Source organism: Vanessa atalanta, chromosome 7 (assembly GCF_905147765.1).
Source record: "Vanessa atalanta chromosome 7, ilVanAtal1.2, whole genome shotgun sequence".
NCBI classification, from domain to species: domain Eukaryota; kingdom Metazoa; phylum Arthropoda; class Insecta; order Lepidoptera; family Nymphalidae; genus Vanessa; species Vanessa atalanta.
In genome coordinates, this window is record NC_061877.1 from 559329 (window position 1) to 763720 (window position 204392).

At 32.6% G+C, this 204392-nt stretch overlaps 4 protein-coding genes, 1 long non-coding RNA gene and 3 other non-coding genes across 10 annotated transcripts; 4 read left to right on the forward strand and 4 right to left on the reverse strand.

Moving 5' to 3' along the window:
* Window positions 1-22399: 22399 nt before the first annotated feature.
* On the reverse strand, window positions 22400-23772 carry LOC125065278. Its single transcript, XR_007119609.1, has 2 exons — window positions 23383-23772; window positions 22400-22561 (listed from the first exon to the last, which is right to left on the reverse strand). It is a non-coding gene; the product is annotated as an uncharacterized LOC125065278 (long non-coding RNA).
* A 9426-nt stretch (window positions 23773-33198) lies between these two features.
* On the reverse strand, window positions 33199-33271 carry Trnar-ucu. The gene has a single exon. It is a non-coding gene; the product is annotated as a tRNA-Arg (tRNA).
* Window positions 33272-37477: 4206 nt separating this feature from the next.
* Trnar-ucu lies at window positions 37478-37550 on the forward strand. The gene has a single exon. It is a non-coding gene; the product is annotated as a tRNA-Arg (tRNA).
* Window positions 37551-59141: 21591 nt separating this feature from the next.
* LOC125065240 (peptidoglycan recognition protein-like) lies at window positions 59142-65794 on the forward strand. Its single transcript, XM_047672753.1, has 4 exons — window positions 59142-59266; window positions 61290-61494; window positions 64899-65014; window positions 65498-65794. Exons 1-4 carry the CDS (start codon window positions 59206-59208, stop codon window positions 65689-65691), a joined length of 576 nt encoding a protein of 191 aa, XP_047528709.1. The 5' UTR covers window positions 59142-59205; the 3' UTR covers window positions 65692-65794.
* A 9742-nt stretch (window positions 65795-75536) lies between these two features.
* LOC125065311 (peptidoglycan recognition protein-like) lies at window positions 75537-79757 on the forward strand. Its single transcript, XM_047672844.1, has 4 exons — window positions 75537-75656; window positions 76931-77132; window positions 77951-78069; window positions 79547-79757. Exons 1-4 carry the CDS (start codon window positions 75596-75598, stop codon window positions 79747-79749), a joined length of 585 nt encoding a protein of 194 aa, XP_047528800.1. The 5' UTR covers window positions 75537-75595; the 3' UTR covers window positions 79750-79757.
* A 3242-nt stretch (window positions 79758-82999) lies between these two features.
* LOC125065284 lies at window positions 83000-95839 on the reverse strand. The gene is made up of 4 exons (XM_047672814.1): window positions 95712-95839; window positions 94550-95351; window positions 89209-89361; window positions 83000-83260 (listed from the first exon to the last, which is right to left on the reverse strand). Exons 1-4 carry the CDS (start codon window positions 95798-95800, stop codon window positions 83147-83149), a joined length of 1158 nt encoding a protein of 385 aa, XP_047528770.1. The 5' UTR covers window positions 95801-95839; the 3' UTR covers window positions 83000-83146.
* A 5454-nt stretch (window positions 95840-101293) lies between these two features.
* Window positions 101294-186028, forward strand: LOC125065258 (tachykinin-like peptides receptor 86C). 3 transcript variants are annotated; one of them, XM_047672776.1, is made up of 12 exons: window positions 101294-101392; window positions 112001-112331; window positions 137358-137553; window positions 143390-143501; window positions 146077-146178; window positions 154442-154576; window positions 160599-160676; window positions 166369-166519; window positions 173901-174097; window positions 177571-177711; window positions 181679-181819; window positions 185140-186028. In XM_047672776.1, exons 2-11 carry the CDS (start codon window positions 112317-112319, stop codon window positions 181782-181784), a joined length of 1233 nt encoding a protein of 410 aa, XP_047528732.1. In that variant the 5' UTR covers window positions 101294-101392; window positions 112001-112316; the 3' UTR covers window positions 181785-181819; window positions 185140-186028. The 3 variants fall into 3 exon arrangements, with proteins under 3 accessions (XP_047528732.1, XP_047528730.1, XP_047528731.1); XM_047672774.1 differs by having other exon boundaries at window positions 177571-177695; XM_047672775.1 differs by lacking the exon at window positions 112001-112331 and having other exon boundaries at window positions 101349-101392; window positions 177571-177695.
* A 12181-nt stretch (window positions 186029-198209) lies between these two features.
* Trnar-ucu lies at window positions 198210-198282 on the reverse strand. The gene has a single exon. It is a non-coding gene; the product is annotated as a tRNA-Arg (tRNA).
* Between the last annotated feature and the right edge of the window lie 6110 nt (window positions 198283-204392).

The following is a 204392-nucleotide window of genomic DNA, read 5'->3' on the forward strand; positions in this document are numbered from 1 at the left end:
TACATCGCCAATGCACCACTAAACTTGGGAACTGATATTTTATATCCCTTGTGCCTGTAGTTTTAATGGCTTACTCACTTTTCATACTGGAATACAACAATACTAAGAATTACTGCTTACCGGTAGAATACCTATATGATAAGTTGGTACCTACAAAGCCGCGATTGCACGAAGCCCCTCCCCCAAAGATAACTGTAGATGACAAGAGGAAGATCTTTGGACAGTGTACCTTATTGATAATATCTTAATCGATAAAAAATAAGAGCGAATGGTAGTAACCATTTACCGTACTAATAATTAAATTATCTGATTAGAAGGCTGAGTGAACGAGACTTATTACACGACGCGTACGGGTTTTAAGGGTCGTAATAATCTGAGGTGCATTTTCAGTTTAACGTTTTGCTTCTTTTGTGGCCACTGTCTATGAACTAAAAGAACAACTTGGTAATCTCCTTTCGAAAAAATAATAATTAAAAATTACTACCTAGATACTTTTTTAAAATAATTTTATGTTCACATTCTTTTTCGATAGTTTTTGTGTTGTTACAATATTGCAATTAAACATAACATTTTAATTCGTTTAAGAACTTTGTATTATATTATTATAAACTCAATTCAAACTCAAACTCAAATTCCTTTATTCGATATGGAAGCATTACACTTACTTATGGATAGTCAAATTAAACACTACCCAACTAAAGAAAATACCCTGACCTGAGAACAACAAGAAGAAAGAAAGAATAGTAATACGGGTCTCAAACAATTATAAAAACAGTATTTTTTGACCAGTTAAAATGTTCTTCGTGTCCTCGCCGTGTGGGCGCGATTTTACCAGAAATTTCTCCACGATTTTAATTATTAATTTGAGCGAATGATTTATGCTGATGTAATGAGTTCTATATCTTATTATTGTTATATATTTTATACACAATCACAAGCAATTGTCACTTAAGCTGGAAAAATTGCGTGTAACCGTAATCACCATCGAAGTCATAACCAACATATGTAGAATTAATCTTCAGTTATGATTAAGCCGAGATAAATTATTTGTAAGTAATAGTCCGAATCGATAGGAATAAAATCGGCAACGTATCATTATCGTTATAAGCAGGGGTGTTACGGAGCTCCGTAATCGTAAGCGAAACAAAAATCGGATATTTGAAATCGAAATACATTTTAAGTTAGTAAAAGGGGAGAAAATTTAAAAAATCAGTAGTAAGATTTGATTCACATATATCAGAATTCAAATAAAACGAATGCTTGCATTTTTTTAGCATGCATTATTATTATGCATTACATTATTATTATGCATTGCATTTGCATATATGCATTAGCATTAGCAGCCTGTAAATTTTCTCACTGCTGGGCTAAAGGCCTCCTCTCCCTTTGAGGAGAAGGTTTGGAGCATATTCCACCACGCTGCTCCAATGCGGGTTGGCGGAATACACATGTGGCAGAATTTCGTTGAAATTAGACACATGCAGGTTTCCTCACGATGTTTTCCTTCACCGCCGAGCACGATATGAATTATAAACCCAAATTAAGCACATGAAAATTCAGTGGTGCCTGCCTGGGTTTGAACCCGAAATCATCGGTTAAGATGCACGCGTTCTAACCACTGGGCCATCTCGGCTCTTATAAAATATAAATATAATGCTTGTAATAACAATATTTTTGTACTTTATTATCTATTATGCTAACAAGTAAAATGCTATTTATGGATGCAACATTTTAATTAACAATACAAGGATAATAGTTAAACAATAATTAGTTTACATTACCTTATTATTATTAATGCTGTTATTGTATAATGGAAATATAATATGTTTATTATTATGTATTATACTCATGCAATTAATTCTCATAACAAATTATTATGTATTTTTTTTTTTGGATTTCTTTATGGAATCGCAAATGTCCTTACACTGGTGGCGGTGGTGAACATCATCATCAGCCAAAAAAAGTGTATTTGAAAAATATTCTAGTTATTCAACTAACTTAAAATATACAATCATTTTTTCCAACAAATAAAATTTTAATTAAAACGTGTGATTTTTTAATTGAAGCTCTATATCTGCCGCTGCACTAATTTGCATTAATTACAGAAAACATTCTAAAAACGCTGCGGTGGTGGGAACTCGTAGATATGAAGCAATTTTAGTACCTTTTTAAGTGCTTACATTAGTAAGTAAGTAATTCTCTTAATTTAACTAGTAGCTATTCTTTTCGAGAAAGTATTTATATTTCGATACTATTATAAATATCTTTGAGGTTTCTTGATTACAAATATAAATTATCCAAACTGATACTTAGTGTAAAAATGAAATTATTAATACTTTTTAATTAAAATGGTCTTATATTAACGAAAAATGAATGACGAAAAGCGAATCATACAGTGTTTCTTGGTCCGATTGAAATTTATTTATTTATTTATTTTATTATATATTATTTATTTAACCATTTGTTTAGATATAAAAAAGCATTATTAATAAAGAGCATGTATTTATTAACGCTTTTATTAATAACTTTAGGAGGACTTCGCAATTATTTCTGTTTTTATCGCAGTTATTTCTGTTTTTTTTGTTTCATGTCCAAAACATTAAATATATAACTGAAAAATAGTAGCAAGAATTTTCATGGTCTTAATATATGTTCCTAATTTCAAGAAGTGAAGAAAAACATGATGAAGATGAACATGCATGTGTCAAATTAATTAAATTCATAGAGCTGCGTGGTGGAATCAGCTCCAAACCTTCTCCGTAAAGGGAGAGGAGACTTAGCCCAGCAGTGGGATATTTACACGCTCTTATTTTTATATAAAGTAAAAATAAATTAGATAATGGCACTGTAAAAAATATTAAAATCCGAACAAATATCCCGCTGAGTTAAATATATATATCCCGCTGAGTTTCTTTCGCCGGTTCTTCTCAGGTCCGAGGTGCTAAATTCCGAGCCGGTGGTAGATTTTTGACAATCAATAAGCAAGTAAACACTTCTGTATTGAATAAAGATTTTTGACTTTGACTTTGAAATCAAAATATAGGTACTTTAATACAAATAGGCTTTTACAAGCACTAACGAATCGTCATTTAACAAACTATTTAAAGTAAAGCTACCACCGATTCGGAATGTAGATTCTACCGAGAAGAACCGGCAAGAAACTCAGTAGTTACACTTTTTAACATCTAAAAATACAATTATACAGAGTCATTGGCAACCCGACGTGATAGGGGCGACCACTCGCGACAATCTCAATTCTAAGGAATTGTTAATGAAAAATCACTGGCGTGCCATTAACCCTAGGAAAGAAGATGTTATGTATCTTGTGTTAGTGGTACTGGCTCATTTGTCTTTCATACTGGAACACAACGATACAGATTACTATGGTTTGTTCGGGGAATATGTGATTAGTTAGTGGTACCTACTCAGTCGGTCAAATAAATTCCTGCCGTCAAGTGAATTAAATCATAAATAGAAAGACAACTAAACTAACAAAGACATAAAAAATCGGTCTTGATTTAAGTAAAGTTTTCTATAGGTTATAAATAAATGATTTCCATTAATTGATGAAGTCAATACAAAAAAACAATAATTTAAATATGGAATGCCGCTTTGAAAACAAGAAAGCCGTATCCGGTTTTGGACGTCGTTCGGTAGTGACGTGATCGTGTTGTTTAGCCATTTTCAAGTTAATAATGACGTCAAAACACGCTCTGACATTGTGCGAATAAGCTGTTTAGTGATAATCAATGGAAATTTTATAGGACCTAGTTTGACCCCCGTCTATTCTGAACCGAGCTGTAATTGCAGGTTCTGTACAAATTTTAAATAAATATAAATAAATAAATATTGGACAACATAACATACATTACGCTAATCCTAATGTAAGTAGCTAAAGCACTTGTGTTATAGAAAATTAGAAGTAACGATGGTACCACAAACACCCAACCCCAGGACAACATAGAAAACTAATGAACTTTTTCTAGATCGACTCGGCAGGGAATCGAACCCGGGACCTCGGAGTGGCATACCCATGAAAACCGGTATATGCACTACTCGACCACGGAGGTCGTTAGAGAGATTTTAGTTCCTGTGATGAATGTTGAATAAAATATATCTTTGTGTATTTAAGCAAGTTTATTATTACTTAAATTTATTTTTTTTCCATAAGACATGGAGAGTCTAAATGAAGGTTTTATTGAACAGACTTGCACAAAAACACACACAAAGAGAGTAAAGCAATGAAATTTTGTACAGGAATTCTTTATGGAATTTATGGAATACAGTTGAGCACAAAAGATGTTTTTTCAAAATTAAGTTGGTTAAATGGGGGATGTTGATGATAGTTTTGTATGGAAGTTCGTTATTTCTGATGATAGAAATATGATAATATTTTTTTTTTAATTCATAAGAGGATTGAACTTAAAAAATTGTATGGAAGTCAACCTATAGAAATCAGTGTTAAGAATTCGTTAATGAGTAGAATACAGTCGTTTCAGCGCATTTGAATATTCATCTCATAAGGTGATGATAAATTACAAATAAGAAAGACGTAGGATGTTGAAAAACAGTAACTACTGAATTTCTTGCCGGTTCTTCTCGGTAGAATCTACATTCCGAATCGGTGGTAGCTTCACTTAATATAGTTGGTAAAATGACGATTTAAAAGTTGTCAAATCAAATTAAATCAATTTTATTCAAGTAAACTTCACAATGAAGCGTTTTTGAATCTTTGTAAAAGCCTACTTGAATAAAGTATATTTTGATTTTGACTAAATGAAATAAAAAATAAATTAATTTTAAACTACAATATAATTGCTATCTTACAACAAAAAGGTGTAACAATGTAATTATTTCTGAAATGGATAGTAGAAGGTTCACTTAATATGGACAAGACCTTTAAATCCTCTGACACTGATATAGAAATTAGTTTTAAAATATATGGGCAAGGAATGTATTGCAATTTATTTATAGTGATATATTTTAAATTACTTTTTAGGTATGTAAATGACGCACAACGACATAGGTACTTACGTACTTTTCTAACTTATAAGGTATGAGCATCCGCAAAATGGTTGAGCATTCTCGTCATTTCGATGACTAGAACCTTTCATATGTTGCTATTTTATTATCTACTTTAATTCTATAGCAGTAAGATTCTATTTCATTAGTGCGTTTAAGTCAGTTACGACATTTATTATGGAAAATTCTATGCAAATGACGACGTCATCAGGTTCTTCTTAAATGTGTATAATTACGGTGATTAACTTGCAATTATATGTAATGTTTACGTTAAGTATAACCAATTATCAGAATAAAACTATAAAATAATATTTATAGTGTAACATTATTATTGCAGATTCTTTTATAAAGAGAATAATGTTTATTCAAATATATTGATAGGCTATTTGACACATTATATATTAAATCTTACAAGTGTTATATTTTATAAATGCCCTAAAGGACCCTTGGTGGGACCGTCTGGGTATGACCTATCCATTATTTTTATGTTCTGTGTGGAAGGGTGAGTGAGCTAGATATAAAATGTTAATTCCCAAGGTAAGTGGCACATTGGTGGTGGTAAGGACTGGTCAATATATCTTACAGCGTCAATCTCTAAGTGGTGATCGTTTACCATCAAGTTGTAAACTTGACCGTTCGCCTTCCTATTTAAATAAGAACTCTCCTCTCAACAATCGATAAGACAGCAAAGAGATCGGTCAGAATGTAACATATTTACGTATATTGAGGCATCCGTGTTAAAAGAACTGTCAACATTCGACTACTACTTCTGAGAATTACAAAAAACTCAATTAAGATTTATTGCCCCGACTAGAGATTTGAACCAAGGACTGATAAATATAAACAATCCATACTATTAACATAATTGATGCCTGAGGCTCAAGCACTCTGAAGACAATCGCTCGTAAAAGCACTTATCGAACGATCTATGTCAATTTTAACAGCCAATGTATATATATATATTGTAATCTCCAAGCGAAATGTCGTATTCATGTTTTTACATGTATATGTCGCAGGCAACTACTTTAATTCGTCATCCTATGAAACGCCCAGCCACTTTACTAAACGGCGCTGTTTAACCAGCAGCCTATCACTCAGCCAATTCTTCTTCCGTTGGCAGGTAATTTAAACAGTTACCTGCGACATATATACGACGTGCTTAACCTTTGATTGTTTAAATATTTTATTTATTTGATGATAACTAAAGCCAGAAAAATTATTAGGACACACACGACCGATGTGTTGGTCTAATTTGGAGCCAAACTTTCACTTTCAGCGAAATTAATGGGCAGCAAGATGCTAACAGAGACGAAGCTCAGCAGTTATCACAAATGATAATAACATTTATTAATGTTGAATAACGAAATACAACACCCAAATACAATAAAAGGGTTCGATAATAAAATATTGGCGTAAGGTAACTGTGAATCTGCCGTACAAGGAATTTTTCGTACATTATATATTCACCAAAATACATACAAAATAAATTTATATATGTAATACAATTAAATAAAGTAATAAAATTATTCAAATTTTTTTGATATTTATTACGATAGTTTATTGAAAGTGTCATTCTTATTAATGAATCGATTAATTTGTTTACAGATAAACAAGTCTACAAGTCTTTAAAAATCGATTTCATAATCACTCGACACATTTTTATTTGCGTCAAATTAATTAAACAAATGTTGTATCATTAAAAAATATTTGTTTCGAGTTTTTCCCGAAGACGTAATTTATTTAATTAAACAACAAGACAATGTTTGTTTTCGGAGTATTCAGTTTATAAACTAATTCAATTTAAAAAGTTTCACGAAGTTATCAATTAATTCGTTATTTTATGTTTATTTTGTATTAAATTATTTATATGTATTTAATCTTTAAATATAACACTATCCTCAATAAACATTGTTTATTTATTACAATTTAAGATAAACGTTAATGTTTTGTTTAACTTTATCAATAGAACGAGGCGCCATTTAACAAACATAAAAGATAACTTTTTTATCTTAAAATCTTTTCTATAAAAATATCATTAGCAGAGTTTTTATTGTATACCAAAGTGTATAAAATGTAAAGCACTGTTATATTCAAAATTCGATTCGTTTCTGTTATATGTTGTTTTTTATAATTGACGTTTATTTTATAACACAACACAAGTATCTATAGAATACAGATGTATCCTATATTTTACTTTTGTAGTCTGATGTTTCCGATGATTCCAAATTACTCTTCGTATTTTAGTAGAACGCATTGTTCGTTTCTTGTATATAGTAACCAATAATTAATTTTGATAAAATAGTTGTACTGGCTTTATCAATCCCACCTTCGCCTGCGTATAATTTATAAAAAATATATTTCGTATAAAATTTTCATCGTGACACGGTTGTTCTTTTGTTATATTTTATATATTTTGGTGGCAAGATATTTTACTTTGCATAATAAAAAAATAATTAAATCTTATGTTAAAATGACATAACTAGTACTAGACAAATAGGCTTATAACACTCTTAATACGAAGATGATAAGAATGCGCGGAGTTTGTTTCGACATCAGAGCAGTGTGGTGGAATATATCATACCTTCTCTGAAGTATAAGTCTTCTCAAGTTGTGTGTCTTAGTGTGTTTGTTTACGCTATTTATTTGTCATCGGCTGTTGAGTTCTTTGAATGCTTGTGTATATTTTATTCTCAATTTATGTTAATCTAATCAAACTAATGCTCTTATTATCCCTTAAACTAAATCAACGTTGAGTTTTGAAGACGACATTGAAATTGGTTTTACATTTATTTCTCGTGCACGATCATCTCATCTCTCATCTCAACAGCGAGTGCATTCCAATCCAAAAAAAAACGCCTCATTTTAGCAACTATTTTTATTAGTACACTCTTGTTAGTTTACGTAATCAAGATAATTTAACGTTGTTAAGATTTTATCAAAAACTAGTTTAATTTGATAGAAACTTAAAAAAACATCAAAATAGTTGAGAGGTGTCAAGGGACACCCGGATGGAACGAAGTTCTAGAAAGATAAAAAAGAAATCATACTTACGCATCTGAATGATTGATTTAAAGTGTTTAAAGCCTGAAATTTCTTTTTCCTATCGTAACATTCTTTACTCCTTTGTTTATCAGTTTTAGGTGTTTTTTTACATTTTTGTTTCTTTAATTTCTGCGCTTCATAATGTTTTTTTCTTCTTTCTGCATTAGTTTTAGGTTTTTTGGCTGATGATTGATCAGTCTCACTACATTCCTCTGATCTCTCTGCAATAAGGTTTTGTACCAATGTATTTCGTAATTTCTTTCTCTCACGATATTCTCTACATCTTTGTGCATTTGTCTTTTTCCTTTTCCCTGGTGTTATAGTTTGTACCTCAGTAGTCGATGCTTTAGTTGATTCGCTATTGAAATAAAAAAGCAAAAAAATTGTACATATACATACACACACCGAAACATTTATATATATATTTACTCTCTCGACTTTGTTAACGCAACAGCGTACAGGTTTGAACACGCACGGCTTGCTAAATACATACGTTCTGTATTGTAATATTAAAATATGGTTTTCTTTTGAATTTATTAAAATTATTTATTATTATTGATGCATATGACTTGGTTAGCACAATAATAAAAAGAGGATATAATACGTACTTGCTAAAAATACAAAAGAATGTATGTCTGTATGAAATCTCTACTTACCTAACTCCATCAGCAATATCCGAAACTTCTGCAGAAACACTGTCAGGATTCATTATTATTATTATTTATTATGTACAAAAACCTTGTATACACTCAACAAAAATAATCGTCGCGACAACACACTGTTCAATGCGAAATATAAATGAAAATATCTGGCTTGCTTTCTATAAGAGAGAGAGAGAGAGACAAACAGAGAAACATGCGCACGCCGGGCCGCTTACAATAGCAAAAAGTGTCGTTACAATTTTTCGTGAGAATTTTTTCCGTCTAGCCCCCTTTCACAACGCGCGATAAGGAACTTCGTTCCAAAAACGTTTTTCATCAATCAAGTGCGAAATAAATTGAGTCAATTTTTTTTTAATAAATTAATTTCAACAATTTTGTGTCGCATATTGGTAATGTCTATCTCAGTCAGAATCATTTAGTTATAATTACTGAAAAACTAATACACTTGTGTATCCATGTACTTATTTTTTTTTATAATTATTTAGAAAAGCAATAATTGAAGCCAGTTACACTGAAAGGGTTGAGATTATACTAACGGAATACATATAATTGTGTTTATTAAAATAGTATGAAAGACATTACTCACCTTCATACCGTTACTTGACTACAAACATAGAATATTATTTTAGAATTAAGGGTCAACAATTCAGTTCAAGGGGTCAGGATTTAATCTGTGACTTTCGAATTTCTAGGCGAATTGTGTTTATCTATAATAACCAAAGGGTATACTCAGTTTCTTGCTGATTCTTCTCAAACCGGTGGTCGTTTTAAATATAACCCTGTATCACGGCGACTTAAATTGAATTGCTTACATGAATTAAAGAGATTTGAAAATTACGATATATATAAGAAATTTACGTGGCTTACGTAAATACCTAATAAAAAGGCGACCCTCCTCTTACATCTATTGGATTGTCTTATATCATACTAATTATTGGTCGTGACTTCGTTCGCATTTTAGTCGCCCGTCGTCAGATGTTAGGCAAAAAAGAAACCTTATATATAAGCCGATATCCTTCCTTGAAATTCAAGCATCCGTCATAACAAATTTCATCAAATTCGGTTCAGTGGTTTAGCTGGGAAAGAGCAACAGAAAGATTTACAATATTAGTACAGTTTATTTACACTTATTTTCAACCCAGTATAAGTTGTGTTTTTTAATTCTAGTACATATTTGCTGAAAAATATCAAATTAAAAATTCAATATTTAAATGGCGCGCGAAAACGCTACTTTCACAATATGGCGCTGCAATGGGTACTGTGACGTCACTTGCCTATATTGTTATCTGTGGCACATATAATCCACACACAGTATGCAAACGAGGTTAACAAGCAAGTGACGTCATCATAAGCACGACCAACTAGGACTGTTTTGTGTCACGTGACAAACGTCTAAATAAAATGAATTTTTATGTATGGATTTTTGAATTAATTAATTATTGTTTTCAACTTTCGTTAATAAATAACCATTTTTAACTCACTTTATTTTTCGCATTGTCATATAGCCTATTAATTCTTTTCGAAGCTTGTTAATTTATTGTATCGTTTCCGTTCATTAAAACATGTGATGTGTCCCACAACACCTCTCGTTATTGTTAACGAAGATACATCGACATTACACATAATAGATCTTTGCCCATGAAGTTCTCGTTTTGTAGTACTGGGCATTTCAAATCAAAATATATTTTGTTTAGCTAAGAATTCATTAGACCTGATGGTAAGAGGTTAACAACGATCATAGAAAGTGGCGCTGTAAGAAGTACAGTAACAGCCTGTTTATTTCTAACTGCTGGGTTAAGGCTTCCTCAAAGAGAGCTTTGAGGACAAGGGAAGAAAGAGGTTTGGAGCTTATTCCACCACGCTGCTTCAATAATACTTGGTAGGTAAACATTCAGCTTTCCTCACGATGTTTTCTGTCGAGTACGAGATGAATTATAAATACAAATTAAGCACATGAAAATTCACTGGTGCTTGCCTGGGTTTGAATCCACAATCATAGGTTAAGATGCAAGCGTTCTAACCACTGGGCCATCTCGGCTCACCTGTAAGAAATATTTAGAATTATTTATATAGCCAAAGTGTTATCAACTTCGGGCTAAAATATTATCACCCAGACTCACCCTTTCGACCGGAATACAACAATATTCATCGTCATCATCATGTCAGCCGAAGGACGTCCACTGCTGGACATAGGCCTCTCCCAAAGAGCGTCACAACCGCCGGTCCTGTGCAGCCCGCAACCAGCGGCTTCCCGCGACCTTCACCAGGTCGTCGGACCACCTTGTGGGGGACCTACCCACGCTGCCTCTTGCGGTCCATGGTCGCCATTCGAGAACTCGTCGGCCCAATATTAAGTACGGCTATTTGGCGGTAAATTATCTGATAAGTTGGTGGTATCTACCTAGACGTGATTCTACAAAGGCATACCTTCAAGGTACCTTGTTTTAAAAAATATAGAAACAATTGTTTTATATTAAATAATCTGCGCCGTATCTTAAAGAATATTGAGTTTCAGAATTAAAGATTTATATAAGCTGTACATTCCAAATTTAGCCCAGGTAAGATTAGATTTCAACCAAAGACTGCGGGTTAAACTCTTAACAAACATATTTAAATACTTAAATGTATAATTAACTATTGCTGTGGATGGTGACGTATAATATATAGAAATACTTAATTTACCTTACATTTGTATAATAGGCAGTCATGACCACTTACTATCAGGTGGTACACGCATTTCTTATTTTATTTTAAATATAATTTACACTTCGTTTATTTTAGTTCACATTTACAGAATTAGTTTGTTTCATATTGGTTTAATTTCTAAAGTTTTAAGTTAATACTCTAAACAGCTTAAGATTATAAAATAAAGATCTTCCCAGCTTATGAGTCTTCGAGCTAAAACTTTGAAAGCTTCACTTTATAGCTTTAAACTTAATATACCGCTTGAGATGAATCCGCATTTAATACTTCAGAGATATTTTGTTTATAATTCATCTCGTGCTCGGCGGTGAAGGAAAACATCGTGAGGAAACCTGCATGTGTCTAATTTCAACGAAATTCTGCCACATGTGTATTCCGCCAACCCGCATTGGAGCAGCGTGGTGGAATATGCTCTTCTCCTCAAAGGGAGAGGAGGCCTTTATCCCAGCAGTGGGACATTTACGGGCTGCTAATGCTAATATTCTTAATATTCGCGAATGTTTATAAGAGTTTCAATAATGCCACATGTATCCATCAACTCGCATTAGAGCGTGGTGGAATAAACTTTAAGCTTTTTCTTCAAAAATGTTCAATAATAATTTTGGTTTACTGTAAATTAGAAGTAGGTTTAGAGTATCTATGCAGTCAATTGTCAGTAGCGGAGAGTGTACCTGTGTTTACGCACACACATGCACTATATTGTCTTGAGATGAGATACCGTGGCCGAAATAGTTTAGGAGGGCATTAGCCTACTTTTTTGTTAGTTAAAACACGTGTTATTAAAAATAAACTTCTCTTTCTACGATTTTTTATATTTTCCGGGTAGCCATATGACTCCACTCCACCTGATGATAAGTGGCAGTGGAGTCCTTCGCCATGGCGGTCTGCCTCTGCACGCCTCGTTTGAAGGAAACCAGGTTATGAGAGAAGGAGAATACGTGTGCTGGTAAAGAAACCATGATAAGTCTTGCTAAATGTCTTCGTGCGCGATGGCATTGATGTCACTGTTATGTTCTTTCACTCTTGATGACGCATGAAAGTACCTACTTTACAAAGCAGTAGGTCATGAAACGGTTTTCTTATGCAATAAAGTGTAAGCAGCGCTTCTATTCGGTGTTTGCTATTGATTTCGAGGTAATATAACATATCTAACTAAGGTCATGCCTTTACTAGATAATTTATCAAAGTCGTCTCGGATAATTCATACCCGAATATGGTAATCATAAGGACTTCGTTTATATGTCAGCCTTAACCTATATCAAGAAATATAGTATTGTAGATAGATTGGATTGGATATCAGGCGATTTTGAACATTACGTTCATCTTAATTATTCAATATATACGTAAATAAATAAATATTGCCAACATCACATACATTACTCTGATCCCAATGTAAGTAGCTAAAGCACTTCTGTTATGGCAGATCAGAATTACGACGGTACCACAAACACGCAGACCCAAGAGAAGAACTATTTTTTTTTCCTTCTCATAAAAGGAGAGGAGATGTTAGCCCAGCACTGGGACATTTATTGGCGGTTGCTTTACTACTTTTACTGACACGTCTTGAAGAGCCCGTTGAAAGCCGTTAGTTCTGCTCTAGTATCATTTCAACTTCAAAATTTACAACTAATAAATCTCCTACGGGGATTTACCATGATTTGAGATATTGGCGCTAATCTGTTGTGCTAGTTTGGTTCAAATTTTTCCATTCTATGTGTAACGAAAAAAAAATGTAAATTCTGACCAACAAAACGAAAATTAATATCTTGTTGATCGGTCTTAAAAGATTATCAATTATAAATTTCTATTTTGAAAGTTATAAATTTTAAGATGTTTGTGTGCGTTTTGTTTACAATGATATTACAGACAAACACATCTATTTAATTGTATATATAGTTACTTAAATGGAACATTAAAGTGTGAAATGTTATATCGTACGAAATCAATCGTTGAAATTACACATACAAGTATATGATGATATAAATTGACTAACAGATTAATAATAAGGAAAAGATAAAATCGAACTAAACATCGCCGATTTGGTCGTTTTTATGAATGTATGGAATATATTTTAATAATTAAAATAATAACTATTTTATAAGCTCTATTATTAAACAATTGTTTCTCATCTTACTAATATTATAAATGCGAATATTTGCAAAGATGGACCGCGGAATGTATCTGAAATAAATTCAGCAGAGAGTAATTACCAAAATTAACTTACATTAACGACGGTAGTCCATGCGGACAATGCCGCGGTTGCAATTAATTGAATTCATTTTTTATTTGTTATGTTATCGGTAGGCGGACTAGCAAATGAGCCATCTGATGGTAAGTGGTCACCAACGCCCATAGACAATGACGTTGTAAGAAATATTAACCATTCCTTGCATCTTACATTGGGAACTAAGATGTTACGTCCCTTGTGCCTGTAGTTACACTGGCTCACTCACCCTTCAAACCGGAACACAATTATAGTGAGTAATGCTGTTTGGCGGTAGAATATCTGATGAGTGGGTGGTGCCTACCCAGACGGGCTTGCACAAAGCCCTACCACCAAGTATATATAATAATAGTTTCGTAAGGGTATGATTATTTTATCCTAACCTTCATTTACTTTCATTAGCGATTTGTATTCTTATCGAATTAGTTTCATCTTACTGAGAAATGTAATCAGAAACCGTTACGTTTTCCTTTTCCTGTAACTAAGATGCTGTGTATGGATTTTCTCAACTACAGCAATCTTTCATGGAGCAAAAGCCTGTAAAGGTTACACTGCAGGTTTTATCTCCTTACTCCTACCACAAAATGAATTGTATATACAAATGATTTTTTTTATAACATTTGTAAGGTGGTAAGTGGCCACTCTGATGGAAATTTACTATGAAATTTAAAATACTTCTTACATCGCCTATGTAACCTTGGTAACAAAGTTGTTATATCCTTGTAGTTACACTGGCTCACTTATCCTTCAAACCCGATAACAATAATACTAAATATTGCAGTTTGGCGGTAGAATATAATGTGTGGCTTTAAGTCCTACCACCAAGTACTATGCAAAGTCATTGCTTGCCGGGATTTGAACTTGCTATCTTAGGTTAGATTTAAAATACTAATCTCTGGGCTAACTTGGTTCAATCTAAATTATATTAAGCAAAGCTGACTTCTTAAAGTCGTTCCAATAAGAAGTCAAGGTTCTAAGGTCTTTTTCATTAACCAAATGATATAATATAACGTATGTTTAATCAAATTATCCAAAACCTACATGAAAATAAATTCACTCCACGCTTTTTTATCAACCTGTATATAAATAAGACTTGTGTCTGTTTTCGCATTTACTTCAATCAGGTTTTAACCGAATTAAAAAATTGAGGATGCTAAATGTTTAACCGGTATGTTTTTGTAATATTTATCTATACATATATATTATCTTGGATTTACATTTATTTTTCAATAATGTGATAACACATTTTGATGGTTTAAGATATTATGTTTATTGAGAATTAGATATAATGCGCGTTACTGGTGCATTGGTATGCACCAGTAACGCGCATTATATCTAATTATAACCAGTAGCCGATGTTAATTATTATGCATACCATTCTATACAGTTGCCTTGACTTGGACGAAAAACTAACACTAAGAAAGATCGGACAGCACTTGTGAATAGTGTAATGTTAGCATGGACCGCAACCCTCGCAGTAATCTCCATAAGGCCCACACATTTCCCTTAGGGTATTTTAATACTGGACTATCAAGAAAAATAAAGACAGTTATGATTTTGCTGGATAAGAGTATACTAAATTTTGCAAACAAAATTAACCTTTTTGTGTTTTTTTAGCAAAATATGTTAGTATGAATATTGTACTTGTTATCATGAAATGATAAGGCGGACATGCAAATAGGCCATCTGATGATTGGTGGTCATCTCAGTATTTGCGTCGTAAGAAATTTTAATCACTCCTTACATCTCTAATCCACTAACCACCCTTATGAACTAAGGGTGGTTAGTGGATTAGAGATGTAAGGATCCCTTTTGTCTATTACACTGATTAACTCATCCATCAAACCGTAACATAACAATACAAAGTATAGTAGTTTGTTTAAATATTTGCTGGTGGTCGATGGTACCTACCCAAACAGCTTGCACAAAGCATTACCACAGAGTAATACTGGAAGAGGGTAAAACAATCATAATTGTGGTCGCTAGTAGTTGTATTGATGTAAGAAGCTAGAAGGAAAGTCATTATGTAATTTTAAGATAGTGTTCGTTGATCTGTGCTACAGCAAACACTAGAAAAAGAGCAGTGTCTACTCTACTATTGTGTTTTATTTTGAGTGTATAATATGATCTAATCTTTCCATTTATGCAACGTCGATGTATGTGTGATGTATTTCAATTTCCACCGCAGCTCTTCAAATAAAACAGATGAAATGAAACCTTAAAAAAACGCTGGTTATGATTTTTCCAGCCACCAGAAGTCTAAATTAACGAACAGAAATATTGTTTTCACATAAAAACAGGGCTTCATACGAAAAATTAATAGCACATCTGTTTTCCTGTTATTTCTATTAGGTTATGTAAGACACTGGCCGTCTCGAAAATACTAAATAGTTTACTTGTAAACATCATTATAAGTGTAGGTAATTCTTTTCAGGCTAGAAGTGTTTCTTTCCGAACCGGTCGTAAATTTCTGACTGACTGATTAGTTAGATGACGATTGATACACGTACTTGTAGACGACAAGACAAACACGTTTAATGTAGATTTTGTAATAATTCAGGAGAACAGTTTTTGGGAATTAAATAATTAAATTTGGGAATGTGTATACGTTGTCTCTATTTAGTAAGGTCTATAAAAGTGATGACTATTTTTCAGAATTCTCAGAAAAAAATAACTGTTTAATAAAAAAAACGATATTTATTACTTTCCTGGAGGGTAAAGTTACACCATTACGACCAGTTAAGTTATTTGGATAGTCAGGATGGCAAAACATCCACTCCATCATACTTTGTTAGATTATCATCACTTATTAATAAAAATAATAATAATAATAATAATAAGGGGGGTAAGGGAGTGCGCTTCCACCTAAGCACTCCAAGTCAACCTCACCTGCTCGTGGTACCCCCTGCTAAATAACAAACGAGGAAATGGCAACCGTCTGTGGCGGTATATCCACTAACCTAAGCTGTCTCATGGCTCAAGAATATGGATATTCTAATGAGGCTGAGACAGAACAGTCAGCATCAGTGTAGGACGTTGACTTAGGGCGCCGGCGACTATGTATCAAGTATACCAACGGTGGCGCTCATAGAGCTTAACCTTCTAGTTAGGTTCACTACGCACTCACGTGATTTGGACAGGCACGATGAGTTTTAAGGTCCGATTTAAATTTAAATGAAGATGCAATCAAAAAAATATCCCCAAGTGCCCGGGGACCCTGAGAGGGACTCTGATGATGGTGAGGAAGTATCTCGAGGGGTCAGGGGAGAGAAGAATCTCCGGGTGGCGGTCTCAAACCATCAAACAACACGCGATTTGCTTTCGGACTACGGTGCTAATACGATAAGGAATAAGGAAACGGAGACGATGATTAACAACAATACAAGGTACTTTCTGAGGTCTACTAGACGAACACAAAATTCAACTGGAACATTAAAACAGCAACAAGAATCACCTCTTACCCCATCACCCACTAGTAGTTTATTCGAATCTATAGCTTCATCACCACATTCATTTGAATTGCTAGATAAATCTAGCTCCTCATCATCTAACTCATCTAACCCAGAGGATGTTGTGCAGTTGGCACTCGCTACAAATATTGCACCCACCGCTGGCCATAACAGTGTGCGAAAGAAGTGGACTACTGAAATGAATGAATTTATTTGGCGCACATATCTTATAACCAGTGAACTAGAATCTAAGCCTCATTACCTAGATTTATTACATGCAAGATTTATAGACAAATTTAAGAACTTTAATGTATCAAAACAAAGGATAGGTGACCAAAGACGAGCCATCATTAGAAATAATTATTTACCCCAACAGACTTTAGATAATATAAGAAAAGAAGTAGAAAAAGAATTACAAAGCAATACTCAATCTCTGCCTCTATCTAATTCTGGCACATGTTCCTCAAGACTACGATGGACCGATGATATTAATGAAGCTATTATGCGAGAATACTTTAAAATTACACAATGCGAATCAAATAGAACAGCTTACCGAGAACCATTGCATGCTGCCATTACATCACAATTCCCACAAATATCACACGTATCTGAACAAAGAATTGCAGATCAAAGAAGAGTTATTGTTAATAACAAACGCCTAACAGCAGAAAGAATACAAGAAATCCGTAAAGAAGTAGAACAAACACTGCTACCAATATTGGCAGAGAATGACACTAGCAATAATGAAGTTGGCAACAACAGTACTACACCCAACATATTACTGATAAATGATTCTGACTATAGCCCACATACAAACTTAACTGAAAACAATTGCAGCACAAACAACGTAACACGAGACTGTATACAATCTGCTACAGAATTGCAAAGAAAAATACAACTTACATTTGAAACGACATATGAGAAATACAAAAATAGCGACCCAACCCAAAGACCATTTATTCCAAAACAGAATACTTCAAAAAAGTTAGCCGTTATAGTAAGTTATTTAGATAAAAATATCTTGCCTCAATACATCTCCACTGATCATGATTTTACCACAATTCAAACATTAATATACTGTACTGCATACACTGCAGCTACCTGCAATGGCACTAAAATAAGAGAATCACAAAGTAATAAAGATTCGGAGTACCGAATTAAGCCAAATATACCACCATGGCAAAAACGACTCCACAAAAAGAAAGAATCGCTTAGAAAGGATATTGGTAGAATGACACAGTACATTAGAGGTAATAGAAATAATAAGCTTATGTCTTACATAGTAGCTATTAAAGAAAAATATAAAGTTCATTCTCAGTATGAGGAAAATAATATAAGTAACGAGCAATATCTAGACAGCATGAAACAGAGGCTTTCAGCCACAAGCAGTAGGCTTAGAAGGTATGAAAGCTGTACATTGAAGAAAAAACAAAATATACAATTCAAAAATAACGAAAGATTATTTTATAGGCAATTAAATCAAAGAACAAGCAATACTACACAAACATTAGACACTACACTTCGAAAACCACTACCATCCTTAAATGAACTAAAACTATATTGGTCAAGTATTTGGGCTAACCCTGTACAACACAATACGCAAGCAGAATGGCTTTTATTACAATCAGAAAATAAATGCAATATGCCACAAATGACATTTACAAATATTCCGGTAGACATATTTTTAAATGTGCTGAAAAATACACACAATTGGAAAACACCAGGCTCCGACCACATTCATAATTACTGGTATAAAAAACTGACTTCTATGCACCCTTTTTTACATCAGTATTTAAATATGTTTATTCAAAATCCAAGCTCAATGCCAAAATATATAACACAAGGAACTTTCATGATTCCAAAAGACAACATTGAAACACATAATCCAGCAAATTACCGACCGATAACTTGCTTACAAACTATATACAAAATACTCACCGGATGTATTACACGACTCATTGACACACATATAGCTAGCAATAATATACTTGCCCAGGAACAGAAAGGATGTAGAAAACGTAGTCAAGGGTGTAAGGAACAGCTTATAATAGATTCGGTAATAATGAAAAATGCATATGCAAAGAAACAAAATATTTGCACCATGTATGATGATTACCGTAAAGCTTTTGATTCTGTACCACATAGTTGGTTAATCCAAATTTTAAATCTCTACAATATTAACCCAACGGTGATAAATTTCCTCTCATATACAATGCAATCTTGGAGAACTAAACTTAAAGTAGGAATAGGTATTGACACAATAGAGACTGATGAAATACCAATAAGGCGAGGTATATTCCAAGGAGATGCGTTAAGTCCCCTTTGGTTTTGCCTTGCATTAAATCCTCTTTCTTGTCTCTTAAATAAATGTAATTCTGGGTTAAAAGTACCAAATAACAGTTTGTTATCTAATACTATAATATCACACCTTCTGTACATGGACGACATTAAGTTATACGGCAACAATGTAATATCCCTTCACCAACTCGCAGACATAACACAACAATTTTCAAAAGATATACATATGGAATTTGGCGTTGATAAATGTAAAACATTTTCATTTATAAAAGGTAAATTACAATTAAACGAATACACACTTAATTCAGGAAAAAAAATGGACGCTTTAAATCAAGGTGATTCCTACAAATATTTAGGTTTTCAGCAGAATCGGCAAATCTGTCAAAAAGAAACAAAAAAAGACCTTATACGTAATTTCACACACAGAATCAATTCAATACTTAAAACACAACTCAATTCTCGGAACACTATAAAAGCTATAAACTCTTACGCTATACCAATATTCACGTATTCTTTTGGTGTGATAAAATGGTCACAGACTGACTTAAAAAAGCTTCAACGCATTATCAATACTTCAATGACAAAGCATCGCAAACATCATCCACGCTCCTGCATTGAAAGATTAACACTTCCAAGGGAAGAAGGAGGTAGAGGACTTATCGATATAACCAACCTTCACAACAGACAAATAAATACATTAAGATCATTCTTTCATGAACGCGCAGATAGTTCGGAATTTCACAAATCAATATTAAACGCTGATAAGAACTTTTCACCCCATAATTTGTTAGACAGGTACACTCAACCAAATGAAAAATTAACCAATAATAAAGACAAAATAAAAGCATGGCTCCAAAAGACTCTACATGGAAGACATCGCACTGACCTTCAGCAACAACATGTCGACATAGAAGCGTCGAACGCTTGGCTGATGCGAGGCGATCTTTTTCCAGAATCTGAGGGTTTCATGATGGCTATCCAGGATCAAGTTATTGATACTAAAAACTACCAAAAACATATCATCCGTAGATCCAACATCAATGACAGCTGCAGACATTGCCATAGCAGCCCAGAAACCATACAGCATATAACCGGCGCGTGCAAGTCCATAGCACAAACGGACTACAAACATCGCCATGATCAAGTTGCAGCCATAATACACCAAAATCTAGCTTATCAATATAAATTAATTTCTGAAAAAGTACCATACTATAAATATAAGCCACAATCAGTTCTCGAGAACAACAGCTATAGGATATACTGGGATAGAACTATAGTTACCGATAAAACCATTTACAATAATAGACCAGACATTACGGTATTAGATAAACAAAACAGTTCAGTTCATTTAATAGATATAGCAATTTGCAACACCCATAACTTAACTAACACTTTTACCGAAAAAATATCTAAGTACACCGATTTATCCATAGAGATAAAAACACAATGGAAAGTTAAGAACACCAAAATGGTGCCTATAGTTCTATCTTCCACAGGAGTTATACCTCACACTCTCCATGGCAGTTTAAAATCGCTGAATATCCATAAATCCGTCTACATGCTTTTACAGAAAGCTGTAATTTTAAATACATGCCGTCTTGTTAGAAAATTCTTAAGCTAACACTCCTAACTATGCACTTGGCTCAGGCCCGTGCATAGTTGTATAATCCTTTTTCAAGAAAGAAGAGAATTAACTATACTAAAAATATCATAATAATAATAATAATAATCTTTATTGGCTGAATAAATTACACTACTACAGACACAAAATGTATAGTAATTAAAACAGAACAAAAAGACACTTATTCTATGTAATACAAAAATTATATTAAAGTGTTTCTTTCCGAACCGGTCGTAAATTTCTGACTGACTGATTAGTTAGATGACGATTGATACACGTACTTGTAGACGACAAGACAAACACGTTTAATGTAGATTTTGTAATAATTCAGGAGAACAGTTTTTGGGAATTAAATAAAAATACTACAATAAATAATTAAATAAATTAATTATATTACGTTTTAGAACCCAATTTTGTTGAATAATGAAAAATAAAAAAATATTAAGATCCGTTGTGAATGGCGAATACTACCGAAAAACATAAGTAAAAAAAACGGTATTTTTGCGATAGGTATTAACTACCATTAAACTATTTGAGCCCATCTTGATATCAGTTAAGACAAACGTTCTCTTAAGTAAGATAGAGGGAGAAAGAACATTTTGAAATACTGATAAGTGCAAATGAAATAGCACGATCATTTAAGAACCTTTGTGTACTAGACTATTGATATATTGTCATAGATATCATGCCAATAGAATAGGAGGAAAGAAATCTAAATGGACATTAGATTTCTTTTGGTATTCTTACATTTGGATTTTCAGTAAGCACGTTTGATAGAATTAATTTAAGTATAGCAAATTTATGTACATATATGTTTATAAGAGTACGGACTATTTATTATCAATCAAATCAACTCAAAGTATTTTTTTTTACTTTTTAAGAAGTGTTACACATGTAATTTTTTAAAATGGTCGGTTTTGTTAAAAAACCATTAATTATTAGGTAGTCTACATAATTTATAAATCCTTTATAATTGTTAATCGGAATGCCGTCGTGCAATTTGTATATTTTTTGTACTATACAATTTTAATAAATACTGCCGCAGTAAAATATTAACTTTTAAAACTTGATAATATACAAAGATTTATATTTAAAAGTCTAGTATGGTTAGCGTTGCTTATATCGCAATTGGATAAACGCCGTTATGGTAAACTTTGATTGTCTGTCTCGATAGACTGTCAAAGATAAGAACGCGTCGAAAAATATAGTGCCTAACAGATGTCCACTAAGTACCCGCACACTAGTAAATAATTATGACATTTGGCGACAAGCGTAGCTGTCACTCACACAAAGATAATAATTGGTTCGTTTCTTTTAGTACTTTTGACACTATCTAGGTGATATATAATCTACGATGCCAAATATGTAAACGAGAAAATAAATAATAAGAAGTTTATTACTTGGAATAAGAACACCATGTTATTATATATAAATCTTTATTTTATAGTACCATTATGTTGCATATATTTCCACCAACGAATGATAATGACCTGATGTTCTGACGTCAAGAAACCAGTTCCGAAGTATGACCCGACTCAACCTGAGAACAAAATAAGATAACTTTATTAAAACCTTAAATAATACAACCTCTTTGGAACAATTAAATATCTGTTTAAATTTAGATCCACCTATTATATTTATTTTATGTATCGTAAACATTTTATTACTATAAAGAATTTATTTTTATTAATTTTCTAATAATGTTATTCAAAAATTTATAATTAAAATATTTTTTTTTATAAAATTAATTTTTAATTTATCTTAATACATTCAAATGCAAAGGGAAAAAACGTAATTGGTTAAATAATCAATTGATTGAATTTAGGTAACAATTAAATAAGTATTTAATCACTAGTAGAAGTAAACAAAATAATAAAAGCGTGTTGCATAATTTAACCTAATTTACAAGGTTTAATCTAAAATATATTATCAATATAGACCAATATTTGACGCCGTCTATTGGGTGTGATTAAATTGACCTGCAGTTATGTTTTTATAAATTGGTTTCAAATTGGTTTTCTTTTGTAGTTTCAATTAACTAAGAATAGATAAAGACCTACTTCGAAGGATTGGAATAATTTATGTATTTATTAAATTGATCTGTGCTTATAAATGTGGATACGTTTTGTTTTGTAATTGAATTACTGAAAAATAATAATACATAGGTATTTACCTACAACGCATTTCAGAGAAGGTTCTATTGATTTATAGTATTATTGTAGCTCCATTTATCAGTTTCTAAAGTTTTTAAAATTATACTATTGAAGTGATAAGCGTGAATTTTAAGTTCTTGTACGTCTGATACAAATTAAGGACAATGAATGATTCGAAATATTTAAATAATTAAAAATAAATACCAACCTTTTTGCGAGTAGACCGTAGCAAAATTTTTATTCACAAAAACTTCACAATATACCCGTTCATCTCTTCAAGCTGAACTTCTGAGAACTATCCGTGGTACTATTTGACGACATAGAAGAATCACTGCTTATCCTCTTCGACAACGTCTTCTTCCTGAAGCTCAGTCTCGTTTCACCCTTGATGAACTTATCAAGGGCCTGCCTCAACACTGAGTGTTTCCTCTCGAATGGATTTGTATACATTTTCACTGATTGTAAGTTTTAACACGTCCGAACGCTTCGAGTGTTAGCTACAGTATGGTAAACGCCGGTACCTCTCGCTGTTAATATAAGTGACATGTGTCGCTGCGCAGGTCAATTATGTGGACTATCTGCGTCAGAGTTTTTTGCGGGTTTATTGTTTATACCTGTCGCAAATCGGTGTCAGTAAATATATGAGTTTAACGATGATAAACGAGAATTCAGAAATTGGTCAAATTAATGAAACAAATAACGTTATCGTGTGGGAAAATTTCAGAGTTGTTCTTTAATGGCCGACTAATTCACCGGTGAATTCCTCGTGTTGCGTTGTTATTGATTCAAATCGAAATTTCGACTCAAATATAATTAATGATATTATTAAAAACTTATTCGTCATTAACTGATTTAATAATACTATTGATATAAATGTTACGTTATTAAATTTCAACTTTTTGTGGTAAAGACGTTCTATAGTTTGTTCAATAAAGTATATAGTTTGCCCCTAGAAGAGCCTATCTTTTAAATGCGCTGCTTATTCGTGCGGGAGTTTTTCCCTTTAATTTACATGTTACTTACTACGTTCAATTTTAAATTTGAAAAAATTTAAATTCAATTACAACCAGCGAAAATATATTGTACACAACAACTTACAAATCCCCAAGTTTCATTTCAGGATATATTTTCGTCTCAATTTATATTTTTAAACCAGCCTTAAACTGTACTATTACTTTGGAGAAAGAGTTACTAAAATCGGTTCACAATTGGTCAAATTCCAGTGAATATTTACACATAAATACGTTTTGATAACTGGCTTCCTTTATGGAATCGAGTAAAGAGGGAAAGATAAATTCTTTATATCATTATCACCGGCCGAATACTGCCTGAAAGTGATGGCGTGATATGAGTCGTTTTGTAATATTTGTCTACCTCTCGTTGCCTAGAGCTTATTCCAATCGAAAAAGTATTAAAGATAAACAAACTTTATATTTACATATTCTGTACAATGCCAATAGCTCTGCTATGTGCACAATTGTTCTTCATGATTATAGTTCTTGATTAATATATGTATCTTTATTGCAACGAAGTTCTTTTACACGGATTATAGTAGAGTCAACTGACACTAAACGTCACGTAAGGAAAAACCGTTATGCCTCCAGGCGATCCTTCTCTTCCATTTCTTTTTGTCTCTTTCTCAGTGTTTTAATTCACACGGGATTTTTAATACCAATTTTATCACTGTCTTTTACTTATTGTCAAACGTTGTTTGTTTGCATCATTATCATTATACAGTATAAAACAAAGTCGCTTACCGCTGTCTATCCCTATGTATGGTTAGATCTTTAAAATTACACAATCGATTTTGATGTGGTTTATTTTTAATAGATAGATTGATTCAAGAGGAAGGTTTATATGTATAATACATGCACAATATAGTAGAGAAACACTGATAATTTTAGAGGTTTCTGAAGTTATGTCGTAAATAAACAATTTTTTTTGAGCTTACATTGCAAACGCTGGCTCAACCCTACGTAATAGATTAAAAAATGAACTACAGTATTGTACAGTTTAAAACTGTCTTCAAAAAAGTCCGCGATGGTATATGTCTATCTCTTAGGGATGGCCCACAACAACCATTTATATTACTTTTTTTACGAGTAATGGCTTAATTTAGCAATACAGCATTAATCCTTATCCTTATTTAAATGACTATTTTCGAAGATCTTACAGATTTAAAACTCAGGGACGTAGCTGTTTGTATAGTCTAACGACTGAAAAACTGTGAACGTTCTGAGACATTCTGTAGTATATTTAGTATCAGCATTGCACCCGTGCGTCCTTCGTTTCAATTCCTTAAACTTCGTTTCAACCGGGTATCCCCCTATATAATAGTTTTTTAATTTTACTTTATTTTTTATATACAGATAGATTATTCAACAAATTATTTAATTTATACAAGAAGTTATACAAATTATCGATCAACATATCGCGTCAAGTCGAATTCAAATGTTGTTTATCTGTTTTTACCCCTCTTGTGGTTGGAGCCCATACATATGTATAAATAAAACATCCTTACTAATATTATAAACGACAGAGTGAGCACGTTTGTTTTTCACGTCTGAACTACTCAACCGATCATCATGACATTTTGCTTATAATTTGTCAGAAATACATAAAATGATATAACTTCACACCTGCCCCCCCCCTCTCCCAAGACCAAAACCTCGTATTTAAACTAGTGTAATAATAATGCCGCAATCGTATTAATGTTAAGTCATGGTGTGTAATAAAGAATTACGATCGATATAATTTACATAGATGTATTATTATTTTAGTATATGAACTTACCTATATACAACCTCATAATAATAATACTATGCTGACAGTTAGTTTAATTCTTGTCCATTTATTTCAATAGTCATTATGTTATTTTTTTTTAAATTGGTATGCGGACTGGTGTTGGCTGCCTGATAATATTGTCACCATTCCTTATGTCGCCAATGCGTCGCCAACGTTGGAAACTAAGATGTAATATCCGCTATGGCTAAGGTGTGTAAGCCAAAAAGCTCATTGCTATCGGAAAACAGTCGAGGAAATACCGGTTACCTTGAGAAGTTGCATTGAGAAGAGAAAATGCGATAAGAATTTCACTTTATCCTTCTTCTACTTATGAAGAATAGTTTGTCCATACATATACACGTGAAATATTTACCGAGTGCTTCCCCACTTTTACTTCATAGCGTTATCACAATAAACAAATAATGATAACAAAACAACGGATACATACGTGTAGCGAACGAAATAATACGATGACATATGTATGTGCATATGTTAAGAGCATTTAACTTTATCAACATCCGATACCGGAATATATTTACTTCAATAAAGTAAAACCAAAGTCCTAACGGAACTGATAATCATTTAGAAAATGGTCACACAATTCATTGAAAACTAGCGATCAGCCTCTGCGTCCCGCGGGTGGAATCTATTAATAAAGAGAAGGATATTATATAAATATATAATTAATCAATGAAATATTTATTAAAATTGAATTGTTAGTAACAGAGATTACATACAAAAAACATAATATTTGTTACTTATTTATATTATTATATTGTTACCGTCATCGTAATTATTAGAAAACTTAGAAATAATAGGTCGAGATAAAACTAGCTTAAGTTGAATTGTTTATAATTCATCTCATGTTAAGCGGTCTAGAAAAATATTGCGAGGAAACCTGCATGTGTCTAATATTTAATTATAATTTGCAACATGTATCCACCTAGCCGCATAGAAGCACTGTGGTGGAGTTAACGCCAAGCATTCTCGAGAGGAGCGTGTCCTTAGCCCAGCTGTGGCTCATTAAGGCTGTTACTTTATTTTAAAATTGGCTCAGGTGTTACAAATTAATCCATTTGCCTTGAGATTCATCTTCCGCAGATTAAGACAAATAATGGACACCTTCAATTATATTACAGATGACAGAGTTGAGAGATTTTTTTATCCCATGAGAAATGTCCCATGTCATCTGTTGCTAGGAATGAAAATTAGAATTAAAGATAAGTTTTTAGAGAATTATTTAAATATATTGATATTAACTAATCAATACTATTGATAATTATATCATATTAATCTTCATAGTAGGTAGCCTACTTGTATTTCCACTACAAGAATTTTTTGAACTCGCTTAATTGGGTGTAACCAATAAGAATAGCTGCGCGAGAAAAAAAACATTAAAAATATATATTCTTCAAAAATAAGTCAAAGATTTTTTATAGAGTTACTTCATATTACATTTTAAATAAAAAAAAATTGTCAGATAGCTTAGGAAAAAAGCCAATAATAACAAATTCAGAGGGTACTTTGCAAATTTATTTCTGTTACTTCTAATTGATTTTATTTATTTTTTGAGTATTTCCGATAACGATTACCGAGAAAAAGATATTCAATGTGACTCAAATGAAGCCATTTCATTTATGTATTTACCTAAAATAATATATTTTTCATCTAAAAATCGAAGATAACACAAAACACACGATACAGACTAGCATACGTAGGATATATCATAATCAAATACTTTTTTTTTGCTGAAACGCAGGTCATATCATCCTCCTGCCCTTATCTCAATTTTTACTTGGGGTCGGCGCAGCATGTCTTCTTTTTCCATACTTCTCTGTCGGACGTCATATCACAAGTAACATTCTTTCTAACCATATCGTCTTTCACACCACCAAACAAACAAAACAAACAAAGGTACACGTAGGTATTAATGTGGCCTAACGTTTGACTGTTCTGTAAAATGACTTTTCAAAAGTGCTAGTAAATGTCTTGAATGAATATTTTGATTTTGATTACTATCCCTCTCTGTTATCACCCGATAGGATCTGACCTACCCGTAAAAGTTCAGGTATATTTAGATTATTCGTAAACGAATACGAAACGTCATATGGTAGGAAGGGGGGTATATAGTTTAAATGAATTCCCAATTACGATAGCACTTTACGCCGTTCCAGATACCTTTGGACCTCACGCCGTTTCTCTAAGCAGGTGAGTAAAGGCTATAGATATATAGACCATACAAATCACTGCCGATTAATCCCTCTTAAAACGGAAATTCCGTAGCTATTTAATGCAACCTGCTCGCATGAGATGCATCGAAATCTATTTAAGCGTTTGGTTCAACCGTATTGCGGTTTTACAGTTATTTCAGTTGACTGGTTAGCGTGTCAAGCGAACGGTCCATTAATATCTAACTACACTGAAAATCTCGTCTTCAATCTTCTAAAGTTAAATGTACTTAAAGTTCAACTTTGAATACAAATGTATTTAATATTTTCTCTAGATTCCATTAGTGCGTGTTTTAGTAACCGTGATTCGAAAAAGGCCAGATAGATATTTTCTGTACCTCAATATAATGTTTATTCATCCAATGTAATCTAGCTGTTTTCGACTAATCGTTTGAAAAATCTACTATAAAGCAAAAAATCTAGGGAAGCGTTATGTTTATTAAAATGTCATCTGTGTATTTTTTGCATTTACTTGTTGGTAGGGCTTTGTGCAAGCCCTCAATATTCTATCGCCAAACAGCAGTACTCAGTATTGTTGTGTTCCAGTTCAAGGGTGAGTGAGCTAAGGTAACTGCAGGGACATAACATCATAGTTTCCAAGATTGGTTGCGCATTGGCGATGTAAGGAATTGTTAGTATTTCTTACAGCGCCATTGCCTCTGGGCGATGGTGTCCACTACAATCAGGTGGTCCATTTGTCCGTCTGTCTACCTATATAATAAAAAAATCATACTCATAATATAATGGACTGACGGCTTAACGTGATTTCCGAACAGTGTAAACAATACTAATTTTAAAAGTCTGGTCTTCTACAGAAAATTTATATCAGAAAAACCTCAACATTTTTTTAGTGATTCGAGCTGGTAGCCTGATACCTTCTGGTACCTTTTCTGTTAACTCACAAGATAATCAATGTATACGGGACAATTATATAAATTTTACGTGTAATATAAAAATTGGACCACAAAATAAGTTTGATGTGTATTTGGTCACGTAGATGGATATATAAATTACAAGGACTGGATGTCATGGCAACGGAATCACAGTCCAAAGATAACGTTATTGTTTATCACTCAAATATTATATTGTAATTGTTACAAAATGAAACCTTGTTCTAATTTAAGTCAGATATTATCTAATGATTAACATGCATGTATAAAATAGGATCACGTTGATTTTAATCGAAGGTCACAAGGTCAAATGCAGGGAATCGTGTCGTGGTTAAAACATAAACAGGAAATCTACATGTGTCACTTGAAATTTTGCATACAAAAATTGTTATATATGTGGTTAAATATAATTTGATGACCTCCGTGGTCGAGAACACCGGTTTTCATGGGTACGCCACTCTGAGGTTCGATTCCCGGTGGAGTCCATGAAGAAAAAGTTCATTAGTTTTTTATGTTGTCTTGGGTCCCAGACCCAAGTGTTTGTGGTGCCGTCGTTACTTCTGATTTTCAATAACACAAGTGCTTTAGCTACTTACATTGGGATCTGAGTAATGTATGTGATGTTGTCCTATATATTTTTTATTATTATTTTATATTTATTAATATTAAGGAAGTAGCTATATAAATTAATTTTATAACGTTTATTTATGGATAACTTAAAATAAGTATGTCACAAATAAATACTATATAGGTTTAATATAAAAATTGGTTTGGTACGTAATTTTGTTGTAATAGTCAATAGATAAAGAAATTCAAATATGTAACAACTTCATTTGTATTGATAAGAAACGTAAGAGACTTATAAATTACTGGAGGATGAATTTCTCTCTCGATATTAATCCCATTTTAATATTATAAGTGCAAAAGTTGAACGGTAGCTGGAGGCTTTCAAACACATGTTTTCCCTCAAACGCCGACGGAAGCTAGTTGCGATATAACTAAGTTATAAAATAAACAATTCTATCATTTAATATCATGGTGTAAAGCGCTATTTTTTGCACAAAATCATTCATACAATCATAATTAATCATTTGGGTGTATTATTAATCACAAGGATTCGTTTCCTAAGAAAACGTATTTGTTGATTTTGACATATACGAAAATAGTGCAATGTTTTTATAATTAACCTTGTAAATTAATATATTAAATATTATATATTGGATAGTATTGAAAAACTAGTCATGGACAACGTTACCTCCAAATGTATAAATGCAATGTTAATTAAAAATTTACTTAATAAAATAATGTTTTTTTTCTAAGACGGTAAATCTCAAAGACTTGCCACATAGAAAATATTAAATAAAAGATTAAAACCTAAAGAATGGTTAATTTTTCTAACAACGCCTACGTCTATAGGCGGTGATAACTACTCACTATCCAGTGGTCCATTACATGTCTGCCTATACAATTAACAAAAGAAAACAAAAGGAAAGAATTCTGACTTCACACAATTTAATTATCTATGTTTTTTCTTAAAAAAAAACCAGTGCACACATCTTATATAGATATTATATGTTGTAAAAAAAAACAATAGACAATTATTTTTCCGTCAAACGTTTTTTTCTGAATACTAGAGACAATTGTACATTTTTTTTTTAATTATAACAGCGCAATGATGTTAAATTTCCATAATTATTAAGAAAAAAAAAGATATAGAAAATAGTAGCCTTATTAGAATAGAAAAACTAAGTTAGGTCAAACAGTTCTAGGAAATGTATGACTGTCGGTTTGATTTAAACATATTTCATTAAAAACGACGCATAGTTCGTTGTGTTCATGGCCATTATCGAGGTAATATATCTTTACTACACGTGTCACAAAATATATAATTGAATATACTGTAACTCCTGTACATAAAGACAAACGCGTGAGTCTTAACGGATGTCTTTACTCCTGTTACTCGACTGCATAGAGTCAGTAAATCTTTTGTGGGGCAATGTATACGCTTCTACAACAGGATCCCAGAAAGCGTTCAAAATGCTTCTGTTGCGAAATTTAAAAAAATTGTTAAGGAACGCTTGTGTGCGAAAGGTTACTATACAATTAGTGAGTTTATGTTTGATAGTACACCTTGGGAATGAAACGATCGCCTCCTGGCTGTTTCTACTCATATACAATTATGTATATAATTAATTTGACGTAAAAAAAAAAAGTCCCGCTGAGTTTCTTTCGCCGGTTCTTCTCAGGTCAGGGTGTTTTCTTTTTCCGAACCGGTGGTAGTGTTTAACTTGACAATCAATAAGAAAGTGTAATACTCGATATATCGAATAAAGGAATTTGAGTTTGAGTTTGAGTTTGATGTTTACTGGTTAAATTCCGATTAAGCGCTGGTTTAGATTCCGATTAAGTTTAATACGATACTACGAGTGATAAGTTCTCCTCGGTAGCATGATTGTGGTAGCTTAGGTTAGTGCCTACTGCTGTAGGTTTCAGATCAATAGGATTGACTATCGATTATGAGCAAAATATCTAGATCCTATGCATGGGCGCACCTATAAACGGCGTTTTATTATCTTAATGAAAATCATTATTTAATATAAAAGCAAATCTACTGACAGTTCGAAAAAAAAACCACCTCTGATTTGAGATATTAATTCAATTCAAATTTCCTTACAATTACACGTTTTGAAGTAAAGTCCCTCGAATAATCTGGCTATCTAAAGACGATAAACTCAAAAATTACCGAATGACAACATACCTCGCAAGATAACAATCACCAAACTATCAAATAATCCCAGTTTGATTGATGACTATTATATATAATGATTCCAAACGACACTAAACACATACAATACATCTATATATACAGCTTTAAACATCCAAAAACAACTATACGGATGATCCGAAATTAAAATAGGGAATCATTAACGGAAATCCAAAAATTAATAGCTTAACAAACAAAGGTCAAATTCATTTCATTATATATGTATGTAGATTTGAAAAGCATTAATATTTGTTGATTTATACACAGGACATACTAATTAATTTAATTTTAAACAAATAGCAGTAACCAGTGTTGTTGTGTATCGGTTTGAAGGGTGAGTGAGCCAGTGTAACTACTGGCAAAGGGATATAACATCTTAGTTACCAAGGTTAGTGGCGCTTTGGCGATGTAAGGAATGGTAATTATTTCGCTGGTGACCACTTACTAATAGATGATCCATTTGCCCGTTTGCCTATCTATATCATAAAAAAGTATCTGTCAGCTTAAGAACCAACATAAATGTACTATTTTTTTATCTATACTAATATTATCATTACATTTATCTGTTTGTATGTAATTCTATTTTTTTTTACGTTGGTAGTTACATTATTACTGAGTACTATGAATTATTACAGTCAGTAATAAGCAGAACTAGACAGAAACAGAAATAAACAGAACTAAATATATGACATAATATACATTAACTTAAAAGCATATGCCGTAAATATTATGTATGTAGTCTAAATTTCTTGGAAATACTTGAGATAATTAATGTTGTTGTGTATGTAATTAATGTGATCTTGAGGTGAGCACATTGTATTAGGTCACCGTCAGCACGCGCGTGCGCTGTTGATCCTCGGATCTGTAAACGAGTTATTTCTTTGTGATTATAAGTCATGATATTTTGATTCAACTGGCATTTCAAATTTGGAACGTAATGAGGATATATTTTTTTTAAATCTCAACTAGACAAGATTTTGAAGCACAGGTCACACACAAATAAACACTTCAATTATTTCTCTACTACAATTTTATTCATATTTACGATGTTTACATACTTGGCTTCAAAAATTTGATTAACAATGTTTTTTTCTAAACTCATATATGTATGTACATTAATAATTCTTCCGATCTCTTTTGTTATTCAACTTAAGCTGTAATTTTCTCGTTGCACACATATAAGACCGTTTTTTATTATTGATAATCGGTGTCCGGGTCCTTTAAACACTCGTTGGTAGTAAATAATAAATGCTTTTATAATTCATGTTTAAATATAATATTGTTTGAGTTTTACATAAATAATGATAAAAGTAGAAATGAATGTGACTACAAAACGTTAAATAAGTTTGTGATGTAGTCATCCCTGGTGGGGATCGAACCCACGACCTTTGGATTAGAAGTCCAACGCGCTATCCTCTGCGCCACAGGGACTATATGTTCATCACTTTTAATTTTGATTCCAACGTACACGTATTTACATCGAGGACCTAAATCAGTAATAAAACGAAGTTACTGTTGTAAAATAATTAGGAAATCCTAACCACGTGTAATGGTAACAGCATACCTCCTTTTTTGAATTCCGATTCTCCGAAAATTATTTAGCTCTCCTGTCACTAGTAGTGACAACAAAATATATCGAATCAAAAATTCAATTTATTTAAGTTACCTTTAAAAGCACCTTTGGATATCATTTCACAATGTTATATAATAATATTGTAAATGCGAAACTAACTCTATCTGTCGGTCTGTTTGTCTGTCTACAGCTCTTTCACGGCCAAGTCGCTGTACCAAATTTGACGACATTTTGAATGATACAAACCTCCAATGACGACCGACTCTTAAACCGTGAGCGAAGCTGCGAGCGACAACAAGTGTTAAATATAAAGGTACCACCGGTTGGGATAAAAAATCTAGTTATGTTAATTCAATTTTTATAGTAGATCCTGTCTAAGAATCAACAAATACTAACTGTAATCATTTTTTTATCGTCTATTTAATATTGTGTTGAATATTATTCTTTATTTATTAATATTTTTTTAATTGATAAAGTTCAAATATATTTAAAAAATATGTACGTAGTATAAATGACGAAAAAACATGGAGTTGATTATAATGATGAAATGTATACTACATTTAAATTAACATGATTAACATTGTGTGTTTTCATACAAAAATTCAAGTTGAAAATGAATCTTGATTAAACTCAAACTGCCGTTCAATTAATAAATACTACAATTGGCGGTAGGACGTTGGTGTCATAGGCATCGCATTTACTACCGCCACGCAGCAATACTTTGTGTCATGGTGTTCCCGCTTGTAGTGTGAGTGAGCCAAAGCACAAAATATATAACATCTTGGTTCCTAAGGTTGACGGCGCATTGGCGATGTAAAGGATTAATATTTCTCAGGGCGGCAATGTCTACGGGGGATGGTGTGACCATTTACCATATAGACAGCCATTCTCCCGTATGTCCAATTAAACAATTACCTTGGATAGGGACTGTAACACAGCCTACCTCCTAACTCCGACCTGTTTCAGATGTATTTTACGCCTTAGAATTTGAACATAAATCTGCAACAACAAAACAACAACGCATTTACAATGTTTTTTATTTGATTAGTACTGCCATTAAATTAATATATAATAATATAAGAGGTTTGTAAAAAATGTACAAAAAAATGCCTGCATCGTACACACAGAAACGATATTCTAAATTCCTTCTATAACGAGTTTTATTGACGTCAGATTACTTGTTAGTTTGTGTATTTTTTACTTCAAATCTTAATACGTATTATAATGTTATACGCTTAATTTCATTTTAAGATACTTCAAACTAATTGCTTATAAAAAAAAATACGTGTGCGTCTCGGGTCGCCAGATAGAAGTGATAACTTAAGCTAATCTAATACTTGAGAAAGAGCTTAGGTTATTAATTAAATTTTATGTATATTATATGATATTATAAGGAAAAGTTATTTATTAATAATATATTGTATTGATTATAAAATATATTAAAGTGAAGTCAGACAGACTGGCGCCGTAACGCGTTACGTAGCGAAGCGGTTACCCTCCCATAAAATGTTATCATTTCAAAACTTTATTAATTTATAGTGAATGTATTATTTGTAACAGTATATTTATGTATGATTTAGTTCCGATAGAGTTGAATAGAGCGACCCGATCTCAACAAGACCATCAACCATAGTATGTCATATAATCGCGTATTAGATCCAATTTAAAAGCGTATAATTTATCCAAAAGTGTTGCTAAAATTGTGTTAGGGTAACAGAGATCTTGTGTTAATATTAGTCAACTTCCAACCCCAAACAGAAAGACCTACTAAGTTATTGATCCTAAGATTTAAGCCTCTCCGGATCGACATTTGTTCTTGTTACACTCATACAGTCAGTCAGTAACTCTTTTGTAGGGTCATGTATACGGCTTTACAACAGGATCACAGGAAGCGTTCAATAGTGCCTCTGTTCCAAATCTAAAGGGTGCTAAGTGTAAAATGTTATTTTACGATTAATGAGTTTATGGTTGATAGCATACATTGGAAATAAAACGATAGTCACCTGGCTATTTCTTTGCGATTTATACTAATATTAATAATGAGAAAGTAACTCTATCTGACTATCTGTTGCTCTTTAACGACCAAACTACTGAACCGAATTTAATGAAATTTGGTATTAAAGCAAACTCTACTCAAACACGCTAAATTTTTTTGGCCGCTTTTTCTCAGTTCAGGGTATTTTCTTTTCTGAAACTAGTAGTGTTTAAATTACCAATCAAAAAGTAAGTTTAATGTTTTTATATTGAATAAATGAATTTCATTAGATTTGACAGTTGAATAAGATAATAGGTATAAAAAACAAATCAGTTATACTGTTATCATATAACGAATACTTTATAATTATAGATATATATCTATTCAAGTATAAAAATAAATATTATATTATATTCTCTGTAAAATTGTAAATATTGTTTGATTATAATTTATTTCGCGATTGTAAGCTCGGTGTGTGTGCACAGGTGTGACATGATTTAATACCGCCTTCATTCTTTCTCACATCGCACTGCCAGGCGACATTAGAGCTTACACCTCTACGTCATCGACATTCCAGCCATTGGCACGAAGCGTTTTATTTATTCCTTCCTCCTTTCTAACTTCCTATGCACACATCAAAATTTGGAATGTCTTCTGACTTATATATTTCTTGATCTTATTACCACCGAGTAGGTTAGTAGTAGCTTTGATTGTATGTTTACAAATGTATCTTGTACTCATAACTTGTGTGGCTTGTGAGTGCAGGACATGTATATCTGTAATGTCATCGTCAGCATCGGTTCTTCAAGTGATTCCCGCTTTATTTTGTATTGAGTACCTACTCATATTTCTTTAAAATAACAGTAGTAATGCCCCAAATTAATTAAGGAATTACTAATATTCCTAGTTACCCCTCCTTTTAACGTTATCACTTGTGTTAGGAGTGGGGAAGACAATAGTCCAAGGGTTACATACTAATTACATATTAAGAATTGGAATTTCAATTTAAAATTAAATTAATATATAGGAATCATAATACATGTGTAATCGTGTAAAAAATAACCTCACATTAAATATTGTTAGTTAATAATTAATAACGTTTGAAATAATAATATAATATGTATTGGTTGGACGTGTGCAAGCAAAAAATCTCGTGCGCAATCAATATTGTAAATGATTTATAAAAAATATCTAAAAGCTGGCGTTAACCTCTTGTTTCGCTATTATTTAAAAAAAAAATAGGCGATTAACTACAGTCTAAAAAGTTTAAATTTAGCACATAGGCTATGTATAGACATAACAATTTTTGGAAATATAGACTTCGAAGGAGGGGGGCGGGGTGTAGATAACTTTGTATTAATTTCATTCGTACGAAGTCGGGACGGCTAACTATACAACTTTTGAATACTTTTTTCAAATATGCTCTGAGAAACAGATTAAAATTCTCATTTAATATAAAAAAAATAATGATAAGTGATACCGATAAATGATACCGATATGAACCGGCAAGTAGCTCAATAGTTACTGGTCTTAATTAATAAGATGTAATTTATTAATCACGTGCAATTTAATTTTTGTATCCTTAACGATCATTAAACTTTATTGTAAATACATAATACTCTTAAGTTTTATTGAAAATCAATGCATACAACGAAACAAATTCCACCTACGTCGTCTGTCTGTCTAACCGCGTTTATGTCAAAAATTACCAAACAGATTTTCATACGCTGTAGTCGTCGTGTATTTAAGGAGATAGTCGCCAGGTGCTAGGCATAAAATTAGCTCCTGTTCTTCCTTGGGGTTCAAACTTGGGTCATACCAAATGTCATAATATTCGGTTCAGGGGTTAGGCCTTGAAAGAGCAACAAATGAACAGACGGACAGGCTGAGTTACTTTCGTTTCTATAATATTAATGTAGATGGGCTGTTTAACTTTTTGCCCAGATTCGAAAATTACGATTAAATGGGAAAATGTCAGCATTTCACGGGTCATGATTTGTACAGTAGCCATATTCAATTTTATAATTATCGAAGTTCTTAATTTTAATTATTCTACATTTTGATCTAAATTAAAAGTAACTTATACACAGTCCCTGTGGCGCAGAGGATAGCGCGTTGGACTTCTAATCCAAAGGTCGTGGGTTCGATCCCCACCAGGGATGCTAATAGAATAGCTATTAATTAAACGATTCAAAATTAATACGTTTTATATATTATTTTTTACATTTTTGTATTAATAAAAAAATGATATATCATAATTTTACTGACTATATATAATAAATAAAATATATAATTCACCTCGTTCGTGTTCGGCGATGAAGGAAAATATAATGAGGAAACCTGCGTGTATTTAATTACAATGAATTTCTGCCACATGTGTGAATGGAGCGTTTTGGAATAAGCTCCAAGCCTTCTCCTCAAAGGGGAGAGAAGGCCCAGAAGTGGAACGTTTACAGATGTCTTGTATAAATATAAACATATTCTACAATGCCTCTTTAATTAAGTTGTTTGGTTTCACGTTGTAAACAAAATACCGAGACTGTCATAAATCTAATAAGTCATAAAAATAGTTAAGAAATATTTAAATCAATAACGAGTTTTTGGTTGAAATCGTAATTCAAAAGCTGTACATAACAGAATGACAAATAACATCATTTATGTTATATATAGGAATTTATATGATTTTGAATTCTCTATAACCACCGATTAGCTTGAGCCTTTATTCAATTATTGTTGCACTGTTAGATGGATCATCTTCACTGGCTGAGCTGCTTCGAAGAGGTTTCACTACACACTGGTTCCATTACCAAATGATTATTTATTCCGAAGTGACTTTCTCTAAGATAGTACTATAAAGTTTAAGTTCTTATTTTAATGAAAATAATTTATTATGTTTCTTGGTACGTAAAATTAATCTTCGGTAAAATTCATAAAGCGTCCACATTGTTGAAGAAATTCTTTGGTTGCGGATTTATGAAATAAAATACTTCTACTAATCAAACAGACACATATATCTCACAAAGATTGTCTACTAATTAGAAAGTTACTAATTCGTAATTGGATACATGTTTCCATTTGTAAATCTGAGTATATTTTTAATTTGCCCGGGTTGTACCAGTAATCATATAGTTTAATAGATTTGTTTCATTCACACAAATTGTTATAAATAGTTGTACTACGCATTTAGTCGATTAATAGTGTTTGACTACCGTATTATATTTACAAAGAGATTTGAAGTTATCAACGTGCCTGACGTAGACGCGCCTTTGTTTACCGATATAAAGATAACATTTTATACTGTACTAAAATTAGAACAATTTAATTTGTTTTATATAAAAATAGACCAATGGAAGTGGGACTGAGTTTCTAACTGGTCATGTTAATCTTTTTTCCGATGGTAACTTGAAATTGAAATTGTCTTGTAAAATAACAATTCAAAAGAGATTGATTTCGACAAGAGTGCAAAACGATTCAATATAAATATAACTAAGAGTACAAACTAAAGTTATCTTTAAGTGCATTTTATTATTTTGGCTACAATATTGGTGTAGTTGCATAAATGGATGTAAGTCACGTTCTTATATTCGAAATCTGGGTAGACTTAGTAACAGCCAGAGTTAAGAAAATAGAGTTTCATGTCCAAGCTTCCTTCCCACAATAGTTGCGTAAATAATGTCTCTATTATGTAGGTACTTAAGTAAATATATTGTAATATATTTTGAGTAAAAATTATATTTAACTATAATAATATTCGCAATCATAACATAAAACTATTTAAGATATTCAACAAGGCAGGTCTTCTATAAAACAGGCAGCTCTTATTTTTAAGTTCAATTATAAAATTCAAAAGAATCGTTAAAGAGCGTTTGTGTGCTAAAGGATATTACAACTTTAATGACTTTTTAGTTGACTGCACACCTTGGGAATGAAATGATCGCCTCCAGGCTGTTTCAAATAACTAAAATATAATTATCATTGTACATGGAAAATGGTTAAAATATATATATATATATATATATATCCCGCTGAGTTTCTTTCGCCGGTTCTTCTCAGGTCCGAGGTGCAAAATTCCGAATCGGTGGTAGATCTTTGACAATCAATAAGCAAGCAAGCAGGTGTAAACACTTCTATATTGAATAAAGATTTTTGACTTGACTTTGACTAAGTAGTGATTTTTTCCTGGGCTTGAAACAATATATAATATATGATGTTCTCAACGATCCGATTTGGCAAAGATAAATGTACCAAAATATGATGCTGATGGTGGTGCCTGGCTGTTTACGCCTGCGGCGGATATTCTCAAGGAGGACGAGATGACTGCGCAGGAGATCAGTACACAAGTATGTGCGCAAACTCGAGTGCATTCTCTACGTGATCATATGATTTATGATAAATTTAAAAGTTTTTAATATTAGTAAAAACAAAAAGTTCATTTTTAAATTCACATATATTTCATTTTAAATAAAAATCTTAAATATTTATTATGAATTTGGTTGATAAAATTGGAGAACAATGTCGCCTTAATCACAGGATTAAGGCGACATTGACATTGACAAGGACGAGATGTTCCACAACCACCTGATCCTAAGTGGTCACCACCACCCATATACAATGGCGCTTTAAGAAATATAAACCATTCCATACATCGTTAATGCACCACCAACCTTGGAACTATGATATTATGTATCTTGTGCATGTAGTTGCTCTAGCTCAGACACCCTTCAAACCGGAACACAACAATACTGAGTGTTGGGTGGCACCTATCCAGACGGGCTTGCACAAAGCCCTATCACCGAGTACGTTAGTAGTAGTTTTGATTGTATCTTGTGATGTATCTTGTACTCCTAACTTAATTTATATATATATATATATATATATATATATATAATATATATATATATATATATATATATATATATTTATACATTAAGATTATTATTATTTCTTCACCTTTATGCAATGGAACGGCAGTCGGTTATGACCGGAATGAGATCAGGTGCAGGAGCAACGGCTCTTCGTTTGAATCCAGGACCTCAGGATCTGCGGCTATATTTAGAAAACTAAATAAAATTGCAAGTACAAAGGCTAGTTACGAAAATTAGTTCGTAAATAATAATTAATTACAATTTAATCAAAATAATGTTAATAACATAAATTTTAATGGATACTCCATTGTAGTCCATAAAATAGATTAATTCAGCGACATGTTCTCATAAACGAATATTTCGTTTTATGACGTACGAAGGACTATTCATTTAATATCTTTGATTGGAACGACGCACGCACTTTTATAATTAAAATAGTTTATGATTGTTGAAATTGATAAATAGCCAGCCTCTAATAAACTAGTTTTTAGCAAATCTAAAGTCGGCACATTGTGTGAAATGCTCAAGTGAAGAGATGGTTCCGTATTTCGTTTTCTGTGGCATTTTACTTACTTTAGACTCTTTTAAGGAACGAGTACTATCACATTTTACTACTTAGGTTCCGTTTTTTAAATTGTTTAATTTAAAAAATTAAATTTTTAATTTTAATTTAATTCTCAGTTGTTTGTAAAGATACTACTGGGATGGGATGTGTCTAGTTTTTGTATATGTTTTCGTTATGCATTTTAAAATGAACAAAGAGTGATAAATTTAAGTGAAAACTTACTACAAAAATATGCAAAGCAAGACATAAATCAGAATTACTTATAGAAGGCAATTTTTTCTCTTTTTTTTTCTTATTTTTTGTACTAGTTTCCGCTCCCAACATCGCTCGCGTGTGGGTAGCAGCGTGTACCCTATGTGCTATTCTAGGCCGAATTTGTCTGTGTCGAATTTCATTTATCCTTTCAGCCGTTTTGACGTGATTGAATAACAAATATCCATATTAAATTTCACATTTATAATATTAATATCAAACGATTTTTTTTTGTTTTTTTTTGCTGGTTTTCTAGTAAAAATACCGTAGATTATAATTCGCATATTTAAATCATCTATCTAACTATGATTTCTATATCTTTTTCCAATTGTTGCAAAGAAATTTCAAGATAAGACCGACAGATAAGAGTTAAAGTTAAATATTTTTTATTTGATTTACAGAATCCTAAAAACTATAGTAACGGCATTTATTATGTACAGTTGAATACTGGCAATACTTATTATTAAAGGAATTTAAACATTGACGAGATTAAATGCAACAAAAAATTTATGCCGTAGGTGTTTGTCTATTAATTCGCCCCTCCACGCATTATTGGCGTTAGTGAATTATTTTTATTTGTACTTGACCGAACAAAAATATAACGCGAACAAACATAGCAAGAGGAATTCCGCATTCAAAAATACTTAACACCGTAACTTGTCTGTTTAGAAACCCACCGCCATAGATATATGAATACTGATAATTTTGATTGTATTTATTTTTATAAAAAAAGATGGTGGTTATAAAAAAACGGGAGGTGGACTGGCAAATGGGACGCGTAAATTTTCGACAGATGTACGAAAATTTAACCAAACTATCGAATATCGGTAAACATGTACCATCAGGTGACCAATTTTACACATAAAACATATGACGTCATAACGCCAACCGACAGTTGTTCCATTCGACGGCGATAAAGTGACAAATTATGAGTAGAATTGGTTTCCGGGCTTTAGCGAGTCTGTTCGGGCACGCGCGTCTAAATTGGAGAAAGCGCGCCCATGCGCGAAATCTTTTGCGAATTTCTTCGCTTTGATTCTCTCGAGGACCAGTCGGTTAATGAATGATAACATATCAAATTTTTAATTAACTAGAAGTAAGAATTTCTCTGTGTTTTGCTTCGCTGGAAATGGCTTAGGTAAAAAATACAAAATAACATCAATTTACCATTTAACAAATTTTAGAATGACAAAATTAATCACTGAATCTTAGCATTAGCAGCCCGTAAATGTCCCACTGCTGGGATAAAGGCCTCCTCTCCCTTTGAGGAGAAGGTTTGGAGCATATTCCACCACGCTGCTCCAATGCGGGCTGGCGGAATACACATGTGGCAGAATTTCGTTGAAATTAGACACATGCAGGTTTCCTCACGATGTTTTCCTTCACCGCCGAGCACGAGATGAATTATAAACACAAATTAAGCACATGAAATTTCAGTGGTGCCTGCCTGGGTTTGAACGCGAAATCATCGGTTAAGATGCACGCGTTCTAACCACTGGGCCATCTCGGCCACTGAATCTTATTATTATTTATTTTTTATTAATTAAAACGTTTCAATACATTATTGATTGAGAACAATAATCGTGAATAATAACATAATTGTAAATCTGGTTATTTGGAAGCAAATGTGTGAGTTTCTTGCCGTTTCTTCTCGCTGGAGGCTGCTTTTCAGAAGATGACTCAAAAATGCTTTTTTGTAAAGTTTATTAGAATATAATACATTTGATTGATTAATAGATACCTGCCCCAGGAAATTGCGGTCACTTATGTCAATTTTTGGTAATATGTCAAAAGTTCAATAGCATATAACATACACACACACAAACACACACACACAACACACAAACAGACACACACACACGCGCGCGCGCGTGCGCCTTTCTACTATTAGAAATTTTCACTAGTTTTTTTATTCTAAGCTTTTTTTATCTTTGAATTAAAGTATGAGTGTGTTAAGGAAGAGCGACTTCTTCTGGCACGGGAGCTCATGGCACTCAAAAGAAAAGCCAACCTTTGTGATGTTATTGTACTCTGTTGGTTATTGATGAAATAAACATTATTATTATTATTACCCAGTGATGTGAAAGTCGCAAGTGCCAATATAAATAGTCCTTCTTTCAATTATTGTAGAAGTATTAACAGCAACAAACAATGTTTTTATTTAGATATTTGTGATACCTACATTTTTTAGTTTGTTTCAGTCAAAGTAAGGTCAACGAAACAATATAATAATGTCAGTTTATAAATAAATAAGCTATGGCTATGGTTTTGAATGACATCGACTCTAAAAATTAGGTACTTATAGTATTATGTACATAAAGGATTTATTAATCTATTAAAAAAAATCAACTGTACAAATCATTACCAAGTGGAATAACGGCATGAATGCTATCAGCATTTCTCCGCAATTCTGATCCTTTGGGCGAAAAATGTACCAGCCCTGTTGTTACGTCTGGAGGCAATAATGATGGAATAAGAGACAAATATTAGTATGGTTTATTCGCTTCAGCGTTTTGCGCGGTATTTCAACTATAATATTTTTGTAAATTTTGCTGTTCAAGTTATCATCTATATTTATATCTTTATAGAAAATTTGATATCATGATATTTAATTTTTTAATTATTTACTAACTACCCGACCGATTCTGCTTGTTTTTGGGACTAGAACACAAACTAATTCATTACAATTTCATCACAATAAGATGAATAGCTTAGCAACGTATAGAGAATAAACATACAGACACTCATTTTTATGTATTAAGACAGAAGGAGAAAATACAAGACACAGAATTTGATTTACTGAGCGATTCGTCCAGTAGCACATAGTTGGGATATTCATTTATAGCTGTATCGTTCGATAAAATATTGACGGTCGGAACGGTTTCGCTGTGGCCAAAGTTCGCTAGCGAAATTTTATCAGCAACTACACGATAACTTTTATATTAAATTTTAAAATGTCAAGAGTAAAGTTTATGGCAATCTAAATGTACTTTCTTATATATAAGTCAGTGATAAGAAAAATTGCGATGAGATACGACACGTTGGTGATGAACTACAGTTCAACAATGGCCAAACTCGTTAGGATAGGTACCCTATTATACTGCTAAAATGTTATCATAATTGCACAAGGGAAATCTGGCAATTAAAGACGACCGGAGAGAAATCATTATAAGCAGCCCGTAAATGTCCCACTGCTGGGATAAAGGCCTCCTCTCCCTTTGAGGAGAAGGTTTGGAGCATATTCCAGAGAGAAATCAGGCAGAGAACCAACGGCATGTCTGTCTCAAGACACGGGTCAATATTCTAAATCTGTACTGCAAAACCAATAAAATTTAATGGCATTAAATTCGAATACGGAATCTGCTCGGGCATCAAACTCGGTACTGGATCAAGAAGTCAGGACCCAAGTACAGAACTATTAATTTTGTCACAAAACAATCAGTTCCTGACATAAATAATATTCAAGCTTTCGATATTTATTTATGGTCATCAATAACTACCGCTGCTATGACGTCTTTATGTTAAATTTAAATCCGAAGCGTTATAGAATAAGTTAAACTTTCGTTTATCGCACGTCATTTCTTTGTTCAAATTCAACGGGTTTTTTCCTAATGTTGTGTGTTGTTGGGTACAATTTTTCAATGGAATAAAGAAATATACAAGAGCGATTTCACTCACATTGTGTGCTATGAAATATTTTTATATGTTCGCTGGATGGTACCGATGGATAATGATGGTAAGTGGTCACCACTGCCCATAGATATTAAATCAAACAAATTCCATTGCTCAGGTACGAAATCAAATGATTAAGTGCGTCATCTCTAATGCTAACTGTCATTTTTTATGTTGAACACAAGCGAAGGCCATTAATAAGTCACTAAGTATCACCAAAGTAATTTGTGACTTTTTCCAGACTTCAAAAATATTTTTGATGAATTCGTCACCAGCGTTGGTATTTGCGAGTCGAGAGATTTATGTGAAATAATAGAAACATTTGATTTATAATTAAACATTTTCAAATCTTACTAAGAGTAGGTAGTAATGAGATGAGTCTACAATTATTAGGATTTGAAGTAAGGTCTTATTAGATATTAGCGAGGTAAGGTGCAATTTCATCAATTATTTAAGAAACATGTAAATTGACTAACATACGTCCGCGATGTAGAAGTCCTTTGTGTTATTTTAAACCAGTATGAAGATCGAATTAGGACGCTCGACTATGCATTAGCACTAAACAATAATGAGGTTATTGTATCGCAAAGAGCCAATTTATGTGGGCAGCAGTACTTACCATTAGAGGTCGATCAACATGCTGATAGTAGAATAGTAGTATATTGATTTATACAATATATCTGTGATTAAAGACTAATTATTCATTAGGCAGAGTAGGTAACTTTTGCTATGCTTCAGAGCCCCGCTTCAGTTGGGGACAGTTGGTTTTAAAAGTCAGTTTAAACGAACTTTTGAGGCGAAATAAGTCTTACACTTAAATAGGATGTGTATAGTGTTGCAATACATCGTAATTAAATAAAATTGCTTTATGATACAAAAAATAACCCTCGGAGTCCTTGAGATATTGATGCCTAGAGGTATATATGTATGTATGTGATATAATTTTATCTGACTTGTGCAGTCTTTGTCACTGGCTGATCGGTTCAGTCGTAGAAAACGACTTGTCCAATAGAAAAATAAAAAAAGAAATTAAAGAAAAATTATGTTATTTTATTTTTTTAAGTTTATTTATATTTTAAAGATAGGTGAGCAACTGGAAAACCAGATAGTACAAACTATTTACATACCTTTACATAACTTATTACGTATTCTAGAGGAGTATATAATTTTAGTATGTCGAAAGTAATCGAATAAGTATGAATCAATTAAAGCCACTCTTATCTGAATGAAAATGCTGGTAATGATATTTGCTTTGATTATAATGATTTTACACACCTGTTTGTTTGCTGAAAACACACCGTCTAAGATCAGCAAGGTCACGACTTGACGTCGCACGTCTCTTTGTCTTGTACAAATATGTTGTTTTTTACGTCCTAGCTTCTTATTTTAAATGTACGCTAAAAGAAAAGTGTGCAAAAAGACAAAAAAAAACACTTACATGAGAAATAATTACAATTTTGAGAGAAAATTATATGCAGATATTCGGATTATCTTGGGTTTGGATTGGTATAATATTAATCTAACTATAAAAAAGAAATATCGTTATAAGTATGAATAAACATTGATGAAGTCTGGTGCTAATCAGTAAGCCTGAACCCTACGGAAGGACATAGGCTACATTTTGGTACCTAACACCTAACGACGAACTCTTAAAACGCGAGCGAAACCAGAGGAGAAAACTAGTATGTTTATAAAATAAAATTAGATTTATACAACACATTCTGCTAATTTGGATTTAGGTATTTGAATTGAGTTACAATTCTTAATGATTGGGGTAAATTGTTATAATATTTCGTATTTTCGAAGATCAGTTTTTTGCCGTAGTTCGTCGTCTTTGGCAGTACGAACCGACTAGCTAGCCGACTACATCGTTTTGACACTTCACGTTTAAATTTAAGTAAGATAAAATGTGAATTTATGAATAAATTAAAATTTGTTTTTTCTCATGAGAAGAATCACATTAAATTATTAACATTAATAACTAACCTAACCTACTTGTGAGTGGACCCCACCCTCTATTGATATTGGCGCGGCAAGGGAAATTTACCATTTCTTACATCCCAGTAAGTCTGGATATGTAACATCCACTCATCAGATATTCTGCCGCCATTCAGTACTCATTCAGTATTTTTGTGTTCCGGTTTGAAGGGTAAGAGCCAGTGTAGCTACAGGTATAAAGAACATTACATATTGGCTACCAAGGTGTACCTATGGAGTATAAACTCCATAGGTACACTTTTTTGATAATTTTGATAACATATTTTTTTGAGGGATAACCCTCTGGAGGTACATTTCTCAACAGCCTGTTAATTTCCCACTGCTGGGCAAAGGCCTCCTACCCTTTTGAGGAGAAAGTTTGGAGCATATTCCACCACGCTGCTCCAATGCGGGTTGGTGGAATACACATGTGGCATAATTTTGTTGAAATTAGACATATGCAAATTTACTCACGATGTTTTCCTTCACCGTCGAACACGAGATGAATTATAAACAGAAATTAAGCACATGAAAATTCAGTGGTGCTTGCCTGGGTTTAAACTCGATATCATCGATTAAGATGCACGTGTTCTAACCACTGGGCCATCTCGGCTCCACCACTGTACCATCGCTCTGGTGGTAACTTTAATTTAAACTTGTTAAACGATCCAGTCTTGTTTTGATTTTAATGAAGTGCATTCAGGCTTCCGTCATGAGAACTGTACAGTTTTTATTCCGTATATTTCAATTCCATGAAATGATTTATTTTATTACATTCAAATTTAAATTAACTTAATTATATACTTTTAATATTGTCTAATAATTTTTCTCTTACTGTGTTAAAATATTTGAGTGCATTTTATGTTTTATCAATCGGTGGAAACTTCGCTGGATAATGTGATATTTAAATAGTATTATGTAATTAGATTATATTTTATATCTGTTTGTTTCCCAAATATTAAATAAATAAATAAATATTACTCTATTAAATTAAATATAAAATATATTTTTTATATACCAAATATCAAACTATACGTAGATGATTGTATTTTATACTACGCTCCGTTTGCGTGACGTTAAGCTTTAAAAGGACTGACTGTAATACTCCTAGTATTATATGGTTGACATGAATGGGTGGTACCTTCTCAGACGGGCTTGCACAAAGACCTACCAACTAATATTATTTTTTTTAATTATATTGTCCAATGATATTTTACTTTGATACAATATAGTCGATCTTAATACTTCGGGAGAGGTAAATTCACACAAGAAATAAACAAAATAATATCGGCTGTCACTTCCAACTTACTTCATAATATATGTTCGTAAGAGCACAAAAGCTTTTCCTAGAAACTGTTACGCTCCACAATATTAATAAAGGGAACAAATAGCGTGCTCTGTCTGTTATTTGTTAGAAATTCTTTTGTTGAGAAAATGCATACTTATTATCGCAAAAGGATCGGATGAGATTATATTTTAATATTGAAAAATAGCAAAAGTTGAAAAAATCGGCTATTATATCGCAATATAACTCAAAGACAACGCTATTATACACTAAAACGAGTACTAGTTATCGTTGAAGCGCTGAATGCGCTTTTTAACGGCGGAAAAGCAGCCTGTAAATGTCCAACCCAAATATCCCGCAGGTGGGCTTAAGTCGCTTCTACATTAACGAGGAAATCTTGAACTTTATCACACCATTGTAATTCAATGACACGGGGTGGAATGTGCCTGAATTTTGCTACACCGAGGACGATATGAATTATAAACTCAAATTAAGAATATGAAAATTCCGTAATACTTGCCCGGGTAGGCATTACAGACTATTTACTAAAAACATAGTTAATTTCAATTTAACAAGATTGAAATGAAGCTTTCTCATTGAAATATGTATCTCATAGGAATGTTAGAGTCGTTTAAAAGTCGTAAACTTTAAAATTTCAACTTCAAATACTATTAGATTGGAAATCAATCCATGAAACTGATATGTACCGAAAGAGTAGAAAGAAAATTAAATTTTTTTTCTTTAAGTAAAAAAGTATTAAGTAATAAGTATAATAATAATAAAATTAATTAATAAATAAAATGAACTAATACAAATTAATTACAATAACGTCTTAAATGTATTTTGCTATCATGTGTGATTTAGGCGTAAAAAAAGGTCTGTTTTTATAAGATAAATATATTGTATGATGCTCAATGTGTTTAAGTATTGTATATTAATTTAGGACACTTGAGTGGTTAATGAGTGATAATTGTTGATTATTTAGGTTTTCACACTTATCATACTATGATACAGAATAAGGCGGAAAAATGTAATGAAATATACATATCATTACATAGCATAAAACAAAGTCGCTTACCGTTGTCTGTCTATGTGTGTGGTTAGATCTTTAAAATTACACAACGGATTTTGATGTCTTTTTTTTAATAGCAGATTGATCCAAGAGAAAGGTTTAAATGTATAATAAATGCACAATGTAGTAGAGAAACACTGATAATTTAGGCTGAGGCTTAAATAAATGAACACATTTTTTTGCCCTTACATTGCAAACGCTGGCTGAACCCTACGAGATAGATCAAATTAATGTACTACAATATTGTACAACTAAAACGGTCTTCAAAAAAATCCGGGATGCCATATGTCTATCTCTTAGCTATAGCCCATAATAAACATTTTTTATCCTTTACTTTTTACGAGATTTATTTTCAGATTTCAAGCAATACAGCATTAATCCTTATCCAATTAAGTACCTTAAATACATTGTTTATTTAAAATAGCGGCTTGTATTATCTAATAACAAAAAAGCAATACAACCGCTCTTGGTGCTGTAAGAAATATTAACAATTACATACATCGCCAATTCGCAACCAACCTTGGGAACTAATATTTTATGTTCCTTGTGCCTGTAGTTACACTGACTTATTTAGCCTTGAAGCCGGAACACAACAATGTTGAGAATTGATTTCATGCGTTTGAATATCCGATGAGAGGGTACCCAGACGGCATCGCACAAAACCCTACCATCAAGTAAATTAATTTAATTAAATTAATTTAACTCACAACGAATAATGAGCACACGCAAACTCTGCTTGGCTGGCATGACCTTTATTAAAATCCAATGCATATCCGTACACATTCGATGGGAAACGAAAACTTGATAAACAATTTAATCCAAATAAATCAATTTGTATCAACCAAATTAAATCATATATTAGTCAAATATAACTGTACGACTAGTTTTAAATGCGAAGAAAAGACGCATGAAGAAACTCAGAAAATACTCTTGTTCGTATTAAATACTCAGTAGTTTAATTCTGTATAATTCTCAGCATTCAGTAATTCCATGAACTTTGCCAGATAAAGTTAAGTTACTGTTTAGAATGTTAGAAAATTCGTCGGAATACGTACCGTTTAACTTCAAAACAAAACAGGGCAAAGGGTAATTCTGTACCACGTCGGTCACGTGTATCCTGTTGTTTATCTGTTGTTACGTAAAGGAAAATATATTCAATGCAAAGGGGAATCACTATGAAGGAGTACCATTACGTAAATAAAAATGAAATAAAAGAATTGTTTTATGTGGGAGATTATTTAGCTGATAAAGAATTTATCGACGACGATAGTCTAAGAAAGATAAGTAATATATGTCAAGATTTAGACGATTCTTAGTGAGCTAATTGAGAGTTTTTGTCTGTGCAAACCGCACAAATGTGATATCTTCAGCTACGTATTAAACTAGTTTAATGATAACTTCTAGAGAATTATCTATTATTATTATTGTTGGTTTAAGTAATAAGAGATACTGTGCATGTATAATACTACTTTTAATTAAATCCGTACTGCAAGTGTTATAAAGAAACACGTCAGATCCTTTAGTAGCAATTGTAGGTAACCAGGGCGCTAAACTTCAAAATTGTCACTATATCGCAATCGAATTGAAAAGTTATCATTACCGTTCGGTTATTGGTCGTTTTCCAATTCTAACACAAATATTGGACCATCCCTCCAATTAATTTATAAAGCTTGTGCTAGGAGTGGGGACGACAATAGCCCAAAGGGTCAGAATTAATCCGATATAGTATGCGCTATTGAGGCTTCATTGGTGCGCTAGTCTTTGTCTCATATATCTGTATACACAATAAAACAGCTGGTTAGAACGCATGCATCTTAACCAATGATTGCGGTTTCAATCCCAGGGAATGTACTTACACTTAATTTTAAAGTGGAAAATTAGTTTTTATAAATCATCTCGTGCTCAGCGTTGAAGGAAACGGAAACCTTCATGTATCTAATTTCAATGAAAATCTCCGTAATCACCATCCCGCATTTAAGCAGCGTTATAGAGTAGGCTCCAAAAATTTCCCTCGATAGGAAGCGGCGCCCTTAGCCCAGCATTGGGACATTTATAGGCTGTTACTTTACTTTACTTAACAAAAAAGCATGGAGTGTTTGCTCTGTTGCTGCAGTTATTATGGACAAACACACTCTCAAACAAACAACAAGATAACAAATACACTCTCGCATTTATAATAAGTGAGAATTTACTGATTGTATAAATCGATGTCATATTTTTTATCTCGAAATATTATCAATATGCTTTAGCCTTTATGTAGGCTAGATTAAATATGAATCGATTTCCACTTAATTTGTTTATTATTCATATAATTGATTTATGACGATATTTGTGGAAAATTGTATGTACCTATAATAACGTTACTCAATTATAAATGTTCTTCTTGAATTTCGATTTGTTAAGTAATTTGATATTAAAAATGATGTAATTTCAATATAACAATGAATATTAATCTTTGAATTCCTTGATTTAACAATTCGTTGTGTTTGTGGTCAATTGTTATTGAATATGATTTATATAAAAATAAACAGAACATAAATATAAATAAATTAAACAAAATACTCATAAAGAATTTCTAGAAATAATAATTATCTATTTATATCTATCTATTAGTACAAGAGCCGAGATGGCCTAGTGGTTAGAACGCGTGCATCTTAACCGATGATTTCGGGTTCAAGCCCAGGCAGGCACCACTGAATTTTCATGTGCTTAATTTATGTTTATAATTCATCTCGTGCTCGGCGGTGAATGAAAACATCGCGAGGAAACCTGCATGTGTCTAATTTCAACGAAATTCTGCCACATTGGTATTCCGCCAACCCGCATTGGAGCAGCGTGGTGGAATATGCTCCAAACCTTCTCCTCAAAGGGAGAGGAGGCCTTTAGCCCAGCAGTGGGTAAATTTACAGGCTGCTAATGCTAAATTATCTACAACCGTAATGTATTTGATTCGTGAAAAACGAACACTTCATAAATTACATATTAAAATAAGAACGAATTACAGCGTAACTTGTGTCTAAATTAGAAGAGGGTGAACTATAACAACTACTTATGAAATAATTTATTCAGAGGTATGGAGTATTGCAAAACCGTCTTGGTGAGTAATATCTGATGAGTGGGACCATTTATTGTACCGCCAAACTTGAAATCTTGGTATTGTTGTGGGCCGTTTTAAAGGGTGATCGAGACAGTGTAGTTACAGGCACGAGAGACATAACATCGTTCCAAAGGTTTTCATGGGTACGAGGACTCGGGTTCGATTCCCGGTCGATTCGATGTAGAAAAAAATTCATCAGTTGTCATGTTGTCTTGGGTCTGGGTGTTTGGGGTACTTACTTCTAATTTTCTATAACACAAGCGCTTTAGATACTTACATTGGGATCAGAATAATGTATGTGTTGTCCAATATTTATTTATTTACTTACGGCCCCAATGTATATGGGCGATAGTGTGACCGCTTACCATCAGGTGGCCCCTTAATTATAAAAATATATAGTTAATAATAAATGGTATAGTTTTAAGAATGATAGTATTGCATATCTTATTTGTTTTTAACTTAAGAAAAAACGCTAATTAAACAAAATACAAAGTGAATTATCACAATTACGTAAAATTATACAATTAAAAAAAACCTATACGTTCTAGTCATATAACCGTAGGGTAGCCTACGGAAAATGGTAATACAAAGTATTTATATTAATATTTGTAACAAAATTGTTAAGTACAGCTTATAGCAGTTGTGGAGAAAGTGTTCACGCTACGCGGTGTTGTGTAAACTCTCAAGTAAAAAATTGACAACTCTTCGTAACACCCCGGAACTCGAATGAAACGACGAGGAATGTTTAACTAATGCTTCAAATCGGTTTTCTACCCTGAAGACGATTCTGATACTGAAGAGGAAGTCAGCTAAACCCGGTGGGTGACATAATGTCTGAAATGAAAAAAAGATGATAGGAATTTCGTGAGTTCGTGTCGTAGATTACACGGAACAAAAGCGATTCGTCGTATTTGTGGTGCATTTACGATGGCGGTTTCTCTTCCCAGTTGAATGCCGCCATTATGTGTGCGCTAACCATCCACACGACGCTTCGCTAGATTTTGACAGTGACGAGTAGTTGTCAAATCTAGCTCCGACGTAATTCAACATGTGGCGCTACGCATGCGCCGTCAAATAAATAAACAGTAATTTGTGTGGTATGAAAATGGAAAAATATATGTACGAAAAACAAAGGTCAATATCCTTTAGTACTAATAGTAATGACTATGTATTATGCCATTATTGGGTATTATATAACACTTACGTTAAATTTGAAATGTCTCATGTTACGTATAATAATAGTAATTACCTCAGTACTAGCGAATATATTGATTGTTATAATTTAAATTCGACAAAGTTCTTATAGCATTATAATTGTTATTCGTTGTAGAACTAAAGTTATCGCCATAGTTCAAAGAATTAGCAAGCTGAAGTTGTCTTGGTTAGGTCACATGTGCTGAAGGATGTTTACTGTTGGTGCAGACTAGTGCTTTTAAGTGGAGATCGCGTATCGGAAAATGTAGTGTAGGGTGCCATGTAGCTAGATTATACGAATATGTTCGTAAGACAGCTGGAAGGGATTTTGAGGAGGAGAGCTGAAGATTGAGCTCAGTGGTGTTCCATGGAAGAGGCTATTACGGGCTGATGAACGAATGAATAATAATCTAAGCAGTGTTATTAAGCAACTATCTAAATTGTAGATTGATCTATCGTATATTTATATAAAATTCGTTTAATTATATAAAAAAAAAAAACATTCTAAAATACTGCAATTATAAGATACTTGTTTATGTCCTATTGATGTTGCTATATTGACAGATTTTGAATATCCAGAAATAGCTGTGTACTTATCGAAATTATAGGCTATAAAAATTTTAACTTCTTAAAAATAAAAATGATGGAGGTATAATTATATTCGTACAAGACTATCAAACGCATTCATCTGACTCAATAATAGGTAAAATAAAAACACCATGTAATCAAGTCATTGTTATCTGCGACTTATAGACCTCCTTCCTATAATAAGCAACAGTTCATCGAAGAAAAGTTAGTTGTATTCAAATATATTTATAAGTATTGACCTGAAATGATCATTCAATATTCGTGACAAGTATTTTAAAACTGATCGCGGGCCATGTTCTGTACTGTGACATCACTGATTATTTTCGTACTGAGAAAGAGATTAAATACAAGCACACGTAATAGATCAAATTTTCGTAGGGGTGCACCCAATAATCCCTTACACGGTATAGATCGACATTGTACTGGCAGACCACCGCATCATAGTACCAATTGTACACCGCAGTAATCATACGTCGCAAGTTTCTAAGTATCGCACAATAAATCGGTTCTTATTTATTTTCCAACAACATAGTTTAATAATTTAATTAATATGAAACATTTATTAATGCTTTTATGAAAGCTATAGATTCATGAACATATACTAAATTTCGGTATAAACCGAGATAAATGATTTTTTAAATAGAAGCGGGATCGAAATAATATGTTATTTAGATTAGAATATAATAAATAATCTGATTAAACATTATAGAAACATAATAAAAATTACTTAAGAAATTAAAGAAAACTTTGTTAAATTTTAAATAAAGAAATTTTGATTGCATATCTAAATCAATACTTGACATTCACACGATATTTGACATCGTTGTAAAAAAATCAGGAACTGAATTAAAAAAAAAAAAACATGGTAATTGTTAAGATTGAAATTAAAGCAAAATAAGACGATGAGCGTACAACGTAGGCAATGTCAAAAAATACCTATCCAGGACAAAACTAAGAATAATCCTTCAATTCAGAAGTTCACTATAATCTGCATACTATAAACAATTTTTTAACTGAATATATGTATGCCCTTAAAGCTATCATATATATATATATATTTATTAGCTCTTCTGTTACAAGCGAATCATCAGAACTCGGTTTGGAACAGCGTTACTAGTTTCACCAAATTATGCCCTTAAATGAAACGTAACTAAAAGTAAAGATATATTTTGCACTGTGTCATGACTTGAACTCTCGGCCTTCACTGCAGAACCACGTGTCATCACACTCGATGTAATAAACATTTTACACAGTTTAGATAATTGTAGTAGATAAGAAATATAATCTTACATAATAATACATGCATTATAATCACCACAGGAACATTAGGTAAATGTACTTGCGACAAAAATATTTACGAATATAAGAAAAATTGTGAGTCACATAATATCATCACAAGGATAAAATATTTAGCTTACTACACCTGTTGACTGTAAAGAGTCTGGAACTCTATTACCAAAAGTATTATAATAGAATCACATGTTCTAAATATTTATTATACGATTTATGGGTTTATAGGTAATAGCACACTATTGCAGTGAAATCTCTCTAGTGAAAGCTATTTTTATTCATAAATGACTTTCGTCCGCTTTTTCCTTTTAGGTCCAGAAGATACTTTTCAGAATCTATACAGTTATTAGCAAGTCAAAAATGTTGATAATTTCCTTCCAGGTAAATCTGATCACGGTGACTAATCTCTGCGAAGTAAATTGATACTGTACATATATGTTCGCAGACACAGATACTTCGTTCAGTCTTACAGTCAGACAGGACATTAATCTGACTCTAACAGGCACACGACAACTTGCATTTCGAGTCATGTTGTATTACTACTTGATTCCACGTATCTTCTACGACGCCAGAATTATTTAAATCCTTCAGACCAAATGTTTCTTTTCAACCTAAAGTTATAAATGCTAAAGTAACTCTATCTGCTTGTTACCGCATTAGGACTAAGCCACTCTACTGATCGTATTGAATAGAGATCGCTTGAGGCATAAGAGATAAGAAAAAATATATAGAAGCGAATTTAATCACGAAGAAAAGATAGTTTAATAATATTATATGATCTAGAAGCAAAAAGAAAAAGTTTGATGTAAAAAAACAAAGCTTGGTTGTCGCTCGTGGAACTCCGTAATGAAAAGAAAATAATAAGACCGTAATATTTAAGACGTTATCACGTTTGGATTTTTAGTTAAAACGTTCCAAGTTCCAAGGTCCTATGGTCGCTATTATGTGTTGACGTATACACATATACGTGTAGTAGTGTTTCATAAAAAGCCACATATTCGTTTTCCTGAACAAATTTTCCTTTACTTGGAGTGTTTTAAACGGTAGCGTATGCTCTGGGCGAGGACATTATAAGAAAGTCGCGAGTTCAAATTCTAACAAGTATCTACCACTAACTTGATATAGTTTTTGTGTGTTATAATTTATTGATTATTGGCGTTCATTTTTTTATATGTCATATAGTTCGGTGGATCGGCAGACGGATGACTTCATGGTAAGTGGTTACTGCAGCGACAGATATCGGTACTGTTGGAGATATTAATCATTCCTCATATTATTAATTTGTCGTATTTGGAACTAATATATTATGTCCCTTGTGTCTATAGTTACACTGGCTCACTTATGCTTAAAACCAGAACACAATATATATAATGAGTAGGCGGTATCTTCTTGAACGGGCTAACACAAAGCCTTACTTCCACGTAAACTTTGATTTTGTCGTTGATTTGAAAAAGTCCAGAGGAAATTCGTAGAGGATAAACTTCTGCCTAATATGTATTCATCAATTGGTATTAGTTCTCCGTTAGTGGTGGATTCATTGACCAGTATTACGGGCTGATAATTTTGACGGAATGACATTCTGATGTGTTGGATGATCCAAAGCAACTCCCAAAGAAACAACTAACACACAAAAATACACATACATATTGTAAATAACAAATTTACTCTACATTATTATTATCTAGAAGTATCACTACTGCACAAATAACAGGAGAAAACTTTTTCGCACCAAAATCGTTCAAGGTTCGGTTTAACCCTATTCTCCTTGATGTTGAGCATCTTTATCGTCTTATTATGCGGAGTGTTATTTTATACTCCGGCTTCATATATCAAATTTATTATTTTGAGATAGGTTTAAAGTTCCCGAGAGAGGTTTGAAAAGCTCTGTTGCATTATTAATGACTGTCTGATATTTTTAAAGTATCACCCTGGTAATAGAACTATTCAACAGTAAAAAATATCTCATAATTGGAGCCCTTGACGCTGAGGCTATTATCATTGACAATGTACGTTAACAATGAAACTGCTAGTGCAAATAGGTTAAATAATACAATTGAAAATGTTTACGCAAACCACAGATAATAATTATTTATTTGTTTTTTTTTTTTTATATTAATATATATTAAAATTATTTTTATAACATTTTTATCTGTTTTTCAATTGCTTTCCCCATAACTGCTGAGATGTTAAGTGCAGATCTATTAAGGTAAGCTATACAGATTTAAGATGGACTGAAACTATGTTTATTCAATGTAAATTTTACGAGAAATGTCCGTAGCTAGCTTATGTCGGTCAGGGTACTTTTTATGAGAAAACTGCAAAAGATTCTCGGGAACCTTGTATGAAAAATCTCTAAAATATCCACTGAAAATTCTACATCAATATAAATCTATCTTTAATAGATAAATCATTAACGATAACTTTTGATTCTATTTGTAACAAAATATTTATCATTATCAAAGTAAATATCATGCTACATTTAATTTAAGAGTTATAGATAGACGTATTCTCTTAAGGCGCGCCCCTCCACGATAAACTATCGGCGCGCATTTGTATGAGTGAGGCTCGTGATAACAGTTTGTTTTAGTGTGCGTGAGATGACTAATGTAAGAATAAGGACAGCAAAAAAAATCAAACTAGATTTGATACTAAAAGCCGATAGTTTAACATGGATGGGTGCGCCTGCATGAGTGAACAGATCTATAATTAAAATGAACTACACTTTAGTTCGTTTGTTTAGTTGTAATCACTGTAGTTTTATTTTCAAAGACAAGGGAAGGAAGATACAAAACGGGCAATATGGAATTGTATTATAAAATTTATATTATTACTTAAATCTCTAACTTTCGGCTATTAAAGTAATACTTTATTATTGAATATGTATCTATTAAAATAATATTTAATTTACTAAAGACAGCAAAACTACGTACAAAATATGTTTTAAATAAATACGCTAATCGACATCAGCCATATTGTTTTAATTTGTCCAACGCAAAGTTTATCTGGAAGAAATCGCTAGCAATCTATAAGCCTTTTGCCCTGCACATATTTTTCTCCCCTTTTTGCGTCGTTATTTGTAATATATTGTACAATTTAGTTAAATAAATAAATTAAATTGTTTGTGACAGCCCTGTATATTTACAATCCTTAATCGACTGTCGGTATTTCGCGCCGCGACATACGTGTTCGTACCATTGTTTTATAACACTTATGAAACGTTATATGTATGTAGGTATGTTGTTATACCATTTTAATTATAACTTCAGATTTTATCTTACAATTGGTGCTGGTTTGAGTCAAACTCGAATTCCAGCAACCTAACAATACTGCGTTTGTTTTATACGTATACTAGCTGAATCTGCGGCTTTACATGTGCGAAATTAACAAAACACAAACACCCAATTCCCGTTATAGCCCCTTAGGGGTGGAGTTTCGTAAAATCCTTCATAGCAGATGTCTACATCCTATAGGGAACATATCAGCCAAATTTCAAGTTTGTAGGTGTTATAGTTTCTGAGATTACGTAATAAATCCGTGAGAGGTATTTCGCTTTTATATATTTATAAAAGATTTCATGCGAATTATGATAAAAATATATATTCAAAAAAAAAAATTAGTGCAATATGAATTGTGACGTGTCGCGAGGCGGTGAGTTTGGGTTCTGATTACGTGGTCGACTTTGCTGATATGACGTCTCAAATAAACGCATTAATTACATTGGAACAGGTTTCGACTGGTCACTGAGAGGTTTTTATACCGTCACAATCGTTTCGTTTGGCGATCTTCGTCATTGGAAATACGAAACTCTTGTAACTGAGCTAGAAGTTATAGGGGGCGCACCGAATCCCATTTTCCTGTACAAATACGAGTGTTATCATATTATGTTTATCATTTTCATTACAACCGCCCGAGTAAGCGCGTGTTTTTGTGTTAGAGAACAATAGTGCTTAGAATTCCGAAATGGAAGGACTTAAGTTGATATTTTTATTCTTTGTGATTTCTCCGTTAAAAGCCGCTACGGGTAAGTTTATTTTGAAATATTACTAGGTCGGGTAAATGGACCTCGTGATGGTCAGTGGTCAACACGGCCTAAGGAATTTTAATAGACGTTTGCGCCCTAAAAATTAGTAACCATTTCTTACATAGCCTATGCACTACCAACCTTGGGAACTAAAATGTTATGGTCCTTTGTGCCTGTATTTACACTCGCTCACTCACCTTTGAGAACACAGCAACACTAGTTATTGCTGCTTGGCGGTGGAAAATATGATGAGTGGTACCCAGATAGGCTTCTACAAAGCCCTACTATCAAGTTGATAGTCTCATTTTTTAAATTAATATAATTGCGTGTCTAGTTTGTTTGTTATGTTTTATTGTTTTATCGTATCTGTTTATACGATAAAAATATATAATTTATCACACACCTTACAATATTATATTTACATACACGTAGGTATGTTACATACATGTACAAGATACATTTTAAATCCTATCTCTAAACTGAATTGGCCATTTATAACAATGTTTTTTTTTTCTTCTAAGAAACAAAATCAATATTAAAAAGGTGCGTGTATTTACTTACGCGCGTGAAATGTTTTACTTCTTCGGTGTAATTAAAAATATGTTTTAATTGCATGCTTGTATGCGTGTTCTTTTATCACCACTATTATAACCTTCACACAACAATTTAAACACTCACAATTTGTAATAATTGTAAGGTGTGAAGTTGTCAATTTTGAGCGACATGACATTTAATTAACCGTTTAAAGAGCAACTGTGTGAGCGTATTACTCTCATATAACTTGGTATTGTCTGGGTCAGCCAGCAACGGTACTCATTATTGTTGAGTTCCGGTTTGAAGGGTAAGTTAGACATAACATCTTGGTTTCCAAGTTTGGTGGCGCATAGGCGATGTAAGTAATGGTTAATATTTGGCAGTGGTGACCATTTACCATCAGGTGGCCATTTGCTCGTCCGCCAATCTACGCCATAAAAAAAATACATAACGAGCGAAAAGAAGAATAACTTTAAAAATTCGATAATAGTAGAACAGCAGAGTGTTTTATCACAAGTATTTACACCAATACTATAAAGATATATTTAAGGTAGTACGTTTGAAAGAGTTATTCCTAATAGAAGCAAGCTTTTCATTATGTAACTAATCTTTTAATCCTCGATTAGGGTTGTTGTAACGTTTTGACAAATACCCTTCCAGAACGCTTAACCAATCCAGTGTGATCCATTTTTAACGGTATTTAATCGGTCTTATGAGAACAAAGTTAACAAAGATACTTATTTAAGAATTAAGAACGAATAGAATTTTCATTTTTTATCTTCTTTCAGCACTCGAAACATAGTCGATCGAATATCTAGTCTATGGCTTTATATTGTACAAAATCCACTCATCTTATTTATCTATGTCTACCTCTTTAGTATAGTTCAATCTCTGATTTGGACTAATAAAATTAATGAAGTTTATCTGGCAAAACATTCTCAGTAACAGTTCGAATGTTTCCAGAGGTACAACTTTGTAGTCATTTGTCTAGAGTTATAATAAGTAAGTCATGTTTATAACGGAAGTATTATACTCGATTGTTTCAAGTTTTTTTTTATTTAATATTTATTATAATACCGATTGCCGTGGCACGTGTAAATGTAGTTATCGCTTACAATTAAGGTTGCATTAAACCTTAACCTAACGCTAAAAAACATAAATAATTGAAATTTAAACTTATCACAGATTGAAAAATAATCTTTATGTTATAACTGTTTTTTTAATCTGGACATAGTAAAAAAAATATTGGTATTCTATTCATATATAAATGAATTTATTCTATAGTAGAGCCTGGGTAGGGTAAAATAATTATCACGATGTGATGAAGCTTCGAGTAACAAAATGGCTAAGTGTCTAGAATCAATGATTCCGATCATTAGATTGCGGGTTCTAACCCACATATGACCACGATTTTACAATTAACAAGAATTTTAACGAGAAAACTGTGCATTGATATATAAATAAGTTAAATTAAATTCTTTGTTTTCAGTTCCTGATTGCGATGTTGTGCCCATAGCACAATGGAGCGGTTCCGAATCAAATCGAAAAACAGAACTGTCGAAACCTGTAAATCTAGTCATAATACAACACACGGTCAGCCAAGAATGCTACACTGACGATGATTGTGAAAGGATAGCCAATGGAATCAGAAATTACCAGAAGGAAATATTGAATTACGACGACATTGGTCAATCGTGAGTATGATTTGAATTTCGAATTATTATCAGCCAATTGGGAAGCTGAATAAAAAAACGTGACTTTTTCCTTTTAATACAATTGGTTAAGAACTAAAATTTACAAAATATCACATAAAACAAAATTCATGAATATTTGTCGTCATAGTGTTCCCGTTATGATACTGAGAATATAAGGTATTATAAAAGGTTTATCTGGTGAACGAACATTGTGACGTCACAAGCGCTCCGGACCAACTAAACAATTATTTTAAACTTGTTTTCGTCTCGGTTTTGAGGGTCGAGGAGGTTTTGTTGTTAACCTTAAAAATCAAATTAAGTATTATATATATATACAAGAGCCGAGATGGCCCAGTGGTTAGAACGCGTGCATCTTAACTGATGATTTCAGGTTCAAACCCAGGCAGGCACCACTGAATTTTGATGTGCTTAATTTGTGTTTATAATTCTTCTCGTGCTCGGCGGTAAGGGAAAACATCGTGAGGAAACCTGCATGTGTCTAATTTCAACGAAATTCTGCCACATGTGTATTCCGCCAACCCGCTTTGGAGCAGCGTGGTGGAATATGCTCCAAACCTTCTCCTCAAAGGGAGAGGAGGTCTTTAGCCCAGCAGTGGGATAATTTATAGGCTGCTAATGGTAATGCTAAATATATATACACAACTAGTTGTAATCAGCGGCTTCACTCGCGTTTTAGAGTTATTCGTCAGGTGTTAGTTATAAAAAAGTTACATATCTCTTGAGGTCCCAAGTTTTATTTCGTACCAAACTTCATCAAATTCGTTTCAGTGATTTGACTGCGAAAGAGTAACAAACGGACAGACACTTTACTTTCGCATTTATAGAAGTAAAGATTGATGTCTTGTTATTTAATACTGAAAGCAATATAGGGTTCGTTAAAAAGATTTCCGACGATCGATTGATTAGTTAATATGTTAAAGTGTAACAAACAAACTCACTTTCCCATTTATAATATTAGTTACGATAGTGTATGATAATCCATTTTGTAATTACGGAAAGCAAATAATTACGTCGATGATCATGACAGTGATTGATCACCTTTAAACGTAATTGTATTAAGACGTTGTTGTGGATGTCGAAATATTGTAAACTAGAAAGCCGATATGCGACAGGTGTTAGAACACCGCGGACGCGTTATATCGACGCGACCCCTCAGCCCCTCTAATCCGCGCCGGAGAAGATTATCGCTGTAGTTTTCGTAGATACTTATCCCACATAACCCGGCTCCTCACCAAATAGATAGGCACCTTTCTGTACCCATGTTAGCAAGCTCAAATTACAGAATTTCCGTGTGCTTGTATTTATCGCTGGTTGGTGTTATTGAAAGTTGTAAAGCCAGTCCCCATATTTGTCCTAGGCCAAAAATGAAAATGTAAATATACTTTAATCAAGTAGGCTTTTACAAGCACTTTTGAGTTTCATTTTAACAGAACTGTATCTAACGTAAAGCTACCGCGGCAGGTTGACATGCAATTTGGACTAAATGCACTAAAATTGTTATAATTACATATTCAAGCAAAGTAAAATAAATATTCCGTATAATCATTTTAGATAGATACAAATTAAATAGTACTCGTATTACTGCACTATTTGATCTTTGATGTTAAATTATTTTGTACGATATATATCCGAATATTATCTGTGAAAACTTCAAGAATATTTTTAATAATTGTGTATTTTATTTCATCGTAAGACTTGTTTTTTATTTAACATTTTAATTGGCAATTGAATATTACGACAGCTTGCAAAATGTATTTAACATATATTTTTAAATATCATTTATTCGTGTTTGTGATGTTATTTATTTTTAAACATTAATTGCCATATTTTGGCAATAGCACTAATTGCGGAATATTTTGGACGTTATAAGCATAATAACAAATTATTACAAGCGATAGGTTTACAGTATTATACATAGAAAATATCATGACTATTTCTATTTTAAGGAAGGAAAACGAAGAGATCGTTTCTCCTTTCATCTAGTCCACCATTTATAGTATGATCATAGCACATCAAGACAAATAAGTATGTTTTTGGGATTGGACAAAAGCGCGATCGCGCTGATAATGCACATTTTTTTTTTGTGTTTGACTCAGTAGTGTAGCTCAATTCATTTTTTTTTGTTTTGATAAAGTACATTTGTTCTATTTATTAGTAAGTTTTTATATGACGAAAATTACGAGTATACTCTATTTTATGTATAATGAGAAATACTTTAAAAACTTAGACCAAAAATTAACGATAATATTATTGTTGCCCGTAATGTTACACCTTTAATCCAAACAAGTGTCATGTAGTGGGTTTTTATCAGTAATGGGTTTCATTTGGGTTTTACCGAAAACAAATCGTTTCAATTGTTGGTATAAAAATTACCTAAATAATTGGTATATATATACATATATATGATTCGTTGTCTTTGTCGTATATGTAGTTGAAAATTTCTTGACGTTACATGACATTCGAGTATTAAGGAATGTAGTTAGATAATTAAAGTTCAATGCATTTGGAGCCGAGATGGCCCAGTGGTTAGAACACGTGCATCTTAACCGATGATTTCGGGTTCAAACCCAGGCAGGCACCACTGAATTTTCATGTGCTTAATTTGTGTTTATAATTCATCTCGTGCTCGGCGGTGAAGGAAAACATCGTGAGGAAACCTGCATGTGTCTAATTTCAACGAAATTCTGCCACATGTGTATTCCGCCAACCCGCATTGGAGCAGCGTGGTGGAATATGCTCCAAACCTTCTCCTCAAAGGGAGAGGAGGCCTTTATCCCAGCAGTGGGACATTTACGGGCTGCTAATGCTAAAAAAAAAAATGCATTTGGAATGTAGAATCTTAAACAGATAAGACACCACTAATATGCCAAAATATCTTTAGTTTACACACAAAACAAGATATCGTAGACTTGTTTGTCTTACTGGTGAAATTGTTTTACACCACCTTACGTATAGTTGAAAAGCTTATTTGCTCGACTAATGAATGCTTAAAAAACTTATATGTGTTTATGAGCGATTATGAGGCTTTTCGTCTCTAGTTCAAAACTGGGAGCCAATCCAGCTAACGTATAACGGATGTTCGTTCCAGATTCTTTGCCGACATAATTTCGACTTCAACTTGGTCCTCACTGAGGAAAAAATTTATTTATATCGAACTGTTTGTAAAATAGGAAAACGGCTGAACGATAACAATTATGTTTTGATTCAATTGCGATAAACTGTTAATTTCTTAGTTGAATTGGAGCCCGAGCTACCCTATTCTATCACCGACCGCAACAAAACAAACGGCTTAAGTCGAATATCGAGTGAAAACATTTTGACAGTTTCAATTAAAGGATAAACTTTGTTTAAAGATTCTCATACAAATGGTATTTTATTTTCAGGTTTCTGATTGGAGGTAACGGTAAAGTTTACGAAGGTGCGGGCTGGCGAGTCGGTGCACACACAAGAGGATACAATGACCGATCTATTGGCTTGTCTTTCATGGGCGATTTTAGAGGTATGAATCTACTCTAATACATGAATTATATATATTTGTAAAATAACTTTTTTCGCTGGAAAATCCCTTTAAAGGGTTTCCTCCATATGATGCGAATTGACTCCCACTCATCGTATTCGACTTCACTGGAATACCTACTAAAACTAGCAACCCTTTCTCAATACTTTTAATTTGTGGTAGCGCTTTGTGCATGATGTCTAGGTGGGTACCATCCACTCATAAGATATTCTACCGCCAAACAGCAATATTATTGTGTTCCGGTTTGAAGGGTAATTGAGTCAGTGTAAGTAACATAACATCTTAGCTATCAAGTTTGGTGGCACATTAACGATGTAAGGATTGGTTGATATCTCTTATTGGCTTTAGTGACCATTTACCATTTATGGGCGATGGCCTATTTTCCCGTCCACCTACCTATTATCGCCTAGCAATAAGAATAATCCTAAAAAGAGTGTATTTTGATTTCGATGTTTCTTATTACAGATAAATTACCGACACCTCAAGCCTTACAAGTAGCTGAAGATTTTCTGAACTGTGCGGCTTATAAGAATCATTTAGCTATGAACTACTATCTCGTTGGTCACCAGCAGCTAGCATTCACTCTAAGCCCTGGCGCCGCGTTACAGAACCTCATTCAAAACTGGCCTCATTGGGTAAAGGATGTTAGCCAAGTTTAAAATGGAGAGGGAACATTCCAAATTATTTTATTCCTTCGATATTTGTCATGAAAATAAATATTTTTCTAATAAACAATCGTAAGATTTTTTGAAGGCATTCTTATATTTTGTTTTACTATTGCTGAATTGTAAATAGAAATGATTAAGAAAATAAGTATTATTGTCTTAAATTTGGTGACTACCAGTTCTGTTGATCATGTTATGCTTAATCTGTTTGAAATATTTCATAGTTGTACCTTTACTTCATCAATGGCTGTACCAAATATATTTTTAAGAACTAACTTATTGAAAATTAATGAATAATAATTAGCTTTAGTTAGTTTATTATTTATTGTTGGTTTTAAATAAATCTAATTTTAATATACGTGCTAATTTGTTTTTTTTTTTATGATATATAGAGCAATAAATATTCATTCGAGTAGATATGTATTTGGGAATCCCTCAAAGCGGTTCTTTGAATAAATGATTATCACCATCATACAAATATATGTTATCTCATATGATAATCTAGAGATATGATTTCTAATGTTGGCGTTTCAAATGACAATAAGCGTCGTCTTATCCTACGAAAGAAAATCTCTGTAAGGTTGTCCAGGCGTAATCATTGTAATATATAAAGTAACAATTAGGATTTCTGATAACATGGAAAAATCTAAAGTGAAATGAAAAATATTCATACATTTAAAGTCTTGTAAATATTTATAACATCAATATTACCCAAATATATCAGAGCACGGATGTCGTCAAGTAAATGAGTTCATTCAAATCGTCATTAAAATGGTAACAAGCAAAGCACCAGTTGGTTCTAAGCATCCGAAGTAATCTAAAATATGGATCGCTTTAAGAAAACAAACCTTATGGTAATACATTTTAAGTACATTTCACAAATCAAATAATTACCTATTGTAATATTTCTGGCGGTAGCAAATTTGCGTGATTTAAAAATAATCTTTAAGGCGTACTGAAGAGTCATCGAGGGGGGGGGGGTATCTCCCACTTTTCAATTGTAACTTCTGGTAAGTATTGTCATATTTAAAACGAAATAGAACTTAATCTCGGCGAATTGAATAAGGAGTCGTATAATTTTATTATATTATAAGAATAATGGTTACGTACTTTTTTAGTTTATTTAAAACAGGTAGGCTGACTGGCCAATGGGCCTGGTAAATGGTAAGTGGTTACCACCGTGAATAGAATTGGTACTGTATGAAATATTAACCATATTTTACGTCGCCAGTGGAACAATGTCTTTAGGAACTACGAGAAAGACGTTATGTGCTTTAGTACTGTTATACTGGTTCATTCACCCTTCAAAACCGACAACAAAAATATTAAGTATATCTGTCTGGAATATGTGGTGAGTGGGTGTTACCTACCCAGATGGGCTTGCATTTTATAATATACGATTACTTGTTACCTTGTTAACTTGTTACCTTGATAAAACTGTAACGTGATATACGTTTATGATACGTTAATGAAAAATAACCTTGTCTCTTTCAGACAAAATTCATCTCAGTTCCGTCGAAGCAAAAGTATAATTAAAATAAATTCGTATGTAAAATTCAAGCTCTTTATACACGACACTCTGCGTTAAATAATATTGCACATTATATTCCACTAGCGACACAGGTGCAATTTATTAATAAACTAGCGACCTGCCCGGCTTCGCACGGGTGCAATGCTGATACTAAATTTACTACAGAATGTCTTTATATACAACATTCACAGATTTTTCAGTCAGTTCAAGGTCAGATTGATTTATATTTAATGCACAATGTATTTAAGGTACTTAATTGGATATGGATTAATGCTTTACTGCTTGAAATCGCTTCGTAAGTAACCCATTACTGCTCGTCCAAAGTAAAGGATAAAAAATGGTTATTGTGGGTTAACCCTAGGAGATACATATAACATCGCGGAGTTTTTGTCGACCTTTTTTAAAGTGTACAATACATTAGCACATAATTTTGATCTATCTCGTAAAGTCCAGCCAGCGTTAGCAATGTAAGCGCAAAAAATGTGTTTATTTACGTCATCACATTAGAAACCTCTAAAATTATCAGTGTTGCTTTACTATGTTTTGCATGTATTATACATATAAGCCTTCCTCTTGAATCACACTAGTTTTAAAGATCTAAGCATATATAATAATAGACAGACAATGAGATGCGATTTTGTATATATAGTGGTATATATACTATGTAGTGATTTATTTACGGCTTATCGATTCAAATGTGGGTAATATCAACTGCTAAAGTCAACATTTTATGTACTTAAGCCATCCATGCTACAGTTATCCGACCTCCCATATCCCGATTAGTAATTGATTGGGATATATAAATTGTTATTGTGAGGGCATTTTTGAAGAGCGACATATACTATTGCAGACTTGTCTACGGGTCTTGTTAAGACTTTGCTAAGAATTTTCTAGAACATTGTTTTGATCTCTCTTAATGATTACGCAGCGTACAAAAATAGTTTTATTCACAAAATATCGCAATAGTTTAGAATTTTTGTACAAAATATTTACTCTCGCTCTTCCTAGAGTTCCTAGTCATTGTGAAAACCGTATAAGTATCTGTTAACTAGTTAAAAAGACGTAACAGACATACAGACGGAGAACAAACGAAACAAGGGAACAGCAACTGTGTGTTTATACTATTAACAGATATAGATCTCTGACATGCAATATGTAGTTACTGCATTTCGTAACTTACCGTGCTAAATGTCACTAGAGAAAGAATATAAAATTAATTATTTCAAAACATTCAAGGGGGTACTTGAGAGATTAAATTGCATGTATGTTACCAAATAATGATGTCCTACATATGTTTCCTCACGATATTTCCCCCTAGTACCAATGAACACTAGTTAAACATATCATGTGAATTCGGCGATGTTGGAGTGTTACTGCAATCTTCAGCTACGATCCACATTTACCTTCCACTAATGCACGTTCTTCTACCATGGCCTCCGGCGTGAATTTCTGTACGTATCAGCGTTACATAAAATCTTCTCTTCAAGAAAGTTGTGTACGAAATTATATTTAAATAATATTATAATTTATTAAGATAACGTCAGTTTTGTGTTTCTAAGATCAAAGGTGAATATTTAAAACGGTTGTATAATCACCTATTGTATGTTAATAATATAATTAGTATGTTAAGGTTTAAATAACCGATTTAAAACTTATTTGGTTATTAATAATGAATTTTTAAGTAATGGCCTAAAATATTTTACCAATTATATTTGTCACCTGTTATATATATTATGTGATGACCTCTGATGGTCATTGTCACTAAAAAAAAATGTTAACTCAATTCATTATTAATACTTATATGGATAGTATATTATATCATGGAAACTAAAATGTTATGTCCCTTGTTTCTGTAATTACTGGTTAGACTAATAAAGTACCCGACAGTCTAATTTAAATTTAAATAATTTCGTAACGTCTAGTTAATTGGACTGTCATACTTTTAGATTACTTTATATAGTAAATGCTGCCTAATTCAGACACAATAATTTCTTAGTATTAATTTATATTACATAACCTGATATACATATGATATTTATATTGTATATGCTCTGTCTGCGCATCTGTCTGTATTATTGTTACTCTTTCACGGTTAACATAGGAGTTAGACTACATAAAATTTGTTTTTATTGAATGAATCAAGGTAATAGGCTACGTTCTTTATAACTGAAACTTGACGACAAATGCAAGCAAAGCCGCGCAAAAGAGCGGCGACTAGTTAATATTAAATTGTAAATTAAGCTTAGGTTAATTTATAATTGTATACGGAAAATAAAAAGTGTAGTTTATAAATGTTAAGAATGTTTTTTTTCGAGCAAGCGCCTTTTCTTATTTTATCTCTTATTATATTTGATGCAGTTTTGCTATTATAATTTAACAGACGCATACATTTAGACTTAATATGTACTGCGTTTATCGTTAAGTCTGGATGCATATGGAGCAGAACAGCGTTGCAGAACTATCGATAGTTAACCTCAAAAACTATTCAGGATATCGATAGTACTATCGATAGTAGCGTTTTGATCAATATTATCTTTACTATCGATAGTATCGCTATCTCTCAGTAAGCAATACTATTGGTAGCAGCGATACTATTGGTATTATCGATAGTTTTGTACTATCGATAGATTAAAAGTAATGGTATTTGTAATACTATCGATAATATTGCTCATGGGGAGTTATCGATACTATCGATAGTATTGACACGTGACAATACTATCGATAGATTATCGATACTATCGCTAACACCTTAACTTTCGATAGTCTATCGATAGTATATCGATAGAGGACTATCGATATGCAACACTAGAGCAGAATCAAAAATGGGATAAATGTTACCATGGAAATTGTTATTTTTTTAGCTACAAATATGGAAATTGGTTTAGTTTCGTTGCATAAAATAGTCTGTTATGTCAGCATTTTTGAAAATTTATCCCCCAAGGAGTTGATGAACAATTGACATGAAAATGTGGGATCCTTATAGTGTATTTCCTAATGCGAAAGTAACTTTGCACCAATACAAATGGTTAATAGGGAAAAATCGAAGCAGGTGTCTTAAAACTCAGATTCTTCAGATATTTCCTATGGAAAATCCTAACCCGTGTGTTTGAAATATATCGCTGTCTGTCGTATTATAAGGAAAGGAATTATATTTAAAGCCAGTTTTTTTATGATTTAAGAAAAAAAGGAATTCTATGGTATCGTTATAATAATAATTTAATTATTAAGATTTAATTTCGTTGAAATAACACATGTCCGCGTTTCCCTCACATGTAGTGGTATGTGGGGGCTCAACTGCGCCAACTGCACGGGTTTATTCTCTAAAAAACCAACAGTACCCCCTCCGTCTTTACGGGTACATTACGCTTCTTACGCATCGTCTTCGGTTCTATCGTTTTAACATATAACCGTGACGTATTAAAGTTACCTTAGACAAATATGCAGTCAAACAAAAATAAAACAACGATAATTTTTAGTTTGGTAATTTTAAAAAGGCTTATATTTATTTATATAGATTTCTATTAGTACTTTTAGATACTAAATAATTATTAATATCAATTCAATTAATAATCTCGCTTAAATTAATCTTAAAGAGTACCTACTCTAGATAATTATTACAAGAAAAACGAACCCAAGTCTAAAGATAAATTCAAAGTTAAACTTTAAGTATTTATCGTATATACAGAATATTAAATTTGACTTTTAAGTGAGTTTTAAGTATTTTTGTTACTATCCTAATATTTACGTATTTAAAGAATTATTGATAATATAAGAGAAGTATTAACAACACTACAATCAAAAACACCCATAAATGTATATATTATATTTTTCTTTTTTATTGTCTAGGTGGCAAACGAACAGGAGAATTCATTGATGGATGACACCGCTCATGGATATCTGCAACACCGATGTGCTAGCAGGATATGTACGCTCTCTTCTTGAAGGCGTATCGGTTCGGAGAAACCGCTGGCGAAAGTTAGTACCCCAGTGGTGTGAGGCAGTTGCATTATTGTGGATTTTCGGATATCTAGGTGTAGCTGGTGAAACTTGAAATTCTGACGCTATGTCCCATGGTGAAATTCAGCAACTGAGATTAATGCAAACAATTCCTCGGAACATTGCAAGTGAAAAATATAATACAGCTAGTTTAAATACATAAAGTTCGTACAAATAATTGAAATAGATCAATTTAATTTCTCATTATAATATAGCGCTATTCGTTTGCGATACAAACAGTTCAAACTTATCTATTAAGAAATATATAATATACCGACGATACGGTTATAATTATATGGAGAGTGTTATCTAAGTGTTAGTGAAATAAATACTAATACAATCTTAATACAAGAATTAATTAAGATTTATTGGGTAATTGCATAGAATGACGAAGTTATAAATTTTATTTTTATAACTGTTTATTTAGTTTTTAATAATAGTATGTTGAACTAAACAATAAGTCTACTTAATTTAAGTTAAATATACTTAATAAATATTAGAATATAGCTTTTTTACTAAAACAGTAGTAATTAATTAAACTTATTTCACTATAAGTACAAGTTAATTCTATAAAGGAGAGAAGATCTTACTTCACCTTTTTCAAGTTAATCTATAATCCCATCAAAAACATAAATGTAAAATTGAGAGCCAAGTTAAATATTATGATATATACCTTGGTTGTTGACTTCAACGACAAAAGAAGTGAGATCTAAATTTTTGCCAAGTTAAATAGCCCTTCTGAAATTTATTTATAACTACATAAAATAGCATTTCTTCTTATAACTTGGGATAATATATTGTTGCCGAAGGTCTGACTTGGCTAGTTCTCATATAAGAATTATATTATAGCCTTCGTAAGTTCTAAGCCTTTACAAATGAATTATAAACACAAATTAAGCACGCAAATATTCAATGGTACTTGTCTAGATATGAACTCGCAATATCTGGTTAAGATTAATGTTTTCTAGTGACTGGACCATCGCAGCTCTTAATGTACGTATGTACTAACTAAGCAATACTGAGCTGTCCTCCATTCTTCTTAGATGTTCTGAGTTATAATTTGTTATTCTAAACACAAACTACAAGTTGTGTTTATAAACATATAAGAACTAGCCAAGTCAGACCTTAGGCAACAATATATTATCCCAAGTTATAAGAAGAAATGCTATTTTATGTAGTTATAAATAAATTTCAGAAGGGCTATTTAACTTGGCAAAAATTTAGATCTCACTTCTTTTGTCGTTGAAGTCAACAACCAAGGTATATATCATAATATTTAACTTGGCTCTCAATTTTACATTTATGTTTTTGATGGGATATCACTACTTTTTGTATATAAATTATTAATAGGTACTTATTAATAACAAAATTAATACCAAATGGTTTTTGTTAAGCTATTCTATTTTTCTACGTTTACGGGGTATAATTGTCTTTTTTTTTATACGTTCTTATTTTTCTTGTATGTACCTCTGAAATGTTCGAGTGAATTGCCCATTCAGTGTCCGGATTTTTTTTTACGCGTTTTCTGTTTATACTTAATTTGGCCAAGTAGGGGTGGTATAACGTGCGCAGACGGTTGTACTCTACAATAGAGCTCTCTTGTGTCTTGATTTGAATTGGACCTAAATTGATAAGATGTACTCCATCTGAGGTTTTAACTCTAGAGAGGCCAACGTAAGCCTGCTCTTTACTTAATATAGAGGAGCCTATGTCGAAAAGAGCACCGTCAAGGCGAAGGCCTTGTAATTTGTGTATAATAGTAGAATATGCTAAGCAAATAGAGAATTATTTCCTTTGAACATATATGTACATTACTTAATATCTGTAACTTGGTTTTGACTTCTAGTTCGCAAATTAAATTATGTTTAAATTGAATTGTTATTTTACGTGCGCTATTGCTGTTATCGACGTCCCCAATGTACCTTCTCTATTTTTCCATTGGACCCATTCATCAGTCCTTTGCTGACATCAGCATGCTTGCTCGATACTGTTCTTCCAAGCAATAAGGATCCCCGTTTGTAGCACTAGAGTACAAACTTAAATCATTCCAGTTACGATATACATACTCTACTACAATCTCACGAAACCTTTTTTATTGTTGTATACTAGTATACTCAAACAAAAAATATGCAGTCGAATAGACTAGGCAGTTTCCATCGGAAGATATTGAAATAATTCTTATGAGCGCGGTTGCCACTCGCTCAGACAAATCCGCGTTAAGGTTTAATCGCAACGCTCCTAACCCGCTGCTCCGGCGTCGCGTCGCGCGCCGTGTACCGAAATGCCTATTATTATTATTTTTTTAAGTATAATTATTTGGCACCATTGATGTGCGCTAAATGCTAGTTAATAACGTAATAAATACGAAAGTCGGCTATACTCATAAGTACTAAAACGGAAATATTTGGATTTAAAAAACTTAAGGGTGGTATTCAACTTGTTATATATTCACGTGAAGACCTTAAAATCCACTTGAAGACCGGCTGTCATAAGTTTTGATTGCTGGTTCTTACATCATTTTTTTATTATTACAGTTATTACAGGAACTAAGTATATAAGTGTTCCTATAGACCCAATAAAATGAAAAATTATAATAAAATGATAAAAAATTACCAGTTTCAGATTTTTTCCTTTATATTGGCCTAATTATCTACCTGCATGCCAAATTTGAACTTTCTAGGTCACCTGGAAGTAGGATATAGTTTTGATCTATAGGTCAGTCAGTGATAAAAATGACGATTTTTAGACGTTAATATCTAAATAACCATTTGAGATGCGTTTATGAAATTTGGAACACATATGTATCTCGCGAGTCTTAATATATGAGCCAAATTTGACACATCTATGTCAAATAGTTTTTGAGTTATGAGGAGGTCAAAAGTGGCTCCAAATGGTTCGTGTAATATTACACACGGTGCTACTAGCCAGTTCTGTTACTAGAACTTGGCTGACACGCTACCGCGTGTCTAGAAATCATATAGTTACGACAGATTATAGATCAAAATCAAAATAAGCTTTATTCAAGTAGGCTTTTACGAGCACTTTTGAATCATCATTTAACAAACTATAAGTTAAGTCAAGCTACCACCGGTTCGGAATGTAGGTTCTACCGAGAAGAACCGGCAATAAGCTCAGTAGTTACTCTTTTTCAACATCTAAAAATACAGTCATGTTAGTTAAATACTGATAAATAAATGTAATAAATCCTGGAAGTCAACAAGTTTTAACTCCACGCTTTTTTATCATCTGTATAATCTTGTATCGAAGAATATGCCTTCTTTACCAATGTATTTTTTACAAGTGATTTGAATTTATGAAACGGTAAAGAAAAAAATGTCTGCGGAATTTTATTATAGATACCTTGCCAAGAATGATTTTTTGACTTTGTGGAGTCGGCGTTATAAGCTTATCCCTGATTATCACTGATTTTATTTAAGTAATCAATGTTACTATGAATATACATAATATTGTTGTAGTACTCAAGAAGTACGATTCCTCTTAATTTTTTTTTTATGTTCGATCGCCTGATAGGCAGTTAGAGTATAACGTTACGAACGCGAATGATCTTAGGCATACAACTTAATTAAATAAATATTTCAACTTATAATTTAGTAACTAGTATTTATTATCTGTGGTCTCAAGGTGAACGTTTATCAATGTTATTACGATGATTTACTTTACACACATGTATGTTAAGAAAAAGGGGGTTCCCTAGTTAATCATTCCGAGAACACGTAAAAAATGTATGAATATTAAAAAGTCGAATTTATGAAGTCGATGTGACTTAAATTAATATGTTAATGAGATAAAGTACTTACTTGTAATTTTCTGAATCTAAGGAAACTTTTTTAATTGTAAAAATTATACGAGCGGTCTGTGTGTTTAATTAAATTATAAGCGACTCAAGAGATACAGCTGCGTTACAGCAATCTCAACGGTGCATTCGTATAGTTTGAAGTATCTAAGGATCATTATTGGATGCATTTTCATAGAATTTTAATTTAAGTTCGTAGCAGTAAAATTGAAACAATTAACAGTAGCGAGATCACTAATTACATAAATAATTAAATATATTTTAACAAACAATCGTTATCAATACAAATTATATCTTTTATACCAAATTAACAGGGAATAATAAAAAAATGTCAATCAAATGCAGTACACGCAGAATTAGTTCGTAAAGTAAGGTTTCTATGAATCAGTGTGATCGTCACTAACTTATCTTCCCATCTCTATTTCTTCTATACCATCAGAAAGGGACGTAATGAGGATTTATAAATGTTTCACGCAACCGATAATATTATAAAGGTCAATAACATAGTGCAAAACACTGATCAGTCTTGTATCTGAGTTTGGACAAGTCGGTGCAAAATGATTTTTATATGCAGTGTTTTTGTTAGTATTCTGATACAATTAAATTCGGTGGATGCTGGTATGTATTTTAAATCAAAACATACACTATTTAAGAAAACTCCAAGACACACTAAATCGATATTATCAAAAATGATTATCAAATTTAATTTGCAAAACATTGTAAACGAATAATTTTAGTCACTACTTATTATAATGTTATTTAAAAGATATAATATCCCCTCTTAATGGCTCCACTGACGTAATGGTCCATGTCCTCCCAGGGAATCAGACTTGCAATTCAACGGGATAATGTTGCTAGAATATTTACCATTAATCGTGGAATATTCATGAGACCATCTAAGTTTTTAATTTTAATATCCAATCAGAATTTAATCAACTTCATTTATTTTAATTTAATTTATCTTCTAATAATTTATGTATGGTTTCGTAGATTGTAATTTTGTTTTTTATTAATATGTTTGCACAAGATATGAAATAGATTTTTGAAAGTTATTTTGAACAATTTCAATAAGATATATGTAGTAGAAATCGCGGTTGTTTTGATGGTAATTATTGAAGAGTTCCGTTATCTTTCTCCGAAACTCATCGTTACATCTTTACGAAATTTAAATGGGACCATTTTCGAATACAAATCATTTACATAAAAAAATGGTATATGTATATGTGAAGACGGTATACTCGAACGTACATATTTGATATATGTAAACATTCAAATCGAGAACCTCCTTCTTTTATAAAGTCGGTTTATAATGATAATAATATTTGGTGGGCTTGATGTCTAATTCAATCATATTATTCTGTAAAGTTTACTTGAATAAAAACATTTCATTTGATTAATGTTTGTGAGATGACGTTAGACGGAGAAGTATTGAAGAAGACATGCTGCGCCGACTACAAATAAAATAGGCATAAGGGCAGGAAGAAATAAAAATTAAAAGGATATTTTCCGTAAGGAACATTGAATTCACAATGAACACATTTTTACTCAACTTCAAAAAACGAAGGAGGTTATCAATTCTTTTGTATTTTTACTTCAAAGCGCCGTCTTTTATGAACCAATTTGGAAAATTCGTTTTTGTTTGGGATACTTTCCGTTTGGTCCATTTAAATATGGAGTAATAGATGTTGGTCATTTTTTTGTTAAAAATTTATCGTAACTAATTTAATGGGACAAAAGATATAGCCGTCTTTAACATGTGTTAGATTATTGTACAGTAAGACTTTTTGTATGTATGTAGTGTACATCAGAATCTTTAAAAGCTATCTTTACCAAAGACAGGTTTTTGCAGATTTGCATGCAGACTGACTGTTGTTTATTTTTCTCCTTTCCAGCCTGTCCTCGCGTTGTCACTAAGAAAGAGTGGGATGGACTGAATCCTTTACACGTGCAATACTTACCCCGACCAGTCAGCTTGGTAATAATTCAGCACACCGTCACTCCAACATGCAACACTGATGCGGCATGTGAGGATATTGTGCGAAATATTCAAAGCCAGCTCATGGATCAAAATAACTTTTGGGATATAGGAATGTCGTACGTATATTTTATTTTGTGGTTTTGCTTGTCGTATAGGGTGTATGTTTACGTGTCACCGATGAAACGTGACGTGAAGGCAAATATACATTGACGATGTACGAAATATCAACCAATCTTTACATATTAAATGTGCTACCAAAGCTGGTAGCCAAGATGTTATGTCTCTAATGTCTGTAGTTACACTGGCTCACTAACTTTCAAACCGGAACACAACAATACTACGTATTGCAGTTTGGCGGAGGAATATATGATGTATGGGAACCACCTACCCAGATTTCAAAAACTCTACCACCTAGTAAACTGATTCATATTCTTTTTATAGACTATCCATCGTAATTTTTTTCTCAAATAGCACTGATGGATCCCAAGATTAGCGCGTTCAAACAAACTCTTCAGCTTCATTATATTAGTATCAATGTTTTTTAATGGCTTTAAGCCATGGGTCACTTGATAGTAAGTAGTCACCACTGCCTATAGACAATGGCACCGTAAGAAATATAAACCATTCCTTTTATCGCCAATGCGCCACCAACCTTGAGAACTAAGATGTTATGTCCCTTGTGCCTGTAGTTCCACTGGCTCACTTACACTTCCAATCGGAACACAACAATACTGAGTACTGCTGTTTGGCGGTAGAATATCTGATTAGTGGGTGGTACCTACCCAGGTGGGGTTGCATAAAGCTTTACCACCAAGTAAGTTATTAATGTAGTTTAGATACGTGAATAATAATTATAATATTCGTATCAACAGCTACTTGGTGTGATTATGAGTACATTTTTGATAATTTTGATTAATATATTCTGTTTATTTAGTTTCCTGATTGGTGGTAACGGAAAAATCTACGAGGGTACCGGCTGGTTACACGTCGGGGCTCATACTTATGGATATAATAGTAAATCTATCGGAATATCGTTCATTGGAAATTATAATAGTAAGTATAATTTATTTTATCAGTATATCCGTGGTTTCGCCACCTTCACACAATTAACGATCAAAAGATCCAACGACTTGGAGATATTTTTTGGATGGTCGTCCACATTTTCATCAGTACTTAGTAAGTTAATCATGAGGTAATAGTTTAAGTAATGACGAGGAAGGGGGTGGGAAATAAACCCAGCAAACGTATTACCAAGGATAATTGATATCAAGAAGACGACACCGTGGCGCTGATGCAGGGAGGAGGTCTTGCGGGTCGCGAGATTACTTTTGCACCTCCTGAGGAGCGAGCTTCCCATAGTCTCTCTCCACGCGATTCCGAAACAAATACCATAAATGTGATCAATAATATTTTTAAAAAGTATTATTATATAGTTCTGTCTCGTTTCAGTAACGTTTTTTTATAAAAAGTGCTCTTAAATAATACGATTTCTCGTCTCCGTTGTATATTGAAATTTAGTCTTTTCTCGTTACAAAACTCGAGTGAAACCAGAATATACAATAATAACAATATTATGACGGCGTACAGATCATTTAGTTGTAAAATATTAATGAGGGTTAGGAGGAAAAGAGCAAAACAGAATTTCAATCTGGAATATTTTTTGGGCACGATGATTTCGGGCGTCGAATACAAATCGAGAACATTCTGTCAATTTTATTCACATCGATGTCAGAATATTAAAATCTGAGACATGCGTTGTAAGATAAATTATAAACAACCTTACGTTCATAAATATAACGTATGTATATTTAAGAGAAAATTCGTTTTCAAGCATTTTACGCGTCCAGAGGAATACTTAAAGTTTACAAGAGAAAGAGTGCAGAAATCTAACAGTTATATTTTATTTGTTTACACATTATATCAAATAAAATAAACCATTTATATTTTACGTTCATTTTAGACTTCATACATGTGACTGAACATAAAATACCTCGAAAAAAAATCCTCACCAAACCATAAAATATAAACTTGGAATTAAAAAAAATATTTTAAATTACGTGAGGTGAAGTCTAATTTTTTTGCAAAAAATTACGGTTAAATATCTACCAACGGACGGACACTCGGAAACGTAAACATATATAAAATATTTTCTTGCTCACATCGAAGTTTTTATGAAAGTTTGGGACGAAATGATCGAAAAAATTGGGAAAATATGAATATTGCAAAGAAGGTTCTGGACTCCAGAGAAATACATTTTAGAACAAGTATATCAAGTATACTATATATTACAAGTATATCTACGCAGCCTTTTAGAAACATAGCTAGCAACCCTACTAAAAATATTATCGTATATTATAGTTGATCTAGATAAAGCTTATATGGCGGATACCGATGAACAAGTTTTAAATGTAGACACCGGTCATACGTACACAATTATTATTTGGTTGTGATATTCTTTAACATTATAACTTAACGTTTATCGAAATTAGCTTCGACTTTTTGTGAGGGTACCTTTGTTTTATTGTTTCAGGTGACGAGCTGAAACCTGAAGCTCTGGAGGCAGCGAAGGCATTAATCAAATGTGGGGTGGAAAAAGGACACTTGGCACCAGATTATCATCTCGTGGGTCACAAGCAACTGATTGCGACGGAGAGTCCAGGCAGAAAACTTTACAGAGAAATAAGGACTTGGCCACATTTCTTAGACGATGTTTCATCCATAAAGAAAGCTTAAACACATAATAATTACTTTTTTTTCAATTCAACCAGAAAACAGTCAGATTCATATCATTGAATTGAATTTGAATCATTAATTGAACAATTACGAAGAGTCAAGCCTTTACAAACTTTTATTAGAATTAATTTGTCTCGGTATGTGTAATCACATCTTTGATGTTAAATTTGATTTCCTTTCTCTTATCCTAAACGGATCTGAAATTTTTAAATGTTGGTTCCGTGTCTTTTATAAAAATGCCTTGTTTTGATGACCATGATCTGTTACTGTACATAAGATTATCTCCTTATTAAGGAACACCTTATCATTTTACTTTGTACAAAAGAAAAAAAAATGTATAAATATTTAATTGTTATAGCCTGTACTAAATTTCAGTATAAGTTCACGTTGGGAATCAAGTTGATACCCGACTAGTGAACTCCAACACAGACACGAAATTTCACGCATTCAATTGTGGAATGCCGTTATAAGCTTCCGTGATAGAGCTAATGTACTCAGGGTTGGCTCAACTCTCAATTTCTCAGCTCAGACATTAAATACGTCAAAATATAAATTAAATAATGATTTCCTTTCTAAAGTCTGTCGTAAATAAGTTTTTGTATCATACAAAACTGTATACTTAAACAAATCGATGGCTTTTAATTTTAATAGGGTCACTTTTTGCATATAAGTGTATACAATTAAAACTTGTTAACGAAAGTACACTTGTAACAAAAGAACGGTAGCTTAATTGTACACCAGACGATTTAGTAGAATATTTGAAAAACGGGAACGTCTTGCGTTTAAACATAACCACATTTGTAAGTTTAATCTATTTTTCATTTAAGATGATATATATAATGATACTAATTTAGCATTGTTACAATATAAGTAAAGTACTTTGTTTTAACAATTTAAAATAAAATGACGAAGTCAAGAAATATGTCTTTTCAATCTGCTTTAACTTTAGCGAGAATACGTTAAGTGATAACGTGATAACGGAACTTAAATGGAATTTTATGTTCTATTTGCGGTGAAGTGACGTGGGTTTTATTTCAAGCGCCATCTGTTGAACTTTTTGTTTGCGCTTGACTTTTAATGGAATGAAACTTCTTTAGATGCGTTGGAAGTAATGCTTCGAAGATCGATTTTGAGTGCAACGGTTTTCTAAGTCATTTTGCATTTTTACGTAAAAAGTTTAAGAGTCAATTTTTACTTTTGCCACGTGCACACGTTTTTTAACCTTAAGAGTGGTTGGTTGTGTTGACATGCATTTATAAATTTTAATTGACTGTAAAGAATTGTACCTGTAAAAATACTTTAATTATAAAATACGTCGGTATAAAATATTGTATACGATAGCATGTTGATAGGAACGTCTTAATTAAAAAAGTATCACAAACTATAATTAAGTAAAGTTATATGAAAATTAATTGTGTTACATCAACGTAACATAATTAGAGCTAGACCAACTTTTATTGCTAAGCTGACGTCACGGAAAAGATTAAATGAGATTTAAGTTTGAATTATAAATAAAATTAGCATTTATACTAGTTTTCTTTGAAGACGTGATTTGTAACGTTAGTTTTATATGTATTAGAAAATCTTATAAAATATATTTAACCTAGGACCACAATTAAAACATTAACAATAAAGTAATACTTCAAAGTAATACCATGAAATGTGTACAACATTTTATAAACAAAGTGATAAGCGCCCTAATCAAATTAACAAACAAACTATAGTCATAGTATAATAAAAAAACTTTTATTAACAGAAGACAAAACAGGTGATAGTGCAACAAGCGTCTTGTTTCGATTTGGATAACATGCTTCTTTAAATTCTTGTACACTATTTGAAATCGGACTCAGTGGTAAAATATATCCTGAGAAAATCTGCAGGTCCCTGGATGAAGCCCTGTCACATATGGATTCAACGATGAATTTCAAAGCAGCGTTGTGGAACCAGCTTCTCAAGGGTAGAAACATTTAGAGACACATCCATGGATTCCTTTTTTAAAATTATGAAATGAAAAAAAAATTTATTAGTTATGAATCAATTGTGATTCAGTGACTTTCGTTATAATCCCTCCACATTAAAAAGCAAAGCAATATCAGTAACCAGTAGTATATCACAGATATCTTTCATACTAGGTTCAAAAAGTTGCGTTCATAGGTTCAAAATGTCATACTCAAAAGCCTCGTTAAATTGTAAAAACTTATTCCGTTCAAAAGATCCAGCAGCGTGTTTCAAAGCTGACTTTTTGAATGAAAAATCCAGTTAAAATAGGATTTTGTGGCTTTTGTTTCGGCGATTTGGCGAAATAGCCGGAGAATTGTTGTGACGTTGCCCTGCGGCATAGTGTGACGAAATTTCTGCTAGGCTAAACGTATTTCGTTTTTAAGAGTGTGTAATTTCAGTAGTTTAAGATGACAAAAAAAATCACGTTTTATAATAATTCTCCAACAAATCTATTTTCAATCACTTGCAATCATTTCATCATTTCTCGTGACAGATCAATCTTTTAAAAAAAATAAGTATGTATGTATATGTATTTGTGCCAGTCTTAAACATTGTGCCAAATAAAATAGTATTCAAGAAAGTTTAACAAACAATTAAACAACTAATTATAAAAATATTTTTTTAAATTCATAATAATGTGAAATAGGTTAAAATAAGTTTCGATTATAAACATTTTATATATTAATGAGATATAATTAATTATGACATTCTATGACGTAGCACCGTATTGGAGGCTAGGGCTAGTCACTAACAGTAATTACGGTACGTTAGGGTTCAGATATATCTAAAAATATTATCTTATAGGCAAGGGTTGCAGCTAATATGTTATGAGGATCGCTTGCATTAATTTGATGTTACATTACATTACATACCGTTTTCTTTAGTTTAAAAAAAAAGGGGATAATTTCAACAGTGGCAGGTTATAGGACATTTCTTACAATTCGTCTAGGAACTATTACTGGGTCTTTCTCTGGTAGAAAGGATATGTAAGCATTTTTAAGGCGAACAAATTGGTTACTATGGCAAGCCTCAACCATCGACAATAAACCTTATTATTTAAAAATATTGCTTATAAAAATATTAATAATTCCATAGAGTTTGACAGAATACTAACTTACTTAAATTTCATAACTTAGAGTATCCAACTAGGTTGAAGAAGGGCTTATTAGTAAAAACCTTTATTTTTTACTTAACAGTACACCCAAACAATCTTGGAACTTAAACACTAAAACAAAAAAAAAAGTACCAATTATTCCTGAAGGGATTTAATTTTAACGTTGAAATTGTTACATTCGTTATCTTCCTGTTGCTATGAGCTACGCCTCAACTTTTAATTAGAAAATCATAACAATTCATAAAATACTTGAAATTGCAAAAGGTATTAATTTTCCTTTAATTATTCTTCACTTTGTTGCAACTGCAGCCTTACTTCGTAGTGGGATCTGTACCAAATCCACCATCCGAGTGCATGACGAGTCAGAGCTGATACCACCCAACAATAGTAGCACACCTGAAATACCAATAAAAGCTTATAATCACAGTAAAGCAGAATCTTTGTAGCCAATAAGTATTTCTAAATTAAGTGTACACGCATACAATCTATTAATATTTAATATATATGTAAGCTTTGTGATTACATTTGAGTGTTGGCAGTTGAGTCGAAGGAGGCCGTCTCAGTAAAAAACCATATAATATTTTTTTAATGACATAAGAAGTGTCAATTAATTTAAAAATTTATTTAAAACGTAGTGATAAACGTTTTTTTTTATTAATTAGTATTTTAGTTCAGTTAAGAGTGGAAAGGACAATTCCAGTTCTCTTTAAGGAAATAAATAAAGCATGAACATTGCAATTATCGATTCTCTATTTTTTAGATGAATCAAATTGTTTAATGCTTGAAAAACCCACGACCTTATATATATTTCAAATTTAATACTATACAAGACAAATAAGTGGATATTTCTTTAAAAAACTTGTAACATTTGTGGTAAACTGAAAAATGTGCGTAAAATGCTTGTCACAATAAGGACGCTCAGCAGTGCTCCAATTTTATTTTATAGTCTAGCAATCTAACTAGTATAGTAATAATTTACTACGGTACGTAAGAACAGAAGTGCATACAAGCGACTGCAGAAATTCAAAGCAAAACCTGTCTGACGTGAAATGGACAACTCAAAGAGATTCGTCATTCGAAAACCGACAGGCCTTTACGAGGCTAGGAGCTTGCGACGGGAAAATATTGAATGTTACTTCTCAATAGACATTCTCTAATATAATTTATTCTCTTAAAAATATTAACAATATTGTAAGAAAATTTGACATTAACAAAACATAACTTTTTATTATTATTACTAAATTGACGGGCAGTACACCTCGAAAGAAAAGAAGAATCGCCTATCGATTTTTTTTATCATATTAAGATTTCTAAGTAATTACCAAAATAGTAATCGTAGCTTCTAAGTTTGTTTACGAGCTCGTCTTATTATTTCCAGGTACAGAAACTAAGTTTTATCATTACCGACAGATCATTATTGACAGAAAAACTTAACTTTCGGCCTGACCTTGGGGATTTACTTACTATTACTTACATTGGGATCAGAGTAATGTATGTGATGTTGTCCAATATTATATTTGCATCCTTATAATCTAGTCACTAGACCAAAGAGGTTAGACAGTGGTGTAAAGTAGTATAATTAAAAATAGTTGGTACTTATGTATTACTTGCGACAATATAGGTTAGGTTTGGTTTTATTTATTTGTCTTCGATTATGAATAATTATTAGTGTGAACGCCGTGACATAATGAATCACGTGATCTGAATAGTTTGAAGGGAAAACTGTCACATTTTGAATTATTTGGAGAGCGATGAGTCGGAAGCTAAATATTATTATAGAGAGCGATACAGTTCGTTCCTTCCAAACGGGACCGTTGGTTCACGCAACTCGGATAGTTATAATATACCTACTTTATAATTTGTGATTGATTACCTACATAAAGTACAAGCATTGTCATATTGTATCGCCGTGGTTAATTGCCTGAGACCATGAACCCTGTACCAGAAGCTCATACCGATGACGGGCGTGCCGCTGATCTATCGCAGTCGTCGTCATATTTATTATATAAAATAAATCGATAAAATTGTAAAACAGTGGGAAAGGACTGGACAAATAAAGCGAAAGACAAGACTACATGGAGACCGAAAATCGGAGAAGGCCTTTACTCTATAGAGAAGTCCTTAATAATAATAGTATTGTATAACAATTGTTTTGTTCTATTACACTAATGGATGAATTACGTACTATTCAATCATAGTAGAATTGTAAATTTTTGTTATTTTTAATCGATATACTACTTTATAACTTTTTTTAAAATAATATACTATATCATATGCTATTCAATCATTGGTTATTAATACCATTGATTATAAATAAAATAAATAAATATAATATGACACCTAAATCAACCTAACCTATATTGACTTTTTTTTTGCTGTGGGGGCGACAATACATAAGTACCAAATAATTTTATTGTGATAAAATATCAAGTGCTACGGTTATATCTCTAATTATATTTACACAAACAATTCCACAAATAGCCGACAAGTCGGTACTTAATCATTTTTTTAATGCTGTGTTATACCAGACTAACAAAACCTGGCAGACGTCAGAATTATTTATATGAATCACAAAGCATGGGAGACGTGACGTAGCCACTCGCTATTAAATACAGATCTAAGAAGTGTTAGAGATAACAAAAAACCTTTCCTTCCATATGAAATATAGAAATATGTTGCTGTTAATAATGTTTGTAATATAATAGTTCTGCGATTTTATTTTAAAGGTTAGCCGATATTCCAAAAAACAAAAAAATATATTGAAGTGGATTGTCCTAAAATAGTAAAAATCTATAATCAGCATATGGGAGGATTGGATTTATTGGACTCCTATCTTGGGAATTACAAAATAAAAATGCACACTAAAGAATGGTATCTGCGTTTGTTTTACCATTTTCTAGACATTGCCACCATAAATAGCTGGCTACTGCACAAGAGGGTGGAAGAACAAAAGAATGAACCAACTGTGATTAAATTGAAAGATTTTAAACTGGAAATCGCTAAAAGTCTTTGTATGTGTGGTCCATCATTACAAAGAAAAAGAGGAAGACCGTCTTCTGCCATAGAAAATATGGTTGAGAAGAAGAATAAAAGAAATGCAGCAATCCTTCCCCCTCGAGATGTCAGATTGGACAAATTTGATCATCTTCCGAGAGAGATATGGAGCGAGAAGAGACAACGCTGTAAATATCCACAATGCAAGGGAAAAACTTACATATTATGCGAAAAGTGTCGTGTTGAGTTGTGTTTGAACAAAGACAACAATTGTTTTTATAAATTTCATCAATAAGTAGAGATATTGTTATCATGAAACTAAATATAAGATTATTTTCATTGTTCCTGATTAAGAGCCAAATATTAATGTTGATGCATACTGTACCACATAAGGAATAGAATTTAAAAAATAAATATCTTCAAAATTAATAAAGTTTAATTGTTATTGTTACCATTTATTATCTCTAGACACTATACAAAACCAAATATATTTTATTGACAACATTTAAAAAATCATGCATTTTAGGGTTAATAATAATCATTAATGAGTGTCTAATTCAAAAGGTATTAATTAAATAGGATCTGGCAGTTATTAAGATTAGCGTGACCACTACAAATTATTTCTAGCTCTAAGAATAATTTAGCTCTGAGATGGCCTGTTTAAAGGGACAGGAAGGATCTGTAAATTGCATGTGCTTAATAAATGTTTCCACATGTGGGACTAGCTATTCAAAACAAAACATATTTTTATATAAATTTTCCCTTGTCACAGAATAAAACTGCTGTTTATTGTAATTTAAAATCAATATGAGAGAAAACTGATAATAAACAATAGACTAAAGGCTAAATATCAAACATTAAGAGCGAGAATGCCGTGGATAGACTAAACAAGTTTTATAGAGTTCAATTAAATATATATACGGTCTATGCCAGTCTATGAATTGCTTCACAAACTACTCACTAACAAGACAAAACATTTAAGAAAAGTGTAAATGAAATAAAAAAAAAAAAAAATACAAACGGACAACAAATCTACCTGGGACATCTCTAATGTTCGAGTTAAGTTTGTTGTCTATTTGAAAAATTTATAGACAATAGGTCTTAACGAACGACGTTGTACAAACGAATATATTCTTCGTATCACTGTGTTTTGTCACGCGAAGTCGGCGACTATAATCAAACCCTACAAAGAGACGACTCTTTCGTTTTTAAATGAATTTTATCTTCATAAAAGATCGGAACATTTTCGATTATTGATTGGTGATTCGTGATTAGTGAACATTTATTTTCCGATATTTTAATTAATTAAAAAACGTCAGTAACTAAAAGAACCAACACCATAAAGAGACTCGCACTAAGCCCTATCACTAGACACAAAACCTTATTATCATAAGAGCCAATATCATAAGTTTAAACTTTGTTATTTATTGGTAACAACACGTCTACATGTATTGCAGGTGAATAGCCAGACATCATATTTTATCTGAAAATGAAACTAAAAAACTAATGTATAGTATATAGTACTGATATTTATTTATAAAACTTTTCTGTGAAGTTGCGAATATAAACTCTAAATCTCTATACCCTTTGACGGGAAAATAAAATTTACCTTCTAATTCAATTTTTTGAAAATATTTTTATTAATATTATTGTATTTTAATAAATACATAGTTAAATGTAGTGTTACTATACAACTGAATTTTCCAAATCAATTTGGATTTTTTTTTTTTCTAATAAGTAACGAATTATTATTAGAAAAAATAAAAATAAGAATATAATACAGCTTTCGATCCATTCATTAATCGATAGAAATCTGTATTATACCATAAGATCTTATACATTTCAGTACATTTTACGCAACGAAAATGTCATTTTCTTGTTTTTGATTACGTATGTATGATATGGTACATGTGAACTACTGCGGTAACCGAGTTTTTGGTGCATGTTTGTCATTTATGTCGGCGAGGATGAATTCGTAGCGGCGTTATAAAACAAGAGAATAATGGTATCTGGAAACATCAACAACATCCTGTGCAGACTACGAACACTTTACCTATATTTTGCCTTTATATAGACAGTCATATGCAAGCGATTTTTTTTCATGAATTAGTTATGTTGTCCGGCAAATGGAAATCAATACTACTGTCGTTAAGTGATCACCTAAACAAGTAGATATTAACGCTGTCAGAAATATTAATCATTCCTTACATCGCTAATGCACCACAAACCTCGGGAACGAAGATGTTAAGTCCCTTGTGCCCCTAGTTACACTGGACCGGAACATAACCATACCAATTTGGCGAAATACCTGCACTAAATTATCTCTAGTTATTACATACTTTCATGTTTTTCGTTGAGGAACTCTCGGTTCTGCATACTACACAATTTGAAAGTTAGACAACTCAGTTAGTTGTCTAACTTTTATAATATTACTGCTCGATTAATATGTTTTGATTATTTTCGGTATAAATGTATATTAATATAGTGGTATTGTACGCGCGAGAGAAAAGTGGACTGTATTTTTGGTAAAAAAGGGGTTGTTACCTCAAAACTCTGGGCTCGGTGAAGACACGTTCTTCTTGGGAGCGCTCCTTTGGTCTTCATACATTCACAAGAACAACACAGAAGAACACAGCCAAAGGGATAGGTGATATTATAGGAGAAGGATAAGTCCGTTACACAAGCTAATTTTTAAAAGCGCGGCGCACTCACATAACACATGTTACCGCGGCTCACACCAGAAGGGAAGAGAGAAGGAAGTACGTCATACGTCAAATCATTCCATAGACAAAACATAGACTTTTCAACGTAAGCATACACCTAAATACGCTACAGGTATTTATAATAATGAAACAGCTTGCATTCTACGAAAACGAGTTAACAGCCGTTTATCTTGGATGTACATCCCTTTACTTAACACTTTTGCAATGGTGATTTACTTACAAAATTTTTCTATGAATATTTTGGAACAAATTTCAGATTAGTAAATGTATCAAATTATTATTTAGAATTTTAGGTAACTAAGTTTATCACGCTACCAACCAGTAACTAAGTTTTCAAATGTTGGGATCAAAGCGCTAACCAGGTTAGAGTCAAAACACCCTTCCTTGAGCAAATATATTCGTTGCCATAAACTCGGGAAATGTTTAAAATTTGATGATATAAAAGTTCTTGTGAAGACTTACTCGAATGAGGTATATTTTGATTTCATTTGAGGTAGACAAGAGTCTTCTTAACTAATGAATATTATGATTTATTATTTTTTATTTAAAAAGTAGTATAATTTTTGTCGATCAATTCAATAATTACAAAATAAATTAGAGAAAGAAAATTCATAGAGTGAAACTTACAAGAGTCATACACGCAAGGACAAAGGTAGATGCGAGGGGCCATTGTGTTAGATGATCTTGCGCCATCAGACCGGCAAACGTCCTCCCCGTCAGGCCAGCTGCCACTAATGCGATCGGTGTCATAATCATTATGCCCAGGAAATCCACTATCATCTAAAAGATAAAACAAGTCATTCGTCGCGATAGTGATATTCATGTTGCTGATTTTGGCAAATATATTAAAGTGCACAAGTGTGAGCTTAATCACGTGCCATTTTCGTGCAATATGAGGCAGAAAAATCAGAGTACCAGGTGCGATATGGAATATATAATGTTTATGTTTTTTAATTTTTATAAAAATCACGCATTCATAATTTTAGGTAAATTGAAATCGGGAAAAATACATTACATAAAACCGTAACAGGGTCTATAATAATAATGACTTTATTTTATGTTTGTATATTCGATGTTGAGACACATATAAGTAACAATAATATTCAACAATATTAATATTACATAGAATGTAAATAAATATATATAAATTTTAATAATTCCGGTTAAAAAATCAATATTTATCTTAATTAACTTAAGCTTTCTCAAGGACAATTCGAAAGAGAAATAAATTTACTAAAAAAAAAAAACAATTATCTCCTGGCCCATTTTATCCAGGGTGGTTTACTCGATGGAAGCTAAACCATTTGCTCTGGACGTATAGTGTACTATTGCGTGTGCAAACAATACTATATATTTCTTCATAATGATGGGACGAAAAATTCAACACGATTGGAACGTTCAGGCGAACGAGAATATAAACTCTATCGAGCTTAGTTTTGAACAAGTTGACAAGCATGCACGAGTGTTGTTAATTAGAATCGAGTTTAAATATAGAATATTGCTTATAAGGAACAGGAATTCTCAGACGACATAAAATAATGACCTATATAAATTTTCCACTCGAACGAACGCACGTTTATCAAAGGTGAACGACCGAATTGTAATTTTATACCATCAACAATTTCATACCTAACAGAAACAGATTCTAGTAAATAAGTGTTACCATACATAAAAATAAACGAAAACACAATCCATGCAATAAAATTTGATTCACGAGCGAGCATTACAGCGACGGCTCTGAAAAACAACCTAGTATTAGATTCAAATCGATAGGATTATTGCAATAATTTTATATCAAAATACCAGATGGTACCAGAAATTAATATATACGCCCGATAAAGCTTTTTTAAGCAAATAATTTATTTGCACGTTAAACGTAATCCTTTGTAAAACTTAGTTCTTCATGACTGTAAGCAATTTCGCACGTATTGGTAACGGAAATACTCGTGACCTTTTGTACAGCTCATTCACATACAAATTGTCAAGTTAGATTACTTCTCGTAATCACTCGAACGCTTTTGTAGGATCTGTTGGAATTCGATTGGCTATTTACCTGTTAAATACGCAGGTACTAGTACACCGTGCAACATTAGTGCTTTTTTATATGTAGGTAATAGGTAGGTAGACGGGCAGATGGGCCATCTAACGGTCACCACCGCATAAGAAAATTAGTCTCGGTAAGAAAGATTGCCACCAACCTTGGAAATTAAGATATCCGTCGTGCCTGTTTGCTGGCACACTAATCCTTAGAACAAGCACACAACAATACTAAGTAGTGTTGTTTTGCTGTCAAATATATTTTGAGTGGCATGCACTAACCAACCCGTGTGATCTAACTAGGGCTAAGATCGTACCGACCAAAATTCCCGGTCTTGGCACAAATCTCTTTATTGCATTCGTAACGTAGCGTAGTGGATTAAGCCGAGCACCGTCAACAATGTCAGGTAATATTTCCAAATGTTTCATTTGAATCTCGTCAAGTTACAGTTTACTTGTATAATTACAGCACTTAAATAAGCTGCGTCTGTTTCGTTCCAAATTAAAATACCTTTTAACTAAAAAATAAAATTAAACGCAACATTTAAAGAAAAAGTCAATAAAATTATTTTATATACATTTATCTTTTGTTATGTTATTTTTTTTTCAAATTAGTCTCTAATCCTAAGCTTAGTGAATGAAAAAAACAACAATATCGTTTTGCTTAAGAAACGAACATGTCTATTAAATAAAGTTACACTACTATTGATATATCTGCGTGTTTTAGTTCGGCGAGATCGGAGAAAAATAGGAGCCATGTTTTTCATTAATAACAATGACTCTAAAATCAACGAAATGTTCAATTTTAATGTTTCGTTGATATGAAAATAAAAGCCTCGAGAAATATTTTCAATTTATTTGCATTAAACAAAAGAAAAGAACGTTTGTGGACGGAAAACCATCGAATGGATTTTATTATATTGGAAAATCGATACCAATATAACAAGTGCGAAAGTAACTGTCTGTCTGTCTGTCTCGCTTTCACGCCAAAACTATTGGACCGATTTGAATGAAATTTGGTCACAAATACAAAAACAGTCTAGAGCCTGAGAAAGGACATATGATACTTTTTAGTTGGAAAAAAGTGTAAAGGGTTAAAAAGGGGGATGAAAGGTAATATATAGGTATATATAATAATATAAAGGTAGTATTGACATTTTTAGAATTAGAAACGTAAAACTTATATTTTAAGTTGTTGATATATACTTATAAAATAACAAGGAGGGAATTTAGAAAATTCTATCCATAAAGGTGTGAAATAATGGTAGAACGTTTGTTTGGAAGTCCGTCATTTTTTAAGTTAGAAACATAAAACTATATTTTTTGGCTACTTAGTAAAAATGAGTAGATACGTATTTTAGCGTTGTAAATATATTCATATTCTACGCGAGCAAAGCCGCGTAAAATAGCTAGTTAAACATGTATATATGTGTATGTCGTGTAAAGTAAATATTATTATTATAAAGTAAAAGTAATTTAACGGACAGACAATCTAGCATATTCAAACTTTGATAGGAGAAAGTTTTAAACCTTGTATAAGGTTGGATTAAAAAACTTCTTGGATGTAGAATAATTCGAGTATGTTGATGTTCTTTGTGTAAATATTTGTTAAAAGTGTAAAATGTCTCAGTAACAATATTTTGGTTATTTGATATTTATAAAAAAATATATTAGACTTAAATTTTATATTTAAATAGCTCTCAATTTCGACTTTTCACAGGTAAAATAGTTCCCGTGAATTCTTTTAAAAAATCTTGGAACCTGATCGCAGTGCGTACCGGGTCTTATTTATACTTAGAATTATAAGTAAAGTGGAGAGAGGCTTTTTTATGTGAGTCACGATGTTGTGATAAAATTTTCTCATTTACATACGAGTACACCAGAAACATTCAAGCAGAAACAATATGTATATTATTTGTTGGAACATTTTTATTTTCATATCATTTCATTGATATACAATGTGAAAGTGAAGACAACCTATCTAATATTACCTACTTGGTGGTAGGACTTTGTGCAAGCCTGTCTGGGAAGGTACTACCCACTTATCAGATATTCTGTAGCCAAACAGCGGTACTCAGTATTGTTGTGTTTCGTTTTGTGTGAGCGTGAGTGAGCTCGTGTAACTATGAGCACAAGGTACTGGCGACGTAAGGAATGGTTAATATTTCTAACAGCGCCATTGTCCATGGTGGCGATCACTTATTATCAAATGGCTCATGGCTCGACTGTCTACCTATTTCATAAAAAACAAAAAACGGAGGCATATAAAAAATAAACTCAATCAAACTAATAGAAAGATACACCAGAGGCATTAACAATCATTAACAACGCGTCTGTGGAGACTTGTTTGTTTAGATACAACAAATATGTCAGTACAGTCCGTACTATTTCAAAATTTAAACTATCTCTTGCTATACACGTGCCGTAGCGAGCGCAGATGATCCAGTAGTTAGGGTACGTGAATCTGAATTGGTTTGGTGAAATTCGGAAACGCAAAAATGAAATTTCGAGGTCATTCACTAAAATTCATTTCATCTTGAAAAACCTACTTGGACGTCTTGTCGATTAATATCTCCAACATACTATCTATCAACACGCATAGGACGAGTGTGCTGAAATAATCTCTAATGCTTCTTTATTTATGTAGGGTAACGAGTCATTGAGGCATAAATTTAAAAGTATTAAAACGAAAAAATATTAATGATTTTGTGAGAAAATGAAAATTAGTACAAGGAACAAATTCAAACTTTTAGCTGCCGTTACTCGACTGTATGGAGTCAGTACCTCTTTTTAGGGCAATGTATACTGTTTTATAACAGCAAATAAAGCGTTTAAAGCGACCGCCAAAATTAAAAAAAATGTAAATCAACACTTGAATGCAAAAGGTTAAAATACAATTAGTGAGTTTATGGTTGACAGCACACATCGGGAAGGGAATGATCGCCTCTTGTATATTTCGTTGTGATATTGAATATACGGAAACAATTGCTCATTAACAAAAAAATCCCGCTGAATTTATTTTGCCTTTTCTTCTCAGGTCAGGGAATTTTCTGTTCCGAACCAGTGGTAGTTTTAATTTGACAATCAATAAGTAAGTGTAAGGATATTGTATGGAAATAAGGAATCTGATTTGTTTTCATGACTTTATGCAAAAAAAGATATTTTTTAAATGTGAAGAAGAATATGGCAATCAGTGATTGGTTCTTTTCTTTTTGTATTAATTCCCAAATATTTTTCGTGATGAAATGGAACGAAGTGTAAATTTTTTTTCTAATTTTTGTTGTAACTAAAACAAAAATAATCACATGATACTAATAACTGAAGTTTCTATGTAAAGCCGAGATGACCCAGTGGCTAGAACGCGTGCATCTTAACCGATGATTTCGGGTTCAAACCCAGGCAAGCACCACTGAAATTTCATGTGCTTAATTTGTGTTTATAATTCATCTCGTGCTCGGCGGTGAAGGAAAACATCGTGAGGAAACCTGCATGTGTCTAATTTCAACTAAATTCTGCCACATGTGTATTCCGCCAACCCGCATTGGAGCAGCGTGGTGGAATATGCTCCAAACCTTCTCCTCAAAGGGAGAGGAGGCCTTTATCCCAGCAGTGGGACATTTACGGGCTGCTAATGCTAATGTCTATGTAAAGAAGATTTGGGCTCAAACCTGGTATAGGGCGTTAAACAATTATTATGTTTTTCGGTTGAGAAATTTCCAGTAATTGCTAAGGTTATGAAATGTGTAGTATTAATACTTTTGGGTCTCTGAAAGCTTAAAGTCGCTGGTACTGCGCCTGAACCTTTGCCGTACCATTGGATCGTAGGTTCGCACAGACACTTGTGCACAATAATATTATAGACTAGTCTCCTTTTAGTTTGGCCACCGCGACTATGGCTTAATCGATATTAATAAAATTATTTTTTACATACATGCTTTGAGTTTTGACTAAGAATCCAAATGATGAGAGCCTTGAGAAGTCCGAATCGGTGAACACGTCGCGTTACATATTTAGTACCACATAGTTCACATCTCGATTTCCCAGATTCTGTTAGCCAATGTTCCAAACACTTAACATGAACGCGTCCGATAGTTCCTCTACAAGAACATGCCGATAGCAGGTTACCCAGATCCGGGGAAACCGCTTCACCGCTGTGGCATATACGGCACATGTCTACAAGAGAATTACTGCTTGTTTTTTCTTCTTCCTCTGTATTTTCACCAACATCAACAACTTCTTGCGACATTTGTATTTCTATTTCACTTTTGTTGCATGCTTCCTGCCAATCAGTTTCCTTCGTACTAATACCTATTGATCTTCTTTTGTTTTCTTTCTCCATAGGTGGTACCTTTCGCTTTGGACTTCTAACTTTTATACGGTGAAGATACTTATCACGCCGCGGTGTACGGTCTCGACGCATATTTCCGTTATACTGATTTTTGCCTTCATTGTTATTATTGTGTTTTATGTTTTCTTTTGATTCTTTAGCGGGCAGTGGATTTGTGTTATTTAGAATTGTGAAAAGATTAATGTTACTCGAACTAGCAGTTACTTCTTTATTGACAGTTAAGTTTTTATTATCTTGCACATTTGGTATGGAATGATTGCTTTCATATTCAGTCACAATTTCTAATGCTGATGATTTTTTTGATGTATTTGGATTCGTTCTATTTCTATGTCGTAAATTATTACCAATATTATTTTGCGTTGGTTTGATACCTAAATCGTGTTGACTGCAAGCAAAATAGAAGTTATTGAAACAAGTAAGGCTTTATTTTTGGTTGCTTATAATAAGATGGCTGGCGGACAAATGAACTGTCTGACGCTTAGTGGTCATCTCTACTTAGATTCAGAAATATTAAGTATTTCATGTTAGAATATTGACTATATAATAGCCAATTTGCCAACAACCTAGGAAACTAAGAAGTTATGTCCCTAGCGCTGGTAATAACAGTACTCATCCTTCAAAATGGAACACAGCAATGTTACGTAGATTGGTTTAACGGTAGAATAATTCGTGGTGGTGCCTACATACCTAAAAATGCCTAAAAAGTATTTCTGATTGACTGTTTTCATGTAAGTGTATTCTTTACCTGATTTGTGTTTCATTTTGAGATTTTGTGATTTCTTGATTTACTATTTCATTCTGTACGGAAAAACGGCGTCGTCGCGCACTCGGCATGTTTAAATTAAAATTTTATATTTTTATTTGAGTACTTTGAAATTTTAAAATGCATGTGTCAGTTTGACATTTTATTTTTTTTCATAGTTATTATTAAAATTGATGTAATGGAAAAATTAACAAAACTTTTTGCTACATCAACTTAGTGTTTATACCTTTGTTGAGTAGTTTATATTTATCTTAAATATTTTTTTGAATTAACTTTAACAAATTTAATGAATGAATTACACCTGAAACAGCATGTATAAATGATCATTATACATTAAAATTTATTTAGTTATTTTAAGAAAAAATATTAATTTTGGAAACAATGAATTTAAGCATGTGTGAACCCAAATGTCAGACCATCTGCGCGATTACATCTTGAGTACAATAATATCTTAGCGTACTCAAGGCCTTACCCTTCAAATTTCTCGACAAAAAAATATTGAGCTGTGAAGCTGAGAACTCGGGATCTATATCGTTAAAGCCAATATATCAACAAAGCAGTCAACATACTGATACTATATGCGATTTGATTTATTATCTGATTGTCATGTTTTAGAAAACTAGTTAAAATAGTTTTTTTATTAAGTTTAGTTTTACGTTGTGAGTAATTAGGCAATTATTACTTAGACTCTGAGAAAAGTGTTTTTAAAGGGATCATGCTCCGTGCATAGCAACTGCTGGCTGTCTGTGTCTATAATCAATTATACGTTTTTCTTACGAAAATTGGAAAAAGTAGCTTGTTTGGAGATTCGTAGTAAAAAAAAATTAAACTAATGTAACTGTTTAAGGTTTGAGAAATTTCATTTGAAAATAAACAAAAAAATGTATCGAAGGCAATAATTTTAAGCATAAATATTCTCGATGAAAAATATTTAAAAAATTATATTCATTATGAATTGAATAATCAAAGTGAAAAAAAACTTTTACGTGAAAACAGTTCGATGCTCAATATCTATTATCATACAATGGCGGATTGTTTATTTAACAAAATGTATAATTTAATGATAATATCAGTAAATAATACAAGAGAGAATATAAATTTGAAGCCATTGTAAAGTTTTGCCCTAAAAGTTTGGTATTATTTGGGAAAAGGTACAATAAAAAGTTTGTAGACCTTTTAATGTTACTAGAATTTTAGTCTTATCATTGATTCCAAAACTTATTTTAAGTACGACAGATACTAATATAATCTGAATTTGTAAACCTCTCACGTTTGAGAAATCTCGCTTTACGTGAGAATAAATACAGAGCTACTGACTCTGCGACAGATGAGCATTTAAGTCTCTAACATAACAATAATTTGACGCGAAGTCTCTCTTTGATCAAAGGGTTCAGACCATTATCGACAAACCTTGCTAAGTGATAACATACCTACATATAATACATTAAAATTTTTGTACAGAATGTTTATTGCTCGCATAACTGTCTACAGAAAAGTCGGATTAACGTACTATTTAAAAACAAAAAGTAAAATAACAGTTACGTATCTCGAATTTTTCTATAATAAATATCTAGGGATTTATTGAAATTACAGTGATACTGATTATTTTCGCAACATTATTATAAAATTCACAATTTTTTGAGAGACATTTGATAGCGTGTTTATGAAAATAGTGCCTTGTTATAAGCACTTTAGGAGACAATCGCGTCTAAGGTAGCGAGGGGGGCATTTTGATAGAAACAAAGGTCATCAGCGCGACATGTCGCTGAAAATTCACTATCTAGTATTACATAAAAGATTTAATATGTTTGTTATACCTGACTGCCTCCTTGGTCTAGTAGCTTGACATAAGGTCGTAGATCCTGAGGTCCTGGGTTCGAACCACGAAAAAAACTTAGTATCCGCCCGGAGTCTGGAAGTTGGAAGTGTGTACACTCCCTTGTCTCGGAAAGCTCGTAAAATTGGTCGCCTTAATTCGTCGTCGAATTTGCCCTTCCACCAGATTATGAGATTGCACCTGTGCACACAATACTCTGCATTATAATATGTCCTCCGTAGTTGGCTGGTCCTCCATGAGATGACATCTCATTTGACATCCTGTGATATTTCATTTAATTATAATTGTTATCGAATAATCAATAATTTTACTCAATCAATAAAACACAATTTACGGACTCAGGGTCATTTTGGTAAAATGACACTGAATGGCAGTAATAAATAATCAAATAATTAATCGATCGCTCTTTGTTTACGTAATTACATAGTTTGTAATTGCTCTCAACGTGTCACTTGATACGGATTCTGATAATTGTATGTGATTTGGTTAATGATGTTGAGATGCGTATCTCGTTATGAGTATTTTTTTATAAATTTGTACATATTATATGTATTTTATTTGTATAATATCTTCGGACCAATATTAACTTTGAAAATATCAACTATGATTGCGCGCTTCGGATATTGAGGGTTCTAGTTAACCTTGTTCCAAATATTTACCTATAAACAATATTAGCTAGATGATATCTTTAATCCTGGTATAGTTTGATATTCGGGATTGTAATCGATTTGTGTTATTTATTGCACAAGCTATTTAATTTTGTTTCTCCCAATTAGGTATTTATGATAATTTGGGGCACTAATAGTATCTTTAAAAAAAAATACATGTAGCCAAAATAGAATGAGTACTGCGTTTCAGTCATTACCTGAGAATGGCAAAGTCAGGGACTCTTCTGTCTAGGTGGTTTTCAAATTTATGTCTTATTTGAAAATAATTTAAAAACAAATAAATATTGCTGGTAAAGAAGGCTGTGTAAGACAAAGTACTACCATAGTTTTTGTTGGGTTATGATTTATTGTCACTCTTAAGTAAAACTGGAAAATCTGCCCATGTGATTGTTATAGCCATGTAAATTGCCATTGGAAAATAAATTAATTTCTGGGATTCTGAAATGTATAATATTTAAAAAAAAACTTCTTGCAGTAAATGTTCTTTTGATACTTCTTTATTCTACATCATGCCGGCGGTTTTTCCGAATCGATACGCCTTGGGAACCTTCAAGAAAAAAGCGTACTCCTTCCTGAAAGGCCGGAAACGCACCTGCAAGCCCCCCGGTGTTGCAGATGTCCATGGGCGGTGGTAGTCACTTTCCATCTCGTCCAGTCTCCAGCTCGTTTGCCACCTATAACATAAAAAAAACATCAGTTACGTTACTCACTGTTGTTTATATTAACAACTGCGGTGGTGGTGCTGTGATAGGGCTTCTTCAGGAATTCTTACGTGGGCAATGTAGCTTTTGCGACACGCTCTCGTGATGCAAACCCGCTACAAATTTTTCATGTATAAAAATAAATGTCTTCACTTTAATAGGACATTACGTAACTAGGCACATTATGCAACTTTCATTATCGTCTATGAAAAATATATATAAAAAGGTTGTCGTTTCGTATTTGACGAGTTATTTTATTAAAATATTCAAGTGACCATTGAGGTCAACGTATTACTAACCTACTGGTTATGTTTGGGGTTAAACTATTGTTTTACCCTAAACATTAGAGGCGCGAGAGACCAACGCCTTATACTGCCTCTGGGGTCGTGAAATCCAATCAAGGAAACCGTTATTAGGCACATCTACAACACATCACAATAGACCACGTTTTCGTCAATATCAGTCTATATTATATAGAAATTCTCGTCATCAAATAATTTCCATTTAGTGTACATACTGCTGAGCTCAAAGTAAATACGATAATTTCCGTTACATATTAAATAGCACTCTGCTTTAATATAGTGTTGTCTGCGTGAAAAGACGAACTCCAGTTTCTCGTCCCTCATTTAGTTACCAAACAAAATTACGAGATGATCTCGCTTAGCGGAAGTTTTAAACTATTGTGATTTCTTTGGGAAATTTATGAATACTTTGTGGTAGGGCATTTAGAAGCCCAGCTGAGTAGGTAGTTGGTGGCGCATTGGCGACGTAAAGAATGTTTAATATTTCTTACAGGCCCAATGTATATGGGTGGCCTTACTTACCATTATGTGGCCTATATTTGGTAAGGTTTTAGGTAGCCTACGTGCGAAATTTATTCAATTAATATTTAAAACACACACGAACACACACACACTACATTTATAATATATGTTTGACATTGTTCGAAACAAAATGAAAATTCAAGTAGTTTTTTTCTAACACTAATAGTTATTTCACCAAACCGGAATGGAATGTAATCATTATGATTAACCGTTTAGCGCAGTGAGCTGTGAACTGTATTTCGTCACGGTAGTACGAGAAAGCGACCCGTGACGCCCATAGAAGTGGCGGAGAGGAAACCGGGTACCTAGTTGTTTTTAGTAGATATTCCCGTGTACTAGGTCTGTACGCCATGTGGGAGAATGTGGATAACTGGAAAATCGCATTTTTCCAGTGATAATACAGAATTAAAATATATTTTTTTCATACAAATAAGACTAATCCGCAACAAAAAAGCGAGGGAATAATGCAATATTCTTTCATGATTCTGTGAGAGAATGCCAGTTACTTTACTAATCAATAACTCTTAATGATATTCTAATGAATTAAGACCGTGCATAAAGTCAACAACATTTCACATATCTCCCGCGTGCTCTTTTGTAGTTTGCAAATTCGCTATCTTATTTGTATCCCGATTTTATCTACAACGACCGGCGCTATTGTATTTCATTGATTCTTGCCAATATTTGACAAATTATTCTGAGGAATGTGATTGATAAATTATTACAGAGCGCTGTCAGATTGATTCTCCGTATTTCACTCGTCTCAACGGAGCGAAAATGAATTATTTGAGGAACAAATATGTTTAAAGTAGGCAGTAAGCGACATGCGACAGAAGATTAAGGCCTTTCGCGGATAGAAAACGTCGTTGAAAAGACGCTTACGGCAGTCTGCGATTATATCAATCATAAATTATACTTGTATTATAAATAAAATTCATTATAATTTTTTTGACTAAATAATCTTATAGCATTAATATAAAATAAAAATATAATAAATATTTTACTACATCACATACATTACTCGGATCCCAATGTAAGTAGCTAAAGCATTTGTGTTACGGAAAATCAGAAGTAACGACGGTACCACAAACACCCAGACCCAAGACAACATAGAAAACTAATGAACTTTTTCTACATCGACTCGGCTGGAAATCGAATCCGGGACCTCGGAATGGCGTACCCATGAAAACCGGAATATATTATTTGAGATTTTTTAATTTTTGGAATAGCTTAGAACTGGACCGAGCCGCGCAAAATAAAGTTTCAAAGTAATTATGTTACATATCCTAATTTAATTTTTTAAGTCTGTTTTATATTTACATGAACAAATATATGAGGAAAGGCTTATTTTTATAACTATGGGAATTTTATCCTACACCCTACGCCTCGTTTTCCCGCTATAATACAAGAACAGTTCCTTGTGTTACTTCCGTATAAAATTCCACGGGCAACGCACCCCTAGTTCTGTCAGTAGGTACGATAAGCTCGATGGAGACGGTCCTGCGATCGTTGACTAAAGTCACTCGTAAAATGTTTGTGAAATTAATGTGCTTAAATTAAAAAAAGTTATTTTGGTTTTAAAAAATAGTGATACTAGTTATTGTTATTTAAAAGTTGTTAATAGATTTAAACGGTAAGTAATAGTTTTTGTTTTATTCTAATTATTTAGTTTTATTTAATTTCTGAGCGGGAATTATAAACCGATCTGAATACATTTATAAATTTTAAAGAGTATTCATATTAAATTGAAATACGTACTTTACAAATAATTCTATGTTTGAAAAGTTTAATTACAAAAAAAAGTTTTAAGTAATATATGTATTTATACTAATTAACCAGTTTCATAATAATTTGGATAATTATTTCGAATCGCGTCTACCCGCAATAAAAAAAAAAGCAGTTTTTTAACTTAATTATGATTTGGAATAGTAACGAAACAAAATTGTCGTATGATTATTTGAGTGTAAACAAATTAAACTTTAATTGTGCGTCTCTGTTAATTCTGACTCTATGTGGTCATGTCGATCTTACCTCTGAAGTGATTTTAAGCCACCGTGTTTCGAGAACCTTGTTAAACAATCTAATTTTAAGGTAATTATTTGTTTTTATTTTGTATTCTTTTGTTTCTTTTTTTTTTATGCGTTACCTTTATCTGTAGTTATTATATTTATAAATAATAACCACCTATAAAAGAATAGTTTTCAAATAGGAATGTACTTAGTACTAAAGTTAAAATTTGATATTAAAAATTAACGAACTATTTGCGTTACTATAAATACATCTTTGGAAATATTTTACTTAAGCATAAATACCACAAAGTTAATATTTAGATCATTTTATTAATTTTGAAAATAAAATAAATGAAAAATAAATCGTTAACAATGTCAGTTTGGAACACAAACTATAAAAGCAGGCTTTTACGTTCGAATCGATATTTTTATTTTCGATTTCAAGTACCACAAAGATTGTATCAATCATGTTATTACTGAATAACTATACGTATATTAAATTAAATCAATTTCAACAAATCCACTTGTTGTGGGCTTACTCACAAACTAGTAGGAATAAATGAGCCAATAAAACTAGAGGAACAAGGGACATAATATGTCAGTTCTCAGGGTTGGTAGCAGCCGATGTAAGAAATGGTTAATATTTCTTATGGTAACAATGGTCTATAGGCTTTGGTGATCACCTAACACCAGGTGGCCTATAATTCAGTCAACTGAAAAAAAAAAACAATAATATTAAACAATATAACTTTATGCTTCCAATTTAGTTGGGTAGGTTCTGCAAACCCAAATGTACGTACTATTATTAAAATTCAAGTTACGTGATTCAACTCACATAAAAAATATCCTTTATTTAAGTAGGCTAATAGAGGCACTTTTGAATCGTCATGTAACAGAATTAAATTATATGTAAAGCTTTACAGTTTTGCTAGTGGCTCAGAAATAAGATTCTACCAAGAATAACCGATAAGAAATTCAGTAGTTACTTACTCTTTTCCACCATTTCAATTACATAGTTTATGTCAATCAAATACAATTAGAAGAGAAAATATTTTATCCTGCCTGGAATACTTGAAATACTAAGTCTACGGTTCCCTCTATAGAATTTAACATATTACATTAATCTATTGAGTAATTTTCCATAATTATCATTTTTTTTTTGACACGTGATTTAAAAATTACTGTGATCTTATCATAGAAACGAATACCATGAAATACCTAAAAACATTGACTTTGTGAAGTCAAATACTTTTAATCTTCTTGTATATGTATTACAAAGGGAACAAGACGGCTTCTAAGTGTTTAAAGATTATCTTGCTATTGGAAATATATATGTAGACCAAACTAATTTCAAACTTATATACATTCATATACCTACTGGTTTGGTTTGCGGTATAAAACGTGTTAAAATTTTGGGTTCGTAGCTTGTACACTATCATGCCTAGTCTCGATTAAATAAGTTAGAAGTCTAACATAGTTATATAAATATAGTCACGGTAGCATGCGAAAGCGATCCCGTGGCGCCCACCGATGAGACGGAGAGGGTACCGCTGGTTTATTAGTGGGTATTCCGGTGTACCGCTAACATCTTGGACACCAGCGAGTCCCACATACCCCTCACTTCCACGGGGGAAACGCGTAACGCGTTTTTCCAGCGAAAAAAAAAAAGTTATATAAATATAAGCACATATATATAAATATAATTAGAAACAGTTTCTACTATTAGAATATACTTTGTTGTTACGTCATATAGCCACAAAAAACTAACTAGTGTACAAAGAATTTTCAATAAAGAATCGTCGTACATTGGATTAGCGCGCTCAATTTCATCAGCTTTGCAATTTATCAGTATTTAGCCGTTTCAGTCGCTCGAAATTTGGATCAAACAGTTCGTATAGGTATACACATGACCAGTGCCAATACTTTGCCAGCTCAGATATACATATATAGTTAATGATTCGCTGTTAAGCTTGTCACTTGAAGTTATTATTTTTTTTTTTTAAGTTTATAATGAACCATTTTTTTACAAATATAATCTTGACAGCTCCTGCCAAAGTGAGTTTGTCGGTACACAGTGAACTTTAAATTATAATTATTCTAAACAGTTTTATGATATGCAATGTTGTAAAGGTTTACTCATTACAAGATTATATTAACGGATAAAAAGGCGTGGACTTAGTATTTATTTATTTCTAGGCAGGATATATAAAAATGTATTTGATGACCTCCGTGATCGAGTAGCGTGTACACCGGTTTTCATGGGTACGCTACTTCGAGAAAAGTTCATTAGTTTTCTATATTGTCTGGGGTCTGGGTGTTTGTGTTACCGTTACATCTGGTTTTCCATAACACAAGTGCTTTAGCTACTTACATTGGGATCAGAGTAATGTATGTGATGTTGTCCAATATTTATTTATTTATTTAAATGTAATTGTACTCTAAGGTTATACTCTGTAATTAAAATGGTGGAAAAGAGTATCTACTTATCGAGTTTTACATTTAATTTTACACTGCAACACGACCATTCAAAAGTGCTTTTATACTTGTGATTACTTGAATAGGAAACGTTTTGATATTGATTTTATGATTGAAAACTTAGAATTGATTGTACATATAGTAATTTACTTATGTTTTGGTTTCCAACCTGTTAAATTTTGTTACGCATTAACAGCCTGTAAATTTCCCACTGCTGGGCTAAAGCTTCCTCTCCCTTTGAGGAGAAGGTTTGGAGCATATTCCACCACGCTGCTCCAATGCGGGTTGATGGAATGAACATGAGAATTTCGTTGAAATTAGACACATGCAGGTTTCGTCACGATGTTTGATGAATTATAAACACAAATTAAGCACATGAAAATTCAGTGGTGCTTGCCTGGGTTTGAACCCGAAATCATCTGCACGCGTTCTAACCACTGCGCCATCTCGGCTTCTTGCCTGTTATATATATTATTACTTTATTAAGTTCCTTGCATAACTATAAAGGTATAATATAAATTACGAAACGTTAATATCAGATTATTTGTATTGAATAGCGAAAGTAGAAAGAGCTGAATACACGTTTAAACTACAAAGTCAAACGTAGTTCTGAAACGGTAGTGTATGTTTCGACCATTTGCAATTTTCTCAGTAGTGTGTAAACAAACGGAGTCAGATGAGACAGGATGAATGGGGACGAGCTCTTTGAGACACGGGAGTGTCTCATTGTGAGCTTCGCTCCGAACTTCTACTGAGATGGCCAATACACTAATGAAGCAGTTTGCATTATTAATAATATATAATAAATAAAGTTAATTATTAATCTCACGTTTATGATTTCGTATTGTCGTATAATTATCATTAATTTATTATACGTCCTTTATTTAACAACCAGACATATCAATATCAAAGATGAAATCGTTGTGTATATTTTTTCGTATATAATTATTTTTTTTTGTATTTCGACAAAGGCCTCCTCGTTGTGGTCCTCGCTATTTGGAATAAAACATGTTCCATTGGAAGCCATGATGTTTTTTGTCTTCATTTTTCGTCATTTCTAAATGTGTGGCCAGCCCTTTGTCACGAATAAGTATAGTTAAATTATATGTGATAAAGCTTTATGTTGGTTCGTAAAATAATTATAAAACGTCAGTCTCGTGAACAAGACATTTGTAGATAATGTCGAAATATCGAGCTCCACCAAATAAAAATAAAAAACACGGTAAATATCTCGTTTTAAATACTGATAATTATAGAAGCCGTTGTTAGTTTTCACCGATAACGCTTCAAATCATACACCATTGAGTATTGATTCCTTGTGTATTTTTGCCATTTGATTACGCAAAGCGATGTTGTCCCTCTGAATGAAATGTATTAAATAAAATGTATTCCCTCTTAGTTTAAATTACCGTTAAAATAAAAAGTCACTCTCCTTAAAAAAATGCATGGATGATAAAGGTCATTTGTCGGACGAACTAATTTGTGTAGGTTTTGTTGAGACTGAGCTGTCCGAGCAGCGTCATCCAATATTTCAAATACGTTTTCTTTATTTTTTTCGATACCTACATTTACATTTGATGAATATTTATTAACGTTTTGTAATTAATCGTTTTCTATATTGATTTTTTTATTCATATGAGAAGTTATATATACTTTTATATACTATAAGGTTGAACTCACTTGACTGCCTCGTTGCTTTAGTGGCTTAAGTTAAAGACATTGCGTTTTTGCGGAGTCTTGAAGTTAGATGCTTGTGCTCTGCTGTGATTCGAAACCCCTGTAATGAAATCAAATTAAATCAATATATACTATATTGAAGTAGGCTTTTATGAGCACTTTTGAATCGTCATTTAACAAACTATTTAAAGTAAAGCTACCACCGGTTTGGAATGTAGATTCTACCGAGAAGAATCGGCAAGAAACAGTCATGTTAGTTAATTAAATTTTATATGTATGTTATGTCTCCTGCCTGGAAGTCAACAAGCTTTAACTTTACGCTTTTTTATCATCAATATCTTGTATCGAATAATATGCCTTCTTTACCAATGTATTTTTTACAAATGACTTGAATCAATGAAAGTTAAAAATATCTGCGGAATTTTATTATAGAAACGGATACCTTGCCTTAAGAATGATTTATTGACTTTGCGGAGTCGGAAACTTGGCGTTCTAAGCTTATCCTTACTTCTTGTGCACATACAATGATTATCACTGATTTTATCAAAGTGATCAAAGCTACTGTGAATATACATTATATTGTTGTATAACATTGGTAGTGAGCGATAACTCTTTGGTCATGTCGGATATGCTGTCCCTACGGATTACATGAGGTTGAAAGAATCAAGAGTGCACTTATTATTATATACTTTAATACGTCTAGCGTGGTTGGCTAGTCTTCTTAGAGATTAGCCATGGCCGAAATCGATTTTATTAAAACGTTTATTACGAATAATTGTCACAAATTGACTGAATAATATTAAAATATCAAATATATCATTTCCAAATCAAATATTTACAATATATATATATATATATATATATATATAATATAATATAATATATTGTATATTATAAAATATATTGAAAGAAAGCAAATGGAAATTCATAGCAACGAAAACGACAAACTATAATCTAACGCGCGCGAAGGTAATACTCGTCCTTGAGATAAAATAACTTTTTTCTTTCTTTTTATTTAAGACTTTATGAACTGATTTGTTCTTGTTTTGCTTATTTTTTACAAGTTTACTTGTTTACCGCAAAGCGGCAGTACTTGGTATTGTTAGGTTAGAAGGGTTAGTGATAAAGGGTAGCTGTAGGCTCAAAGGACGTTACAGCTTAGTTCCCTAAGTTGGTGGTGCATTGATGATGATTATTAATTCTTGCAGTATCAATGTGTATGGGCAGTGGTGACCACTTAACATCAGGTGCCCGATTTGCTGGACTGCCTATGTACGCGCGAGAGATAAGTGGACTGTAGTTGAGTAAAAAGGGGAGTTGTTACCTCAAAATCTGGGCTCTTACTTTTGACGACACGTTTTTCTTGGGAGCGCTCCTTTGGTCTTCACACAATCGAAGAACACAGCCAAGGGATGGGTGATGCTATAGGAGAGGTATAATAGTCCGTTACACTAGCTAATTTTAAAGCGCGGCGCACTCACAATGCACACGTTACCGTGGCCCACACGAGATGGGAAGTACGTCATACGTCAAAATCATACCACGGACAAAATTATTAACGTTTCCATGTATGCATAAACCTAAATACGCTACGGCCTACCTTTGATTAAGTACATAACTTCACCAGTTCATGCACGGCAGAAAAAAATGAGCTGAAATTTTGCACGCACTTCGTTCTGCGCTGGCAACGATACAATCAATTATATAAAATTAAATTTGTTACTTGACATTTTTTTGTACCGACCGTTAGTTTCGGGATCTGTGCTTTGCGCCAAAAAAAATCGCCTGTTGCTTCAACGCGTGTGAGGTAATAACGTAACAATAAACAAATTAACTTTATCATTTCTAGTGTTAGTTAGAAGGGCAGAGTACGTACGTTACGTAACGTCAAAGTGAAGTATTAAAAGCGAATGCAAATTCTTAGTAGTGGGCGTAGTAATTAATAGACTAACAGACAATCGTAAATAAAATCACATCAACGAATAGAAAGCAGATTAAATTAAAATACAATAACAATCTATACTCGTTCGCCGACATATAATTAAAACAACATAATAATTAATTTTTCAAGGAATAAAGAATAGGCCTTATTAAATTAAACCAACATTTATATTTTATACATATTTAACTATACTTCTCGGCTCTGCGCGGGTAGAATAAGGATTAATTTTTATTTCATTGGTAGGCGGACTGGCTGATGGTAAATCATCACAGCCCATACACATAGGTACTGTAAGAAATAGTAATTCATACATCAATGCCAACCTTAGAAGGTGGATGGGAAGGGCCGAAGATTGGACTCAGTGGCGCGCCTTGGGGAAGGCCAGGGAAGGCCAAAGTCCAACAGTGGACTAAACAGGCTGACCTTGATGCCACCAACCTTGGCCACAATTGTTTTGCCTTTGCCATATAAATCACTATTTCGGAAATCTGAATACGTTTAGACTGTAACAGTGCCAATGTAATTGTTGTTTCGAATTTCCTCCCATTGTTCCGACGAAACCCAAGAAGTAGTCATTATGCAAATATTCAATTTCGTCGGGCGAATGTTCCTAATCGGAACAAGCCATTGTAATTACACGCTCTCACTAGACTTAGATAGAGCAAAACAAGCGACCCTCGCGTGGAAACTTGGTTGATTAACTTCCTTAATGACAATAATAAGTCGAACTATTATTTGTATGTACTGTAACAATACAAAGCAGATTCTGTTCTATTCAATATTATAAATGCGAAAGTATCTCTGTCTGTCTGTCTGATTTCACGATTCACCCTTCCTCCATCTGTGAGTGAAGCTACGGGTAAAATATAAAATCACAATTTTTTTAAAAATAACAGTGTCTATGAGCATTTGTTACCATAAGATGGTCCACTACGCCTACCTAAATAAATTACAAAAGCCTGGACATGCTGGTCCAAAGCCTCCTCTTATCAGGAGAAGGTTTGTAACTTATTCTGCAATGCTGCTCCAATGTGATTTATTATTTTTTCTCACGCATTTAAACTACTGGACCATCTTGTTGTTCAAAAACCGTAGGTGTGTTCAAATTTTACAAGCGGAAGAAGTGAAAATCTTTGTCGAGACGCATTTTATTATTTATTTCAGAGAATTTCAACCGAGAGGATTCTAAAGAAGTTTCACTTCAAATAGAATTTTCAATTTTCTGTTATTTTTACCCCGTAGCATAATATATTCAAGTTCAACGGTACACGGGCTCTGCTCAGTGACGTGAGAGGTCCAAGTATAACTGTATGAAAACTGACCCCTTGGGTTATTATGTTCCGTAATCTTAAGAAAAAAAGTAACGGAGGCATTCATAAAATTGTTTTTTTTTTTTATACTATATTTCTAAAGAACTTGGCAGCTATTTCTTGCATTTTATAAATTTTCTTAGTAAAGTTTAGTAAGAGCCGGTAAATGAAGAATGGGTTGAAACCTTATTCGACTACGCTGCTCTAATACGAACCAGTTATAGATTTACCTGATTTTAAAAAGACATATGTACGTTTCCTTATGATATTTGCCTTCTCCATTGAGTACAAGATACAAAGATAATACAAATAAATTAAGCACATGATTCAAAACTTTATGCCCGGGTTTGAACCACCATCTTTGTTTCCTATATTGTCTTGGGTCTGCTGTGTTTGTGGTACCGTCGCCACTTCTGATTTTCCATAACACAAGTGCTTTAGCTACATTGGGATCAGACTAATGCCTGTGATGTTGTCCAATATTTTATTTATTTATTTATCTTCAATTCAACAAGCAACTGGGTCATAAATTTAAATGATGATTGTAAACGATACATGTAATGTAATGTTACATTTGGGAATTGAGATTTAAAGTAAAAACATTAAACCTCATTTCCGAAAATATCAATTTGGTGCTTAAGCTTTTCTTTCTTTCCACTGACGATACGATTAAGATTAGTTTATCTCATTCTAGTGTACATTATACAATAAAAAAGCGTGGAGAGTGCAGAGAGGAAACCAACGAATACGAAATTCGTTTTGCGGTAAACGATTTTCGTTGTCGGATTTGTCCTTCATCGGGTTAAAATATGAGAAAAGAGTGTCCTTGTTGGTGCATGTACTTGAGCACTATTATATGCTATATAGTTGACTCTGTCTCAAGATTGACAATCGTAGATCAAATCAATCAGAAGAACAACATTATCTTTCTATTTATAAAGCGTGGACTTGGTATTTATTGACTTATAGATATATATTATAACATAAAAATAATATTGTTGTTTACTTACATACTCTGTAATTAAAACTCTGTAGTGAAAAATAACTACTGAGTTTCTTGTTGGTTCTTCTCGGTATACTGTACTTTCCGAATCGGTAGTATTCAACACTGTGAGATGACAATTCAAAAGTGCCTTTTTGAGCCTTTTTGATTGTGAAGACATTCATGTTCGTTGTGCGAATAATTAATACTCCATAACGCTAAAGCATTGAACTGTTATGCAAAGGTATCGATCGTATTATAAACGTTTTGTCGCATTGGTTATTTATGTAAATAACTAGTTGGTTTACTAGACTGCGTATTACTATCGACCAATATTGCCAATGATATTTCGTTTGACATTGTTATCGACCAATCATAATCAAACAGTCAAATATTATCCTTCAAATGAATTGTAATTATCATTAAGCAATCATTTTTTCTTTCATCTTCAGGATTAATATCTGGTAATAAGTTTATCATTACATATAATATGTGAGTGTCTGTTTCGTATAATATCAGTTTATTCAGTCAAGAATTATTATGTTATGTTGCTTAGTTTGTGGAAGGAATTTATCCAAGCCCGTCTGGGTAGGTATCAATCACCATTCATTATATTACATGTATTGCATTATAGTATTTTGGACAGACTTTTTTTAAGTTATCACTTCCGTCGGGCGTTCCGAGACGCGCACGTATTTTTATTTTCGTTATATTTGTCCGTTATCAATTCAAAACAATGTTGATAATCATAGAATGTGATCCAGGTTTTTTGTTAACCCTTCGTATTTCATAATTTCCGTCACGGAAGGTACTCTCAGTCTTCCTCTCAAATCCATATATCACTCTGAGCACTTACTCCTATGTTGAATACATTCAGCATTCAAATGTCAACGTATTAAAAGCCCAGCACTCCGAACTAGACACGATAACAGGTCGGGTCTGTTCCTTCGGGTTCTTTTCGGTAAAATCTACATTTCGAACCATTAGTAGCTTTACATTTAATTCTATACTATGTCACATGGCGATTCAATGGTTCTTTTATGGGCGTACTTAAATAGAAATTTGTTTTTGATTTATTCAAGATTTTTAATAAACTGTTATACGTTTCTGGTGACCCCGGAGTTGGCACTTACTAAGTTTGAAGGCAGCCTAGTGGTTCAGAGAGGTAATAGTGCCAGAGTCCTCGGCAAAATATCACATAACATAATTTTGGACTACGTGTTATTCTACAATTTGTCTATCATGTCCATATCATTGTATTGTATCATTTATTTTGTTAATTGTAATAATTTAAATCAGTTCATTAAAATTTAGATACACTTTCATATTTAGTAATAATTAATCGTAATATAATTAAAAATATATATATATAAATGTACTTTGAATTAAAAATATAATATAATAAAATATTCTGTAATATTAATACTGCCTTAATATATACAATTCTTATGTTAATAAATAAAATATTCCTGGAATGGTTTTAAACGTGGAGCAGCAAATAAAAAAACACGTTTTGAAATTCGAACACCGACCGAAACCTTCTACGTAATTGGTTTCCGGCTACAAGTATCTCTTAGCCTTTTGTATTACAAAAATAATGTTACGGAAGAAGGCATTTTATCTTTTCCACGTTAAAGTTAATATTACGAAAATAGTATATATTAATAAAAAGTCCATCCTTAAAAGAACAGAATGTCAAGTTTATCGCAGGTGAAAGAAAATGAGGTGTTACATTATTATGTTAATGTTGGTAGAAGTTAATCAACAATATACGCCAACTATTAAATAACACTCGATTTTAATAATTGGCAATTTATTAATAATTTTTGTTTTTTTTTTTTTTCAGGTACTTGGAACCCAATGCGAAATATCTTTACGTCAATATCGCGAAGAGCGAAGAATATAAATACTTTATAAAACTTCAGTTAAAATGTATATATATTAGTATAAAGAAAGAAAGAAAAAATACTTTACAAGATATTTAAGTAAATTCGCTGAAAGCGTTTTTTGATGAGAAAAAAAGTGAGACGGAACATAATTATGTGAAATACTGTGTATGTGCGTTAAAAGTTTTTACATAAAACGATAATAATGGTTATAAGGACATATGTGTGCGTGTTAATGTAACCTGATAAAAAAACAGAAAACAGTGAATTATTAATATGGAGGGCGTTGAGGTAATTTAACCATTCATAATAAACTTATTACTTACGACTTTTTTACAACAACTCGGTGTTTACATGTTTCGTATTAACTATCTATAATATATTGATACAGAAAAGCTTATGTACTGGATCGATTTCAACGGATTTTATTTAATGATAATAAAGAGGGCTATTCGCGCAATCTATAACCTGGGAGCCAAGGAATCTTTGAGGTATAAATTTAAAGAAATTAAGATATTGACTGTTGCTTCTCAATATATATTCTGTAATGTTTTGTATGTACGGAAAAATATTAATGTTTTTATGAGAAAATGTGATTCTCATAACGTTGGTACAAGGAACAAACACAATCTTGTTACTCCTGTTACTCGACTGCATAGAGTCAGTAACTCTTTTGTGGGGCAATGTATACGCTTCTACAACAGGATCCCAGAAAGCGTTCAAAATGCTTCTGTTGCGAAATTTAAAAAAAATTGTTAAGGAACGCTTGTGTGCGAAAGGTTACTATACAATTAGTGAGTTTATGTTTGATAGCACACCTTGGGAATGAAACGATCGCCTCCTGGCTGTTTCTACTCATATACAATTATGTATATAATTAATTTGACGTAAAAAAAAAAAAGTTCTTCTCAGGTCAGGGTGTTTTCTTTTTCCGAACCGGTGGTAGTGTTTAACTTGACACTCAATAAGAAAGTGTAATACTTCTATATTGAATAAAGGAATTTGAGTTTGAGTTTGATAAAGATACTAATCGACCACCTGATGGTAAGTGGTCACCGCCGCCCATAGACAATGGCGTTGGTTAATAAACCATTCCTTACATCACCAATGCGCCACCAACCTTGAGAACTAAGAAGTTAGGTCCTTTGTGCCTGTAGTTACACTGGCTCACTCATCCTTCGAACCGGAACGTAACAGTACTGAGTGCTGATGCTTGGCGGTAGAGTATCAGACGAGCTTGCATTAAGTCCTTCCAAGAAATTTGTTTTATTCACTGTATTTATAGGACCTGTAAATACAGTGTATATTTTGTATAACGTGTATCTCCATATTTTGTGAGATCGGTATTTGTTATTGGATCTAGAATACTATCGTATGAGTGAACTCATTCAACAACTACATATGTATTTGTAAACAAAACAACACAGATACGATAAAATGAACTGCACGCGCTGTGTAGTGTAGTGTGTCTGTAGCTTTAGGTTATTGCTGGAAGGGTCGTTTGGGTAAAGGGTTTGTATAAAGTTAAATAGCTTTTAAAGTTCCGCAATAGTGAACTTATGTCACTAAAATATAGGAAGCAATGTATGCTTGTAAAATGATCCAAGAAAACTTTCAAAATTTTCATATCAAAATTAATAATTATATAGTGACTTATAAAAAGTAAATGGTAGATGAAAGAATTAGTCATCAAATTGCTGTCAGCGTTATGCTTCACTGGTATTGCATATATAGTTCAGTGGCCAGTGGAGTTATTCTGTAAGAAAAAACTCGAATGTCACCATAAAAAACGAGCGGGTAATATCAAAATGTAACATTTGCAATACAATAGTTAAATCATTTCTAAGATACGCGTGTTAAAATTCCGTATTACCGCAAGTCGGTTGTCAAAATTCCACGAGTGAGATACGAAGTGAATTCTTACAGAATCGCATTACAGGACGCCAATTTTACACTATAAATAAGTAGAAATGGCCCTCAGTTCCGATAAAGCTGAGTTTTATTTTTGTGAGAAATAGTCTAGGTTGGATCGAATAAGAACCGGGAACATGTCATAGCCGATAGGTATATATTAGTACAATTGGCCCCTGGTGTTACAATGGTTTACGGGTCGCCAATGTAAAAAGTCATAGGATTGAATCTGACCAATTGGGTCAGTGTTGCCCCCACTCCTGGGGCAAGCTTTAAGCTTAACTGGAGGGATAAATAGAAATATAAGATATTCCATAAAATCCTAGTATTTTTTTTTAGCATTAGCAGCCCGTAAATGTCCCACTGCTGGGATAAAGGCCTCCTCTCCTTTGAGGAGAAGGTTTGGAGCATATTCCACCACGCTGCTCCAATGCGGGTTGGCGGAATACACATGTGGCAGAATTTCGTTGAAATTAGACACATGCAGGTTTCCTCACGATGTTTTCCTTCACCGCCGAGCACGAGATGAATTATAAACACAAATTAAGCACATGAAATTTCAGTGGTGCCTGCCTGGGTTTGAACCCGATATCATCGGTTAAGATGCACGCGTTCTAACCAATGGGCCATCTCGACTCATATTATTTTTATTATCCTAGTACTATTTTTCGAAAAAAGGCTAAAGTATATTTTTAAGTAAATTGTAAAAGTCATTGTCAGTGTCGTCGGACTCGCGCTCGAAGGGTTCGGTACCATTGACTAGGTAAACAACAGTATGTACACACATTGATTGATATCGAGCAAAAATAGGCAAAAAATGATGTTTTTTATGTGAGAGCCAGTCCCTCTTAAATATTTATTTTATTTTGGCTACAGAAATACATAATTCGTGAAAATTTCAACTGTCTAGCTATCATGGTTCTTGAGATACAGCCTGGTGACAGACCGGTGGACGGACAGACAACGAAGTCTTATTTTTATTTATTTATTGAAAAATGTACACCGTCAACTTATCACTAAGCACCTAAAATTAATATCTGATGTGGGTAATATTCAAAGCGATGCGTTTACCATTTGAATACAGAAAACAAAATATAAAAAAAATTGTTCTTTTAAAACTGCATAAGTTTGAGTTAATTTTCTTGCCTTATTGCCTCCACTGGTGCTAGGCGGGCTTTTTCTAATATCTTGCCACCATTCCAAGCGGTCATGATTTATACAGTAACGATTTTTAATTCTTATTGTTATATAGTTAAGGCCTTAATGTTAATAATTCTTATTTAAAGAATGCTTAATCACCAATACCAATAATATTACGTAAAAATAACATATAGAATTTATATAACACCTATCTACCGAGCATTGTTTCGATTCTGATTCATAAAGTAAAGGTTACTGATATTGGTCCTTTTAGCACCAAGCCACATAATTATCGCAATTGTTAACAGTGAACGCAATTGGTAACAATAAATTGTTGCTGAATTAATTAACAAAGGCAAAATAATACATGCATCGGTAAAACAAATATTCGCTACGTGTTCTGGTCTATCTGAATTACGTAATGTTCGATATCTATTTTAACGATGACTTTCGCGACGAATTGGAAAAGTTTCTAGGACGTGAATCATAATCGGAGATGGAAGATTCTTATCTGAAAAATAATATAAATTCAAAAATATTTCGGATGAAATTGTATCAAATGTAAATGAGCTCCAAAAACCATCTCATCCATACTTATTTTGGTCAAACTTTGCCACAAGTCGATTATCATTAAAAAAAAAAAATTGACATTTGTTATTTATAATAGGGACTCAGCAACTAAAAATATTAAAAAGCATCCATGATTATTTTTTAATACGAATAATGTAAAATATGTTACCAAAATATAATAACTTCATCTTCGTAATATTCAATAAAAATCATTTAGAAGTTATTACGTATCGTATTTATTAGTGCAGACATAATAGTTTATACGAGGGCTGACATATTTGAAAACAGCTCTTTAATTTATAATAAAACACATTTACATATTCATAGATGAATAACTTTTGTTTCTGTGTGGTAAAATTTGTCACGGAGCCCTCATTTCCAAATGATAAAACTTCATCGTCTAAATATTATTTAAATCGAAACATAATATACTTTTTTCTTGAATAATGAATAAAGTATATTAGTTTTAGTAATTTATTCTTGATTGATGATAGAACAAGTCTACTTTTGAATTAAACATTAAATTAAAATTCTAAGAAGGGCCAGCAAGAATCTTAGGAGCAGTAGTCGTAGTTACTTGTTTAGCCAGTGTAACTACAGGCACTAGGGATATAATAACTTAGTTCCGAAGGTTGGTGGCACATTGGAATTACAATTTCTTACAAGGAATGATCAAAATTTCTTATGCTGCCATCGTCTACTGGCAGTGATGAACACTTATCAGTGATGAACACTTATCTTTCGACCGTTCGCCTACAAAAATATATAAAAAAAAAAAAAAAAATTCTATGTTTTTTGTTTGCCTTCTGTTACCATTTCACGCGGTCATGATTTGTACAATTACTTTGTTTTATTACTCATTTAGGTCCACGATGTGAATAAGTATACGCTGGAATCAAAATTAAAAGTAACTTAAATATAGTTCCTATGGCGCAGAGGATAGCGCGTTGGACGTTTTGGACGATGAAAACAATGTTCTTTAGACCCTGTCCCATTTTCGTACTTAATGTTTGTAGGAACATCTTATCTAGACAAATATTATAAATAAGAAAGTAACTCATTTTGTTACCACTTCTCGCGTAAACCGTAGAACCGATTCAAGTGAAAATTTGTATGGAGATAGTTTGAGTCCGGAAAATTACAAAGGGTACCTTTCTAAATTCACCCCTCGAGAGAGTAAAATGTTTGCTTTATAATAGTTAAGTGAATTGTAAAAAAATAACTTCATTTATTTGAATTTGAAAAATAAGACATAAAATATCGGTAATCAAAACACACCGTCAAGTCTTAAATAGTTCCGCTTGTCTCTGTCTGTCTGTTGCTCTTTTACGGCAAAACCACTGAATCAAACTTGATGAAACACGATGTTGCGGGCCGGTATTGCAGTTCATGATTGTACATGCCGTCTTCGCCTTTGGACTCCACTAGCACGGAGCCCGCACGGAGCGGAAACGCGAAAAAAAACGCGGGCGACTACTACTTCTTAAATTTCATGTACGTGTTCTTGTTTCGAGTCTGTTCTTACATAATAGCTTCACGGATAATGTCTGTAAATAAAATATCATTGCAACAATTAATTAATTGTTTCTTTCATCTCATACCGTTAAAACTTTTATTATCTCTCGTATACGGCTTAACCATAAATGCTTACTTTTATTTGCTCTTCCAAGGATAGTAAAGGATGTTTAAGTAAATAAATGTTAATTTGAGCACAAGTGTAAATTGAACTAGCGTACAATGGTTCCCTAGACTTGTTACTGACGTATAATTATAAAACTGTTCTTCTGACTGTGAACGCACAGCCAAAACTTAGTCTAGAGAGTTCAAATTTGTAGCATAGGTATATTTTGTAACGTAAGCATTCACTATGAAAGAATATTTGGATATTCCAATTGGAAACGAATTAAACTTAGAATGAATGGAAGTTAGACACATGCCGGTTATGCTCACGATGTTTTCCTTCACCGCGTGCACGAGGTGAATTATAAATACAAATGAGGCACATGAAAATCCAGTGGCGCTTGTCTGTGTGTAATTTCAACGAAATTCTGCCACATGCAGCTGCGTGGTAGAATAAGCTCCAAAACTTTTCTTCAAAGAAAGAGGAGGCCCAGCAGTGGGAAATTTACGAGCTGTAACTTTATGAATTGAAAATGTGCATGTGTCTATCTAATACAGCGTAGGGTTACGTCGCCATGCATAAGTGTCAGCGCGACTTTGCGATTTAACTAATTTTATTTAAGATTACCATCCTCAGGTCATTTTTTTGTTGAAATTTAGATAAGTTTTTCAGAATGAAAGGTTATCAAATTAGATCTTCCTTAAGACTTAATTTAAGATAAAATTAAATGCTTTGTTGTACAGCAAATACTATAAAACTAAATAACGTACATGTGCTTTATTTATATTACAAGTTAATAGTAAAAATAAAATTATGTGATAATTATTATTAAAATGTATCTAGTGCACATATTAATTGATAGCATTAGTTTGCACCACCTAAGAGTGGTTTTTTGTATGGTATAATTTTTTTTAACCCTTCCTTAAATCGCTTGTTATGTGCCACCCACCTTGTGAACTAGGTAAATTATTATGTCCCTTGTATCCTGTGTAGTTATACTGGCTCACCCCTCAAACCAGAACAGAACAATGATAAGCTACTTGACGGTAGTATATATTATGAGTGTTGGTGTAACCAAAGATAAAAGCTTGGATAAAGTCCTACCAGTCCTACCACCCAAATAAATATTTATCTAACGGCAAATATGTAATTTAATGCACTAAGTTAAACTGTTTATTTTACCATTGGGTTTATGTTACATAGTAAAATATTGTAGGAAAATTATTACAATACAAAATTAGAAAATTAGATATATCCAAAATTAATATAAAGGTGAAATCAAACACTACTAAATTTAGACCAAAATAACTCAGATATCGGAACTGTGCTGTTAATTAATTAAAAGGCTGTTTGAAATTAAAATATTCACGAATAACTTCTTAAGCTTAAGCTTATATGAGTCATTGACCTTTTGGATGGTTTTGATATTTCTCTATGACAAAACTTAACCTCTTTAGTTGACAATCTTATATATATTATGTAACTTTAAATTCAGTTAATATAAGCTTGACTTCTGAATTTATCAAAATTATACTCCCGATCCGCAGTTTTTATCAAATTAGGTTAGCCTAGCCTAGATAGGGTGCCTATATTGTAGGAAAAAAACTGTGTTGTATCTATTTATACGACTATGTTGTTCATTATATAAATACGTGTCGCAGTAATATCAACTGTCACTCATTTATTCAAATTCAAATATTAATTTATTTAATAAACATAGACACATAGCTTACATACATATATAATTGTATTTAACTAACATTACTGTATTTTTAAATGTTGAAAAAGAGTAACTACTGAGTTTCTTGCCGGTTCTTCTCGGTAGAATCTACATTCCGAAACGGTGGTAGCTTTACTTAAAATAATTTGTGAAATGACGATTCAAAAGTGCTTGTAAAAGTCTACTTGAATAACGTAGGTATATTTTGATTTGATTTGAGATGTATTTACACTTTCTTATTGTCAAAATTCTCCCACCGTTTCGGAAATAAACACCTCAGATCTGAGTTCTTTTTTGTCAGATATTTTGGTTTAAAAAAATAAATTATATATTTTTAAAATGGTCTGAAAGCGACCGTTTCATTCCCAAGGTGTGCTATCTGCAATTAAATCATTAAAAGAATAAGGACACAAATGTTAATCATCGGTGTTTCAGAACTTTGCAATTGAAATTCTTTCTACCGTGTTTCTTCGGGTGTACTTTCATTGAGTGAAATAAATTGCCTGTCTCGTTACGTTACGTTTTACGTATTACGTTTGAACGATAACGCGCAAACAAATCGAATTTGTCTTATGTTTTTTATACAGTGAGTAACTACTCTACAGTCTTAAGTCAGTTCTTCTCGGTAGAATCTACTTTCTGAAACGGTGGTAGCTTTACTTTTAATTTAATCCAATAACGTTTCCATAGCGCTTGTATGAGCCTTGAATAAAGCATATTTTGCTTTGATTTGATAAATACACCCATGACATGTGGCAAACGGAAAAAACACATAGCGATAGTCGTGTCGTGACTACAATGCTTTGTGACAATGAAGAAAACCGGTGACGTGTTCTTGAGGCTTGATATCCTGTAAACATGGACGAACTCTGATTCTGTTAAATCCTGACGCATTGTACTGTTGTCCGACTTACACCTTGTATTTTTAAGACAGGATCATATACACGAAGGAAGTGCGGGATCCGTCTGCTTTAATAAACTCAACATCCTCAACCAAAAAGCTATATTTATGGAAAAACAAACTCCATGCTCCGTCGCTGCGCGAAAACACATCACATTAGTGATTAATTGCTATAATAAAATCCATCATTGGTATATTTTGTTCTCTGACATCCGGTCTATCTATGAATATTTATATAATTTATGAAGATAATAATTCACTTGCTAGCTTAAGGAAAATGTAAAAGCAAGCGCGGCGAAAATATTCGTTCCGTGTTCCAAAATTATATCTTTGTGTCGTTTGCAGTTAAATCAACTTATTTTGTTATGATGTTGGTAGTCGGACGGTCAAAACCTTGTGGTAAATGGATAACACCGATATAGATTATCACTGTAAGAAGTTTGAACCATGATCCTTCTTCACTTACCTATTACACTGGCTCACTCACCCTTTAAAACGGAACACAACGATATCGAGGACTGCTGTTGAGGAATAACTATATAAAATAAAAATTGTAAAATAACAGCCCGTCAAAGTACAACTGTCGGGCTAAGGGGAATTTTGGAGCTAATTCCACCAGAATTAGCAGCATTTAAACATATGCAGGTTTCCTCACGATGTTTTCCCTCACAGCCGAGTACGAGATAAATTATAATCACAATTTATTTATTATAATCACAGATTAAGCATATGAAAATTTAGTGGTGCTTGCCTGGAGTCGAATCCGCAATCATCGGTTAAGATGCACGCGTTCTGTTTCTAACCACTGGGCTATCTCAGCTCTCGAAAGTATATATAAGTAGGCAAAGACTGAACAGTTCAGTTACATTTTCTAATATGTTTGTCAAGCTTTTTTTTGTCAACTTTAAAAAAATTCTTATAAAAAAATTAGACAAGAAAAATATGAAAAAATGCGTATACATATATCCAATTATGACTATAGTATTACTCATTGATAAATTTAATTTATTATACTTGAAAAAAAAAATATCTACAATAGCAAAATACTTTGCAACAGAAAGGCTTCAGTTGAAATTCGCCCGTCTCGATATTTGTTTACAATGGCCTTTGAAAACGTCACGCAAAATTAGTGAAAGCGGTCGGTTCATGTTGTTTATCAGAATTAATAATAATAACTAAGAAAATGTTTTTTATTATTAACATCTTAATATGGTGGTGAGTGGTCACGACCGCCCATAAACATTGAACCTAAGAAATATTAATCATCCCTTAGTTTTTCTGTAGCATTCGTTAAGATAATTAAGTTGTTGACTTATGTTTATATGACTCGCCTTGTTTGTTTTAGTTACTTCCAGAGCATAATCATTACACAGTATAAAACAAAGTCGCTTACCGCTGTCTGTCGCTATGTATGCTTAGATCTTTAAAATTACACAACGGATTATGATGTGGTTTTTTTAATAGATAGATTGATTAAAGAGGAATGTTTATATCTATAATACATGCACAATATAGTAGAGAAAGTGATATCGTAAATAAACACATTTTGTACGCTTACGTTGCAAACGCTGGCTAAACCCTACGAGATAAATCAAACTAATAATACACTGTAGTAGTGAAGACCTTTTTAAGGTGTACAATACTGTAGTAACTACAATATTGTACACCTTAAAAAGGTCTTCAAAAAAGTCCACAGGTAACCCACAATAACAATTTTTTATCTTTTATTTTTTTTCGAGCAATAATGGCTTATTTTCGGAACGATTTTAAGCAATACAGCATTAATCCTTAGTAATTAACGTAAAAGCTGTGAACGTTACAAAAAAATCTGTAGTATATTTAGTATCAGCATTTCTCCCGTGCGAAGCCGGGGCAGGACGCTAGTGTCTTATAATGCTGTGTGTATATATGTATAGTTTCACATTCGGCTCTTGGGTCAGCCGATATCAATACGATATTTGTGATCTACATAGAGCTATTCACGCAATGTAACGCCCTGGGCCCCAAAGTTTCTTTAAAAAACAAATTAAACGTGATTATATTATTGAATTTCGCTTCTCAATATGTCAATATAATGTGTGTTTGTTCGTAAAAATTTTAAAATATTTTTTTGTGAATTTGTGTCTTATATACTAAAAAAATAATATATTAACTAGTTACAAATATTACTCGACTATATAAAGCTAATAATTATTTTGTTGGTAAATCAATACGCTTGTACAACGGGATACTAGAAAACATTCAAAATTATTCAATTGCAAAATTAAAAACAATCGGTTAAGAAACGTTTGCTTGTTAAAATATATTGTGAAACTAATGACTTCTTTGTTTGCAATAAACCTTGGGAACGAAACGATTGCCTCAGGGCCGTTTTAAATAGAACTATAAAGAACGAAAAATAATTTAATCCCCTCTAATATTATAAATGCGAAAGTGACTCAGCAGAGTCACAAGCAAACATGTTACCTTTTCACGCTTAAACTGTTGAACCGATTAAGATGAAATTTAGCATGGAGATTTTTTGAGTCCTGGAAAAGGACATAGGTAAGTTTTTATCAAAGAAATCATTTCTAAAAGGTTTAAAAAGTGGGGTGGAAATTTGTAAATTTCGCCCAAGTAAAGCCGCTGGTTCAGCTAGTATACTTATATACGTAAAACTTACTAAAATATACTCTGCATCTCAAGGGAGAAATATCAGATCAGAAACGGCATTGTACATGTAAATAGGCTTTAAGAATTCCATTTCACCGTTTCCGACTTATTCAAGGTATTTGCTAAATGGCAATTTTGCGACTCGAATGTTATTATTTGGCTAATATTATTAATGACGTAGACGTAGAGCCGAGAAGGCCCAGTGGTTAGAACGCGTGCATCTTAATCGATAGTTGAGGGTTCAAAGCTATGCAAGCACGAACAAATTTTGATGAGCTTAATTCATCTCGTGCTCGTGGAAAACATTGTGAAACCTGTATGTGGCTAATTTCAAGGAAATTTGCAACGTCTACCAACGAATAAGCTCCAAATCTCTAAAGAAGATGAGGCCATAGACTTTAAATATACAGGCTGTTATTTACTGTTACTTTTTGTATTTTATAATATATATATATCGGAGCGTGGTTACTTTAGTTGCTGATTTGGATAATTAATGAATCGAGTAGTTGGCAATAATGTTTGATGACTGATTTATAAGAGCGGGTCACCCCGAATGGAGTTGTAAGTGTCATGGCAACGCGAGTCGTTATGTTTTGACAGGCGATTCGAATGCGATGGTTGCTTGCAAACCCATTTGCTCTTAATCGAGAAGAATTATTGTAATCCTTTTATATTATTGTGGTGTACGATTATTGAATCAATTAATACAGTGATTAGACGATATTAAATACGTTTTATTTTGTGAATATCTCCATTGCACGCTCACATAGTCTTACAAATTTCGGATCAATCCCCGAACCCAACTGTTCGGCATCCTGCTCCTCCGACATATATATATATATATATATATATATATATATATATATATATATACCAGCATTATATTTATTTGATAACCAAAGTAAAAATACCACCAGTTTGGAAATCCTGGATTTAAGAAGGATCGCCGAAAGAAACTTAACGGGTTCTCTATGTATGAATATGAGTATGAATCAGTTTGTATCTTATTCCCTTCAGTTTTTCATTCAATTTTGTATTTTGTTTTGGTGGGCTGCATATATATATATATGTATGAAACATGCATATTGGAGGCAACCATTTTATTCCTAATGTTACCCTTTACAGGGTCTGTTGTAAAACCATATACTCAGTTCCACAAAATACTTACTAAATACTTACTAAGAGGAGATTATGCGTATTGTTACCGTGCCAAAATTTATCGTGACAGCGTAGACGAAGAGATAATTGTCGGCCCGGGCGTATTCCTTGTGAACGCTGCCAAGCCACTTCACTATGGTACGGTAAAAGATAAATCGTAATTGTGAACAAAAGCAATATCGCGTATCGGGTCCCTCACTAGATATTAATGTTTATAAAATCAATCAGTAAATATTTTACTTAATTATAAAATGATTTACCATTTTGCCTTGTCGTCTGCCACCTATAACGTAAAAAAAAAAACTAAATTATGGATAGTCGTGTTAAAATTAACATAATTAATAAGTTATTACTCTAATTTACGATACAAAGAGTCCAACAAAATTCGCGGCTCAAAATGGAATCCCAGATTTCGTAGAAACGGGAGCAGCGGTTTTCAACAATAATCATAATAATTAAAGGAAAATACGTGCACAGATGCTTAATATTTTCTTCGAAGCTTCTAAAGGGAAAGCTTTCACACTACGGACCGTTAAATGCCGTAGATTTAATTTTTTGACCGATATATATCTAAATTTTCTCAGTAAGAATAATTCTACGTTTTATAATATTCTATTCGGCTTGTAAGCAAAAGTAGGTTAATTAAGCCAAGCACCTAAGCACGTATTCTACGTAAATCAAGAACTTTAATTGAAAATTGCAGGTTTAAATCTAAGAAATAGCTACAAATAATGACGTTCTTTTTTGTCTTTGTTGGCGTTTTCGCGTGTTATAAATGAGCTTGTAACACTGGTTCACTCACATGGAAATTCACCAACCGCAAATGATATTTATTTTTTTGATTAAGTGCTTTTGAATTTTTTAATTTTGAATTTATCTTTCCAATTCCCTAAAGTGAGTACAGTAAGTATCTCACTGCTGCACATAGTCGTCCTTGCCTCTGGCAGATACACATGTAGGCACATCATCTGATACTTTTTGGTTTTCTGATTTCATCATGACATGAATATTAAACACAACTTTTGGTTGGTTCGGCTTGTGGAAATTCGGCAAGGCAATATATTTTCTAAAAAACTTATTAATGAAGATAATTTAATACATTTATTTAATGATAAATGAACGAAATTATTTTAATTAATACACTTTGACATAAGTCAAACGATTTTACGCATCAAGAAACATTTAATACTAATTTTAATAAAGTTTCGCAAACGTTTTTCTGATTAGAAGTTTGTTAGCGATAATTACGACCAACTGGATTATAGTTTAGATGAACAAAAAACCTACATTATTGACGTAAGCCTACGTTACAAGCACTTTGATTCGTTAATTTGAAAATGTTAGTGGAATCATGAAATATTTATTTATATTTTATATATTATTTTATTTTCCGTTGAGTTGTTAAACGATGTATAGATGTAGTGAATAATCCTTTCCTTTCGTATTTTCTCGGAAATGTTCGTTTTTGTCTTACTACTTCACTCGCACTCAGTACCCATCGAGACATCGTAGGGAACGGTCGCATTGCAAGAGGAAGTATCTATATAGAGTAGTTAATACCACAGAAATATTTTGTTGATATTTATGTTAGATTTTGTGATAAACTTCATGGACTCGTGTACTAATGCAGGCCACCTATATTTTGATATACTTTTTACATTTTACTCTTGTCTGTCATTTTTGTAAATAATAAACATTGATTTTATTCGATCCACATTAACAAATCATATTTATTTATATTAATTTCTCTGCTGGTATTTTTTGTTTTATGTTGAGGTGTCTTTTTTGTTATGTCATAGTATTTTTAATTAATTACAAAAATTTATTGTTATAAAAAGATCTGCAAAATCCTACTGTAGTTTTGACTCATAGTTAGACTTTTGGGGTTCCAATCTTTATATAATCATTAGATCATCTCAACCGGAATTTGGTTTTTATCAGTGCGTTTTATTGAAATAAAACGTCCTCGGTAACTAGTTATATTTTTGTTTACCTAACGAATTCTTTATATTATAGAATCGTGGTGGTTTTAACATCTCATTGTAATATACGTCAAACGGGCAGTTTGACATTTGACATTGATAAATAAAGTATGCGATTTATTTGATACCTACACGTAATTTAATAATACAGTAATTCATAGACACATCGGCACCATTCGGGTGTTATCGTTGTTCCGAGTTTTGCCGATAGGAAAGGATTATTCACTACATCTGTACAAACGTGGAAATTACAAACAAAACCGCGGTAATTTTTACAAACGTACACGTAAACGTACGCAAAATAATATATTACTCCTGAGTGATATAGTGTATGAATTGTAGTTATATAATGTAATCGTTTTCTTTATTAATAAAAAGCACACGTGCGAAGACAGGGCGGATCACTAGTATTTTAAATAAAACTGAATGTTTGCATACCGTATGAGATTATCAGACTTCGACACCGTATGACCGATCACCATGAAAGTTAATATTACTTCATGGAGACCATTTTTATATTATTACATAAACTTCAGTCGATCGCCATCGCAATAGACACGACGTATCCGACGTTAATTTCAAAAAAATATTCAAAAGACAGCAAACCAAGCAGGTTACTATAGTCCGTTCCATGAGTCAAGCTCCCAGGGAATATAATATTTGAGAAAACTCCTTATACTTATAGTTATACTGATAGTTTATCTGATCCTACCATTAGGTTAGGTTAGCTTTGTGTGCGATGCGATGTCCGAGTTAGGTAATGACCGGTCACGGTTGTTTTGGAGAATAACCACTGTGGCGCGGACTGGGACACGACCCAGCATACGCTGGAGACGTGCCCCGCGTGGAAAGCGGAGATGCAGATCCTGGTCCGTGAGGTTGGACGAGACCTCTCCTTGCGATCAATCGTGTCGCGCGGCTTGTAGTGCCCTGGTCGCCTTCTATGAGACCGTCATGGTCTAAACGGAACAGGAAAGGGCCAATTCTGCTCGGCGGAGACTACGAAGGCGTTAGCTTTGTGTGCCATTCAGTTAAGACAGCCGTGACCTGAGCTAATGGTGTTCGAATAAATAATGCTAAAAATCAATAAAAAGAAAGTTCATTTAAATATCATGTTGCATGAAATAGCTTATTCTGACTTACTATCTAGCACAGCTCAAACTATAGAGTCCAGCAAGCTGAAATTTGGAACATAAGTTTATAAGAACATTAGTTTTCAAGCATCCGTTAAGAAAAATTTTAAATTTAAGCAATGCGAATTTTATATGAATTTTACCCATACAAAGTCGAAGGAGGCTGCTAGGGCTGTATAAAAGCCATAAAACTATATTGATGGTTTATAATAACAGGCCTTGTTTAATTTGTAACTGTGGCCGTACTATTAAAATCTAAAACACGTAATTTCCAAGGACACGGCTCAATGACGTCGCTACTCCATCGTTTCTAAACATTACTGTAGTAATTAAATCTTAATAGTCCATAAATTTTCTTAAGTATTTAACAGGATTATAGAATAAGTTTTAAGTGAACTTCCTTTATTTTAAAACCATTTAATTTGGGTGTGCTATATCAAGAGTTGATGTTTTTGTAGATGAACGGCGAATTGCGAAATGATTGGTTTTTATTCACCGGGGAGTAAATAAATTTGTTGTCTGATATTCGATATTTATAGTTTTCGGGGTATAGAAATGTCAATAGTGAATGTGACCTGTACCCACCCTTCTCGTCATTGACTTTTTCTTTATCCAAGATAAAGACAATGAAAATGTATGTATGTAGGTACATATATATATATATATATATATATATTTCAAGTTTCTAAAAAAAGAAGAAAAGTAAATCATATACCCAATTTTTCTCTTTAATTGCTAACATTCTCAAGAGCTATTAAAGAAAAACCTTTCGTACATTGTAATGAGTGGGAACGCTTAATCAGAGAAGCAATTAAGACTGCTGATAGGAAGGAAATCCCTTTAATTAACTGGCCAAGTGAAATCCGATATCCAATTTTATAAATCTAAATTCTGTGAAAGTTTGTCCAAAAGCGTAATTTTTTATCACGCCGCCAATTTCGAATATTTATTGACTCGAAGAATTGACGGTATCGCTCAGCCGATTTAAAATGGGACATTGTCTATCGCAGTTACAAATCTGGGCAAGCACTATGGAGTTTTAATTTGTTTACTTTGTATATATCGTCTATAAGTTAGTAGCTTGAAACCTCAATTTCCACAAGAACAATTTAGGTGCTTGACTGTTTATTCTTTCCACTGACGATTTAATTTATCTCATGGTCCACGGAAGAACACCATCGATTTGATTGATGGCAGGGCTTTTTGCATAAGTTTGGGTAGGTAACCTATACTATTTGTGTATTGTACCGCCAATACATAGTTCCGGTTTGAACGGTGAGTGAACCAGTATACATGGACAAGATACGTCACATTCTAGTTCTCATAATTGGTGTCGCATGGTCTTTGTAAAATTTCATACGGCGTTAATGTCTTTGAGTAGTAACGAATACTTACCATCAGGTGGCATATTGAAAAGTCAACCTACCGATGCAATAAAAAAATAATCTGGAAGGAAAGTCGGAGGGCATCACGTTTTTTATCTCCACACGGGTTAGTAAGTACAAGTGTCAGAATTTTATTCGAAATCTATGACGTTCTCCTTTATAGAAAAAACATAAGATTTAAAGTCACTAATTACGCACATGACTATTCGTGGGGTTCAGGAACCTGCACTCTTCTGTTTGTTCTACCACTGCGCCATATTAGCGCAATAATATCAGTGAAATAACAAACTATTTAGAACATATTATTTGCGAGCAAAATTAGTTTACAAATATGAATATAATCCTCTTTAAGATAGTTTATGCTGCAACGGAGAGTTCTCAATTTAATTCGTAAACACAAGTTGTATGTTAATAAGACTTGAATTTGTTAACTTTACATAATATAATTTGTACGTTAATTTAGAGCTACTATAGGAGTTTCAATAAGGATCATATTGTTCCCCCGGTTTTGTCCCCGTAAATATTTATTTCAGTTGAAATTGTGTTCGTAACAAGTAAGCTACAAATGATACAAATATATAGCATTTATACGTATGGCTGTCGTATAAATAATCCTCTTTGAGAAAGTTCAAAATAAAATCCTGAAAAAAAAAATATCTTTTCTATCCTGGTCCTGGGTTCAAACCCGACTCGTTTGACAGCCCATAATATGGCGTATGCCTGATGGTAGCAGTGTCTACACAGGGGCATAAAACCTCAGAAAGCGCGATAAACCGTTGACCCGGCGCCTGAGTTCACTTTATAGATAACAGTGCCGTGACCGAATCAGGTCAGGAGGTTATCATCATCACTTATAAGAATGTACTTTAATAAAGGATATGGATGATATAACATATCATATTTAGTAGACCATCGCATTGATACCGATCTTTATATCACTATTCTAAAAGCTTCAACAACTATCACAGTTTCAGTAAAACAGAAAAGTCACTTAGGTATCTTAACGCTGTTTGATTCTATTTGGCAACCTTCCAACGACAGATTATTATTTATCGGCTCCTTCGGTTGGATCCATTAAGTAAACCTTTATTAATCCTCTACTTTTGTTTCTATGACAGCTTTTAATTCAGTTTGTGTGACAGAGTTGTGTTTCGTGATCGTAAGCACCCAACGAAGAGATTTGGTTGATCATTAATTACTAACATTTCAAAACATCTTAATATTTTATCAAATTTATAGAGATACAAGATGGTTTTAAACAATTAAGGGTCGTTCTTCTTTTAAATTAAAAATAGGCGTATTTTTTTCACGCTGAGGGGATTCCAACACGTTTATATGCGAATCCCCGGCATGGATTGAAGAGGCTTCTTTATAGTAACGATATCATCCACGCGGTCCCCCGACGTGACGACGAAGCTTGAAAAATAAAAATATTTGAATTGACATAATATATGTGACGATAATCATTATAATAGGTTTAAAATATTATTATTGGTTAGTTTTTAAAGTTTACTTTTTGTGTCGGGGTTTTTAATTTTTTTATTTTTTTTTTATTTTGTCCTTTTTAAAGCAGGTAAAAATATTAGAAAGGTATTTATAGTGATTAGTTAGTTGATCCCATTTAATTACCAACCTTCGAAATCTAAACCTTAACTTAAGAAGTCATATTTCAAGTCATGGTTACCTTACCACGTCCTTTCAATATCCTTGAAGTAATATGGTACTAAATTTCATCAGATCAGAAACACTTATCAACTATTAAAGAACTGATGATCTTAAAACGGCTGACCAGATTTTCATGAAACATGGCTAAGAACACTCGGGATAAAATTATCTATGACAAAAAACAATTAAACGAATTTCGGTTCATCCGTTTGGGCGCTGCGATACCACAGACAGATACACAGATACACATTAAACTTAAAACCACTCGCTGTTTGCGTCGGTGTTTTAAAATAGACAAACAGAAAAATATTTTACTTGTGATTTTCTGCTTGCTTTAACACAATGTATTTCGAGTTAACAATGAAAACTCACTTAAGTGTTTCGATAAGAGCTCTCATCCATTCCAAGAATTCGTTTTATTGGGAAAAGATTATGGCTTCACGATCAAGAAACGATCGAAAGATTGAACATTTTATGTATATATATTTAAAGCTACCAGTCTTAATTTTTCTGCCATCTTTAACAACCATCGTCATACTTCAGTAGTACCCAACTACTTAATGAATCACACATCGAAAGCTTTCCCGTTATTACCGCGTCCGTAGTTTCTGAGTGATTTGTGTTCACAGGCAGACGCGAGGTATTTTTGAAATTACTCAACCACGCTGCTTCTATGCGCCTTGATATACATTTCTGATTAACATCTGGCACACGCAGCAAAACATCGGGACAAAACCTGTTGTTCTTCACCAAGTATTAGAATGACGTCACACAGTTAACCATGGATTGTCACCCTAACTGAACGTGTATACAAAATTGCAGCTAAATCGGTTAAAGATATTTGCTTCTATATTGACTTGCATGATTTCACCCGTACATACTTACATTGCAATTTAGATAAAAGCCTGTAAAATACTCATATAATTTGATCCACATAATGAAACGAGCGTAGCGTTTTAAATGAGTTCAAATTTTGATTCCAAGACATCTCATTTTACAGAAAATATTAAATCCAAATTTAGTTCGTTGGTTTATTTGAACTTACCAGTAAAATAAAACAAGGATTTTTAATTGCTATACATACAGAGTAAGTCTCAAAACTTTCGCTCAATTCTGGCCACTAGGTGTAAATCGTAAAATACAACAACCAGATTAATTAGCAGAGCACCTGCGGCATGACGCAATCTTTGATGTGCCATTGAAATTCAAAATATAAACTGTTATTGGTTCGACAATTAATTTTAATGACAAATTACTTAATAAGGACTGTCTCGTTGGTATACTAACCAGTATAAAAGGTCTCAGATCCCGAAGACTTGGTTTCAAACCTTGTAACTAGTAAAAAGTTTTTCTGATTCGTCCTCAGTTTTCGAACCCAGGCTGGTTCTGGAAATTGGTAATATTTATTTAGAGCCAAGATGACCCAGTGGTTAGAACGCGTGCATCTTAACCGATGATTTCGGATTCAAACCCAGACAGGCACCACTGAATATTCATGTGCTTTGTGTTTATAATTCATCTCGTGCTCAGCGGTGAAGGAAAACATTGCCAGGAAACTATTTTAATCACTGGACCATCTCGGCTCAGAGTGAGTGAGCCGAGATGGATTAGAAGAGATTAGAGATGTAAGGAATGGTTAATAATTATAATTACTACAGCGCCATTGTCAATGGACGGTAGTGATCACTTACCATCAGGTGGCCCATTTGCACTTCCCCTACCTATACAATAAAAAAAGGCTAAAGCTCCCCGTTAAGGTATTGGAGTTTATTCCATAACTTTCCAGTTTAGATTGGTGGATACACATAGGTATTACAGTGTTTTTCATCAGCAAGTTCTTCTCCTAATAAGGGCCTTCACCATTGAGCACGCACATGAAAATTCAGAGGCTTTGAAACCGTAATTATCAGCGTATTTTAATCTGGAATCAAATTTACAGTAAGACTACGTCTATGTACTCGTATAACATAAATTTATCTTTTTGTCATAACAGATTTAAAAAAACTAGCGCTATATTTTTCACTTCGAACTCACGCTGTATTTGAGTTGTGTGATATCAAAATGAAATATGCGTCGTTTTTCAGCACACGTGACGGGTAGTTTGAAAATTACACGTACATTTTGTTAACAACTGAACCAAGATGGAGTCGAGTTAATACATGGAACTTAACCTGAGATTGCGGATTTAAGCCCGGACAAGTTTTTATGAGTATTCATGAACTTGTGTTTATAAATCTCCGGCTAGGAAAAGACATAGGGAGAAAATTGTATGTTATATCAAATGACATCCTGCTTTCCCCAGTAGTTATGGGACGATAGCTGCACATAAAATATCGGTTACGGTCTCGTTTTGAAGAGCTCCAGACGTATATGTGCGGAAAATGAAAGAAGAATCTTAACTTTTGAGTCGGGTCGCTTGTTTCAACGACAGTCCCTAGCGGGGCCGCGATGGTGAGTCACGAGCATTCCCGTAGCCCTGCCGCCTGAGTGGCGAGGTGGAAATCCGAGGAGGACGTAAATAGGACGGGGCCTTCTGCCCCGGGCGTTCCACATATCCGTCTCGGTCCCGCGACCGGGCGGGATGCGTAAATGCATTTCCTCATCGTAAAACAAAAAAAAAAGTTAATAGCGGTACTATGACTGTATAAGAAAAAACATAAAAATGTAAACAAAATTAAAGTAAATGCTATAGACACACTCCAATTCTAACTGAAGAAATGTATACTATTTAACATTAAAAATTTCATTCAAAAAAGGTTTCATAATTTTGGCGCCAAATGTACATGAGCGACTTCCAGTTTAGAATGAAATGAAAACAAAACAAAACCTGTCATAGGTTTCGAAATTCCTAAAAGATCTTTTGAGTAAACGCGAACTTTCGCGAGAGACCTACTAGTATTACTTTAATTTTTATTAACACATCTATTATGGCTTTTTAGAACAAAGTTCTTTTACGTGGCACACGGATATAATATGTATGAAACAGACAAATCTAGGTGCAAACACATGTATACAATTTATCCCCTCACTCTTATAATTGATTATTATTTATTTATATACTTATATATAGACTTTATTTTTATTGAGAAATTCTTGAAATCCTTAGTAGTAGATAAATATCACACGTTACCGCACGGTACGTTAGATTAACATAAATTTCAACGTTATCTCGAAACCAATAGACAATAATGTCCGATAAGATTATCGAAGAGCCTTATTTTCTGATCCAAGAAAATACTTTAATCGTGGATTTTGTTGTTTCATTGAATGTAAGTCCATTTGTAGAGGTAAAGATAAAAATACGTATGTATAATATAACTTTACTTGGTGGTAGGGCTTTGTGCAAGCCTGTCTGGGTAAGTACCACCCACTAACACAGTACAAACAGCAGTACTCACTATTGTTGTGTTCCGGTTTGAAGGGTGAGTGAGCCAGTGTAACTACAGGCACAAGTGCCGTAACATCTTTGTTCCCAAGGTCGGTGGCGCATTGGTGATGTAAGGATCGGTTAATATTTCTTACAACGCCATTGTCTATGGATGGTGGTGACCACTTACCATTAGGTGGCCCATTTGCTCGTCCACCTACCGATATCATAACGAAAAACTAAATAAAAAAATAATCACATTCGGATGGTAGACGATGATAAGTGATCGGTATTCAGACGAGCATGAACAAAGCCCTAAAAATAATAAATATATCTCAATATGTAATTGATAATGTTCGTTAAACAAGAAGGATTTTTCAAGAAATTGTAACGTACATAATATTTTGAATACCAGCAACGAGCCTAAGCCACTTACGTTTGTTACAAAGACTTAGTAATCCTTTTGTGAGATAATGAATACAACAGGATCCCAGAAAACGTTGAAAAATCTTCAAATGCAAAATTAAAAACAAAATTAAATAACTTTGTGTGGAATTTCAAAAGGTAAAAGTAATCGATTATTAGATTGGGAATGAAACGATGGTCCTGACGCTATTTGAAGTAATAATACACATGCAAAAACTGTTAGAATAAACAATTTAGCGTGTTAGTTAGGTTCGGACAGTCATAAAAAATATTTTTTTAAATATATTTATATAATTAATAATTATTTATTAACACGCTTCACTTGTAACTACGAAAATCTTGGAATCTTAATTTGACCCACTTTTTTGACACACGCTCAGAGTTCTGATGACAATACATGACTAGCTAAGAAACGTCATTACAAATCCAATATGGCAGCCTCGCCAAGATGGCGGATTGGCTATTTGAAATGCATCCCCATGATATGGATATTTATTTATATACAACATTTATTTTTCGTTTTTTTACTTTTTTTATTTTACTAATTTTGTTTTACTTTTTTTTCAGTGTGTATCGTGTTGTTTGTGGTGTAGAATAAAGTATATTTCATTCATTCGTTCATATAAAATGAAAGGGTTTGCTTTTGTACTTCTTAGTGCGTGCTAAACGCGTGTTTTTTAGTTTTTTAAACTATTTATAAATATATTAAAACATGCGTTAATAAAAAAGAACTGGTACATATTGATTTATTAGAATATAAAATAATACAGAATGAACATCCTGCGTTAGCATTTCTATTGTGTGTGGAATCCACAACTTAGATATTTCACGGCGATGGGGCCCTGGTAACGTGTATCACTGAATTATTTTGTGTCTAATTTGTATCTAATATTTCATGTGTTACGGAAACATGTGTTTGACGATGTCTATTCGCACGATTTACATTTGTTTTTTTTATACAGCTATAGCGCCGCTCTCTAAGTGGCTAGTAACTTTTTTCCGCTCTCTTAAATTAATTCTTTGTTAAATAATAACAATTTTATAAACTGCACTCAAGAACTCTATTTATTTTTCTGCACATCTCTTCAAAATTAGACTATAACTGATTTATTATCTGCAGCTATCGTCCGTCGACAAAAATCAGTTTACGCTATTAATCTATAAGATGTTCAATCAGTTGGAAAGATATGTATGATTGTCTTCGATGTAATTTATAACTTCTATGTAATACAAAAATAATGCCGATTAATATTTTGCCTTAAAATTCTGTGAGAAGAAACTCACCGCAGAACACGATTTGAAATTTCAGGATGTGATATGCGAGATTGTCTATAATTTATGAGATACACGTATATATATGGCGTATCACAGTAAAGCGGTTGTCAACATTACACGAGTGAGACACAAAATGAATTCGCATTAAAGAAACGCACTGCTATGGCTCTAAGAAATAAACTTAACAGATACATTTATTTTAAATTCAAAAATTTAAGCGTGTCTTTTAGTTATTTATTCATTGGTAATGCTTTGTATAAATAAAGGAAAAACCATTAAGCATATAAATAATATATATAAGGAGATTAATTGTTTCCAAAGAAGCGCATTTTTTTTATAACATCAGTAGATGGATGAGCAAATGGGATATTGCTGGTAAGTGGTCACCACAGCCCATAGATATTGGTGCCGTAAGAAATTTTAACTAATCCATACATAGTCAATGCACACTTCAAAACCTTCAAACCGATTTTTTATGGCATTGTTTGGCGGACGAGCATATGGGCCACCTGATGGTAAGTGGTCACCACCGCCCATAGACAAAGGCGCTGTAAGAAATATTAACCATTCCTTACATCACCTTTGCGCCACCAACCTCGGGAACTAAGATGTTAAGTCCCTTGTGCCTGTGATTACACTGGCTCACTCACCCTTCTAACCGGAACACGACAATACAGTGTACTGTTATTTGGCGGTAGAATATCTGATGAGTGGGTGGTACCTACCCAGACGGGCTTGCACAAAACCCTACCACCAAGAAATTTATATAACTTGAAAAAAAAGATCTAAAAACGTCTCTATATGCCTAACAATTTAAAAATAATGTCTATATATTAAGAACACCTAATAAGTAACCTAAAGAGATTGCTTTTGCCTTGCTTTGAGAAATAAATTAATCTGAATTTGTTTCAAAATTAACAATCAAAAGAATGGTAAAACAAATTCTTAAAAATGTTTATTTCTTAGGATTCATATCGTTGAACGGCGACATATTTAATGAAAAGTTCTTTCAGTCAACCAATAACAATAAGAGTTTAATCTAAATTTCTCAGCGATTCGTTTGTTGTATGAAAGTATAAACATTTTATTCGATTTTAGCACAACGTTAAAGAAAAATCAACGATAAATAAAAGATTCTAATTACATATTCATCTTACCTTCCATTTATCTATCTATATTTATTTATCTATCATTTGTGATTTTGAAGGATTTTCATTTAAAAATTTGTGAACAAAGACCTGAAATGCTAACTCTAGAAGATAGACAAGCTGGAACACTCGAAATTTTCCTCACAACGATAGCTTGAGTCCAAGACACTCATCAAGAGATAAATTTAGTTTTTTTTCTGAAGTTTTTTTAAGGATAGCATTATATCGGATAGAATTTTTTAAACATGTTGAAGTGGTACTGTGCATCTTGGATACTAGCTAGTTTAAAAAAATATATATCCAGTTATCTTTTTTTATGTTATAGGGGGCAAACGAGCAGGAGGCTCATCTGATGGAAATTGATTACCACCGCCCATGGACATCTGCAACACCAGGGGGGTTGCAGGTGCGTTGCCGGCCTTTTAGAAAGGAGTACGTTCTTTTTTTGAAGGTTCCCAAGTCGTATCGATTCGGAAAACCGCTGGCTAAAGATGGTTCCAAAGAGTGGTTGTGCGAGGCAGAAAATGTCTTAAAAATCGCGCTGTTGTGGATTTTCGGAGATGTAGGTGGTGCGGGTGAAATTTCGAATTTTGACGAGATGTCCGAAGGTGAAATTCAGCTGCCGGGATTAATCCAAACAATTCCTCGGAACATGCCCCGTGGAAGATTCGGTAGATTCGGTATATCGACCAACTAGTCTACTATTTAAGAGAAAGGATATGTCTCAATTAACTTTGCTACTCCATTTTTGGTTGGTTGGTTTGTTTGGTTACCATGTTGCAAAATAACATTAAATCCGTGTAGGTTTTCTTACATCGTTTACCTTCAATTATAAACACAAATTAAACTAATAAAACTACTTTTAATTACCAGGTGTTCTAACTGAGCTTAGCTATGTAATATGATATAACATATATTTTCAATTAATACATATGAAGAATTCCTTCACTTATTATGTAAAAGTTAGCAGTCAGTTTGTTTTTATGGTATGGGTACGAGTAAATGGGTCACTTGGTAAATGGTCAATTTCGTGTACAGACCTTGGCGCTATAAGAAATATTAATCTTGTCTGACGTCACGAATGCACTGACTTACATAGTCCTAAAACGGAAACATAACTGGCGGTAGTATCTGATGTTCCATTGTTTTCGTTTATAGTGGAACATCAAATTAAACATACCAGGAAAGAGCTTACTTCCTTATAAATACCATTCAATTAATTAACGTCAAAATTAAAGTATAACATAATATATGATTCTGCAGGTTATCTACACATGGGAAATGGACTTCAATCGAAGCCTCCTCGGCGCAGCTACTCTCCTAGTACCTAAGAAACCGACGCCGTCCCCCACGTCGTCTACTATGCCAGTATGGGCTCACAACTCATGGGTCTGTTTGTTTACCGCCATGCTGACTGTTGCCATTGGTGGCAATGCGATCGTCATTTGGATTGTAACAGGTATGTCAAATTTCCTTTTCTTAAAAATCTTATAACATATAAAATGATTTTATTTTGATCTTAACTCTATCTATTTTTTTATATTTATTTAAGAAAAATTCATATTAAATATACCTGGAAAAAATAATAAAATCGTAATAACTTTCATTTATCGTTACAATAGTGTAATTTTTTCACTCGTCAAAATCTTTTTGATTAGAAATATATGATTATATCTGTTTTTTATGAAACCACAATGGTTATTACAATGATTGTGGAAAGGTCTTTTACCACCGAACAGTTATTTTACCGCTAAATATCATAAGCATACATTTTATAACCGTTTTCGTTCTTCCATATTAGATAGAAGATACATTTATATTACTTACAGTAATAATATGTATAGTTGGTTTGATCATTGGATTATTCTTTATACATTAATATGAGATGTTTCTATGTATTTAAGTCAGAATGATATAAGAAACAGAGAGTGTGATTTGTTAATATTTTTGGTAAAAATAAAGTAGATTGAGGAAGATGAGTTCAAAATTATAATTAAAGATTTAAGTGATTTTGACAAGAGAATTGAGAGCTCAGAAAAGTAGTTCTAATAAAGACCACCAAGATCGAAATCTGTTTGGACGTCCTCACAATAATACATATTAGTTGATGCGTTTTGATTCCGATTCCGTTCCTTAGATCTATACCACAAGGTATTATTAAACATAGAATGTCCATAGCCTGTTCAATTTGAAATTCCCCAGTTTTATTTCATATAATCTATATATAAAAACATAAATTAAATACTGTTCGTTGGTAACATTGATTGAAACAGCTAAGCCAATCTGTAATTGGATATTTCTGGAAAAAGTTATAGTACCTTTTTGGTTAGGATTAAGTAAAAATGTGACTGAGTCACATCGACAGTCGATCGGTCCGCTTGCATATAAATACATAGATATAAAATTATATATGATTTTATAAAACAAAAATACACATATATATATATATATAAGTATATATATATACATATATATATATATATAAAACTTTTCCAATAAAAACTTGTTAGTTGACAGAACGCGGGCAATTTCTCGAGACCCAAATCTTTTTGTAACAAATTCTCTGTGGGACCGTTAAGCTGGCTTAACAGAATTTATTTTTCTAATTTTCTTCTAGATTGTCCTAGCAAAAACACTTATCTAAAATTACATTTATTCGTTTAAATGAATCATAAATTGAATTAAATAAAGTCATAACCATTAAGCTATTGTGTAAAAAAAAAGATAGTATAATAATAAATCATTTTATCACAGCCTATATTTTTGCCAAAATGAAGAATAAAAGCCGACCTATCTGTTCTGCTGGTATTTGGGACAGACATCATACAACACTATCCGCTATTCTTTTCACATTTAAATATCTCCTAACATTTCTAACAGTACCGGTCCGAATTTAAATGGGTTTCTTATGATCAATATTCAATTAAGTTGATCGATATCATCTCATTGGGGTTTATAGATAGGATATAATATATATCGAAGGGTGAGTTAGGCGAGGGTAATTACATTCGCAAGGTACATATTATCTTAGTTCCCAAGTTTGGTGGCGCATTGGCGATGTAAGAAATGGTTGATATTTCTCACAGCGCCATTGTCTGTGAGCGATGGAAACCACTTACTAGGTGGCTCATTTGCTCGTCCGAGTAACTATATCATAAAAGAAGCTCAGGGGAGTGTATACTCAATAGTTACTTCTAAATATTTCATTGAGTCAACTGGTTCCATATGATAATGTTTGATATAATGACAGCTAAAATAATTCTGCGCGTATTGTGTTTTTTTCATCAATCTTCCGCCGCATTATGGTCTTATATCGCACGTCACAGTTCATCCATGTTTTTTGCTCTTCTTTATCCTACGTTACAGCTTACAACTTTTTATCTCTTCCGTGCATTTAGCGAGGGTATAAAAATTGTATCTAAATTCCAAACCGGTGTTAGCTTTTAAAATTCCATGTAATTCCAAAGCGCTTTTAATAGTTTATAGATATAAAGAATGTTCGGATTTTATGTCAACATTTGTCCATTTTTTTAAATATAAAAACATAAATCAGTGTTACGATATAGAATATAAACTTCATTTTTTCAAAATAAACGTTGAACTTATAAAATATAAACTCGAATTATAGTCTGTGTAAACTTAATGTTTATTATATACTTGGTGGTAGGCTTCGTGCAAGTCCTTCTGAGTTGGTCACACACTCATCAGACATTAAATATTTAGGATTGATGTGTCTCAGTTTAAAGAGTGTGTTATTCAGTGTATTTGCAAACACAAGGGGCATAATATCTTAGTTCCCAAGTTTGGTGTCACATTGGTGACTACTCACTGTGAGTTTGCCCATTTTCCAGTACTTACATGACAAAAAAGTTATTATATATATATATATATATAATGCCCTCGCTGCATCTATATGTCGTTCTGACTCAAGTGATAAATTCAATAACGACCGGACAAATTTTCATACGGTTTTCAACAATGGACGGAGTAATTCGTGATAAATTAATAAAGGTTCTATATGAATGGAGTGTAGTTGTCGGAAATAATCATGTCGACAGGGAGCTTTACTGGCATGTGCCGCGTAAACCAATAGTCTTGTATTGTATTATGAAATAAATATTTTTTGCAAATTGATTTGCTTTGACTAGCTCTGGAGTTAAAACATAATCAATTTTTACTTTACGTAAAATAAATTAATTTTTATCGTTTTTTGATTAATCCGTGTCTGAGCAAAATTACAGTCAGAGTTAATAAAATGAAACCATTAGCTCGATATTCTATTTCCAATGCTCCTCGAGAGCAAGGGTAGATTTTAAGTATTTTCTCAAAATTATTTTAAGTCTTTGACGTTTATCTACGAGTGGCAAATTTGATCAAATTATTACTGTCGTTAACTTTATGGGTAAAGTGAACGAAAATTAAAGAATTTTGACTTTATCGAGATGATAAATAACATTAAATGAAGTCTATTTCTTGTTTATACATAATATATATATCTGGTTCGTTCTAGAAGTTCTAGAATGTTCGGAATGTGACTATTTAATGCAATTAGATATGTTTTATGATAAGACGTCGAATTTCACGATTAAAGATAAATGAAAATGTCACAACTTCGGTTTATTGGCCGTTTTTATTTTAATACTTTCAATTTTCTCGATACTTACTTTTGGGGTATATTAAATGCGGACTATTTAATCTTGGAGCTCAAGTGTTCCATCGGTTAAAAGGTTCGGTAGACGTTTCATGATATCTACACAACGATATCTGCGTATGCGCAATACAAAATACGCCCTTTTTGTAGTACAATTAAATATTCGATAATAATTACATTATTATTATCGAATAAAATAACTTGTTTAATAATGATATACTAAACTAAGCTTTATAAATGATAAATGTAAACTGCCTACGATATAACTTTAACACCAACCTTTTATGTCGCTCAATCATCGTTGGACTTTTTACTTTAATACTTTAATTTAAGATTCATTTTAGTTCAGCAATTTACATATTAAACGAATAGTCTATATTAAAACAATAGGCCCGTATGACAAGTTATCATGGATAACAAATGACGTATGCACCTTTTAAAAGCTATTCGATTTTACTTATCTATGACATTTTTATTTTGTTGCTAAAAATCAAACTGTTTCAATAGGAAACATATTTGTTATTTTATTGTCGTTACTGTTACTTTTATGTTTTGTATGACATTCAAATATAACAAAATCCTTTGCAAAGAGGCAGACGTTAAAGTAGTTTAGATAAATATGAAATAGTTTTACAGTCCGTTGTTTATTTCCACATAAAAAGTTAATCCTATAGAAATCATGACCGCCTGATGGAATGTTGGCAATAACGCTAGCCGCTTTTTAAGAATTGTATTTCCGCTCGTCTGGCCAGAAAATTGACCAGCTCTCCTGACACCAGTGATGGCAATAGAAGACGTGTTTTACTATTATTAAAGATTTTTGCACTATCACTCCAAGGTCCAAGTATTTAAATGGCAAATATATAATTTAGAACTATAAAATAATTTTTACCGTTTGTTTACTTTCAGGATTACTAGAGAAAATAGCAATCTTGTTATTAAATTATAAATTTTATAATATTATCGATATTATATGTGAATTTTAGGATGGAAAAATTAATTAAAGCTTATTATAAGAAACTAAGTAATTAAAAATAATTGAAACAAAAAATATATAGTCAACTCATAATATGGTAGTACTGTATCATCATGTATTAATTATAATTATTAATTAAAAAAGGAAAAACACTATCAATCAAAATAACATAATCAGTTTCAATACATAAATGGTACATTTGCATGATTAATATCGGTCATTACGATATACTTGTATTCGTATTTGGAATATTCATTAATTTTAGTATTCGACCTTCTTACCCTCCTTGAAAAAAGTTCCGTAAAGAGATCAGTGGTCAGTGGCATTCTTAAGTTGGCAAGTTTATCCGAGTGATTCTTAAATTGGCAAGTAAAAGTGGTTTCCACGTTTTTTATTTGAATTTATTTTTCATCTCTCTAGCGGTGAAAGAAATCTTCTTATTGTTATCTGTAATGGAAAAAAAGTAAGTACTCTATGATATCATTGAGCAACAAATATAAAATCGTGTCGAATGTTGCATTTACTGTAAAACACAAGGTTTTACTTGGTGGTAGGGCTTTGTGCAAGTCCGTCTGGATAGGTACCACCCACGCAGCAGTACTCGGTATTGTTGTGTTCCGGTTTGAAGGTTGCGTGAGCCAGTGTAACTACAGGCATAGGGGACATAACATCTTAGTTCCCAAGGTTGGTGGTGGTGATGTAAAGAATTGTACGATACCATAAAAAAGAACACAAGCACAGAAATAGGAGGGTTCATGATTCAGGGTTGATATTGGGTGAGAAAAAGCTACTTGTGACTGTATGATGGACTTTTACTGCCGTTGTTCATTACAAATACTACATAAAACTTCTATGAATATATGCCACTGTCTTAATATACAAGATCGCTATTAAACAACCGAGGCTTGTCATTGGTCTATTTCGCATCTAATTCATGACAAGAATTGTCGACACGTTGCACAATGGGCAGTCTGAACTTTCTACTCGACTGGAAGCTCTCCGTCAATTAGACATCGCTCCAACTGCTTTTTTGTTAGTTTTTACGTAATTTTTAATATCAGCTGAGTGATAAACTATAAAAGAGTTCATCAATTCCGGTTCCTAGTATTTCTTTAGCAGAGCTATCAATTAGGTTTTATTGAAATGGCAAAGGGCATCGCCCATAATAGCCAGTACTTCGATTTTTTATTACATAAATTTCTATATCAAACGGCAAATTCATTGGTAAGAGGTTCATAGATTGAACAAGTAGCTCAATCGTAAGGACGCTAAGACGCTAATGTTTACTAATAAAACTATTAGGTGCCACTGATAACCATGTTTATTTGAATCTTTTCATAGTGCTATTACTATACAAACAATTAGCGAATCTTGCCATCGCGATTAAGAATTATCTACAATTTGACATAGCGCCATCTAGTATTCATAAGTTGAAATATATACATTCATTACGTGTGTTTTTTTTTTTGTAATTTATTTTATGATGCTAATTGTAAAAGGTCGCCTTAATTTCGCTGCCAGTCTAATACTATATGTCATTTTGTCAAACTCAGCCTTTTTTGTCAAACCTGAACACAACAATACAAATAAATGATATATGGTGATTAAATAACTGATAAGGATTAATACTCCACCGTGTCACGTGTTAATATTAAATATTTTTTTCAGCTCACAGAAGAATGCGGACTGTGACCAACTACTTCCTCGTGAACCTCTCATTCGCTGACTTAATGATGGCATCTCTAAACTGCCTCTTTAATTTCATCTATATGCTTCACAGGTTTGTCATTTATAATTATTTTAATATTGAAATTAAAAATATTATACCACATGGTTTCGTAAATTAAACCGATGGGCGGATGTCTATTTCCCTGATTGAGTTTTCATTGGTTATCCGTATCGATCAGCTTAGTACGTAAGTAGTTTTTTTATTCATATGGTACCGCGGAACTTTCCCAAATAGAGATAGCATCGGTCGCTGGCTTTAAAATTGTGCCAATTCCAATTAAATTAGATAAAAACAAACGAATGTTTATGACTTATTTTTAATTTAATGTGCGAATTTTTTCGTTTGGATCATTGGGAATGATAGAGTACGATATGCATATTTCCTCAATTTTGACTTTTTAGTAAACCATCATCACAATCATCGACTTTAATAAATTAATAACGCTTTAAGAAAATAGTATTATGTTTCTCAGAAGTTTTAACATTAGACAAATTATATACGAGTATATCTAAAATGTATAAACATACCTATTAAATACACATATTCTATATCTAGACTCAATATTAATATAAATTATTCAATTTAACACTAATATTGCGTATAAATTAAACATGGTTCGTTCCATAATTAGAAGATTATTCAATATCTCAAGAGCTAAAATTTGTAATTAAATCATGACGCTAAGGCCATGTGTTCTTTGAGAAACATTGTTTCCTTAGAAATGATCTTTCGGATATTTTAGCGTCTATGTAATAAAATTCCCGAGTATGCCTTAAGGTCATGTTTATAAACAGGTGAAAATAGTGCACACCGTTGAACATCTGATGCCAAACTAAGATATTGTGGTTGCTCCTAATAGTGTTTCATGATAGAATAAAGACCAATTAATTTTGTATTTCAGTACCGAAGAATATATATACCCATTATAATTTATATTGCCATAAGTATCATTGCGGTCTTGAATTCAAAGGAATATATTAAAAAAATTGTTAAGAATATAATTATAAGATTGCTTCTTATGTTTTCTTATATTCTGGGAATATTGAGCGGAAAAATTCATATAAATGTGGTATACCTCTGTACCCTCAAAGTTGAAATTAATAAAAATCCTTTCTTAGTGGAACTTTAGAAAATAAATATTACAAATATCAGCTTTATAAACTTAGTAGTTTTGACTGAGCGTTTATACTCAGTCACGAAGATTGATTTCATGAGTATACATTTAAAGAAGTGTTTTCGTTCACTTTTTTATTATGAATGAGGACAGATTAAATAAAGTTATTGAAAATTATTTCGTATTCAATCCACCTTGTCACCAACGATATCAATAGTTGGATTAAAAGTGATAGTCTGTGGCAATTCGATACGAGTAAATTATATGAATTATGATGTTATTTTCACTGATTTCGACTACAGCGACCGATATCAAGGGAAACTGGTGCTCTCCCACAGTCCGATGGGACGGAAATCCGATACTCCCGGATAGAGTTCAGACTTGGAGCTACGACCCGGGAACTGGGGATCCAAGCCACTAGACCACCCACTTCTTTTACATTAAGGATACAAATAATAAAGAATAACTCAACTGGTACAAGAAGCCTATTAATGGTGTGACAATGTAGTTATTGCACGCAGATTGTAGATCGTTCTATCTTACTTCTGATATTAATCCACTCATTACATATTCTACTGACAACCAGCAATATTTAGTATGTCTGTGTTCCGGTTTGAAGGGTGATTAAGTCAGAGTAACTACAGGCACAAGGACTTAACATCTTAAATCCCAACGTTGACGGCGCATTGGCTTAATATTTCTTACAGTCTTATAATCGGTGACCATTTACCATCAGTGGCAGCGTATGACCTACCAGCTACCTTTTTTAAAAAAACAACGTATTTATTTAAATTTTTCGTTTTATTATAAAACATTTTAAATTTTCATCAATAATTAAATCATTTCATCGGAGCGGCAAAATGTTCATGCTTAAAGTTCATCCTGATACATATACAACATTTCGTATATATAATGTTTTATGGTAATCACCCGAACGTGGTCGTAATTAAATGGCACGTGGTGACATTTTACCGTATTACGTAAAGATATTTTATTTTTAAAAACGCTTAATGATTGGTTTTGGAACTTCGCAGTACTTAATTGCATGTTGCGCTCCAGACACTTTTCGAATACGACGGCGACATTTTTGCTATATAAATTAATAAATTTGTCTCCCTTACCTTTTTTAGCCTTCGATAAGACCTTTACCATTCAAGCTGGCAGATTGCAAAAACTTGGAGAGACATTAGGTTACCTAAATTATCAATATCAGGCACGCAGTAATTTTTATTTACACTTAGGAAATCAATTCACATGTTTTCCTCACCACTGAAAGAAGAAACATCGTATCATTTTTTTTTTATCGTCATATGTTCAAAATCCAAACCACAGCGTCATGAAATTTTATTTCCATTTAATTCCTCTAAATAGTTGTCAATTTCATTTATTGTTCCTTATTTAACATAAATCTTATTTGTATGTTTTTCTTTGCACTAAAATCTTAATATGGTTAACAAGATAATCTAGATATAAATACTTAAGTCAATACCTCACACCCGTGCCTATTTTCAGTGACTGGGTCTTCGGAGTGCGCTACTGTCAGCTTAGCAATTTCATAGCGAACGTGACGGTCGCGGCAAGCGTGTTCACTCTCACGGGAATATCGTTTGACAGGTGAGTCTCCGTTAGTTATTTTTCATTTTGTAACGAAGGCAGACAGTTATATGAATCGCAGTAAGGTATAGTACGACGAAGCTTGCAGATGTAGCATGGGTAAAGATTGTAAGATCAAGTGCGCCTTCAAAATCATTAATCTTTATTTATTTCTTATGCGAAAATGATCTTTACGCAAACGTAATAATTTGTAATGTCCTATAATCAACATTGACCAAATTGAGGATTGATTGTTTTTTTTTAATTTATCGATGCTGTATTTAAATTGTGTCGTACTACAAGAACCCTCTGAAATTCAATATAAAAAGTGTACTCTTAAAAATCTAAACCGCTCCTTATACGAGCTAAGATGACGCGGCGAGAGCTTGTGTAGCTTGACCGAAGACCAGAAGTTCAAGCCCGGTTACGAATCACTCTTTTTTCCAGTAAGTGTGTAACCATTAGTTCAGCAGTGGGAAATTTACATTCTGTTAGATTACTTTTACTCCCCATACGGTCAGTATGCAGTAGACATATATCATAAACCCTCTATGAATTTCTTCATAAGTATATTGCCGGTTTCATTTCACATTGTGGAAGTTTGGATAATAATAAATTGAATATTTTGATTCGCTTTATTTTTAGTATTTTTTTTTAAAGAAAAACACAGATTATTCTTGAAATATTCTAAGAGAAACAGACAACGCAGAGTTTTTCTACATTAAATTATCTTAGTAATGACCAGTTAGCTTCCCACTAATGGACACCTTTGGAGATGACATTTTTGAGAATACTCCACCACGCTGCTCTTATGCGGATTGGTGGTTACACGTGATGCTTGCCGGGTTTGAACCGCTGGGCTTCGTATATCCTTTACGATATACTTATCTAAGAGCTACAATTGGTTAGTACATTAAATAGATGCTACCCTTATTGTTAAGTCAATGTAAACCGTGTAAGCGCCCTTAAGGCGTATCGTTACAAATTTAATTACAAAATATCTCATACTTATTGTATTTACGCGGTGGTAGGGTTTTGTGGATGCGTATTCCGCTTTGAATTGAGTGTTCTTGTATAATTACAGACTATAGCCATGATAATCGATCTTCGATAATCGACATCTAAGTTCCCAATGTTTGTGGCGCATGGAAGATGTAAGGGTAGTTAATTATTTCTCATAGAGCAATGTCTTTGGACTGGAATTAGTAACAGATTCCCATTTGCAAGACTTTATACCCATAAAAGTATAACACCTTGCCTTATTGCCTCAACTGGTGAGAGGAGTGCTGGTTCGTTTTTTGGCCAGAGGATCGGAATTGCGATTCAACGGGGAAACGCTGCTAGCATTCTGGCCACCATTCCACGTGGCCAATATTTATACAGTAACTATTTTTAATTCATATTTCTATATATTTAAGGAGTTAATGTTAATAATTCTTATGTAAATAATTAGGTACTTTAGTTCAAAAGAGTGTAGGAAAGTACAAGCCAACCTTGTATTTCTCTCACTTCAATAATCCTAAGATGAAGCGAACGAACACGACCGGAGACAGATCAGGCACCACGGCTCTACGAGCTTATTGAGGCACGGGATTGTAAATACTTACAACTTTATGTCTCCCGCTACTGAATACTTCTCAATGGAAAATTCCAATCACTTTTATTGATACAGCTCGACTTTAAAGCCCTCGGGATCTGCAACTTTATGACCTAGACAATGTGTCTACAGTCTTGAGTAGGTATAATTGTACGTAATAAATCTAATATAAAAAGTGTAAATAAAATATAAATCTTTTGGAAAGGATTCGAAAGAAGATGATATTATTTTGATATTCACTTCAGACACAGGTTTTAGTGAATCTCGACTTTTATGTGTTGTACACTATCACGTTTAATGTATTATGTTCTGTAATTAGCAGTCTCATATTATAGCAATCGGAGCCAAATTAGTTTATATTGCGTAATATATGAAATGAAGCAATCTTATAACATTATACAAAAAAGCAAAATCCTGTTCCTCTAAAGTGTTCCTCTGACCTCAAAACTCGCCGACGGTGTGTGTGGTTTTCACCACATAGAAAAATCCAAGCGTCGACTAGGACTGTGAATAATACTCTGCACCATTTTTAAGTTTTATGTCTATAACAATACTGAGTAAATTTTCAAAGGCACCGTGGTACTTATGCCATAATTTGTGGTTCCAGGATATTCCCTTGTCCAAAGGTTATCTCCAGATAGTCGAATTTGACCATATTTTTTTACATAACGGAACATTGTTGTAATTTAAGTAAGTTGTAAGTAGTATTCTTTGTCAGTACAATAACTGCTATATTTGTGATACCGGACAAAGTTCTACCTATACAAGTATTTATTTGTTTTCACAAACCTAAAAAAGATATGAACTTCTAGTCAAACCCTCAGTTGTTGTTGGAGGGAATATAATTTGGTGCCAATTTTTATTAATGATTACCTGAAAAAAATTCAAAATTTATTTATATAAATAATAATTAAATGATACGATATAGCGCCTTTCAGCGAAGGTTTTAGTATATAATATTCTATATATGTATATGTATAAAAGCCAGATACCATTCACTGATTTATCACGAAATCTCAGAAACTATAACACCTAGAAACTTGAATTTTGGGAGGTAGGTTAGTTATAAGGTATTATGGATATTACGCAAATCCACCCCTAAAGGGGTAAAACGGAGGTTGAAAGTTTGTGTTTTTTTTTTAAATTCGCGCGGGTAAAGCCGCAGTTTCAGCTAGTATTATTATATAAGTACATGCGCTTCGCCGCTTCACTCGATTTGTTATAATTGAAAGCGACTATTGACGTGGCGTGGTTATTTTATGTTCTTGTTAACTTCTATTTAAATTTTAACAGATAAGTTCATCGACGTCTGTTTATGACATCGCACATTTCCCTCACGTCAATTTTATGCTAAACTTTGTAAAAGATAGGCGTACGTCAAAACTCAATTTAAGTTGTTATTTTCATATGAGTGCCTTTTTGTAATTAGTTGTGAACTTTGTCGATTTTCGCTGATACATGTATTGTTAAGTTGTATTGTTGAAATTCCACTGTTATGTAAGGGCTACTTCTTATGAGAAGGTTCTAAACCGGGTTGATGGATACGTTATATGTGATATAATTTCAATTATAACAAAAAGGCAAACGAGGCACTTTTGCTTGTGACATTTTTGACTACTGAGCATTATTTTGTATAAGTTTGGTAACTGGACTGATAAACGTCTCTTGTGCATACAAGAGTTACACAAGCTCTCTCATCCTCTAAACTGGAATACAACAACACTACTGGTATCAGAACTATTTATGGGCTTGCGTAAAGTGGTGATAGGGCTATTGATTAGTTGAATAATAAACAAAAATAAAATACATGTTTATTACTAATAAAGATTAAATAACAATTATATTCCTCCTCGTTGGTTTATTTATGAGTATGACTTGGACATCTTATTTATATTTCTACTCGTGTAAGCCCTTAAATAGGAGAAACAAAATAAATAATCCCGCAGAATTACCGCTTGTAAATTTATTACCACGCGTACATCAGCCTTTGCGGAAACTAGAGCAAAAATGCAGGCAAGTTAGACTAATATTGGGGGTAAAGTTATAGTAAAGTGGCAAGTAAGTGGCACTGCCAAGGCTTCTTTTGCTTGTAAGGAGAAGGTTTCTAGCTCATCAACAGCTTGGATTGAATTATAAACATAAATTACTTTATTCAAGTAGGCTTTTGCAAGTACTTTTGAATTGTTATTTGACAAACTGTATTAAGTGAAACTACCACCGAATCAGAATGCAGATTCTACCGAGAAGAACCGGCAAGAAACTTAGTAGTTAATTTTTTTCAATATTTAAAAATACAAAGGCATGTTAGTTAAATACAATTACATAATGTATATGTAATACAGGATATACAGTTGCCTGTATGGTTAAAGACAAAATATTGACCTCGAATCGACATGATGTCATTGGGCGGGATCTATAAGAATCTATTTTTATGATTCATCACGAATTCGTGCAAAAAACATTTTAAGCTTCGACCGTGTTTTTATCGGAATTATCGTAGTAATATTTTAGTAAAGTGTATATTGATACCAATACTGTTTTACTAAGTTTGTTTTTTATTCGGATTTTACAAATTATTTTTGGGCATCTGTATGTTTTTTTGCTATCAAACCCTTTGTTAAAATATTAATTAATAAAACTAAACAGACACATACAGATTATAAAAAAATATACGGCGTCCAATAGTTGGTCCCGTGCCATTATACCCATAATTCTGGCACTCTGCTTGACCTGCTAGACTGTATTTGAGTTAGATACGGATCAATTTTTGGGTCCACAGAAGTATGGCTCCATTAAATTAAACAAACGAAACGCAACCAACAATTATACACACATTAAGCTCGGCAACGCACTTCCAAGCCCCCCGGTGTTGCAGATGTCCATGGGCGGTGGTAGTCACTTTCCATCAGATGAGCCTTCTTCTCGTTTGCCACCTATAACATAAAACAATTACACAAGACTCACTGACCTCCAAGAGACCGACTCATAAGTCACAGATTATCCGTGTTTCGTCAGCTATGTTATAATTAATTAAAAAATCTATTGTTTCCCTTTTCAAGCAAAACTTTATTTGATTGTTTTAATTATTTTGTTAAATGTATCTGCTGTTGAAATCACAATGTTAATTACAATTAAAATTAAATTTTTCACAAAGGACAGATAAATATCTGTAATTAACATTTTCACAAAGGTCATTGACCGATTGTCAAAAATTTGGTCCAGAGACAAACACTTCACTAATTTTATAATAGGTAGAGCTTTATTTTAAGATTAGGGAGAGTCATTTCATTTTATCTATCTTATCGCCTTAATTATCTTCATAAATTGAAATGTCAAGTGTTCATTTTGTTTTCTTTTTAGAATTATACTTTATCTGCTAATCTGAGATGGTCTACTGATTAAAACTTGAATTTTCAGCAATGATTTGTTGAAACCGGACAGGCTCAATTTGTGTTAGTAATTCATCTTATTTTTATTCAAGTAGAATATTACGAGTACTTTTGAATTTCATAGCAACAGCACGCAGAGTCCCTTTGCTGGACTGAGGCCTCAATTTTGTGGAGTAGGTACACTACTTTCAAGATTTTTTTTTTTAAGCACTGTCACCAATAATTTGACATTCGAAAGAAGAGGACGTAGCATCTTGTCGTCTATACCACTGACATAGATATTCTATCGTTTATTAATAAGTAGCTACATATACATAACATAATAAAATCAGATTCTAGTATTCAAGTATTTTCTACATCCGAAACAAGCAGGTTTTCTTACGATTTTTTCCTGTATCGTCCGTGTTAAATCTTGTAGTCCTTGCCCTAGTGTAAGCCCGCATCGATCTGTTAAGATTATCGAGTTTTAAAAACTGAATCATCTGGCTTATCATTATTGACATTTTACTAATTAAAATAATTTACTTGCTTCCACTGGTTCTCCGGATAAAGACAACCGTGTTATGTTATATTAGTATAACCTATACAATTATATTATATGTATATAAGGCTATATGTTTGGGACCTTAGAACAGTCCTTCTGGACAGTACCACCTATCCAACCTAGTCGATTAATACTCATAATATTTTCCGGTAGGAACGACATATAAAATAAAAAATAAGTAAAAATAAAAGCATTGTTACAAGATTGAGTTATATGTAGAGCTACCGGTTCTTTATATTTTATTTTAGGCGTTTAATTCCAGAGTTTTATATCAATCAAGTATGAATAATTATGTCGATAATATAAGAGCTAGCATCGTCGCAAGATAAGCCGCTTAGGGTCAGCTGCTAGTTCGATTGGGATGCGTCCAATCTGGCTTCTGAAATCAGTTGCTTTTTCCAATGCATATCCCATTTGTACGGATGCATAGAATGAAATTTTAATTATATTAAATTTTTATCTCTTTTTAGCAATGTAATGTTAAGTTAACCAGACAGGTTTGCGGTTGCTCGCTCTGTGCCAGACTCTGTTGTTGTCACTAAAAATTACATATTTTCCAACCTTTTTTTTTAGTGTGTAGCTGAAATTTTAATATAATAAATAAATGCTATCAAAGAATCTAAAATTAATTTATCAGACAAATAAATTGAAAGTAAAAAAACCTTTTATTTAATGCGCTTAAAAGAAAAAAAAATACTTTTATACTAAAGCATCATTTCACATTTGACACAATTTAATATGATATAGAAGTTTTTCGCGAGAACTAATAATTAATTATATTAAGTACTTGTATTCGCTTAGTTTGAAAATTTTATTTGATTTATATTTTATTATTTTTTTATGGAATTTGTTGGCGGACGTGCATATAGGCCACCTGATGGAAAGTGGTCACCACCGCCCATTGACAAAGGCGCTGTAAGAAATATTAACCATTCCTTACATCACCTATGCGCCACCAACCTTAGGAACTAAGATATTATGTCCCTTGTGCCTGTGATTACACTGGCTCACTCACCTTTCTAACCGGAACACAACAATACAGAGTACTGTTATTTGGCGGAAGACTATCTGATGAGTGGTTGGTACCTACCCAGACGGGCTTGCACAAAGCTCTACCACCAAGTATTATTCATATTTAATTATTTAATTTACTTGTTTATCTACACAAGTAAATTAAACGTAAACTAAGTAATTACAATTAACTAAGCATTGTTATCGAAACTAAACGTGTATACAGAATTTCAGCTCAATCTGTTAATTGTCATTGCAAGTTAAAAGCTTGTAAAATACCATTGTTTAGAGCCGGACCGATTTAAGGCTCGAGTTCATAGTCCGGCCAAACATTTCGTGCTGATAATTGGTATAGGTTTTAGGTATACTATAGCGAGTGACATTAAAACTGATCTCAAAGTTCAAAAGCACTTTAGTTGCTTTGGAAGCGGGGAGTGTTTTTTGAGGATACATAATACATTACATTAACAGCCTGTAAATTTTCCACTGCTGGGCTAAGACCTCCTCTCCCCTTGAGGAGAAGGTTTGGAGCAAATTCCACCACACTTCTCCAATTCGGGTTGGTAGAATACGCATGTGGCAGAATTTCGTTGAAATTAGAAAGTTGAAACATGCAGGTTTCCTCGCGATTAAGCACAAATTAAGCACATGAAAATTAAGTGGTGCTTGCCTGGGCTTGAACCCGAATTCATCGGTTAAGATGCACGCGTTCTTACCAGTGGGCTATCTCGGATACATAATAGGTGAATAAAAGTTGTATATCTTGTTATTATTACCATTTGAACGATCGAAAACAATAATAGGTCCGGTCCGGTAATATATTATTACTTTATCAATAAATGCATATTAAGTTATTTTGCTATAATTATGTTCTGCAATAAATATATCTAACTTTTCTTCGCAATTATCTTTACTGTACAATACACTGATATTAATATTATACAGCAAGTCATTATTCCACGATTTTTAATATAATCTTACATATACCTTATTTATAGATTACAATTTATTAATTAAAAAAAAATACTGAGGATCAGTGTAACTATAGACACCAGGGTTCTTTGACGAATAAATACTTTGATTTTAATAAAAATATAATTTACATGCTAATATTAATACAATATATACGTAATCAAATACCTATTAAAGCTGATGAAGTAAGGAAAAATACTGGCAAATATTCATTAAATGCCTCTTACCATTAAAGTGGCATTCTCATGTTAAGAGAGATAATTTGAATGTTGAGTGAGCCAGCGTAAAAGGCACTAAGATCAAAAATATTTCCTAAAGCCCTTAAGCACAACAATCTCCAGGGTGCAAGCATTCTACAGGTGATATCAAATTACCACACAAAAAGGCTTATTTTCAATAAGACCGTCAGCGCCCTATTCTTACTGAGGCTGTCTAAGACTTGATGATCGGCGAGGCCCCCAAAGTGTGGCAACCGTCTATGTGCGATGGTGATCGTATAACATCATACCTGATGCACAATTTGCCACTTTTTAATACAAATATAAAAAAAAAAAAAAATTAAATAACGATTTGTACACATACATATTTGTTCAAACAAGAAAAGAAGAAAGAAACAAAATGTTAATTCGTATAAATTTTAAATAAATAAAAAAAAATTGGCAAAATTTATTTTACAATAATTTATTATTTATTTAAATAGGTAGAAATAATTGTAACGAATAATTTCAAATATTTTCTTACTCGACGTCTTAATATTTTATATGTAACCAGGTACCAGGCGATAGTGAGGCCGATGCGGCCTCGGATGTCGAAGACGTGTTCACTCATAATGATAGCTGGAATATGGGTGAGCGGGATGCTGCTCGCCATACCGTGTCTGCTTTACTCGACTACTAAAGAATATCGGTAAGTGTTTTAAGTTACTTACAAGTTTATAAATATATTTGTAACGTAGAAGGTGAGGTACCTTCATTATTATTTTGGAGTTCCAATCCTAGCAATGGCATTAATAATAAAATAGAATTTAGAGATAAATGCTACAACAGTCGGTTGGTCTTATCGCATTATGAACTATGAACTATAAAGGCCAGCAACGCACCTGCAAGCCCCCCGGTGTTGCAAATGTCCATGGGCGGTGGTAATCGCTTCCCATCAGGTGAGCCTCTTGCTCACCTTTAATATATTACAAGTCTTGTAGGTACCAACCACACATCAGATATTGTACCGTAAAAAAATAGTAATGTTTTATAATAAGAACCAGGTCTTAATATTAGATGCAGATTGTACAGTACGACTAACTTTTTAAATCTAGTAGGTAATAGCGCAACCCACTTTTAGATCAAATCAAATCTAATTAATTCAAGTAAACTTCACAATGAAGCGTTTTTGAATTGTCAACATTTAAACACCGTTTCTAAAAGCATCCTCCAGCAAGAAGACACGCCAGAAATTCGCATATTTGTTGTTTTCAAATAAACATATTTACAATGCTGTTTTCACAATTAGTGTCCTGTGATGGAACCCAAGCCTTAATCAAGGCGTTTTTTTCTAAAGAGTATTCTTTTAATGAATAATAAGATGTATATATTAATAAACTTTTTAAATTGTAAATTGATTATATAATATTTTCCGGTATCTTATTATACTATTGCCCAAAAACGTTCTCTGTACCGTATGCAAACGGAAACTAGGAGTAGTTAGATGCTTATGTTCATACAGTCACATCAAAAACCTCTTACGTTTCCTCCATACTGTATATTTGTCTGTATTTCATGATTGTCGTGATGCTGACGTAATTGTTTTGTGATAGAATTCTCGCAACCAACGCGATCGAGTTATATTAAGAGCCGTGCCTACATAATTTGTCAAACCCCATCGGTGTTTTGCCTAGTAGTCGTTCGAGGTTTTCGCTGTTTGCGTTCCTATATTGATATCCTTTCAATGATAACTTTGCTGGTAAATAAATTTAAATCGTTTACCGTTAAACTGATTTTCTTTTAATTCTCCTTAGATATTAAGAATCAGTGATAACTTCTTATTTAAAAATAACAAGTCGAAACTGCTTATAAAATCCTACATGAATAAAGTATATTTTGCTTTTATATAAAAAAAAAGTATTACAACACACGTTGCGAGGAAATCTATGAAAATAATAGAAGTAAACACGTGTAGCCTCAACTGTTAACCGTTATTGAGGTCAAGAATATCTTATCCTCTGGGATGTGAATCCAATAACAAAACTGTGCAACGTTCTTATTGGTTCACTATTACAGTCAATTTATTTATCAAGAAAATCATCCTAACATATCGAGCATGACCAACGTACGTTTAATTACAAAAATCAATAATATTTATTGACGCTTCCCTTAAGCGTCAGCGTCAATTGAAGCGTCAATAGCGCAATGGTTTACGGGCTGCCTAGCGATGTAAAACGTCGCAGGATCGATCCTGAACCCTTGGACTATTGTCGTCACTCCTAACACAAGTGATAACCTTACAAGATTGGGGTATATAGGAATATTAGTAATTCCTTAATTTCGATCATTGCTACTATTCTTTATAAAAAAATTAATACAAAATATTGCAAAGTAGTTTTTCATATATTACTGTTCAGTATTTTGAGTTAATGCGAAAAATCGCGTATGAAAAAACACTGACACGTTTTTTTTTTTCATTTTTGTATAATATATTTTTTTAAGTATTTCCCTACTACCTGATTAGTGCATATCTTACTCAACAACAACAACGTGTACAGCCTGTAAATTTCCCACTGCTGGGCCTCGTCTCCCTTTGATGAGAAGGTTAGGAGCATATTCAACCACGCTTCTCCAAAGTTGGTTGGTGGATTCACATGTGGCAGAATTTCGTTGAAATTAGACCTGCATGACCGAGCGCGAGATGAATAATAAGTGAAAAATCAGTGGCGCTTGCCTGGGTTGAACTCGTAATCATCGGTTAAGATCTACGCGTTCCAACCACTGGATCATCTCGGCTCTTACTCTACTCCTTTACCAGAAATACTTACCATTCCTTAGCTCGTGTTCCTTACGTGAATATGAAGGGAGCGCTTCGATTAAGAATATTATCAGTAGTCACGAATCTCCTTTTTAACCGCTTAAATACGTTCCACTGCGCTGTCGCGGGTACCGCTGCTACTTTCTGTAATTCTCATTAATGTTCTTTCAAGTCTAGTGTTTTGTTTTATTTTTCCACACTTCAAAAGTATTTCAGCATCAGTTGTTTTCCTTTGATTAATACCGTAACAAAGGTTATGGTGGATTGAATTTTATTTTGGTTTGATCTTTTACTACAATTATTCATTTGCTAAATAAAATCGTCGTTTTTGATGTTTAATGTCACGGAAACAAAATTATGTTTACAATTAATAATAATAAGACGAGACCAAGGTTCAGGGTTTAAACCCCATTGAACTAATGAAATATTATTGGCACTCTTGATAATTTCCGCCAATATCGAAATCAGTCAGGACATATATATTTGTTATACAGCTGATGTAGTTTGGCGTAAAATCAAAAACAAACAAAATCAAAATATACTTTATTCAAGTAGGCTTTTACAAGCACTTTTGAATCGTCATTTAACAAACTATATTAAGAGAAGCTACCACCGGTTTGGGATGTAGATTCTACCGCGAAGAACCGGCAAGAAACTCAGTAGTGACTCTTTTTCATTAGCATTATTATTAGCATCCCGTAAATGTCCCATTGCTGGGATAAAGGCCTCCTCTCCCTTTGAGGAGAAGGTTTGGAGCATATTCCACCACGCTGCTCCAATGCGGGTTGTCGGAATACACATGTGGCAGAATTTCGTTGAAATTAGACACATGCAGGTTTCCTCACGATGTTTTGCTTCAGCAATGAGCAAGAGATGAATTATAAACACAAATTAAGCACATGAAATTTCAGTGGTGCCTGCCTGGGATTGAACCCGAAATCATCGGTTAAGATGCACGCGTTCTAGCCACTGGGCCATCTCGGCTCGACTCTTTTTCAACATCTAAAAATACAGTCACGGTAGTTAAATACAATTATATATGTATGTAATATATCCTTCCCGGAAGTCAACAAGCATTAACTTCACGCTTTTTTATCTTCTATATAATCTTGTATCGAATAATATGCCTTCTGTACCAATGTATTTTTTACAAGTTATTTGAATTTATGAAACGGCAAAGTTAAAAATGTCTGCGGAATTTTATTATAACATAGTAAATTCTCGGTTTTGAGTGATCTACGATGGAGTTACTGACTAAACTGCCAATTAGTGTCAAATCGCTCGAAATCTTCGACAACTTTACAGCTTTTGTTATTTACTAATATTACATATTTACTTTATTCTACTAATACACAACGGGTTGAAACTGAATTTTGTACAACCTTCTTTTTCTTTAGTGCGATAAAGAACTAATTAAATACAATTAACACTCTTTCATCATAATATATATAAACATATTTCTTATCGAACATTCTTATAATAATTATACTTTTGCTAAAGTCTTAACAATCACTAATGTTTATCTAACGTTAGCTTCTAGAGTCAAATTATAAGAAGTTTTAATAGTATTGAACGGCAAGAGTCGATTTAATATATTTTTTTATTTTATCTATATACATTAGCATGTTTTTTTATGCTCTTACTTATTTTATACGACTACTGTTAAAATCATGACTGCGTGGAATAGCCGGAAGAATGCTTAACCATTTTCCCATTGGGTTCGTTTCTCTCAGCAAAAAATAAACCATTCCTCCTGTCAATTTTATTTCACACGAGTAGTTATACTTTTAATAAAAGTAACTGCACTATCAGTCCTACAACTGTAAATGGAAAAAGTCATAATTTAAAGAGAAGTATATTTGGATCGTTGGTTCACTTCAGCCTTTTCCGCTAAAATAAATATGTATGTAAACATTTGTATTCCAATTTATGACAGCACAAGCCATCCCGATTGTATATATTTTTATTTATCTCTCTCAGATTGGGTTGTCTGGAAAATATGACTAGTAATAATAACGGGTCAAACGTCCGTTCCTTGTACAACATAGCTATTTTTTATTAAAGAACTGCTCATGGAAGCAATTTTTCTCCATTACCTTGTGTACAATAAAATATAATATTAATATTAATAGTCTTCCTTTTCTACTATTATTAATTCATATTTGTTTATATATTTAAGCACTTAATGTTAGCAATTCTTATGTTAATAGTCTTCTAATTTCATATTTTTGTAAATTATTATTATAACTTGTATAATTAAAATTGTATAGAAAAATAATGATTCTAAAGACCTATTTATATTGGGATTATGTACGTACGATTCTGTACAAAAGGTTGCTTTTTATTTTATGGCAATCCTCAAGGAGATTGAGCAACGTGAGTTTTGCTTTCCGATCAGGAAAATTTTACTAATGAACGTAGTTCATTAGACCACGATGGCAGACTTTTCGGTGCAGAGTATTCCAAAAATAGTTATTACAGATCCTATACCTACTTTCTACTATACTTTTCTATGATTATGGAATATGTGTCAAGGAAGAGTCACGTATCATAGTTGTGTGTCGTCTTTTTAAATTATAACCCTCCGATGAACAGATTCGAGCGGTGAAATTACTCTCCTCATTAAAGTTAAATCAGAATCCCCTCATCGCGGTTTCAGTAAAATGAAAGTAGTAAATAAGGTTGGATTACTTTAAATTGACACTGTCGAATTTCGATAATACCTATAATTCCCTGTTGGTTTAGTGGCTAGATATATACTCCACAGATATTGCCCTGGGTTCAACCCCGAGGTTGGGCGTATTAAATATTTATTGAGTTTTTCAGTGGAAACGAAAATGTTTAATAGTAAGGCTGGAAGTAAAGTCGTTCTGTCTGCGATCAACCTCTTTCCGATCGTACCAGGTTTACCGTCCCATCGAATAATAAGAGTGAGTGCGCTTGTGGTTGGCACACACACATGTACACTATAATATATCCTACGTAGTTCACTTGTTTCTTTTAAGACTGGCCTGGAATGGTTTTGCCTTAAATTTTCACGGTCATGATAAACTTGTCTTTCCATGGGATTATTAGATTGAGGCAGGATAATGTATAACAGAGAACATCGTAGACCTCTACATTATATAAAATTTAAGGAAATTGGAAATGTTATAACAGTAAATTTTTAAATAACGATTCGGTTAGAATATTAAAATAAGCAGATGAAAAATTCAATTATAGAAGATAAAATGAGATTGAGTCAAATGGAGCAGCGTCCAAGACCGAATAATGCAGAGCAATACGTTTTATACCCGAGCATACATTAGTGAGTCTGGTCACATTTGTGACGTAAATTTCAATTACTACAGACTATAAATTAAATGGGTGACATTTTCGTCTCTGTCAGATTATCCAATTTAGGCCAAACTAGTTAATTTTCACATTTTGTTTTTATAAAATTAGGTTGTCCACAGATTTGGGGACTCTTTCACTGAATTATCATTTTAAAAAAGTATTTAAATATATAAAATAATTTATCTTGAAAAGCCATTTTATCTGGTGACAAGAATCTATGTGATGTAACTTTTTCGTAGGACTTCGTGCAAGTCTGTCTGGGCTTCCCCAAAAGTCTTAGTACTTTTGTGTTACGTTTCATGATTATTTTTATACAAATTCGCTTTCTAGTTGATAGCTCATGTTTGCCTTTTGGCTCAGATCTGAGTGAAGTATCTGTTGAGCTTAACATCGGAAAGTTTCCGCAATGCGGTATAAAAATATTCTCATTCATGACATTTCTTGTAACGATTGTCGTACCATCCTTAGTTGTATATTTATGTTCCGGCCTAAACGCATAATCTTAGAATCGACCACTTTGAAAACCAAATATAATGTATTTATGAGTGATTAATGAAATATATTTTCTTTAAAACAGGTCTAAGGGGATATTAAAGACCGCGTGCCTGCTTTCGTGGCCTGATGGTCTGCCTGATGTCTCCTACATGGATTTCGTGTAAGTATTCATTAATTAACTGTAAATAATTCCACGATTCTGCTCCACTACAGGTTACATGAGACAGAGTTTTATGTGAAATATTCAGGTTTTCTCACAACTGTTTCCTTATCATCGAACATAAGCTGAATTCTAAACTAAAATAGATATATTATAATTCAGTGGTCCTTGACTGTATTTGAAAAATTGAATATTGGTCAAGATCCACGTGTTCTGTCCAATGGAACAGTTCTCAAATAAAATGAATATGACTAAATCTCCAAAGCGAAATGTTTTGTCACTTATTCGAAATTTTGCGCCGTTAAGCGTTATTGTTTGAAAGATATGAGCATACAAAACTTCAGTCTCATAAGTTTGCACCGCCTGAGATGGCATTATTTCCCCACAGCGTCATATTTTATCAATATTAATAAATCATGGATTTTTTTTAAATTCTACTATAAACCACTTGGTGGTAGGGCTTTGTGCAAGCCCGTCTGGGTGGGAACCACCAGAGCCAGCCAGTGTAACTACAGTCACAAGGGACGTAGCATCTTACTTCCTAATTTTAGTGGCGCATTGGTGCTGTAAGGAATGGTTAATATTCCTTCAACGCCATTGTCTATAGACGGTGGTGACCACTTACCATCAGGTGGCCCATTCGCTCGTCCGCCTACCGATATCATAAAAAAATCACCCTTGAATTGAACTTGATAAAAATTTAATCGAGTGAATCGTAAAGTAGGCACAAATTGTTATTTAATAATTCTATATTGTCAATCAATAATAAAATAAATTTGAAGAACTACTGATTCTTAATAGTATGAAAGTAGATAAACTTCTAGGAACGTAAGAAATGCCGCAAATAATTTCCGTAATTGACTTCAATGATGTAACTACAATACTACCAATTGGACAGAAATTAGTTTTTCTATTGGCGCTATTCGTTCAAAAACCCAATAAAATAGATCGTCTAAACGAATTTAATTAAATAAATTCACTAAATAAATTATTTTCAATTGAATTTGTTTAACAATTGCTATTCTTGACGGTTTATATTAACAAAATTGATCGATCGACTACGAGTAAAATTAACGCATAATTTTATTTTATAGCATTAGACCTACTAAGAAGTTTTTTAAATAAAAGAATTTTTAGATATAACTTCACTCGTTTATGGGTTGAGTTTTTATGATCTAAAGTTATATTATCTACGAGTACCTCGGTCGGAAAGTCGAATGGCGCATTGTCGGTTTCAAGCGTCACGGAGCGGAGGCGTCAAAGATATAACATAAAGATATTAAATGAGGATTATGAAAAAAATATATATTTACTTGGATACCGTTCACTTAGAAGTAATATAGAATGATTTTTATGTTATCCTAAAATGTATTAATATATAATTGTCAGTGTGTTTGAATGAACAACCTATTTAAAACTGTTCCACTTATATTGCTGGGTGGTAAGGCTCCAACCAACCACTCATAACATATTTTACGCGTAGACATCACTTGATATTATTGTGTTTGGTTTAGAGGGTTAGTGAGCCCGAGTAACAATAGGCACAAGGGACATAACTCTTTAGTTCCGAAGGTCGGTAGCTCATTGGAGATGTAAGGTGTACTTAATATTTCTTTCAACGCAAATTACTTTAGGCTTTGGTAGCCAAATGCCTTCCATTGGCCCATCGGCTTAAATATTTTATGTAAAAAATATCTTCATGTTTTAGTTGAACTAACGACTGAGGCTTTTCTACTAACCATTGTGACTAATTTTGCTTATCTAGTTCTTCTATTTTCATCATATATTTATAATGCTGATTACTCATATTTTTAGATCATATTAAAATATCAAACTAAATTTGCACAGCCCAGACAATATTAAGGCTCAAAATAGAATAAAATTTATATTGTTTAGACGTAATTTATGTTTCAGAAACGAGGATAAATCATTGCTAAAGGCGGCTATATTAAAATGATCGTTTACATACATGCCAAGTAGTAATATGTATGTACTCTTGCTTTGGTTAATATATAAAACGTTGCGCTAAAGTATTTCAACCTTTGATAGAATCAAACTCACTTTTTATTGCCAGCCTTGTAACTGAGCTAAAAATATTTGAGATGAAAATTTCTGTGGCCATTAAAGTTGCTCGAAAGTCCGTTATTTTCGCATATTTCGGCAGAATTTAAAAATTGTGCATTACCTAAAAATGTGCTACTTTTATACAAAATATATTTTTCGCAATTTCGTTTTTTTTTTACGAAAAGTTTGGATGGTAATTTTTACTTTATATTAAAGTTACGAAATTTTCGGTGATGACATACAAGATGTTAGTTATTGCTGTGATACACTAAGCCTCTACAAGAGGTCAAGGGCCTATGACCCTATAGAGGCAGCTACCTTGGAAGAATCGCTTCATAGATATATATTATCAATCGTTTCCAATAGTAAACTGATTAAACCGTCGGATGTTCCGCGACGGCCTAATCAGTTTATCAGTCTTAAAATATGAAGAAATAAATCCATTGGATTACTTACCGTGATTTCTAAAATACTTTTAACTGTAGTAAAGAAACTTTGTAGAGAAAAACAAATGAACATATGAACCTTTTATCTTTTTTTTTTAAAGTCAATTTGTCCAGTCTTTATATAAATAATTAAATATTTGTATAAAGACTGGACACATTGACTTTTATATATGATAAGGTAGGTGAAACTCTGTCGTAGTTCTAGCCGACGACCGCTGGCTACAGTATTTATTAATTTTAGTATAGCCTAAGTACTCGTAAATAGTTCGAGCGGTATCAACTCCACATGATTATTATCAGTGTCACGTTCAAAATAATGTTAGGACTTTATGGAATTGAGCAACGTATAAAGTCAGACAAAAGCAATGAGCATATTTATTTCTATATTAAGGTACCAAAAGTTTTGATATATCAATGCAGATAATAACATAATCTTGAAATTGTTTCTTGAGTAGTCTGTGATATGAATATTTGATAATGTTTTCTTAGATTTTATCTAAAATACGCTTATTATCAAGAGCCTTTTGAATAATCGGGATGGCTTTCTAATCATATCTTCCAATGTTCGTTATCATCTAAATAATCATTCTATACCCTTAATAATACTCTTCATATAAAATGTTTTATATAGATAATTGAATATTTCTGAATGTTTTCTGGGTTACTATTGTAAAAGCGTATTGTTCAACAAAATAATGATTAATCCTGTGTACATATATAGTCCAAACTTTCCGGTATAAATAATTTCTGGTATTAATATACAAAGTTCTATTATCTGTTGGGTTCATAATTAGTTTCAAGACTACTAGAGCTGAATTTTGAGAATATATCACACATCGTGTTGTTTCCGAAAGTTTTATGCGCAATTATAGAAGATTTAATATTATCTAACTAAGATAGTTAGTTATTATCTAACTAAGATAGTTAGATAATATTACATCTTCTAATTGCTGAAGCAGACGCTGTAGTTATAGTTTTCTTTGAAAGCAGACGACTTAAAATGTCGCTCAGATTGCATCGTTTGTTAATATAACGCGCCATTAGTTTCATCTATTACGTAAGTATCTCTATAAGAGGTTCTAACAGACAAACTTTTGAACGTAATGAAATGAAGTTTCACTACGCTCAAAGTCATTATTGTTAAGCGCGTTAATGGTGGATTAGCCGTTTTCATGAGTCTTTTTAAAGGATTGTGAGCCAAATATTTTCAGTTACTTAAACAATAAAATACTGTATAAAATTTTATAACATTTTTTTATTAATAGAATTTGTCGAAAATACTTAAAAAAAACATTACTGATATTCGATAATATATTTGTTAAAAATGCATGTTCTCAAAAGGGTAACAATTCAGTGTCATTAAAAAGCCATGTCATTTTCACCCATAAAAATGAGTTGTAAGTTATTTCTGTAAAAACTACATAAACAAGCACATTGTTTTCTTTAGAATGTATTGTTTAAAGAAAATATATTCCAAAGAATATTAATAATAATGAAAGAAAAATAATTCTTGTGAATAAAAGAAATAAAAAAGAACCAAGCGATATAAATGCACAATATTAAATTTCAAACTTAGTTCTTTATTATTTTTATTTCAAAACTACATCGTTAACTTATATATACAAATATGAAGCTAAGTCATTGTACTCGGAAAAAAAATTACAAGTTTTTAGGACCAAATGTAAAAAAGAAAAACTCAAAATCATAAGCACCGAAAAATTTACGGTTACTATGAGTGAGTTTTTAATGTATTAATTCGTTCAATAGATGGTAATTATTTCTGTAATTTATTAAAATTAGATATTTTTATTTTCTATATATTTAAAATAAAACCCATTAAAATATATACAGAGTAAATAGTAGATGTGTTTATACAACATACGGAGTTATACGCACACAAGCATAAAATGTCAGTAATTGACAAGCGATAAAAGCGCTCTTTATAACATACAGAAACAAAATATACTTTATTAAATGTTCTTAAATATCTCCTGTTAAAATAAGATCTAGATAGATAAGATCATCGATGTTAAAGATCAATTCTATTATACGTCAAGAATCAAAAAATAAAAGTTAAATTATTAAACAGAAAAAAAAAAACAAACGAAAATATTGTACGATAGAACAATACAAATACTTCATTGAACTTCAAAGGACAAAATATTGCACGACATTATGTGAAGCATCATCCGATGCTTTACGATCGAAAAAAATATTTCGCCTTATTTTTGCAATTTTGTTTTATTATTATACGATTGTCAGTTCACAGAATCAATGTAGTTTGTATACTATTTAGGACAATTTAATGGAGATCGTGGACTTATGAGAAATACATTTAATTTCATTGAAACATAATATAATAATCGCAGTTTTACTCGTTCGTTTAAAGATAATGTAATTGTTAAAAAACGACACAATAAACAAGTGATCGTAAGCACTTTTAAAGTTAACAATAAACTCTCTAATGGTTTAAGTCAACATTAGGTACATTAATTATTCAGAACGAGTTAAAAGCCACTGCAAGCCACGAGTGAGATACTAAGTTCTTATAGAATAGCACTCTATTCTCTAAGAAGCCTGTATTCACTCGCGTAATGTTAAAAACCCACTCGCGGTATATCTTTTAAATTCATCCTTCTCACGATCCTGTTTTGTGAGTTTCATTACGCTAATTAGTATTGATATTGAAAAATATATTGAAACAATATGCTTTATATCGAAGCCAAGTCTGAAGTTCACTCTAAAAATATATAATTATATTATGTTATGTATATATTTATATAGCCGTCATAAAATTGCGGTGTATAAACTATTCCTTATATGTAAATGAAAAAGATGGGCATATAGTTTAAGTCTTTAATTTTTTTAAGTCGCTCTTTGTCTCTCTTTCTCCCCGGTCAAAATCTTTTGGTCCTTGCCCGGGATATCATCTTAAGATACTACTAGCATTAAAATATATGATGTTTTGCAAAACGTTATTTTTTAATTTTTAAATAAATATTTATTGTGTGTTCAAATTGGTATCAAATTATATGGTTATACGGTAAAGACAAATTAAGTATCAAGACTATTTAAAATTTCAAATCCGGTATACTAAATCTAGATTTGACGGTTAAATAAGGATATATGTTAAAAAATATTTCGTTGTATAACATCATCAACATGATCAATACTTGTTACAGATATCAAGTGCTATTCTTCGTGGTCACATACGCAGTGCCCATGCTCGGGATGACCTTCTTCTATTCAGCAATGGGAAGAGTTCTTTGGGGTTCAAGATCTATCGGCGAACTTACACAACGGCAAGCGGACTCAATACGATCGAAACGGAAGGTATTGTATAAAAAACATTTTATCTTCTTTATTAGGTATTGGCTTACATATATACAAGTATTAATTGAAAATAGTAACTGTATAAATCATGACCTGTTTGGAATGGGAGCAAGAATGCTAGCAATAACGTTTTCCGGGAAAGGAAGGGCCTATCGATATAACAATAATTACTAATTACCTTTTGTTCTAATGTATAGTCCTTCCAAAGTATTGATATATTACTTACAAGTTTTCTCCCGTGGCTCCGCTCGCGGTTTGGAAGTTTTTTGTCAGTTATTATTCAAGCAATACCCTTATAAATTATTTATTATCTGTTGACCGCGGCTTTGCTCACGAGGAAGTTGAATATGTTTACAGATTAATTGAAAATATAACATTGATTTAAGACCTTTTTGTATACCACATTGGTGTGTATTTCACCCCTTATAAGTAGACTATTCAGAAATGCTTAAATACGTATCTACTCATTTTTAATCAGTAGCCCAAAAATAAAGTTGCATGATTCTAACTTTAAAACTGACGGACTTCCAGACTAACCTATATACGAAATGTCAACCCCTATTTACCCCCTTAGGGATAGAATATCCAGAAATGCTTATATACCTATCTACTCATTTTTATCAGTAGACCAAAAATAAAGTTAATAAATGACGGACTTCCATCACACATCACAAATTCTACCGCCAAACAACAGTCCTTAGTATTGTTGTGTTCCGATTTTAAGGGTGAGTGAGCCAGTGCAACTACAGGCACAAGCGACATAACGTATTAGTTCCCCAGGTTGGTTGATGGTTCCCATTGGTGATGTCGACCACTTACCATCAGGTGGCCCATATGCTCGTCCTCCAACCTATACCATAAAAACAAATATTGGTTTAAAAGAAATGATTTAAATTTAAGCCTTAATTTACTTCTTTGAAGCAATCTTTTCACTTACGGGACATCTATAACTATTCCTAGGTATCCCTAGTACGCATATTAAAATTTACGTTCGGTAAATAATTTTATGACTATTTAACTAAGACACAATTTCAAAAGTTTTTCTTTCATACATCCGGGGTGTACATTACTGAAAGGTCTTGTGCTTAGTTCGTATTTTTAATTAATCCTGTGTTTGGTGATAAAGGAAACAGTTGTGATAATACCTTATGTTGGTCAGATGGAAATCTGACAAAATCTCAAAAGCTCAAAACCTTCTCCTAAAGGATAGTCTTAGCCCATTCGTGGGACATTAACGTGATCTATATTAGTCGTAATTAGTTCTGTAGTTTTCAAGCATTCGACGAACACACATAAACCAAACATACATGATATTAAAACCGTTGCCTTTTGAAGTTAATTAAACAAGTGGTGTAGGTAGCCACTAATTCCAGCTTTTTCATCGTAAAATTCGTACACTTTGTTTGAATAATTCATTCGTAGGTACTCGCCGCTTGCTAAATTAAATTCTTTGTAAGTAGACTCAATTTGTAATTCATTTTTTTTTAATACTTGGATTTACTCGCTGCCCAGATCTCGCGGACCAGTTTCGGTATTAGAACAACGTATAAACCTTCGCAGCTGGTAAAAATTTATACCTTTTATGTGCTTGTATTGTAAAACAGAATTGTGTTTTAAATTAAAGTGTCACTGATTAACAATTTATATTATGCACAAATAAAATTAGGGTTTTAATAATAATATAATGTGTTAGGATTAGGTAGATATCTAGGTAGGTTTTATTTGTACTTCAAACTTTTATGTTAACTAAAGATCGAATATTTTCGTCGTTCGATCGTCATTGCGTTCCGACTGCAGCGGTGACTCATAACTTTGCAAGCGTAAATAACATTCCACAAAATTATTTTGTTGCATATTATAGAATTTTATAAGCTTTTTAAACCCTACATACTATATATATTATAATAAGTTTTTATCATGTAGTTAAGTGGACTAGAAAATGGGTCACCTGATGATGTGTACCATCCATAGAGGTCGGAATCTTAAGAAACGGTAATCGTTGCTTTTTGACAGCAACCTTGGACAAAAAGATGCTGTGTCTCTTAAAACCGGAATACAACAACTGCTTGGTGGTAGAATAGCTAGTAGATGGATTTACGCAGTGTCCTACCACCAAGTAAACGTTTTTTTTTTATATAGCGAATATGAACTTATTTTCAAAGTAAAATCTATAACTATTCCAATATAAGAAGAAATAATAAACATACAGATTTTATTATTCCTTTGCTAGTGCTATATTTTGCATTATAAATAGTTCTTGATGAATGTATCTTTATTTATAATACAACGCTCCTACACAGCTACTTATGTCCAATTTAATTTTATTAAAAAGTTCCGATACACCTTCACAGAAATTTTTTCGCGTACCATAATAGATTATTCAAGATCTTGAGTGCGTCAATTCAATGTCAAATTTGTTTGTTAGTTTTGACCTTTCTTGTGCTTGGAATAGTCTATACGTCGCTGTGTATGTGATAGAAATGCATACTCAAGTTCGATTAACTCCAGTTCTATTGGGACCGGTCAATTTTATCAAGCCCATGACGATGCTACACATTATTTAACTTTTTATGATCTAGAAATTAAGTAATATTACATGGCATATTAAACCTAATTAACGCAAATATTAGGAATCATAATTTGAATTCTAAATAAAATCAAGCTGGTATCATGGTTAAGAACTGTCGTGGATGTATTAGACATTACCATTCGATGACGAGATAATCGTGTGAGCTGAGACGTAAACAGAACTAACGTATCTCGATATGTTTCATGAGGTTTTTGCCATCTGGGATTGTCAACATGCGATTGGAGTAATGTTCAAGTCCCTAAAGGGATAATAATTCCCCAAGGGGAAGGGAAATACATCATTTCTTTCTTATTGAGAGATGATATAAAAACTCAAACCTTCTTTCATACGTCAAGCTGCGTACGAATGTGTTATGTTCAAATTAATATCAGGAAACTTGTATAAATGAATACATCAAAAATACACTAATTAATTCGATATGTTTGTACAACTATGTATGAAATGTATGTCACTTGATGCTTGCTTTGGAGGCTTCGGGCACGTGTATGTAAAATACATATGTGGCACGTGAATTAAATATAGCGAATAATTTTATACCACCAAATATAAATAGACATTCTAAAACATGCCTGGAAATATCAGGTTGAAAACACAAACAGAAGGTCCGTTGTTGAAACAATGAAGGATTAATAATGTTTTTTTTAAATTATTCTATTCGCTTATCCATATAAAAGTGAAAGTGTCTCCTCCCCCTTATGGGGAGAATGGTTGGTAATGGCTCGCTGATGGATACATATTGCACATTCTCATACGCCACGTGCAGATTTCCTTACGATGTTTGATGGTGGCCTGAGTTTGAACCCGTCCTACCAATCATCAATTATAATACGTTCTAATCACTCGACCATCTCAGCTCTACATGCTCAGCCGCATATATGAATATCACGTTTATTCTATACTAAAAATTTATTAAATAAATATTTTAAATAAAATAATTTTATTTAAAATTATTATTTAAAATAGAATAGGATTTAAAGGATGCGATTCATTTATATAAAAAATGTAGTCATTTATTTATCATTTCGCTATTCCTCAGTGCTAAATTTGCACTGGTAAAAAAAAACGCTGTGTCAGTTATTCTAAGAGACAAATAACTATTATCATTCCTTTATTATCACGGGTGAAACTATAAAAATAGCCATATAAAATGCCATGCCATCTAAAGAAATCAACTTTCAAACCAAAATACAGCGTCGGCCTCTCATATATCCGTACGAGATATAAACTCGAATGATGTCCTTTTTTGTACCAGTCGGTCGTAAAATGAATGTATAATCAATACCCGCATAAATTCTTTAGAAAAAATGTTGAGGATTAAATGTATTCAATCCTGATTGCTTAATCCAAGTACAGGATAGTTTTAGTTTACTATTTAGTTTTAAAAATCAGAACATTTAATAAGCATACAATACATTGTAGTGATGATGACGTCATGACTGTCAATCTCAAGGGGCCAGCAAACTACACAGACCATATATATACAAGTGTGTGCGCAAACAAAGATGCACTCTATTCCCCCCTCTCATAATCCGATCAGACGACAAATCTGTCCAAAATTAATATCAACAATTACAAGCATTTATTTGATATATTTTTGTTAATTTGTAGTATTTTTTACGCTAAGATATTTACTCGTCTCGAGCCCTCAAATTCAAATACTTGGTTTTATGGGGTGGGGGTGATATGGGAAACCTTCTTATTTGGCTATGAGCAGTTCTGCCTACGAGCTGAACACTGCACAGAAGGAGAAGTAAATGTCACAATAATTTAGTAATATTATCAATCAAATCATGTCAATAGTTAACTCTTACGTTACTTTTTAATATATTTTGAATATTTAATTTAATGTAATGTGTCTTACATGGCGGTAGGGCTTGTGCAAGTCCGACTGGGCCAACCTTTCGTCGGATATCGTCAAACAACAATACTTAGTGCCGTTGTGTTCCAGCTTGAAGGACGAGTTATCATGTTGGTTCCCAAGATTGGTGGTGCATTTATTTCTTACATCACCTAGATCTATGTTTTCATGCCACTTTTATGTTTGTCATGAGATTTTTTTATAATACATTTTTTGTACAATGTATTTTTTATATATTATTGTTATGTTTTTTTTTATGTAATAATTTTTACTTTATAGTTTGAAAGTTGAATATATTTATTTTTATTGATTTTTTAGTACATGATGTGTTAATTTGTTAGAGTGATGTACATTGTAATATTTCTAAGATTTTGATATATATATATATGTAGAATTAGGCACATTTTACATCACGTTGGCTTCCCAGATATATAAAAACAATAATAAACTGATAAGAATTCAGTAGTTACCCTTTTCCAACCAATAATAATATACTATTAGTATTAACCAAGTAAGTAATGAATAAAGTAAATAATTCTTCGTTACATTCATAGGCTGAAATATATTATTCATTTTATACTGCCTACACATGAATAGCAAAGCCTTCTTTGAGGGAGATGTTTATTGTGACGTTTTTTGTAAGATGAAATGTAACAGTGCGATGTTCAAACAAATTCTGTTAACATATTTAGTTCAGTAACGTCCGAAGTGACATCATTTGTTTTATAATCATGTAAATAAGCATGTATGACGAGCACAAACTAAGGAGGTACGTCATTTTGCTACTTATAATTGTATTTATTGTTATGAAATATTAATTCAGGTGCGGTATATTATGTTTTTTTATATTGTATATTTAATATTGACAGCTGTTTGATCTTATTCGTCATGGCTGTCGATCTGATCGTCCGTATGTCACAGCAACTTTTTTTCCGAAACTATAAGAACTTGTTGAAACTTGGTAAGTGGATGTATTCGGTAAACAGCATTAAGATTTTCACATAAAAATAGGTTAAAAAAAAACAAATAAATTTTGGGGGTTACCCATACTTAGAACTGAAACTCATTGAAAATAATTTTTTTCTAAACTGAATAGTTTGCGCGAGATACACTTCCAAAGTGGTATAATGTGTGCAACAAATTGTAACTTCTAAAATAAGAGAATGAGATGATAAAACTAAAAAAAATATGTGATGTACATTATACCGAAAATTGTTTTGAACCAGATCTAGAAAGTAGTATTTTTTAATACGTCATAAATCGTAAACCAATTTACCTTTCATTGAATCAACTCAAATATAAAAATAAAAAATTTAATTACATAAACATAAACCTTATTAACTTGCTGCTACGGAACCTTTCATGCACCTTCTCCCACCAAGCAGCTATACTTAGTACTGTTGTGTACCGGTTTGATTACAGCCAGTGTAATTGCAGTCATAAGGAACATAGAGTATTCCCTAATTTAGGAACCTAAAATAGTTAATAACATAGTTTCCAAGGTTGCTGGCGCATTGATGATATCAGCCATGGTTAATATTTTTTACAGCACCAAAGTTTAATGCCTACACATTTCTCAAATGGGTAAAAAACCCTTACTTTTATTGCATATTTCGTCATTTTGAAAGTCTGAATATTCAAACAAAAAAGTCATATGAACCCAGAGAGAGTCGTAGAAGTGAAGGCCGACCTCTAAATAAATTGAATAGAACCACGCGAATATTGCCGAAACTGTCACAGAAGTTGTCCCTAGCCTCATAATTAGAAAAATAAACACAATTCTTGTTAAATGAAATTTTTGCTTAATTGTATTTTGTTTTCCAGTATTATAATAATTGGATTATTTTTAGTAACATCTTTTCAAATTTCATATTTAATATTGATATTATAATACGGTTCGATTTTATCAAATACACGCGAACCATATCATTTCTTAAGCATTTTTTTCTATGAAATTATACTTCCATTTTGAAATTATGAAAAATTTGAACGACGACTGTTTTTACCTTCAAAGTCGGAAAAGTTCATTATCGTTCTAGTTAAGCGAATGCTAGATCGGTAAATAATTTTTTTCATTTTGTAGTTAAAGATTTTGAAGATCCAGTCTCATCCGAACCAAACAACTTAGTAACTTATGGTTTACTTACTGGTTTAGTTTATAAGTACACATAATAGTACATGTATCAATATTTTGCATAAAATGGCCGATCAAGACGGTGTTATTTCAAAAAAACTGTATTCGTATGCATTCATGGTTAACGTTGGCTAAACCTGAGGAAATTTGTTGAAAAAATGTCCTAGAAAATTGTAGATCATTAAAAAGGCCTCCCAAAGCGCGTATTTATCTTCTAGTTAACACGTATAGATTTTATTACGTATTACAAATTAGTAAAAATAGGTATTTGATAAGCCATCTTATTCACCTCAATTAATTAATTGTCATTCAGGTGATCAAGAGAAAGAATATGTTAATTACCTTGGACATTTAATATAGATCAAAATTGTCTTTTACATTAATAAATTCGAATGGATATTTCAGAAGATATCAACGTTTCCATATTACGAAACAATAATTCGCTGCGAAACGAGATGTCGACTCGGCCGTATCGTATAAGCTCTGGGCAGATTTTAATCAAGTTATATAATATAATTACGACTAGAAATAATTTTTAATATAATATTTATTTCTCTAAATTAATAAATAAGTACATTTTCTTGCTAAAAACACTTTTCATTTTCATAAAATATATATAATATATATATATTCTGTCAGTGTCATTGCCATGTTATTTAATGAAGAGATTAATATACAAAAGGTGTAAGTTTTGTCTGTTTGTTTTTAAATTATTAACACTATTAATCAGAGTAGGTTTTAATCCGATTTCTTTACCGGGATATTATTTTATTTATATAACACATGTATTTATTTACAGGTTGTGAAGATGTTTATTCTAGTCATCGTCATATTTGGGATCTGCTGGTTGCCCTACCATTCCTACTTCATCTACACGCACTTCAATCCCTCCATACTATATATGAAGTATATTCAGCACGTCTACCTCGGGTTCTACTGGCTGGCGATGGCCAACGCCATGGTCAACCCGATCATCTACTATTGGATGAATGCGAAGTAAGTTTTATTCATATTTTGCTATAATGATGTTCGTCTCACTGATTTCAATGGCGGACTATCTCGTAGGAGAATATTCAATTGCGCAGAGTATATTATTGAGCCGTTTCTAAGGTACATTCAGCCCTACCCGGGTCAAGTCATACAATATCTTCGAGAGATTTATTTCGACGTTTATCGGTCCGGTACGACATTTCTGTTAAACATGACCTTGGTCTTGTCCAGTTACATGCTGAGACCGAATCGAAGGCTCGACTAGCTTAACATACGCAGCATTTCAAAAATTGCAGCGAGTCTGCAATATAATGCGTTAGATGTTCTCACAGATAACATAGAATCCAATAAATCTTCAATAAACATGAAAAACCAACATAATTCTTAATCTAGCTATTTTACTCAAATTGAAATAAGCGTATTCAAGGTTAAGTCGCTGCGTGTAGACGGGCCATAAAAGATAAAAAAATGTTTATATTTGAACGAGGAAATCTGAATTTCCATCGTCTATTTCTACAGCTTTTGTATAATTATATATTGATAAAAGAATATTATATTAAATTATTTTTAGAAATCAAGTTCTTGGTGCTTGGTAAACATCTCATATTATATTGAATAATTATTATAATTATGATACGCAATAACGTATAAAAAAATCGAATAATAATTTATAAAATATTACCTTTATCAGTCTTTGTAAATATTCTGCAATTAAAAAAACTTATATGAAATCAAAAATTATATATATAATGCGATTGGTCCAGTCGTTGGAACATGTTAATCTCAACAGAAGATTTTGGGAGTTGATCAGTAACCATCAAACTTAATTACGAGTCATTTTAAAAATACTGTACAAAAGTTTAGTCTCTTTTTAATATCATTCTAATAATTCAGTGTGATTTAAACGCTGTTTCACCCATAAAAACGATTTTTTTTTATTTAAATTACGATTAATTATAATTTATTTCTTTTTTCCAAAATTACCTATCAACATTGAAACGCAACGCCCAGATATAGATAGGCACTCCGCGCCGAGCGCTTACAAAAGGAGGACGTGTCGCTCGTCGTCGCATGCGACACATAACTATTTTATACGTAAACTGGCTCGCGGACGTTTTGATCAGTAATATTTACGCATTTGTTTAAACATATATAAACTGTATTTTTTTTAGTATTGTTAGTTCAAAACACACGTCACATTTTACCAAATACTTTCCAAAAATTCAAATGCAATAATGGTAGAAATCGTTTGGCGAAAAAAAAAATACTCCTTTGCAGTGGTATGGCGGCAATTGGGAACTATGACAAGGTGATTGTCGTGAATGATCGTGAGTGATCGTCGTGAATGGCAACACGACGATGATTAGCTACGCAAAAATTAGCCTGGTACAAATGGTTGAATTGTTTTATTTAAATTAATGTATACGCGTCGGTATGGCGGGCTGTAACTCACACCCGAGAAGTATGGTATTACGCTACCGCCTACTTCTTTTTTTTTCGACTATCTGAAAATACAAGCATTTTTGTGGAACAAATCGTTCGACACTCGTTATTTATCCGACGCGTTCGATCAACGCCCACGCGATTGGGCCGCCGGTGCGAGCGCTATGACCATCATTTTCCTTTTTGCCTTTACATAATTAGATCCCTGAAGAGCCGCCATACTGGTACAAATGACCTAATATTTTGTGTCATCATCTCCCGGTCTAACAATTTTTGACGGAAAAATTTGAAAGTAAAATTTACGGTTACTATGAGTGACAGTCGATAAATCAATAAATCCAGTATATTATAATTATTCCAGAAATTTAGTACGATACATATGTCGTTTTATGAAAATTTATACGGAATAAATAATGTAATATCATCACTAAAACTAGTTGTGATTATTCTCTTATACGCAGTTACACGCACACAAGCTTAAAATTGTTAAAAATTAAAAAGTGTCAATTGGAAAAAGCGCCCTGAAAAGGAAATCGTATCATCACGAACTCAATAATTTATTATAATTTAAATAAAATGGCTTTTTTTGAATATTAAGATAAGTAATAAGTCTGATTGCCTTGCTTTAATACTTCATCAACATTTTTTTTTTAATGATATCTTGTTTGCACATGATAATGTACTTGTAACTTAATTTGTTCACGGCGGCCATTTTGAAGGAATAGACAAGTATATTATACATAGCCTATCGAATGCCGTCAATCAATGCCATTACGACAATAGTCGACAACTGCAGAGAATTTAGGCGTAGAAGCAACGGTTTTTAATACTTTCCGAGATACAATTTGAAACTTCAGGTAGCTTAATCTCGGCTGTAATATCTGAAGCCTTATCAACGAGCCACTAGACAACAATGGAATCAAATAGCGACCCGCCCGGTTTCGCACGGATGCAATGCTGATACTAAATATACTACAGAATGTCTTACACGGTTTTTCCATGATAAGACAAAACAAACCGCTATGTCCCTGCGATTTAAATCTGTAATATCTTCGAAAATATTCATTTAAATTACATGCTGTAAAGGGCTATATTAAATGCACAATCTATTAAAGGTACTTGATTGGATAAGGATTAATGCAGTATTGCTTTAAATAGCTTCGAAAATATGCCATTAGTTCTCGTAAAAAGTAGAGGATAACATCACTTTAGAAACCGCTAAAATTATCAGTGTTTCTCTACTACATTGTGCATGTATTATACATGTAAATTTTCACCTTGAATCAATCTATCTATTAAAAAGAACCGCATCAAAATCCGTCGTGTAATTTTAAAGATCAAAGCATACATTTGGGCAGACAGCAGTAAGCGACTTTGTTTTAGAAAACATATTGTATTCAAGAAGGATTTATTGAGAAAATTATATTTCCAATTAGTTTACGATATCTCTCTCGTTTTACAACGAATTAATTACTACATAATATTGATTACTGATGTTAATGATAATTACTTTATTAACAATTAATAAACGGTACGACGACACGTTAAGAAACTGTTACTTTACTCTTATGTAAATGCCAAAAAAATGTGATTAATGGATTCTTTTTATAAATTAAATATATTCGAAAGATGACAATTAAAAATATATAAATATTTTTTTTTATATGTGCGATATTTCCGAGTAGAATCTAAGTGATGTTAATCTCTGAAATCATACAGATTACCACAATTTTCATTCACTCTTTTTGAAAATATTCTTTCTCGATAAGAGCAAAATCAATTGGACGGACTAAATTGGTTATTTCCTCTTGGATAAACTAGTATTGACTGAAAAATGTTCTTTTTTTAACTTTGATCAGTCATACCTATCGCCGATATAAATATAAATCGAAATAGAAAAAATCGGGATTAGAGATACATGTGTATTTAAAAAAAAAGTATTTTTTATTGTATTGGTGTTGTTATATATTATTTATAACTATGTCCGTATATTATTTCATAAGCCTTTTCTGATTTTTATAATATTTCATTCACAGGTTCAGGTCATATTTCCGTACGGCAATTCTGTGCCGTTGGCGAGACACATGCTTCCGAAGGAAACGGCCGATGCCAGAATCGCCACCGGACTTCATCTCCCAATCAGGCAGCCGATCCAGATCAGGTTTTTACTCGTTAACGTAATTATAATTTGAAGTGATTTTAAATATATTAAATTTAGATAATATATAATCATGTGGGATCTTAAATGAAGGCTGGTGTAAATTCGGGGAAGCATAACAGATTTTTTACTGCTTAATTTTTTTTTTACAATATTGGAAGTCGGACGAGCAAATGGGCCACCTGATGGTAAGTGGTCATCATCACCAACGCCCATAGACAATGGCGTTGTAAGAAATATTAACCATTCCTTACATCACCAATGCGCCACCAACCTTGGGAAATAAGATGTTATGTCTTTTGTGGTTGTAGTTGCACTGGCTCACTCACCCTTCAAGCCGGAACACAACAATACTGAGTACTGCTGTTTGGCGCTAGAATATCTGATGAGTGGGTGGTACCTACCCTGACGGGTTTGCACAAAGCCCTACCACCAAGTAGATATGTATTTATAGAGATTATTTACTTGATAATAGGGTTTTGTGCAACCCTACCTTAGTAGGAACCATCCACTCATTATATTACAGCCTGGCAGCAATATTTTGTACTGTTGTGTTCCGGCTTGAAGAGTTAGCGAGTCAGAAACCACAGACATAATACCTTCCAATGTTGATGGCACATTGCTGATATGATGAATGATTAATATTTCTGACTGTAGCGATATTTATGAACAGTACCACTTACCATCGGTTGACCTACTTGCCAGATTGCCTACCCTTTTTTTTTTTTTGTTTAACGAGGAGGAAATGCATTTACGCATGCCGCCCGGTCGGGGGACCGGGACGGGTATGTGGGACTCAACCGGGAACTAATGCCCCGTGCCAGGGCACGCTAGCCCTGTCCTACCCACTAAAACCATCCTCGGGTTTCCACCATGCCACCGAGTGGTGAGGCCACGGGATCGCCAAGGGCATGCAACCGCGACCCCACCAGCGGCAGCCGCCGTAAGGCGGCTGAATATACATGGAAAGCGCGCCTAGTGCGCGCCTTCCTCCTCATCCTCCACGCGGGAATGTGGCGAACTCCCCCGAGTCCGCCACTGGAGGCTGGGCGTCAACGAAGCTGACGCCCTGCGGCGGATAAGATGGTAGGCTCCGCCGCAAACCTCCTATAAATGTGCTCGTATACCATTTGAATTTTAAACAATGCCACAACCTCGTATAAATTTGTTAAAACCTCACTTGATACAGAAACTATTACCAACATTAAGCATTGTGATTTATTGTATATTCATTCTCATGATAAGCAGCTTAAGACTATATTAAAAGACATATAAATGGAACATATACAAAGAAAATATTCAAAAGATTAGTCAAAACAGACAAATATTGTATAATTTAATTTCAATAGTTTATGATGACAAAATAAAATCATTTCATCATTTCTCGTGACAGATCAATCTTTTTTAAAAAAAGAGTTATGTAAATGTATTTGTGCCAGTCTTAAATAGTGTGCCAAATAAAATAGTATTAATTAAAGTTTAAGAAATTATTAACAACAACTAATTATAATAATAATATTATAAGTACATAAAAAAAAATTTAAAACCATAATTAGACGCCAGTAGAGCTAAAGAGACCAATATATAAATTTGAAGAAATTTAAATAAGAAATGTATATGTCATGTAATAAAATAAATATATTTTGAACACATATGCAAAGAAGTAAGCACTATGCACACTAAAACTAATAAAGAGCGATTTTAGAGAGGGAACATAACTTTCTAAAGAATTTTAGAAATTGCCACTTTCAGTGCGAACGTACCATAACGCGAATGAGTCTACATTGCATTCCATTTTATATTCATACAAAATATACAATTTAATAACATCCATGTAACATTCCTTTGAATTCCTAGACGATTTCATATTCACATATAGCATTTTATATTTAAAATGCAACGAGGAAATGTTTTTGTTCGTGTATTGAATCGCCTGGATGTATAATCTTACTATAGGCTGCGGGTTCTTAGACTTAAATTCCGTTAAAATCCGTTCCGGATTTTGCTACAATTGATGATTCTTGTTGATGATGGTCTGTTCAAATAATGTCTAAGACCACCAGTCTGATGCACTTGGAATCACTTCGAGATCGAAACTAATTGGTAACGAAATACTCATTCTATTCAATTCAACTTGAAAATACATTGCAGATATTTACAACAAAGGGAGGAGGCATAAAACTATTAGTGAGACATTTACAGTCAGTTACTTCATTTTTTTTTAAATAAAACATCCAGGTCCTAAAAACATTTTGTATTTGCAGCGAACGTTACGTATTTAAGTAGATGTTGCAATCTGAAAAATAAATTACGAGTACAAACAGTCAGTCGGTAATATTTGACCAATCAGACAACACTTAATTCCAAATAATTTAATTAACAGAAGTCCTCATCCAATTACACCTGATACAAGAGACTAATAGAAATATTGCAAGAGACGAGTATTTAATTAAATAACTAAACGCGCAATCTATTTTATTGTAGAAATTAAGCCACTAGTTATATCGTCTTAATTTCATGCTCGAACTTTTTAATGAAATGCCATTTGTTCTGTTAAATTGAATTGAAATTAAAATAAATTTACACACACTGCTACAGAAAAATATATTAAAATGGACACGATGTATAATAATAATAAAGTGTCTGCATATCAGTGAACCGACACAAAAAAGGTCACTCAACTTACTTTGAGAAGCATACAATGACCCTACAAAGTTCTGCGCTGATTTTCAGTCTACACTTAGAGGGTACCATACGAACAACAGTGAGAGCTACAAATACATCAACATAATTATAGGTGGTAGCGCTTTGTGTAAGGTATTGGCGAGTAATAGAATGAATGAGTGACGTTCGTGCGTACAAGCTCTCTTTGTGTTTGAGGAAACAAAAAGAAAATAATTTAATTATAATTATTTGTTAAGTTTATTGTAGGGGCGCGCCTTCGGGAGTGAATGGATACATACCCAAAAGTTCTCCCAATTATTTTACAATCAATAAGCAAATGTAAAGTTTATACACTAGACTTCGATTTAGTTGTTCCGGTTTGAAGCGTAGTTTTAATGTAGTTCTCAGAATCTCAGAACAAGTAATCTATACTGATATTATAAATGCGAAAGTTATTCTGTCTGTTACAACTTCACGGCAAAAGTTTGAACTGAATTTACTGAAATTTGATATCAAGCAAGCTTGATCTTCAGAAAGGGCATAGGCTACCTAGACATTTTTATACCTAAAACCTACGCTCCCCTTTGGCTGATTGGCTGCGTTTTCTTTGTATAGAGCCAGTGCCACTGTGTATAAGCGTCAGTGTCGCTTCCTGTTTGGTCTTAGATTTTTTTTTTCAAAATAACCGCTTACATAAGTATGTATCCAATCAGTAATGAGTTGTAATATTTGAGAGCAAAATTTTATTAGGAGAATTTAATTTTTTTTTTAATGTTCGTATTTTAAAAATAATATTCCTTCCATATAAAATCCAGTCTATGTATTACGTGCTGTTAAGAAGATTCTTAACAGCACGTAATAAATTCTAATTAAGAAAGTTATAACTCCCCAAACTTGATACACGTGTCGTTATTTAACATCGTAGGTTTTTCATATTAATTTTATAAAAGCTGATATGGCATAGTGTATCATGGAAAACTTAAAGGTCACATCTTCAAACACACGCAAGCTTCACGGAAGTATTTATGTGTATTAATATTTGTATAAATCTCGTGCTCGGCGATGAAGGAAAGCGGCTGAAGAAACTTTGGACCGTTTGAAATTCTACCAAATGGGTATCTGCTTGTATGCGTGGTAGAATGATCTCCAAAATTTTCACTCAAACGTACAGAGTTTTACCTTAGCCCATTATGATAAAAATGGAATGAAAGCAATGTTTTTGCCAGTGTTGTTTCTGTCAGAGTCGCAGTCTACTCACCACTGATACCCTATCGTACAAAGAACATACTCGGTTTTTGCACTATGAATGATTATTTTTATAGCTGTAGAGGAGCCCAGAAATTCAAGAGGAAATGCAGCAGTCGCATGGCCGCGCTCGTCGTGTCGGGAGCCCGGCCAGCGGTCGCAGAGACCGCCTTCGCTTGCTAGCTGTCCACGATGTCCGCACCGGACGTACTACGACGGTAAGATACACAAAATAAAATTAAAATTTGTACTTTATTTTATAAGAGTCTTACAAGCACTTTTGAGTCGTCATTTTCATTACTACCCCAGGTTCGGAATGTCGATAATATTCGCCTAGAAACTCAAGTATGTGTAAAATTAAATTACTTAAAATTAATTGTAGGTATATAATAAATGAAAGCCTTTATGAAAATAATCGAATAATAACTACAAACTTATTTATGATCCACATAATAATTTACATAACAATATGCCTCATTAATTAACATAGTTTTAAAATCGGCCTTAAATTTATTGTTATTATTGGAATTCCAGCGAGTATCTGTGGTCATCATTTATCGTGTGATTGTCAAAGTTACATTTTTATTTTCGGTATAAGCGTTTGTCATTTTTATACAAGTTGTTATATATTTATTTATTTTTTCGTGGCTTATATTTGTGCCAAAAAGGCACAGATTATTTCGCCAATGTCACGTGCGAAAGTTATTATATTACTATGGTTGTGTCGATGACAGTTGACCGTATTCAATGGAAGAGGGTATATTGCGTCATTTCCAATTAAATTGGGATAAGGTTTTGGAAATGGAAATGATGACGATACTTTTACAATTGTCTGTAACAAGTAGAATATTGTTGTTCTTATAGTATTAAGAAGATTAATTTCATTTAATATATAATATAAATTGAATGATGTAAAAATGTACAAAAGGGATGACTGAAAGACAACTGCATGAGGCGGAGATGAGAATGCTGAGAGGAATATGTGGTGTTCCGCGAATGGATAGAGTTAGGAATGAGTACATAAGAGGAAGTTTGAAACCGAGAAGCTATGTGGAAACCGGCTGTCATGTTTTGGGCATGTTATACGGATGAATGAGGACCTTGTTGTGAGGAATATTTTGAGCTTGGATATGGATGGATATAGAGGTAGGGGACGACCAAAGAACCGATGGGTGGATTGTGTGAAAAACGATATGGTTACAAATAATGCTATTTGTAAGATGACGTCCGACAGAGAAGTATGAAAGAAGAAGACATGCTGCACCGCCCCAAGTAAAATTGGGATAAAGGCAGGAGGATAATGATATACATCGAATGATGTAGTTTTAGTTCTGAGAGTCCATCCAACAGTTTCTACGTTATATTCGATACGTCTCGTTATTAAGGCATTATGAGACTGTAAGCCCTCTGTAGGTCTTTATATTTGCTCAGTAAAAACGGCAACTTCAAAAATTTATTTAAAAAGAAGTAACAATTTAAATCTCATTTTTTTCTACTGATATATAAAAATTTGCCATTTTGACTTCTTTTGAAAAAAAGCTTAAAAATGTGATAACTCAAAAATAATTCACTTTTGCATTATGCATATGGGAATTAAAATTATTGCAAATAGTCACTTCTATCGCCTCCTAACGGGAATACGTAGAAATACCACTAAACTTGTATATCAAAGCTGGTGAGTAACACATGCTTCATTTAACCTTATTGAATTAACTAGAAGCTGTATTCATGGTTAGATTAAATGCATTGATTAATACCGTTCCGGCTATATTGTAACGGTTTATACGAAGCTCAATGAATAATGTACACCTATTAATTACTAAAGACCGTTGTAAAATGCTCTTTTTCTAATTCTCTAAGAATAGTAGATTGTCACTTGTGTAAATGGGGACGATATTGCCCAAGGGGTCTTTCAGGACAGATCCTGCGACTTTTTACATCACCAAACGTACCGGATCCTTTGCGGCATATTGACGCTTAACTATACTAATATTCCAAAGATGTAAAACTTGTTTGTTTATATGTATGGCGTAATCGTAAAATAAGTTTTTTTTTCAATAGTTGAAAGTTACTACTAAAATTGGTATTTATACATATTTATATCAGATAATTTACTTTATTAGTAAATCTTTTAGAAGGGGGGAGAGGATCGGTCCCTAGTTAAAATTAATATGATGAAATTAAATTAAACGCTGATAACTTATTATATTTGTACATATTATTTTCGTAAATGTTTTCAAATTAAATGTAGAGAAAGGGGCTGAATAAACAAAAGCTACCCCTAAAAATAGATCGTATTATTGTTCGACTAAACGTTGTTGAAGTAGAATCCGTACTATTACTATGAACCAAGTATATTAATCGTATAGAAATATTTTCTTTGTCGTCTCGATTTGAATCGTACTCTCTACCCTTTTTAACGGCTTCATAATAGTAAGAGGTACTCAATTTGAACGTTTTTTTTAGTCCGAAAGAGGTTTATTTTGAAATTATCCCATTTAAATTTCGTTAAGATCGATATATATATATATACATCGGAACTATATTTATCGCTTTATGCTATTGACGTGACTTATTTTTTATTGTTAAATGATTTTATAATATTAAATATATTGTTCTGAAAACACAGTAACAGCCAGCCTTTCGGTTATAGTCACTTAAGAAAGTCGTGGATATATATGTATACTATAATTGATATGTTCTATATTTAAAATCATAGAATTCAATTTAAAAATTTGCGTTAATGAAATAATGAATACTTCTTACGTTTCAACAAATCCATATCATTATTAATCAATACATTCTTTCTGAGGCACGGTATTCGGTTCCACAGGGTGTTTGGTAGAGGGTCCGACAAATTAAGTGAGCGTGTTTGGGGACCCATTTGGAGAATACAAGTTTATAACCTTACCATCCACTTTTTTAAACAATTTTTTTTTGTTATTTTTTTGATTTTCACCGAAATTCTACCTACTTACCACCATAACATTTTTAAAATCTGTTTTAGACTGGATGTTTTTACTTTAGCTTGGTCTCTGATACATCTTTAGGCATCGAAAAGCAAAATGAGATACAATCAATAAAATTACACGGTTATTTTCAACTTGGTCTCTTCAAAAATTTAAAGCTCATGTCAAAAAAACATTGATATATAAAGCAAACACTAATTATATTGTTATATATTCTGTTTGACTTAAAGGTTGACTGGTAGAGAATGCCTTCAGGCATTAAGTCCGCCTTTTGTCCCATTTACTTTGTGGTGGTCAATAAAGTATTTAAATAAATAAAAATAAATAAATAAATACGAGAATATATTAAAGATAACAAAGCGTGGACTTTTAGGCTGTATATATATAAAAAAAGTTCTACAAATACTGTGTTATTAAATGGTGGAAAAGAGTAACTACTGAGTTTCTTGCCGGTTCTTCTAGGTAGAATCTACTTTCCGAAACGGTGATAGCTTTATATTTAATTCAACACTGTAACGTGACGATTCAAAAGTGCTTTTTTTAAATTAGGTTTTGATTTTTTTTTTCAGCATTCATTCATGGGCGTAAAGTGTAAACAGATACGAAAAATGAAGAACTATTTCTTTTGTTGGTGTCTAATTTAATTGTAATTAAATTTTATATTTGTACTACAATGTCATTAAAAATGTATTTAGATAAAATAAATATTTATTGATTGTTATATAATTAAATCGGCTGTAGAACTGTTCTGTAAAACAAACTCGAAGCTCACTGCACAATAAGATTAAGAAATGTTAAGTGACATGTCCCACGTCACACTTCATCGACTGTAATAATAATAACATTTAACAATCGTCATAATTTATCTTGGGAATATAAGTTTTCAACATTTTAAGAGTGAGATCCGAATTGAGTTTTTACAGAATAGTGCTACCTAATTGTAATATTCAGATTTTGATATGAGAGGTAATTTACTCTTAATGAATGAATGTAAAAAATAATAATGTAAGTATTTTTAAGCCGACTTCAAAAAAAGGAAGTGCTCAATTTATTGTACAGTATCGTAATAAGAGTATAGCCTCTTGAGAAGAGTTGGAGTTTATTCTATCACTCTTCTGGAATGCAGGCTTGTAAATACACATTACACATGTTGCAGAATTTCAGTGAAATTCAATACAGCAGGCTTCTTCGCGACGTTTTTCTTCGCCCATTATGAGATAAATTATTAACTCTAATTAAGTACATGAAAATTCTGCGATGCTTGCCTGGATTTGATCTCAAAATCTCCGTATATAATTAAACATATCGTCAGTGGATAGGAAGAAACGCTACAGCGCTATATTTTTACTATTGTGAAATGAGATTTATAAGAAAAACCTTAATACTCATTTTCGAAAAATACCAATTCGGCGCTTAAGCCCTTCTTCCTTTCTAGTCATTAATTATTTTTTTATAAATGCTCGGTAAAAGTTTTATGCTCAGGAACTGATTTTGATGAATCCCTTTGTAGGTTTACAATAATTAGTACTTGAAGTTGTTAAAGCAATTTTTTGAAGTCAGATGAAATTTAAAAAATGTATTTCATATTATATACAGAACATCATTGTTAAATAAGAACAAAATTAATATTGTATTTTCATAAAAATGCAATGTGTGGCGAATTGAAATTTACCGGAAATGCACTTAAGACATTGTTCCATAAATACTGACATACAGCTTATTCCGATGGAAGTAGGAAAAAAGATAAACAAACCTTAGATTTACGTATTTCATGTGATTTGCTAATAGGTCAACTATATTGTGCATTACTAAGATTTTTTGATTAATATATCTTTATTTATATAATACAACACTATTAAACTTAACTACTTATTTCCACTTTAATTTTAATTCAGCCATTCGTTCGCGAATCCATAGTAAATATCATAGATTAATCAAGCTCTCGACCAATGATATCGCGTCAATTTGCAGTCGAATCTTGTTCATTTGGCTTTTTCCTGTTATGGTTGGAATAGAGAATAAGGGGAGTATCTTTATATTCTTATTAGCCCTAAATAAAAAAAATTGCTATCACTGATGTCCTGCCAGTCTCATTCTTCAATAGACAAACAAACTACCCAAAATTTTCAAACTGCCTACTATTGGGGAAGACAGTATGTTTTGATTAGTTTAAGTAAGTGACCCAGTGTGAGGAAAGTGTGTAGACCTTTTTACACGCTTTTGAAATAAAAAAAATAATCATTCTTAATTAAATTTTATACAATCAAACGCAATACTTACATAACATAACATTATCAGCCCGCAAATTTCCGAATGCTAAAGCCTCCTCTCCCTTTGAGAAGAAGGTTTGGATCATTTTCCACCACGCTGCTCCAATACGGCTTTTTGGATACACATGTGGCAGATTTTCGTTTAAATTAGACATGTTTCTTCACGATGTTTCCTTCATCGCCGACCACGAGATGAATTAATTATAAATTAAGCTCATGAAATTCAGTGGTGCTTGCCTGTCTGCCTTGCGTTCTAATCACTGAGCTATCTCAGTTAATTACCAATAATTGGTATGTAACATGGTATAGACTCTAAGAGTCGCTGGATATTTAAAAGCGCATTCACAGTCGCAAGACCCATTTGCACCATAGAAATTGACGTAAAGGCTATTGTGTCATTTTCTATGAGAATGTGGAACATAGATGACCTATTCATTCATTTACCTTACTATTCTTTTCATAGAAAATATCACATGAAAAAAAGGGATAGTTTCGTAGTCTATATAATTAGGGTTTCGTACAAGTAAAAGAAAAAAGGAACCCATATAAGATCACTTAATTTACCATCTGTCCGTCTGTCCATCAAGACCATTTTCCACAGCAGCGCGTATGTATCAAGTGCAATACCAGATACTGAAATCTGCAGCCCTCGTTGTAAAAAAAATAAAATATCTAAGTCTACTTAATCATAAAATATATATTATGATGGTAGTGTAAATATTCATGATTCAAAATCGCTTTATTACAAAATAAATTTGATTTGATTTGATTTAACAGCAGTTCTGATGTATATATATAGCGAAATACCACTCACTTATTAATCACGAAATTTCAGATATAATAACACCCACAAACTCGAAATTTGGCAGGTAGTTTCCTTATAAGATATAGAAACCCGCTAACCTCACCCCTAATGAAGAAAACGGGGGTTGGAAGTTTGTGTTTTACAAATTTCGCGCGGATAAAGCCGCGTTCAGCTAATATTTATTCCGATCGTAGTATTGCAAGAACATAAAATTCACACATGTGACGTTAATAGTGCGATAATACCTTCTCCGAAGCGCTACATCTTCTTGGAATGTATTTATGTATATGTTACTGTAAAAGCTCGAAATAAGGTAAATCTTAAAATTTTTAGTAAAACCTACGATTTACCGACATGAGTTGGTGAATGTAAGAATTTATTATAAAGAGAGGACTTTTTCGGACTTTTACCATTCCAACCTAATCGAACCTAAAATGTAAATCCTGAGATTTACCAAGTGAATGATGGTAAAAGTTCGAATCCCAAAGTTTTATGGACATTTACGGTTCATAATCGGTAAATCTCAGGTTTTACTGGAAAATCTTATGATTTACCGTAGTTCGAGCTTTTACAGTAACATACATAGATAGATAGATAATATCTTTGATTAAATATTATGAACATACAAAAAAATTGGCAAATCTTTAAATTAAATAATACTTAACTTTGGAATAACATTATTTAACCCTTAAGGTCAGCTGTTGGCTCCGATATAGGTTAAACACCTAAGCCATTATGTTGCTACGTTCTGTATAATTATTTGTGTTAAGTGTATCGTGACCTGTTAAACGATTATGTAATCACGTTTCAATATTGCCTTTTCATATTTCATGAATGATTGTAGTTATATTATTCGTTAGTCAGTTAATATTAATTGATGAATTATTTGTTATTCTTTAATAAAAACGGTTATTTAAATAATGAACTCAATTAAGTTCCCTTTCTAGTTTGAAAGTTTGTATTGTTTTAAAATTTGTATATTGCTTGCTGCTTAAATATACTTGGACATCAAATAATGTTGAAGTTGTTTTAATTTTGAATAATAATGATTTGAAATATCGAAGTCGTTTTAGACGTGTGGGCGTATGTATCTAATTAACTACGCAAGTACATACATACAAACAGACACACATACATACATATATTCGTAAACTTTTCTCATTTCACATCTGGCCACGATTGTGTTTACTATATTGGTTCATTTCTTCTTTTTGTATTAAAAGCTTGCAACTTGTGTCCGTTTTCTGTATTTCCCTTGGTGGTCATCCATCGCCATTGCTATAGCACAGCGCCAATGCACCTGGAACACCTGTGGAGCTAATATGTTATGCCTATACTTACTCCTCTTTCAAACTGGAACAGAACAATACTAAGTTCTGCTATTTGGCTGGCTTTGGTTTGATATCTACCCAGATAGGAATGATCAAAGCCCTACTACCAAGTACAAGCCCATTTACTATAAATGATGAGAAGATATTTTACGCAGGTAAAGTCTGTGGAGTCTCATTACACGGGCTAGATGCTTATATAAGTAATAGTAGTATTCTTAGTAATCCTTCGAGTATTTCAGCAAATAAAATTTATGAATTTGTTAGTAATTATCTCAAGCTGATTTAGTCTTACTTTTTGAAACAATTTTGATTGAATTTAGCGTGTAACGATGAGGCCGACAGGCTGCCTATAAAGGCATCTTAAAAATACTAGAATAAAAAAAGTAATAGTCGTATTTGCGACAGCATTTTTCAAGAGCTAATGGTTCATTGTTTGTACAGCCGAAATGGTACGTTTTGACTAACGTATCTAACAAAATCGAAAATGTATCTAATAATATTCAAATAACCACGTTGAATTATCATTTTACAGGATTAATTAAATTTAAAGCTACCAATGTTCAATGTTCGGGATGTACAGTCTACAGAATATATAGTCCAGGAGCTTAGTCGTTAATTAAGAAAATTTTGTAATCTTTTCCCCAATAATAATAATCTTCATTTCTGTCTTTGGAAATATCCGTAAAGATAAACGTGGTGATGATGATATCGTCATGGCGGCTAATCTCAAGGAAGACCAGCCAACTACGCAGTATATATATAGTAGTATGTGTGGTGCACACAGGTGCACTCTCTACTCCCTCTCATAATTCGATGACGCGGCAAATACGATACGACTGGAAAGAGTTCAAGTGATCACCAACATTCACGTGTTTCCGAGGAATGGAATTGTATTCACTTCCAACTTTCAGATTCCAGATGGTTACCGAGAAATGTTAATGAAAAACCCAATAACTTTTTATTAGCTCCATCTAATGTTTGAACCCAGGACCTTGGCAACTGCGGCTTTATGTAAATGTTACTGAATACAACCAAATTAACGATATAATAGGTTCCTGTTGTGTATTGTTTCCAATGTGTATTGACAGTAGAAATTGGCGAACTCAGGTCAATTTATTCACAAAACGTTATTTAGGTAGCCAAAACCATTCGTTATTCTGGGTAATCTGTATAAAGAGATACTTTATAGAGAATTATTATGAAATATGTGTATTGTTTGGTATTATTATATTACCTCCAGGACGCGCTAAAACGTAGCTTAAAGAGAATTAAGATTAAAGAAAGATTAATTTAAAGGATGATACATTCTTCAAAGCCAAATCTCATCTCCATCTGATAGAAATATCGAGTTAGGTTATAAATATTTCATGATTAATAACTGTACTAATATATATTTACAATACTAATGACTTCTTAGTTGATTGCAAAACTTTGAAATTATATGATCGCCCCCAGGCTATTTTAAATAACAAAAATATATTTACCACTGTAAAATATGACATTTAAAAAAAAATCGGTAAATCTTAGGTTTTACTGGAAAATCTTAAGATTTACCGTAGTTCGAGCTTTTACAGTAACTTGTCATTTAAAAACAAGTCCTGCTGATTTTCTTTCGCCGGCTATTTTTATGTCCGAGGTATATTAGATTTTTAAGTATCATTAAACAAGTGTAACACTATTGAATAATTTTGGCTATGATATTATTAAACGTCTCATTTGTATATGAAACTATTATTAAGATACCATTTAGTTCTTAACTAAATGTGTCAGTTTTACATTGTGTTAGTTATTTTGTTGGTGATCTAATAAATTAAATAACAAAAGAACTCCTGAATCATGGCGGGTTATTAAAATGATATTTTCTATCGAAAAACTTTAGTACACAACCTGTCACGTTAAACACGTAGTACTGTTTATCCTGACTCTGAACTCTTTGAGGTTCTGTCGTACTGCCATCCCATCCGATTATGAAAGTGAGTGATATTGAGTGGGGCTTGTGTTTATGTTGTACAAAATTTTAAACTATTAAATAACATTTACCCTATACTAATAGAAGTAGTAAAGATAAACAAACCTTTGATTTGCATATTCCAGGTGATTTGCTAAGCAGATGATGTGTGTTATTCAATACAGAGAGTTTGTGATTAATATATCTTTAGAAATCAATACGATCACACTGCACTATTTATAACAACATCTCCGACAATCGAAACGCCATTTTTTCACAATTCCATAATCATTATCATAGATTATTTAAAATCTCGAACAATTATGTCACGTCAGTTGATAATGGAAATGTTGCGTATAATAGAAATTACTTTTAGCCATAACGTGTCGTCATTTACTAGAACGTCATTGGCTAAAACTATTAAAATGTGTGTATTTGATTTATCACGTGATAATAAATTGAATTAATGTATTGTTGAAATATGTATTTTAAGTACGTAAACGCTTAGATAATTGGATCGTTTTGTGCAATATGTTCCAACCCGTTCACACACACACAGATATATACACACACACACACAATATTATGTATATTATTTTAAGAAAATTTCATTACATTATATACCAAGTACTGTCACTATAAAAGTGGTTTCCACTTATAAATTTTAATAAATTTTGTTAGTATTTCTGTGGGTTGGAACATTTCTGCAAAATTCGATGGATTATTGTCGTCCACACTCTGTGTAGGCGATCTGGTTAATAAGAATAACGTAAAATACCACTGTCAATTTTGAATGATTGTGAGAAACATTTTAAATTATCAATTTGTATATAATTATTTTAAATGTTAAATGTATATGTTGTGTTCTTGAATGTAAAAAGTATTAATGCACTGTTTTAAGCAAATTTTTCAACTAAGAAAGCCAAGCTCAATAATTATAGTATTGTTGGGAAAATTTTATTAAATCATTAGTTAAGTAAAATCATTCTTTTAATAATTACTTGTCTTATTAAATTATGATGTAAATAATAATAAAAAAATAATTCTAATGATTGTTTTTTAATAAATCTGTTATAGATTGTAATCGTTGTACTCAACTGTAAGTTGTTTATATGATAAGGCTAATTACGTATTTATTGTAAATATATTATAAATATAATGATAAATATTATCATTTGTATTATTTTTGTAAAAAAAAAAATAATAATTGAAAAGTATGATTGACCATTAAAAATCCGAATTCTACGAAATTGTTTTATTGTTTTTTATTCATCCCTAATAATACCCATATAATGTGTTTCTTAAGCGATTGAAATATCAATAGAGATTATAATATCAGTACTAAATAATTAACATTTTATATCACTCGTATGTAGCCTGTACTCATTCCACCTTCAAACGGGAACACGACAAAAATGAGTAATCTACCTTTTTTTAGCATCAGCAGCCTGTAAGTTTTCCCACTGCTGGGCTAAAGGCCTCCTCTCCCTTTGAGGAGAAGGTTTGGAGCATATTCCACCACGCTGCTCCAATGCGGATTGGCGGAATACACATGTGGCAGAATTTCGTTGAAATTAGACACATGCAGGTTTCCTCACGATGTTTTCCTTCACCGCCGAGCACGAGATGAATTATAAACACAAATTAAGCACATGAAAATTCAGTGGTGCCTGCCTGGGTTTGAACCCGAAATCATCGGTTAAGATGCACGTGTTCTAACCACTGGGCCATCTCGGCTCTTAAATCTACCTAGGCTTGTACAAAGCACATACACACATATTTAACGTGTCCTTTGTCATTTGTAACCAGTTAAATTGTATGTCATAAAATAACATAATAAAATCTTATATTTTTGCTATAGTTTTTAGTAATTAATTCATTATAATACAATGTAAGAAACGTTTATATTATTAATTAAATAATTAAAATAGTATACGACGAAAATATATAATATAAAATGAATTAAAGAAAAACACGCCGTCCAAAAGACTGTACTGTGTCATTATTGAATTAAATTGAATAAAAATAAATAAGGTTCTTTACGTGCTAATGAAAAAAACAACACATTCAACGTCATTCTGTTTAATATTAAATATTCATTCTCATTGGTTTTTAAAAACAATTGCTCAGAAAGTGAAACAAAAGATGGAAGCAAATGAATAGCGAAAATAAATAAAGCGCGTCCACAGCGGTCGCATTATTTACGAAGACGAGGACATACTATAACAATGAGCGCTTCTGATACAAATCAACAAAAGCAACTCTATCATATACAGGGTTATTGGTAATTCGACGTATTCCCGTTAGGAGGTAAAAGGCATACCCCCATATGCATGATGCAAAAGTGAACCATTTTTGAGTTGTCATGGTTTTTACATTTTTTTCAAAATAAGTCAAAAATGCAACTTCAAAAATTTATTTAAAAAAAGAGTACCAATTAAAATCTATTTTTTTCTTCTGATTTATAAAAAACGATTAAACACTGGTTATTTGTCAATATTAAAAAAATAATTATCGGTCGAATACGAAACGATATTATTTCAATTTAATTTTCCACAAAAATGCCTTAAGAAATATGAAATTATATTTTTATGTTTATAATTGAAGACTAAACATGCATATGTATTAAAAAATATATAAATGTTTAATGCAAATAATGTTATAATTAATTTTGACGTAACTATTAATATACTTAATGCTTCGCAATTGTGTTAACATATAATGAAGCGTTATAATCGGTCGAATGGCTCACTGTAACTGCTAAGAGTAAGTACGCCCGTAATCGGGCTTAGCGAGAAACCGTGCTATTCAGACCTTACTTATAAGCTTACGAGACTCAACCACGCGGTCCTATTGTAGACGCGCCTTTATGTCCTTATGGTTTGACACACATATTTTATTAAATAGAGCGAATAAATTGTTAATGTGACAATGCATGCACTTACAAACGGTTTAAAAATACTTTAAAAGTTCAACTGGAGAAGACTGAAAAAAGAAAGCTACTTACAGACTTTATATGATTATACACAATCAATAACATCCCTTATATAATATATTATACTAAATTTCCTTGATTACTTAAATTGTATCAAAAATAATAATTACTTGATATTAGTTAAGTAAATAGAAATTACTAACAGTATTTTAAACGGGATATTTAACATTTTAAATAATATGTATAATCATATATAGTCTGTAAGTAGCTTTCTTTTTTCAGTCTTCTCCAGCTGAACTTTGAACGGGTAGATGTTGTGAATATCTACCCGCAAACGTCAGTCTCGTGAACAAGACATTCGTAGATAATGTCGAAATATCGAGCTCCACCAAATAAAAATAAAAAACATGGTAAATATCCCGTTTTAAATACTGTTAGTAATAAAAATAACCATGTTAATTTAAAATCTTAAATAGAAATTATTTTTTAAAATTAATTTGTATAATAAAATAATTATTACGACGATTTCACAAATTCAATAGGTATATCGGCCATGATGAAGAAAGCGTTGTTAGTAGTAGTTTTCAATGAAAATAAATATTTAAAAGACTGATACCCCCAATACCGTGTAAATCTAAAATAATTGCAAACTGAGGCAGTTGCATACAACTTTTAGCTAATTAATTTCGTAGTTCAAATCCTGCTCTGGGTAAAAAATTACAACGGCGAGTCTAGTTCGTTACCAGAATATATTTTAATCATCATTTTATAAAAATTCCCAGTGATTTGAAGATGGCTGCATATAAAAAAAAATCGGTTTCGGTCTCATTTCGAAGAGCTTCAGCCGTAGATGTTCAGAAAATTAAAGAGGATTCTTGATTGTAAATTATTAAATTGATACAATTTAACAAAGCGGAAAAAAGTTACTGGCCGGTTAGACTTAAGCAAAATTAAAGTACCTAAATTGTTTTCGATAAACTACAATTCTAACTGAACTAATGTATACTATTTGATATCAAAAATTTTATTTAAAAGAGAATCCCATCAAAAACATAAATGTAAAAATGAGAGCCAAGTTAAATATTATGATATATACCTTGGTTGTTGACTTCAACGACAAAAGAAGTGAGATCTAAATTTTTGCCAAGTTAAATAGCCCTTCTGAAATTTATTTATAACTACATAAAATAGCATTTCTTCTTATAACTTGGGATAATATTTTGTTGCCTAAGGTCTGACTTGGCTAGTTCTCATATAAGAATTATATTATAGCCTTCGTAAGTTCTAAGCCTTTACAAATGAATTATAAACACAAATTAAGCACGCAAATATTCAATGGTACTTGTCTAGATATGAACTCGCAATATCTGGTTAAGGTTAATGTTTTCTAGTGACTGGACCATCGCAGCTCTTAATGTACGTATATACTAACTAAGCAATACTGAGCTGTCCTCCATTCTTCTTAGATGTTCTGAGTTATAATTTGTTATTCTAAACACAAACTACAAGTTGTGTTTATAAACATATAAGAACTAGCCAAGTCAGACCTTAGGCAACAATATATTATCCCAAGTTATAAGAAGAAATGCTATTTTATGTAGTTATAAATAAATTTCAGAAGGGCTATTTAACTTGGCAAAAATTTAGATCTCACTTCTTTTGTCGTTGAAGTCAACAACCAAGGTATATATCATAATATTTAACTTGGCTCTCATTTTTACATTTATGTTTTTGATGGGATATCACTACTTTTTGTATATAAATTATTAATAGGTACTTATTAATAACAAAATTAATACCAAATGGTTTTTGTTAAGCTATTCTATTTTCCTACGTTTACGGGGTATAATTGTCTTTTTTTTGATACGTTCTTATTTTTCTTGTAGGTACCTCTGAAATGTTCGAGTGAATTGCCCATTCAGTGACCGGATTTTTTTTTACGCGTTTTCTGTTTATACTTAATTTGGCCAAGTAGGGGTGGTATAACGTGCGCAGACGGTTGTACTCTACAATAGAGCTCTCTTGTGTCTTGATTTGAATTGGACCTAAATTGATAAGATGTACTCCATCTGAGGTTTTAACTCTAGAGAGGCCAACGTAAGCCTGCTCTTTACTTAATATAGAGGAGCCTATGTCGAAAAGAGCACCGTCAAGGCGAAGGCCTTGTAATTTGTGTATAATAGTAGAATATGCTAAGCAAATAGAGAATTATTTCCTTTGAACATATATGTACATTACTTAATATCTGTAACTTGGTTTTGACTTCTAGTTCGCAAATTAAATTATGTTTGAATTGAATTGTTATTTTACGTGCGCTATTGCTGTTATCGACGTCCCCAATGTACCTTCTCTATTTTTCCATTGGACCCATTCATCAGTCCTTTGCTGACATCAGCATGCTTGCTCGATACTGTTCTTCCAAGCAATAAGGATCCCCGTTTGTAGCGCTAGAGTACAAACTTAAATCATTCCAGTTACGATATACATACTCTACTACAATCTCATGAGCGCGGTTGCCACTCGCTCAGACACGTCCGCGTTAAGGTTTAATCGCAACGCTCCTAACCCGCTGCTCCGGCGTCGCGTCGCGCGCCGTGTACCGAAATGCCTATTATTATTTTTTTTTTAAGTATAATTATTTGGCACCATTGATGTGCGCTAAATGCTAGTTAATAACGTAATAAATACGAAAGTCGGCTATACTCATAAGTACTAAAACGGAAATATTTGAATTTAAAAAACTTAAGGGTGGTATTCAACTTGTTATATATTCACGTGAAGACCTTAAAATCCACTTGAAGACCGGCTGTCATAAGTTTTGATTGCTGGTTCTTACATCATTTTTTTATTATTACAGTTATTACAGGAACTAAGTATATAAGTGTTCCTATAGACCCAATAAAATGAAAAATTATAATAAAATGATAAAAAATTACCAGTTTCAGATTTTTTCCTTTATATTGGCCTAATTATCTACCTGCATGCCAAATTTGAACTTTCTAGGTCACCTGGAAGTAGGATATAGTTTTGATCTATAGGTCAGTCAGTGATAAAAATGACGATTTTTAGACGTTAATATCTAAATAACCATTTGAGATGCGTTTATGAAATTTGGAACACATATGTATCTCGCGAGTCTTAATATATGAGCCAAATTTGACACATCTATGTCAAATAGTTTTTGAGTTATGAGGAGGTCAAAAGTGGCTCCAAATGGTTCGTGTAATATTACACACGGTGCTACTAGCCAGTTCTGTTACTAGAACTTGGCTGACACGCTACCGCGTGTCTAGATAAACGCGAAGTGTCGCGGGAGACCTACTAGTTAAAAGTAGCTAGTTCCAGAACGCTAATTGGACTGACTACTTTAACATCGTTCAGAATCTGTAGATCTTGCACGATTACTAAAAACACAAATGCCAACTGCCTTTTATGCACTTACTTCTTAATTTAAAAAAAGAAGTTATCGTATATTAAGGAACTGACTTAACATACGGTTCCTACTAGTTCGGTTGTTAGTGTTGTATTATTAATATCTGTAAAAATAAGGACCACAATGAAGTTAATATTATTAATTACTCCACTTACACACACATATTTTGACGTATCATTATAATCGCTCGAAATGCCAATCTGGTTCGTGTGCAAAAAACAAATCAATCAGGCTAAGGCTAAGCGTTTGATTGAAATGTTTAATTACACTGGCGAGTTCATTGTTTATTCATTGAATTTTAATCAATCTATATTCCTGTTATGGGATTAGGCATATGAGGGATTTAAGGTAAAAATATAACGTCCAATTATCGGAGCATATAAGAGAAAAGAGTGCACTTTTTTAGTTCAATAATTACGTTCCAAAATAACACTTTTCAACTGACGCATTTTTATAATTTAGTTCTTACTGTTGAAATAAATTTTAAAGGCTATACATGCTGTGTATTTTTTATGAAACAGGATATTTAATTCATTAGAACTGGACGGCGGATGACATGCGGGAGTGGTTATCAAAAAAGGCTTATTTTTTACGTGACGTGTTAAACGGATTGCCCTTTACATGGATTGATTGATTTTTACCAAACCGCCAATATTATAATTTGATATAGTTCCTACTGTACATTTAAAAATATATATATAAAATATAAATAATATTAAAATTGACTTTTAATTTCTTAATAATGCCTCTATTAATATTTTTAATTGTCATAAAATTCATTATTTCTGGAAATAATATATAAACAAGTATTTCCCAACGACTTAAGCAGTAGTGTAAATCCTGTATGCAACACAATATAATCTAAATACGTCAAAAAAATCGAGAAAATCTTAACTTCAAAAAGTATACATTCGTACCATCCCTGGTGGGGATCGAACCCACGACCTTTGGATTAGAAGTCCAACGCGCTATCCTCTGCGCCACAGGGACATTGAGTATAGACTTGAAAATACTGAACCGTATATTATTAGATAATAAAAATAGTTATTAGAATAAATATTACGATTTATATTAACATATACTAAATTAAATCCTATGGGGAAAGAGCCAGTGACCTGTAATATAGGTCTATGCCTATAATAGCCACCAACTCCGTACATAATTTAGTTTAAAATTTGATCTTGTTTTTACGAAGATAAATAAACATTTATTTAAATATATATATATACTATGACAATAACGGGTAACCGAGAAGCTATGTGGAAACCGGCTGTCATGGTATGGGCATGTTATGCGGAGGAATGAGGTCCAAGTTGTAAGGAAAGTCTTGAGCATGGATGTGATTGGATATAGAGGTAGGGGATGACCAAAGAAACGATGGATGGTTTGTGTGAACGACGATATGGTTAAAAAGAATGTTACTTGTGAGATGACGTCCGACAGAGAAGTATGGAAGGAGAAGACATGCTGCGACGACCTCAAGTCAAAATTGGGATAAGGGCAGGAGGATCATGACGATGATGACGATGACTTACAATTGTATGATATATTTACAATTCATCTCGTGCTCGGCGGTGAAGGAAAACATCGCGAGGAAACCTGCAACGAAATTCTACTACACGTTTATCCACCAACCTACATTGGAGCAGCGTGGTGGAATATGCTCCAAACATTCTCCTCAAAAGGAAAGTAGGCCTTAGCCCAGCAGTGGGAAATTTACAGGCTGTTGTAAATTTCCCACTGCTGGGCTAAGGCCGGCTAAGTAATGCTGTATGTTAATGTTGTTAAGGTCTCAATTATATACAAATAACGTTGTTAATAAATCCTATGTAAATAAAGTTAGTGTACATATCTTTCGCACTTATGTATGTAATTGAATTCTTTCTCAGCGGTTGGGTCTACTTCGATGAAATTGTGGTATTGAATGGGTCGCTAAGTTTGGAACCAGAAAGTAAATAAAATTCTTATTACAGCCGGATGAAGTCGAGACGAGTCTAGTCCCAAGTCAATAAATCCTTCTCAGTGCAAGGTATTTGTTCCGCAGATATTTATGACTTGCCGATTCATTAATTTAAATCATTTGTGAAAATAATAAGGCTTATTACTCAACACAAGATTATATAGATGATAAAAAAGCGTCAACTAATACTTGTTGAATTTCAGGCAGGATACATTTAATTGTATTTGAGTGACATAACTTTGTATTCTAAATGTTACAAAGAGGAACTACTGAGTTACTTGTCGGTTGTTCTCGGTAAAATGTATATTCCGAACCGGTTAACAACGGTTGTAAAAGTTTTATTCAAAGAATGTATAATTTGATTTTGGTTTTTATATTAAAAAAGTGATAAGTATTAAAAGAGTGAAGATAACTTTGTATTCCTAAATATATTGCGCGCACGGAGTAACGTCAGAATTACCATAACTAAAGTTTACATAGAAAAACAATGCAGATTAGTAACACATGTGAACATAACATATGTTAAAAATATACTGTCATTTTCAAGTATTCTAAATGTGAAAGTAACTGTGCGCGTGAAAGCTTAGGAGACAGGCGCTTCCACGGACTAACCTAACCTAACAGAATTTGACGAAAATTGTTATGGAAAAAGATTGAACTCCAAGAAAGTATATAGTTTACTCTTTTATTAACTCGAGCAAAACCACAGGCAGCAACTACACTAAAATAAAACTATAAAAGTTACGTTCGTACTTGCAATGTTAACCCATGTCAAACTTAAATAGTTTTTACTTTTTCTTTGTCGTTTTTTGTTTGACAGAGGTTATGTCATAAATGAAATGTTATCCAATTCTAATTCAAAACAATAAACTTATACTTTTATGAATTATTTATTCAATTGCGATCAAATTTCGACCAAGGCGCGATGTGATGGTGCTTCTATGTAATTTCCTTATATCTGGTGTTTTCTATAAGCGAATTTATCATACGTCATGAGATTCTAAGACCACTCACCTTTCCTTTTCTGGCCTCCTTTAAGCCTTCCAACTGGTCGCACCGTCGACCTTATATGCTGAAGGCTTAAGAAATATTATTCCTTACAACACCAATGCACTTCCCACCTTGGGAACTAAGATGTGCCTGTAGTTTCACTACCTAACTCACACTCCAAACCGGTAGTCAACAAAACTGAGTATAGCTGTTTAGCGTTAGAATATCTGAAGAGTATTGATTTTTTATTATTTTTTAGGCAAACACACTAGAGACTAATATACATTAATATATACAACAGCTAAGTTTCCACTGATACTAAACTATTGAAGTTCAACAAAGACTCAACATACATAAAATCAAATAGGTAACTGTACTTTAACAAATTGTATAATATAATCAAATTACATCAATAAACGTATAGTAAAAGAAAAGCTTGAAAATTATGAAATTAAATATATTTATATATAAGAATTAAAACAAAATTACGACATTAAAGTCTACATTGATACCATTAAACACAACAAGTTATTATAAACTTGAATATATCCACACCCGCACCACCTAGATGTCCGAAAATCCACAACAGCGCGATTTTTAAGACATTTTCTGCCTCGCACAACCACTCTGTGGAACCAGCTTTCGCCGGCGGAAAAGAGCGTACTCTTTCCTGAAAGGCCGGCAACGCATCTGCAAGCCCCCCGGTGTTGCAGATGTCCATGGGCGGTGGTAGTCACTTTCCATCAGGTGAGCCTCATGCTCGTTTGCCACCTCTGACATAAAAAAAATAATAATATAACAATTATTGCACTGTCCAATAGAACTCCGTAACTCGATTGATGTGACTAATGTTAGAGACTAGCCCCAGCCTCCAATACGGTGCTACGTCATAGGATATCATAATTAATTATATCATTAATAATATCACATATTATTACATATTGTTAAACTTTAGTTAATATTATTTTATATGGAATAACATTAAATACTGGCATGTAACACTATTACTTATTTTAAAAATGATTGAGCTCTCATAAGGACAACAATTGACTGGTTGTGAGGGTTGTAAAGAAATATAGAGAGATAAGAACATAATTTTATTTTGCCATCCCGAACTACCGAAATTACAATAAATTTTCACATTTATAATATTAAAGTTTTTAATAAAGTAAACTGTTACTTTAAAATTGGACGCGAGATAAACACGTCCGCAGATTAAAATTTGACGCTTGTTATTAAACATTTAGGATAATTTCATACAGGCGGCGCGGTCAAATAAACGCCATGACGCGGACGTCGACGTTTATAAAATCGTCTTTTATTTTATACACGCACATGCACATCGAATAATTAATGTTATTATTAGATGAATAATATTATCGTATCAATCAATATCAATCGGTGCTGATTACGAGTAATTTGTTTTTTTCAGAAATCTACCCAAATAAATGGAAAAATCTTTCACATAACGGTTCATTTCCTCGCGTTTTCTTCCAATCGTGATACTGTTTTAACATTTCTTTCACGTCGTTACTTAAGTCATTTTCCATTAAACTGGTTACCAATTCGTCATAAATTTTGATTTTTGTGTCAAGGAAAAATAAAATTAAATGGAATTATAATGAAAATAGTTATCCAGCCTGCGACGATTTTACGCTACGTTCGATATAGTTGTTTTAATTATAGTTCACAAATATTGTTTGACTTTATTAATAATGATTGTATTAATATTTACAGTACGAAAATAAACAAAAGATAATATTTGCCGTGTTCCATATACATATATAATACATTAAAAGACTTCAATTATATCTGCTTTGAGCGAGTAGTATTATTATTGTTTTTCTATCTATGTTGTTGTGTATTTTTAGAAGATTTAATTGATGTGTTTATTTTGATACTTTTAGTCGTTATTTTCTTTCATATTTTTACTAGTGAACGATATTAATATTTCATTTAATACTTTAATACTAATAATTTTAGTAATAATCCCGGCCGCTGAATTTTTCGTTTGGACATCGCATCAGAATTAAAAAATTCATCAGTACCACCTAGATGTTCCAAACATCCCAAATACTCACGCGCGATTTAAAAAAAAAATTGTACTTTACACAATCACTTTAAGAACCATTTTTCAACGGAGGCTTTTTACAAATGATACGACTTGGGAAAATACAAGAAAAGAGCCTACTGATTCTCGAAAGGCCGGCAACGCACCTGCATGTCCCCAGATGTTCTAGATGTTTATTGGCGGTAGTTGTCACTTTCTATCAGGGGAGCATCTTGTTCATTTGCTATATTTTACATAAAAAAATACGTGACCCATTTACTTCTTACGTATTGTAAAAAAAAGATATTTATAATATTTACGACACGATTATGAGGCCGTTATCAGTCGATGACGTAAAAATATATTGGAGATGGCTGTTATTGTGTTTATACCTGAATGGCTATTCGCGTTCATCGCCAAACCTCTTTACAGGCAATAGTATTATCGAAGCTGCTATAAATCTACGTCTGAATACCTTACGAGTACAATACATATTAAACATTGGGCTATTGCTGTCCCCCATACCCAGTACAATCTTTAATCTTAATTGGAGGGGTAAAAAGGATTATTAGTAATTTCTTATAATGGGGCAACGACACTTAAAATTTTCAAAGTTATACGAATTAAACCAATATCTTAACTTGAATCCAAATTATGCAGCGATTAAGAGCCTGTACCGAGTTCTATTTGTAAACTAGTACATTATTCTACACAAACATGTTTAATCAAATTCAGTTATTGTATATTGTAAGCTGTTTCGCGCTGAAAGCAAAGCTAACATAAATACGGTTTAAATGGCGACCCGCCCTGTGTTCACACGGGAGCGATTTATTAATATAGAAAATGTTATGACATAAATATATTATATAATCAATAACACTCAGAAATAAACCAGCTTTCTAATAGTTTTTTTTTTTTGGATTGCGTCTTTCCTTCCGGATATTACCTAATACATACAAACGAATCACACCTCTTAATAATATTCGTATAGGTAACGGTTTTTGACCGATTTTGAAACAAGCATGAGGTTGTGTGGTCAACGTGTATGGATTTTAATATATAAAAATTTAGAAAGAAAAAAACTACGCGTCATGGTACTATCGTCATCGGTACGTAGATGAATTGAAGGGTGTACTATTCATGGAGATCCCAACTTCCTATACATTTGTTACATCAACATCTGTTAAACGTCATTAATCATCGGACATGACGTTAGTCCTCATCGTTTAAGCTATTATAGTTTTGGCAACGTTTGCTGGAAAATCGCTCGACCTTAAAGTGTTCGACTAAGTGGAAATAATACGCTATATTTAAAAAAAATAAGTAATTTAAAAACATGCCACGATGTGGCCGAAACACTTGAATTAGAACGATTACAGGTTCAAATCCAGTCAAGCAACATTGAATTTTAATTTGCTTAATTTGTGTTTATAATTCATCTTAAGCTTTGCGGTAAATTAAACATCGCAAGAAAGGCTATACAACTGCAACATGTATATAAGAATATTTAAATACTGCAGCGAACTGAAATAAATTTAAACTTTCTCCTCGAGAAAAGAGGAGTGCTTCAGCTCAGCAATGGCTTATATGACTTACATGCCTTCATTATTTTATTTAAAATAATATATATTTTGTAAATGAAACTAGCAGTAACACGTTGTATTTGAACGTCATAGAAACAAATCCTTCGTCAATTAAAATTATAAAAGCAAATTCACAAAATAATTGTTACAGATTTGTAAATATTTTTAGTCCTTTGTTGAAAACATTCGACCACCCAAACCTTTGACATTCATAAAGCTAATTTGAATTCTATGTCACAGTAAACCTTTAATATCATGTATGTATATCACCGACAAATGGATTTTTTTCATGGAAGGAGTTACAAACGTTTGATAAATACGTGAAATAAAAGAAAGCTTGTAATATATGATGAAAGTAGCAGAAATCGGTCAAGAGATGACCACAATATTGAATTTTTAACAAAATTAGATATAGATATTGACGACTGGGATGATGTAAGGTTTCTAACGAGATCCCATAAATATAAATATATTCAACCTGGCATTTAAAAGTCATGGGTTAATAAAGAAATTCGCA

Bases quoted from the DNA above. Each gene is read 5' to 3' on its own strand.
- LOC125065240 (XM_047672753.1), top strand. From the start codon at position 59,206: ATGGAAGGACTTAAGTTGATATTTTTATTCTTTGTGATTTCTCCGTTA. The intron at 59,267-61,289 runs GTAAGTTTATTT...CTTTGTTTTCAG, and splicing joins TCCGTTAAAAGCCGCTACGG to TTCCTGATTGCGATGTTGTG. The intron at 61,495-64,898 runs GTGAGTATGATT...TTTTATTTTCAG, and splicing joins TACGACGACATTGGTCAATC to GTTTCTGATTGGAGGTAACG.
- LOC125065258 (XM_047672774.1), top strand. The intron at 160,677-166,368 runs GTAAGTATTCAT...TACTTGTTACAG, and splicing joins GTCTCCTACATGGATTTCGT to ATATCAAGTGCTATTCTTCG. The intron at 174,098-177,570 runs GTAAGTTTTATT...TTTCATTCACAG, and splicing joins TACTATTGGATGAATGCGAA to GTTCAGGTCATATTTCCGTA.
- LOC125065311 (XM_047672844.1), top strand. From the start codon at position 75,596: ATGATTTTTATATGCAGTGTTTTTGTTAGTATTCTGATACAATTAAAT. The intron at 75,657-76,930 runs GTATGTATTTTA...TCTCCTTTCCAG, and splicing joins ATTAAATTCGGTGGATGCTG to CCTGTCCTCGCGTTGTCACT. The intron at 77,133-77,950 runs GTACGTATATTT...CTGTTTATTTAG, and splicing joins TTTTGGGATATAGGAATGTC to TTTCCTGATTGGTGGTAACG.
- LOC125065284 (XM_047672814.1), bottom strand. From the start codon at position 95,800: ATGCCGAGTGCGCGACGACGCCGTTTTTCCGTACAGAATGAAATAGTA. The intron at 95,352-95,711 runs GTAAAGAATACA...TTTTGCTTGCAG, and splicing joins CAAAATGAAACACAAATCAG to TCAACACGATTTAGGTATCA. The intron at 89,362-94,549 runs GTATGTAAAAAA...TTTATCTTTTAG, and splicing joins TTAGTCAAAACTCAAAGCAT to ATGATAGTGGATTTCCTGGG.